Here is a 288,358-nt window from a genome sequence, read left to right as displayed (position 1 = left end):
CCCATATTTTCATGAAAAGGTAATTATAAAATAATACAAAAAATAATCAAAGTTGCTAAGGTTCCCTCAGTTTTTGAGCTTTATAAATAAATTAAAAAGTAATATTTCTGATGTACAATAATTGCTTAATAGGTGATGAGGTCACTCATTGATGAGAGAACTGAACCTGAATTCAAATTAATCTTCAGCCACTAGTTTCATGACCTTGAGCTGGTCACTTAAGCTATTTCTGCCTTGGTTTCCTCTTTTTGAAGTAGTGGTAATAATAATACCTAACTCTCAGTGTTTTTGCAAGGATCAATGAGTATCAAATAATCCTTTTAAAGATCTTTGTAAATGATCTTTTAATGTCTTTCCTAATTTTAGGACCAGCCAATGTTTGAATTCCATTACTAACTGAGGCATTAAAGGGGATTATGATGAAGTAGAAAGATGATTGTACTTAGAGAACTGAGGCTATTTGTATAATGGATGATATGCAGAGAATTAATGCCTGATTACAAAAAGAGAATAAGATGAAGAGATGTGAAATTTTTGGCATAAATGAAGCCAAAAAATATAAAGAAATGGTAGCAAATCAAAACATGACTATACACATGTTACTTATAGAAGCAATTTGAGTGGGTTTCATTTTACACAACAAAGCTGTTTATATTAACTTGAAGAGTTCACAGTAAGCAGAAGTGATCAGACCACCATGAAGATAATTGTAGCTTATGTACACTCATAGAGAAAGGCTGGAAAGGAAATGCGAATTTGCCAAGTAGTTACCATTTGCATTGATATTTGATGCATTGAATATGAACATGAATAAAGAAAGGGGTAAAATCTTTTGATAAATATTTTTAAGAATGAAATGTCTATTAGCCGTTACATTTACAAAAGAGTCAATAATCTAAAGTTTTGTACCAGGAATATTTTCTTCAAAATAAATCTTAGTATATACTAGGAAGGAAACTAAAATAATATTGTAAAATACAAATTTATTAGGGAAAATAATGTGTCATAGGATTCATTTTAGAATTAGTTATTTCTACAATCATTACGATCAACAAACATTTAAATCAAATTACAAAAGCAATACAGAAGTCAAAGACAAAATTGTAATGGTGGTAAACTAGTAGTAATGTCTGGTATAGCTTTATTATTATTTTGTTTTAGGTATGGGAGGAGAAAGGAAGGAAGAGAAGATAGATAAGAGAGAAGGAATAGTAAGAGCTGAAGTAAGAATAGGAGGTATAGGAAGAAGAGTAGTAACTCCTCTGTACCACATTATTCTTCTACAGAAAGTCAATAAAATAAAGACAATATTCCTTCCTTACAAAAATAAGAAACTAGATGTAATTACAGTGGTTTCAACTCAAAGGATTAAACTAAATCATCAACTTCTAAGATGGGAAAACATTCAAATGCTTAGACAATAACTTTGGTGAAAAGGTTAAAGTAGTCATTATAGCCTAGCATATAATATATGTGAAAATAAAGCCCAAATTTAATTAATTAGAAAATATATGATCTTATTAGGTGAAAGAGACATGGAAAATCAGGACAATATAGTATTTGGGCATTTTTAAACTCTTTGCTGCCTCTTGTTCTCATGAATTTGAATCAATTCTTTATATGCCTTAGAAATATGTCTTTGATCAGAGAACCTTGCTATAAAGCTTTTCCTCCTTCCTATCTTGTTTTAACTTAATTGGCATTGTTTGTGAGAAAAAAACACTAAAAATTATTCCTAATCAATATTTTAAATTTGTCTTTTGTAATTCTCTTTGTCTCTTGCTCTATGGTGAATTTCTCCCTATTCCATATTTGCTCTGTATGACAAATGAAAAATGAAAACAAAAAGGTTTTTTTTTTTACTCACGTAAGATCATATAGGCAAACTTCAGAGCAAGATCTTTAATCTACATCTCTTGACTACATTTCCAGGATTGTTCCCTTTCCTATGGTTTATGTTTTTCTCTCAGAAACCAGCTTTGTCATTTGTAGGAACCCCTTCCCCACATTCAGAAATAATCATATCCTGTTGTTTATGGTATTCATAATCATGCTCAGTAGTATACACAATACTTACAGAATTCTGCTCCACTAGTTTTATTTAAAGCTTCCAATTTGCACAAGCTTATTAAAATTAAGGCAAAGTCATTCTGGTGAGCAAAGTCTTAAAGATTTTGTTGCATTGCTGCTAGTCTAAGAATAAATTAACATGTAAAACTTGAACTTGGGAAACATGTAAATGATCAAACTCTGACATTAAATCAGGATAAACCTAATCTCGACAGAACAGGATGGGGGCTTTAGGAGCAAGTCTTTTTCAAGAATCAATAAGTAGCAGTGAACAATGCAAAGGAAGTTTCTTAACAGCCTGACCATTAACACACTTAACCTGGCTTTTCAATAGAAAAGGCTTGACCACCTTGACAGGAAAGTGAACTAATATATTAACATGGAAATTAAATGTCTCTTCCTAAGGGCTTTATTCTTAAAACCACATAATCCATTAGCATCAAGCCTGATTTTTCTAAATTAAAAGAACAAATTATTCCTTCTGAATACTGTATGATTTCAGTACAGAAATATGAATACACATGACATCTGAACAGAGCATCAAAGCTTAAATAAAATCCTCAGAATAACATTCCTAGATAAAAATCCTTATTAGTAATTAGTTATTTTATGCTTTCTGAGAGCAGTCAGGTGAAAAGACTGAAGTTTAACTGTCATCTATGTCTATTTCTTCTCCATATCACAAAGAAGAGATAATCATTTGTAGAGAGTACTTCTGTCATATACCAAAGTCTCTAAAATATAAATTGGAAGAAAAAATAGGAAATCTAACAAGTGAGAGTGACCTAGCATCATTATGTAAGAAAGATTATAAATTTAGAAACAGCAAAGACTTTCTTAAGCATCCATTTTGTTTTACTAAAGGAAGAGAACTTATTCTCTGGAGTTGCTAAATACTCTTGAAACTCTTGATGTTTATGAACTATTCATCTAAGAGATTTTCTATTTTTATTTGTTTCTATCTCCACTGTAATATTTATACCAGTAGATAGTATTTGTAATTACATATATTTCAGTGTAAATATATTTAAATGCTCATTAGGCCTAGGACATTGTAAAAATCTATACAATAAATACTTAAACATATAATACAATAATCATGACTCTCATTGATATGACACATTTTAAAGGAATTTATGTGACTGTGATATATATGTAAATATGTCTGTGTTTATAGTGGTATATATAATGGTATGATAGTGGTAATACATAACATTATTATATCTATAGACTAAAGAGAGAAAAGATAGAGGAAAGGGGCATAATTGTAGAAAAATAATAATAGCAGCTCTTTTTCTGATGGCAAAGAACTAGAAACTGAAGAGAAGTCCATCAATTAAAGGATGGCAGAACAAGTTGTTGAATATGATCATAATGAAATACTACTGTGCCATAAGAAAGAGCAAATGGGATGATAATAATAATAACAACAACCAAAAAACAAAAAACCTTGGAAGACTTAAATAAAGTGGTACAAAGTGAAGTGAGCAGAAACTGTGGAATGTTGTGTCCAGTAAATACATGATGATCAACTATGAAGGACTTAACTGTTATCAATAAGGCAAAGATTCAGGACAACACCATAGGATTTAAAATGAAAAACAATATTTACTGCCATAGAAGAACAAATGAATCCTGAATCCAAATTAAAACATATCATTCTTGACTTTACTTCATAAGTTTTTCTCTATTCTAAGCAAGATGTGTTTTATTTCACAAAGTGAAAAACATGGAAATATGTATTTTATGAGAACATATGGAAAACCTATATCATATCATCTGCCTTCCTGGGAAGGATGGAGGGGTGGGAAGGTGGAAGGTAACATGGATTGCATAATTTCAGAAAATGAGTATTAAAAATTTCATTGACATATAATCTGGGAAAATAAAAAATAAAATAAAAGATACATATATGTGAATATGTATATTTATATGTGCATATACATATACATCCACATACATTATGCACAAAACATTTATTATTTTATTTCTTAATGTTTTTGAAGATTATATGTTTATACAATTTTCAATAATCATTTTCTGAAATTCTATGATTCATGTTCTCTCCCTCCCTGCAAACCATTCCCCCAAGACTGCAAATAATATAATACTGATTGTATGTGTGTTATACAGTTCATATTTCCATGTTTGTCATATTGCAAAAGAAGACAGAGCTTATATTAGAAGAAAAAAATCATGGAGGAAATAAAGTGAAAAATGTCACTCTCAAAAGTACATTCAGACTTTATCAGTTCCTTCTCTAGCTCCAGCTTTTTTCTTCATGAGACCCTGGAAGTTTTCCTGGAGCATTGCATGACTGATAATAACTTATTATTATTATATTCTCATGAAATCTTTAGTGGAGATGTCCTCAGTCATATATGCCAAATAAGATAACTTTTAAAAGATTTGATAAAGGTAATAGAGATGTTAAATAAATGATATAGCACATTATGTATTGATACACCACGGCCAAATTTCCATCAGGCCTTATGAAAAACAAAGAGATCAAACTTTCTAAGGAGTAATTTCTCTAATTTGCACTTACAAAAATGGCCTTGATAGTTATTAAATGGAAGATAGTTAATTTCACTGGACTGTCCAGTACCTGAAAGTATTTACTATCTACCTATATTTTTACCTAGGAAGAGATTTGGTAAAAAAAAAAAATTAAGAAGCATTCATCCAAAAAGGATAGGATAGTAGTAGAGAGGAGAAGTAAACCATTGAGGGTGGGGATTTTTTCCTAAGAACACAAATTGTATATTCAAATATACTGAAGTAATCATGTGTCTGTTTTCCATTGCCAAAATAAGATCTTATTTTCATTATGTAAAATTAATAATTTACCTGTGCTCATAAAGTTTGTTCCCAGTTCAAGCTATGTAAAAATCCGTTTGAAAAGAAACAGATCAGGAATCCTCAGGATGGTCTTGAGGTAAAATTGCTGGTTAACGAGGTGTGTTCAATAGTTTCTTCAGCCACAGCTATAAACTGTTTCAGACATGCTGGCTGTTTCAAATGAACCAGGCAATGGGGAAATGAATATAGGAGAAGACACTATAGAACACAATTTTGAGGACCTTGTTAATTCATTCAATGACATTATACACATTGTCTTGATGAGACCATTTCAACATTTGCTAATTTCGACCACAATTTAACAGTTACAGCAGACCTAGTTTCCCAGGAAGTTGTTCTGAGGTTAAGGTTGATTGAATCTACCTGCACTATACAGGGAAAAAAAAGGACCTCTATTGACTTCAAATAGCAAGTCCAATAGTTTCCAATTATGAACATATTCCCATCTGCCCAACATAGCTTTTCTATCTCCCTTTTTAGGAACTCTTCAAAAGCTCGGAGTGTAAGTGTGTTGTGGGACATCAATTACAGCAAACAAAAATTACCTCTGATCTTCAGGGGGTGGGAAGAAGAAAGCACAGTAAAATAGTTAATATCTTGTAAAAGTGCTTTAAAAAAATCAGCAGCCTCTCTAGTGGGTACTTGATATTTGCTGCAACACTCCTGAGTATCACACTACTCTTTCCATAATCATATTAATATTGTGATTTCTTCCCCATAGCATTGCAGTATAAGAATTATAATTATAATGCTACTGTGCTCTCAAATGCTCTATAATTTTAAAATGTCAATTCTGAAAAAAATGAAACCCAAGTTCAGTATCTCTAGGAAAAGTTTAGCTTCTTTGATGTTCTAAATCAGTCTTATCTTTTCAAGCAACTACTAGAGAACATACTCTGACCCCACAGAACTTTAATCCTTTGCCTTTACCAAAGAAAATTGCCTGTAACACCATGAAAATGGAACATCAAGGGTCTATACAGGATCTTGACATTTGCTGTAAATTTGCTGCTCAGGGAAAGTCTATGAAGTTCTCTAATGTGTATGTCATACCTTGTACAGATGTAATATTTTTGTAATGGTAAATAATGCATTCATCCCCAAAGCATTTTAAACATGAAGAGTAACATATTGTGACCCCAAAAGGAGGCTCACAAGCTGACATTCTTTGTTAACTTAATATAAAACAATCAGTATGAAACTGCATTAAGAATAAATCACTTTTAGAAAAAGCTATTATCAACCAATGCTTTTCCTTGCTCCACACCTAACTTCAGATATGTTACCAGCTATAGTGACTTCTGAAATAAGAAGAGAATCAACCCAGAAATGTTGTACAGTAAAGTTTCAATGGACTTACTGTCTGGAACAATGCTTTTGAATTACCTTGAGATTCTAACCCTCTCTTCAGTGACCTGCTCCTGATAAAAACCCTATAGATTTTTTTTGAAGAACATGAACATCAAAATAGCTTCCAAAAATTATCGACCATTCTGTGGCAGCTAAGGAGTTATGCAATAGATGGCTCAGATGATACAGAATAAACCATAAACTATTTGCACTAAAATTTAATTAGAGCTTAGAACCCACAGCCAAAAGTACTTTTACTGATTTAGCCTTTATCCTGATGTGCTGAGAGTTGCTTGTAGATAAACATGCTTATATTATAATCAGACTATCAATTAGTAAAAATATGTTAAGTATCAATTATATGCCAGGACTAATGCTAAGCCCTGAGGATACCGAAAAGGAAACAAAAGAAAGTCCCTGACCTCAAGGAGCTTACAATCTAATGAGGAAGACAACATGAAAACACATATAAATAAAGTATATACAGAATTAATAGGAAATATTAAGAGAAGAAAGGCACTAGAATAAGAGAGGTTTGAGAAGGTTTCCTGTAGGACATAATATTCAATAAGGTTAAAGAATTGTAGTAAAGCCCACATGGTTTATTGGTAACACCCCAAGAATAAGAAATATGCCTCCACATTTTGGAAGGACCATCTCCTGAAAATGAATGTGAAGGTATGGATGAAAACTGCATACATTGGGTAGAGATGGATGGACACTCCACTCTACTATTAGAGGAATTATACTATTGAGTTGGCAGATCCATTGGTTGACCAGAACCTTGGTTCTCATTTTGTTTTAAATTATAATTTGTTGAATTGACAGAAATTCCAAATGATCTTGCTGAATAATTCCAGGAAATGCTGAAGCATAAAGATCAGAAGCAAGGATGATGGGCCGTAAAGAATCCTCAGAATTACCAGGTTTTGGACAGAGTGATAATCTAGATATTAACCTAAGCTGAACAAATGTAAAAGAACAAATGTATTGTAAATATTTTGTTTTTAAGGAATGCCATAGCCCAGAGCCTTTCTCAAAGATATCCTTTTATCAACATTGATATTACTGCTTGAGTGATAAATTTTCCTGAAGGTGGAGAAATAGAACATCACAATGTGAACAATTTAGGTCATTAAGACTAAATCTTATCAGTTAAGTAGACTGGGTACACAATCCACAGTAGGCAATGGCCAGACTCTTGAATATTTGATAACTAGAAATATCCCATTCTTTGGTAAAAGAACAAACAATATGAGTGAAAAAAAAAACTGCAGGAAAAACTAGAAAGCAGTTTGTCAGAAACTAGGTGTAGACTAACTTCTTACATTGTAAGCCAGGATGAGGTAAAAATGCATAAATGGTTTCTTCATAAAGGGTGATACCATAGCCAAATAAGGAGACTGAAGAATAGCTTACCAGTCAGAGGTAAGGACATAAGAAGACTTTATAGCCAAATAAGAGAAGGGATTATGAGATGTAAAATGCATTATTTTGATTACATTAAAAAGTTTTGTGCACAAATACAACCAAATGTATGTGAGATTAGACAGAAAGCAGAAGGAGAAAGGAGTCAAGATGGTAGCAGCAGCATCAACTGAGAAAGCCTCAGGGTAAAACCCTTTGAAGCATGCAACACAAAAAACAACAGATCTACCTGCCCTAACTCAGGCCTCTGACAAGGAAGGGAAGATAGTCCCAAGGAAAAGCCCTTCAAGATAGAAGCTAAGATAGTAATGCCCACCAATATGCTGGAATCCCAATACTCCAGAGGGAAAGGGGATAAACAACAGCAAAAAAACCAAAAGCTATTAAACATGGACATTTTCTATGAATAAAAAGAACAAAATATAGAAGCAACAGAAGAATCAGAAAGAAGCAAACACATACAAACTCCCCCCAAAAATGTAAATTGGTTACAAGCTCTGGAGGATCTCAAAAAATAGTTCCAGAACCAAGTAAGAAAGATAGAAGAGAAATGGGAAGAAAATTGGGGAGGGGGGATGAAAGTAATACAAAATAAAGTAATAGCTTAAAAGACAAAATTGTTCCAATGGATGAAGAGGCACAGAAATCAAATGAAATAATAAGCAAATCAGAGACCAGAATTGACCTGATGGGAACCATGGAAAGCAGGAAATCAAAAGATCATATTTGAAATTCAATCTCTAAAGACTATAATTGGGCAAGTGGACGTTAACAATTTCATGAGGCAGTAAGAAATAATAAAACAAAATCAAAATAATGAAAAAATAGAAGGAAATATGAAACATCTCATTGAAAAGACAACAGACGTGGAAAACAGATCCAGGGGACATCATTTGAGAATTATTGAACTGCTTAAAAGCCATGGCCAAAAAAAAAAGTCTGCATATCATATTACAAGAAAATATTCAAGAAAACTGCCCCGATATTCTTGAATAAGAAATCAAAATAGACTTTGAAAGAATCCACAGATCACCCCCTACATTAAATCCCCAAATGGCAACTCACAGGAATATTATCTCCAAGTTCAAGAGCTTCCAGGACAAGGAGAAAATATTGCAAGTGGCCAGAAACAAACAATTCAGATATCATGGAGCAATAGTCAGAAGTACAGAAGATCTGGCAGCCTCCACACCAAAGGACCATGGTATTATGGAAGGCAAGAGAACTGGGTCTACAATCAAGAATCAACCACTCATAAAAACTGACTATATACATCTAGGTCAAAACATAGGCATATAATAAAAAAGAAGATATCTAAGCATTCCTAAAGAAAAGATCATGATTAAATGGAAAACTTGATGTTCAAATACCAAATTCAAGAGAACCATAAAAAGGTAAACAAGAAAGTGAAAAATTTAAGAGCATCAATAAGATCAAATTGATTGTTTTTCTATAAAGAAAAATTATATCTGTAACTCTTAGAAAGTATTTTCATTATCATAGTAGGTAGAAGAGATATACATAGGTAGAGATTGTGGTGTTAAGCTGATTAGGATGCTATATTAAAAGTGGGGAGAAAAGTATTATAAGGAGAGGAATTTCAAGGAAGAGGTACAATAGAATAAATTATACCACATAAAGAGGTATGTGTGTGTTTGTGTGAGTGGGGGAGTTGGATACTATAATAAGAAGAGAAGGAAGAGAGTGGCTACAGGTAATACTTACTCTCAGTGGAATTGAATATGAGAGGGAAGAAGAATCATATTCATTGAGGTATAGAATTCTCTCTTACCCTATAGAGAAGCAAAAAATTAATAAGGAAGATGGTTCATGGTGGGGAGAATTGAAATGGAGGGAAGAGTTGGGGGTAATTAAAAGACCCTAAAAAGAATTAGGAGGATAATAAGAAAGGAACAAGGGGGAAGTAAAGTAAAATAAGGGTGAGGGGAAAGGGGGACTGATTAAAAGCAAAACACTTGTTTGGAGGAAAATAGTGAAAGAAGAAAGGGCAGGATTAAGAGAGAAATCAAAATTATGGGGAATACACAAATAATAATAATAATAATAATAACTCTGAATGTGAATGGGATGAACTCATCCATAAAATGGAATAGGATAGCAGAGAAGATTAAAAATCAAAAACCAACCATATTTTGTCTACAAGAAACACACATGAAGCATATAGACACACACACACACACAGGGTAAAGATAAGAACATAGAGTAGAATTTATTGGGCATCAACTGAGAAAAAGAAGGTAGGACTAGCAATCATAATATCTGATAAAATTAAAGCAAAAAAATCTGATTAAAAGAGATAAGTAAAATATTTAAAACCTGATAAAAGACATTATAGACAATGAAGAAATATCTGTACTCAACAAATACACAGCAAATGGTATAACACCCAGATTTTCTTTAATCCCTTTCCTTCTGTCTTAAACTCAATACTGTGTATTGGTTCCAAGACAGAAAAGTGATAAAAGCCAGAAAATGGAAGTTAATGACTTTCCAAGGATGACATGATTAAGAAGTACTTGAGTCCAGATTTGAACCTAGGACCTTCTGTCTCTCAGCCTGACTTTCAATCCACTGAGCCACCAGCTACCACCTAGCAACCAGATTTTTTTAAAGGAGGAATTATTGGAGCTTAAGGAAAAAATAGATAGTAAAACTATACTAGTGGGAAACCTTAACCTTCCTCTATCAGATATAAATAAATCAAACAAAAATAAATAAATAAATAAGAAAAAAGTTGAAGATGTGAATGAAATTTTAGATAAATTGAGTTAATATATATGGTGAATAGGAATAAAAAGGAATATACCTTCTTCTCAGGAGCAAATGGTACATTTACAAAGGGTGATTGTATACTAGGCCACAAAATCATTACAAAGAAATGCAGAAAAGCAGAAATAATAAATGCAACTTTTTTCAGATAATGATGTGATAAAAGTTATAATTGTTAAGGGTACATGGAGTGGCATATTAAAAATTAATTTGAAATTAAATAATCAAATTTTCCCAAACTGATGGGTTAAAGAACAAATCATAGAAACAGTTACTGATGTCGTTGAAAAGAATGACAATGAGGAAACAACATCTCAAAATTCTTGGAATATAGTCTAAGCAGTACTCAGGGGAAGACATGTTTCCTTTAGTGCCTATATTAACACAAAAGAGAAAAAGGACCCAAACCCTAACAAATTTAGCATGCAACTAAAAACAAAACAAACAAAACAGAAAAAGAACAAATTAAGAACTCTCAGATGAAGACCAAATTGGAAATTTTTACAAAATTAAAGAAGGAATTAATAAAATTGAAAGTAAAAATTATTGAACTAATAAATAAGTCTAGGAACTGGTATTAAAAAAACAAATAAAATAGATAAAACACTTTAATAAAAAACTATAGGAGAGAATTAAATTAGCAGTATCAAAGATGGAAAAGGTGATCTCACCTCTAATGAAGAGGAAATTAAGGCAATTATTAAGAACTATTTCATCCAAGTATATAACAATAAATATGGTAATCTAGGCTAAATGGATTAATATTTACAAAAAATATAAATTGCCTAGATTAACAAAAGAGGAAATAGAATACTTAAATAACCCCTATCAGAAAAAGAAACTGAAAAAAATTTTCAAGGAACTCCCTAAGAAAAAATCTTCAGGGCCATATGGATTCACGAGTATATAAAAAAAAATCCCCATACACTACAAACTCTTTGACAAAATAGGAAAAGAAGGAGTCTTGCCAAATTATTTTTATGTACAAATATGGTACTTATTCCTGAGTCAAAAAGACCAAAAACGGAAAAAAAAAAGTTAGGGACGCCCATTATCACTACTACTATTTAATATTGTACTAAAAATCCTAGCAGTAGCAATTAGAGAAGAAAATGAAATTGAAGGGATCAGCATAGGCAATGAGTGAACTAAACTGTCATTCTTTGCAGACAACATGATGGTATACCTAGAGAATCCAAGAAAATCAACTTAAAAAGCTCATGGAAATAATAACTTTAGCAATGTTTCAGGATTCAAAATTAACCCAAATAAGTTATTAACATTCCTATATATTTCCAACAAAACTCAGCAGCAAAAATTAGAAGGAGAAGCTCCATTTAAAATCACTCTAAACAATATAAATTGTGAACCTAGTTGTCAAGACAAAATCAGAAATCATACGAACATAACTACAAGACACTTCACACAAGTAAAACTAGATCTAATTAACTGAAAAAAAACATTAATTCCTTATGGATAGGATGAGCTAATATAATAAAAATGGCAACTCTACTTATATTAATTTACTTATTCAGTGCTCTACCTATTAAACTATCAAATATTTTTACAGAATTAAAAATGAATATTACAAAGTTCATCTAGAAAAACAATTGATCAAAAATATCAAGGGAACTATTTTTAAAAATATGAAATAAGGAAGCCTAGCAGCACTAGATCTCAAACTGTACTAAAATGTAGTGATCCTCAAAACAATATAGTACTGGCTAAAAGATAGAAGGGTGGATCAATGGAATAGACTTGTGGTAAATGACCTCAGCAAGGTAGTGTTAAATATGTCCAAAGTTCCCAACTTCTGGGACAAGAACCCAAATTAAGTTTAAATCAACATCTCACACCCTATATCAAGATAAATTCAAAATGGGTAAATAAATATAAAGAAGGAAATTTTAAACAAATTAAGTGAACATAGAAAATCATACCTGTCAGATATATGGGAAAGGAAGAAATTTCAGACCAGGGAAGAGATAGAGAATATTACAAAATGTAAAATTAATAATTTTGGTTGTATTAAATTAAAGTTTTTTGGTACAAAAAACCCCCAATATAACCAAAATTAGAAGAGAAAAAACAAATTGAGGGGCTCGGGGATTATAACAGAACTTTCTGGCAAAGGGCTAATTTCTTGAACTTATAAGGAACTAAGACAATTATACAATAAATCAAGCCAATCCCCAATTGATAAATGGTCAAGGGACATGAATAGGTAGTTTTCAGATGAAGATATCAAAACTATCAATAATCACATAAAAAGGTTCTAAATTCCTCCTAGACAAATGCAAATCAAAATATCCCTGATGTACCACCTTATACCTAGTAGATTGATCAACATGACAGTAATGGGAATTAATAAATGTTGGAGGGGATACACCAAAATTGAGATACTTAAGCATTGTTGGTGGAATTGTGAATTGGTCCTACCATTCTGGAAGTCAATATGTAATTATGCACAAAGGTCTTTAAAAGAATGCCCGCCTTTTGATGCTGCGATACTACTGTTGAGTATAAACCCCAAAGAGATTATAATGAAAATTATTTGTATAAAAATATTCATAGCCACACTTTTTGTGATGGCAAAAAAAAGATGGAAAATGAGGTGGTGTCCATCCATTGAGAAATGACTGAACAAATTGTGTTAAATAATGGTGATGGAAAACTATTGTGCTGTATGGAATGATGATATGGAGGATTTCTTTATTAATTAGAAGAAAATCCATCAACTGATGCAGAGTGAAATGAGCAGAACCAAGAAAACGTACAAAGAATGTGAAACATTTTAGAACTATCCAATATATTGAACTATGCTACTATCCAAATTAAGAGAAAGAACTATGGGAGTAGAAATGCAAAAATAAAGCATATGACATCTCTTATCACATATATATGGGTATAGGATATTGGGTTTTGGCTTTAAAAGATTGATCTATAGTTAAAATTAATAATATGAAACAGGTATCAAGAGATAACATTTTTAGGACCCAGTGGAATTCCTTGTAAGCTTTGGTAGGTGGAAGAGAAGAAAGGAGGGAAAGAAAATGAATCATGTAAACATAGGAAAATATTTTCATAATAAATACATTTTTAAAAGAAAGAAAAGTGTGAAGATATTTTTAACATTTTTTTTCTGATAAAGTCCTGATTTTTCAAATATTTCTAGAACTAAGTCAATTTTAGAAAGACAAGTCATCCCCCAGTTGATAAATAGTGATCTGAAGAAAGAAAGAAAGAAAGAAAGAAAGAAAGAAAGAAAGAAAGGGAGAAAGAGAGAGAGAAAGAGAGAGAGAAAGAGAGAAAGAAAGAAAGAAAGAAAGAAAGAGAGAAAGAGAGAAAGAAAGAAAGAAAGAAAGAAAGAAAGAAAGAAAGAAAGAAAGAAAGAAAGAAAGAAAGAAAGAAAGAAAGAAAGAAAGAAAGAAAGAAAGAAAGAAAGAAAGAAAGAAAGAAAGAAAGAAAGAAAGAAAGAAAGAAAGAAAGAAAGAAAGAAAGAAAGAAGAAAGGAAGAAAGGAAGGAAGGAAGGAAGGAAGGAAGGAAGAAAAAAGGAAGAAAGGAAGGAAGGAAGAAAAAAGGAAGAAAGGAAGGAAGGAAGGAAGGAAGGAAGGAAGGAAGGAAGGAAGGAAGAAAGAAAGAAAGAAAGAAAGAAAGAAAGAAAGAAAGAAAGAAAGAAAGAAAGAAAGAAAGAAAGAAAGAAAGAAAGAAAGAAAGAAAGAAAGAAAGAAAGAAAGAAAGAAAGAAAGAAAGAAAGAAAGAAAGAAAGAAAGAAAGAAAGAAAGAAAGAAAGAAAAAGAAAAAAAGAAATAGTAGAAAACTAAGATAGCAAGAAAAAGAAATGTAGGAAGGAAGAGGAGAATTAAAGCAAAGCATACCACAGGGAAATAATTATACCTGAATGCTCATCATTATATTCAAGGACATATTAGTATCCCAAATGTGCAATACTGTTGATTATTGTTGTAATATTGTTGTAAATATTCAAAGATATCAGGACTTGGTTCTTTTGTCCATCTCCCTGGTAACTTATCTGGTCCTCTCCTCTAATTTGTATTTTTTTTTCTCTTATGCTTCACCCAGAGACACAGCCTCATAACTGAGGTATCATAAAAAGCAGAGGCATATGTTGTATTATCATAATAAAATATATAATCGGTTTTTAAAACCATGATTAAATCTTTTTCAACTTGAAAGAATTTCTGAAAACATGAATTTAATTAAAGTTAGCAAGTTTTAATTAGGTGTACCATAAAGATATGTTAAAGGAGTTAAGAGTACAAAGCAAAATAAATAGCTAAATAAACATCTCTGACCCTTAACAAATCAATATTTTACTGAGCATCATGTCCTTGGGGAAAGGAATATAGGATACATACATACACACATACATACATTGTGGTAGAGGTATGGAGAGAGAGAGAGAGAAAGAGAGAGAGAGAGAGAGAGAGAGAGAGAGAGAGAGAGAGAGAGAGAGAGAGAGAGAGAGAGAGAGAGAGAGAGAGAGAGAGAGAGAGAGGACTTGTAAACCATGATGCAAGAAAACAAGCTGGGGACCTGACCTGTCAATCAAGAAGAAGGTTGCAAAAGGAATGTTCCCAGGAGGAGGAGGCAGTTGAGCTGGCCAGGAGAAATTGAGAAACTTGAATTCTGTCCCTGGGAGTTGATGGGTGAAGGACCCTTGTAGGGCTGTCTTGGTTTTTGGGCTCTCCGACCAAGGGAGAAACTTCTGCTCTCTCTGAGATTTGACTGACCAAGAGTTGGAGAAAGCCAAGCTGAAGGAGAGACTTTTCTTGGTGGCTTTGTGAAAAAGAAAGTTTTTAAACAATTGTCTTCCATCCATCTCTCTAACTGTATCTCTGTCACAGTTTATGGCAAGACTGATTATTTCCATAACCCTCCTAAATTCTTCTTTTAGTTTAGGGAAACCCTCATCTTACCTCAGTTTCCCATCCTGTTATCACAATAAACCCCTTACCTGAGAAGGAAACTTGAATATTTTATAGTCTACTCAGGGGCTGGGGGGGAAGGAAGAAGACAAAGACTTCAAGAAGAACTGGGAGGTGAGGGAGATAGGGAGGAGAGGTTGAAGGAGGGAGGGAGAGAGGATGGGAGGAGATTAGGAGAAATATTGATCAGCTAGTCATCAATAGAAATCAGTAGGAAAACCCAAGAGCATTCCCCTGTACCAGCAGTGTCCCTCATCTCTCCACCATTGCAACCAGGCAGGTGTGTCCCCATACTTAATTGCATCTCTCTCTAGTAAGACAGAGCATTCAGTCATTGCAACAAGTAATAGTGTCAGCACTGATCACTTTTTCTATTTCAATAAGAAATAGTCACACAGATTATCTATTTCTATTTCAATACATACATACATACAGCATACAAAAGTCATTTTTTGAATGGGAATATGGTTTTCCATCTTGGCCTGGGGACTATAGAAAATTTTATAGACTAGCCCATGAATTGTGTTTTGTAGAAAAATAATAATTCATGGCAAAAAGAGATTTTAAGCATGTGAATGTTTTTCACTAGTGCATTAAGTTTGATGTTGTTTGAGAAACTAATAGTCTGAAATATAATATGGATAAAACATTAAATTCTTGAAGTGAGATATGAAATAGAGCAGTAGGAATATAATCATACCATCTGTATGCAGGATGAATTGGTGAAGGGAAAATTACATAAAAGGAGCTTAATTAAGAAACTATTGCAATAATCATGTATGAATTAGAGTAGTTGTCATGGAACTAGAAAGAATAAAATGTAACATTGCCAATATTGTGCTGATTTTGAGAAGATAATAGGTCATCCCAAAGATAAGTGCTAAATATAGAAACTTGATTATTACCTTTATTAGATTAAAATTGGACTTATAATGAAACTTGGGTGAATTTGTATACAGTTAATAATGTTCACAATAGTTTGTCAGGAATAGAGAATTATGAAGGTGAAAAATATGAACACATATTTACATTTATGTGAAGAAAGTTAAGGGAACAAATATAGGAAATTATGATTCTAAACCAGAAAAAAATAAGATAAAAAATATTGAATCCATTTGGGTTAAGCTATACTTACAACTGAGAAAAGCATAATTGGTTTGTACTAAATTTTTTTTAATTAGAGGGAATTGTGAAAGAAAAAAAATGAAAGACACTTACATGATGCCTATAAAAAAGATTTTGAAGACAGAATGGTGAAAGAAAAATTATGAATATGGGTCTTCTAGAATATGACAAACTTAAAAATCTAAACAATATGATTAACAAATAAGACAAGAAAACCATAAGAAAACAAAACATGAAACAAAAGAATCCACAGCTCACTTCTAGAAAGCCCATGAATTTGATATGGATATAATCATGGCAATTTAAAAATGGAAACAGAAATTTAAAAAAGAGAGAATTTGGATGACAGTTGAAGTGGATATACATATAATTGCTTGAGTATTTCTCCCTTTAGCTTTTGAGACCTATGCAAGGATTTAAGAAGGGCACATAAAGTAATATATGTAAAATGTTTTAGCCATGTTTTCATTTAGACCTGACCAGTGATGTCTTTACATTTATGGATATTCATGTATGTACATGCACATATATGAAATATATGTATTTTGTAGTATGTTTATACAAACTTACATGTGTATTCCTATATTATTAAGTATGGGTATATATGGAAACAATGAACATGTTCATATTTAAATATATGCATATGTATTATGCACATATTTACAAAAAGAGAAAATGCAAATTGATATAGTTAAATACAGAGAATTTTGGACTGAAGAACACTAGGAATAAGACATAAGCAAGGTTGAATATAAAAGGTAGGATTTGAGCTCTACCTTAAAGAGAGGGATTATCTAAAATAAAGTTGGGGAAGTGATAAATACCTAGAATAGAAAGGCTATTGTAAATAACACCAAGATACTGAGTTCAAGCCATAGCTTTGATAATTACCTAGTATATGACCTTGGAAAAGTCACTTATCTCAATCTCAATTTTCTCTTACCTTAAAAATGTATATTTTTGCATTATTCCCCTCATGAAGTTCCTGTAAATAGCGTCTTGCAGTCTTCAAAGATATGCATAATTGTCGACATATCTGCATATATACAAGTTCATTTATGTACAAATATACATGTGTCCATATGTATGGATACACATATATTTACATGGATACATTTAATTTATGTGTGTATATGAATTGTCATTATGTTTAAGTTAAATGTCTTTATATTTTGCTGTAAGCAAAAATAAATAATTGGATGGATAAGTAAATAAATACACACATCAACACACAGATGTATAGATGAATGAATGCATGAATGAATAAATGACCTGAGGAATAAGCTTGTGATATTGACTTCTTATTTTGGTTTCAATTTAGTTTTCTCTTGAGTCAGGAGACATACACTAATTTTTGGGCCCATACTCAACATCTTTCTAACTGAATAGTACAAGCTAGAAAATACATTCTTCTAGCACCGTTTTTGAGAACCTGGAGGAATCATTAGTCTCTAACTTTAGTAGAAGTAATAACAGATAAAATATTACTAGAGGAGTAAAAGGAATGCCTTTGAATTTTAATTTTAATTCCCTAAACTACCTCAATGAGAAAAGGAAATATTGGGATTTAAAAATTAAAAGGAGAAAAAAATACAAATCTACCCTAAAGAATAAAAATCTATGAGAAAAAATTACAATGTTTAGAGACAATCTTAAAAATCTGGTTTTGAAAAGTTAGCATCATGAAGTGATGAATTATTATTTTAAAATTTCAGGAGGGAGCATATGTAAAAATTACAGCATATAATTAGTCACTTAATCATGTCAGTTTTTTTCTGAACTTGTGCCAACCAATAAAGTAAGTCATTCATCATAAGTAGAAGTGTTTGATTTGTTTACCAAAGAACAAGCAGTTCATCTTATCCATAATCAAGTACTGGGTCTTTATGTGTACTATATAAGCATAGAAACTTGAAGTCAAAAGGGCATTGAGTCCTTCTTATGAGATTACATTGGCTATTTAAACTCTATCAAGCTTAACTTTTTTTCTATATTAAAGTTAATTGAGACAAGACTGGATTAATGATGGCTTTGATAAGGTAAGGAATGCACTCTTCTTATCCTGGATATCTTCTGGAACCCAACATTTGAGGATGCTTGATTGCTTCATGGCCAGTTTATATATTAAAGCTATACCATAAAATGTATTCCCCAAAAAAATACCTGATATTTCAAGTGTATAGAAACTCCTGATGAGTCATTTCTTCTAGCAAAGCAGATCAGTGTTTCCCCCTTCAATTTAGAATCTTATAACTGTGGGATAACTTGAATGTTAAACTAATTTATGAAGTGTTAGGCAGTATGTGACAAAAGCAGGGTATTGCACTCTAAATCTGGCTCCAACTGTCTTTTCCAGTAGGAAAAGTTCATAAGTACCTGTGCACTTACAGATCATTGGAACATAAGTCCAGAGCTATAAGGGGCCTTTTACATCAGAAGAGAATTGGATATTAGAGATATTAAGTAAGCTGATCAAAGACACCTGAATAGTAGAAATCAGTGCTACAAATAAAAATTTAGGTCTTCTGATTCTAGATTTGAAACACCAATGAATCTGAACTAGAAAGGATAACAGAGATACACAGATTCTAGTTTCCTTAGGCCCCTATGATTCCATAACTAGTGCATAGAACCATGGCTATCAAGAAACCAAAGAGATCTATGCTGGAGGCAATGGTAAGGTATAAAATATTCACTCAAACCATTCCAGAATCTATAGAAATGTGGACCTGTTACCACTGACAGGTCAACATCAGGGTAAAAAATGAGGTCCTGAAGAATTAAATTCCTTAATGAAAAAAATAAGAAAGTTCAAGTGGAAGTTCCTAGAGAAACTTTTTTTTCTTAGAAGAAGAGAGTCATCACTAAGGAATAATAAGAGAGGGAGAAAATAAAAGAAAAACAAACCAAGATTTTACCATTCCCTTGTACTAGGGTTTTTTTAGACCATATATTTTTAAAGGTGAAAGAGGTGAATGTTGCAAAGAACCTGTATAATTTTGCCCTATTGGGAAGTTCTCAACTAATACTATATGGCTGGAGGATCATCAAGGTCCTAGAAAGAGGCCTGCTTACCAAAAGAAAATTGATTCTCTGGAAATCTCAAGTATCTTCCTCACTTATGAAAGTGGGCAACCAAAGTTGTATTGGATGTCTGGAGTTACATGTCAAGAAGAGTAAGGTGCTACAGAGAAATAGGAAGGGTTGTTTTGTACTATGAGTTTTGGAGCAATGTCTTTCTCATGGGTAAAATGAAGCCTATCTCTTAATGAAAGTGTTATTAATATGAGTCCATGCATATTAGCTAAAATTACCTTTACTTTTATGTATTGAAATTGATATTTAAGCCAAATTTGGATGTTTCAAAGGAAAATCATAATAGGAGCCCAAGCTAAAGGAAAGAAAGATAGATACAAAGAAAGGAAGGAAATAAAGAAACAAAGAAAAAAGAAAGTAAGAAAAAAAGAAATAAATAGAAAAAGTCTAAATTCCTATTTCTGAGATTACAATGCAAAGTTGGATTAGAATTCTATTAAATTAGTCCATCATAATCTTATGTCTACCTAAGGAAAAAGACTAGAAATTTTCCCCTTTCGTTTTTTTAATGGATTATCCAAGGTAGTATTTTTTAAAATTATATTTTATTTGATCATTTCCAAGCATTATTCATTAAAGACATAGATCATTTTCTTTTCTTCCCCCCCACCCCCCATACCCAATGCGTAAATCCACTAGGCATTACATGTTTTCTTGATTTGAACCCATTGCTATGTTGATAATATTTGCATTAGAGTGTTCATTTAAAGTCTATCCTCTGTCATATCCCCTCAACCGCTGTATTCAGGCAGTTGCTTTTCCTCGGTGTTTCTACTCCCATAGTTTATCCTTTGCTTATGAATAGTGTTTTTTTCTCCTAGATCCCTGCAAATTGTTCAGGGACATTACACCGCCACTAATGGAGAAGTCCATTATGTTCGATTATACCACAGTGTATTAGTCTCTGTGAACAATGTTCTCCTGGTTCTGCTCCTCTTGCTCTGCATCACTTCCTGGAGGTTGTTCCAGTCTCCATGGAACTCCTCCACTTTATTATTCCTTTTAGCACAATAGTATTCCATCACCAACTTATACCACAATTTGCTCAGCCATTCCCCAATTGATGGGCATCCCCTCATTTTCCAGTTTTTGGCCACCACAAAGAGTGCAGCTATGAATATTCTTGTACAAGCCTTTTTGTCCATTATCTCTTTGGGGTACAGACCCAGCAGTACTATGGCTGGATCAAAGGGTAGATATTCTTTTGTTGCCCTTTGGGCATAGTTCCAAATTGCCCTCCAGAATGGTTGGATCAGTTCACAACTCCACCAGCAATGAATTAATGTCCCTACTTTGCCACATCCCATCCAGCATTCATTACTTTCCTTTGCTGTTATGTTAGCCAATCTGCTAGGTGTGAGGTGATACCTCAGAGTTGTTTTGATTTGCATCTCTCTGATTATAAGAGATTTAGAACACTTTTTCATGTGCTTATTAATAGTTTTGATTTCTTTGGCTGAGAACTGCCTGTTTATGTCCCTTGCCCATTTATCAATTGGAGGATGGTTTTTGTAATGAAAATTGTTTCCCAATTTGTTGCTTCCCTTCTAATTTTGGATGCATTAGTTTTGTTTGTACAAAACCTTTTTAATTTGATGTAATCAAAATTATTGATTTTAAATGTTATGATTTATTTCTAGCTCTTGCTTGGTTTAAAAGTCTTTCCTTTCCCCAAAATCTGACAAGTATACTCTTCTATGTTTGCCTAATTTGCTTATAGTTTCCTTCTTTATATTCAGGCCATTCACCCATTCTGAGTTCAATTTGGTGTAGGGTGAGAGACGCTGATTCAAACCTAATCTCTCCTATACTATCTTTCAATTTTTCCATCAGTTTTTATCAAATAGTGCGTTTGGGGACTTCCTGTGAGAGGGATCTTGGTGGTGGAACTTGTTTTGGAGGACTGGAGCATGGGACCTCAGACTGCTTTCCTTAGACTGTCATGTGAACACATCTGGAATATTGGATGCAGTTCTGGGCAGTCCATGGTTGCATGAGTTAATGAGGAAACTGAGGCTCGGAGATTTTATGGGACTTTACCAAGGTTATACAGATTAGTGATATAATTGGGACTTGAACCCAAGACGTCTGACTTTAGCTCCAGTTCTATCAAACTACCCAAGAAATGGGGCCTCTTCCACCAAGACTTTGTGATGCCTATTAGAAAGAGTGGACTTTCGGGTAAGCATGGCTGCACAGTAGACACGGCTTGCTTCCTCTCCTCAGACCCAATGACACAGATGACCTCAAAAGACCCCCCCAATAAAAGCAACAACCATCCTCATAAGAAGGAAGAGACCCCACACTAAAGCACAGTACTGAAGGTAGGTGGGATTCCGGCATTTCCACAATAAAAGAAAATGAAAAGCTGACCTACCCCCCCACCCACCACACTGACAGGAGCCAGAGTTTAAGTCAGAATAGGAAAGAATCAACAAATGAGGGAGGGGCACCCCAGGACTGAACAACTGGCAGCCCCAAGTCTGGGGACCTGACTAAGACCATCAAGGACCTACTGTTGTGAGTAGTAACACCCAAAACGCTGGCAGGTGGGCAAGGGGAACTCAGATCACAGGCACCCAGAACCAGTGCTCTAAAATCAATGAGTGCATGAAGGGATCACCTGAAGTGAGCAAGGGGCAACCACAGGTCTTGGGAGTTAACTAAGACCACCAAAGACCTATGCCTGAGAGCAGTAACACCCAAAATGCCAGCAGGCAGGGGAATGCAGACTCTGTGTTCCCCTGGGAAAACAGTGCAGCTGCAGAGAACTGAGAGTTAGCCCAAGGCTAAAGCCTTGATTATTAGACCATTACACTGAGAGTAAGCCCTCCTCACTCAGATTTCTGACTGGAAAGGGGAGAAAAAAAAACATAGAGATGCCAAACAGTGCTCAGAAACAACAGCTTCCTATAGGATTCCAGTATTGACTCCAAGACAGAAGGTAAGGGTTTAAAAAAAAAAAAGATGGAAGCCTTCTGGCAGGAATAATGGAAAATAATGCAAAAGGAACTCAGCAATCTGAATGATGGAAACACTCAATTGCAGAAACAGCTTGAAGCTTCAAAAAGCATGACAGACCAAACTGAAAAGGAAAACCAGTCTTTTAAGGTGAGAATCAGGCAACTTGAAGGCAATGACCTTGCAAAAGAGCAAGAATTAATAAAGAAAAGTCAAAAGACTAAGGAATTAGAAGATAATGTAAAATAACTCACTGACAAAGTGACAGACCTGGAAAACAGAGGAAGGAGAGACAATCTGAGAATCATTGGCCTACCAGAAAAGCCAGAAATAAACAGTAATCTGGATATCATATAACATAATTTCATCAAAGAAAACTACCCAGAGATCCTAGATCAAGGGGGCAAAACAGGCATTGAAAGAGTACACAGAACACCCTCTACACTAAATCCCCAAAAGACAACTCCCAAGAATGTAATTGCCAAATTCCAAAGCTTTCAAGCAAAAGAAAAAATCTTACAAAAAGCCAGAATAAGACAATTTAGATATAAAGGAATTCCAATCATGGTCACACGAGACCTCGCAATTTCCACACTGAATGAGCGTAAGGCCTGGAACATGATATCCAGAAAGGCAAGAGAGCTGGGTCTTCAACCAAGAATCAGCTACCCAGCAAAACTGACTATATACTTCCAAAGGAAAGTATGGGCATTCAACAAAATAGAAGATTTCCAACTTTTTGCAAAGAAAAGACCAGAGCTCTGTGGAAAGTTTGACATCCAAACACAAAGAGCAAGAGAAACTTGAAAAAGTAAATATAAAAGAAGGGGAAAAGGAGAAAAATGTTATCTTTTTCTTTTATTCAAACTCTCTTCTATAAGGACTACATTTATATCAAATTATTTATATTAATATGTGGAGGAAATGTAATGTGTAACTCTCAAAAATTGTATACATCATTAGAGTAGTTAGAAGAATCATGCATAGGGAAAGATTGGGGTATCAAGACTATATGCAAAGGGGGGGATAAAGTAAATAGGAGGGGGAATCATTGATGGTACTAAGATATACTTCAAGAAACACACAAATAATTAAATAGAATAATTTTTCTCACACAATGATACACATGGGAAGGGGAGGGGAAGAATTCTCTATAAAAATAAGAGGAAGGGAATGCTAAAAGGTATTACTTAAAGAACTCCATAAGAAAAAATCCCCAGGGGATTTCCTCCTATCACTGCATCTACATTGCCACCATGTTTACCCAGAAGCTCAGCAGCAAGAATTAGAAAGAGAAATCCCATTCAAAATAACCTTAGACAAAATAAAATACTTAGGAATCTATCTCCCAAGACAAACACAGGAACTATATGAATTCAACTACAAAACACTCTCCACACAACTAAAACTAGACTTGAGCAATTGGAAAAACATTAACTGCTCATGGGTAGGAGGAGCCAATATAATAACAATGACCATCATAACCAAACTTATCTATTTAGTACTATACACATTGAACTTCCAAATTTTTTTTTCTGATTTAGAAAAAAGCATGACAAAGTTAATTTGGAAAAACAAATTATCAATGATATCCAGGGAGATAATGAAAAAATATGAAGGAAGGTGACCTTGCAGTCCCAGATCTCAAACTATATTATAAAGCAGTTGTCATCAAAAACAAATTGGTACTGGTTAACAGACAGAAAGGAGGATCAGTGGAATAGACTTGGGGTAAGTGACCTTAGGAAGACAGTATATGACAAACCCAAAGACCCCAGCTTCTGGGACAAAAACCCACTATTTGACAGAAACTGCTGTGAAAACTGGAAGACAGTGTGGGAGAGATTAGGTTTGGATCAACACCTCACACCCTATACCAAGATAAACTCAGAATGGGTGAATGACTTGAACATAAAGTAGGAAACTATAAGTAAATTAGATGAACACAGAATAGTATAAATGTCAGACCTGTGGGAAGGGAAAAACTTTAAAACCAAGCAAGACATAGAAAGAGTCACGAAATGTAAAATAAACAATTTTGATTATATCAAATTAAAAATTTTAACAAACAAACAAACAAAAAAAACCCCCAATGTAACCAAAATGAGAAGGGAAGCAACAAATTGGGAACCAATTTTCATAACAAAAACCTCTGACAAAGGTCTAATTACTCAAATTTATAAAGAACTAAATCAATTGTACAAAAAATCAAGTTATTCTCCAATTGTTAAATGGGCAAAGGACATGAAGAGGTAGTTTTCAGCAAAAGAAATCAAAACTATTAATAAGCACATGAAAAAAGTGTTCTAAATCTCTTAGAATCAGAGGGATGCAAATCAAAACAACTCTGAGGTGTCACCTCACACCTAGCAGTTTGGCAAACATGACAGCAAAGGAAAGTAATGAATGTTGGAGGGGATGTGGTAAACTTGGATCATTAATGCATTGCTGGTGGCTTTGTGAATTGATCCAACCATTCTGAAGGGCAATTTGGAATGATGTTCAAAGGGCAATAAAAGACTGTCTGCCCTTTGATCCAGCCATAGCACTGCTGGATTTGTGCTCCAAAGAGATAATAAGTAAAAAGACTTGTACAAGAATATTTATAGCTGTGCTCTCTGTGGTGGCCAAAAATTGTAAAATGAGGGTATGCCCTTCAATTGGGGAAAGGCTGAACAAATTGTGGTATATGTTGGTGATGGAATACTATTGTGCTAAAAGTAATAAAAAAGTGGAGGAATTCCATGGAGACTGGAACAAGCTCCAGGAAGTGATGCAGAGCGAGAGGAGCAGAACCAGGAAAACATTGTACACAGAGACTGATACACTGTGGTACAATCGAACATAAGTCTCAATACAATGTCCCTGAACATTCTGCAGGGATCTGGGAGAAAAAAACACTATCCACAAGCAGAGGACAAATTTGGGGAGTAAAAACACAGAGGAAAAGCAACTGCTTGACTACAGGGGTTGAGGGAACATGATTGAGGAGAGACTCTAAATTAATATCTCAATGCAAATAACAGCAACATGTAAATGGGTTCGAATCAAGGACACATGTGATACCCAGTGGAATTGGGCTTCAAATATGGGAGGGAAGGTAGGAGGGGGGGAGGAAAAGAAAATGATCTTTGTTTCCAAAGAATATGGTTTGAAAATGACTAAATGAAATAATGTTTAAAAGGAAAAATTAGTGGGTTTTGGTCCCAAAACCTGGGATCTTCGGGATTATCATAGAGTGTCTTGCTGAGGTCATTTACCCCAAGTCTATTCCACTGAGACTCCCTTATGTCTCTTAGCCAGTACCAAATTGTTTTGATGACCAATCCATTTAATTTTTGGTGCATTAGTTTTGTTTGTACAAAAACATTTTAATTTGATGTAATCAAAATTATTAATTTTACATTTTGTAATTTTTTCTACCTCTTGCTTGCTTTTAAAGTCTTTCCTTTCCCAAAGATCTGACAAGTAGACTATTCTGTGTTCACCTAATTTGCATATAGTTTCCTTCTTTATATTCAGGTCATTCACTCATTCTGAGTTTATCTTGGTGTAGGGTGTGAGATTTTGATCCAAACCTAATCTCTCCCATACTGTCTTCCAATTTTCCCAGCAGTTTTTTATCAAAAAGTGGGTTTTGGTCCCCAAAACTGAGATCTTTGAGTTTATCATAGACTGCCCTGCTGAATTCATTTACCACAAGTCTATTCCACTGCTCCTCCTTTCTCTCTCTTAGCCACTACCAAATTGTTTTGATAACCACTGCTTTATAGTATAGTTTAAGGTCTGGGACTGCAAGTTCTCCTTCTTTTGCATTTTTTTTTTATGATTTACCTGGATATACTTGATCTTTTGTTCTTCCAAATAAACTTTGTTATGTTTTTTTTTTTTCTAAATCCGTAAAGAATTTTTTTGGTACTTCAATATGTATGGCATTAAATAAGTAAATTAGTTTGGGTAGGATTGTCATTTTTATTTTGTTAGTTTGTCCCACCCATTAGCAATCGATGTTTTTTCCAATTGTTTAGATCTACTTTTAATTGTGTGGAGAGTGTTTTGTAGTTGTGTTCATATAGTTCCTGTGGTTGTCTCGGGAATTCGATTCCTAAGTATTTTATATTGACTAGGGTGATTTTAAATGGAATTTCCCTTTCCAATTCTTGCTGCAGAAATATGTTGGAAATATATAGAAATGCTGATGACTTAAGCAGGTTTATTTTGTAACCTGCAACTTTGCTAAAGTTGTTGATTATTTTGACTACTTTTTCTTTGATTCTCTGGGATTCTTTAAGTAAAGCATCATATCATTTACAAAGAGTGATAGCTTGGTCTCCTCATTGCCAGTTTTTATACCTTCAATTTCTTTTTCTTCTCTAATTGCTACTGATAGTGTTTCTAGTACAATATTAAATAATAGAGGTGATAATGGGCATCCTTGTTTCACTCCTGATCTTATTGGGAATGAATCTAGTTTGTCCCCATTGCAGATGATGTTAGTTGATGGTTTTAGATATATACTGTTTATTATTTTTAGGAACAACCCTTCTATTCCTATGCTTTCTAGTGTTTTTAATAGGAATGAGTGTTGTATTTTCTCAAAGGCTTTTTCTGCATCTGTTGAGATAATCATGTGATTTTTGTCAGTTTGCTTGTTAATATGATCAATTATGTGGATAGTTTTCTCTAATATTGAACCAGCCCTGCATTCCTGGTATCAATCCTACCTGGTCATAGTGAATAACCCTTGTGATAACTTGCTGGATTCTTTTTGCTATAACCTATTTAAGATTTTTTGCATCTATATTCATTAAGGAGATTGGTCTACAGTTTTCTTTCTCTGTTTTTGACCTGCCTGGCTTTGGGATCAGTACCATATTTGTGTCATAAAATGAATTTGGCAGAACTCCTTCTTTGCTTATTCTGTCAAATAGTTTGTGTAACATTGGGATTAGCTGTTCTTTGAATGTTTGATAGAATTTATTTGTGAATCCATATGGACCTGGCGAATTTTTCTTAGGGAGTTCTTTGATGGCTTGTTCAATTTCCTTTTCTGGTATGGGGTTGTTTATGTTATCTATTTCTTCCTCTGTTAGTCTAGGCAATTTATATTTTTGTAGGTATTCATCCATATCACCTAGATTGCTATATTTGTTGCCACATAATTGGTCATAATAGTTTTTCATGATTGCCTTAATTTCCTCTTAATTAGAGGTGAAGTTTCCCTTTTCCTCTTGGATACTGTTAATTTGGTTTTCTTCTTTCTTTTTTTTTAATTATACTGACTAGTACTTTGTCTATTTTGTTTTTTCAAAGTACCAGCTTCTAATCTTATTTAGTAAATCAATAGTTCTTTGACTTTCAATTTTATTAATTTCTCCTTTGATTTTTAGGATCTATAATTTAGTCTTCTTCTGAGGATTTTTAATTTGTTCACTTTCTAGATTTTTAATTTGCATGCCCAATTCATTGACCTCTGCCCTCCACAATTTGTTAATATATGAACTCATGGATATAAATTTGCCCCTGAATACTGCTTTGGCTGCATCCTATAGGTTTTGAAAGGATGTCTCATCATTGTCATTTTCTTCAATAAAATTATTGTTTCTATGATTTGTTCTTTAACTAACTGGTTTTGGAGAATTGTATTGTTCAATTTCCAATTAATTATTTAATTTACCTCTCCATGCACCCTTACTTATTATTATTTTCATTGCATTGGGATCTGAAAAGGTTGCATTCATTATTTTTTTTGCACTTGTTCACAATGTTTTTATGCCCTAATACATAGTCAATTTTTTATAATTTAACATGTGCTGCTGAAAAGATGTATTCCTTTTTGTCCCTATTTATTTTTTTCTTCATTGTATATATGTATATGTATGCATACATATATCTGTATACATATAATGTCTTGGCATTTCTTCCTATACAGTTTGTCACTGTTCCCTCCAAGTTTAATTCTTATAACTGCCAATTTGATAATAACAATGTTTAAGAGTTTCCAGTGACCTCTTTTCTTATAGGGTACATATCATTTTAACTTTTTGGGTCTCTTAAAAAAAGTTTTTGTTTTTGTTTTGGTTTTGGTTTATTTTATTTTTTTTTATTTTTTCCCTCTTTCTTAATTACCTTTTGATGATTCTCTTGCGTTCTGTGCTTAGGCATCAAATTTTCTGTTCAGGTCTGGTCTTTTCTTTACAAATGCTTGTAATTCTTCTATTTTGCTAAATGACCATATTTTACCCTGTAAGAATATAGTCAGTTTTGATGGGTATTTGATTCTTGGTTATAGACCTAGTTCCCTTGATTTCTGGAATATCATATTCCATGCCTTTTGGTCCTTCAGTGTAGATGCAGCCAGATCCTGTGTTATCCTCACTGTGGTTCCATGATATCTGAATGATTTCTTTTTGGCAGCTTTTAACATTTTTTTTGTTCTGATTTTTCTTGAATTTGGCTATAACATTTGTGGTTGTTGTCAGTTGGGGATTAAGTACAGGAGGTGATATTTGTATTTTTTCAATCTCTACTTTTCCCTTTTGTTCTAGAATATTGGGGCAGTTTCTTGCATAATTTCCTGTAGGATTATGTACAGGCTTTTTCTTTTTTTCATGGTCTTCTGGTAGACCAATGATTCTTAAATTGTCTCTCCTTGAACTATTTTCTAAATCTTCTGTTTTGTGAATGAGATGCTTCATATTTTCCTCAATTTTTTTCTTTCTTTTGGTTTTGTTTCATAGTATCCTTCTGCCTTGTGAGGTAACTTAAAGCTAGTTGTTTTATTCTGGTTCTTAAAGACTGGATTTCATCCTTGGCTTAGGTCATCCTTCTCCTTCTGGTCTGATTTTCTTTGGAGGTCATCTTTCATTTAAAGCTAGTTGTTTTATTCTGGTTCTTATGACTGGATTTCATCCTTGGCTTTGGTCAATCTTCTCCTGGTCTGATTTTCTTTGGAGGTCATCTTTCATTCTCTTTACCTCATCTCTCATCTCCTTTACCTCATCTTTCATCTTCTTTGTCTTATTCTTCTTCTTTGCCTCATTTTCAAACTCGTTGATTTTGGCTTTCAAGACACTATATTCAGTTTCCAAATGACTTAGCTTAGTATTTAAGTTCTTTTCCCAATTTTCATCAGCCTCTCTTAATTGTGTTTTGAATTGCATTTTGAGTTCTTCCAAAACCTGTATCCAATTTGATGAGATTTCTGATATATTGTTCGATGATCCCTTCTCCTCTGTTCCATTTGCTCTTTGTTCGTTGCCTGTATAGAAGCTTTGGATTTAATTGCTTTTTTATTTTTCTGTTGTTTGCGCATATTTACCCTTTCTTTACTCCCTGTATTTGTATGTGCTCTTGCTCCTCTCATTTCCTTGGTTTTGGGGTTTTCTGACAGTCTCCACTCTTGGATCTTTGCCAGGAGATCTCCTGGTGCAGTTTGTGGGGGAGGGGTGTTGGAGTTTTAGCTTCCCTGACATCTGACGACTTTTGATGTGATTAGGTTCAGCTGGGTTGGGCTGCATGTGCTCTGAGTTCAAAACCTCCTGGAAGGCTGGAGCAATATTGAGGGTCTCCGCCGCTGTGACCAGGCTGCCCACTCTGCACTCCCTTTCCAGCTCCTTCCCCACCACCTATGTTCAATCTTCTGAGCCTGGAACAGCCCTTTCTGCAAGGAACACCCTTCAGACCAGCACCTTTGCCTGCCCAGACGTTCCCACTGCAGCTGGAGGCTTAGTGCTCTAGGTGTAGTTGGAGGGGTCCTGGGACCTTCCCTCTGCCTTCCCCTTAAACCTGAGTGTTCTCAAATTCGGGTTTTGGGGGATGTACCTTTTGAATTGTGTCCAGCAGGAGGGTTCCTTGGCTCTGTCTTGTTATTAGGTTTGATTTTCAGTCCCTTAGAAGCATTTAGTTTATAATTGGCAAGGAAGGGTATTCAGAGGTCTGAACTTTTGCTGCATCTATGTCTCCATCTTGACTGCACCTTTTCTCCTTTCCTAAACATAATCATCATTTCAGTCCAACTGACCTTTTTGTTGCCAATGTCAATTCCTAAGCAGGAAATCACATGATCACAGAAACTGGAGTATTAGATTGAGCAGGTTATAAAGCAGAATGTGTGTTAGGGAGGTTTGAATAAATTTGGGAAACTAGACTGGAGATATATGGTTAATAAATTAAATACTAAACTGTGGAGTTTAGCTTAGTATTTGAAGATATTCAAAATTTGACCCTATCTTCCCTTTTAAGACTCAATTTGCCTGACTCCCCTTTACATTCTTCATATTCCAAGCATGTAAATCACTTATTTTTTGTTGCCCAACCCAGTATCCAATCTTTTGCCCTTGGCTTCTCTCATTAAATATTATTCATGCACTGCTGAATCTTAAAATCCTAATGTTTCAAGATTCAGTGTATCTGCTATCTTTATTTGGAAGTCTTTCTTCATTCTTTCAGGTAATCTCCTCTTTAGTTGTAAATTTTTAAATTGAGACTTTTAGCACCCTTTTGGCATAGTTCCAAATAGCCCTCTGGATTGGTTGGATCAATTCACAGCTCCACCAACAATGCCTTAATGTCCCAATTTTGCCACACCCCCTCCAACATTCATTAATTTCCTTTGCTGTCATGTTAGCCAATATGCTATGTTTGAGGCTGTACCTCAGAATTGTTTTGATTTATATTTCTTTGATTATAAGAGATTTAGAACACTTTTTAATGTGCTTATTAATAGTTTTGATTTCTTCATCTGAGAATTGCCTATTCGTGTTCTTTGCCCATTTATCAATTGGGGAATGACCTGACTTTTTGTACAATATATTTAGCTCTTTATGAATTTGAGTAATTAGACCTTTATCAGACATTTTTGTTATGAAGATTTTTTCCCAATTTGTAGCTTCCCTTCTAATTTTCGTTGAATTGGTTCTGTTTATACAAAACCTTTTTAATTTAATGTAATCAAAATCATTTATTTTATATATTTTGTAATTTTTTCTAGCTCTTGCTTGGTTTTAAAATCTTTCCTTTCCCAAAGATGTGAAAAATATACTATTCTATGTTTACCTATTTTAATTATGGTTTCCTTCTTTATATTCATGTCATTCACCCATTCTGAGTTTATCTTGATGTACCATGTGAAATATTGATCCAAACCCTATCTCTTCCATATTGTCTTCCAATTTTCCTAACAGTTTTTGTCAAATACTGCATTTTTGTTCCAAAAGGTGGGATCTTTGCATTTATCATAGACTGTCTTGCTGAGGTCACTTATCCCAAGTCTATGCCACTGATCCTCCTATTTGCCTCTTAGCCAGTACCTTATTGTTTTGATGACCACTGCTTTATAGAATAGTATGGGACCTTCCTTCACATTTTTTTCATTTTTTCCCTTAATATTCTTGACCTTTTGTTCTTCCAAATGAATTTTATTATGATTTTTTCTAATTCCGTAAAAAAAGTTTCTTGGTAGTTCGATGGTTATGGCATTAAATAAGTAAATACGTTTGGCTAGTATTGTCATTTTTATTATGTTAGCTTATCCTACCCATGAGCAATCATATTTTTCAGTCATTTAGAACTTGTTCTAATTGTATGGAAAGTGTTTTGTAGTTTTATTCATATAGTTTCTGTGTTTGTCTTGGCAGATAGATTCCTAAGTATTTTATATTGTCTAGACTGATTTTAAATGTAATTTCTCTTTCTAATTCTTGCTGCTGAGTTATTTTGTTCTTACAGATAGACCATGAACTGGATCCAGAATTGAATAAGAGAGATGCAGTGCCCCAGATGGCATTTAGAGAATGTTATAATTTCAATGATTCCAAAGCAGTTTTCTCAGACATAGTGAAGTCATTTGTAACCCCATTATTCCCCATAATGATTCTGTATAAGAACCAATTTTGGAGCATCACAGTTGCTAATGAAACATATTTTGGCTGACCTAATGGCAAAGGAAGATATTCTTTGGTAACTATAAGAGACTGTAGCAACTTTTTTAATATCATCTTTGGCACAGATATCATAAGGCATAGAAAAACTAAAGTTTTTCAGTAAATACAGCAGACTGTTTTTGATAGGATTCTATAAATGTTATTTATACCAGTAATGCAGTAATAATAAAGTAGTTATGAGCAAAGTGGAATCAAAATCATCTCTGTTTATAGGATATAAGATGGTGTATTATGAGAAATAGAGGGTATGAGAAATAAAGTTGTTTGAAGCAATGAAAAGCTTCAATGAATACAATATTATAAAATGGTTCCATAAAGATCATCAACATTTCTATAAAATGTTTTAAGAATTAAACTAGGAAATTATTTTTTTAAAATTCCATTCTCCCAAAGTACAAAATAAATAAAGTATGTGTGTATCAGGCAACCTATTAAGACATATATAAATACTGTCAAAAAATGTAGAGAAATAAAGGAAGATATAGTTATAGAGATCCAGTATTCCTGTTTTAGCTTTGCCAATACTATGCCAATAAAATAAAGGACCACATTCTCTTTTAGAGGTGGGAGTGTTGCATCTGTGATTTTGTTGGTGTAAGAACTTCCAGTGAAAAGACTTCCCTCTACCACTATATATCAACAATCATTATGAAAGTTATAATCTTAATTATTGCTCTGAACATCTAGAGCCTAAATGACTTGCCCATAATTACATAGCCAGTATGTGTAAGAGTTTACCTTTGAAGCCTAAGGTCATTCTGAAGGCAATAATATCCACTAAACCAACTAACTAAATTTGCATACTATGAAACTGGACTAAATATGAAAATATTATATAAAAGAACCAAATTCTAGGGATTCAGGGGAAATAATTTTAAAAATCTGAATAGGTAATGTCTAAAACTGCTTGCTATATTTCTATATTTTAATATAGTAATCAACAAAATAATCAACAAAAATAAATTTAGTTAAAAATAGACAAGTAGATCAAGCAAAAGCCCCCCCCCAAAAATCCCCAAACTTTGAATATATTAGAATAAAAGCAAGGTGTGGAGAACCCCAAAATCAACATGAAGTGATGGGAAAATGTGGAAATACTTTGATAGAAACTCTTGTAGTATAGGCAACAATTGACAGCAAATGCATGGATAAAAAAGTCATGCCACATCATAACACAATTAGAGGAGATTCAAATGAAATCCATTTAAGATATTGGGCTGAGTGAGATAAATAAGAATTAGTGATGATCAAAAATATAAAATACATTTTGCTACATAAAAATTGTAAAATGTTCTTTACTTTTAAAAATCCATGTAATTAGAATAAGAAGAAAAACTATGATGAGAAAAATGCTTTTAATATAATATCATATGGGAGAATTATCTAAGAAAAAAAGAATTATCGGGAATATATGTAATTCAAATAATGGCAGAATGTGTGCTAGACCTAAATCAAGAAGACTTAATCAATTAATCACTTAATTAAATAAAAATAATTGCTCAGACAGTAATCATTTGAATGATCATGTGACCCTGAGAAAAGGAAAACATCTTGTCCTCATTTTATGTAACTGTAAAATATAGCATATTTTTCCTATGGCTGTTGCAAAGATTAAATGAGACAATATAGTTATAATACTTATCAAACTTTAAATCCCTAAGTGAGTGCTAGTTATCATTTGCATTATTAAATATTCAGTATCCAAGTCTCAGTGGTGTGAACTTTAGATTACTCCACCCTACTTAGACTAACAAAATCAGAAATGTCTACACCCATACTTAAGAATTAAGTATTTAGAAGGGTGGCCTATGATAGACATGTGCTAGCAAATGACAAATAAGAAACAATTGACAGACTGACAGACCCCTCGGCTGTCAAGCCTAAGATATCATTGGTACATGTGAGACGCAGGAAAGTGATGTAAAACTGTCTATATTTTTTGTGTAACTTCCTCTCTCTGGCCTTTTTGATGGTGGAGAGGTGGCTGGTGGCAGCTTGCTGAGCTTGTCGGCATCTTGGCATGGTGGCTGCTATTGTCCGGGTTTAGTGGTGTGCTTTCCTTGATAGCATACTGGAGGAAGCCTAGTAACCTAGTTCAGTGAGGCTCTTCTCTGAGATATCTTGGAGTTTAGGCTGATTTTTCTCTCTTTTATGTTCCAAACATTATCTTATTAGAGAAAGCCTTTAATCTTCAAGGACCTCATGGTGGAGGACTTTGAACTCATCTGGCACAGGTCGGGTGGGAGAAAACATATACCTTTCCCTCTCTCTTCTCCTTGATTTCTTCCCTATAAATTGATTTAACCACCATATATTTCCAAACTGACTTGGGTATTTTATTTGGGATATCCCCTGATGACCAAAACTCAAATTTAGATTAGGTCACAACCCTAAGTTATCTTTACAATGGGAAACAAATCTGCTAGTGCTTTTGAGGAATATATTGCATAAGACCATTCTAAAATAGATATGTGGTCAAATGATTTTAAATTTCTAAGAAAATTTCAAATCATTAACCATAATATGAAAAAAAATGTCATGTCATAGACATCTAACTGAAAAGGTATGATATTACAAAGTTACTTTTCCCTCTCCTATCATAATCAACTACCATCGATTAAAAATGAATAGCATTTGTAAAGCTGTTCATGCTTATTGATATAGAAACCCCATTAGTAAGGTTAGACCCTAAGGGCATTATTGAGAGGCTAAAAATCTATGTATGAATGAAAATATTCACGGAAGCTCTGTTTGTTATGACAAAAGAACTGGAATTTTTTTTTAATCCCTGAACGGGAGAAATGACTGAGTTGATTGTGATATTTGAATATAATTGATTGTATTATGTTATTAGAAATTACAAATATTGAAAATATAAATAAAATAAGAGAATAACAAGCATACAAAAAGAGAATAATAATAATACATTACGATGATTATATTAAAAATAGCCATAAAAAGTAGCCAAGTAAAGGAAATCTAATGGGAACTCAAAACCAGTGGACATTTATATTAGAACAGATAAATGACTTGAATGTTTTTATACAAATGATAAATAATCTAGAGATTGTGGTTTTTCATTTAATATTTTTATACATTTGTTTAGTTATTTTTTTGTTTGTGGTGGTGGTTGTGGTTCCTAAATATATAATAAAAATAATAAAAGATGAAGAAAATTAATAAGTATATATAATATTTGAAAACATTTATTACTTCAAACATAAATTTTAATGTTTATAACCTCAAGTCAAACAATTTGACTGGGCAACTTGTTGGATATATGTCTTTAATAATTAGGAAAATATAAAGTTTGAAATAGTTGAACAAAGAGCAATAATATTGCTCTCTTCCCTTGTAGTGGATTTTTTAAACAAAGTATGAGTGACAATTGTTGAAAATGTCAAGAAAGGAATTTATTTTAAGAAATACATTCAAGTATATAATTCTTGAGATTCCTTCTAACTTTGTGATATGTGAAATTCTATGAAAACTGAAAAAATGGAACTGGAACATTAATATAAATAAATAGGATCATTATATCATTTTCTAGTTTTAGAAAAGCAAATACAAGGTCTTTACTGTTTTTCATTGAGCTTAAAACATTGTTGAATTTTATGTATGAATATTCTGTTTTTATAAAAGCTTTCAGTAGAACCTGGAGGAATAACAATGGATTCAATAAAGGGGACCCTCAGAAGATCTCTTTTCACTAGAACATTGATAATTGCTTATTGTCCTTTACTTCCAGATATCTATTTTTGAAATGGGATAAAATCAATTTACCATTTTTATTTTTAAATTAATTAGTCAAACTATTTATTGCATTAAAGTTCTCAGGTATTCCCACCACCCATTCCCTTCCCTTCTCCCACTAGAGGATACAATATAATTAAGTCTTGCTTGTTTCTGCTTCTCAGTTCTTTCTGGGAGTGAAGAGACAAAAGTTATTTTTAAATAATGTTTCTGTAGCTATATATAATGTTCTCTTGATTCTAGTCATTTCACTCAATAATTTGTAAGTCTTTCCACATTGTTGGAGTATTCTTTTAATATGATGAATTTGAAGCCTAGAGCAGAAAACTCTACTCCCAACCTTTGAAGTTCCAAGAGCTAGCACAAGCCTACAGGGAGATCTCAAGCCCTAGCACAAGGCTAGCTACAATGTGCCTGGCTGATATAGCCCCAGAATGATACTGTTAACATCTGACTAAGTCTTAAGTAAGGCCCTGAGCCCCAGGACAGAACAGTCCTCAGTGTACCTATTGGGTACAAGCTGAAGAGGAGGACAAGAGTTGCTGCCCAAGCCTATAGTAAGTATCCAAACTCCAGATCAAGGCAGTCCACAGTGTGAGTGGCAGGTGTGACCTAGAGTGAAGCTTAGACCACCTACTACAACCTGAGATGAGGACCTGATCACCAGCATAAGATAGTTTACACAGCTCTAAACCCTGCAAGTCATTAAAAAGCCCTGGAGGAGACTGAATCAGCAATGGGAGGTGGCTTTAAGAACTCCTAGCCCATAGGCTATCATAACACTTTGAAAGAACTGAAACATGCAGAAACATAGAATGAGACCTAAAGGCAAATAGTAAGAGATAGAAAGAGGAGTTCTATTTAAAATAACTCTATACAACATGCAATTCATGAGAATCTACTTGACAAGACAAACATAGGAATTATATGAACACAATTACAAAACACTATTCATGAAAATAAAGTGATATCTAAATAATTGGGAAAATATTAGTTACTCATGGGTAGGCTGATAAAATAATAAATCTACCTAAATTGATATATTCAGTGCCAAACCAAATACCAAAAATTATTTCATAAACCTAGAAAAAATAATATCCAAATTCATCTGGAAGAACAAAAGGTCAAGAATATCAAGGGAATTAATGAAAAAAATGTGAAGGAAGTTTACCTAGTTATACCAGATATCAAATCGTACTATAAAGCAATATTTTTATAACAATTGGGTAATGGCTAAGAAATAGAATGATGGATCATTGGAACAGATTATACATACAATATATAGAGATAAATTAAATTAGCAATCTAGAATTTGTTAAATCCAAATATCCCAGCTTTAGGGATTAAAAAAAAATCACTATTTGAAAAAAACTAGAAAACTGCATGGCAGAAATTAGATAAAAACCAAAATCTCACATCCCATGCCAAGATACAGTCAAAATAGATATAAGATTTAGACATAAAAGGTATACCATATGTAATTTAGGAGATCACAAAATAGTTTACCAGTCAGATACATAAGCAAGGGAAGAATTAGTGACCAATCAAGAGATATAGAACAGTATAAGATAAAAAAGAATAAATTTGATTCTATTAAATTAAAAATGTTTTATACAAATAAAACCAATGTAATTCAGATTAGAAGAGACACTACAAATTGAGATAACAATGTGGAAAATTTCTCTGATAAAGATATATTAAATATGTGAGAATATATCATTCCCCAATTGATAAATTTCCAAATCACTCTTGATTAGAGAAATGTAAATTAAAACAATTGAGGAACTACTTTACACCTATGGGCCAATATAGAAGTAAAGGCAAATGATAAAAAGTTGTAGAGAATATGGAAAAATTGGGACACTAGTGCATTGTTGGTAGAGGTTTTAATTCATCCAACTATTGTGGAGGGCAATTTAGAACTATACCCAAAAAGTTATGAAACTGTACAATACTTGATCCTGTAATACCAGGAATAGATCTTTACCAATAAAAGTCTAAAAAGGGGGAATGAGAGCTACTTGTATAAAATATTTATACCAGCTATTTCTGTGTTAGTAAAAAATTGGAAATTAAGTAGACATCCATCAGGTAAAAAAAGGATAGAAAAATTATGGTATATGATGATGATGGAAAACTATTGTGGTATAAGAAATGACGAGCAGTAAAAGGCAGCAGCAGACTTTATTATGCGTCATTTAAGTAAAAAAAAAAAATAAGCATGAGTAGCAATCATGATACCAGAAAAAGCCAAAGTAGAAATTGACCTGATTAAAAAAGATAAGGAAGGAAATTACATTTTACTAATAGGTACTATAAACAATGAAGTAATTCCAATATTAAAAATTTATGTACCAATGTTATAGCATCTAGATTTCTAAAGGAAAAAAAAATTGAAGAAACTCAATGAGGAAAATGATAGTAAGACTATACCACTGGGGAATCTCAACTTTCCCCTTTCAGAACTAGATAAATAGAACCAAAAAAATAAATGAGAAAGAAGTAAGGGAAATAAATGAAATGCTAGAAAAATTAAAGGTAACAAATACCTGGAGAAAACTGAAGAAGGATAAAAAGGAATATGTTTTTTTTCTCAGCAGTACATGGTACATATTCAAAGATAAACCAGGGCAAAGAAATATTGCAAACAAATGCAGAAAAGCAGAAATAAAAATGCCAAAATTTCAGATCATAATGAGGTAAAAATGATAATTAACAGGGGTGCATGGTGTAAACCTTAAAATTTCTTAGACTTATAAATGTTGGAAATTTCACCATTGGGAAATTTCATACTTGGAAAATTTCTTACTGATAGTCTATTGGAATGTGAACCCCATTGGCATGGGAGGTTCCTCCTCCTCCCTTCTTAAGATTACTTTAGGATAGAAACCTTTTGCTGAACAATGGAAAGGGCTTTGACCTATGCTTAAGCATAGAACAGGAATTTCTTTGAGTCATGATTGATTTTAGAATTGATACAATGGAGATACTTGGAATCAATCTCCACCCTACTCAGTCCTAACAGGATTGAGGAAGGGCTGCAGCATAGATCAAAATTTAATTATTCCAATCTCTACCCTACTCAGGTTAACAGGATTTAGGAAGGGCTGTAGCAAAGGATCAAAGATTTAATTATTTGAAAATATGACCTTCAACAGACATGTGCAAAGCCAGAGACCTCTGGGTGGTCCTGGGTTAAGCTAGAGCCTCCATTGGCACAGGAAAATTGATGGGCAGTGATTGGTAGATGTGAGAACTGAGGGGAGGGAACTTGGATGATTTCCTTAAAGATAGAGGGGTCTGAAGACTCAGGGAGGGAGTTGAGGAGTTGGTCTGAGTGGTTGGAGTGTGCTCTGAGAAGCTTGCTCTAAAGGAAGCTGAAGGTAGGGGCCTTTGAGACTGTTTCTCCATTTTGGTCACGTGAGTAATAGGGACTGATCTCTTTCTTTGCCCCAGCTATCTAAGGGCTTGGGCCTTTTGGCCCAGCCTAAACAGAAGGTGTATTTAAGCCCTATTCCCTTCTCTCCCCTTTCTCTCTCCCTCTCTCTCCCTATCTCTAATTCCTTTCTTCCTCCTGTCTGTAATTAAACTCTATAAAAGGTTGACGGCTGACTTGAGTTTTCATTTAGTAATTACATAGCTGAATCCCTTGGCGACCTTAAATTAATATATATCAGTCTTTTAAAAGTGATTTCCTTGTCACAATGGAAAGGCAAATTTAAAATTAATTGTAAATTAAATAATCTAATTCTTCAAAACAGATGGGTCAAAGAAGAATTATAGAAACAATTTCAGACTTCATTAAAGAGAATGATAATGAGGATACATCATATCAAAACCTAATGGATACAGCCAAAGCAGTACTCAGGGAAAAATTTATATCACTAAGTGCCTATACCAACAAAATAGGAAATATATCAATGAATTGGGCTTACAACTTTAAAAAAATTAGCAAAGGTACAAATTAAAAATTCCCAGATAAAAAATAAAATGGAAATTCTAAAAATTAAATGAGAAATTATTCAAATTGAAAGTAAAAGAACTATTGAACTAATGAATAAGACTAGCAGCTAGTCCTTTGAAAAAAACTAATAAAATAGATGAAGTACTAGTTAATCTAATTTAAAAAAGAAAGAAGAGAATCAAATTAATGGATGAAAAGGTTATTCTCTCCTCTAATAAAGAGGAAATTAAAGTAATTATTAAGAATTATTTTGCTATATTATATGGCAATAAATATGGCAATCAAGGTGAAATGGATGAATATTTACAAAATATAAATTGCCTAGATTAACAAAAGAAGAAATAGAATACTTAAATGATCCCATCTCAGCAAAAGAAATTGAACAAGCCATCAAGGAATTTCCTAAGAAAAAATCTCCAGGGCCAGATGTATTCACAAGTAAATTTTATCAAACATTTAAAGAACAACTAATGAGAATTCTATATAAATTATTTGACAAAATAAGCAATTAAGGAGTATTACCAAACACTTTTTATGACAGGAATATGTTACTGATTCCAAAGCCAGGAAGACTAAATACAGAAAAGAAAACAACACAGCAACCACCTTAATGAACATAAATGCAAAAATCTTCAATAGAATAATAACAAAAAGACTCCAACAAGGTATCATGAGGATTATTCATTATGATCAGGTGGAATTTTTACCACAAATGCAAGGATAGTTTAATATTAGAAAAATCATCCATATGTTTGACCATATCAATAACCTACAGAAATCACATAATTATCTCAATAGATGCATAAAATGTTCTGGACAAAATACAAAACACATTCCTATTGAAAACACTAGAAAGTATAGGACTAGAAGGGCCATTCCTCATAATAATAAGCAGCATATATTTAAAACAATCAGCAAGTATCATCTGCAATGGGGACAAGTTAGAAGCCTACCCAATAAGATCAGGAGTGGAGCAAGGATGCTATTTATCACCTATTATTCAATATTGTTCTATAAACACAAGTGATAGCAATTAGAGAAGAAAAAAAAAATTGAAGGGATTAAAGTAGGAAACAGTGAAACTAAACTATCACTCTTCATAGATGATATGATGGTATACCTAAAGACAGCAGAAAATCAACTAAAAGACTAGTAGATATATTAACAGCTTCAGCAAAGTAGTAGGATAGAAGATAAACCCACATAAATCATCAGTATTTCTATGTATTTCCAACATAACTTAGCAACAGGAATTAGAAAGTGAAACTCCATTTAAAATCACTCTAGACAATATCAAATATTTGGATTTCTTTCTACCAAGACAGACACAGGAATTATATAAAGAAAACTACAAAACACTTTTCACACAATTAAAACTATATCTAAATAACTGTAAAAATATTAATTGCTTCTGGGTAAGATGAGCTAATATAATAAAAATTATAATCCTACCTAAATCAATCTACTTATTCAGTGCTATCCCTATCAAACTATGAAAACACTTTATAGAATTAGAAAAAAATTATACCAAACGTCATCCGGAAGAAAAAAGACCAAGAAAATCAAGGGAACTAATGGAAAAAAAAGTTCAGGATAAAACTATCAATAAGCAATTCACAATTCCACCAGCAGTGTATTTATGTCCTAATTTTGCCATATTCCCTGCAACATTTATCATTTTCTTTCACTGCCATATTGGCCACTTTGCTAGGTTTAAGGTGGACAATGAGGGGGTGTCCATCAATTGGGGAATGGTTGAATAAATTGAGGCATCTTTAGGTGATAGAATACTATTATGCTAAAAGGAATAATGAACTAGATGAATTCCATGTGAACTGGATCAACCTTTAGGAATTGATGCAGAGTGATTGAAACAGAACCAGGAGAACATGGTACACAGAGTCTAATACACTATGGCATAAAAGAATGTAATGGACTTTCCTTTTAGCACCAATGAAATGACCCAGCACAATTCAGAGGAACTTGTGAGAAAGAATTCTGTCTACATCCTGAGAAGAACTGTGGAAATGGAAATGCATTAGAAAAGTATTTGATCAATCATAATCATATGTGATAGGAATATGATTGGGGTTTTGATGTTAAAAGATAGTGCTACTGCAGATATGAGTAACCCTGTTTTGAACACTGATATGTGTATTACCCAGTGGAATTGCTTGTTGGGTTTGGGAGCAGGGAAAAATACTAGGGGGGAATCATGAATCATGTAAGCATGGAAAAATATTCTAAATTTTAAAATAATTTTAAAAATGATGAGCAGAATGATTTCATAAAAAGCTGTAAAGTCCTATAAGAATTGTTACAGAGAATGATAAGCAAAACCATGAGAACACTATACAAATTAATAGCACAGGTTCACTAGAAATGAATCAATAAAAAGATAGGTAGACAGATATATGATATAATAGATAGGAGTTATTTTACTATATAGAGACATAACTTTATTTTCAATAGGTATAATAGATTTGTAGATTGGAGGTATAACAACATAGGTGTCATATGTCTTAATTTCAATAAGTCACATGATAATACTAGGTCAGGATGTATAAATATGAGTTACATTAGAGTTTCATAATTACTTTAAAACTTAAAATCATCAATTGATTTATGAGGAAAAATTGAGTCAAATATCTAATGACATATGTAATGGGGAAAGGATAGAGATAGGATAAGATTTAAGAGAAGTGGAAGGCTATCTTTAATGCACATACCAGGAACTCAAGGGAAAGGATTTTAGCAGGCATGAGGCAGAAGAGGAATAGTTTGGAAGTGACAACAGGTGTAGTGAGTGACTTCCTATAGGAGATTTGGCTCTTCCTGTACAGAAAGGTGATGGAAAGGCAGGCTTATTGGAGCTCATCTTCCTCAACCTGACTATGGAGAAGGAGAATACCCCTAAATCATCTTTAGAGGTACTCTCTTTGACTTGGAAAGATCTAGAAAGGGATATGACCATACCTGCTGTGCTTTCCAGAAGGGTTTTATCTAAAAAATCCTGTCAGATAGTCTTTGAAGTTTTACCTCAGGGGTTAGATGTCCTGAAGTAAACTTAGCAGTTGGAGATCAATCTTAACAGTATTGAGGGACAGCTGTTGAACTAAATCTAATCAATGACTAAGGGGACATAGAAAGGTAACTTTAGTCAGCTTTGGGAAACACCTAGATAGAAATAGGAAGCTTGTAAATTAGCCAGAAGACCAGAAAGCTCCCTGCTGAGAGGAATGTAGAGGATTGTGAGAAACTAGCTAGATCCCATAGAGTTAGGGACCCCTTTCTTCTCATCCCCAGTTTTTATCCCCTCTTATAATGAAAGAGATACTGTTTTTTTACATATCAATGTCTCCAAGGCATTTGTGCAACTAGCCCAGTGAGAGAAAGTGATTTTGTTTCACTTTCCTTAACTTGAGGTTAGAATACCTAGAGATCTTGGCTGGGTATTCAGGGGAATCCCTAAGTGGAAAGTACTCTATCCATTCTGGGTCTAGGTGTCCCCAATTATATATATACATACCCCTATCACATTATATATATATATATATATATATATATATATATATATATATATATATATATATATACATACATATAACAGAAGACTATCTTTGGCCTTACTACATTTTTGTTTCATTATTCAGTAGCATAGAGGTATTTACAAATATTACGACCTTCAAATTTGTTCATGACATAGAGTAATTCAAATTAATCAATACATTGCTTAACAGAAATACCATCCAATGAATTGGAAAATGTGCACACAATAACAAGGTGAGATTTAAAAGGGAATAAATATAATGCAATATGCTTAGATTCTATATCAGTGATTGTGAAACTTTTAGAGACCAAGTGCCCAAACAACCATTATTCCCCATGTGAGCTCCCCACCTTACCCCAGATAGGGGTGAGAGGAAGAGCTCCCATTGGGCTTCTGGGAAAATGGCTAAGTAATGTAAGAAATATCCTCAGGAGTGCATTGAGAGGAGGAAGGGAGCAGCCCCTTTTGGCATGTTCTGGCATATGTGCCGTAAGTTCCCCAGCACGGTTCTTTATAAATAGAGAAAAATCATAAATACTGTATTTTCCCTTTCTTAACATGAGTAATGGTACTTCAAAGTATAAGAACACTCATATCTAATTCTATATTTTGCCTTCCTTTACCCAGTAGTTTTATGAGGCAAATCTTGGACACCAAGATCAACATCAGAATGAAAAATTAGAAAGACTCTGTAACCCCTCACATGAAACACAACAAACTGCCTTCAAGGTTGGGGATTGACTTCCTGTGAGATTAGCAGAAGATATGTTTGGACTATTGAAGCCTATTGTACTATTGAGAAATGACTCATATTAAAAATTCCAATTGTCATATAATGACATGTATCTTCTATATGTCAACTGTGGCATATCACTGCCTAGATTTTCATTTAATGTAAAAAATACACTTTTGCTGGCCTATATTACATTTTAAATTAATTTTCTTTTGCAAACATTTGAATATAAAACTATTAGATAAGGAAAATTAATTGATCAGCAATATTCAGAGAATAGGGCATGGACATTGGTCTCATTTATCAAAAAGACTGAAATCAGGGAGGTAAATACTGAAAATATAAACTACAGTAGCAGCAACCATAATAGGAAAAGGAGGGATCATGGTCAATTCATGGTTAAAGAACCATACATGGAATCAGTAAGACTGATTCTAACAGATCACTTCTGTAAAACTTTACTTCTCAGTGAGCATAAGAAAACACCTAAATTATGAAGAAAATCAAATCCGAAAATCAAGAGGAAGGTCCTCCTAAGTAACTCTCTTACCTGATAAAATTTCAAGTCTAGTAAAAAACTAATAATAGTGACACATATGTCACTAAAACATATACAGAAGAGCTTTCCATATATTTGCTGCTACTTCAAGGGGCTAATCTCATTTAAGTAAGACAGAGTTTTAGTTTCTCAGAATGCCTGTGTCCATAGGTTCAGACTATACAAAAGCATGTTGGTAAATACATTTCTCCTTTTCACCTTCAGTGTGCTTTTGATGTACATGGTGCAGTACTATAGAGTGAGAGAATTTAGTACCTTTGTAAAAATGGGGATTGTGAACCCTAGACTTCATTCCCCAGACGTCCTTGGTATTTCCCAGAATTCCCTATAATCTCTCCTGAGTCTCCACATAGGCAAGATCACAGTTGGTATTTAGGCAGTAACACATCCCACACTCTCTTCCTTTGCAATGATGTGGCAAGTATAGTGGTAAGCTAAGTAAGGGGATTTTAAATGGGCTAATCAGCCATGGGCACGTGGTTTTTATTTTGTATCTTCTTTATTCCTTGATTTAAAATGATCTTTAATAAACCACAAAAATATAACATTTTTATTATTAGAGACTAAATATAAATTTTACAGTTTGGGCCACCATTAGTTGGACAAGAACTTCTCAATTTTTTTTTTAAGATAGACTAGATAATTTTTTTAAGTCACATTTCTCCTGCCTACCCTCACAAAGCTTCTACTGATTAAGTTTGCTCCTGCTGCCTGCTCCTGCCTCCAGCCACTCCTGACCTTCTTGACCCAGATTGCTCACGCGGTTGCGGCCCTGCCCTGGCCACGGCCTTAGCCCCAGCCCTGGCCCCAGCCCCAACCTCAGGCCCCATCAACTCTACTCCTGATCTCTGGCCTACAAGCCAGATCACTCATCAAACCCCAGGTCCAGCCCCAGGACCCAGGATGCTCTTAGCTACCACTGTGTCTTCAGGAAACACAAAACTGGTAAAAACTGGGGTGTTCTTTCCTTAGCCTATAATTAGCCTCAGCATGGCTGGGGACCTGGGGGAAAGAGGGGGACGAGGAGAAGGAAGAGACATTTCCAAACACGAAGTTGATTACAAGGGCGGCATATTCTATGAGAGAGCAGTGCATTGCCTATTTCAAAGGATGTTTTTTGAGTGCACTTATCCTTTTACTTATCTTACTTGTGATTTAGGGGAGAAATTCATCTCCCTGAAACTCTTTGTAATTTCGGTCTGCCCAATTTGAGGTTCCTAAAAACCATGTTCTCCTCTATGGGAAATCCCACAGTACTGACAAAAGGAATCTCAATGGATTAAAAAAAAAAAAAACTTTAAAATACTGGAGGTTATATTTTAAGGCATTTCAGAGTCCAATTTTTTTATAAAAATATCTGTATTTTATTGCAGTTTGCTAATTGTTTTGTTTTAAGATTTAATTTTGTGGACTTAACAAAGCCTCACGAACTTCCGGGTAATCACGGCTGCAATCTAGACGCCACACACTTCCTCTCCCAGGCACCGAACGAAATAGACTACATCAAAGGAGCATAAAAACCAACTTTGGTGGAACAGGACTCCCCAGTATCCTACAGAGGCTAAGGTACGTGGGGTTTGAACATTTCCACACTATAATAAGAAGGAAAAGCTTGCACAGAAACATGAACTGAGCCTCACTTCCCCCACCCCACCTCACCCACCAAACCAGAGTGAGCTATCTGAGAGCTCACTGGGACAGTGAGTGAGTGGGGAACATCTGTGTCTAGGGGGGCATTCCAGGGTCCTTGGGATCTGGGGACTGCCAGGAAAAAACGTCTAAGGGCAGTTTCATGGGAGAACCGGGCGCTGAGCACGGTGGTCCACTGAGCTGTACTTGGGGTGGTTGCGCAGAACATCTGGGTGGAGCTAAATACCAGGGGCAGACCACGTGGTGATTATCTGGGCAGAGATGAACACCTGGGCAGTGTGGCTGTGATCAGGGGCCCAGCACTCTAAGAAACCTTGGAGACTGGGAAGAACTAGTCTGAGGCAACCTAAATTCACAGAAAACCCGCCCATACCACCCAAACCCCAGACCAAAAAGGAAAGGGGAATAAAACCACCAAAGGGATGGCTCACATGGCCCAATATCAAGCCTCCAGGAAGAAAGGGAAAAAGGTGACTATTGTAAACTTTTATGGTGGAAGTACCCAAGGAAAAGAAGAGAATGAGGAGGAAATTAAAAAAAATCAGAACATGCCTCCCAAAATGGAAATTATCAACAAGCTCTGGAAGATATCAAACTGGAGCTTACCCAAAAGATGGAAACCTGGAAAGAAAAATGGGAGAAAGAGATCAGCAGTCTGACAGAAAAGACTGCTCAATTGGAAAAAGAGCTCGAAGCATCCAATAGAAGGGCAGATAAAGCTGAAATGCAAAACCAGTCCCTAAAGACAAGAATGAAGCAACTCGAAGAAAGTGAGATCATAAAACAGCAAGAATCAATAAAGCAAACCCCAAAAATTAATGAATTAGAAGAAAACATAAAATATCTCACTGAGAAGGTCACCAATCTGGAAAACTGAGGGAGAAGAGCCAACCTCCGAATTATCGGTCTCCCAGAAAAACAAGAGATAAACAATAAACTCGATATTATTCTACTGGAGATTATAAAAGAAAATTGCCCCCACATTCTGGAGCAAGGGGGCAAAATAAAAATAGAAAGGGTTCATAGAACACCTTCTATACTGAATCCCCAAAACACAACCCCTAGGAATGTAATTGCCAAATTCAAGAGCTTCCAAGAAAAGGAGAAAATCCTACAAGAAGCCAAGAAGAGGAGCTTCAGATATAAGGGGCTCCCATAAGGATCACACACGAATTAGCGGCTAACACACTAAGAGACTGCAAAGCATGGAACACGATATTTAGAAAGGCAAGAGTGCTGGGTCTCCAACCAAGAATCAACTACCCAGCAAAACTGACTATATACTTCCAGGGGAAAGTATGGGCATTCAACAAAATAGAAGATTTCCAAGCATTTGATAAGAAAAGACCAGAGCTCTGTGGAAAGTTCGATATCCAAGCACAGAAAGCAAGAGAAACATGAAAAGGTAAATATGAAAGAAAGGGAAAAGGAGATAAATCTTATCTTTTTCTTTAAGTTAAACTCTCTTCTATAAGGACTATATTTACATCAAATTATATATATATATTAATATGTGGGGAAAATGTTTTGTGTAGCTCTCAAAAATTGTAGCATCATAAGAGTAGTTAGAAGAAACATGCATAGGGAAAGATTGGGGCATTAAGAAGATTTGGGGAAAGTGGGGGCAAGGAAAGGAAAAGGGAGGGGGGAACCGTCGATAATACTAAGATTAACTTCAAGAAATAGGGGGGGACTCAATAGAATAATCTTTCCCATATAAAGATACACATGGGAAGGGGAGGGGAAGAACTCTCATATGAGAAGGAGAGGAAGAGAGTGTGAAGTGGAATTACTTAAACCTTACTCTCAGTGAAAGCAAATCTGAGAGGGAAGAACATCTAGATCCAGTGGGATCCTGAATTATATCTTACCCATTAGGGCAAGAAAGAAAGGAAAATTAAGGAGGGGGAGGGGAGAAGGAGTATAAAAAGGGAGGGAAGGAGAGGGAGGAGGGGAAGGGAGCATGAAAATGGAGGGGATAGAAAGGGAAGCATCTCAAGTGAGGGGAATAGGGGGACAGACCTAAGGTAAATCACTGGTTCAAAAGGAGAAAGCTAAAGAAGAAAGGTCAGAACTAGGGGAAGGTATCAAAATGCCAGCAAATTCACAAATGACAATCATAACTTTGAACGTGAGTGGGATGAACTCACCCATAAAACGTAGACAAATAGCAGATTGGATTAGAACCCCAAACCCTACCATTTGTTGTCTTCAAGAAACACATATGAGGAGGGTTGACACTCACAAGGTTAGAATTAGAGATTGGAGTAAGACCTTTTGGGCCTCAATTGATAGAAAGAAGGCGGGAGTTGCAATCATGATATCTGACAAAACCAAAGCATAAATAGACCTGATCAAAAGGGATAGGGAAGGTAAATATATTCTGTTAAAAGGGAGTATAGACAATGAGGAAATATCACTAATCAACATGTATGCACCAAATGGTATAGCATCCAAATTTTTAATAAAAAATTAGGAGAATTGAAGGAGGATATAGACAGTAAAACCATATTAGTGGGAGACTTGAACCAACCACTATCAAATTTAGATAAAACAAACCAAAAAATAAACAAGAAAGAGATAAAAGAGGTGAAAGAAATTTTAGAAAAATTAGAGTTAATAGACATATGGAGAAAAATAAATAGGGACAAAAAGGAATACACCTTCTTTTCAGCACCAAATGGCACATTCACAAAAATTGACCATACACTAGGTCACAGAAACATGGCACTCAAATGCAGAAAAGCAGAAATAATAACTGCAGCCTTTTCAGATCACAAGGCAATAAAAATATTGATCAGTAAGGGTACATGGAGAGCCAGATCAAAATTTAATTGGAAATTAAATAATATGATACTCCAAAATCGGATAGTTAGAGAAGAAATCATAGAAACAATTAATAATTTCATTGAAGAAAATGACAATGGCGAGACATCCTTTCAAACCTTATGGGATGCAGCCAAGGCAGTACTTAGAGGAAAATTCATATCCGTGAGTGCATATATTAACAAATTAGGGAGGACAGAAATCAAGGAATTGGAAATGCAAATTAAAAAACTTGAGAACGAACAAATTAAAAACCCCCAGAAGAAAACCAAACTACAAATCCTAAAAATTAAGGGACAAATTAATAAAATCGAACGTGACAGAAATATTGAGCTAATAAATAAGACTAGAAGCTGGTACTTTGACAAAACAGACAAAATAGACAAAGTACTGGTTAATCTAATTAAAAAAAGGAAAGAAGAAAGGCAAATTAACAGCATCAAGGATGAAAAGAGGGACATCACCTCCAATGAAGAGGAAATTAAGGCAATCATTAAAAACTACTTTGCCCAACTATATGGCAATAAATATACCAACCTAGGTGATATGGATGAATATTTACAAAAATGCAAATTGCCTAGACTAACAGAAGAAGAAATGGATTTCTTAAATAATCCCATAGCAGAAAAAGAAATCCAATGGGACATCAAAAAACATCCTAAGAAAAACTACCCAGGGCCTGATGGATTCACCAGTGAATTCTATCAAACATTCAAAGAACAGCTAACTCCAATACTATACAAACTATTTGACATAATAAGCAAAGAGGGAGTTCTAAAAAACTCCTTTTATGACACAAACATGGTACTAATTCCAAAACCAGGCAGGCCAAAAAGAGAGAAAGAAAATTATAGACCAATCTCCCTAATGAATATAGATGCAAAAATTTTAAATAGGATACTAGCAAAAAGACTCCAGCAAGTGATCAGAAGGGTCATCCACCATGATCAAGTAGGATTTATACCAGGGATGCAGGGCTGGTTCAATATTAGGAAAACTATCCAGATAATTGACCATATCAACAAGCAAACCAAACAGAACCACATGATTATCTCAATAGATGCAGAAAAAGCCTTTGATAAAATACAACACCCATTCCTACTAAAAACACTAGAAAGCATAGGAATAGAAGGGTCATTCCTAAAAATAATAAACTGTATATATCTAAAACTATCAACTAATATCATCTGCATTGGGGATAAACTAAATCCATTCCCAATAAGATCAGGAGTGAAACAAGGATGCCCATTATCACCTCCACTATTTGACATTGTATTAGAAACACTATCAGTAGCAATTAGAGAAGAAAAAGAAATTGAAGGCATTAAAATAGTCAAGGAGGAGACCAAATTATCGCTCTTTGCAGATGACATAATGGTCTACTTAAAGAATCCTAGAGATTCAACCAAAAAGCTAATCAAAATAATCAACAACTTTAGCAAAGTTGCAGGATACAAAATGAACCCACATAAGTCATCAGGATTTCTATATAATTCCAAAAGAGCTCAGCAGCAAGAACTAGAAAGAGAAATCCCATTCAAAATTAACTTAGAAAAATAAAATACTTAGGAATCTTTCTCCCAAGACAAACACAGGATCTATATGAACACAACTACAAAACACTCTCCACACAACTAAAACTAGACTTGAACAATTGGAAAAACATTAACTGCTCATGGGTAGGACGAGCCAATATAATAAAAATGACCATCCTACCCAAACTCATCTATCTATTTAGTGCCATACCCATGGAACTTCCAAAAATTTTTTTTACTGATTTAGAAAAAACTATAACAAAGTTCATTTGGAAGAACAAAAGATCAAGGATATCCAGAGTATTAATGAAAAAAAATACAAAGGAAGGGGGACTTGTAGTCCCAGATCTCAGACTATATTATAAAGCAGCGGTCATCAAAACAATTTGGTACTGGCTAAGAGAAAGAAAGGAGGATCAGTGGAATAGACTGGGGGCAAGCAACCTCAGCAAGACAGTGTATGACAAACCCAAAGATTCCAGCTTTTGGGACAAAAATCCACTATTTCATAAAAACTGCTGGGAAAATCGGAGGACAGTGTGGGAAAGATTAGGTTTAGATCAACACCTCACAGCCTACACCAAGATAAATTCAAAATTGGTGAATGACTTGAACATAAAGAAGGAAACTATAAGAAAATTAGGAAAACACAGAATAGTATACATGTCAGACCTTTGGGAAGGGAAAGACTTCAAAACCAAGCAACAATTAGTACGAGTTACAAAATGCAAAATAAATAATCTGGAATACATCAAATTAAAAAGTTTTTGTACAAACAAAACCAATGTAACCAAAATCAGAAGGGTAGCAACAAATTGGGAAACAATCTTCATAAAAACCTCTGACAAAGGTTTAATTACTCAAATTTACAAAGAATTAAATCAATTGTACAAAAAATCAAGCCATTCTCCAATTGACAAATGGGCAAAGGGCATGAACAGGCAGTTCTCAGCCAAGGAAATCAAAACTATTAATAAGCACATGAAAAAGTGCTCTATATCTCTTATTATCAGAGAGATGCAAATCAAAACAACTCTGTGGTATCACCTCACACCTTGCAGATTGGCTAACATGACAGCTATGGAAAGTAATGAATGCTGGAGGGGATGTGGCAAAGTGGGGACACTAATTCATTGCTGGTGGAGTTGTGAATTGATCCAGCCATTCTGGAGGGCAATTTGGAACTATGCCCAAAGGGTGAATAAAGACTGTCTGCCCTTTGATCCAGCTATAGCACAGCTGGGTTTGTACCTCAAAGAGATAATAAGGAAAAAGTCTTGTACAAGAATATTCATAGCTGTGCTCTTTTGGTGGCCAAAAATTGGAAAACGAGTGGATGCCCTTCAATTGGGGAATGGCTGAACAAATTGTGGTATATGTTGGTGATGGAATACTATTCTGCAAATAGGAATAATGAAGTAGAGGAATTCCATGGAGAGACTGGAACAAGCTCCAGGAAGTGATGCAGAGCGAAAGGAGCAGAACCAGGAAAACATTGTACACAGAGACTGATACATTGTGGTACAATCGAAGGTGATGGACTTCTCCATTAGTGTCAATGCAATGTCCCTGAACAATCTGCAGGGATCTAAAAAATACTATATACAAGTAGAGGATAAACTGTGGGAGTAAAAACACTGATGAAAAGCAACTGCTTGACTACAGGGGTTGAGGGAATGTGACTGAGGAGAGACTCTAAATGAACACTCTAATGCAAATACCAACAACAGGGAAATGGGTTTGAGTCAAGAACACATGTGATAACCAGTGGAATCGTGCGTTGGCTATGAGAGAGGGAAAGGTGGTGGGAGGGGGGGAGGGGAGGAAAAGAAAATGATCTTTGTTTCCAGTGAATAATGTTTGGAAATGACCAAATAAAATAATGTTTAAAATTAAAAAAAAAAGATTTAATTTTGTGGATTTTAAGTTCGTATATGGATGTATTCAATACTATTCTGATACACTGAATCATTTTAATATACTGGGTTTTAACTACTGTGAAATGCTGTTCTTTTTCCCCTATAACTATACTGAACAAATATTATTGCATAAGCTCATATTTTAAAAAACAGCCTTTTTTTCTATTTTGACATTGTAAATTATCACATGGAGGATGGATGGAATTCATCAAAATTGTTTACAATTTTATATGAACCTTTGGAAAATTTAATGACCTAAATGTCTCAAATTGATTTTAAGGGGTCTTTAGACATGATTTTTTCAACAACTCTGATCATTTTGCTTGCCTCTAAGGGGAGGTAAGGTCCATTTTAATAGCTATAGTGAAATAAAATTATAATCCCCACCTCTCACATTTATAAAAATGTGAATGGATGGGACATCACAGTCTCATACCAAAGAAGCTGGGAAGTTAATCCCAGGGCATGGTACCCTTGGATGGCTCCCAAAAGGTTTCATTTATAACTCTTCAGATCACTTTATTTCCACAAGAAAAATCGAGATTTCTTGGTGATGTTCTAGACTCAAATAAGTTTTACCTTGTTTCAAAATGCATTTGAAAAGATTGAAAGATTTGCTGCATCTGTAAAAATTGTGACAAATATCCATCAGTTCATAGGTTTGTTTGTGTTTTGTCATACAGCAAATTATATGAAATATGACATTGGGTTTGTTAGCTATTGTAATTAATTGGGCCATTGTGAATTTGGGGGATTTTGAGATTTTTAAATGTGAATTACCTGTTATACTATTGTTCTTTATAAAAAAATAACTATTACTTTGTGAAAATCATTTGTTTATCCTCACAGTGGATCATGGTCAGGTATGAAGAGGAAATGGATCTCATTTTTGGTGAGAAACCTTTGTATCCTATATTTCCTTTTATTATTTTATTTTTCTTGCATGTGCAAAATAATATTTCAGTTTTTTAGTTTTCCTCTCCTTTTTATAATTGAAGCACGTGTCACCAGTATTGAGATTTTCTTTAACTTATTTGATTTTGCAGTAATATTCGTTTAAAATACATTTGTTCTAATGTCAATGCATACCCAAAAAGCTTTAGACTATAAAAAAATGATGCCACTAATTGTTTAAAAAATATGGGACCTTGCTTAATCATTCTGTCTGATTCCAGGACAAAAGAATACAAAAAGAGCCTTTGTACAGTGCCAAAGAAGCACAAAGCTCAACTGCATAGTGCCAATCAAGCACAAGGTCAAAGAAACCAACCAATACTGATAGGGTTAATGAAAATTTTGAGCCAAGACAAGAGGACTTGATCATGTTTGGAGTTCAAGGTTGAGGCTGTTTAACATGTATTAAAGGCAGATCTTTCTTGTTCCACATTCTACCAAGTATCTCAAATTTGGCTCCTACTTGGCTCCTAAAATTTAGTCCCTTTTCTGTCTTTCATAATAATGTGGCAACCTTTCTGTAGTCCTGGCTACTGACTGGGTAAATACATACTTGCTTATCTCATTTTTATTCGTTCCTGATTCAAGAACCTGTTATAGATTTATTTTTCCTTTACTTAGAATTTTTACACATAAGACTTTGATAGTCTGTGTTTCATCCAGAAATTATCTTTTTTCATTTGGATTATTTTTTATGTTTTTTTTTAATTTCTCTGGCCAATTGATTCATATACCTCATAACTCAGCCATGCATCCCTAAGTGATCCTGGTGTTTTTCAATCACCCTATTCAGGGGGAAATGTATAAATTATTATTTTAAATTACAAAGTTCAAATTTCATTTGAGAGTAATTTGCTACCTCTCCAAATCCAGAAAGTGAACTGTTTGGAGAAGACACCATGAAGATGCCTCCACAGACCACAAGCTTCACCAGAAGATGCAGAGTGTACTTTGGGATGTGGTGATTTGAACTGTATGGGGTTGAATGCATTTGTTTTGTATGTATATTCTTTTGCTGAAGGGGACTGCCCCCTAACTGGCTTTTGTCAATGCACCTAGCAATTATTGATTTTGTTCTATTTTCTTCTTATCCTCAAATTATTGTAATTTCATACCTGGTATGTTTACAAAATCCATCAGAGAGACTAGTCTTCCTGGTTTTTCGGGGGGGGATGTAAAAATGGAGATTTTGAACCCTAGACTTCATTCCCCAGAAGTCCTTGGTATTTCCCAGAATTCTCTATAATCTCTCCTTAGTGTCCACATTGGCGAAATCACAGTTGATATTTAATTGGCAGTAACACATCCCACACTCTCTTCCTTTGCAATGATGTAGCAAGTGTAGTGGTAAGCTAAGTGTGGGGATTTTAAATGGGCTAATCAGTCATGGGCACGTGGTTTTTATTTTGTATCTTCTTTAGTCCTTGATTTCTAATGATCCTTAATAAACTTCATAAAATATAATATTTTAATTATTAGATATATAATTTAATTTTTGCACCTTGTGTCTCTAATCTGACTCTATTTGCTTTTGCAATCTCCAAATACTTACTATGGGAGAAATAAAAAAAAAGGTTTTTAACTTGGGGTACATGGATCCCCAAGTTTTCCATGAATAGATGCCAGGGGGATTCTTAATGTGGTTTAGGAAAAATCCATGTTTATTTCCACTAGCTTCTAAGGAAAATCAGCCAATAAACATTCATTAAATACCTACTCATGCTAGGCCCTGTGCTGTGTGAATACAAAAAAGAGGCAAAAAACAGTACCTGCCTTTAAGGAGCTTACAAACTTATGGGGGAATACAATATATAAACACATATATAGAAAGCAAAAAAATATATAGGAAAAATAAAAATTAGAAAAATGAATGTACCTGAATTAAGAAGGATTTCTGATTTAGGTTCTTTCAATTATTAAGATATACAACAAACCACTCTTCTAATAATGATCTAATAGGATTCACCAAATTGTTCAGAGGGATTGGTCCATCATGCCAAACAAACAAATTTAAGATTGCATTCCTTGGAGGAATTCCAAATATTTTAAAAAGTTATCCCCCCTCTCTCTCTCTCTCTCTCTCTCTCTCTCTCTCTCTCTGTCTCTCTCTCTCTCTCTCTGTCTCTCTGTCTCTGTCTCTCTGTCTCTCTCTCTCTCTCTCTCTCTGTCTCTCTCTCTCTCTCTCTCTCTCTCTCTCTCTCTCTCTCTCTCTCTCTCTCGGTATATATACTATTTTGCCATTTGATAATGTATTAATTGTTTATTTTTCTCCATGAAATTATGCTGATGTATTCATAGTTCCAGAACTTGACCCATATTTGAGAACCAAAGGAATTGTTCTAAAAATAAAGCTACCAATATTTTCATTAAAACTATAATGCATTGAGAAAATCCTTCCTGCCTGGATTGCCTTGTAACTTGTAATACATTTTATATATCCTTTCATTATTCATTCAACACTTATTGAGTGACAACTCTAGTAGAAATCATTGGCTTTGCAATCTTCCATCCATTAGTTTTCTTTCATTAAAAATGCTAATATCCTCAAAATCTGGATACTGATGCTATTGATGAATCTTATTCTGCATTTTTTCTATTCCTGCAGGAAGCATTAAAGAGAATAGATTGTCCCCTTGAGGTAACAGGCCCATGTGAAAATTTTCTAGAGGGAATAATATTGCAGAACAATAATGTAAGTATAACTGTACTTGCCATTTCTCCAGGGAGAAAAGTAGAACTGAGAGAGGAAGAAAGGTTTTCAAAGTGCATCAGTTGAATTGTGTCTATGGTTCAAAACCAACAAATGGCTTTAATTTTCTAATGAAGATTATGCCTTTTTATGTTTAGAAAATAGTTCTCAAATTCTTAATGTTATTATAATTATGCCTAGTATTGGAGAAATACTTAGTATTATTGAAAATATATTTTATTATGATAAAATATCCATATAGCATAAATATATGTGAATAGGTATCTATTTACCTAGTCATTCTTTTTTGTTCATTTTATTTGCATGATTTATTATTTTGATCACATCTTAAACATTTGTGATACAGTTTTTGCTATGATAGATGTTTTATTAATATAATTAACTCTTTTATTAACTAATTTCTATGAAATAAATTAGTCCATAAATTCACTTTTTATAAAAATAATAGACTCATCCATATTTTTCATGCAACTACTTATAACTACTCTATATCTCAGTATCTTGAAGGATAATATACTTCATTATGAATTGCTGAAATACTTCTCTATATAAAAACCATATACTGTTATTTCAAAATGGACAATATTCAGAAATCTACAGCATTTATGAGAATTAAATTTTAATTGTTCCCTAAAATCTGACACATTTCATAAAATTATGAATAAAAGAATGGAATGTATGATTATTTTAATATTTTACAAACAAATATTCAATAAACATTTAATTTTTTTTTACATCTCTCCTCAAGGAATTTATTCTTGATACTTCATTGTTACCTAAAAAATGTAGAGATTAAGTAGACATTATTTAGAAAGGTATGTATTATCCACATAACAGGAATTCCTTTTACATGTTTTCTTTAGAAACCAAAGCACCTAGGTCTTAAGACTTCAATACTTGCCACCTTGGAGTCATTATGAAATATTTTTCCTACTATGTCTCTAAAACTCAACACATAAAGTTTGCTTTGTTTTCTCTGAAAGTTAATTTAAAATATAAATTTCCATAGTCACCATTGCATGTAATAACTACTGAGACTTATGTTGCATGACCAGATGTGTCGAACAGGCATGAGCTAGTAAGAACCTCAATAATCAACTGTGTTCTGAGTTAGGGTCCTGTGAGAGGTCACTTTTATTAGCAATTACATACTTTTGATTGAATATACCTGAAATTTTCCAGATTTATTGACACTGAAATGTCCTTTTCATCTCCTTGTATTTAAGATGGCTTCTGGTTACTGACTGAAAGTTTTGGACTTCCAATATGGGTGTTAACAACCTGATTTATTTATGTATAAGACACCTTTCTGATTGTACCCCTGGATCAAGATAACTTGGTTATTTTGCTTGAACATACCTTCTTTTCTTCCCAGTCAGAGATGTGGAATGAACATACAAGATAGTCTATCAATATTAGAAGGAAACAGAAGCAATGTCTTGAAATGAAAGGAAAAGAATAAGATTCAAGGAATTTTAGCTTTGGAATGGATATCAGTTGCCATATGGTACAATTCATACATCTTTGAGATGTAGTCATTCAGCTTCCATTTGAAGACCTCAGATGACAATTCATTTACCTTTAGAGTAAGGTATAAATAAAATTATTTTTTCCCTGATAAGATGTCTAAATTTGTCTCATTGGAATTTGCATCAGTCACTCCTTGACCTACCCATGAAGAAAAAATAATATATGTCAAATCCTTCATTAAGAGTGGTATCCAAATTAACCCCAAACTATTTGATGTCTAATGATCTCAATAAAGCTAAAAATCTTGAACTATGTGAAAAATATCTTCAAATTAGTTTAACATTGCAGAACCTTCACAGACCCACAAGAGACTATACCATACTGAACTGAAAATTATTTGGTACAATAATCAAAACAACAGAAATCACATGATTATTTTAATAGATGCAGGAAAAGCCTTTGACACAATACACCATCCATTCTTATTGAAAACCCTAGAAAGTATAGGAATAGAAGGGCTACTCCTCAAAATAATGAAAAATACATATTTAAAACCATCATCAAGTATTATTTGCAATAGGGACAAGTAATGAGCTTTCCCAATGAGATCAGGAGTGGAGCAAGGATGCTGATTATCACCTCTATTATTCAATATTGTTCTAGAAAGACTAGAAATAGTAAATGGAGAAGAAAAAGAAATTTAAGGTATTAAAACAGGCAATGAGGAGACCAAACTATTGCTCTTTGAAGATGATATGATGGTATACTTAAAGAATACCAGAAAAATGAACTAAAAGTCTACTGGAAATAACTTTAGCAAAGTTATAGGGTAGAAGATAAGCCCTCATAAATCATCAGGAAATTTATATTTCCAATAAAACTCAGTAGAAGGAGTTAGAAAGAGGAGTTCCATTTAAAATCACTCTAGAAAATATGAAATATTTAGGAATTTATCTGCCCATACAAACACAGGATTTATATAAACATGACTACAAAACACTTTTCATACAATTAAAACTAGATCTAAACAATTGGAAAAACTTTAATTGTTCCTGGGTAGGACGAGTTAATATAATGAAAATGATAATCCTACCTAAATCAATCTAATTATTCAGTGCTATACCTATCAAACTATTAAAAAACATTTTCATAGAATTAAAAAAAATTATACCAGAGGTCATCTGGAAGAACAAAAGCTCAAGAATTTCAAGGGAAATAATGAACAAAAATTGTTAGGGCTGGGGGCCTATTAGTACCAGACCTTAAACTGTACTATAAAGCAGTTGTCATCAAAATAATATGGTTCTGACTAAGAGAGAAAAGGATGGATCAATGGAATAGATTATGGGTAAATGACATCAGGAAGCGATTGTTCGATAAACCCATAGACACCAACTCTTGGCACATGAGCTTGCTTTTTGATAAAAATTGCTGGGAAAATTGGAAAACAGTGTGGGGAAAATTAGGTTTAGATAAACATCCTCTTAAGCCCTATACCAAGATAAATTCAAAATGGATAAATGGCTAAAAAGAGTGAAATCATAAATAGAGTGAACATATAATAATATGCCTATCAGATTTGTGGGAAAGGAAAGAATTTAAGACAAAGCAAGAGATAGAGAACATTATAAAATGTAGTTAATGACTTTTATTATATCAAATTAAAAAGCTTTTGTGCAAACAAAGCCAATGCAATAAAAATTAAAAGGAAAGCAACAAACTGGGAGAATTATTTTATAACAAAACTCTCTGACAAAGATTTAATTTTCTAAATATATAAGGACCTAAATCAAATGTACAAAAAAAAAATAAAGCCATTCCCCTATCAACAAATGGGAAAGGGACATGAATTTAAAACTATCATTAAGCACATGAAAGATGTTCTAAATCCCTCCTGATTAGAGAAATGCAAATTAGAGCAACTCTGAGATACCACCTTACACCTGGCCAATATGACAACAAAAGAAAGTGATGAATGTTGGAGGAGATGTGGCAAAATTGGAACATTATTATACATTGCAGGTGGAATTGTGAATTGGTCCAACCATTCTGGAGGGCATTTGGAACTATGAGCAAAGGGCTTAAAAAGAATGCCTAGAGGCGGAGCCAAGATGGCAGCATAGAGGCAGTGAAAGATCAGACCTCTGAAAGCCCTTCCTTAATGATTAAAAATTAAATGCTCCTAGGGGAATGAAAACCAGACCTAACAACAGGACAGAGACAAGAAACCCTCCAGCTGGACTCAAATAAAAAGGTAGCCCCCCCAAAACAGCCTGAATTCAAAAACACTCAGTTTTAAGGGGAAGGAAGAAGGAAGGTCCCAGGACCCCTCCCCCACCTAGAACATTGAACTTCCAGTAGTGTTTGGACTGTGGGCAGGAAAGGTGCTGGTCTGCAGGGTGTACCTTGTGGGCAAAGTTATGCCAGGCTCAGAGCATCAAACACAGGCTGTGGGGAAGCAATTGAAGCAATTGGAGAAGAAGCACATAGTGGGAAGCCTACTTGCAACAGTGTAGATACTCCATATTGCCCCCCCTTTCCTGAGATTTTGGCCTCAGGGCAGATCCAGCTCTGCAAGTTCAACTCATCTGCAATTAATCTCATCAAGCTTTCAGAGGGCAGGGAAACTCAAACTCCAATACCCCAGCCCCACAGATGGTGAGAGAGATTTGCTGACTAAGATCCAAGGGTTAAGACTGACAGAAAAGCCTAAAATCACAGATCCAGCACATAATGAGAGGAGCAATAGTGTAGGCAATTACAGAGGGAAAATAAGGGGCAAATATGAGCAAACAACAGAAAAAGAAAAAAGAAATTATAATCGACAGCTTCTATCCAGGCAATTAACAAAGAGCAAATGTAACAGAGGAGGTTGAAGAAACAGCAACAAAAACACAGAAACTTCAGTGAATTGGACACAGACTATGGAAGAACTCAAAATACAATCCAAAACACAATTAAGAGTGGCTGAAGACAAATAGGAAAAGAACTTAAAAAGCAAAATAAGTCATCTAGAAACAGAAAATAGTGTCTTGAAAGCCAAAATTAATCAGCTTAAAAATGAGGCAAAGGAGATGAAAGAGGAACTCCAAATAACATCAGACCAGAAGAAGTAGGATGACCAAAATGCCAGGAATGAAAACCAGGCTTTAAAAACAAGAATACAACAATTAGAAGCAAGCAACTTCACAAGGCAGCAGAAAACTATAAAACAAAATAAAAAGAATGAAAAAATTGAGTAAAATATGAACCACCTCATTCACAAAACAGAAGATTTAGAAAATTGTTCCAGAAGAGATAACTTAAGAATCATTGGTCTACCAGAAGACCATGAAAAAAGAAAAAGCCTGGACATCATCCTATAGGAAATTATCCACTAAAACTGCCCCAATATTCTAGAACAAGAGGGAAAAGTGGAGATAGAAAGAATGCCCAAATCACCTCCTGTACTTAATCCCCAACTGACAACACCCAGGAAGGTTTAGACAAATTCAAGAACTATCAGACCAAGGAAAAAGTATTACAAGCTGCTAAGAAGAAGTCATTCAGATACCACAGAACTACAATTAGGGTAACATAGGATGTGACTGCATCCACACTTAAGGACCAAAATGCATGGAATATGATATACTGGAAAGCAAGGGAACTAGGTCTACAAAAAAGAATCAACTACCCAGCAAAATGGACTATATTCTTACAGGGGAAAGTATAGTCATTTGACAAAATAGAAGAATCCCAAGAATTTGTAAAGAAAAGACCAGAACTGAAGAGAAAATTTGATGCCCAAACACAGAACTCAAGAGAATCATCAAAAGGTAATTAAGAAAGGGGGGGGAGAACAAAAACAACAACAAAAATTTTTAAAGAGATCCAATAAGTCGAAATGATATGTATACCCATAACTCTTAAAAATTCTTATTATCACCTGGGTAGGTAGAAGAATTATACTTAGAGGGAACAGTGATAAACTGTACAGGATAAAATGCCAAGACATATAAAAGTAGTCTCTCGGTAACCGAGGATGACGATTGTCTTTGTGCATTTTCATCTATGATGTAGATGAGTGTGCACACAAACACGTGTGTGAAGGAGATTTAAGTGGAAAATTCGATGCACAGAGACAGTCCCACTCTCTTGGTGTTGGAAGCCTGGGTCCATTGGCATGAAAAATCATTAAACCTGGAGACTTCCTCAGCTGCATTGGATGGCCGTGTTCTTTTGTGCTCTAACATGCCCTAAGCACTCCACAGTGCCTTGGTGCATCGCCCTCTCAGCTATTGAACCTTCTTATTGGTTTCTTCCGTCTGTCAGGCCGAAGCAATCTCCACATTCTGGGTGAGCAAAGCCCTGGTTCACCAGGGGTCTACAACCAGCTGGCTACCTTCACAAGGTTTAGCCGGCTAGTTGAAGCCTTTACCCAAGGTGTGGCCACTGCCGCATGCTAGCAGCTACTAGGAGCCACAAGTGAGAGCTGGGTGTCAGGTGAGGGTCAGAGGTTGGAGAGCTGCCCTAAGAGGGCACGACAAGCCCTCCATACTAGAGATACTACTCCTCCCTGAGCACCCCATACACCCCCAAGACATATAAATATAAATGTATTTATATATAATATATTTATAAGTATATATATATATATATATATATATATACATATATATGGTAGAGTTAAAGAAAGAGGAAGAGGTTAGTATTAAGAGAAATGGGAAAAGAAACAAAATGGGGTGAATTTATATGTCACAAAGAAGTGAATAGCAGGAGAGGGGAGAACATCAATACACTGGAAGAGTAAAGTGGTGGGAGATAGGAAATACTCAACTCTTAAATGCATTAAAATTGAATCAAATACATTGGGGCAGATAATTGTTTTGCACCCTATAGGGAAGTAGAAGCATAATAAATGGACTGGTGGGGAGGAAAGCAATACAAGGGAGGGAGAGGGTGGGGGGTTGTTTAAAAAGTTTAAAAACTCTGTAAAGAAAATAAGAGGGTAAGAAGGGAGGACATAGAAAGGGAAGTAAAATAAATAAACAAATAATTTAAATTAAATTAAAATAAAATAAAATTAATAGGGGAATAAGGGGAAACAATTAAAAACAAAACACTGGTGTAGAAGGAAATAGTGAAATTAGAAAGGGCAGGACTAGGAGTAGAAATCAAAATACTGGGAAATACACAGCTGATAATCATAACTCTGAGTGTGAATGGAATGAACTCACCCATAAAATGTAAGCAAATGGCAGAGTGGGTCATAAAACAAAACCCTACCATGTGCTGTCCACAAGAAACACTAATGAGGAAGGTAGACACACACAGTGTAAAAGTAAGAGGATGGAGCCAAATCTATTGGGCATCAACTGATAAAAAGAAGGTAGGAGTCTCAACCATGATATCTGACAAAGCCAAAGTAAAATACATCTAGTCAAAAGAGATAGGGAAGGGAATGTAATTATATACTGATAAACGACAGTATAGACCATGAGGAAATATCAGTACTCAACATGTATGCACCAAATGGTATAGCATCCAAATATTACAGGAAAACTAGTGGATCTCAAGGATGAAATAGATAGAAAACCATACTAGTAGGAGACCTAAACCTTCCTCTACCAGAACTAGATAAATGGTAAGAGAAGTGAATGAAATCCTAGAAAAAATAGAGTTAGAATATATGTGGAGAAAAATAAATAGGTACATAAAGGAATACTCCTTCTTTTCAGCAGCACATGGTACATTCATAAAGATTAACCATGTACTAGGGCATGAAAACATTGCAAACAAGTGCAAAAGAGCAGAAATAATAAATGCAACCTTCTCAGACCACAATGCAATAAAAATAACAATTAGTAAGGGTTCATGGAGAGGCAAATCAAAAATTAATTGGATATTAAACAATACAATTCTCCCAAACTTGTTACTTAAAGAACAAATCATAGAAACAATAATTTCTTTGAAGAAAATGACAATGATGAGAAATCCTTTCAAAATCTATGGAATGGAGTCAAAGCAGTACTCAGGGAGGAATTTATATCCTTGAGTTCATATATTAACAAATTAGGGAGGGCAGAGATCAATTAATTAAGCATGTAAGTTTAAAAAACTAGAAAGTGAACAAATTAAAAATCCTCAGAGGAAGACTAAATTAGAGATCCTAAAAATCAAAGGAGAAATTAATAAAAATGAAAGTCAAAGAACTATTGATTTACTAAATAAGACTAGAAACTGGAACTTTGAAAAAAAAACAAATAAAATGGACAAAGTACTGGTAATTTAATTAAAGAAAGGAAAGAAAAAAAAAACAAATTGGCAGTATCCAAGATGAAAAGTGTATTATTTATAGGGAAAATTGGTGGGATATGAAGAACAGGGGATAGTGAGGTTTTATAACATGCAATGGTGGATTTGAAGGGGAGAGTGAATATGGCTGCCAGTGAGGTAAAAAAAGATAGATGCCCCCTGCTGAGAGGCTATTATGAAAATGGGGTTCCCAAGAAATGGGCAACTTGTGATAGCCTGAGGGGACATCTTTTCTATGTATTGATGTGGAAGAAACCCCAGAGCAGTTAAGCATGGACCCTCCTGGGGGACAAGCCTCCCTCCAGACCAAGGTCACCCAGCAGGGGTCCAATAAGGACCATTTAGAGTTGAATAGCTATCCTGAGTTTCAGTTCCCTCTCTGTCCCCTGAAATGTTAGTCCTCTTATCTGACTGTGATATTCAAATAAAGATAACTTAATAAAAAGCTTGGATTGGAGAGGTATTTGGGAAGAGCTAAGAGGGATTTCCCTAGATGAGGTTTGAATCTCTCTCAGCTTTGGAGCTGAGGCCAGGCCTCAAAGGCTGGTGGAGGGTTTCTTTATTCCTGTCTATGCTAATCTGTGCTAGTTTTCTTAAGTTCAAATTCTTAGCAGTAGACTGCAAGAGGAAGAAAGTTCTGACCTTAAGATTTGGTTGGGCTTGTCTCTTTAGGCTGATGCTCCTAAAGACCAGCCTTCCAGTACAAACTGGTTGTCTGATGAACATGTCGACAGAGATCTAGGTAGAGCACACAGTTGGGAAATTCAGGAATAGAGGCACTTCTATCCAGAAACAGGGAGAGAGACTCCCAGTTCCATGCCCAGGAAAAGACCACAAGACCAACAGCCACACCCAGTTTCCCCTTCCCCCCTCAACTGTCAGTCTTGTCAATATCTTCTCTCTAACAATCCAACTGCTGTTTGTTGCAAATGAGTGACCAAAAGTCCAGAATTTGCTTTAGTTTTCCTTTCCACAAAATGGAGACCTCACCTCTAATGAAGAGAAAATTAAGGCAATCATTAAAAAGTATTATGCCCAATTATATGGCAATAAATATGACAATGTAGGTGATATGGATGAATATTTACAAAGCCTAGATAAACAGAAAAATAAATCAAATTCTTAAAAAATCCCATATTAGAAAAATAAATTGAACAAGCTATCAAAGAACTCCCTAAGAAAAAAATCTCCAGGACCAGAGGCCTTCACAAATGAATTCTATCAAACATTCAAAGAACAACTAATCCCAATATTATACAAATTATTAACTATTTGACAGAATAAACAAAAAAGGAGTTCTACCAAATTCCTTTCATGACAGAAATATGATACTTATTCCAAAGCCAGGCAGGTCAGAAACTGAGAAAGAAAACTACAGACCAATCTCTTTAATGAACATAGATGCAAAAATCTTAAATAGGATACTAGTAAAAAGACTCCAGCAAATGATAATGAGGATTATTCACTATGACCATGTAGAATTTATACCAGGAATGGAAGGATGGTTCAATATTAGGAAAACTATCCACATAATTTACCATATCAACAAGCAAAGTGACAAAAATCACATGATTATCTCAATAGATGCAGAAAAAGCCTTTGACAAAATACAACACCCATTCCTATTGAAAACACTAGAAAACATAGGAATAGAAGGGCCTTTCCTAAAATAAAAAGCAGTATATATCTAAAACCATCAGCAAACATCATCTGCATTGGGGATAAACTAGAAGCCTTCCCAATAAGATCAGAAGTGAAACAAAGATGCCCATTATCACCTCTGTTATTTAACATTGTACTAGAAACACTAGCACTAGCAATTAGAGAAGAAAAAGAAATTGAAGGTATTAAAATTGGCAATGAGGAGACCAAGCTATTACTCTTTGCAGATCATATGATGGTCTATTTCAAGAATCCTAGAGTATCATCTGAAAAGCTAGTTGAAATATTCAACAACTTTAGCAAAGTTGCAGGATACAAAATAAACCCACATGAGTCATCAGCATTTCTATATATTTCCAACACATCTCAGAAGCAAGAATTAGAAAGAGAAATACCATTTAAAGTCACCCTAGACAATATAAAATACTTAGGAATATATCTCCTAAAACAAACACAGTAACTTTATGAACACAACTCCAAAACAATCCCCACACAATTAAAACAAGATCTAAACAATTGGAAAAATACCGATAGCTCCTGGGTAGGAGAAGGTAACATAATAAAAACAAAAATCCTGCCCAAATTAATTTACTTATTTAGTGCCATACCCATTGAACTCCCAAAAACCTTTTTTTTTACTAAATTAGAAAAAAAATTGGAAGAACAAAAGATCAAGGATATCCAAGGAAATCATGAAAAAAATATGAAGGAAAGTGAACTTGCAGTCCCAGATCACAAACTATAATATAAAACAATGGTCATCAAAACAATAAGGTACTGGTTATGAAAAAGAAAGGATCAGTGGAGTAGACTTGGGGTAAGAGACCTCAACAAGACAGTCTATTATAAGCCCAAAGATCTCACCTCTTGGGTCAAAAATCCACTGTTTGATAAAAACTGCTGGGAAAATTGAATGACAGTATGTGAAAGATTAGGTTTGGATCAACATCTCCCACCCTACACCAAGATGAACTCAGAATGGATGAATGACTTGAATATTGTGAATTTCAAAACTACTCCACCCCATTCAGAACATTCTTTAGAAGATGGGATTTAGCTATTTCCTAATCAATAATAGAGATATTGTTATTGATCAGGAAATAGCTAAATCCCATCTTCTAAAGAATGGTCTGAATAGGGTGGAATAGTTTTGAAATTCACAATATATAAAGAAGTAAAATATAAGTAAATTAGGTGTACACAGAATAGTATGCATTTCAGATCTTTGGGAAAGGAAAGATTTTTAAACCAAGCAAGAGCTAGAAAAAATCACAAAATGTAAAATTAATAATTCTGTTTACATCAAATTAAAAAGTTTCTATACAAACAAAACAAATGTAACCAAAATTAGAAGGGAAGCAACAAATTGGAAAACAATCTTCTTAACAAAAACCTCTGAAAAATGTCTAATTACTCATATTTATAGGCAATTTTCATTCAAAAAAATCAAAACTTATTAATAAGCATAGTAAAAAATGTTCTAAATCTCTTATAATGAGAGAGATGCAGATCAAAACGACTCTGAGATATCACCTCAAACTGAGCAAATTAGCTAATGTGACAGCAAAGGAAAGTAATGTATGTTGGAGGGGGTGTGGCAAAATTAGGATATTAATGCATTGCTGGTAGAGCTGTGTATTGATGGAACCATTCTGAAGAGCAATTTGGAACTATGCCCAAGGGACACTAAAAGACTGTCTGCCCTTTGTTCCAGTTATAGCACTGCTGGGTTTATACTCCAAAGAGATAATAAGGAAAAAGACATGTACAAGAATATTCATAGCTGTGCTCTTTGTCATGGCAAAGATTTGGAAAATGAAGGGGTCCCCCTCAATTGGGGAATGTCTGAACAAATTGTGGTATCTGATGGGTATGGAATACTATTGCACCCAAAGGAATAATGAACTGGAGGAATTCCATGTGAACTGGAGTGACCTCTAGGAATTGATGAAGAGTGATAGGAGGAGAACCAGGAGAATGTTGTACACAGAGACTGATACATTATGGCAAATATAATACAGTTTTCTATTAGCAGCAATGCAATGATACCAGACAATTCAGAGGAACTTATGTGAAAGAATGCTATCTACATGCAGAGAAAGAACTGTGGGAACAGAAGCCCAGAAGAAAAAACATATGATCAATCCTGTAGCTAAATATGGATGTGATTATGGTTTCCTATGGTGAAGCACACCATTTAAAGCTTTAATCCATATATTAAAGAATTACTCAACCTTTCAGGGTTATATCTAGAATCCTGAAGAGAGAGATAGAGTGCTAGTCACTTTCAGGAAACCTGATTAATCAGCAAATAGAGGAACTGAAATAAGGACACTACCATATTTATATAGGCTTCACATGATAGCCCTTGTATTACTTGAATGTAGCTATCAAGTCCTAATGAACCCCCAATATCTGCCCCTTTAAAACTCCCATCTATATACACATACACTGTGAGAATACAAACACACACTTACACATGCTGAAGATTTTCTTTTGTTTGTTATAGATTCTGATACATTTTCAGTATGTCACCACCTTTAAATAGATAATTACAACTTTGAAGCAGAGAGTAAGCTACTGTAGTAAAGCAATGCCTAAATATTACAAAGGTGAAGCTATCAATACCATCACACAGCTGAGAAGTAGAAGTGTACCAATAGAGTTGATATTTAACCCCCTTGGTTCTCTTAACCTTGACTCTTATTCTGGCCAACTCTAATGATTTCTATTTTAATCACAGGCATGATCAGTATATATCATTGGTGTACACTCAGGGAATTTCATGTTTTAAGAGAAACAAAGTACTGAAAACTCAAACATGAAAATTATTTTTTTTATCCATGAAACTAAAACTTAATGTAAAAAACAAACTAGGTAAATGACAAACTTGGCACATGATTCCCTTTATTAATTTTTTTCTCTTTACTTGAAATGTAATTAAATAAAGGAATGATGAAAATTATATAGTAGCAAGTAGAATGACTAAGATATTTTATTGCACCATGGTTGCAGTTAGGGTTTACCCTTAGCTTCAGTAATTTATAGACTGACCTTTCCAGGCTCATCTCATTGGCTAAAGCAAACAAACATTTTCATAAATTCCTCTTATTCCCTTAAGCTTGTTCCTTGTCATGAAAAGTAAGCAGTGGAATTTAGAAATTGACATCGAGTGAAAAATGTTAAATTTAAAATTTTTCTTTACCATTAACAATAAAAGCCTGAACTATAACACAATGTACCAGAAAGAGAAAAAAGTTGGAAGGATAAAGAGAAAATATCCTATTGATGCTTGGAAGAGGAAGTGGAAGTATGATGTTCTCCTCGGGGAGGAAAGGAAGAGCACTAAACAGTCAGCTGGATGATACCAAGAGGTATTGCCCCATTCCTAGCTAAATCATCACTACAGGAGACAAAGTATCACTTTACAAAGAATTACTTCAAAGAATGTGTAAGCCATTTCCATTAAAATGCAGTAGAATGCAGAGATGCCAAATCTCTAGAGAGTATTTCTAAATCAAATTCTCCTCAAAATGGAAAAAAACAAAGCATGTGGGAAGTAGATGAAGAAAGTAGGAGAAGCAACAGTAATGGCTGCATCAATTCAATATCTACAGATCATTAAGAAAGTAACTTTTTCCCATTTGTGAACAAGATCCCAGGAATGTCTACTATAATTAGACACATTAGAGTTGTGTTGGAGAACCAACCCATGGCACATGTGTTGAAGCATGCTGGAGGAGTCTGCTCCCTCCCCCTTCTCCATGCATGCCTGAGGACATTTCTTACATTGTCTGCCCTTTAGCCCAGCAATGGGAGTGTTTCCTCCTCCCCTGTTTGGGGTAAGGTGGAGTGATAACATGTGTCATGAAGGTTGCAGTTTGGCCAGTTTGTCTCTAAAAAGGTTCATCATCATCACAGATATAGAATCTAAGCTTATTGCAATATATTCATCCCTTTTAACTCTAACCTTGTTGTTGTGGGAATGTTTTCCAATTAATTGCATTTTATTTGTGTTAAGCAATGTATAAACTAATTTTAATTACTATGTGCCATTAATAAATTTGAAGGTTTTAGCATTTATAAATACCTCTATGTTACTGAATAATAAAATAAAAATGTAAAAAGGAGGACAAAGATAGCCTTCTGTTACATCACTAGAACTCCAGAAGGAGCTGATGAAATTCCCTGTATGATAGGTAACATGTCTGGAGGTCAAGACTTGGGACCCAGGAGGTCCAAACAGAGAGTCTCAGTAGGAGTGGCATCATTGACCTTACAAAGAGAGGGATTCAACCAGTAGCATGATCTCTGAAAAAGGGGTGGAGAGCCAGCTCTCTCCCATCTCTGTAGCTCATAATACTCTATGTAAATTTTGGCTGGGTACTGAATCTGAGGAAATGTGGAAGCAGTTCTTTAAAATAGGGTGACTTCTCTCTCTCTCTCTCTCTCTCAGAAATACATAATCATAAATTAATATATAGTATCCAAGAAAAATTTAATCATTACACAAGAAAAGAGAGGAAACATCCTTGAGCAGTTAGTACCTTTGGAAGTCACATTTTTTTTCCTAGATCTACAGCCAATCAAAATATGTCTTTTCATTCCATTGATATGAGAGCTGAACACATTATGAAATATCTTCAAATGTACCATCAAAGTCAACATGGAGTTAGTATTAGCTGAGCATGCTGTTAGTGCTCAAGATAAATTGTGGTCATTGATTAGTGACATTCCTATACCTTTAGTTACAAGTACCTTTTAATGCTATGACAAATAGATGCAAAGAGAGAAAGACAGATCCAGAGAGAGAAACAGATAGATATAATATATTTATAACAAATATATATAATATATAATCAAATATTAGGCACAAGGATAAAATATGAGACCAAAATCAACTTTCTATGAAACAAAGGAGTGGAAAAAGAATAAAAGGAAATTCAAGGAAAAAAAAGCTTCTAGAATAATGGAGGTGATTAAAAATAAGGATGGTATACTTTAGCATGAAAAATATTGGACGAGGATAGCATCATGAAAAATTTGATGCAGAAAAGTTAAGAAAAGAGAGTCAAGAACATATTAAAAGAGGCACAATTATTACTGAAGGAAAAACACTTTAAAATTATAATTGTCCAAATGTTTTTAAAAATGAACCAGAATTCCATTTAAACCAAGGACATTTTAAGAAGTAGAATTGGTCAAATGGAAAGAGATACAAAATATCATTGAAGAAAATTTTTATTTAAAAAATTAGAATTGGGTTATTATAATCTAGTAACTCCATGATACATTAAGAGACAATGAAGCAAAAAAAATTTTAAAAAGAATAAAACAATTAGGAGAAAATAAGGAATAACTCATTTGAAAAAAAATAGAATTTTCATTGTTTAGTGTCAAACAATAGAAAAGTCTATTGCTAAATAAATTTAGGAAAGAAAATTTAAAAATTATCAGATTACCAGAAAGCCATGATTAAAAAAAATCTATGTATCATGATTTTAAAAGAACTGTCAAGGAGAATACTGCCTTGATATCCTAGCACCAGATAATAAAATAGAAATTAGAGAAATACATCTATGAACTCTGAAAGGTGACTCCAAAATTAAAATTTGCCAGAATATTATACCTTAATTACATAACTACATAGTCAAGGAGAAGATATCACAAGGAACCAGAAATATACAATTCAGATACTGTGGAGTCATTGTTCCTATTCAGCAACTTCTGTCTTTGAGACTTAGTCTGAAATATGATATTTTAGAAGACAAAGAAAGTAGGATTACAATTTAAAAATTACCTACTCATGTACATAATCCTTTTAATATATAGTTCATAATATACTTCAGGTAAAATGGATATTTAGTAAAAATAAAGGATTTTCAATTATTCCTGATGGAAAGATCAAGATTAATTAAAATATTGACTTTCAAAAACAAGAATATCCAAGATAAACATAAATGATAAATAACAAGGGCATTCATAATATTAAAATATTTAAGTTCCTATATGAGAAGGTAACAACTAAAACTCCTAAGAATATGTCACTATTATGGATATTAGCAGAAGTGTATATAGAAAAAAGGACATATGTGTGAATGACACTGATACAATCACTTCAAAAACAAAATTAACTTGTGAGAAAGTGATTCTTTGGGAGAACGAGGGAAAAGAAGAAAATCAAGGTAAATTATCTCATGTAAAGAAGCATGAGAGAATATATCAAGGGAAGATGACAGAGTAGAGTGTTAATCTTCTTTTTTCCTCCCCCACAAATAATCAAAAACAATTCCATAGAATTTATGCTAAAAGTGGCAAAAAGAGACAGGAATATGGAGTGAAGCTGAACATCCAATGGCAAATAGGGAGGAAGACTTCTGACTTTCCTTTGTCCTCAATCCTCCAGTCACAACCCCTAGGTTCAGGGAACAAAGTAAACAGCTTGGAAACAACAAAACAGCCCCTGAAGGCAGTTCTAATACTCTCACCTTGTTTGTTGAGGCTATCTCTGGAATACACTGTTGGAAGGCCCTAAGAGCAGTAACAGGTGACTGCCTTGGATCTGAAGAATCCCTTCTGGCAAGTAGCTGGGGATTGAAAGAGAAGATACCAAAGACAGGTGAAGAACTTAGAGACCTAAGGATCTTGACTTAAAAGCCATAATTGATCAGCTTGAAAAAAAAGCAAAGAAGGTAAAAAATTAAAACAATGATGTTAAAAAAAACAGATCAAACAGAAAAGGAAGTTTAAAATATCAGGGATAAAATTCAGTCTTTAAATATTAGAATCCAAAAACTAGAAGCAAATGACTGCATGGCAGCAAGAATCTATAAAAAAACTGAGTGCAAGGGGAAATTTCAGCTCCCTGCAACTCTTTAGCCAAATTTGATATTCCTCACTATGAGGAAGCAACTCAGTGGCTCAGTGAATTGAGAGCCAGGCCTAGAGACCTAGAGGTCCTTGGTTGAAATCTGGCCTTAGGCACTTCCTGAAATCTGGCCCTGGACATGTCATTTAACCCCCATTGCCTAACGATTACCAATCTTCTGCCTTCTGACAATAGGCATCTAAATGGATAAAAAAAAAAAAAAACTTTAAACTTTAAAGAGACTGGAGGTTTTATTTTAGAGGCATTTCAGATGCCAATGTTTTATAAAAATCTCTTTATTATATTGCATTTTGCTGATTGTTTTGTTTAAGGTTTAACTTTGTGGTTTTAAGTTCACATATTACTGCATTCAATACTATTCTGTTACACTGAATCATTTTAATGTACTGCATTTTAAGTACTGTTATATTCTGTTGCTTTCCCCCTATAACTATACTGAACAAACTTTATTGAGTAAGCCCATATAAAAATAGCTTTTCTATTTTTGACTTTGTAAATTGTCACATAGAGGATAGCTGGACTCCATCAGAAAATTGCTATAACAACCTTTGGAAAATTTAATAAGCTAAATATCTCAAATTGACTTCAAGGGTTCTTTAGACATGATTTTTAGAATTTTTTTCTTAATGATCTCTGGTAATTTAGCCTGCCTCTAACATGAGGTAAGGCCCATTTTAGTAACTGAAGTGAAATACAATTATAACCTCCACCTCCCACATGTATAAAAATATGAATGGAAGCTGGGCAGTTAATCCCAGGGCATTTGTACCCCTAGGAGCCTCCAAAAAAGGAGCACCTCTCATTTATAAATATTTAGCTCATTTTACTTCCACCAGAATGATATCTAGATTTCTTGATGATGTTCTAAACCAAAAATAAGTTTCACTTTGTTTACAAATGTGTTTACCAAGGTTGAAAGATTTGCTATGATTATAAATAGTTTGACAAATATCCATCAGTTCATAGGCTTTTAAAAATGTGATACAACAATTCACCTAAAAAATGATAGAGTGGGTTTGATTGTTATTGTAATTAATTGGGCTATTGAGAATTTTAGGGATATTGATAACTATATGTTTGTACTACTGTTCTTTATAAACAAAACGTTACCTCATGAAATTCATTTGCTTGTACTCACAGTGGATCATGGCCAGATATGAAGAAGAAATGGATCTCATTTTGGTGAGAAAGCCTTGTATTCTATATTTTCTTAGCTGACACAGTGTGTCAATGATTATAAGCTCCATTTTTTAATTTTTTAAACTCTTTTATTATATTTTTCTTGCATATGCAATATACTCTTTCAGTATTTTTCCTCTCCTTTTTATATTTGAAGCACATGTCACCAGTATTAAGATTTTATTTAACTTATTGATTTTGCACTAATATAAGTTTAAAATACATTTGCTATGATGTCAATGCATGCCCCCAAAACTTGAGACTATAAAAATGATGCCACTAATTGTTTAAAACAATTATGGGACTTTGCTTAATGATTCTATCTGATTCCAGAACAAGATATACCAAAGAGCCATTACACAGGGCCAAAGAGTAACCAATCCAGGAAGGACTGATGTACTTCTAAGTCAATACAAAGGACTTGAACCTAGTGTGAAGATTCAAGGTTGTAACACTTAACATACGCTAAGACATAGGCCTTCCTTATATCCACACTCACTCTGAAAATACTTACAGCTGAGTATCCCAAACTTGGCTCCTACCTGGCTCCTATAATCTAGTCCCTTTTCTGTCCTTCATAGTATGGCAAACTTTCTGTAGTCTTGGTTACTGACCAGGTAAATGCATCATTGCTTAGATCTTTTTAATTGGGCCCTGATTCAAGGCCCACTTATAGATTTATTTTTCCTTTACTTGAAATTTTTACACATAAGACTTTGATAGTCTATATTTTCATCCAGAAATTATCTTTTTTTATTTTGATTTTTCTGATATCTTTTTAATTTCTCTTGCCCATTTATTCAAATACCTCAAAACTCAGCAATGCATCCCTATGTGATCCCTGTGTTTTTCAATCACCCTCTTCATGGGGAAAGGTAAAAATATTATTATTTTAAATTGCAAAGTTTAAATTCCTTTTGAGAACAATTTTAGGTTAAGAAACATGTGCCTCTCCTAATCCAGAAACTGAACTATTTGGAGAAAACACCATGAAGATGCCTCCAGACCACAAGCTGCATTAGAAGATCAATATTGAACTTTAGGTGTGGTTGATTGAACATTTAGTTGCATGTATACTTTCATGCCAAAGGGGACTGCCCCCTAATTGGCTTTTTGTAAATGTGTCTAGCAATTATTGGTTTTGTTCTTTTTTCCTCATCCTCAAATTATTGTAATTTTTAGGTTGATTATGTTTTCGTGATCCTTTTGGAGAAACTTTTCCCAAAGGACCAAACAGAGAACAGTAAAAATGGAGATTTAAACCCCAGACTTCAAAACCAGAAGTCTGTGCTAGTTTCCAGAGTGTCCTCTAATCTCCCTGAATCTCACCTGAGTACAAGATCACAAATTGTATTTAAGCTGACTCTCCACCTACTTTGGGTCTCTCTCTTGGCTTCTGATTCTAGGGAAAGGTGGCTCTCTAACTAGCCAGCAAAATATAGGTTCTTATTTTTATATTTTCTTAATTTCTTAATCTTTAATAACCCTAATAAAAATGAAATACTTTTAGCAGAAAAACTAAATTTTAATTTAACAAAGCCTTCTGGCAAGAAAAGTGGGAAATAGTTCAAAAAGAAAATAACAGTTTAAAGAACAAGAACTCCCGATTGGAAAAACAGCTTGGAAGCCACAAAAAGCAGGATAGACCAATATGAAAAGGAAAAATCAGTCTTTAAAATCCAGAATTAGGCATTTGGAAGACAATGACCTTGGTAAATGATCTTGGAACAGCAAGAATTCATAAAGCAAAGTCAAAAGATTGACAAAATAGAAGAAAACAAAATATTTCACTGATAAGATGACAGATCACGAAAACAGATAATGGAGAGACAATTTGAGAATCATTGGTATATCTAAAAAGCCAGAAACAAACAGAAATCTTGACATCATACTACAAGAAATTATCCAAGAAAACTGCCACAATGTTCTTGAACAAAGGGGCAAAATAGACACTGAAAGAGTCATATTATGCCCTCTACACTAAATCCTCAAAAGACAACTCCCAGGAATGTAATTGCCAAATTCAAGAGCTTCCAAGCTAAGGAGAAAATTCTACAAAAAGCCAAAAAGAGACAATTCAGATACCAATGAGCACCAGTCAGGATTACACAACATCTGGCAGCTTCCACACTAAAGAACCACAAAACTTGGAATGTGATATTCAGAAAGGCAAGAGAATTGGGTCTTCAACCAAGGATCACCTATCCATCAAAACTGACTATATACTTTCAGGCGAAAGTATGGGCATTCAACTAAATAGAAGATTTCCAAGTATTTGTAAAGAAAAGATCAGAACTCAGTGGAAAGTTTGATATCCAAACACAAAGATCAAAAGTAAAATGAAAAGGTAAATAAGAAAGAAAGGGAAAAGGGGGGAAATGATTTTTTATTCAAACTTTCTTCTTTAAGGGCGTCAATTAGATCACATTATTTATATTAATATACAGGTAAAATGTTATTTGTAACTCTCAAAAATTATATTCACTATTATAGTAATTAGAAGAATCATTCACAGGAAGAGATTGAAGTAATAAATTATATAAGATGATATGCAAAAAAGAAAAGGGGGGGAATCAAAGATGGCACCAAGAGATACTTGAAGAAATAAAATGAATATGATACTTTTTATCATGCAAAGTTGTGCATGGGAAGGAGAGGGGAGGAATACTTTTATAAGAAGGAGAGGAAGAGATTGCTAATAGGTAATATTTAAGTCTTACTCTCAGTGAAATCAGCTGAGAGAGGAGAGCATGTAGATCCATTTGGGTATTTAATTCTATCTTATCCTACAGGGGAAGTGAGAATGGATAACTAAGGAGGTTGGGGGGGGGAGGGAATTCAAAAAGGAAGGGAAAGAGGGAAGAGGGAACTTAACAGACCCTAAAAAAACAAGAAATATACAAAGAGGGAGGGGCCATAAAGTGAAGCATATTAAGGTAGTGCATTAGGGGACTCATTAAAAGCAAAACACTGGTTTAAAAGGATATAGCAAAATAAGAAAGGACAGAATTAGGAGAGGATATCAAAATGCTCGGGAATACATAAGTGACAATCATAACTTTGAAACTGATTTGGTTGAACTCACACTTAAAATGAAAACAAATAGGAGAGTGGATAAGAATCCACAATCATACCATATGTGGTCTACAAGAAAGACACCTGAGGTGGGTAGACACTCACAAGGTTAAAATTAAAGAATGGAGCAAAATCTATTGGGCATCAACTGATAGAAAGAAGGCAGGAGTTGTAAGCATGATATCTGACAAAGCAAAAGTAAAGATAGATCTGATAAAAAGAGATACAGAAGGTAAATACGTCCTGATAAAAATCAGTATAGACAATGAAGAAATATCAGTAATCAACATGTATGCACCAAATGATATAGCATCCAAATTTCTAAAGGAGAAACAAGTGGAACTGAAGGAGGAAATATATAATGAAGCTATACTAGTGGGAGACCTGTACCTACCACTATCAAATTTAGATAAATCAAATAAAAAAATAAACAAGAAAGAGGTAAGAGATGTGAATGAAATCTTAGAAAAAATTAGAGTTAATAGATAGAGAAAAATAAATAGGGACCAAAAGGAATACACCTTCTTTTCAGCAGCATATGGTACATTCACAAAGATTGGCCATGTAATAGGTCATAAAACATGGCAAACAAATGCAGAAAAGCAGAAATAATAAATGAAACCTTTTCAGATCACAATGCAATGAAAATAACAATCAGTAAGGGTACATGGAGAGCCAAATCAAAAATTAATTAGAAATTAAATAATATGATTCTCCAAAATTGGCTAGTTAAAGAACAAATTATAGAATCAATTAATAATTTCATTGAAGAAAATGAAAATGATGAGACATCCTTTCAAAATCTATGGGATAAAGCCAAAGCAATACTCAAGGGAAAATTTACATCCTTGAGTTCATATATTAACAAATTAGGGAGGTCAGAGGTAAATGAATTGTACAGGAAAATCAAAAAACTTGAAAGTGAACAAATTAAAAATCCCCAGAAGAAAACTATATTAGAGATCCTAAAAATTAAGGGAGAAATTAATAAAATCAAAAGTAAAAGAACTATTGAACTATAAATAAGATACTTAAAGCTGGTATTTTGAAAAAAACAAACAAAATAGACAAAGAACTGTTCAATATAATAAAAAAGGAAAAGAAGAAAACCAAATTAACAGTACTATAGATAAAAAGGGAGACTTCACCTCCAAGGAAGAGGAAATTAAGGCAATCATTAAAAAGTATTTTGCCCAATTATATGGCAACCAATATGGCAATCTAGGTGGTATGGGTGAATACTTACAAAAATATAAATTGCCTTGTTTAACAGAAGAAGAAATCTAATTCTTAAATGATCCCATAGCAGAAAAAGAAATTGAAGAAGCCATCGAAGAACCTCCTAAGAAAAAATCCCCAGGGCCTGATGGATTCACAAGTGAATTTTATACAAAGTTCAGAGAACAGCTAATTCCCAATACTATACAAACTATTTAACAGAATAAACAAAGAACGAGTTCTACCAAATTCCTTTTCCAACACAAATATGATACTCATTCCAGAGCCAGGCAGGGAAAAAATAGAGAAAGAAAACTATAGACCAATCTCCCTAATGAATATAGATGCAAAAATGCTAAACAGGATACTAGCAAAAAGACTCCAGCAAGTCATCACAAGGGTTATTCACTATGACCAGGTAGGATTCATACCAGGAATGGAAGGATGGTTCAATATTAGGAAAACCATCCACATAATTGACCATATTAACAAGCAAACTGACAAAAACCACATGATTATCTCAATAGATGCAGAAAAAGCCTTTGATAAAATACAAAACTCATTCCTTTTGAAAACACTAGAAAATGTAGGAATAGAAGGGCCTTTCCTAAATATAATAAACAGTGCATATCTAAAACCATCAGCAAAAATAATCTGCAATGGGGATAAACTACAAGCCTTCCCAATAAAATCAGGACTGAAACAAGGATCCCCATTATCACCTCTATTAATTAGCATTGTTAATAATTAATAATAATAATAATTGTTAATAATAACACAATTAACACTAGCAATAACAATTAGAAAAGAAAAAGCACTTGAAGGTATTAAAATTCACAATAAGGAGATCAAGTTATCACTCTTTGAGGATGGTATGATGGTCTACTTAAAGAATCCTAGAGAATCAACCAAAAAGCTAGTCAAAATTATCAACAACTTTAGCAAAGTTGCAGGATACAAAATAAACCCACAAAACTCTTCAGCATTTCTATATATCTCCAATCCATTTCAGCAGCAAGAATTAGAAAGAGAAGTTCCATTTAAAATCACCCTAAACAATATAAAATACTTAGGAATCTATCTGCCAAGACAAACATGGGAACTATATGAACACAGCTACAAAACACTCTCCATATAATTAAAACTAGATCTAAACAATTGGAAAGACATTGATTGCTCTTGGGTGGGAAGAGCTAACATAATAAAAATGACAATCCTGCCCAAATTAATTTACTTATTTAGTGCCATACCCATTGAACTACAAAAAATCTTTTTACTGAATTATAAAAAAAAAAAACATAACAAAGCTTATTTGGGAGAACAAAAGATCAAGGATATCCAGAGAAATTATAAAAAAAATGCAAAGGAAGGAGGACTTGCAGTCTCAGATCTCAAACTATACTATAAAGCAGTGATCATGGCTAAGAGGCAGAAAGGAGGATGAGTGGAATAGATTTGGGGTAAATGACCTAAGCAAGACTGTTTATGATAAGCCCAAAGATCCCAGTTTGGGAGACCAAAACCCTCCTATTTGATAAAAACTGATGGGAAAATTGGAAGACAGTATGGGAGAGATTAGGTTTGGATCATCATCTCACACCCTACCCGAAGATAAACTCACATTGGGTGAATGACCTGAATATAATCAAAGAAACTCTAAGCAAATTAGGTGAACACAGAATCGTATGCTTGTCAGATCTTTGGGAAAGGAAAGACTTTAAAATCAAGCAAAAGCTAGAAAAAAATCACATAATGTAAAATCAATAATTTTGATTACATCAAATTAAAAAGGTTTTGTACAAACAAAACTAATGCATCCAACATTAGAAGGGAATCACAAATTGGGAAACAATGTTCATAACAAAATCTTCTAACAAAGGTCTAATTACTCTAATCTATAAAAAGCTAAATCAATTGGACAAAAAATCAAGCCGTTCTCCAATTGAAAAATGGGCAAGGGATATGAATAGGCAATTTTCAATTAAAGAAATCAAAACTATTACTAAGCACATGAAAAAGAGTTCTAAATCTCTTATAATCAGAGAAATGCAAATCAAAACAACTCCGAGGTATCACTTTACACCTAGAAGATTGGCCAACGTGACAGCAAAGGAAAGTAATGTATGTTGGAGGGGGTGTGGCAAAGTCAGGGTATTAATGCATTGCTGGTGGAGTTGTGAATTGATCCAACCATTCTGGAGGGCAATTTGGAACTGTGCCCAGAGTGTGCTAAAAGACTATCTGCCCTTTGATCCAGCTATAGCACTGATGGGTTTGTACCACAAAGAGATAATAAGGAAAAAAGACATGTACAAAAATATTCATAGCTGCACTCTTTGTGGTGGCAAAAAATGGAAAATGTGGGGATGCCCTTCAATTGGCGAATAGCTGAACAAATTGTGGTATATGTTGATGATGGAATAGTATTGTGCTCAAAGGAATAATGAACTGGAGCAATGCCATGTGAAGTGGAACCATCTCCAAGAATTGATGCATAGTGAGAGGACCAGAACCAGGAGAACATTGTACATAGAGACTGATACACTGTGGTACAATTGAATGTAATGGACTTCTCCATTTGTAGCAAAGCAATGATCCTGAATAACCAGGAGGGATCTCTATCCACATTCAGAGGAAAAACTTGTAGGAGTAGATACATCAAAGAAAATCAACTGCTTGATTACATGGGTCGGGTGGATAAGATGTGGGATGTAGACTCTAAATGAACATCCTAGTGCAAGCATTGGCAACATGGGAATTGGTTCTGATCAAGGTCACATGTAATATCCAGTGGAATTGCATGTTGTCTATGGGAAGAGTGGGACCATGGAGGGAGGGATAGAATGTGATTTTTGTAACCAGGGAATAATGTTTGAAATTGACCAAAAAAAAATCCTTCAACATAAAGCCTAACTAATTTATGTCAACATTTCCCATAGCCTATATCCTGGTAATTTGCACATTCATTATAAATAATTTTGCCTACTAAAGAAAAAAAAATAAATTAAATATCCTTTTCACTTCCTGAAAAAATCTGGAGGAAATTTGTCTTTTTTTTAGGACCTAAAGTAAGTAGAAAAACAAGTTTTACATGGATGATTAAATTCAACATATAAACAAAGGAATGAAATGAATTCTGTATGCAAGAATAGGACAGCAGTTTATTATATCCTAGAGAGTAGCAGTAGTAACAATGATTTAATTATTATACCCTGCACAAGTTAAAAGGTTGATATTTTACAAGAAGGAGTATGTGGATTTTACTTTTTTTAGAAAATGCTAACCTTCTCTCTTGGAATCAATACTGTACATTGCTTCCAAGACAGAAGGTAAGGATTAAAAAAAAATAAAGGCAATGAGGGTTAAGTGACTTTCCCAGGGGCACATATCTGGGAAGTTTCTGAGACCAGATTTGAAGCCAGGACCTCCCATCTTCAGGCCTGGTTGTCAATCCACTAAGCCGACCAGTTGCTCCAAGGATGTGTATTTTTTAAATTGCATCTGCTGTTGCCAGTGGAATATTGAAGAGTTGCTTGTTATAAAAGGTAAGGAATATATAATATACTGACCCATTGGTTATAAGCATATCAATCTTCCCTGCTACTCACTGCAATGCTGAGTTGATTAGTAGGGACAAATGGTTGAAATGAAGGCTGTTGTCAAAAAGACAGTAAGTCAGATGTTAAGTCCTTGATGAATCAACTAATCAGCAAGCATCATTTAATGCTTACTATTTGCCAAGCAATGTGCTCAGAGCAAGCAAATCCCCATTTATTCCAAACCTATGTACCTAGACAATCAGAACTTCCTCATGCATCAAGCACTGATAAAATTCTCTATCACTATTCCTTTGATCAGAACATTCATTTCTTTTCTTTTGGTGGCATTTCTTCCTATCTCCTGTAATACTGAAATCTTATTGACCATATAAGATGTTATTCAAATACCAGTTTGAAGTCAAAAAGGTTTCCCTGGTCTCTATGATATGAAACAGTCTTTCATTTGCTGAATTTCACAGTGTTTTATATCTCTCTTAGACACCTAAGTTCTTATTTAAATTATATTTACTTACATTTGTGTCATCACTCCTGTAAATGAAGACCAGCATCTTCTCATATTCATCTTTGTATCATTCCCTACCAAAAATTTCTGCACATACTGGATGCTAAATACATGGCGTTTAAATTGAATCACAAGTTTCCTAGTTGTTCCCTTTATACACAATCTCTTCCCCACTGCAACCCATTTTGTTCACAGCAGCTAGAATAATCTTTCTGAAGCACTATTTTATCATATCACTACATTATTCCTTGAGATTCTTCAGTTCTTAACTAATTATTCAAATCCCTTCATCAACTATATACTCTCTTCTTCACCATCTCACTGACTTATTCTTGTTATTATTCTCCTTTTTTCATTAGACTCTGAATGAACTTCTGCCCCAGTAGAGTTAATCTTCTTTTTGTACTTTTAAAAAACTATCTCTTTCTGCCTTCTTTGCTTCTTCTGAACTCCTATAACATGAAACTAATATAACTTTTATGCCATATAATATTCTATCTCAACTTGGAGATATTTGTTTGCCTTCTTTTCCCTGCTAGAATCTGTAATTCATGCAATGTTTTATTATGCTTTATATATCTCAAACACTATTAGACCCCAATTAACTGGTAAATAGTAAAGGAAGGAACAAATGAAGCAAAGTTTATCTTCATTTTTTCTTTGCAATTCCTTAAACTTCTTCACTTATTTCCTGAGCCTCACCCCATTCAAACCCTAAATAAGAATTCCCATTTTTCTTCTTCAAAGAAACCTTTCTGATGGATTCATATGAAATTCTTTTAGCTTTAAAAATTCCTTTACGAATGCTTGTGTAATTCCTTGACAATTCTATTTTCAATTTGAGTTGCACCCATTTATACTGCTTGATGGATTTTCTCTCTCTTTTTTTTTCTATTCCTGTTTCACAGACATGATTTTTCTTCCCATTTACCTGGAGGGAAGTCTGTTTTCTGTCAATTACTCATTAACTGCTGTTGACTCACTAAAATGCAAAGTGACCCATTACTATTACAAAGGTGTTAAATATCCTCATATTTTGATGCTATTATGGAAAAAGTCCATTAACTGATTCTATGTCATTTAAATGATTATTAACTTCCTTAGATCATATCAGAATGTCTGGGAATTTTCTATAACCACCAAAAAAAATGAAATGCATAATATGCACCTATTTAAAATTGAAGTAAAGCATTTTCCAAAAAAAAAAAAAAACTTTAATACTACCATTGCACAAAAGTCTCATTAGAAAAATATACATTTGTAGCAAATACATCACACATTTCAGAGCATATATTTAGATGCCATTTTAATCATGTTTATTTTTCTCTTAGAATGTTCTCATTTGAGACCATAACAATTTATTGGCATTGAAATAGGAATTACTAAATACATACTTTACAAAGTATTGTATTTTAGAAAGAAAAGTTCTGAATTTCTACAATAAGATTTCACTATTGGCAGTGAATACAGATTACTTTTCATTTTGTTTGAAGCTTTCCTAGTATTGAGTTTATAAGGGGTTATAAGATGTTCAGAAGGCAGTGGTTTACAAGAATCTCATACACATTGGCACTGTGATTCTGTATAATGTATTTAACCAATCAAATTGTATAAATTCTCTAAGATAGAGAAGAAAAAAAGAGTTATGAGAAGACATCATACTTATAATGGGCTTATCCATTGATTAAAAACTGTTTTTAAAGCAAATCTTATTTCACACACAAATTGATACCCTTCTTAAAGTGTGTATGTCCCAGTTATTTTGTAAGCAACTATAATCTAAGGGCATCCCTATACAACTTATACTTGTATTGGCAGTTTGGATCCCCAAAAGAGTGATTATTTTATAGAGGTTTGCTAGAGATCTCTTGAAGTAGCTTGAAAGAATAAATTATAAAATGTTCAATGTTAGTGTTAATACCACTGAAATCATCAAATTTCAGGAATCAGTATTTAATTTATTTTATCAATTTCCTAAGGATTAGGTAGTGAAGGGGAAAATATTAATAATATAGCTTAAAATTTAGTCATGCATAAATGTAGATAGTTTATATAGTCATAGAAATAAGTGTAGATATGGATATGGATATAGAATTGTTGTAGCTTGTATTTTTCCCAATATTAGTGGGAAATAAATATATATTATGCAAAGAAGTTTAAAGTTTATTTCCTGTTCACCATTTCCTTTCTATTTTTAATTTTGTTGATTTTACTTTCGCAAAAACTTTTCCACTTTGTATAAGCAAAATTTCCATTTTATTTTTTATTATCATCTTTATCTTTTTCCCCCTTTGGTCAGGAGCATTCCCAGTATTTACAGTTGAGAAAATCATCTCTCCTTATCAAGTCAGCTAAGTGATGGAGTGGCTATTTTGTTATAATAAGAAAATGTGAGTTTGAATCCTTAGTTACTGGATGTAGGAATGTAAGAAAGTCATTTTATCACTCTGGCTCAATTTCCTCCTTTGTTAAATTGAATTAGTTGAATATGATTTTCCTCAGATCCCTTCCAGTTTTATGTAAATGATGCTATGATCCCTTTAATCTCATTCTTTGTGACTTTAATATTTAGATTATGGTGATATTTAAAGATTATTTTGGCATATTATATAAAAAGTAGGCATAAAACAAATTTCTTATGAACTAATTTCTTATTCCTTATGTTAAAAGGAAAGGTGATGGGGAAGCTGGGTAGCTCAGTGGATTGAGAACCAGGCCTAGAGATGGGAGGTCCTAGGTTCAAATCTGGTCTCAGCCACTTCCTAGCTGTGTGACCCTGGGCAAGTCACTTGACCCCCATTGCCTAGCCTTTACCACTCTTCTGCCTTGGAGGCAATACACAGTATTGATTCCAAGATGGAAGGTAAGGATTTAAAAAAAAAAGGAAAGGTGAGAGAACCCCTGGGATGAAGGATTAAAAGTACGTCAGACTGTTCTGTTGATCTAAACCCCAAGGTTATTCATTCCCTGTCCAAACAGAGAGCTCATAGCTTCCCTCTGAGAACCTGTCAAATAAGATGATGATACAGATGAAGGAGAGGGCTTTACCAGAATTGGGCACACCACAGGGATGGAGAATTACAGGTGATTAGGAAGTTTTACAAAACCTAATCTTCCTGGGAGATCGTCTCTGGTAAAAATCCCTTGCTGGAGGAAGATCAATGGCAGACAAATCTGGTCTTTTCTTAATGCCTGATTCTCTTAGAGATCTTCCTCCCAGACCTACCTCTACTAACAACCTTCTTTTTCTTGTTTAAAGGTCTGGCTGTTTCTGAATAAACAAACACTATTTATTTGGGATAGGATAATTATGATGGGGTTAGGGAAGAGATAAAACAGAGTTCCCTAAGCTAAAACACAGTTGATGATGAAGGGTCCTTCCTGCCTGGGCTGTCAACTGAAAGGACCAGCTTGGAAGTTTTCTCTGTCTTTGGGAGTCCCCTACACTGGCTATCTTTCTAATGTTAAAGCAACAACAAATATCTTTATGTATAGCTGACACAGAGGTAGATGTTTCTGTCCTCAGGACTGACTCAACCCTCCCTCCAGGGAAAATCCGCTCCAGTATCTGAAAGTCCAGTTAGTCCACAGAGATCTTGAGATGGCAGAGATCAGGATTAATACACAGGCAAAATGGGCATCGAGTTAAATTGGGAAATCTTTAGGACAATGGTGGGTTTCTAATCCTGAAATCAGGAATGGAGCTGCTTTCAGTTCAAGGTTCAGAATTGAACCTCCTGTTCATTGGTTATTTCTCCAGAAGTACCCTCTCCAACATTCCAACTGTCATTCTTGCTTCTCCATTATTCCATTTCACCTCTGTGTGAACTTCTTCTCTCTCAGTTAAGGAAATTTTTATGAGGGAGCACCTAGGTAGCTCAGTGGATTGAGAGCCAGTCCTAGAAACCTAAGGTCCTAGGTTCAAATCTGGCCTTAGACACTCCCCAGCTTTGTGACCCTGGGAAAGTCATTTAAGCCACATTGCCTAGCCCTTACCACTCTTCTGACTTGGAACCAATACACAGTATTGATTCTAAGATGGAAGGTAAGGTTTTTTTTTTTTTAAGAAATTTTTATGGAATACAAATTCATTGCCCTAATAAGTATTTATTTATTTTTATTTTTTAATATCTTAGAAGGATCTGCTAATTCTATAACTCATACATATTGTTTCATTGATAATTAAAACAAATTAATGAAGTTGTTCTGATGGCTGCTGATATTTTGAATAGATTACTTTCTGATTTTGCTTGCATGGTCCCTTTCCATTTGACTATTTTCACTATTTTTTTTAACTATCATTATGAATACTGTTATTACTTTGTCTAGCTATAAAAAGTAATTACTTAATTTTAATGTTAACAATTAAATAGTAAGTCAATAAATGATCTATAGCCACTTGAAATGTATTTCTCTGGCCTAACTAAGAGCAATTTGTATGATTTCCCAAAAAGTTTTCATTTCATTGTGTATAAGTAAATTTTAGTTGCATTCATATTTTTTGTTGCCTGGGTAAGAATTCTACAAGATATTTTAACAATTAAGAAATTATATGGAATGTAATGTTCTTTTCCATATTTTTAACTTGAATTTCACTGGTAATATATGGAAAGGCAACAATTTTGAACATATATTTATGTCCTATTTCTTTATTGCCTATTAATTATTGTAAAAATTGTTGAAACTTTTGTGTTCTTTTTTGTATTGTTATGAAGATGTGATTTTATTTTGAATATTAATATGAATAAGCAGCTTTATACTTTCCTAATACTCTGAATTCCTCTCACAAGTCTTATTTTATAATAAAGTAAATATTTAAAATATATTGTTGTCTTTTTAGCAAAATTTTATTCAATATTTTTGCATTAATATAAATTAACCTTTTTTATTTAATTGATTTTTTAAAAATTTTCTTTTCTTCTGATATTTAGGTAGTAGGAATATAATTTTATCATAGAAGAATTTTAGCAGGATGGTTTCTTCATTTGTGGAAACAATTTATATGGTATAGAAAATGATTTATTTTGATTGACATTTTTAGTCAAAATTTCATCTGGTTCTGATTTTTTTTCTTTTGAGGTCTTTATATATGCTTGATCAATTTGTTACTGTCTAAGACTTTAATATTTAATTCTTTATTTCTTGTTTGGCTTATTTAGGTATTTTAAATTACTGAAAATGGCCATTCATAAAATTTGTTGAGAGTTATTTTATGTGTTTTCTCCTCAAAAATTAGAATAGAACAAAAGATACTAATGATTTGGCAAAACAATGTAAAATGTTGAAATTCTGTCAAAATACTGAACATATGAAGACAAGGAAATATACCATATCTTACATCAAAAACTGAGCAAATCATGCTCAGCCATGTATCAGGACAAAAGGACAAAACGGAAATGGAAATAATCCACTAGTTTTCACTTGAAAGAAACCTCAAAATGAAAACTCTCAGCAAAGCCATTATAAAAATTCAGAGGACCCACATCAAAGAAAAATATTACAAATAGACAAAAGAAAAAGTCCAATTGTATTGGAATCACAGACAAGATCACAAAAGATTTAGTAATTACTATCATAAGAGACCAAATGATTATAGCAATGTATCATAATGATTGTGTGTGTGTGTGTGTGTGTGTGTGTGTGTGTGTGTGTCTGTGTGTGTGTGTTTTAAGCAGGCTGGAATGCTATAAGAATTGCAAAGTTCTTTGAATATTAGGAAAATTATAAGTCTAATTAACCATATTAACAAGATAAATAAAATATCAATTGTATTATTAGACATGCTAAAAACTTTTAACAATAGACAACCTTTATGTCTGCTTAAAAAGCAATAGAAAATATTGGAATATTCTGGTATATTTGTGTTCTTACCAGTTTTCCTGGATTCTGTGTTTTTCTAGAAGCCATATTTTCTAACTCTTCAAAATATGATAGTTAGGGAAAGTCTCCATATAGGCTAACCCATCCATTAGTTTTCTGTCTTGAATGTGGTTTTGACAAATTTGTTTTTAAATTCCTATTCACAGAGAAATCTAGTGACAACTCTCCTATTCTCTGTAGACTAGAAATTCCAGAAGTTAGAAGAGAGAAAGCTGACATATATGCAGTATAAATTTATAGATGAGCTTGTGCATGTTTAACAACTCCCTACTGAAAATAGAAGTTTGCACCTTATGCATTTAAGTTTAATCTTCATTATTGACTTTACTCCATCATATCCCTAAACTGAAAGAATCAATAATAAATCAAGCCCTAAAAATAGCATTTGCTGATTTATGATGAGTTAATTTTTATACTAAAAATTTAACAATAAGCTCTCATGAGCCACTATGAACTGACTCTAATACATCCCTGCAAATACTTCAACAACATCCCTAACAATTGATGATTTCATCTCTGAATAATAGCTTCATTAACATGAGAGTCGACTCTATTATAATGAAGCCCATTTCATTTCTGGACATTGTAATGCTATCTTCACATCTTTCTTCACATCTGGCTCTATATTTGCCCATAAGGATTTTCAGTTTTTCCCTCTACAACCAAGCATATTTGGTCTCCATGCTGTTCTCATTTAATAACGTATTTAAATGCTTAATGACTATAAATCATGTAAAACTCAAGACTTCAGTTTTTTAGGTTCAAGTTTACCAGTACTTTTGACTGATTTTCATATAACATAGCAATTATAATACTCCTCCATACTTACTCTAGCCAGTTAGCATTCTTCTTAACATTTGAGACCTGGAACTAAATATAAACTCCAAAAGATATCAGTCTTAGATATTATAATTTGGAACTATCTTCTATTTTAGGCAATGAATAAACACAGCCTAATATCACATAAATGTTTGTAAGCTATGCCATACTACTGTATCATGTTGAATTTTCAGTGCCTTTGAAACTACATAGAGATAAAAATAGAAATAGAGACAGATAGAAAGATAGATGAATACACATCACATAAAGAGTGTCCCACTTAGGTTCTTTTATTCTTAAACTATTCAGATGCTGTTCAGTTACATTTATTCTCTTGATTTTTATCCCAAGAGCAGAATTTAATATTAAATCTTCTTAATTTCATTTTAGGGGAAATGGGCCATTGTTCTGTAATGGAAAAAAAATTGGATACCAATACATTTTCCAGCATATTTAAAATTCCTCTAAATTTTATCTTTGAAAATCTTATAAATATATTTTTAAAAAATTTTATAATATTTTATTTGATCATTTCCATGCATTATTCATTAAAGACAAAGATCATTTTCTTTTCCTCCCTCCCCACCCCCTATAGCCAATGCGTGATTCCACTGGGTAACACATGTGTTCTTGAATCAACCCCATTGCCATGTTGTTAATATTTGCATTAGACTGTTCATTTAGAGTCTCTCATCTGTCATGTCCCCTCAACTGCTGTAGTCAGGCAGTTGTTTTTCCTTGGTATTTCTACTCCCACAGTTTGTCCTCTGCTTATGAATAGTGTTTTTTCTCCTAGATCCCTGCAGATTGTTCGGGGACATTACACTGCCATTAATGGAGAAGTCCATTATGTTCGATTATACCACAGTGTATTAGTTTCTGTGTACAATGTTCTCCTGGTTCTGCTCCTCTAGCTTTGCCTCACTTCCTAGAGGTCATTCCAGTCTCCATGGAATTCCTCCACTTTATTATTCCTTTTTGCACAATAGTATTCCATCACCAACATATACCACAATTTGTTCAGCCATTCCCCAATTGATGGGCATCCCCTCATTTTCCAATTTTTGGCCACCACAAAGAGCGCAGCTATAAATATTCTTGTACAAGTCTTTTTGTCCATTATCTCTTTGGGGTACAAGCCCAGCAGTGCTATGGCTGGATCAGAGGGTAGACATTCTTTTATCGCCCTTTGTGCATAGTTCCAAATTGCCCTCCAGAATGGTTGGATCAGTTCACAACTCCACCAGCAATGAATTAATGTCCCTACTTTGCCACATCCCCTCCAGCATTCATTACTTTCCTTTGCTATCATGTTAGCCAATCTGCTAGGTGTGAGGTGATACTTCAAAGTTGTTTTGATTTGCATCTCTCTGATTATGAGAGATTTAGAACATTTCTTCATGTGCTTATTAATAGTTTTGATTTCTTTAACTGAAAATTGCAAATTCATGTCCCTTGTCCATTTATCAATTGGAGAATGGCTTTGTTTTTTGTACAATTCATTTAGCTCTTTATAAATTTGAGTAATTAAACTTTTGTCAGAGGTTTTTATGAAGATTTTTTCCCAATTTGTTGTTTTCCTTCTGATTTTAGTTACATTGGTTTTGTTTGTACAAAAGCTTTTTAATTTGATGTAGTCGAAATTATTTATTTTACATTTTGTGATTCTTTCTATGTCTTGCTTGGTTTTAAAGTCTTTCCCCTCCCAGAGGTCTGACATGTATACTATTCTGTGTTTACCTAATTTACTTATGGTTTCCTTCTTTATGTTTAAGTCATTCACCCATTTTGAATTTATCTTGGTATAGGGTGTGAGGTGTTGATCAATTCCTAATCTCTCCCACACTGTCTTCCAATTTTCCCAGGAGTTTTTATCAAATAGTGGATTTTTGTCCCAAAAGCTGGGATCTTTGGGTTTATCATATACTGTCTTGCTGAGGTCCCTTGCCCCCAGTCTATTCCACTGATCCTCCTTTCTGTCTCTTAGCCAGTACCAAATTTTTTTGATGACTGTTGCTTTGTAATATACTTTGAGGTCTTGGACTGCAAGGCCCCCCTCATTTGTGGTTTTTTTTTTTCATTATTTCCCTGGATATCCTTGATCTTTTGTTCTTCCAAATGAACTTTGCTGGTTTTTTTTCTAAATCAGTAAAGAAATTTTTTGGGAGTTCCATCGGTATGGCACAAAGTAGATAAATAAGTTTGGGTAGGATGGTCATTTTTATTATATTGGCTCGTCCTATCCATGAGAAGTAAATGATTTTTCAATTGCTCAAGTCTGGTTTTAGTTGTGTGGAGAGTGTTTTGTAGTTGTGTTCATAGAGTTCCTGTGTTTGTCTTGGGAGATAGATTCCTAAGTATTTTATTTTGTCTAAGGTGATTTTGAATGGGATTTCTCTTTCTAGCTTTTGCTGCTGAGCTGTGTTGGGAGATATATAGAAATGCTGATGACTTATGTGAGTTTATTTTGTATCCTGCTAAAGTTGTTTGTATTTGCTAAAGTTGTTGATTATTTCAATTAGCTTTTTCGTTGAATCTCTAGGATTCTTTAAGTAGACCATCATGTCATCTGCAAAGAGTGATAACTTGGTCTCTTTCTTGCCTATTTTGAAGCCTTCATTTTTTTTCTCTGATTGTTACTGCTAGTGTTTCTAGTACAATGTCAAATAGTAGAGGTGATAATGGGCATCCTTGTTTCACTCCTGATCTTATTGGGAATGCCTCTAGTTTATCCCCATGGCAGATGATATTAGCTGATGGTTTTAGATATATACTGTTTATTATTTTTAGGAACGACCCTTCTATTCCTATGCTTTCTAGTGTTTTTAATAGGAATGGGTGTTGTATTTTATCAAAGGCTTTTTCTGCGTCTATTAAGATAATCATGTGGTTCTTGTTGGTTTGCTTGTTGATGTGGTCAATTATTTGGATAGTTTTCCTAATATTGAACCAGCCCTGCATCCCTGGTATAAATCCTACTTGATCATGATGAATGACCCTTCTGATCACTTGCTGGAGTCTTTTTGCTAGTATCCTATTTAAGATTTTTGCATCTATATTAATTAGGGAGATTGGTCTATAGTTTTCTTTCTCTGTTTTTGACCTGCCTGGTTTTGGAATCATTACCATGTTTGTGTCGTAAAAGGAGTTTGGTAGAACTCGCTCTTTGCTTATTATGTCAAATAGTTTGTATAGTATTGGGATTAACTGTTCTCTGAATGTTTGATAGAATTCACTGGTGAATCTGTCAAGCCCTGGGGAATTTTTTTTAGGAAGTTCTTTGATGGCCTGTTGGATTTCATTTTCTGATATGGGATTATTTAAGAATTCTATTTCTTCTTTTGTTAGTCAAGGCAGTTTGTATTTTTGTATATATTCATCCATATCACCTAAATTGGTGTATTTATTGCCATATAATTGGGCAAAGTAATTTTAATGATTGCCTTAATTTCCTCTTCATCAGAGGTAATGTCCCCCTTTTCATCTTTGATGCTATTAATTTGCTTTTCTTCCTTCCTTTTTTTGATTAGATTGACCAGTACTTTGTCTATTTTGTTTGTTTTTTCAAAGTACCAGCTTATTGTCTTATTTATTAAATCAATAGTTCTATCACTGTCAATTTCATTAATTTCTCCCTTAATTTTTAGGATTTTTAGTTTGGTTTTCTGCTGGGGGTTTTTAATTTGATAGCTTTCGATTTTTTTTATTTCCATTTCCAATTGATTGATCTCTGCTCTCCCTAGTTTGTTAATATATGCACTCAGGGATATGAATTTACCTCTGATTACAGCTTTGGCTCATCCCAAAACGTTTGAAAGGATGTCTCGCCATCGTCATTTTCCTCGATGAAATTATTAATTGTTTCTATGATTTCTTCTCTAACTAAACAATTTTGGAGTATGATATTGTTTAATTTCCAATTAGTTTTTTATTTGGTTTTCCATGTACCATTAATGGTCATTATTTTTATTGCCTTGTGGTCTGAAAAGGTTGAATTTATTATTTCTGCTTTTCTGCATTTGTGTGCCATGTTTCTGTGACCTAATGTATGGTCAATCTTTGTGAATGTGCCATGTGGTGCTGAGAATGTGTATTCCTTTTTATCCCTATTTATTTTTCTCCATATGTCTATTAATTCTAATTTTTATAAGATTTCATTCACTTCTTTTACCTCTTTCTTATTTATTTTTTTTATTTGATTTGTCTAAATTTGATAATGGTTGGTTCAAGTCTCCCACTAATATGTTTTTACTGCCTATTTCTTCCTTCAATTCTCCGAGTTTCTCCATTAGAAATTTGGGATTTCTAATGGAGAAAATTTGGGATTTTCTGGGATTTCCATTGAGAATGCATGGGGAGCCTGGGATTCCCTGTGTTCTGGAGACTTTTGATGGGATTGAGGTCAGCTTAGTTGGGCTGGGTTTACTCTGAGTTTTAAACTTCCTGGAAGGCTGGAGCAAATATGGAGGATCTCCAAAGCTCTGGCCAGGCTGCCAGGTCTATGCTCCTTCTAGGCTGCCATCTTGATTTCATCTCTAGGTTTCTGTTTTTTCAGAAGACCCTGCTCTCTAAGGGGGGAGGTGTGTGGCCTCCCTGGCCTCTGAGGGCTCCTGATGGGATTAGGTTCAGCTGGTTCTTTCAGAAGACCCTGCTCTCTAAGGAGGGAGGGGTAGTGGCTTGCCTGGGCTCTGAGGGCTCCTGATGGGATTAGGTTTCCCTCGTTTGGGCCGAATGCGCCCTGAAGCAAAAAACCTCCTCCTCCACAATCTGTGTTGAATGCCTGGAGACTGGCCCAGGTTGTTTTCAAGGTAAGCCCTTCACTGGCCCTGAGGTTTTTGTTCTTTCAGAAGCTCTGAGGACTCCTGATGGGATTAGGTTCAGGTGGTGTGGGCAGAATGATCCTTGAGCCAAAAAAGGAAGAAAAAAAACAACCTCCTCCTCCACAGTCTGTGTTGAATGCCCTGAGATTGGCCCGTGTTACTTTCAAGGTAAGCTCTTCGGAGCAACCCCTTTGCCAGCCCTGAGTTTTCTGTCCTTTCAGTAGCTCTGAGGGCTCCTGATGGGATTGGGTTCAGGTGGTGCCCTAAAGCTGGGACCTCCCTTGAGACTCAAATGGAAGGACCCAGCCAGGGGGCTACAGGCTTCCCCCTTCTCTCTATGTTTCCCTGTCGTCTGTGTTTGGTGCCCCAGAGACTGGTTCAGGTTGCTTTCAAGGTGAGTCCTCAGAGCCCTGAGATTCCCGCTGCTGCCATGGGCTCAGCACTCTGGGTTGGAGGGGATGGGTCCTGGGACCTTCCTTCTGCCTACCCCTTAGATCCAAGTGATCTAGGGTTCTGGCTTTTGGGGTGCAGTACCTTTTTTATCCAGGTCCAGGAGGAGGGTTCCCCAGGTCTATCCTGTTGTTCAGCTTGAATTTCAGTGTCCTAGGAGCACTCTGTTTTCGATCAGTAAGTAAGGGTTTCCAAGGTCTGATCTTTCACTGCTTCCACGCCACCATCTTGACTGGAAGTGTCATATATGATGTTTTTATACAAAACATTCCTTAAAAGTTTAAATGGAATACATTTAAATGGCACTGCCATAGCTGAAATAATTTTTTTGAAATTTCAATTTGTAATTGTTTTGGAAATAGTTTCCCCAAGAGAATAAATTGAATGTATTACTTTATAGCAACAGGTCATTAGCTCAGTCTGGTATATTTATTTCCCTTCTCTACTTCTTCATTTTGCTTCTTTGAAAAAGTTATTGCCCTTTCTCTTCCTATCCTGCTTTCACAGAAAAGAAACCATTCTATTAAACTATGAAGAAGAATGGATAAGGGGTTTCATGAAAGAACAAGGCTAAGAATTAAAGCAAGCCTATGTCATATACACCAACTTGTATGTAAATTCATTTGTATATGCCCTACCTGAATTGAGGTTTACTAAGGATATCATCGGTGTTATTGGTTGATTATATTCCAATCACTGGAACTTGAATTGCATTAAGTTGGAGATTGTCTATTTTTTATTTTTTTAAATTCAGTTTTTCAATTTTCCCCCAAACTGCAATAAAATCACTAAGTACTTTACCTTTTCCTCAAAAATGTTATGAAATATTTGCATCAAGTTGCTTGCAAAATGAATTAATGCTAAGTATTCAATCTGAAAAGGAATGTGACATTCATTTTTAAATTTCATGCTTCATGTCACTTCACCCCTCTCCTTGTTAAATTTCATTTTGTCACACTTTAACCACATGAGATGATACCAGTGGTGTTATATCTGGAAGAGGACAAGTTAGTAGAAAAGTGAAGGTGTATAGAGAAAGGATATATTTTCTTTATTATTATTCAGTATCAATAATTTTAATATATTTTAAAATTTTGGCATATAAAATACCACACATTTCCTACTCAAAAGGCAAAAAATTATGTAAAATGGATCTCTTCCCTTTATTCCTGAGATATTTGTGTCTCACTATTTATATCTGTTTGCATACAGATGCAACTTAGGAATATCATGATAACTTCCTTAAAGCATTTGAAGGGTTACCAGGTGGAGAAGAAATTGCATATATACCAGTTCAAAAGTTATATAAAAATTGTTGAAGAGGCAAAAATTTGCTGGATAAAAGAAAAGTAGTTCTAGTAACTGGAGCTGTGCAAATGAGAAGTGACATGTCTAGATAGGTGATGAGTTTCCCGTTCTTGGAGTTATTCAAGCAAATACTGGCTGACTTCCTGTCAGATATATTCTTGAGCTAGTTCATTTTATGTATGGTTTGAACTAGAGAGTCATTGAGGAACATTATGGATTTCAGATTCTAAGAATGCACATAGCTCAAAAGGGGTCAGGAAAATGAACTAAAAATGAATGGGGAAAGAGAATTATTGGTTTGGTGAATTTGTAGTTTAGATTAGAGAGGTTATAATCAAAAGAATAAGTATAATTTTTAAAAAGAGATCAGCCAGTCTATGATATGAGGGTTACCTCTTTCTTGGAGAGTAAAACATGAAGTGCAATAGATAAATTTTGAGAAATTAAATAAGGAAAAACAGTAAGCTCAATATACTTAACCTTGATTTTCTCATGAATTCAGAAGAAAAATAATCTCATCATGGTAGTATGAAAAGAACACTAGACCTGAATTTGGGAGTTCTGGAATGAAAACTTGTTTCATTTGTTACTCTCTTTTGTTTTCAGTTTTCTCTTCTTTAAACTCTTGTTATATGCTAGGTGACCTCAAAGAAACTTTGAAGTTGTAAATTTCTGATTTTCTTATAATCAGAGATAAAAATGAAGAGGAGGGAAAGATTAGTGAAAAACTCTAGAAGTGAGAGGACAAATTTTGCAAAAACTGCTTGGTAATAGTGAAACAAAAGACAAGTAGAGAAACAAAAGATTTGAAATGAGCTACTAAAATTTGGTTGAAAAGAGATCATTGAAGTTCCTATGAATCTCTATCAGACATTGTCATAAAAGATGTAACATCTTTTAGTAGTGCTCAGTATTCCCAAGTGAAGGAATAGGATTGGAATATTGCATAATGGATTGTAGAAGATTTCTATGGAATGAATATGACAAAGACATAAAGTTACAGGACAGTACAAAGTTAAATTGTTCAATTTTAAGGTAAAGGTTTTGAATAATAGAATGTAAGCTGAAAGGTAGTTAATGCATAGAAGAACAGAAAGAAATGGATCAATTGGATGTCCTTGTGAGACTGACAAATAAACTAGGGAAAGTGAGCAAAGTTAGATTTGAATACAACACCAGCAGCCCCATCTCATAGATTGCAAAAACAAAACTATAGCCAACAGATAAATCAAAGAATATAAACAAATCTCTCTGTCTTTGCTTTGTGTCTCTGTCTCCCTCTATTTCTATCTCACTGTAGTCGAGGAATACCTCCTCTTTTCTTTATTTGTATTTGCCTAAGATAAAGTTGTGGACTTACTTATCTTTGCTTCAGACAAAGATAAGGATTGACCTTCGCCCATCTTGGGACCAAGGATGAAACAGTAAACAAGAAGGCTGCGGGATAAAATTTATGAAGGGCTAATTGCGATTAGGTGGGCGCCTATCCCCTCGTCTGTCCCCTTCCCCTTTGTTTGTATTTGCATTAAAGGAAGAATGTAGGCTAACCTTTGAACACCTGCCTATCCCTTGATCAAGATTAGGGTTTCTGGAATGTAGAGTTGTATATTCCTGTAGGTTTTTTGTCTAAGTAGTCTTTGCCTATAAAAGTTCTGTGTGAAGCAAATAAAATTGGCACTATTTCTCTCTTTTCATATAGTGTCCACCTCTTCTTTTGTTACTCTTCATTTTTCGTTACCCCAAACAGGATGTCACAGGACTGGCTGACCCTGTGGATGAGTCTTGTAAGCCATAGAATCTTACATATCTCACAATAGTAGGTTTTATGATCATTGTTTCTTTAAGATATGGTTTCCAATCTGGAAGTGCTATTCCCTCTTCAGTTTTTTTTCACCTTTTTCCCACAGGCACAGGACACTTGAACCACTGGGGTGAGAGGATATCACAGGCACCATAAGGCTACAGCAAGGAGGGAGGAGCAAGTCAAGAGTTAGCCACCCTCCCACCCCACATCTACTGTCCCAGGTTCTGACCATGAACCCAAAGCAACATCCAGTCCCTGAGATGCTACCTGAGCAGAAAAAGGCCCAAGCTAATACACACTCCTTAAGGCTCCAAGCAAGGCTGAGGTTGGGTCCAGAATTCCAGCCCAAGGTGTGTGGCAAAGATATAGATCCCAGTTTGGGGTAGTTGGTGGACCCATAAAATGGAAGTGTATATCAGAGTGAATTAAAAAGCAGAATCCTACTATGTGTTACTTACAAGAAATACATTTGAGGCAGGATAACACATACAGATTAAAAGACTGGGGCAGAATTTATTATGTATTATCTAAAACAAAAAAAAAATCAGGAATATCAATCATTATCTTGGACAAAATTAAAGCAAAAAATAGATTGGATTAAATGAGATGAGGAAGGAAATTACATCTTAGTAAAAGGTGCTATAAACAATGAAATAATATAAGTGTTAAACATAAATGCACCAAATGGTATAGCATCCAGATTTTTAAAGGAGAAACTAAAGGAACTCAAGAAGGAAATAGTAAAACTATACTAGTGGAGGACTTCAACTTTTCCTTATCAGATCTATATAAATAAATAAATAAATTATATTTAATTATATATAAATAAATAAATAAGAAAGAAGTAAGGAAAGTAAATGATTCCTGAAGATCAAAATTTCTCTTCAGTTCCAGTATTATCTCCAAAAATAACCCAAAGCCTTTTAATTGTTGTGATTATTTTTTCCATGCATGATTATACTCAGAATCCCTGGGTAGGTTACTCTTGATTGTTAAGCCAGCTTCTTTTCTTTTCAAAATATTTTATGCCTTTCCCTTCAATGTTTTAATGTAGGAATTGCTAAGATTTGTATTATCTTGACTATACTTCTGCAATATTTAAATTGTTTCTCTCTAGTTACTTCTAATATTTTCTTTTTAACCTGGAAGTTATGAAAGTTAGCTATGATATTCCTGAGAGTTTTCATCTTGTAGTCTCTCACAGGTGGTGATTGATGGATTCTTTCAGTTTCTATTTTAAATGATAATTCTAAAACTTCAGAGAAATTTACTTTAGTGATATCTTGAAGTATTATGTCTAGAATCTTCTTGATCATAATTTTCAGGTAATCTAAGAATTTTAATATCTTTTTTCTTCTCAATCTGTTGCACATAGTTGCTTTTGTAATAAAATATCCAATATTTTCTTCTATTTTATTTTTCTGCTTGGGTTCAAAGTCTTTTTTTCCTGCTCCTTAATATCTTTGGTAACTTGTCTTTCACCATTTTATTTTCTTCTATTGTTTACTTTTGAGGTATAGTTTAATAGGAGAGGGAAACAGAAGAGTATATCAAAGGGTCTCAGCATCCTCTTGTGCTGAGAAATTTATTAATCACTAGTCTAAATCTTTGTCCTAAGTTACTTTTTGAGGGATAGATTGTGCTAGGTTTTTCTTAGTCCTTTTCTCTTAGGATTTATAGAATGCCACATAACCTTCTGTCACCTACATACATGTGGTGTACTGTTTTGGTTCCCTCTCCTCATTAGCTATATACCTCAGTCCTTGGACCAAATACTAGTCATTCAGATACCTAATATACTTAAGTTAAGGGGTTATCTGTAGTTTACATTTCAAAGGCTCTGGAAGCCTTAGGAACAAATAATAACATTTAACTCTGTTTCAAGTCTAGACACACACCCTGACCTTTCCCCTCTGTTCTTCTGATGTCTTACAAAGATCCTTAGCAGATTAGAAATCTTCCCCTGCAATTCTGCCTTTCTATTATAGTTACAGAAAATGTCCTCAGCATATAGTCCCTTTTCCATGGAATTAGAAAGGAGAGATGTATTGTAGTGTAGCATTGACTATTGCTGCAAGTTCATGTTTCTGATTTTTGGACTAGCTAGTGTAGCCTCTCTAACATTAGTGGTCTTTAGTAGATTTTATTTTTTTAAAGTTTAAATTTATTATTTATTTATATTTAGCTTTCTTTTCTTTTTAAATTTTCTACACTAAATTCTCTACTTCCCTCTTACTCCTCAACCACCCATGGAGAAGGTAAGCAACAGGATATTAAATGTACATATGAAATAATGCAAAACATAATTCAATATTAGATATGTATTTTTTAAATAAAGTACTTCAATTATATTTCAGTTTATAATCAGTTCATGAGTTTTTTTTATGTAGAGGTGAACAGCAGTTTTTCATTATTAATGCCTTGGAAATGGCTTACATCATTGTATTGTTCAGTACAACAAAGTTTTTTAACAGCTGTTCATCATTAAAATTTAGCTATTATTGGGCAGAGTTTTCTGTTTTTTTCTCACTTAATTTTGTATTAGGTTATATAGATAGGTCTTCCTTTGTTTTCCTGAAACAGACCTCTTTATATGTTAGGTCACAATAGTACTCTATCACAATCATATGCCACAAGTCATTCATCCAACCTCAAATAATGAGCTTTTGCTCAGTCTACAGTTATTTGCTGCCATAAAAATTGTTGTAAAAGAATTTTTTGTATATGGGTATTTTTCATTTTTTTAAATTTATTTGAGATATAGGCCTAATAGTGGTATTTCTGGATAAACAGTTATGTACAGAATTTTATAAACCACTTGTTTATACAAGGTCATTATCCCAAAATTTCATTTCTATATCTAATTTTCTCTCATGCCCTCTAGTATTTTAATTTCTGATAGATGTGAAGTGGTATCTAAGATTTGTTTTAATTTTCATTATTCTAATTAATAGTTACAGCCTTTTTGTCTTATGACTAAAGATATCTTTGGTTTCTTATTCTGATAACTACCTTCTTATATCCTTTGACCATTTATATAGTGCAGAAGACATTTTTTAAAATAAATTTGACTGTTTTATTATCAGAATGGATTTGAGAATTGAGTATTTATCATATTATGATATAAATATTTTATAATCCTGAATTGCACATTGTAGGTTTTAACATATTGCAATTTCTCTATTTTAATTAGGACTAGTTTTATTTTTGCTTTCTCTAAAATCATGATTACTATCCCTGTCTTTTTTACTTCAACTGAAGCATATTATATTCTATATCATCATTTTATTTTAGTTTTATGTGTATCTTTCCTTTCAAATATGTCTTTTCTAAAAAACTTGTTGAATTCTTGTTTCTAACCTATTCAGCTATCTGCTTCCATTTCTAGGGAGAATCTCATCCCATTCATATGCACAATTATGATTACAGTTCATTTTTCTCTTTCCCATTTTCTTATTTTTTTCTTTTATCATAACCCTCATCAAAAGTCAATTTTCATTTAAACTTTAACTTAGTGTGCTAACTCTTTTTTAAGCCCCCATTCTGATCTACTGATCACCTCCTAATGGAATGCCAAAATCAAAACTACCATGAATATTGAAGACAATTTCAGAGATCTCATGTCAAGGAAAAAAAATAAACCAGCAGCTAGAAAGAAATAATTAAAATATCATAGATCCAAAATCAAGATTTGGAAAGGAGAAGTAAAACAAGAATTTTTTCTCATATCAAAGAGGCCCACAAAAGAGACCTCTTGCAATGGAGAGTAAAATGGAGATGATAGGGTAGTAGCAATTATTGAACCTTACTCTAAGAATTGGTACAAAAAGGAATGCTTCATTAATTTGAGCATCAGTCAACCGACTTGTTTTGTTCTTTATCACAGCCTAGGATTGTAAATTAAAGCAATAAGAGACAGAATTTAAAGGGCTTTTTTTTTTTTAATCATATCTATAGAAATAAATGCCTGTGGAGACTAGGAGTGATTTGCTATGGGAAGAGGAACACTGCCATCTAACAAATGATCATGTCTATGTGTCTTGAACAATAATCTACTAGTGAATCAGGTTTTATTAACATTTAACAATAATAAAAAATTATGATGTACATGGAATTATCAAAGCCCTATTTTTATTTTTTTAAATGTATTTAGAAATATTTTCTATGACTTCATGATTCATGATTTTTCCCCATCCCTTTTTTTCCCCTATCCTGGAGCTGATAATCAATTCTACTAGGTTATATATGCATCATTGTTCAAAAATTATTTCCATATTATTCATATTTTCAATAGAGTGATCTTTTAACATCAAAACACTAATCATACCCCCATAAGTTTTTCTTCTGCATTTCTAGTTTCACAGTATTCTCCGGATGTGGATAGCATTCTTTCTTGTAAGGTCCTTGGTATTGCCCTGGATCACTACATTGCTACTGGTAGATGAGTTTGTTACATTTAATTGTGCCACAGTGTTTCAATCTCTGTGTACAATGTTCTCCTGTTTTTGCTCCTTTTGATCTGCATCAAATACTGGTTGTTCTTCCAATTCACATAGAAATCCTCCAGTTCGTCATTCTTTTTAGCAAAATAGAATTCAATAACCATCAGAATTCACAATTTATTCAGCCATTCCCCCAATCAATGGACAACCCCCATTTTCCAAATTTTTACCACCACAAAATATGTGGCAATAAATATTTCTATACAAGTATTTTTCCTTATTATCTCTTTGGGGTAGAAACCCAACAGAGGTATTACTGGATCAAAGGGCAAGTATTCTTTTAAAGCCCTTTGGGCAATATTGCAAACTGCCCTCTGGAATGGTTGGACCAATTCACAACTATACCTGCAGTGTATTAGTGTCCCAATTTTGCCACAACTCCTCCAACATTTATCACTCTTAGGTGTAAGGTAGTGTGTAGGAATTATTTTTATTTGCATTTATCCAATCAGGAGAGCTCTAAAACACTTTTCATGTGCTTATAGATGGTTTTGATTTCTTCTTGTGAAAACTGTCCATTCATGTCCCTTGACCATTCTGTGATAGGGGAATGGATTGATTTTTTTTTGTTGTAAATTTGACTTAGTTTCTTATATATTTGGGAAATTAAACCTTTGTTGGAGAGTTGTTTGTTGTGTTCCTTTTAATTTTGGTTACATGGTTACATTGGTTTTGTTTGCACAATAGCTTTTTAATTCAATATAATCAAAGTCATTCATTTTACATTTTGTAATGTTCTCTATCTCTTGGTTGGTCTTAAATTCCTTCCTTTACCACAGATCTGACAGGTATACTATTCTATGTTCATTTAATTTATTTATGTTTTCATTCTTTATATTTGAATCATTTACCCATTTTGAATTTATCTTGGAATAGGGTGTAAGATGTTGATATAAACTTAATTATTCCCATAGTATTTTTAAATTTTCCCAGCAGTTTTTGTCAAATAGTGATTTCTTATCCCTAAAGTTTAGATCTTTGGATTTACTGAACACTAGCTTGCTGAGGTCATTTATCTATAGTCTATTCTAGTGATCCACCCTTCTGTCTCTTAGCCAGTACCATATTATTTTGATGATCATACAGTTTAAGATCTAGTAATGCTAGGCCCCCAGATAACTTTCTTATATTTTTTTTCTAATTCTATAAAAATATTTTGGTAGGTTTATATGTATGGCACTGAATAAGTAGATTAATTTGGGTAGGATTATCATTTTTATTATATTAGCTCATCCTACCCATAAGCAATTAATGTTTTTTTTTTCTAACTATTTAGATCTAGTTTTAATTGTGGGGAAAAGTGTTTTGTAGTTGAGTTCATATAATCCCTATGTTTGTCTTGGAACAATATATTCCTAAATATTTTATAATGTCTGAAATATTTTAAATGGAGTTTTGCTTTTAAAATCCTGCTTATTGAATGCCCGTACTTTCCCCTGAAAGAATATACTCAGTTGTGTTGGGTGACACTGGGTTATAAACTTAAACCTTTTGCCAGCCTAAATATCATATTCCATGCCTTTTGATCTTTTAATGTAGAAGCCAATAGGTCCTGTGTGATCCTGATTGTAGCTGGATGACATTTGAAAGGTTTCTTTCTGGATGCTTGAAGTATTTTTTCCTTGCCTTGGTGACTCTTGAATTTAGCTATTATATTCCTAGAAATGGTCATTTGAGAATTTCATTCTGGAGGTGATCTGTGAATTCATTCAATTTCAATTTTATTTTCTTATTTGAGGATCTCTTGGAGATTATCTTTGATAATTTCTTATAATATGATGTCTAAAGTTTTTTCTTGATCATTGCTTTCAGGTATTCTCAAATTGTCTCTCCTTAATTGCTTTTTTCTGGATCAATTGATTTTTTTCAATAAGATATTTCATGTTCACCTCTGTTTTTTCATTCCTTTGATTCTGTTTTTGTTTAAATTTCTCATGAACTCATTAGTTTCTAGATGGTCAATTCTATTTTTTTAAGACCTGATTTTCCTCTGTCAGTTTTTTGTTTACCTTTTTTAATTGACCCATTTCTTCTTGCATCAATTTCATTTCTCTTTCCCACTTTTCTTAAACATCTCTTAATTGTTTTTTTTACATCTTTTTTTAGTTCTTTTGTGTCCATTCCATATTTTTCTTTTGGACTTTGTGTGTGTTTCCTTTGATTTCACTGTCCTCTTCTGTGTCTATAACTTGCTCTTTGTCTCCATAAAATTTCTTTAGGGTTATGTACATTTTTGGTTGTTTGGTCATTTCTCCTATCTAATTGTAAGTACCCTTGGTCATCTGAGGGCAGAGAGCTCTGATTTCCCCCTGCCCCTGCTGATTCAATTGACCCTTGACATGCTGATACCTTAAAGACTTGCCTCTGACTTGCATATAAGCTCTTGATCTCAGTTTGATCTTGATCAGGTCAGTACCTGATCAAATTCTAGCCCCAGGCCTAATTAGATTCAAATTTTTGGTCTCACTGTGTACTTGATCCAATCATGTACAACCTGATTGCCCTGTCTTGGAGCTCCACCCTGAGCTTTAGGCAAAATGATCAGTAATTAATATTTAGTACTATAAGCCTCCCCAAAGTGTGAACTAAGTTTTTTTTTTGTTTTTTGTTTTTTTGTTTTTTATCACGAATCCAGACTAGAATTCCCTGCACTGCAGTTTAGGACTTCTTCACAAGTTTGAAATTTCAAGGAATATAGCTTGGCTTGCACCATTATTTGTCTAGGCAATATCTCAGTGTGTGGATGTTGACTTGCCTATAGTTTCTGAACTTTAGACAGTAGATGTGGGTGGTGGGGGAGGAGTTCTTTCTCTCAGTTTATTCTTTCCTCCTTGCTACAGCTTCTTGCTAGGCCTGCTCTTCTTTAACCCCAGTGCCCCAGATGTTCTTTGCCTACCTTTTGGGGCTTTATTTTCTTAAAAGGTTGTTTCACTCTGTTTCATTGTTGGCTCTTTCATTCTTGTATTTGTTTTGTCTTGATATTTTAATCTTGTTTGCAAAGGATTCTCATGGTGCCATAAAGCTGCTCTGAATGACTCCTCCATATTGGCTCTATCCCAGGAACTTCTTCTCCCATCTCCTTTTTATAAACAGGGCTCTGACCACAGCTGGTAAGGAGGCAACCTGGGGATATAAGCAGAGAAGAAGGCAACTTGGTCACAGCTTTCAGTCACTATATCTCCAACTTGGGCCTATGCCTCTAGAAGTTTTTACCTCAGGGCACACTCAGCTCTGCAGATCAATTCAACTGGCTTAATACAGTTAATCAGTTAATCAATAGTGCAGAAAAGAAGGCTTCAGAGTGCAGAGGGACTCAGTCTCAAAGAGTTAGCAGAAAACGACAGTACTATGTGTGCAGAATGGACAGAGAGCCAGGCTCAGCAAGATGATGGAGCCAAGAGTCTCTCCTGCTCAATTCAATCTGTAAGCCTCTGCTGGCAGCTGGGGAATATCTGGCCTCAGGGCACATTAATACAACTGGTCAGTTCCATCAGCCTCATCCAGTTAATCTGCTGAGCATAGAAGAACCCCTTTCACTGCAGAAAAAGCCCAAACTCACAGATCCATCGAAAAATAGAGTGGTAAGAATATAGCCAATAAGGAGGAAAAATGGAGAGGGAAATATTGAAGAAACAGACTGATATCATGGGAATTTACCCTCCAGATGACCCATTGATGGATCCCTTATCCCAAGAATTAAGATTGACATGTCCTTATTTATGTAGTACCATAAGGATATGTTATCTCAGAACTTCAGGGTTCACTGACCTGACCTAGGTCACCATGACCATATGCTAAAGAGAAACATCTGGGTAGCAGAGATTAAGATTGATGTGTCTTCCCTTTTGGTGCCTGGGTTTCAGGACAATCCCCCCCTTCCCTATCTCCTATATATAAGCCAAGTCTAGGAAAGGTTCAAGGTCTTCCACCTCTCATGGAAGCCCAAGCTATAGCTTGAATAAAGTACCTCTTCTATATTGCATTGTGTCTCCTCCTTGGAATCAGAAACAGAACCAGACAGAACCATATGAGTAAACAATGGAAAAAGAAAAAAGAAATTACAATTGATAATTTCTATTCAGTTAATGAACAAAGAACAAATAAAACAGAGGAGGATCAAGTAATACCAAGCAAAAACTCGGGAATTCCAGCAAATTGGACCCAGGTTATGGAAGAACTCAAAGCATGATTCAAAAATAAATTAAAAGAGGTTGCAAAAAATGGGAAAAGATCTTAAAAAGAAAAATAGGTCATCTGGAAAGAGAGGCACATGAACAAAAACAAAATAAAACAAACAAAAAAAAGTGTCTTTAATGCCAGAATTGAACAGCTTGAAAAACAGGCAAAGGCATTAAAAGATAAAAACAATTACCTATAAGAAAAAATGGATCAAAAGGAAAAGGAGGTTCAAAATCTCAGGAAAATAATTCTTTAAAAATTAGAATTGAACAATTACAAGTGAATAACTTACAAGGCAGCAGAAATATGTAAAAAATGAAAAGTATAAAAAAATTTCTGGAAAATATGAAACATCTCATTGATTAAATTAAAAAACAGGCTTGGAAAATAGATATTGGAGAGACAATTTAAAAATCATTGGTTTACCAGAAAAATCATGACCAAACAAGAATCCTGGATGTCATTTTACAGGAAATTATCCAAGAAAACTACCCTGATATTTTTGAACAAGAAGGTCAAGTAGAGTTGAAAGAATACACAGATAACCTCCTTTTTTAAATCACCAATTGATAAAGCCCATGAATGTTATAGCCAAGTTCAAGAACTTTGAAACTACGGAAAAGATATAAACTGCTAAAAAGAAATAATTCAGATATCATGGAGCTACAGTCATAATTACATAGAACCTGGTTGCATCTACACTGAAGGACCAGAAGCCGTGGAAAAGAATATTCTGGAATGGAAGGGAACTGGGTCTACAACCAAGAATCAATTACCCACCAAAATTGAGTATATTCTTACAGGGGAAAGTATGAGCTTTTAATAAAATAGAAGTTTTGCAAGCATTCCTGAAGAAAAGATCAGACTCAATCAGAAAATCAGATGCTCAAATACAGAACTCAAGAGAAGCACCAAAAGATAATTAAGAAAGGAAAATAAAATTAAGCTACCCAATAAGTTCAAATAATTTGTATTCCTATATAAAAAGATGATATTGGTAACTCTTAAAAATTGTTATTATCATTGAGGTAAGTGGAAGAAGTATACCTAGAGGTTAGTGATAAACTGTATAAGATGATATGTCAAAATATACATAAAACTAGGATCAAATTTAAAATGGATAAAAAATCAGTTTGTTTCTTGACTTTAACAATTAAATTACTAGACATATGCATGTGAGAAAGTCAATAAATATGTACTAAGTTTAATTTTTCTCATGTAAAAAAGGGGCTACAATACATACTCCACTTACGACAGTGATTTTTGAGAGTGAAAGAAAAAGAAACTATAAATTTAGTCTTGCCTCTCTCCTCTCTCTGCCTTTGTTCCTGTCATATATATGTGTATATATGTGTGTTTATATATGTGTGTGTATATTTTACATATATATGAATCTACATATGTAGACACATTTATGATTAGTAGAAACTCAGTGATTCAGATACTCTATGTTTTGTGTTTTATATTATAAAATTTACATCTTTTCATAAGCATTGATATATTTCTATGACATTTCCTAATTATTTCTGTAACTTAAAACATAAAATGTACTTAAATAATGTAATAGTCATTTAATTGTATTTATTGTCATTCTAAATTTACCATTAAAATAATTCATCCAATTAGTATTAATCTATATATTAAATATGAAGTCATTAAGTCTCATCTCAATAATTTTATTTGAACTATTTTTTTCTTCTTGACTACTTATATTTCTGACCTATCTGCAAAATGTTCAAGCCATGCAACCAGCTATTCAGAATCAATATTGCATAAGATATTTGAAGGGTTCTAGTTCACTGAACAGATTGTCATTTAAAAGGGAATTGTTTTAGTGTAAACATTTGATTCAGTTTGCAGAGACTAAGGAAAGCCTGCTAAATTCACATTGAATCCAGTGGCAAATGGATTATTTATGAGAAACCTTATTTTTTTCATTTTATTCTTACATTTCTTTCATATTCACCATTTTACCTCATTAACATTCAGATAGTTCTGTACTGAGATATTAGATCTTTATGATACAGTGATTTTCAAACATCATTACTTTTGGTTCTTATTATTTACTTTTTTTTATATTTTGACATTAGAAGTTGAAAGGGTGTTTTATGTCCTTCATCCCAGTGATATAATCATCCCTTCCTATAATGCAGTTCACTTATCACAGCTTCACTATGTCACAGGTTTTTAAAAAGAATAGATCTAATTTTATATCTCAGAGTTACACTTATCACAGCACACTATTGGCTAATGGAATGAAAGATGACCAATCACAGCGCTGTGTTCTGTATCCTGGGAACTGATTGACTCAGTAACTGAAGGTTAATAAGAGTGTGGCAAATGTTTATAGGAGAGTGGGAAGAGTTTATAAAGCCTTAAAATGTATATAAATAATAAAATGTAATGCTACTACTTCATGGATTTTTACCTTTCACAAGGTTCTCTGGAATGTAACTCCTGAGAGAGGTGATGGATCACTATACCCCTACTGTGTCTGTATCCCTAACATATTAAAATTTGGGGAAAGAACTTGTTTATACAAAAATATTTAAAGCAGATTTTCATGGTGGGAAAGAAATGGTACCTGAAGGGCTATCCATCATTTATGGAATAGTCGAACAAGTTTTATTATATACTTGTAATGGATACTTTTGTGCCATAAAATACCTGAAAAGCATATGAAATGATGCAAAGAAAAGTGAAGATAACCAGGAGAATATTATATACCATGACCATAATAATCTGATAGTCAACTCTAAATGAAATAGCTATCAACACCCAGGACTTCAAGGGACACATATCAAAGAAGGAATCCACTGTCATAGAAAGAATTGACAGAATCTGAATGCAGATTGAAACATACATTTTCCTCTATTTTCTTCACGAATTTTTCTTTAGTGTAAGCAACTTATATCTTATTTTACAATATGATGGCCATGGATATATTTATTTTGTGATAATATATGAAAATTCTATAGCATATCACTTCCCATCTTAGAAATTGGAGAGGAATGAGAGGGAGGGAAAGACATAGATTGCAAAATGTCAGAAAACAAATATTAACAATTGTTTCTACATATAATATGGATAAAATAAAAATTATTTTTTAAAGAAAGGGTGCTCTAGATAATAGAATATGAAATTTTAATATATTGAGAATTAGAGAAGAATGTTAAGCCTAGGAATATCCTGATTTATGTGTTTTAGTATTTACTTACTGTCCAATATATTCATAATATCCCTCAATACTCCATATCCTTACAAGGTGTCTATGGGTTTCTGTGTGCTTCTATTATAATCTCCATAAAAATGATTAAGCCCATGTTAGTTAAAGTCTCAATAAATTTAATTCAGTTAAAATAGTTAATGAAATATCCTTCAGTTAAAAGAGTTTTTTAAGGTAGGAAGAAGAAACTTAATTCACCAATAGAATGAAATATGTTTACTACTGTTAAATGTAATGTTTTTCAGTATTCTCTTTCCCTGAAGGTGGATAGCACTTTTTTTATCATAAATTCTTTGAGATTGCCTGGGATTATTTTATTGCTGAAGATAACTATGTCATAAGCACTGTTCTCCTGGATCCACTCACTTCACTTTATATCAGTTCATGCAAATCTTCCCGTTTTGTTTTCTGAAATCATTCTGCTGGTCATCTATTGTAGCACAATAGTATTCCGTCACAATCATACACCACAACTTATTCAGTAATTCCCAAATTGATACTTAACCTCTCAATTTCCAATTCTTTGCTATCACAAAAGTGTTGCTATTAATATCTTTCTGTATTTGTATGAGTGCCATTTCTCTTTTTCTTTTATTCTCTTTGGGAGACAAACTTGGAGTGGTATTATAGAGCAGGAATTAATTTATCAAATTTTTAATAGGCCACCTTGACAGTGTAGTGATGTCTCTGGATACCTTTTCAGAATAATTCTGTAACATATATAGGGTTACAAAAGAAAACAATTGTCTCAAAGTACAGATTTATATATCTATTCCTATTTTGAAATAGCTATATAGAAGTGACATGAGCTAGGTAAGGATCTTTGATTTAGAGCTTCTAATGATTCCTTTTAGTGTTAAATCTTCTTGTTTGTGATTTATATTCTATATGGTTCTTTGGGAAACACTTTCTTCTTTAAGGTTCTCCTCTTCATTTTCCAAAAGTTCTATTCTGAGTGATACTATGCTATCTTCACTTTTCCAATAAAGCTCTTCAATTTTATGAGCTAAGTGGTTATAAGGTCAATTGGTATAAGTATATGATTTCATATCAAGTAATTATTTGTTTGTAGGCTAGCAAAAGTTTGAGTTAAAATAGTTTGGATTAGTTTTGATTCTAACTCCTGAATCCAAGTGTTTCAAAGGAAAGAGAGATTGAAAATCTTATGGTATCTCCTTGCACCCTGCTTTTAAACGTCTATGGCTTTGATGTGCTTTTAACATCCTGGCAACTCACCATTACCTAAGGGAAATTGAATATGTTTTTAGTAAAAGGACTTTTTATTTTAACCCACAGGCTTTGAGTGATACATTGCAATAGCCTGGAACCATAAAACATGGGTAATTCTCCAGCTTTATTTTCTCTCTTGTCTCCATGTTTCCTGCTCAAACAACACAATTTAATTCTTGGAATAATAATTTTATTTCCTTTTCTTTTCTCCTGAATCCTTAAATTTTTAAAGTTTAAATATTTTTCTAGATTAGATGTTGGTACCATTTTCAATAATCATTTTTAAAATGTTGTAATACATGTTCTGTCACTCTCTCCCATCTATCTACCTGTTTAATTATTCCACTTATTTATTAATTTATTTTAAAAATAGGCCTATATCTAGGTGTGTTTTATGCCAGTTTCTCTGTCTTTTCTTTTTCTCTATACTTTTTTTCTTTACCTTTGCTTTGTTCGTTTACTCTACCTGTTCTTTTATCTTTTCTGCCCTAAAATCCCAATTGCTTGCCTACAGTTTAACTCTTTTACTCTTGCATCTTTCCCCATTCTATTTCTTCAAAGACACTCTGTCTTTGAGTATCTTTATTGTTTTCAACCTGTTAACATATTTAATTGACTGTTACCCTGACCAAATTAAACTACAAATGGAGAAGACTAACTTCACCCAAGATTTCACTTCCATCACCCTATGGAATGCAAACTTCAAACTTTACACCTTGAGTTGCCTCTACATTTTTTGACCCATTCTTCCTTAATTTCATTCTTTCTTTTTTTTTATACAGTCACATTTATTAGCTCATCAATTTTGTTCTTCCTTCCAGAGATATAAATCACAACCCACCCATGTGTCCTGTGCCAGTCTTATGCATGATTTTCCATAAGTTCATCACTGGGAGTCCACATGATGTGGTATAGACTTTCCTGACCTTCTTTTAACATTGCAAAAAAATACTAGTTGACCATTATACCTTTCTATCTATCATCCTTAACTCTCACTCCATGACCATTAACCTACCTTTTTTTTTCCTTCAGACATTTCTTTGATTACATATTTTATTTCTGTTCTTCAAGGTTAATAATTGTTATATGCCACAAAATGTTCTTACAAAACCACATAAATAACTCTCCATTACCAAGTCATCTGCCAACTTCCATGTAATTTGGATATAAGGATGATTTTCCCCCTCTTGTCTAAAGATTATATCTTTAATTTTTCTCTGACTTTATTGCAATAGCTAGCACTTCCTGATCCATGTCAAAGACTTTTTGAGGTACCTTTTCCAGAAGTCTCCTCTCTCCTTTTCTCTTTAAACTTCTGTTGTATTCAGAAATCAATCTCCCATTCATGATAGTGCTTCTTCTATGGAAGTACTTCTTCCTTTATTGGTATCAAACTCAAATACAGGGGTACACTAATCAATACTTAAAGATCCATGTAGACTGCATATTGGCTTTAAAAAGTATATATTAACATCATCTATCTTCTTCTTTATTTTTATTTATTATATTATATATTTTCCAATTGCATTTTAATCTAACAGTTAAGGCAGTACACAGAAATTGCAGACAACAAAAATGGTCTTAGGGATGAATTTTTCACATCACTGTTGTAGTTTATTTAAAAGACAGCTTCTGAGCAAGTAGAAGGGATTATTGGCATCTTCTCTTTGCCATTTGTTCTCAGAAAAAATCATGTCTACTCTTTCCTTCTCTTCCCCATTTTGTTAGTTTACTTTTTTAGGAGTCTTTTAAAAAAATTTTAATTAATCAATTTAGAATATTTTTCCTTGGTTACAAGAGTCATGTTCTTTCCCTCCCCTCCCATAGCAGACTTTCAATATCATTGCATTTTACATGTGTCTTTGATCAAAACCTATTTCCTTATTGTTGATATTTGCATTCAGGTGATCTTCATTCTTTCTTTTGTTCTTGTTGTTTTGTTGTTGCTGTTGTATCTGACTCTGATTCTATAGTTTTTGTTGTTGTTATTTTGGCAAAGATAATGGAATGGTTTAGCATTTTCTCCTCTAGTTCATGACAAATGACAAAAATGAAGCACACAGGGTTAATAGGATTTAGAGGTAACAGATATCAAAATGTACTATAAAGCAGTAAACATAAAAACAATCTGATACTGGATAATAAAATAACAGGTGGATCAATAAAATAAAGTAGGGGCTTATGACCTCAGCAATCAACTGTTTGATAAACCCAAAGATCCGAGATTTGGGGATAAGAACTCACTTTATGGAAAAAAATACTTAAAAAGTAGAAAATAATATTACAAAAATTAGGTGTAGATTAATATCTCACACCCTATGCCAAGATAAAGTTAAGATGGGTATATGATTTAGACATAAAGGGTGATATCATAGGTAAATTAGTGGAATATTGAATAGTTTACCTGTAAGATCTATGGAGAAGGGAGAAATATATGACTAAATAAGAGATAGAGAACATTATAAAATATAATATGAATAATTTTTAATGTATTCAATTAAAACATTTTTGTACAAAATGAAGTCAATACAACCAATATTAGAAGGGAAACAACAAACTGGCAGGAAAGATTTACAATACATTTCTCTGATAGAGATTTCATTTCTCAAATATGTAAAGAACAAAACAAAATTTATAAGGAAAGAAGTCATTCCCCAAGACAAATGGTCAAAGGATATGAATAAATGGTTTTCAGATGAAGAAATCAAAACTAACAATCCTATTAAAATGTTATAATTCATTTTTGATTAGAGAAATGCAAATTGAAAAAACTCTAAGGTTTGACCTCATACCTTTCAGACTGAGCAATATGGTAGTAAATAAAAATTATGAATATTAGAACAGATGTGGAAAAATGGGGAAACTAATGCATTGCTGGTGGAGTTGTGAACTGATCCAACCATTCAGGAAGGCAATTTAGAATTATGCCCAAAGGTTATAAAATAATGCATACATTTTGATCTGATAATACAATCACTACTGGGTGTGTCTGTATTCCAGAGAGATTTTTTAAAAAGGGGAAAGGACCTACTTGTTAAAAAATATTTATATCTGTTCTTTTTGTAGTGGCAAAGAATTTGAAATTAAAGGGATATCCATAAATTGGTATCCATAATTGATATCCATAAATTTTTTAAAGAGCTAGAAAACTGTCATGGACTGATGCAGAGTGAAAGGAGGAGAACCAGGAAACTTTGTATACAGTAACAATATTATTGAATGATCAACTTTAATAGACATAGCCATTATTAGCAATACAATGATCCAAGACAATTATTAGGGACTTATGACACTGAATGCTATCCACCTGCAGAGAATGAATTATTGGAGTAGGAATGCAGATGAAAACATGATTTTTCAATTGTTTATTTGGGTTTTGTTTGGGAGTTTGGGGTTTTATGAGTACTCACAAAAATAAAAAAAATGTGTAAATATGTTTTGCAAGATAATGCATGATAACCCAGATTGAATCACCTGCCAGCAACAGGCTGGTGGAAAGAAGAAAGGAAGGGAAACAAGTTTGATCATATAACTTGTGTGGAAATTTGTTAAAATATAATAGTTAAAAAATAGTTAGGAACGCAAAGATAGTGTCTGAGGAGAGGACTACTAGTGAGGATCATTGAAAAATGAGTCTTCCCCACTCCAGTCCTGGCACTCTGTTCATTGCATCACCTAACTGGCCTCTCTTTCATTTAAATCATTCAAAATAAATATCTTTCACTTCTTGTGGGGGAAGGTATTTTATGAAATTGAGTTTTTGCTATGGGGAATTTGGAAAATATTCCACATATTTGAGTCACAAAACATAAAAATGAAGAAATGGTTTTGATTTGACTGTATCCTATTAAGGAGTATGGTCCAGAGGTGTAGATACTGAATTGAATCTCTGATTCATTAGTTCTGTCTTCTAGATATAGATAGATATAGCATCTATGGCACAGTGGAAAAACTGCTAACTAAGCCTAGAGTCAAGAAGACTGGAATTTAAATCTAGTCTCAGAAAATTTCTAACTGGAGGACTGCAGGTAAGTCCTTAAATCTTGTTTCTCTTAGTTTCCTCATTCATAATACAGTGATTATAATATCAGAGTCAATTGTGAATATCAAACCAGATAATCATTGGGAAGTGATTAATGTTTTATTATTCTTATTTTATTTTATCTAGCATGTGATAGTAAGCACCACAGAAAATAGCACATAGTAGCTATTGTTATTAGTTTTTATTCTGTAATATTTTTATCACCTCCTAGATTAACCTTGACTTAGAGTGCATTTTTTTCCTTTTGTTCAGTGTAAGTTTATAGATTAAAGAGGTATTTTTAAGCATAATAATTACTTTTAGTGGACATGGTAATGAACATCTCTAATTCCATCTTTCAGAAAGCTGTAGGATTTCTTGAGTGAGAGATTTTAGCTGTTATAGGCTAAAGCAAGAAGGTTTCTAAAATTAGTCTAGCATCAATATGATAATCGTTGGGGATGAGGGTGCCACAAAAGTTGCCTAAGGGGAAGGAACTCTTATTCTATATCCATTTAGTCATGTTCAACTCTTCACAATCCCATATGGGATTTTCTTAGCAAAAATAAATTTTACAGGTGAGAAAGTGAAACAAAGTTGACTGAGTTGCCCAGAGTCACATTGGCAGTAAGTGTCTGAGGAAAAATTTGAACTTTGAAAGAGTTCAGACTCAGAATTTTCCTCACTTTAGTAAGAAATGGAACAGGCCAAAGCTTAATAGTATCAGGATCAGACTCTCAAGTATTACACACACACACACACATTTATGTATAATATTTGGAGTACCAAGTCATGTATTTGTATCTCATACATATATTTTATGTATGCATGAGCATACATCTCAAATTTGCATAGTAGAATAATAATCTCCACTAGTAAATAATGTTTATTTAAGCTTCTGCTAGCTGATCAAATCCCAAGCAGGGTGTCATTTTAGTGTATCTTCTGGCATCTAGAATTCCATTTTCTTGAAACTACAGCATAGTTTCTTGTGTCCTGTATTGCTGACACATTTAATCTTAAACTTGAACTCAAAATTTCCATCTTTGTAGATGTTTATTAGATTTTTCTAGCTGATGTAAACCCAGACTTAGGACTAATGCCAAAATTGCACAATTTAAGAACAGATCTTATTTATGTGATCTGGGAAATGTTGTTCCTGTCTTCCAGGAAAAAAAAAGAAAAAGAAACAGCAACAAAACATTCACAAAGGGATTATTGTAATACCAGGCAGAATTGTTCTAAGTCAATCAAATTATTTATTTAAGAACATTACAATATTCTATAACAAAATTTAGGTTATATCATTTTTCATATCAGATGATATCATAAAATGCTTTAGAGAGTGTCCCACTTATAAAGTGGAAGATAAGGCATTTGTGATGAAACAAAAAAAGAACTAGCTATTGCTCAAGAAATTTATTGTAGTATTAAAGCCAATATATTTAGAAGTTGTTTAAAGTCACTTTTTGAACATAGTGTTTTTATTCATCCCTCACTTTCTCATATCTTCTAATAATAATATGGTATAGATTTTTTCACAAAAAAATAGCCACATATGCCCATTATATATGTATTTATTTAATGGCTACATGCATATACATATTTATACATATTTGTATATTTTTGACACAGCAATACCACTAAGAGGTCATATCTCAAAGAGAGTAAAGGCAAGGGAAAAGGAAATCTATCTATGAAAAATATTAAAGCTAATCTTTTTTGTGGTGACAAAGAACTAGAAATTTAAGGGATTTCTGTCAACTGGGGAATGACTGAACAAGTTGTGGTATATGCTTGTAATAGAATTTTAATTTTCCATAAGAAATGACAAATAAGATAAGCAAAAAAAAAAGACCTCTTGAAAGACTTATATCAAGTGTTACAAAAAATGAAGTGAACAGAACCAAGAGAATGGTGTACACAGTAACAATAATAATGTATGATGATCAACTGTGAATGACAATTATTATTAACAAGGAAAAGATCAAGGACAACTCCCAGGAACTCATGATTAAAAACTATGTCCACATCCATGAAGGAATAGATGAAGGTCAAATGCAAATTGAAACAAACCATTCTTCACTTTATTTCCTCCATGAATATTTCTTCACTGTAAATATTGTTTTTTTATATGTTGGTGATAGAAATATATATAATTATATATACATGTATATATATATATATATACACAACCTATATCATATTATCTGCCTTCTCATAGAGGTGGGAGCAGTAGAAGGAAGAGAAAGAACATGGGTTGCAAATTTTGTGAAAATAATTATTAAAATTGTATCAACATATATTCTGGAAAAATTAAAATCAGTAAAAAATAAATTAATTAAATGAATCTTCGAATAATGGCCATTCAAACTCTGTTTGGACATTTTCCACTGAGGTATAAATCCCTGTCTCCCATATGGATTCACTACATTTTTAGTTTGTCTAAAATATAAAAAAGTATTTATTCAAATCAAAGTCTACCTCCCTGCACTCTCCAATATGGATTCTAGTTGTGCTTTCTGGACCTAGAAAAACAAAACACTTTCATTATTCATGACATTTTGGCACTAGTCTTTACATTCTAACTTATAGACTATTGACTTTTCATACATTTTCTACCTTGAGGCTCTTACTATTCTATGCCATTCTTTATTCCTTCAACAAAGTAGGTTTTCTTGTGTGCAGATCTGACCATGTCATTCCCCTATTCAATCAACTTATATGACTTCCTGTAGCCTTCAGAAAAAAATTCAAAATTTTATCTCACAACAGCTCTGTACATCTTGACACCCACCTATCTCATTAGATATTATTTCACCTCTAATTCCCCTCAAACTAGTCAAAATAACTTTTGTGAATCATTCACACTACTTCATCTCTCATATCTGTCCCTTTGCACTGGCAGTACTTGATGCTTAGCATTCATTCCTCTGTGGATCAATATGCATATATTATTAACTTCATATTTATGTTGTATATATTTTACTCATACGTGACTCCCTCATTGGAATATAAGCTCATTGTGTGTATAAAGTATTTTTTTCAATCTTAGGATTGGCACCATTTTTGCACATCACAATGTCAGGCACTGTGAAGATTATAATTTATCACACTTCTCTGAATGTGGATAAACTTTTAGTAGGGAGGTTAACTCTACTAGGGTTCTGTTTTCTGAAAGATCTGATTAATCAGGAGTTTGAGAAAAGTCTTTAACATTATTTATACAAAGAACAGTCTAAATATTTCAAAAAAGCTCTTCCCAATATGTTTGACTAGAAGAAAATGTTTTTCTTTAGCTGTAGCAAAACACAAAGATATTGTAATATTATATAAGTTCTGGTTATTTGTAGAATAGTTGCACAAAACCCAAAGAAATAGTTCTTCAAGTTTTACAAGTATATTAGTTATGTAGTTACTGTGATGTTTACCACAACTTTATGAGTTGACCTTAATATTTCTATTTATTCATATGAGGAAAATGAGATTAAGATAATTTGAATTATTTTTACTTAGTCAGTATTTAAGACAAGGTCTTTCTTACTCCCAACCTGATTTTCTGTTCTCTCTGTTCTGTATCACTATTGGGAAAATGTATAGTGATTAGTCAATCATTATTCAGCAAGAATTTGTCACTTGTTTATTATATGCTAGATTTTATGAAAGGTGAGGATATAGAGACAAATAATAATAATATAATATATAATAATGTAATATATGAAATATATTACAAATAATAATGTAATATATTAAATAATTCCAAACCCAGGAAGAATTTAAATGTAGACTTCTGGGTGATCAAAGAATCAAAACAAGTATTGGTATAAAATAGGATCACCTCCACCTTCTGAGTCAAAGAAAGTAGTATTTAGGTTTTGATCAGTCAGGGGTATAGTAATTCCTGCAGCTAGAACTCCATATTACTATGGAGGTGAGGATGAGGATGATAACAGGTAATCCTTAAGCCTTACTCTCATAGGAATTGTCTCAGAGAAGGAATAACAGATAGAATCCTATCTCACTCTATAGAGAAGTAAAAGGGGAATAAAACAAAGGGTGGTGGGGAAGGGCATAATATAAAGGATGTAGAAGTTGGGAGGGCAATTAAAGATGATTTAGAGAAAATGATTTAGAGAGGTAGAAGGGGAATAAGAAGGAAGAAGATGGGAAGGGGAGAAATATAAGGGACTGGGAAGTGGGAAAGCAACTAAAAATAAAAGACTAGTGTGGATAGAAAGAGTCAAAGGAGAAAGAGCAGGATTAAACAAGGAAACAAAAATGGAGGGGAATACCCAGATGGTAATCATAATTGGTAATGTGAATGGGATGAACTCACTCATAAAACAGAAGTGGATAGCAGAGGAGATTAAAAATCAGAATCCTACCATATGTTGTTTACAAGGATGAGATTTGAGGCAGGTAGACACACCCTGAGTAAAGCTAAGTGGCTGGAGCAGAATCTATTGGGCTTCAAGCGAGAAAAAAAAAGGCAGGACTAGTGAATCATGATCTTAGACAAAACTAAGCCAAAAATTAAACTGATTAAAAGTAATAAGGAATTTAATTACCTCTTGATTAAAGGTAGCATAGACAATGAAGTAATATCAGTACTTAACATATATGTACCAACTGGTACAGCAATCAGATTTTTAAAGGATAAACTAGAAAAGATTAAGGAGTAAAATATAATAAATTTTACTAGTGGGGGGACCTCAAACTTTCCCTATCAGAATTAGATAAATGTAGCCAAAAAATAAATAAGGAATAAGGGAAGTGAATGACATTTTAGAAAAGTTAGAGTTAATATATATCTGGAGAAAACTGAAGATGGATTGACATGGGTAGGGTCCAGTCTCACTCATGAATTCAGGGGTTCCTGACTGGTAGCAAACAATCAGTCAACAAAAATAACAAACGGAAGACAGCTTAATCATTCTGACCATGGGACTGCTTTTCATCTGATAGCTGCTCTGCTATCAAAGGGCTTGGTTTTTATTTTTATACCCATTTTCTTGGCACACAGACACATTACCCAAGACACATTTCTAAAGAGAGATAATTGGAAAACTGATACATTAACTTTTTTTTAAATTTAAACATTATTTTATTTGGTCATTTCCAAACATTATTCACTGAAAACAAAGATCATTTTCTTTTTCTCCCTGCCCACCTCCCACCACTTTTCCCTCTCCCATAGCCGACGCACGATTCCACTGGTTATCACATGTGTTTTTGACTCGAACCCATTTCCATGTTGTTGGTATTTGCATTAAAGTGATCATTTAGAGTCTCTCCTCAGTCATATCCCCTCAACCCCTGTAGTCAAGCAGTTGCTTTTCATCGGTGTTTTTACTCCCACAGTTTATCCTCTGCTTGCATCACTTCCTGGAGGTTGTTCCAGTCTCCATGGAATTCCTCTACTTTATTATTCCTTTTAGCACATTAGTATTCCATCACCAACATATACCACAATTTGTTCAGCCATTCCCCAATTGATGGGCATCCCCTCATTTTCCAATTTTTGGCGACCACAAAGAGTGCAGCTATGAATATTCTTGTACAAGTCTTTTTCCTTATTATCTCTTTGGGGTACAAACCCAGCAGTGCTATGGCTGGATCAAAGGGAAGAGAGTCTTTATTCACCCTTTGGGCATAGTTCCAAATTGCCCTCCAGAATGGTTGGATCAATTCACAACTCCACCAGCAATGAATTAGTATCCCTACTTTGCCACATCCCCTCCAGCATTCTTTACTTTCCAAAGCTATCATGTTAGCCAATCTGCTAGGTGTGAGGTGATACCTCAGAGTTGTTTTGATTTATATCTCTCTGATTATAAGAGATGTAGAGCAATTTTTCATGTGCTTATTAATAATTTTGATTTCTTTGGCTGAGAACTCCCTGTTCATGTCCCTTGCCCATTGATCAATTGGAGAATGGCTTGATTTTTTGTACAATTGATTTAGTTCTTTGTAAATTTGAGTAATTAAACATTTGTCAGAGGTTTTTATGAAGATTGTTTCGCAATTTGTTGCTTCCCTTCTGATTTTAGTTACATTGGTTTTGTTTGTACAAAAACTTTTTAATTTGATGTATTCCAGATTATTTATTTTGCATTTTGTAACTCTTCCTAAGTCTTGCTTGGTTTTGAAGTCTTTCCCTTCCCAAATGTCTGACATATATGCTATTCTGTGTTTGCCTAATTTTCTTATAGTTTCCTTCTTTATGTTCAAGTCATTCACCCATTTTGAATTTATCTTGGTGTAGGGTGTGAGGTGTTGATCTAAACCTAATCTTTCCCACACTGACCTCCAATTTTCCCAGCAGTTTGTATGAAATAGTGGATTTTTGTCCCAAAAGCTGGGATCTTTGGGTTTGTCATATACTGTCTTGCTGAGGTCACTTTCCTGAGTCTATTCCACTGATCCTTCTTTCTTTGTCTTAGCCAGTACCAGTTTGTTTTGGTGACCGCTGCTTTATAATATAGTCTGAGATCTGGGACTGCAAGGCCCCATTCTTTAAAATATTTTTTTCATTATTTCCCTGGATATCCTTGAGCTTTTGTTCTTCCAAATGAACGTTGTTATGGTTTTTTCTAAATCAGTAAAAAAAAATTTGGAATTTCCATGGGTATGGCACTAAATAGATGAGTTTCGGTAGGATGGTCACTTTTATTATATTGGCTCGTTCTACCCATGAGCAGTTAATGTTTTTCCAATTGTTCAAGTTTAGTTTTAGTTGTGTGGAAAGTGTTTTGTAGTTGTGTTCATATAGTTCCTGTGTTTGTCTCGGGAGAAAGATTCCTAAGTATTTTATTTTGTCTAAGGTAATCTTGAATGGGATTTCTCTTTCTAGTTCTTGCTGCTGAGCTGTGTTGGAATTATATGGAAATGCTGATGACTTATGTGGGTTTATTTTGTATCCTGCAACTTTGCTAAAGTTGTTGATTATTTTGATTAGCTTTTTGGTTGAATCTCTAGGATTCTTTAAGTAGACCATCATGTCATCTGCAAAGAGTAATAATTTGGTCTCCTCCTTGTCTATTTTAATACCTTCAATTTCTTTTTCTTCTCTAATTGCTACTGCTAGTGTTTCTAATACAATGTCAAATAATAGAGGTGATAATGGGCATCATTGTTTCACTCCTGATCTTAATGGGAATGGATTTAGTTTATCCCCATTGCAGATGATATTAGTTGATGGTTTTAGATATGTACTATTTATCATTTTTAGGAACGGCCCTTCCATTCCTATGCTTTCCAGTGTTTTTCATAGGAATGGGTTTTGTATTTTATTAAAGGCTTTTTCTGCATCTATTGAAACAATCATGTGATTTTTGTTGGTTTGCTTGTTGATGTGGTCATGTGGATGGTTTTCCTAATATTGAACCAGCCCTGCATCCCTGGTATGAATCCTACTTGATCATGGTGAATGACTCTTCTGATCACTTGCTGGAGTCTTTTTGCTAGTATCCTATTTAAGATTTTTACATCTATATTCATTAGGGAGATTGGTCTATAATTTTCTTTCTCTGTTTTTCGCCTCCCTGGCTTTGGAATTAGTACCATGTTTGTGTCATAAAAGGAGTTTGGTAGAACTCCCTCTTTGCTTATTATGTCAAATAGCTTGTATAGTATTTGAGTTAGCTGTTCTTTGAATGTTTGATAGAATTCACTGGTGAATCCATCATGCCCTGGGGATTTTTTCTTAGGAAGTTCTTTGATGGCCTGTTGGATTTCTTTTTCTGATATGGGATTATTTAAGAAATCTATTTCTTCTTCTGTTAGACCAGGCAATTTATATTTTTGTAAATATTCATCCATATCACCTAGGTTGGTATATTTATTGCCATGTAGTTGGGCAAAGTTTAATGATTGCCTTAATTTCCTCTTCATTTGAGGTGAGATCACCCTTTTCTTCCCTGATGCTGTTAATTTGCTTTTCTTCTTTCCTTTTTTTAATTAGATTGACCAGTACTTTGTCTATTTTGTCTGTTTTTGCAAAGTACCAGCTTCTAGTCTTGTTTATTAGCTCAATAGTTCTGTCACTTTCGATTTTATTAATTTCTCCCTTAATTTTAGGATCTCTAGATTGGTTTTCTTCTGTGGGTTTTTAATTTGTTCGTTCTCAAGTTTTTTGATTTGCATTTCCAATTCCTTGATCTCTGTCCTCCCTAATTTGTTAATATAGGCACTCAGGGATATGAATTTTCCTCTAAGTATTGCCTTGGCTGGATCCCATAAGGTTTGAAAGGATGTCTCGCCATTGTCATTTTCCTCAACGAAATTATTAATTGTTTCTATTTTTTTCTTCTCTACCTAACCCATTTTAGAGTATCATATTATTTAATTTCCAATTAAATTTTGATTTGGTTCTCCATGTACCCTTGCCGATCAATATTTTTATTGCCTTGTGATCTGAAAAGGCTGCATTAATTATTTCTGCTTTTCTGCATTTGAGAGCCATGTTTCTGTGACCTAGTGTATGATCTATTTTTGTGAATGTGCCATGTGGTGCTGAAAAGAAGGTGTATTCCTTTTTGTCCCTATTTCTTTTTCCCCATATATCTATTAACTCTAATTTTTCTAAGATTTCATTCACCTCTTTTACCCCTTTCTTGTTTATTTTTTGGTTTGATTTATCTAAATTTGATAGTGGTTGGTTCAAGTCTCCCACTAATATGGTTTTACTGTCTATTTCCTCCTTCAATTCTCCTAGTTTCTCCATTAGAAATTTGGATGCTATACCATTTGGTGCATACATGTTGATTAGTGATATTTCCTCATTGTCTATACTCCCTTTTAACAGAATATATTTACCTTCCCTATCCCTTTTGATCAGGTCTATTTATGCTTTGGGTTTGTCAGATATCATGATTGCAACTCCTGCCTTCTTTCTATCAATTGAGGCCCAAAAGGTCTTACTCCAATCTCTAATTCTAACCTTGTTAGTATTGACCCGCCTCATATGTGTTTCTTGAAGACAACAGATGGTTGGGCTTTGGGTTCTAATCCAATCTACTATTTGTCTAAGTTTTATGGGTGAGTTCATCCCATTCACGTTCAAAGTTATGATTGTTATTTTTGGATTCGCTGGCATTTTGATATCTTCCCCTAGTTCTGACCTTTCTTCTTTAGCTATCTCTTTTTGAACCAGTGATTTGCTTTAGGTCAGTCCCCCTAGTCCCCTCCCTTGATATGCTTCCCTTTATAGCCCCTCCCTTTTTTATGCTCCCTTCCCCTCCCCCCTCTCCTTCCCTCCCTTTTTATACTCCCTCCCTCTCCCTCCTTAATTTTCCTTTCTTTCTTGCCCTGTTGGATAAGATAGAATTCAGGACCCCACTGGATCTAGATTTTCTTCCCTCTCAGATTTGATTTCACTGAGAATAAGGTTTAAGTAATTCCACTTCACTCTCTCTTCTTTTCCTTCTCATATGAGAGTTCTTCCCCTCCCCTTCCCTTGTGTATCTTTATATGGGAAATATTATTCTATTAAGTCCCCCCTATTTCTTGAAGTAAATATTAGTATTAGTGATGGTTCCCCCCTCCCTTTTCCTTTCTTTGCCCCCACTTTCCCCAAATATTTTTAATGCCCCAATCTTTCCCTATGCATGTTTCTTCTAACTAGTCTTATGATGCATACAATTTTTGAGAGTTACACACAAAACATTTCCCCCACATATTAATATATATAATTTGATGTAAATGTAGTCCTTATAGGAGAGAGTTTGATTTAAAGAAAAAGATAAGATTTATCTCCTTTTCCCTTTCTTTCATATTTACCTTTCCATGTTTCTCTTGCTTTCTGTGCTTGGATATCAAATTTTCCAGTAAGTTCTGGTCTTTTCTTAGCAAATGCTTGGAAATCTTCCATTTTGTTGAATGCCCATACTTTCCCCTGGAAGTATATAGTCAGTTTTGCTGGGTAGTTGATTCTTGGTTGGAGACCCAGCTCTCTTGCCTTTCTAAATATCATGTTCAATGCTTTGCGGTCTCTTAGTGTGTTAGCCGCTAAGTCATGTGTGATCCTTATGGGAGCCCCATTATATCTGAAGCTCCTCTTCTTGGCTTCTTGTAGGATTTTCTCCTTTTCTTGGAAGCTCTTGAATTTGGCAATTACTTTCCTAGGGGTTGCCTTTTGGGGATTTAGTATAGAGGGTGTTCTATGAACCCTTTCTATTTCTATTTTGCCCCCTTGCTCCAGAACGTGGGGGCAATTTTCTTTTATAATCTCCTGTAGAATAATATCAAGTTTATTGTTTATCTCTGGTTTTTCTGGGAGACCAATAATTTGGAGGTTGTCTCTTTTTCCTCTGTTTTCCAAGTCTGTGACCTTTTCAGTGAGATATTTTATGTTTTCTTCTAATTCATTAATTTTTTGGGTTTGCTTTATTGATTCTTGCTGTTTTATGATCTCACTTCCTTCGAGTTGCTTCATTCTGGTCTTTAGGGACTGGTTTTGCTTTTCATCTTTGTCTGCCTTGTATTGGATGCTTTGAGCTCTTTGTTTTCAGTTCAAAATTTAATAAAAATTATAGTTAGCAAGAGTATATGGAAAGTAGTTTAGGTTCAGGGAGTGGGCTCACATGAGATATGAGTGTTGCAGTTTGGGTACTTAAATTTCTAAAAGACTCACCATCATTGATCTTATGTTTCATAAACCAAAAAATCCCTGCTTTGAGGACATGAACTCAGTATTTGATAAATAATGCTCAGAAAATTAGAGATAAGTTGAAAAAATTAGCTTTAGATCAATATATAACACCCTTTGTCAAGATAAGATCAAAATGACTATGATTTAAACATAAAGATAACATATTTAAATTAGGAGAATGTAAAATAGTTAACTTTCAGATCCATGTTGAAGGGAAGAATTTATTACCAAACAAGATATAAGGAACATTACAAGATATAAAAGGAATAATTTTATTTTATTAAATTTAAAAAAAAGTTGTGCAAATAAAATTGATGAATCCAATATTAAAATAGAAGCAACAAACTAGGAAAAAAAATTATAACAAATTTCTCTGATAAAGGTCTCCTTTGTCAAATATATAAAGAACTTAGTTAAATTTATATGAATTAAAGTCATTCACCAATTGATAAAGTAGTTAAAGGACATGAATAGGCATTTTTCAAATGAAGAATTAAAAGCAATCAATAATCATATGACAGTAAAGTAAAATAATGAATGTTGATCGGTAGGTGGCAAAATTGGGACATTAATGCATTGCTGGTGGAGTTGTGAATTGATTCCACCATTCTGAAGGGCAATTTGCAATTATGCCCAAAGGGCTATAAAATAATGCATACCTTTTGATCCAGCAATACCAATAATAGAACTGTATCCCAAAGATATTAAAAAATGGGGAAGTACAGATTTGTACAAAAATATTCATAATTGTACTTTCTGTGGTGGCAAAAAAATTAGGAGCCTAAAGGGAAGTCTCTCAATTGGGCAATAGATGAATAAATTGTGGCATTTGATGGTGATGGAATACTATTATGCTATAAGTCATGATGAACAGGACAATTTCAGAGAGAACTAGAAAGGTCTATGTGAACTGATGCAGAGTGAAATAATCAGAATTAGGGGAATATTACACACAATTACTGCAATATTGTGGAATGATTAAAAGTGAAAGACTGCTTGTACCAATATAATGATGCAAGATGATTCTGATGGACTTATGAGAAAAATGCTATCCAGCACTAGATGAAGAACTGTTAGAGTATACATACAGAAGAAAACATAAGATTTATCACTTGCTTTTTTGGGTATATGACTTGGAGTTTTGTTTGTATAAGATTGTTAACTTAAAAATGAATAATATAGAAAATTTTTGAGTGATAATACAGGTACCACCCAAATTGAGTTGCTTGTCAACTCCAGGAGGGGGTGAAGAAGAAGGAAGGAAGACAACATGAATCATATAAATTTGGAAAACTTATATGGAAATTATTATCAAAATAAAATAAAGAAAAACTTTAAAAAATCTTTGGTATTAACATTTAGTACATACCATAAACTCTGCTTGCTGGGTGCTAAGATACAAATACAGTGAATGAAAAAATTCCCATTCACAAGCAGCTATCTAGACATATAAGAAAATATAACATTAATTCCAAGTAAGTATAAGAAAATGTCTAGTGGATAAAACTAGGCAGATCAAACAAGGAAGTGAGAATCCAGTTGTCCTTTGAAGGAAAGTCAGAATTCTAAGTAGTGAATGTGAAGATGAAAGAGTATATTCCAGATAGGGCAAAACGTTTTTCCTTGAAAAGGAAATTAGAAAGGATATAGAATAACATTTTGATTGGAGTATAGAGTGAAGAGGACTAATGTGTAATGAACCTGGAAAGGAATACAGATCATTGATCTTCTTTAGTTATACTTATTTTTAAAAAGAAAATATCACCTTTAATTACATTTCCAAAAGATTTGTCTACAGGTTAGATCTTTGTGGGTCCTTGGTCTAAAAACAGAAATAACTTGAGTTTCAAATGACTTACTTTTTTTTTTTTAATTTGCCTTTGTCAATACTTGAAACCTTCCTTTTTCATAGTCCATTTTGAAAACCATTGAACAGATTGAAACCAAAAGAGCAATCAGAAAAGAGACAACCCTATTAGTTTTCAGGAACTTTGATTTTTCCCCAAATTCAGCTAAACATTTGACAATAATTTTATCAATGTATTATACTTTCATGCTTCACTGTATTTCAGGATAGACCTTCAAGATGACACATAAAGTATAAATGACATGTAGAGGAATCAAACTACATGACTTCGGTAATAGAGCATGAAGGCAGTTCCTTTTGCTCTACCAAAAAAAAGGAGTTACTCATTATTGCAAATGTAGTTTTATCCACAGTCATTTCATTTCTGTAGTTAGAAAATTTCTGATTATCATGACATAAAGTATCACAAGTTATATGTGTGCTATGATTCCTTATATTTAGAGAATTACAAAATTACATGATCTCATTGTTGACAGTTCAAAGATCACTTGACCTGGCCTTGACCCAAAGTATATATCACAGCTATAACATTCCCTAAAGCTACATATGGAGCTTTAGCTAATTTAGAGTAACAGAATTTACTTAGTACTTAATGGAATAAACAATTAAACTCTTAGATAGCTTTAATTCTTAGGAAGTTTTTCATTATATTGGTTGAAATCTGCTATCCTCACTCTGGTCACTCATTTGATCTGGTTCTGTTTTGTGGAACTAAATAATCCAAATATAAATCCTTTCATACATGATGTACCTTTTACTCTCCCCTCCCCCCACTTTCTAGTTTTATCATCTTAGGCTAAATATAATGAATTCCCTTAATTAAAATTTGTACATTATCAGTCTGAATACTCTCACTATCCTGATCACCCTCCACTGGACAATCTGTAGCCTGTCAACATCTCTTCCAAAATGTGATGCCCAGAACAAGATGAAATACTCTTAATGTGGTCTTACGAGGACAAAAATCTCTTGCAATGAATGTGATATTATACAAATGTAAATGTAATTTACATGATCACTTTTGGCTTTCCCATCCCAGTCCACTGAAATTAGTAGGCTATGTTTCATGAGCTGATCTGTAGTTCTATGTGACTGATTTTATGTTTGTACAATTGTGTGTGTGCATGTGTGTGTGAACTTATAATTTCAATTCTGTTGCCATTAGTTATTTCAAAAATACTTTGGTATTCAAATATGTCCTTCAGAATCAGACATTTATGTCAGCACCAGATTTAAAAGGCGTATGCTATTTGTGAAAATAAATAATTAAATGTAAATGTTAATAAGATCATGGTGAAGATAAGAATCCTTTCATATGTCACTAGAGGCTTTCCTTAAAGATTAGAACAATATGTTATTCAACACTCTTTTGATATGGTCATCTCCATCTCCTCCACAAGGTTTTCCTGAGAAACTTCATCAAATATCTGAATGAAATACAACTATTAAAATTTGGCAATCATTTATCATTCATCTACTATGTGTTAGCTATTCTGTAATATTCTGGAGACACACAGATTAAAAATAAAATAATTCTATCCTCCAAGAATTTATAATCTATCATCAAGATAATGTATGGATATGTACATAAAATACATACATATATATACACACATACATACATATATATATATATATATACACACAATATGAATTTTGGGAAGATGGCACCAGCAAATGTGGGGTCACAGAGATCTAAGCTCTAATAAAAGTTAGAAACTCTAAAGAGACAGAAATAAAGGGGAATCTATTTCTAGATATAGGAGCAATAAGTCATGTAATATGGTGAACATAATAGTTTGAAAAGAATACTATGGAAAAGAGAATAATTCAAAATTAGATTGGAAAAGTTGTTTGGAGAGTTGTTCATGTATTTAATGATCAAACAGAGGTGATTAATCATTGAGGTAATAGTCAATGAAGTAAAGCCAAAAAATTACAATCAGACATGTTTTAATGATATAATTTTGGTAACTGTGTGCAAGTTCCTACTGAAATAGTCCATGATTGTATAATACTGCTTATGTTTCTTGAATACCTAAAGATGGTATACATGGAAAAGATCTCTAAGATAACAAAGTGCAATGTAGGTGCTGATATGCTTTATTAATATGAATCTCCTTTCTAAGAGACCTCTATGTCAGTGAAATCACAGCTCCCTTCCACCACAGAGACACTCCCCCTCCCCTGGGGAAAAAGTATAGTTAAAAAACACAAGCTTTTAAATATTTTTAATATTTACCAAAATAGTCACTTCTGATATTTTTAAAACCTTCTAATTCTAGACATGATATACTAAATATTGATTTCTGAACTATCTGCATGTGTATACACACAGATATTTATGCATACATACATATATATTTTTAAATATCCATATTAATATTATCAAGCCTTGTATATTGGAAGTCTTTTAATGTAATTTTGTACATTTTAATGGAATTTTCTAATACAGTAGAGTAACACACATATACAGGCACCTTAACTTTTACCATAATAAATAAGATTTACCCTAAAAATCAATATAACATTTTATTTTGGATATTGCCATATGCAAATATCTAACCCAAATATATTTAAATATCTTTTGTTAGAATTATTTATCTCAATATTTATTAAAATAAGGATATGAAATGAATGCTGCTCATTTTAAGTTGGATGATCAGAAACAAGTGATTCAATTTGGTTTAAATGCCTATGCAAACCTCTGGAGGAATCAAGGTTCAAGAAAGTAAAGTCATGTATGTACAAGTTCCTCTCATTTATTTTCTAATGCTCAGACTTCTCTATCCTTTCCCTTAGGTACTTTTTTTTTGCTCGAGACATCACTCTTACCCATAATTTCTAGCTGTGCCCAACTATACTATATTTGTTATTCATATCTGTTTGTATGTAGAGGGAATCTGCTTTTTAATCTCTTCATTTTATGTTAATTTCCTAACAACCTATAAATAAAGATCATCAGATGGTCAAAGTAGATTCAGACTTTCACTAAAACCATAGCATATTCCAAGATTCTAATAAGTAAAGAGGAATAGAAAAAGATGTCTAAACAAGAATTCATAATTAGAAAGACACTTAATGGATACTACCATCTAATACATTGGAGATAATTGAGGCAATAAATATTTCATTCACAGTATCATAAAAATGTATTCATGCAAATAATACTTTCTTGATGGAAACCTATCAAATAATTTATTCTTCATTATAGGCATATCTATTCTAGGAATAAACAATGCTTTTAGTCCTCCTATGTTCATTGATAAGGTATTAGTTATTCAGATATATGATAACCAAGTCAAACTTCTCTCACCTCTTTTCTTGCCTCCAACCTAAAATCAGTTATGTATTCTATGTATTCTATGACCCTATGAATCTATGACCCTAACATTGCAAGATTACTTCCCCATGGACTGGCAACATACATGTGTGCATGAATAGTAAGTTTTATACTGTCTTCAAAATGCTGGCATACATAACTTCTTTTGGAACTGCCTTAGTTCATGCTTTGATTGCTTGTATGATCGAAAGCAAGTTTCTTAACCTCTTTTTACTTCAGTTTCTTCAAGAGTAAAATGTAGATAAGACAACCTTCCCTCAAGGTAGCTATGAGCATCAAAGTAAATAACTGTTAAACTGTTCAGGTCATGTCAAGCACACAGTAGGTACTGTATATGTATATGTATATATATATATATATATATATATATATATATATATATATATATATACATATATGTGTGTGTGTGTGTGTGTGTGTGTGTGTGTGTAGTTATTCCTTTTACTTACCCTAAAGTGCTTGGCACAGTGTGTAGCTAATAAGCATTATACATTTTTGTTATTGTTATCATTATGACCAATGGTATTATACATAGTATAATATTATTATATAAACATAGCAGGTGCTACATAACATTTTATTATTTTTATTATTACCATTACCTCTTTCTTATACTATAATAAAATATCCATTTCTTTTCTTGTTTACCATTTTCTTTTTTGTTTGTTTGTTTATATGTATAATATATTTATAGACTGCACTTTTTTAGAATAGAATGAAAATTCCTTGAGGTCAGAGACCATTATTTTCTTCTTTTTAATTTTTCACTTTTTCCTCACATCTTAGAATAACTTTGAATAATCCTTTGCTCACAGGTGGAACTTAACAAAATTCTGTGCTTGGGATAACATGAATTTTATTTTAAGTGAATATCTTTGATTAAAAAATGAGTACAGAGTTGAAATTGTATTCAATTTAACTGCTCCCTAGATCTACAATTTACCATGTACCTTGTATCTCTATTTTAAATCCTGCTACATATGAAATCACTTCATGATTCAAGTATGACTGAAGTTAACTTATTTGTAGAAAATGAACATGATAGTATGGTAATGGAGATCTCACAATAGTTTTCAGTTGTGAGCTGTACTTGGGTGGGATATCCCATTTTTGTACAGTATTAAATATCATATTTTCATCATCTATCTATGACCCTAACATTGCAAGATTACTTCCCCATGGACTGGCAACATACATGTGTGCATGAATAGTAAGTTTTATACTGTCTTCAAACTGCTGGCATACATAACTGAATCCAAGCCTTAAGTTACAATATGAGGTAACTGATTCAGTTGAAGTTTATTTCTCTGCCTGCCTTTCTGTTGGTGTCTCCATTATATATGTGTATTATTTACTTATATATACACCCATATACACATACTTTTTGTTTTGTTGTATAGGTAGTTGCTCATCAACAATAGCAACTTCTAGGCCTTTCTACTACTTCTGAAGATTTCTTTAGCTAGTATTGTTTTATTTTCTTGTATTTAAATTATTTTTTTTTTTGCCAATTATCTTTCCACTTTCTCATTAAGTTTTTAAGTGACTTCTTTCCTTAGTAATGCATACCCTTTTATTCATTGGACAGTTTTTACAGTGTTTGCTTCCATCTCTGACATATCTGCAGTACTCTTATGGATTACTTTACAATTTAAAAATTAATTGTTATGATCATTATAATCTTATAATGATACATATACATATTAGGAAGCATATTTCTCCACTTTATTCTAAGTTTTATCATAATTTTCCTTGACATTCTAGGTCTTTTCTTCTAAATGATCTTGTTAATATTTTGCATACTATAAAATATTCTTTTCACATTTTAGTCAATATAGCACTAAATCTATAAATTTATTCCAAAAGTATCACCAGTGTTATTAAATTGACAACCTCTAGACCTGAGCAATGACTGTGTACTATTAGGTAGACATTTCTTTAAAGCATTTGTGCAAATTTAATTAAAATATTTACTATGTATTTGTAGAATGACTACAAGGCAGTTTGTTTTCAAACATTTGGAATGGATTTTTAAAATTATTTTTCCTTATTATTATGTAGGGTTTTTTCAATCACATCCAATTTTTTTTGTGATCCCATATGGAGTTTTCTTGGCAAAGATACTGGAATGGTTTGCTGTTGACTTCCCTAGTAGGTTAAGGCAAACAGAAGTTAAAAGTCTTGTTCATGGCCCCACAGCCTGTGTGTCTGAGGATGGATTTGAACTAAGGTACTTCTGACTTCATGTCCAGCATTCTATCCACTGAGCCATTTTCCTCATTACTATATAAATAATTTAATGATTTTTTGGAGTATGCTTTAATTTCCAGATTAAAAGGCATTTGTCAGTCATGTTTCCTGATCCTTCTTCAGTATAGCAATATTGACCCTCTTTATTATTCATTTGGTCATTCTTCCTCTTGGTTTTTTAGGTTCTTCTTGTTGTTCTTGTTCTCATTCTTGTTCTTGTTCTTTTTCTTCCTCTTGTTGTTGTTGTTCTTCTTCCTCTTTTCAACTATTCACTTTTCCTCACCATCTACCATATTCAATCAGTTGTAAGCCTTGTTTCTACATCAAAAATATATTTCAAGTCTATACCATTCTTGATCCTCATACAACTGCTATCCTATGTCAGACCTAAGATTTTAGTACCTATCCTATAATTAAATCATCTAAACTGATCTCCCTCTAAATTATTCTCAAATCCACTATGCAACTAATAATCCATAAAGTCTCAAAATAATATCCATAAATCATGTAGAGGACTATACCACTGCATTGATCATGGACTTCTACTGTCTCTCTTTTGCCTCTAGAATTAAATATTGACTGCTCTTTAATGGTATTGAAAGAAAGATATATCCTATATATATCCTACTTTCTAGCACACATATTAAATCAACGTTTTTCATATAATCTAGGTTTTGCCCAAACTTGCTTTCTTGCTCTTTCTCATGTGGTTTTCCACCTTCTATTTCATTGCTTTTCCACAGACTGTATCCCATGTTTGAGCTATATATGCTTACCTCTTCTATGAAGAATCCATTGTCTTAGGTTAGGTTAAACCATTTAGCTCAGGTTGAATGAAAATTTGAGTCTTTCTTAAACCACAGAAGATAATGTCTCATTCTCCACTAGAAAATTACCTAGAACTTATATAATTCATAAATATTATGTTTTTGCATTATTTATTTCATTAAAAAAGCTTCTTTTTAAAACCAAGGACATTTTTATTTTTGTATTTAAATCACTATCATCTACCATTATATCTGGAACAAGGTTAATTCTTAATAAATTATTGTTCCTCAGTTGCTTATTATAATTACTATTTACTTTCTATACTGAAATGACTTTTTCTCAATGAAGAATACAAATTTTTGGCTAAATCTTTTAAATTTTTCAAACAATCTATTATATTGTTTAAAATTAAGACCATTTCAACTCTCTTCTTATGTTCATGCCTTTCATTTCGTTCTCTTCTCTTATTGATTTTAATAACACTTAAAGACCAATATCAATCAATAGTTTGGTGGAGAAAATTCATTGCCTTAGAACTATACATTAGGACCTCTAGTGTTTCTCTACTATAAAAAAAACCTGAATTTTCATTTTATAAATGTGATTATTTTCATATTAATGAGTCATTTTATATACTTTCTAAGCATTTCATTTTGTCAAAAGTATTTTTCTCCTTTTTATAGTCACATAATTTATGATGTATTCATTTAAATCCATTATATTAATTTAAATATGTATTCATTTAAAATATAAATTAATAATTATTTCCCTATTGGTGAACCATTCTTGGATCTATTGCATAAGTCCAACTTGAGAATAATAAAATTTTTACTGTACTTTTTGCATGTATATTATTTATATGTTTATCAATATTCACTAGTGTAATAAGTACAGAGTAATTGTTCTCTACTATTTCCCTATTGACTGAGGTATTAGAATTATCTGGGCTTCATAAAAGACATATATTAGAACATTTTCCTTCTCAGTTATTGAAAGTAATTCATGTATCACAGATATTACCTCCTCATTAAATATATTTCCTATAATTTATTTGTAAATTCATCTAGAATAGCATTTCCTTTATCTTTCTCCATTGTAATTATTTAATGTTATTCAATTTTATATTCTGATGATAAGTTTTTAATAACTCTATTTTATATTATTTTATGTATATTTGACAATTTTATGTTTTTACTGATTATGAAAAAAATATTTAATTTCCCAGTTTTCTTGTAATGGCATTACATACAGTTTGTTCTGATATATTTTAATTTCTTATTCTTTAAATTCCCCTTAATATTTTTTTATTTCAAGAAATATCTCTTTATCTTTCTTCCCTTTCTTTTTATTGTTTTCTCACTTTTGAATGAGTTGTTTAAGTGTTTATCAATTTTATTGAATTCAAATATATAGCTTCAAATTTTTAGCATTTTAATAAAATAGTCTTCCTAATTTTATTATTTTTTCTTCTCTTTTGTTAATTTATCAGTATTTCCATTTACTCCTTTATTCATGTCAATTTTGAGGAATACAATTCCTATTCTGAGGTGTCCTTGAATTTCATACTGTACATTTGGTAGGTTGATGAATACCAGAAAAATCCTGAAAAAAAATGTTCACCAATATCTACTGTGGTGGAAATGTTAAGACCCATCAAAGGAAGCAACAAATTTCTCTTGTAGTTTATAATAACAAAATAAAATATTGACAGTGTCAGACACACATAATGGATTTTGGAAAAGTAGATTTCAAAGTGTTCAGAGCAAGAATAGATTTAATGTGTACTGTTCCTACCTCTAAATTTTAGTCTGTTCTTGGAACACTGTATTTTAGTTGTGTAGTATTTCTGTCTAATCTTTTCAGTTAGACATTCCTTATCATAGATATGTCCCATTTTTCCTTCTTTTGACTGTTTTAAGTTTGAAGAATGTGTGGGGGGGTGAATACTCAATCAGCTATTAATCATGTGATCATTCCCCAATTATATTTAAAAAACCCTCTTTAATTTATCTTAATAATAAAAATGTTTTCATGTTAGTTGTTTATTTTATTGTTGCTATACTGACTAGTAAAGAAAACCCACTGGGTAATTCATACTAGGTAAAAAACAATGACTCTTATATTCTCTAGAATATAAGTAAGAGGGAGTATTGAATTATTCCAGATTATCCACAAGGAAGATTTTAAACTTTCTTCCCTACTTCCCTCATGCCCATACATTTGTAGAGCCATCTGTAAGGAGAAAATTAATGGGCAAAATCTCTTTTAAAAGTTCACAGTTACATCAAGTGATTTGGGTCATCCCAAATTAATAGCCCTAGGAAGGCTTCCCACCTCTCCAGTCAATTGAACAACTTATTTAAGGAGCTCTGTCAGATACAATCTCCTTTATTTCACTTGTCTCCTGCTGATATCGTCTTAACATAGGATTGCCATCACACTGAGTGCCTGAGGGATCTCCACTCAGATTACAAAAGCAAAGACTGAATACATGTTCTACCTCCCTACTTCATCCAATACCAAGTATTCAGGAGCAAACCCACGTTAGCCACATCACACTGAGCCTGGCTGCCCAGCTTCCTTTATAAGATATTCTTAATGCTGTGCCTGAGGAAAAGATTCTCATGGACCAATTGCAAGTGTTCAAAAGCTCACTAAAGATCAGAGCTCACAACCATGCTGTGTGCTCATTCTATAGCCAAAATTTCAAGTCAGTGTTTGACCTAAAGTAGACGGGATAATTCAGGTGGAGTTTATTTATTTATTATTTATTTAAACACTTGATCAAATAATTATATTTCTTTCTTTACTGCTCCTCTCATTCCCTCTTTAAGGTCCATTGATTATCATTCAAATACTATTTCTAAACCACTAAAGTTCAGTAAATCTCTTTAGAAGCAATTGCTGTAACTTTTGTGTATTTTATTTCTTGAGGTTTAGGGCTTGAATCAAGAGTTGTTTCTCGTACTTTGAACCATTCAGGGACCAGAGTTCTTAATGTTATGCAAGCTGAAATATTGTGAAATGATTTTTTACTGAGGTTGGGAAAACTTACACAGACACTCAGCCTTAGAGTGAAAGTAGTAAATCTAGTTTTAGAAGAATTGTACCAATAGGTAGACATGTTTCACTCATTCCACTATAGATTCTCAATGAGGCTTTATGCTTGCATATTTGACTAATATGGCCATATAAATAGTTATGTCAGTTAGGCCAGTTGAGTTGCTACTGTGGATAAAACATCAGCTATTATAACACTGTACAAGTTTCTTAACATTTTTTTACTTTATTTTGTCTATCTGTAAGATGGGAATAAGACCATCTACTTCCCAGAGTTGTTGTAAGGGTAAAATGAGATAATGATTCTAAGATATTTAACACAGTGCCTGACATGTAATAAGTTCTATAAAAATGGTAGTAGTAGTAGTAGTAGTAGTAGTAGTAGTAGTAGTAGTAGTAGTAGTAGCAGCAGCAGCAGCAGCATGCTAGAAACTAACAATTATTTCTCAGAACAAAGCCATAATAACAAAATGTATACATGGCATATTTTTAAAATTTAATCTTAATTAATTGTTTTTCTATTGCTTTTAAAGTCTAGGTCATTTGAAGCCCTGATTTGTAACTTTTGCTTATACTTGAGTTGTGTGACAAGGAAATCACTTTAAAAGACTGATATATATTAATTTAAGGTCGCCAAGGAATTCAGCTATGTAATTCCTTAATGAAAACTCAAGTCAGCAGTCAACTTTTTATGGAGTTTAATTACAAACAGGATGAAGAAAGGTATTAGAGATAGAGAGAGAGAGGGAAAGAGAAAGGGGAGAGAAGGGAATAGGGCTTAAATACCCCTTCTGTTTAGGCTGGGCCAAAAGGCCCAAGCCCTTAGATAGCTGGGGCAAAGAAAGGAGATCAGTCCCTATTACTCACATGACCAAAATGGAGAAACAGTCTCAGGGGCCTCCACCTCCAGCTTCCTTCAGAGCAAGCTTCTCAGAGCACCTCTCCAACCACTCAGAGCCAAAACTCTCCAACCAACCACCCCTCAGTCCTCAGACCCCTCTCTCTTTAAGCAAACCATCCAAGTTCCCTCCCCTCCATTCTCACATCTACCAATCACTGTCCATGTCTTCCCTGTGCCAATGGTGGCTCTAGCTCAACCCAGGACCTCCCAGAGGTCTGTGGCTTTGCACATGTCTGTTGAAGGTCATATTCTCAAATAATTAAATCTTGATCCTTTCCTACAGCCCTTCCTAAATCCTGTTACCCTGAGTAGGGTAGAGATTGGAATAATTAAATTTTGATCTATGCTGCAGCCCTTCCTAAATCCTGTGAGGACTGAGTAGGGTTGAGATTGTAATTTCTAAGACCTGGTTCTGTCATTCCAAGTATCTCTATTGTATCAATTCTAAAATCAATAATGACTCAAAGAAATTCCTGTTCTATGCTTAAGCATAGGTCAAAGCCCTTTCCATTGTTCAGCAAAAGGTTTCTGTCCTAAAGTAATCTTAAGAAGGGAGGAGGAGGAACCTCCCATGCCAATGGGGTTCACATTCCAATAGAGTTCCCACTATCAATAGGAAATTTTTCAAGTATGAAATTTCCCAATGGTGAAATTTCCAACATTTATAAGTCTAAGAAATTTTAAGGTTTACAGTTTTTAATATTCTCACTGAAAATGCTCTAGAATACCACTGGTTACAAACAGAAACTTTGTTGTTATTCATTCTTTATTTATTGATATTAATTGGTAATCTCTTGATTTCCTAATCTATTGCTTTAAAGTGGGCAGAGTTGCATTTCAACTTCACTACCTCTTCTGTAATCATCAAAGTCCAATAGCAAGACACAAGGCTAAAAAGAGGTAATGGTCCACAATGCAGGAATTGACCTTGGAGTCTTTCATGTCTGACAAAGTTCTACACACTTTACAGCACCTGCATCAGCAGCCTTTATAGCCACTGGAAAAAATTATTTTCATTTGCCTGTTCTGCTGTGGTAAATTTTCACGTACTTAAGATAAATATAACCCTAACACATCAATGTGTTTGAGGCCTGTCAGTTACAACTATTCTGGGAAGATTAGCACCCCTGGTGTGAGGGCTTGCCAAAACCTTTTCAGGGTTGCTTATGCACCTTTGGCTCCATCTTTTCCCCTACTTTACCCTGTGGTTGTAAACATATGTGCACATACAGATGCACACATATGTACAGAGAACTCAAAGATGTAGTTTGGGCAACCTCTAAAACATACTTTTTAATTCTCTTTTATTTGGAGGAGGGAATCACACATAGTAAGTATTATTACAAAAACGCAGATTTCAGCTCAATGTCAGGGGACTATTGAAAAACCTCTTTGTTTACAGCAGACCAGCAAATTACACATGCTAACTTTTTGGCCATGGGCACTTAATCTCTCAGTGCCCTAGACTAGCCTACTCTAAACTATTTTGACAGTGCAGTCTTATCATTAAAATTGTGTTTATAAATTATATACATATATATATATATATATACACACACACACACACACACACATACATGTCCCTATTTATTTTTCTCCACATATCTACTAACTCTAATTTTTCTAAGATTTCATTCACTTCTCTTATCTCATTCTTATTTATTTTTTGGTTTTATTTATCTAGTTCTGATAGAGGATGGTTCAGATGTCCCTGAATATTCTTTCTATCTATTTCATTCTTGAGCTCCACTAGTTTCTCCTTTAGAAATTCGGATGCTATGCCATTTGGTGCATACATGTTGAGTCCTGATATTTCTTCATTGTCTATGCTGCCTTTTATCAGGATGTAATTACCATCCCTATCTCTTTTAACTAGATTTATTTGTACTTTGGCTTTGCCAGATATCATGATTGTGATGCCTGACTTCTTTTTCTCAGTAGATGTCCAATAGATTTTGTTCCATCCTTTTACTTTTACCCTATGTGGGTCTATCTTCTTCATGTGTGTTTCTTGTAGACAGCATATGGTAGGATTTTAGATTCTTATCCACTCTTCTATTTGCTTGCATTTTATGGGTAAGTTCATTTCATTCACATTCAGAGTTATGATTACCAGCTTTGTATTTCCCAGCATTTTGATTTCTACTCTTAGTCCTGCCTTTTCTTCTTTCACTATTTCCTTCTACATTAATGTTTGTTTTTAGTCAGTCCCCTTAGTTCCCTCCCTTATTTTACTTCCCTTTCTACTCCCCTCCTTCTTATCCCCCCTTGTTTTCTTTGAAGTCTTTTAAAAACTACCCCCCAACCTCTCCCTCCCTTATACTGCTTCCCTCCCCACCAGTCCATTTTTTACCCTTCTACTTCCCTATTGGGTGAGAATCTATTCTCTGCCCCAAGAGATTGGGTTGTTCTACCCTCTTTGGGTCAATTTCAATGTACGTAAGAATTGAGCTTTTCCTGTCTCCAATCTCTTCACCCTTCCAGGGTATTGATGTTCTCCCCCCTCCCACAATGAGCTTCTTTGTGACATATAAATTTACCCCCTTTTGTTTCTCTTCCCATTTATTTTAGTATTAACCTCTCTTTTTAGTTCTAGTTGTATATATATATATATATATATATATATATATATATTTGTACACATGTATATGTATTTATGCACACATATATCTATATACCTATTTATGTCTTGTTATATCATCCTATACAGTTTGTCACTGTTCCCTCTAAGTGTAATTCTTCTAGCTGCCCAGGTGATAACAACAGTTTTAAGAGTTACCAATGACCTCTTTTATTATGGGAATATATATTATTTTAACTTATTGAGTCTCTTTAAAAAGTTGGGTTTTTTGTTTTGTTTTGTTTTTCTTTTTTACCTCTTTTTAAATTACCTTTTTTTGGTTCTCTTGAGTTCTGTTCTTGGACATCAAATTTTCTGTTCAGGTCTCATCTTTTATTTACAAATTCTTGGAAAAATATGTTTTCTTTGGTCTGATAGTTCTTGAATTTGGCTATAACATTCCTGGGTCTTGTCAGTTGGGGATTAAGTACAGACAGTGATCTGTGGATTCATTCAATCTCCACTTTTCCCTCTTGTTCTCGAATATCAGGGCAGTTTTCTTGAATAATTTCCTGTAGTATGATGTCCAGGCTTTTTCTTTTGTCATGGTCTTCTGGTAGACCAATGATTCTTAAATTGTCTCTCATTGAACAATTTTCTAAATTGTCTGTTTTGTGAATGAAATGCTTCATGTTTTCCTCAATTTTTTTCATTCTTTTGGTTTTGTTTTAGAGTGTCCTGCTGCCTTGTGAGGTCATTTAATTCTAGTTTTATTCTGCTTCTTAAAGACTGGATTTCATCCCTGGCTTTTTGGTCATCCTTCTCCTTCTGGTCTGATTTTCTTTGGAGGTCATCTTTTATCCTCTTTGCCGGGTTTTTCATTTCCTTTGCTTCATTTTCAAACTGGTTGATTTTGGCTTTCAAGACACTATTTTCTGTTTCCAGATTACTTATCTTAGTTTTTAAGTTCTTTTCGCAATTGTCTTCAGTCTCTCTTAATTGTGCTTTGAATTGCATTTTGAGTTCTTCCAAAGCTTGTATCCAATTTGCTATGATTTCTGATTTTTCCTTTTTTGATACCTCCCCCTCTGTTTCATTTGTTCTTTGCTTGTTACCTGTACAGAAGATGTCTATTGGAATTTATTTCTTCTTTTTCTGTTGTTTACTCATATTTACCCACTTCTTTGCTCCCCATATTTGTCTGTGCTCTTGCTCCTTTAATTTTTTTTTTGTTTTGGAGGTTCTGTCAGTCTCCCCTCTTGGAGCTTTGACAGAAGGTCTCTCCCTGAAGTCTGTGAGGGAGGGGTGCTGTATTTTGAGCTTCCTTGTCCTCTGGAGGCTTTTGATTGGATTAAATTAAAATCCAGTAGTCTGTGGGTGAGGGGTGTTGTAGTTTGAGCTTCCCAGTCCTCTGGAGGCTTTTTATTGGATTAAAGTCGAGAAGTCTGAGGGAGGGTTATTGGAGTTTGGGCTTCTTGGGCTCCTGAAGACTTTTGATGGGATTAAATTCAGCTAGGTTAAGCTGGATGTGCCCTGAGGCCAAAACCTCCTGGAAGACTAGAGCAATATGAAGGGTCTCTGTAGCTCTGTCCAGGCTTCTAGCTCTGTGATCCCTTTCCAGCTCCTTCCCCGCCACCTGTGTTCGACACTCTGAGTCTGGCAGAGTCCTTCCCACAAGGTACACCCTCCAGACCAGTGCCTTTGCCTGCTCAGAGGTTCCCACTGCCACTGGAGGCTTAGTGCTCTAGGTTGGTAGGGGCAGGGTCCTGGGACCTTACTTCTCCCTTCCCCTTAAACCCAATTGTTCTCAGATTCCAGCTTTTGGGGGGATTCCTTTTGGATTGAGTCCAGCAGGAGGGTTCCTTGGCTCTGTCCTGTTGTTAGGTTTGATTTTCAGTCTCCTAGGAGCAGTCAGTTTGTGATCAGTAAGGAAGGGTTTTCAGAGGTCTGAACTTCTGCTATTTCTATGCTGCCATCTTGACTTTGCCCCTCTCATTTATGATTTCTTAAAATATAGCATTTAAGTTTATATTTAGTTTGATTTTATTGGTACTTTTAAACTTTTTAACTAACCCCCCCATCTTTTTGTATCCTTTCACCAGAAAACCATTCCATATAACAAAGAATTATATTGCTGGTTTTTTTTTTTATATTGTGACCTATTTTCAGGGGTGTTTTTTGTAATGCATACATCACATTTTCTCTAATTTTATGAATCTTTTGATTTTGTCTTAATATTTTTCTTGGCTTGATGGAGTATTTGAATTTACTTTCCTCCATCTTAATTTTTTAATTATTTAATTTAGAATATTATCCTATGATTACATGAATCATGGTTTTTCCCACCCCCTTACCTCCCTCCTCCCAGATCTGACAAGCAATTCCACTGGGTTATACATGTATCATTGTTCAAAACCTATTTACATTTTATTCATATTTGCAATAGAGTGATCTTTTAACATCAAATCCCTAATCATATCCCCATCAAACCACATGATTGATCATGTTTTCCTTCTGCATTTCTGTTCCCAAAATTCTTTCTCTAGATGTGGATGGTGTCCTTTATTATAAGTTCCTCTGGATTGTCCTGGATCATTGCATTGCTTCTAGTAGAGAAGTCTATTACATTCAATTGTGCTACAATGTATCAATCTCTGTGTACAATATTCTCCTAGTTCTACTCCTTTCATTCTGTATCAATTCCTGGAGTTCTTTCCAGTTCACATAGAAATTCTACAGTTCATTATTCCTTTCAGTATAATAATATTCCATTATCATCAGATACAACAATTTGTTCAGTCATTCCCCTATTGATGGACACCCCCTCATTTGCAATTTTTCTTGCCACCACACAGCTATTATTTTAAATTAGAGAAGGTTTTTCCCCACAGTATTTCTAAGATATTTATTCTCCTTCAATTTTTTGTTGTAAAGCTATTATTTCACTTATTAGTGATTATATAATTTCTTCAAGCTATTTGTTAAGTCCTTGTGGCTTATTTCTCTGAGATTCTGCTTGTTGTTGTTGTGGAAAAATGTTTCTGATGAGTTTATTTCATTAGTATCTCATAATAGTTCTTCAATAGGTTTATTGTCTTATATAATTTGCTCATATTTTCATCCTTAGTTTATAAACTGTGACTTTCTGCTAGAGCCATACTCCTGACTACTGCTCAAGACTTGCTTAAGTTTATCAAGTCTTCTTTGCTTTTGACCTTTCTTTGCTGGTGAGTTTCTACCATTGAATGTACTGTCCCTGATGTACTTGGACTCATACTCCTTGGAATGCTGGGTTCATAAAGCTGTGGCATTTAGAAACTTCTAGGGTGTCAAAGAATACATTGTTGGGGACTACTGCATTCTCTGATTGGACAGCTTCCAGCTCCTTATCCCAAACCCTTGCTTAAAACAGCTATTACTAAGGGTTTCTGAATATTCTGGAGAAGTCTCATTAGAGTTGCCCCAGGCTATCTGCTGCTGTGTTACAGAATATGAAAGATTTAAATACCACTGTGACATCATTAATTATAGTTCTTTTGGTTTCTTGATCTCCTAAGATATCTTGATCAGAATGCTATAGTCTCCTGTCACATCATTCACATGTGGTGCTTTAAATTTACAGTCCCAGATGAGTTTTCTTTAGACTTCTTACCCTATAGTACAGGGCACAGTCAGTTTTGGGTGTCTCTGCAGGAGAGTGGTCATAGCAATGACAGTTTTTTTTCAGATTTTAATAGAAGTTCCCAAGTAATTATTAGATTCCAGTATTCCTTTTTGCCATTCTGAGTTGGATAAAGTTACTGTAGATTATCTTTGAATTCCTTGATCATATTATATTATGTTATATTATGTTATATTCTATTCTATTATACTATACTATATTATAACCATAATTATTGTAATATACATACCAAGACATTACCATTTCATTCTCTTTAGATGTTAAAATTATGTTTCTATGTTATTCTCACTCTGTCATTTTTTTTATTAACTTCAATAGTTCTCTAATCTTCTAGAACCAAGTATAAATTGATGAAATGAGATTTATTACTCTGTAAAACCTATATATAATTTTTCTTTTAAAACATTTTTGGTTTTCATATAAATACATGTGTTTTGTCTGCCTCAAACTGTCTCCTTTGAAGCATTTTTAAAAATTCCTCTTAGCAAATATGAATTGTTGAATGAAACAAATGACCATATTGGCCATATCCAAAAATGTATGTTTAAGTCCTTCACTGCCACTTCCTTTGTCATGGAACTAAAGTGCTTTTTCTTAGTTCCTATAAGATCACAGTCATGATCATTGTATTAGTAAGAATTATAAAGTCTTTTGATATGTGATTATACTTATAAAATGATATTTTAATACTATTATAAACTGTTCTATTTTTCTCATTTTACTTTGTTTTGGCTTATAAAGGTTTTCCCAGTTTCCTCTGAAACTATTCAATTTATCAATTCATATGGAGAAATAGCATTGCATTACATACATAATGATATTTTCAATCATTTCCCCTGGTTTTTCAGATTTATTTCTGCTATTACAAAAAGAACCCTAAAATATTTCAAATATATTATTCTTTATTTTTCTTTTCATCTGTTGTGTTTGACTATTGAAAACTCAGACTTGGTTTTGTTTACCAATGGCTTTTCCTATTTTTGTAATGGTGTTCACTGTACAGGAGCTCCAGGGGTCACAGAATTTGAGACTCTGTGGTTTGGCTCATTACTTGGAAATATCAGTGCTCAGGGAGCAGAGCTAGTGAATTGAAGCAAGCCTGTCTTCTAGAGGATGGTAAAAATGCAAATACTTATACAAACGCTAGGTATGCTTTTTCAGTTCGTCATGCAACAGGGAAAATCTAGAAATAGCATGGTTTTATTACTGAATCAGGAAAAACCAATTTCATGTGCAGAAATAATAAGTGCATTGCTGGATGCTATCCAGAAGCCAAAACAGTTGGCTGTGATTCATTGCAGAAGCTATGCTTTTGGTAAAAACTAAGTGTTTAAAGGGAATCATAGAGCTGATGTAACTGCAAAGTATACAGCTCCAAATGTTCCAGTTTATGTAATGAATCTTTTCACTATTGAGTCTGCTGTTTTACAACAAGCTTATATAGACTCTGAGATTCAAACATGGAACAAGAAGTTTGGAGCTAGGAAAGAACATGTCATATGGGTTGCAGACACTGGGAAATCACTCTTGCCAAAAGATTTTTACATCTATTTGTGTCAAGCCATTCATAAGAAAGGTCATTTTGGTACACAAACTGTTCTAGATTCTGTAAAGAATTCATGGATAGCACTGGGAATTAGTACTTTTGCAAATAGGATCTGTAGTAGCTGTTCTGTTTGCCAAAAATTCAATCAAGATGCATCCAGAAAAAAATGATGTTTAGGTAGCAGACCTGTAGCATACTGTCCATTTGAAAATTTGCAAATAGATTATGTAAGCATGCCCAAAGCTGGAAGATTCAAGTTTTGCCTGTGATTGTTGATCGATTTACAAAATTGCTTTAAGAATTTCCATCTACTACAAATTCAGCTGGATTTGTGATGAAAGTGTTGCTTAGGGAGATTGTTCTTAGATTTGGGGTTCTAATTGCCATAGACCTGGACAGAAGATCTTATTTTACTCAAGACATTTTGAAAAGTTTATGAGAATCTGGGAATAACACCCAAGTTTCTTGTTACTTATCATGCACAAAGTTCAGATCAGGTGGAATGTTTGAACAGGGAACTCAGAACTATGGTGGGGAAGATTTGGACTTAAAATCATCCAAGTTGGACAGATATTCTTCCCATAGACTTGTTTTTCCTGTGTACAAGACCTAGAGAAGATTTGCATATATCATCTTATGAAATACTATTTGGTCATACTCCTTTGCAGGGTAAAACTTGTAAGGTTGCCTATATATCCCTCTTGGGGGAAGATTGTCAAATTGCTTCATATTTAGTTGCTTTATAAGAAAGACTTAGAGAATTGCATGATAGGGGAATTTTAATTCAATCTGAACCACTGGATTATTCTCTCTATGATTTCCAACAAGGTGATCTGAAAAATTTTGCCAAAACATCAGCTACACAAGAAAGTTGGGTTGGTCCTTATAATATTGTGTTAATTTGACCTTTATCAGTGAAAGTATTAGGAAGAGATTCTTGGTTCTATTGTTCTCATGTAAAATTATCTAATAGAATTGATGATGAAAGTGTGGAAATAGTGGAGGCAGAAGAAGGAGAGATTGCAGGAGATGATGAAGAAGAGTTGGTGAATAGCTGTGAAGCAGAAATCTGAGAGTTTCATCAGTCAAATTGAGTCTGCAGTCAGAAAGATCAGTAAGGAGAAGACAATTCCTGAGGAAGAGGATAGCATTACAGAGGAGGATTCAGAGACAACAGAGGAGACCATGTAGAAAGTGGATGATTTGCAGATGACAAGCAGATAAATACTTTAAAGAAGAATTTTTTCAGCAAAGAGGATCAGGTGATTCATGGACAACTGTTATTGAAGTTTTTTTGTGTCATGTAACATAGAATAATTTCATGTTAGATATATTCAACATTACATATTAGTGCAATGGACTTTGGAAAAGAGTAGATTTCATCAGACAAAATGAGAAGATGGAGGATCTGAAGATGTAGTAAGTATTTTTGCATTCAACACAAACATAAACATTGTTAGGATACATTTATTCCCTACTAGTTATAGGATTTAGTTATATATGAGTGTCCATGTAGATAAATGGATATGGTTTAGATTTTAGATAGGTTAGAATAGTAGTAGCGTAGTTAGATAGGTTCGTTTTCTTAAGATCTCATTAACATAGGCTATCTGATTTCAGATATTTTATTTTGATGATATCAGGATGCACATAGGGATGTATTTAAATAGATTTGAATTTAAGATTGACAGGTCAAGGTAGGGTAGTGAATTACATTTCAATATATTACATGTAACACATTACATATTACATATTTCATGTCACACAAATATGTAAATACATGTAGATCGTATATATCATAGTTAGGGTTGACAAAATTGTAGTATAGTGTTTGTACATTTGTATATGCATATATGTAACATATATATGTATATATATATAGTATAAATGTATAAAGCTGTAGCATACATGCATATATTGTATGAATGTTGTAATTTTGGGGGACCTCTCACTCCTTAGATGGAGAAATAAGGGCTGAAGACAGTGAAGAAAGGGTTGATAAAATGGCTTCCTTTACTACCCCCTCCTGGAGTTCCTCAATTACATTAAGGAGACACAATGGAGATCTCCCCTTGGTAAAGGCTTGTCCATGATGGCCATGCCAGACCTCAAAGGCAACAGAGAAGTCTTCTCTACAAGGAGAGGTATGTGGGACCCCAATCCATGTATGCACTAATTTGGGGCACACAAAAGCCTCCCCCTCCTATCTTCTTGAAAGCTGGCAGCAAAATGGAGTCTGCCAATAAACTCATTTTCTGGATTTAATAAACAAGATTGAATTCACTATCTGACTGCTTATTTTGATTTAACTGTGATTTGGGTAAAGGAAGAAGTGGGTAGAGGTTAAAGGGGGTTGTAGGTCACCCTAATTTCTGAATCCCTTTTCAAAGGTCCATCCTCTGAGTGGACAGATTTGCCATGTCTCAAAAGTCCAACATCCCCAGATCTATCCTAAAACTATTTTTCTAAATAATATAATTACTGAAGTAAAAGATTTTCTTGTAGTGTGACCTCAAAAAATGTGGGTTTCAAGACTGTGAATTGCCAAAACTGTAAAGATAATTTTAGTGTCTTGATTTTAATCAAAAATAAGTGGTCGCCAATGGAAAAATCCCAAATATGAAAATACCCAAGTCAGCTGGGTTTTATGAAGATTTTAATTAATACAAATGAAGGAATTAAGGAAAGGGAGAGAGAGATAATAAGAGAAATAGAGTATGCAGGGCCTAGGAAAAAATGGCCTAGGCCTGGACCTTAAGAGAGACTAGTCAGTCTTTAATCACTCACCTCAAGATTTGTCCCAAGCAAAACTCCATTCCTTCACTGAAATCCTCAACTTCTGAACTGAGTTCAGAAACCCAGCTACTCCATTAGTACAAACTCCAACTAGTCCAAACTCCAACTAAAAAAATTTCCACCTCAAGCTCCTTCCTTTTTAAAGAAAATTTTCTCTTGTGTCACCTCCCCTAAATTTTCACACTTACCAATCACAGTAGACGTTTTCCCCAGGACTGACATTCTCAGTTCACATCTTCTTGTTTTATCACCTTCTCTGGGTAGACTAAAATATCACACTTCTTTTTTTAAGCTTGCCTTTTGTAAGTTGCTTGACTTTTTAGTGATTAATTTAACCTTTATAGGTACTTAGCTCCCTTTTGTATTAGATCTAAAAATAGACCTAGCTTAAGGTTATAACTTTACTATAAGTATGAATTAGGGACTTTTCATTGTTCCCTCAGGAGTTTGCAACTTTATCTTCCCCTAAGGCAGCTCTGGTCTGTTTCTGAACAGGCATGATCTTCAGAACCTCATCCTTCAATGAGGGCCCCAGGAAGAAATCTATGATCTCAGACTCCTTGATAGGAAGGGAGAAAAGATAGATCTCTTCCAAAGACTTGATCTTCATGTCCTTGACCAGCCGTCCCAGCTTAGTGACAGGAACCCACTCCTTGTCTTCGGCCTTTCCCCCCCCCCCCCGGCCCCTGTTACAAGGGAATCACTTTAAAAGACTGATATATATTAATTTAAGGTCGCCAAGGAATCAGCTATGTAATTCCTAAATGAAAAACTCAAGTCAGCCGTCAGCCTTTTTTTGGAGTTTAATTACAATAGGAGCAAGAAAGGAATTAGAGATATATATAGAGAGAGAAAGGGGAGAGAAGGGAATAGGGCTTAAATACCCCTTCTGTTTAGGCTGGGCCAAAAGGCCCAAGCCCTTAGATAGCTGGGGCAAAGAAAAGAGATCAGTCCCTTTCACTCACGTGTCCAAAATGGAGAAACAGTCTCAGAGGCCCCCACCTTCAGCTTCCTTCAGAGCAAGCTTCCTCAGAGCCCAGGAACCACACCGACCAAAAACTCAATCCTCTCCCCCGAGTCTCCAGACCCTCCTATCTTTAAGGACACCATCCAAGTTGCCTCCCCTCAGTCCTCACATCTACCAATCACTCTTCATCAATTTCCCTGTCAATGGAGGCTCTCGCTTAACCCAGGACCGCCCAGAGGTTTCTGGCTTTTGCACATGTCTGTTGAAGGTCATATTTTTCAAATGATTAAATCTTTACTCTTTTGTTACAGCCCTTTCTAAATCCTGTTAACTTGAGTATGGTAGAGATTGGAATAATTAAATTTTGATCTAGGCTGCAGCCCTTACTCAATCCTATTAGGACTGAATAGGGTGGAGTATCTCCATTGTATCAATTCTAAAATCAATCAAGACTCAAGGAAATTCCTGTTCTATGCTCAAGCATAGGTCAAAGTCCTTTCCATTGTTCAGCAAAGGGTTTCTGTCCTAAAGTAATCTTAAGAAAGGAAGAGAAGGAACCTCCCATGCCAATGGAGTTCCCATTCCAATAGACTATCAGTAAGAAATTTTCCAAGTATGAAATATCCCAATGGTGAAATTTCCAACATTTATAAGTCTAAGGAATTTTGAGGTTTACACCCCACAGCCACAACCCCGGCCTCACCCATGGCCCCGACCACGACCTTGGCCCCCACTGCCGAAGCCACCGCGGAAACCACCTAGGCCTCCAACTCCAGGGCCCCCGGGGCCTCCCACTCCTCCCGCAGCACCAGCTTTGTCCACCATTTGGTGTTCAATAGAAGTAGAAGCTTTTTTTTGTTTTTTTTGTTTTTGTTTTTGTTTTAACCCTTACCTTCCATCTTGGAGTCAGTACTGTGTATTGGCTGATCAGGGTGGAGTAATTTTAAAAGTTCTCACATTGTTACAATAGGGGAATTGCTTAATCAAATCTTCTAAGGTATAGTCTAAGCAATTTTAAGATTCACAGTAGGCAGGGTAAAGGTAGAAAAGGGAAGAGGGAACTGCTCACTGATTTGAGTCCAGTATCTCAATAGTTCATGGAATGAAAGTCTTCAGAAAAATTAGGTTTGTTGACAGGAACCAGAGATGTTTTAAAAAGGAACTCTCTAATGTTAGGATTTCTGTCAGTGACAGAAATCTCCAAATGTGTCTTGAAATGGCTCAGAGAAACAACTCTTCCTTCCACTCTCTTCTGTGTCTATGCACTCAAGACCCCTCTTCTCAGGAGAATTTCCCAGAAGTCCTTATTCAGTTTCCAACTGTTGTTTCTGCCTCATGGATTTGTAGAGCTCTCAACATTCCATTTCCCCCAATGTTTTTTTTTTCCTACTCCTTATCACAATGTGTGTATGTAATATATGTATATATGTAAAAATATGTATATAGTTGATATTTTATATTGATTAAATTCTTTAGATGAGAGAGTTTGATGCACAGTTGTATGTAATAATTTCAGTTTTGAGTAATACTGATAAGGTTTTAGTGTATAATAAGATGGTTTTGAATTTTCATCTACTTTTGAATATATTTTGCATAAGTAAGTTTTGATGGATTGGTTTGACTTTTTTGTAAAAATTTATACTATGTTGTTTTCATTGTACTTTTTCTAATTTTTCTGTTTTCTGTTTTATGCATGGCAATAATTTTTGATAGGATACTTTTCTGTATTAGTTTATAAGTATAGTATTTTTCTGACCTCATTATTTTACATTGTGTTTATATTTCTATTTTGATGTTTTTTCTTGCTTCTTTTGCTTTTTTATATGTTTGCTTTTTATTTTTATCTTTGTAACTCTTTATTATAAATTCCTTTTCCTTTCCTTAATTTAAATCCTTAGAGCAAGGTAGTTTTAGATAGTATAAAATAAGTTAATTTGGTGGTTTATCATTTTGGGTACGAATTTTAGTTTAAGTGGAAATTTATGTTTGTTGACGCACAAATACCAAAACATTTTCAACACTCTTTTGGCTTTGTAAAAAGGGGGGACTTTTATAAGGAAGAGTGGGTTATAATAAGAGATGATGGTCTGCAGAGGCGAGATGCATAAGGAAATATTCTGGAATATTGAAAAGGAAGGGTTGAGCTCAGAACTCAGAAGCTGGGAGTCTTTCTGGGGATTTGCTGACTGGAAGTACCTGGAAGGATTTTCTTCCAAATACTTGTTGGAGTTCCTGTACCTGTCCTTGTTGTTGATACCTATGTTTCTCATGGAAGAAGACCTTGAAGTTAGCCTGTTATTTGTCCAGTTGTGAATTACAAAACTCCTCCACCCTATTCAGACCATTCTTTAGAAGATGGGATTTAGCTATTTCCTGATCAATAACAATAGAGATACTTGGAATAACAGAATCAGGTCTTGGAAACTACAATCTTACAGGATCAATTGGCAAACATCCACCCTACCAGAAACAGACCTGTTTCAGAACCTTTGAATGAGGAAATTTCCTTCCCTGAAATAGATATGGAAAGGACCTTCCCTATACCTCAGTTAACAGATTGCTTCTCTTTTGTAGTGCAAATTTTGACTGAATTTAATCCCCAAAACCTTCCCCTGCAATCCCAGTTTCTCATGTTCCCTCTCCTATAGAAAACCAAATTCCAGCCAAAAGGAGATCTCGATCTCTTAGAGAAACTTGCCCTAGTCAAATTGGCCCACAGGTACAAAATTCAACTGGAAGCCTGTTTCCTCTAAGAGAAGTACCTGAAATAGGAAGGAATGGGGATGTGGTGACTTTAAGACACAGGATACCATTTACTCCCAAAGAAATAAATGAATTTACACAAAATATCCCCAAATAAGAACAAGATCCCTTTCTTGTAACAAAAAAGATGGGAGACATATTTTTTCAGTATAACTCATCTTACAAGGATGTTGAGAACTTGCTACAGGCTTTTTTAACTGAATGTGAGAAAAATAAAATAATTGCTCATGTCAACAAAACAATTGTAGAGAGGCCATCCTTACAGCAATGGGGGAATATGCAGACAGTATAGATAAGTGGATATAACTTGAAAAAATTAAGCAAAAGGAGGAAGAAACACCCTCCAGATTCATGAATAGAATAATCGAGTTTGGGGACAGATACATGGATTGGGACCTAACTAAAGAGAATAGCTTAAGACAAGTTAGAACAATCTTTGTCAATAACTCTTGCAAGGTGAGTAAGAATTATTTTAGAACACATTATCCAAGATGGTCAGAGATGGACCTTGAATAATTGTGAAAAACAGCTATATATGTTTTAAAGGGAAACAAAGAAAAGGAGGAAGAAAATGATGATGCCATGGAGGAAATGAAGAAAAAATTGAGATGTTTAAGAGATAAGATAGCTAAACAAGAAAGTGGGCATGATAATGAACCAATGACACTTGCCCCTCTCCAGAAATCTAATTATCAATCCATTTCCTACAACTTCTGTGGGAAGAAGGGCCACAATATGGTAGAGGGTAGAGCCTTTCTCAAGATTATAGGAAAGAATACACAGTTTAATAACAACTACAGAAGTGATAATTATAGAAATAAATATATTTATGACAATGCAAACCACAACTTTAGGAACGATGACTATAGGAATAGATATTGGGAAAATGATAACTCGAATCAAATGACTACACAACAATATTTAGAAAGTGGTGCTCGTCCAAAAAATACTCGAGTTGCTAATGCCCCTCAGGGGACATTCAGGGGTGTGCCTTCCAGGGGGGTTCCCAAGGAACTTCCCAAACACAATGAAGGTGTCCTCTGGGGAGGGGGGGTTAGGGCACAGGAAACAGTGGATACAAACTTTGATTTTCTGGACCCTGATGTCCTATTACCCGTTGTCCCTTTCCACTACCTTCCCATACTAATGAACCCCATGTTACTTTAAAGGTGAGTAATACCTATTATGATTTTCTATTAGACACTGGAGCTTCCTGGTCTGTATGAAATTGAACACCTGATTTATAATGTTATTCTGTTGGCTCAGAGAATGTAATGGGAGTATCAGGAATACCCCAAAAAGTTAAAAGACTTCCCCCTAGAATGGTGTCTATAGGACCCCTAGAGGTACAACATTCCTTCCTTTTAATGCCTGACTCCCCTTTAAATTTTCTGGGGAGGGATTTACTATGCAAAGTCAGAGCCACAATAACTTGCTTACCAGATGGTTCCTTATCATTTGAAGTACCAGAGGAATCTTTAAATTTACTCCCTGTACTTCTCTCAGAAAGGAGGAAAAAGAGCATTCCACCTTTTCAATACCTGAAGATATACCAGAGTCTCTTTGGGCCACATCTTCTTCCAATGTAGGCTTACTTAAGTCAACTGTTCCTGTGCAGATAAAAACTAAATCTAGCCCACCTCCTTCCATTCCTCAGTATCTCCTCTCAAAAGAGGCAATTGAGGGTATTACCCCAGTAAGTAACTCTTTAATTGCACAGGGAATAATGATCCCTTGTAAATCTGAATACAACATGCCCATCCTGCCCATTAAAAAACCAAAAAGAGGGCTCAATGGCAAACACCTCTATAGATTGGGGCAGGATTTGAGGGCTGTGAACAATCACGTTATAAAGAGACACTCCGTACTTTCCAACATCAATACTATTATTTCTTCTATTCCTAGCACAGCTGCATACTTTACAGTAATAGACTTGTGCTCAGCCTTTTTTCCAAACACATACATGAGAACTCCAGTCATGTCTTTGCTTTCACCTGGAAGGGTTTAAAATACTCCTGGAGTCATTTGCCACAAGGTTTCACAGACAGCCCGAGCTTATTTGCTCAAATTTTGAGCCAAGATACAGATAATATAAAATTTAAAAACAGCAAATTAATCAAGTACATAGATGATCTACTCTTGGCTTCAACAGATGCGGAAACATGCCAGGAAGATAGCAAAAACCCTCTTTTGGAATTGCACAAAAGAGGGCATAAGATCTCAAAGGATAAGGTTTAGTGGTGCCTCCCTAAAGTAGAATATTTGAGGTTCATCTTGACTGTGGGTGCCTGCTTTATTTCTCCCAAATGAATTGAGAATATTCAAAATTAAAGCCCTCCTATCACTAAGAAACAGTTGAGAGCAATTTTGGGAGCAACAGGGTTTTGTAGACAATGGATTCCTTGCTATGGGGAAATTACTAAACCCCTTATAGTACTAACAAGGGATTTGGTCCCTGAACCCATCAAATTAGAACCAGAACACCTGTCAGCTCTATCAGATCTAAAAAAGCCTATCCTATCTGCCCCCGCTCTAGTCATCCCAGATTACAACAAGCCATTTACTTTGTATGTACATGAGCAAAGAGGGGTAGCTTCAGGTCTTCTAACTCAGACTTTGGGACCTTCTCAGCACACAATTGCTTATTATTCTGCCCAACTGGACCCAGTAGCATCAGGAGCACCACCATGTCTTAGAGGAGTAGCTGCTACAACCTTACTAATGACAAAAACTTTTGTTCTAGTATTAAGATGCACATTAACAATTATGTGTCCACATGAGGTAGAAGCATTGTTCCTAAGACATAGAACACAGGCATTTTCTGATCAGTGAATTACAAGGTATTGTGACAAGGAAATCACTTTAAAAGACTGATATATATTAATTTAAGGTCGCCAAGGAATTCAGCTATGTAATTCCTAAATGAAAACTCAAGTCAGCAGTCAATCTTTTATGGAGTTTAATTACAACAGGAGGAAGAAAGGAATTAGAGATAGAGAGAGAGAAAAGGGAGAGAAGGGAATAGGGCTTAAATACCCCTTCTGTTTAGGCTGGGCCAAAAGGCCCAAGCCCTTAGATAGCTGGGGCAAAGAAAAGAGATCAGTCCCTATTACTCACGTGACCAAAATGGAGAAACAGTCTCAGAGGCCCCCACCTTCAGCTTCCTTCAGAGCAAGCTTCTCAGAGCACACTCCAACCACTCAGACAAACTCCTCAACCACCACCTCCTGAGTCTTCAGACCCCTCTCTCTTTAAGGAAACCATCCAAGTTCCTTCCCCTCAGTTCTCATATCTACCAATCACTGTCCATCAATTTCCCTGTGCCAATGGAGGCTCTAGCTTAACCCAGGACCGCCCAGAGGTCTCTGGCTTTGCACATGTCTGTTGAAGGTCATATTTTCAAATAATTAAATCTTTGATCCTTTGCTACAGCCCTTCCTAAATCCTGTTACCCTGAGTAGGGTAGAGATTGGAATAATTAAAATTTGATCTATGCTGCAGCCCTTCCTCAATCCTGTTAGGACTGAGTAGGGTGGAGATTGATTCCAAGTATCTCCATTGTATCAATTCTAAAATCAATCATGACTCAAAGAAATTCCTGTTCTATGCTTAAGCATAGGTCAAAGCCCTTTCCATTGTTCAGCAAAAGGTTTCTGTCCTAAAGTAATCTTAAGAAGGGAGGAGGAGGAACCACCCATGCCAATGGGGTTCACATTCCAATAGACTATCAGTAAGAAATTTTCCAAGTATGAAATTTCCCAATGGTGAAATTTCCAACATTTATAAGTCTAAGGAATTTTAAGGTTTACAGTATGAAATAACCTTGTTAAACAATGAATACATTACCTTGAAGCTCTGTTCAACTCTTAACCCTGCCAACTTGCTTCCAGATTTACCAACTTCAGGAGAACCACTATATAGTTGTGAAACACTAGTGTCCATGGCAGAAAAGCCTCGAGATGATCTCTTGGACACTCCCTTAAACAACTCAGATCTGGTCTCATTTACTGATGGTTGTTCTTTTATAAGAGATGGCATACGCTAAAGTGGAGCTGTTGTAGTTACAGAATTTGCCACTCAGTGATCAGCTTCTCTGCCCTTTAATATTAGCGCTCAAGGGGCAGAACTCATAGCTATGAAACATGCCTGTATAATTGCCAAGGGTAAAAAGGCGACAATTTATGCAGATTCTAGATATGCTTTTGGCACTTGTCATTCAGTTGGGATGCTATAGCTCCAGAGAGGATTTTTAACCTCCACTGGAAAATCCATAGCTAATGCAGAAATTATTAATGAAGTTCTTTCTGCTCTCCAGCTTCCTGAAGCCCTAGCTGTAGTTCATTGCTCTGCCCATACAGGTGGCTCTGACCTTGTTTTTAGGGGAAATGACCGAACAGATTTATCTATTTCCTGATCAATAACAATAGAAATACTTGGAATAACAGAATCAGGTCTTGGAAACTACAATCTCCACCCTACTCAGTGTAACAAGATTAGGAAGGGCTGCAGAAAACTCAAGATTTAATTATTTGAGTATATGGCCTTCAACAGACATGTGCAAAAAAGCACAGACCTCTGGGCGGTCCTAGGTCAAGATAGAACCACCATTGGCACATGTGAGACACAGGAAGTGAGGTAGAGAAGAGCCTCTGGAGTTCTCGGGACTTCCTGTGAGGAGGGCTAGAGTCAGTTGGAGGCTGGTGCTTGGAGTTGGAGGAGCCCCGTAGACAGCTTTCCTTCAGATTGGTCACATGAGTGATAAGGACTAATCCTTTTCCTTGCCTTGGCTATCCAAGGCCTTAAAGCCCGTTTTGGCTCAGCCTGAGCTAGAGTGAGTCTGGGTTAAACTTATTTCTTTCTCTGTCTTATCCTTCTCTCTCTCTCCCTCTCCCTCTAATACTTTCTTCCTCCTGTTTGTAATTAAAACACCATAAAAATTTGGCAGCTGACTTGAGTGTTGCATTTAGGAATTACATAAGGTTTGGCAACCTTAAATTAATATATATGTCTTTTAAAGTGATTTCAATATCACACAGTCATCTGCAGCTGTCAGTGATTGGGAGGTCTGAGTCCATCTGGACTTGGGATCTTTCCCCCTGGATCCCTATCTAATCTGCCACAGACTAATATCTCAAGTAAAATTCAAAAGAGATTTGGGTTAGTACAAGATAGTCTTTAGGGTTCAGGATTTTAGGTGAGGGAGAAGAGGGAGATAAGAGTAGTGAATCAAAATCTATGAAGACCCTTCTCACAAAGTTTTAGTTCCTGGGTTGTTTAGCTAGTAAAATAGTGACAATAATTCCCTTTTCCCTTCATACTTCTCTTAAAGAATAAATTACAACTTCCAGTGACTTTTGCCTACTCTGTCAGTGATTGTGGTCTATGTGCTGGACCATTGACCAGGTTCTGGCCTGGGCAATCCTGCCTTTTTACCCACATTGCAAACCTTTATTACTGGCCCAAAGTAGTTCACTTATTCCATCCAATCCCATTTCCAAAATACCCCCATGAGTACTTAGTATAGGGTTTAGCATACAGTTTAGCATTTGATGAAATCTTTTTTATTTGCATATTTATGTAAATGTCACTTAACAAAAGCTCATAACTTAATTGAATAGTTAATTCTTTTACCTAAAGATTATAATATTCATTTAGAGGAAAGGAGGCACAAGGCTTGCTTTTATTTGTCATAATTGAGACCCAGTCTCAAAAATTGGTCCACAAAAGTTATAGATATATCATATTATTCTACAAATAGGGCTCATTAAAGTTTTCTGATTTTTCTTCCCTGTTGTCTTAATTATCAGTGTGATACATTAATAACAAGGTTTATTGTATCCTTCTATCATGCATCATAATTTCTTTTTTATGCTTTGTCATCAATATATATGAAAATTCTACCATTTCTTCATTTATTGGGTAATAAATATCACAAAATGCACCTACTTATATATTGTCCAAGTGCAACTGACCCAAACATGATAGACCTTAGTTTATACTATGAGCCAGTTAGTGCAGTATGAAAGAAATAAGAGATGTTCTTCAGAGAACCAGAGAATGTCAGAATTGTATGTAACAGAAGATGCTATATAGTCTATACTCTCATAGAAAAAAAAATAGACTTCCATCCTTCAAGTAAAAGCTTTCAGTGATGGAGTACTTACAGTCTCATCAGATAATTCCTTCACTGCTTTTGAATATTTTTTCCTTTCAAGACCTATGTTTTAATTACTATTCATTGCTGTAGAGAATTTCTAGTAAAGAAACTCTTTTCTAGTGCAAATTATGAACTGTTAGAAAGTCACTAAGCTGGTAAATAAATCATGCACAGCCATGAAGATAGGGTTCAGGAGAAGTAACACTGGTCTTCCTCCTTGAATGAGAGTTTTTAACTCTAAAGTATCCTTTTCACATTACAGAGGTTACAAGTCTGGTACAACCATGATCTTGAAAATCTGTATAATTTTTTTTATTTCTCCCCTTCCTTTTGAATCAGAAGTCTATTTTTCTCTTTCCTTTATGTGGTATTTATAATGCTTAAAATTCACAAATTGCTAGACCTTTTAATATATCTGCATTTCTAGCTTTTCTGCATCATCTGCTGGCTTTCATATTTTTTTGCAAACTTTAACTTTTTACTTATTTTAACTTTTAAAAGAAATTATGTATATTTATGGTATTTCTAGATAAAATATAATATTAAACAATACTTACAGATATGTATGCATTTATTAATTTCTAAATTCTTTCAGTGTCCTCTAACATGTCCACTGTGGCTTCTGAAAAACTCCCAAAAATTTTTCATAAAATTTCTTAAGCTAACCCAAAATATATGGAAACCAGAAAGTGGAGAAGTTTCAATGTGGAAGAATATCTGTGTTCCATATAACCTCTATATAAAGCCATTTGGGCAAAGATATAAATCTGGAAGAAACTTCAAAGATTACATAGTTCCAATCTTCCCTTTGCTGATGAAGATTCTTAGATCAAAAGATCATATACAACTTGGCTAAAGTCAAAAGAGTATTGAGGAGAAGAGCTGCCATTTAAACAACTGTACAAAGAGTTTTGTTAACATAAGGTTTTTTCCCCCCAGATTACATATCAATAAAATTTTTAAACTTCTTTTTCTGACTTTGGTTGGACAGGTACCCTACACTTGACTCTCTTGTCTCAGGTGCTCTGATGCCATATAGAAGTGTGTAGGCACTAACAGTTTGCCAGTCTCCCAGTTTGCTGCCTTGCTGCCTCATGCAGTATGCTGCTAATTGGGAGTGTCTGGGTTCCTGCCCTCTGCCTTTACTGTCCCTATCAATCATTATAGGCTGCTTCACTACTCTGGATCTCTGTTGCTTCAGGCACTCTGCTGCTATATCAGAGTACATACATGGTTGAGGTTCACGGTCCTCACTCTTCTCCCTGGCTATCTCAGATATTCTCCTGCTTCATAAGAGTAAGTTTCTTATCATCTCTGCCTTTATCAAATCTTTGTCTGTCTTTGCCTTGTCAAGTGACTTTAGCTGGCGAAGTCTCCCCTCTTTCCACAGCAGCCTCAGGCAGTATGCTGCCATGGGAGAGTTTGTAAACTTTCTGCCTTCTATGACTTCTTTTCCCATGTTGAGTAACCAGCTGAGCCAGTCCTTTACCCTGTTATCTCTGCCTTTTATGCATATGTTGAGTGGCTCAAATTGGTCCGATTCAAATCCTGTAGCTTCATTGCCTCTGGCAGAGTCCCAAAATATTAGGATTGTCAGAGTTCTGCCAGTTCCCACTTATTCTTTCCTGCCTGTGCTACTCTTCCTTCTTAACCCAATGAGATATGTTGCTCCTGCTTTCTTTTGTTTTGAGGGAATTTATTTTCTCTGTGTGTGTGTGTGTAATTGGAAGTGTAAAGTATCCTTTGCTCTGCCATCTTAGCTCCCTGTATGCAGGGTACAATATACCTCTTTATATCTCTTTATGTTTTTATATACATGGTATATGCAGGTCTATTAATTAACAAATTAACCAGGGCTAATTAATCACCTGTTATATGCCATTTAGATGTACATATATAATTTGCTAATGGTCCAGGTAGCCATTTATTTCTTGCTATAATTTTATTGTGAGACAGAAAGATGGCTCAGTAGATAGCACACTAGGCCTGGAGTTAGAAAGTTCTAAATTTAAGTCTTTCCTCTGACACTTAGTAGCTCTGTGATCTTGAGCAAGCCACTTAATCTCTGTTTGCCTTAATCCAGAGAAGAAGATGGCAAACTACTCCAGTATCTTTGCAAAAATAACCAAACATGCAAGGTATTGACATGTCAGGGTACAGAAAGTCATGAAGAGTTACATATGATTGAACAACAATAGGTATGTACTATAAAAACATATATGTAAGTTCTTCAGACACATATTTTTTATAAATGATGGACATTTTGGTGTTTTAACGTTTTTATTGTTAATTTAATTTTTCAGATTACCTTGACCCTGTGTATATGTATATACACATACAGGCACATATGCACATATATAAGCATATACAAATATATATGATTTTACTATTTATATTTTATTCATTATATATCTAATATAATAACATAGTAATATAGCTAAATAATATATAACATTTAATATAATATAATAATATCTAGCTCAATCTATCTATCAATCTATTTATAAACATTTTGTGGTATAGGAATCTTGATTCATAATAGAAACACTAAAATATCACAAACTCCATTATTTCTGAAAGCAAATGATATTGGTTGCAGCCAATACAGAGAAGATAGATTTTAAGTAAGTGTAGGGTGAATCTTTTTACATACATATAAGACATATTTCAAATCACTTTAGCTTCTATTGTGCTTACAAAGATGATTATGTTTTTATTGTATAGTAACTCAATGTATGCCTTCAATTTGCTTTTCCATATATTCCTATCCTATCTGTCATTTCCAGATGTAAATTTTGTGGTTTTAAAAATATTGCATCTTCAAATCTTCTTACTGCTTATAAATTTAAAAATGGTTATTAACCCAACTCAATCATTGCCTCAGTGGCATCAATTTCCTAAGCTTTAGTAAACCTTTAAGAATTCCTTTTCTCCAACCTGAACTTAATGGGTCTTTTTAAATTGTAGGCTTTTAATGCAGATCTTTTTACATGGGAATGGGAAGTGATATTCTTTTGAGTTTTTGGAAATATTGACATAATCATGAAAAATGACATTGGATTTGATTATTTCGCTCAAATACAGTAGTCTAGTACTTCATACAATCCTGTGAAATTCAGTATGCATTATTAATTTACTTTTAATTGCACTTTCAATGATGTCACATAAGAAGACAAAGTTAAACAATCTCCTCTCATCTACACAACAGATGCACATATACACACATAGACACACTTGAATATTCATCTATATACAAGTATAATGTTCTTCATTACTTCTAATGCATCAAAAACAGGGACCTCTTTTTGATAACTATTATAATTTTTTCTATTTTTGCCTAAATATTCATGAAGAAGTATATAACTTGAATATAACATTGATTCACAGGTAATTTGACTTGTACTGATCAGTATAAGATAACTTTTAATTATTTAATTCTGATTAATGTTTAGGGAATGTTTCCTTTTGAAACACTACTGGTATTTTTCTCATTGCTTCCTTCCTAAATTTTAAGATTCTCATTATGGTTTTGCAAAGGTATTATACATTTAAATTAATAAATATAACTATTTTCTTTATATTTGATACTATAATTGTAATGCCTGTTAAAAAGTTTTATGGTAAAACTAAGATGTTAGATAATAGGCAGAAACTCATTTGTACTCTCAATAATTTGCTTTTAAGTAACTTTAAAATACTATGCAAATCATATTTTGGAGCAGCAGAACAAACAAAACTTCAGAAAACTTAGAAGATATGCAGGAAAGGTTTATGTTATGTAATGTTGTGGAGGAGAGAAAATGGGGAAAGTCTGCAGCAGAGCTGTAGAAGCCAGGACTGCAGAAACTGTCTATCAAGGAGAACATTCTAATTGGAATGATGACCACAAAGGACCATTAAAAAGGAAGAGGCAAAGTGAAAAATCTTGGTCTCTTTCCCTTGGGACAGAAATGAGGAAGGACAGAAAGCCCTGCTCTCTGGTTTCTCTCTACAGTACTCCAATGACTGAATCTTCAAAACTGTTGACCATTTTCCCAAATCTGAAATCTATTGCACCATCCTCCAATTTAGGAATTGTTTTATTATTAGGGAAACCCCAAACCATCTCTCCCCTCAACTTCTTACCTTTCCTCTTCTCCCAAATAAACCCTATTAATTAAACTTAGAAAAGAGAGAGTGTTTTGTTTGATATACCAAGATACTCACTTTGAGCTGACTTCAGTGCTACCAACAGAAGAATCAACTAATGGGGGGGATGGGAGGAGGGAAGAGGGAAGTAGGACAGGGAGGGTGAAGAGAAGAAAGGGGAAGAAGGGAGGATATTGACAGATCTGATCTTGAAATTATCACCTCCCATTTAAAATAATCCCCTAATACAGTTATCATGGTAGTTTTATTGTTGGACTGCAGTTTATAAACAGTTACAAGGTTATCTTTGCTGATATTGGGTCAATCTTCCATTTAATAATTTCTAGATTGTTCACTTTTATGAGAGAATAATCTTATAATAACACAAAGGCCAAAATACATGCCCCCCCAAAATATGCTTTTTTCTGCACTCCTACTCCAACATTGTTCTCTGGAGGTGGGTAGCATTTTTTGTCATAAGTCCCTAAGAATTAACATGGTTCATTAAATTGCTGATAATAGCTAAATTTATCTCAATTGTTCATTCCACAATAATGCTGTTCCTATGTACAAGATTTTCCTAGGTGTGCTTATTTTACTCTGCATTAGTTCATGTAAGTCTTTTTAGCTCTTTCTAAAACCATCCTGTTCATTATTCCTTACAGCACAATGTGGGGAAAATTCTATTAGCAGAAACTCCAATAAGGGAAACAAAGTCTGGTCTCACAATAAAGCCAGACTCTGGTCAAGACCAAAGACTCAGAGTCTTGTGGGAGGCCTCCTTTTATGATCAAAAAAATTATCACAACTCCTATACCAGGATAAAAGTAATACATGAAACTGAAAATCACATGATACCTATGTAGACAATACGGCACAAAGGAAGAAATGATATATACCAGGGTGGAGTGGAGGTGCTAAGCATTGTTCCATAAAAAAAGACAATCATGTGATTAAAGCTTAGAGAACCAGGTTATAAGTGCAAAGTTATAATTACTAGGTAAAATGCTACTAAAATCATAAGGAGTAGTATAATATTAATTAACTTATGCTAAAATTGTTTAACTACACTGATATAATTATGATTAAATCAAGACTTCTGCTAACATTAAACGCTAATCATAAAAGGGGGTAGGAAATGTCTTACTCACAAAAATAGTATTCCATCATTATCATATACCACAATTTGTTCAGTTACTCCCATTATCCATAGATGGATATCCCTTTAATTCCCAATTCTTTGCTGCCACAAAAAGAGAAGCTATAAATATTTTTGTGTCATTTGATTCTTTCCCATGTTTTTATCACTTTGGGATACATACATAGTATATAGTAGATAAATTTAATGATGATTGGAACATATATTTCCTATACAAAGTTATGGATTATGGTTCCAGTGAGGGTAGGAATGCATGTGGCAGTCAAAAGAGAGCAAGGGCCCCCATAGTTATAAAAAAAAAGTAATAGCAATTTCACCAGCAGAGGGTAAATAGATCTGTTCTCAATCTTAGGTACAACAGGATTACTTATGTGTGCAGTAGTAGAGGAGGAGGGGAACTTCCTGGGAAAAGACATAAACACAGGTAAGGACTAGAGTGACCACACCTCTTCCCAGATCTCATTATATTAAAATCACTGGAAAACTTGCAGACCCATGGATCTAGCTCTGAAAAGAGAAAAATTAAAAAAAAAATCTTAAGCTTGGAACACTATATCCCTATTATCATTTCAAAGTAAGAAAAAAAGACTTCAAAAATGATCAAACAGGAAAAAAAAAGAAATTAAGAGTTCACTATAAAAAGCTATGGTGTCAAGAAAGAGAGCAACACTCAGGCTTAGAAGAATATAATACAGATTTCTGGAGATGGGGCCAATACAGCAGAGTGATCCAGAGCAGCTCTGGGTAACCATGAGAATTCTATCTGGGCCAGGATTAAAATATCACCATAAAAGAAATGCAGGAGAGAAAGAACCAACAAGGAGACAGAGTGAAACAACTTTCAAGGAAAAAAAAAACTCAAAAGCTAGGTAAAGAACTCTTGGGCAGTAAGATGTGAGGAGAGAAGAACCAGAAAAACTATAATGAGGAGGGAAGAGCAAGTCACACATCCCCACCCCAAATCTGTTGTTTGAGGTTCAGAACCTATGCACAAAACAACATCCACATTTTGAGATTCTGCCTAGGCAAATAATGGTACAAGTCAACATATATCCCTAGAAATTTCAAACCTGTGAAGAGCTCCTAAGCCCTAGCCTAGGGAATTTGAGATAAAAACTTAGTTCACACTTTGGGGTAACTGATAATACTAAGTACTGACTATTGATATTTTGCTTAAAACTCAGGATGGAGCTCCAAGTCAGGACAATTGTGGGTGTGCATGATTGGATCAAGAACACAGTGAAGACCAAAAATTTGAGCCTAAGACAGGGGCTAGAATTTGATCATCCCCTGACCTGATCAAGATCAGAGTGAGATCAAAAGCTTACACCTAAGGCTAAGGAAAATCTTTAAGCTATCAGCATCTCAAGTGTTAATTGAATCATCAGGGTGAGGGACTCTTAGAGCTTTCAGCCCTCAGATCATCACATCATCCCCCTATGTCTACCTATAATTAGAAAGGGAAAATGAGCAAAAGCAAAACCAAAAACACCTTACTTTATAGAATTTATATATAGGCAAAGAGCAAGATTAAGTTAAATATGGGGACCATGAAAGCAAAGGAAACACATGCAAAGTACAAAATAAAAAATATGCATTGTACATAGATTCTGGAAGAACTAAAAATAAGACTTCAAAAACCAATTAAAAGAGGCAAAGGAAAAATGGGAAAGAGAAATGAAAGTGATATGAGAAGAAATGGGTCAGTTGAAAAATAGGACCAAAAACTGACAATGGGAAATCAGATCTTAAAAATCAGAATTGACCATCTAGAAGCTAATGATTTAATAAAAAATCAAGAAACAATGAAGTAGAATCAAAGTAATGAAAAAAACAGAGGAAAACATAATATCTTATTGAAAAAAAATGAGATCTAGAAAATAGATCTAGGAGAGACAATTATTTTTGAGAATTTATTGGCTACCTGAAAGCCAAGATGAAGAAAAAACCTTGGACAGCATATTACAAGAAATTATCAAAGATAACTTTCCAAAGATCCTCTAACAAGAAAATAAAATTGAAATTGAAAGAAACACTGATCCCATCCAGAAAGAAATCCTCAAATTACAACTTCAAAGAATATCGTAGCTAAATTCAAAAGTCACCAAGGAAAGGAAAAAATACTACAAACAGACAGAAAGAATCCATTCAAATACCATGTAACTATAATCAGAATCACATAGGACCTATCAGCTTCTACATTAATGTACCAAAAGGTGTGGAATATGATATTCAGAAAGGAAAAATATTTTGTTTTACAACTCAGAGGTACCAATCTAGCAAAACTAAGGATTGTTTTTCAGGGGTGGGGGGATAGACATTCAATAAGATAGAAGATTTCCAAGCATTTCTGATGAATTAGTCAGACAACAAAAAACTTGAGTTCTAAACACAAGATGTAAGAGAAGTCCAAAAAGATAAATGAGAAAGAGAAAATTTAAGGAACTCATTAAGATAAAAATGTCTATATATCTACATGGAAAGAGAATAAGCATAATCCTCAAAAATAACTCTTAGTAGTAGAGAAGATAGAAGGAATTTACTCATAAAGAAGGTGGAGAAGTAAGGTGATTATGATATGATGTATATGATGATATATGATATGATATATGACATGATATGTATGCATATGAATGATATGTAAAAAATAAATCAAGAGCTAAAAGAGAGGGTTGCACTGATGGATAAGGGAAAGGAAAGCTAGAATGGGAGTAAATTATATAATATAAACAGGTGAGAAAATCATAATAAAAAGGAAAGGATAAAAGTGGTGAGAAAGCTTAAACTTTATTCTCATTGTAACTGACACAGAAAGTGTGAAACAAGTATCCTCATTGGAGTATAGAATTAAATATTACCCTACTTAATGAGGTATAGAATTCTTCTTAATCCACAGAGAAGTAGAATGGGAAAAAGGTAAGGGAAGAGAGAAATAATTGAAGGGAGGTGGAAGTGGGCGGTGTGACAAAAAGCAAAACACAAGAGATGAGGAAAAGACATAAAGGGAATTGAGCAGGATTTAAATGGGATATGACAGAAGGAAATACACTGTTAGTAATCATAATACTGGAAGTGAATGTGATAAATTCACCCATAAAACCAAAGCAGATAGCAGAGCAGATTAAAAACAAGAATCCTACTATATGTTATTTGAAAGAAACATATTTGAGGCAGGGTGATGCACACAGATTCAAAGTAAAAAGCTAGAGCAGAATTTATTAGGTGTCATCTAAAGTAAAAAAAGCAGGAGTAACATTCATATCAGAAAAAACTAAAGTAGAAATTCATCTGATTAAAAGAGATAAGGAAGGAAATTACATTTTACTAAAGGGAAAACAAACAATGAAGCAATATCATTACTAAACCTTTATGAACCTAATGGTATAGCATCTAGATTTCTAAATGAAACAATTAAAGGAGCTCAAGGAGGAAATAGTTAGAAAGACCATTCTAGTGGGGTATCTCAAACTTACCTTTTCAGAAATAGATAAATTGAGTTGAAAAATAAATTAGAAAGAAGGGAGGGAAGTGAATGAAATGTTTAAAAAATTGGAGTTATTAGCTATCTGGATGAAATTTAATAGGAATAAAAAGGAATACACATCCTTCTCTATAGTGCATGATACATATACAAACATTGACCACTTACTAGGGCATAGAAATATTGCAAACAAATTCAGAAAAGGAAAATAATAAATGCAAATTTTTCAGATCAAAATATGATAAAAATTACAATTAACAAGGGTCCAAGAAAAGATAAATTTAAAATTAACTGGAAACTAAATAATCTAACCCTTCAAAACTGGTGGGTCAAAAAAGAAATCAGAAACAATTGAGAACTTCTTTACAGAGTATAACAAACAATAAAGAGACAACATATGAAAATCTATGAGATATAGCCAAAGCAGTACTCAGGGGGAAAAAGTATATATGAGAATGTCCTTAGTAACAAAACTGAGGAGTAGATCAATGAAGTGGACTTGCAACTTAAAAAAAAAAAATTAGAAAAAAAAATAAAAATGACCAGATGAAAACTAAACTGTAAGTCCTTAAAATTAATGGATAAATTAATAAAATTAAAAGTAAAACAACTACTGATCTAACGAATATGAGTTTGCACTTTGAAAACACAAAGACAATAGATAAAGTAATGGTTAATCTAAATAAAAAAAGAAAGAATAGAAACAAATTAACAGTAGCAAAAATGGAAGCTATGATTTCATTTCTAATGACAATGAAATAAAGATAATTAGTAAGAATAAATTTGCTCAATTATATGGCAATAAATATGATAATTGAGGTGAAATGAGTGAATACCAAAAAATTAAATTGCCTTGATTAACAGAAGAGGAAATAGAATACTTATATAATCCCAACTCAGAAAAAGAAATTGAACAAACCATCAAAGGACTTCCAAAGAAAAAATTTCCAGGGCCAGATGAACTCGCAAGTGAATTCTATCAAACATTTAAAGAACAACAATTCCCAATAATATAAAGATTATTTGACAATATAATGAGAAGGAGTCTTAAATTCTTTAGATGACACAAATATGATTGATTTTAAAACCAGGCAAACTAAAAATAAAGAAAGAAAACTACAGAGCAATCTCCTTTATGAACATAAATTTTAAAAAAATTAATTAAACACTAGCAAAAAAGACTATAACATGTTATCACAAGGAGTAGCCATTATGACCAGGTGGGATTTATACAAGAAATGCAAGGATGGTTTAATATTAGGAATACCATCCACATAATTGATCACTTCAATAATCAACAGAAATCACATCATTATCTCATAGATGCAGAAAAAATCTTTGACAAAATACAACACCCATTCTGAATGACAATAATAGAAAGTATAGGAATAGAAGCACCATTCCTAAAAAGAATAAACAGTATATATTTACAACAATCAACAAGTTGCATCTACAATGGGGACAAGTTAGAAATCTTCCCAATGAGATCAGGAGTGAAGCAAGGATGCCTATTATTATGTCTATTATCTAATATTTTACTAGAAATTCTAGCAGTAGCAATCAGAGAAGAAAAAGAAATTGAAGGGACTAACAAAGGTAATGAGGAAACTAAACTATCATTCTTTTCAAATGATATGATGATCTACTTAAAGAATCCTAGAAAATCAACTAAAAGATTAGTGGAAAAAATTAACAACTTTACAAAAGTTGCAAAGACCAAAATAAACCCACATATCAGCATTTTTGTGTATTTCCAACAAAATTTAGCAGTAGGACTTAGAAAGAGAGACTCCATTTAAAATCATTTTAGACAATATGTAATATTTATGAATCTATCTGCCAAGATAAACACAGGAATTATATGAACACAACTACAAAACATTTTTCACACATTTAAAATTATATCAAAATAATTGGAAAAATATTAATTGATCATGAGTAGGACAAGTTAGTATAATAATAATGACAATCTTACCCAAATCAATCTACATATTCAGTGCCATACCTATCAATGTACCAAAAATTATTTTATAGAATTAGAAAAATTATTCCAAAGTTCATTTAGAAAAACAAGAGATCAAAAATATCAAGGAAACTAATGGAAAAAATATGAAGTTTGGGGACGTAGCAGTACCAGATCTTAAACTATGCTTTAAAGCAGTGGTCATCAAAACAATATGATACAGACAAAAAAACAAAAGGGAGGATCAATGAAATATATTTGGGGTAAATGACCTCAGTCATGTATTGTATGATAAACCTAAAGATCCCAGATTTTGAGACAAAGACCCACTATTTGACAAAAACTGCTGGGAAAATTGGAAAACGATATGGAAGAGATTAGGTTTAGATCAACATCTCACACCCTACACCAAGATAAACTCAGAATGGGTGAATGACTTGAATATAAAGAAGGAAACTTTAAATAAATTAGACAAACATAGAATAGCATGCCTATCAGATCTATGAGAAAGTAAAGATTTTAAGACCAAGCAAGAGATAGAGAATATTATAAAATGTAAAATGAATCATTTTGATTACATTAAATTAAGAAAGTACATTGGTTTTGTAAAACCAATGGAACCATAATTATAAGAGGAGCAACAAATTTGGAAAAATCATTATAATAAAAACCTCTGACAAAGGTCTAATTACTCAAATTTATTAGGAGCTAAATCAATTGTACAAAAAGTCAAGTCATTTCCAAGTTGTTAAATGGGTAAGGGACATGAATAAGAAATTTTCAGATAAAGAAATTAAAAATTCCAATAATCACATGAAAAAGTATTCTAAACCTCTTATAATTAGTGAAATACAAATCAAAACTACTCTGAGGTGTCACCTCACACCTAGCAGACTGGATAACATGACAACAAAGGAAAGTAATAAATGTTGGAGGTGTGTGTGGCAAAACTGGGACACTAATAAATTCCTGGTGGAGTTGTGAATGGATCCAACCATTCTGGATGGCAATTTGGAACTATGCCCAAAGGGCTTTAAAAGATTGCCTATCCTTTGATCCAACCATACAATTACTAGGTTTATACCCCAAAGTGATCATAAGGAAAAAGTATTGTACAAAAATATTTATAGCTATGCTCTTTTTGTGGTGGCAAAAATTTGAAATGAGGGAATGCCTTTTCATTGACAAATGGCAGAACAAATTGTGGTATGAGTTGGTGATAGAATACTATTTTCCTAAAAGAAATAATGAACTGGAAGAATTCCATGTCAACTGGAAGGACCTCCAGGAATTGATGAAGAATGAAAGGAGGACAACCAGGAAAACATTGTACACAGAGCCTGATATGTTGTGGAAAATTGAATATATTGTAAAAATGGATATTTGAATCCTGAAATTTAATTCCCAGAAGTCATTGGAACTTCCCAGAATTCCCCAGAATCTCACCTGAGTGAGAGATCACAAATTATTATTTAAAGGGGCTCTCTGCCTACTTGAGTCTCTCTCTCCCTGCTTACGCTTCCAAGCACATGTGTCTCTCAAGATGTAGAGTAAGTAAAATTGAATGGGCCTTTTGGCCCTCATAGGCATGTGCTTTCTTATATTATATTTTCTTCAATTCTTAATCTTTAATAAACCTCATAAAAATATAATACTTTTAGCAGAGAAACAAATTTTAAACTTAACAGTATTAGACTTCTCTACTAGCAGCAATGCAATGATCCGGGACAGTTCTGAGGGTCTTATGAGAAAGAATGCTATCCACATACAGAGAAAGAACTGTGGTAATAGAAACACAGAAGAAAAATAACTGCTTGATCACATGATTCAATAGGGATATGATTGTGGATGTAGACTAAACGATCAACCAAGTTTGAGTATTAATAATATGGAAATCGGTCTTGATCAATGACACATGTAAAACCCCATGGAACTGCTCAATGGAAGGAATTGGAGGAGGGGAAAAAGAACATGAATCATATAACCATTGAAAAATATTCTTAATTAATTAAATAAATAAATAAACTTAAAAATAAAAAAGCAATGTAAACAAAATTAGTAGTAATGTAACAAAGTAATTTGGAGAAAGTTTTAATTTCCAAATATATAAGAAACTAGGTCATATTTACAGAAAATCAAATCATTCCCCAATCAACAAATGGTCAAGGGACATGAATAGGCAGTATTCACATGATGAAATAAAAATTATCAATAAGCACATGGAAGTGTTCTAAATTACTCCTGATTAGAGAAATGCAAATCAAAACTACTCTGAGTCACAACCTCACACATAGCCAACTAGTCAATATGACAGCAAAGGAAAGTGATAAATTTTGGAGGGTAAATGGCAAAATAGGGACACTAATACACCACTGGTAGAGTTGTGAATTGGTCCAACCATTCTCGAGGAAATCTGGAATCATTCACAAAGGGTTTTAAAAGAATGTGTGCCTTTTGATCCAGCCATACCAATGCTATGTTTGTACCCCAAAGAGATAATAGGGAAAATATGTGTGCAAAACATTCATAGCCCCACTTTTTGTGGTGGCAAAAACTGGGAAAATAAGGGGGGTGTCAATTGAATAGGGAATGGCTGAAGAAATTGTGGTATCTATCAGCTATGGAACAGTATTATGCTGAAAAAAAAATTAACTGGAGGCTTTTCTGTGTGAACTGCAAAGACCTCCAGAAATTGATGTAGCATGAAAGAAGCAGAACCAGAAGAACATTTTATGCATAGCCAGATACATTGTGGAATAATTGAATGTAATAGACTTTTCTACAACAGCAATTCAAAGATCCAGGACAAACCAGAGGAATTTGTGAGACAGAATGCTATCCACATCCAGAGAAAGAACTGTAGGAGCAGAATCACAGAAGAAAAACATATGATCAATCATGTTGTTCAATGGAGATATGACTAGGGTTTTAATGTTAAAAGTTTATTCTATTGCAAAAAATGATTAACAGGGAAATAGCTTTTGAATAATGGCATGTTTAACCCAATAGAATTGGTTGTCAGCTCTTGTAGGGGAAGGAAGAGGATTGGGAAAAATCTTAAATTATGTAATGTAAACATGAAAATGTGGTTTTGCCAAGACTGTGAATTGCCAAAACTGTAAAGGTTTTGGCCAAACTGTAAAGATAATTTTTAGTGTTTTGATTTAAAAATCTACAATTAAGTGGTCGCCATGGGAAAATTCCCAAATATGAAAATACCCAAGTCAGCTGGGTTTTATGGAGATTTTAATTAATACAAATGAAGGAACTAAGAGAAGGAGAGAAAGAGAGAAAGAGAAAATAGTATAAAGGGCATGGGCCAAATGGCCTAGGCCTGAGTCTAAGGAAGAGCGAGTCAGTCTTTATCACTCACCACAAGGTCATCTTCAAGCAAGCTCCAGTCCTCCACTGAACTCCTCAACTCCTCAACTGAGTTTAATCATTCTCTTTTTCAAGAATTTTTCTCTTATGTCACCTCCCCTAAATTTTCACATCTACCAATCACAGTAGATGCTTTTTTTCCAGTGCTGTCCATTCCTAATTCTTATCTTCTTTTCTTCTCACCTTCTTTGGTTAGAATAAAATTTCACATTTTCATTTCATTCTCAGGGATATAGGGAGCCAGCATGATAGTCAAATTTTATACTTGTATGAGTACTTTAGAAAAAATGTAGATACAAGGAAGTCCTATGACTTAACATATGTCAAGCATTGCAAACTCAAGTCTCACATTAGTTTTATCTGTGTGCTTTTTTGGCACTATTCAGATTAAGTCTGTGCTCCTTGTTTTTATCCCTTTTTTAGAATCAGACACTAACATTAATCACAGTCCCATAACATTTTATCAATAAATGGAAGGTTCCCATAGTTTAAACTTTTGGGTATGCATTGATATTATAGCAAGTATATATATGTTAAATGTATATTACTGCAGTAAAAAAATAATTAATATTAATTGTATGTAACTTAATACAAGAAATAAGAAAAATGGAAAAAAATCAGATAGTCTAAACAAAAAGAAAAGAAAAGCAATAATAAAAACAAGGTGGAATAAATGATGAATTCAATGTGTTCTCAAAAAACAGCATCCACTTGTCAATTGATTATTATCTCCAATTCATGTGATAGGATACTGATAATCAGTCTCATCAGAAGATGCTTTCTTCATATGTGAGCAATGAATCCAAGAGTCCTTCTCTCCAAACTTTATAGATGTTGGAGTAGTTAACAATATTTGGAATGGTCCTTCCCAGGAAGGCTGAGTTGCTCCAGTACCCTTGAAATACTTAATATACATTTTGTCTCCTGGGTTCAGGCCATGAAGAGAAAAGTCTAGTGGTCTGGCTTGTACTACAGCAATGGATTAATGAAGTTCATGCAGTTTGTGCTTTAATTCCTGTATATAGGAATCAATAGTAGTATCTCCCCCTAAGAGTGATGTATATGCAGAGGAGAAAGGTTTAGCCTATATAGGTGGATATCCAAAAAGCATCTCAAATGGTGAGATGTGTAGGTCTCCTCTAGGCCTGATTCTAAGATAAAATAGGGCCAGAGGGAGAATTTCAGGCCATCGTAAGTGTGTTTCAGTGCATAATTTTCCAATCATACTTTTAAGTTCTTTGTTCATCCTCTCAACTTGGCCTGAGCACTGGGGATGATACGGAACATGGAATTTGGGAGTTATCCCTAAGCAAGAATATATTTTGTTTAAAACAGAATCAGTAAAATGACTTCCTCTATCTGAATCAACACTTGCTGGCAGGCCAAAGCGAGGAATAATTTCTTTTAAAAGTACCTTAGCAACAAAAGCTGCTGTAGATCGGGGCGCAGGAAATGCTTCCGGCCATCTGGTCAGTTGATCTACTATGACTAGACAAAATTTATAATGTACAGCCTTTGGCATTATAATGAAATCTCTCTGTAGGTGCTCAAAAGGTGTGTAAGCCAGAGGACGCTCACAAAAGGCTTTGCCACGAAATGCATGTTGGTTATATACTTGGCAGGTAGAGCAAGCTGAACACACTTTAGAAGCGATATTAGTTATACAAGCGGCTATCCATATTGTCTTAACAGAGTCCATGATGTCCTGGGTACCAAAATGGCCATTATTATGAATAGATTGGCAAATTTGGTGATAGAAACTTCTAGGGAGCAGGGGTTTCCCTTCAGATGACACCCATACTCCATTAATCTGTTTTGCTTTGAATTTTTACTTCCATTTTTCCACTTCCTTTTCATTATAGGAAAGTGATAAATTTGTCGATAGTGGTTGTGAATGTTAAAATTAATTCAGGCCCTTCTATGGCTGCTAGCTTTGCAGCAGCATCTGCTCAATCATTTCCTCTAAATATAGGTTTAGTGCCACCTGTATGTGCAGAGCAATGAACTACAGCTAGGACTTCAGGCATCTGGAGAGCAGAAAGTACTTCATTAATAATTTCTGCATTAGCTATAGATTTTACAGCTGAGGTTAAAAATCCTCTCTGGAGCCAGAACATTCCTTCTGAGTTCCAAATGCCAAAAGCATATCTAGAATCTGTATTAATTGTTGCCTTTTTATCCTTGGCAAATATACAAGCGTGTTTCAGAGTTATGATTTCTGCTGCTTGAGCGCTAATGTTAGAGGGCAATGAAGCTGACCACTCAGTGGCAAATTTTGAGACTACAGCAGCTTCAGTGTAGAGTATGCCATCCCTCATAAAAGAGGAACCATCAGTAAATAAAATCAGATCTGCATTGTCTAAGGGAGTGTCCAAGAGATTATCTCGAGGCTTTTCTGCCATGGACACTAATGTTTCACAGTTATGTAATGGTTCTCCTGAAGTAGGTAAATCTGGAAGCAAGGTGGCAGGGTTAAGAGTTGAACAGCTTTTCAAGGTAATATTTTCACTATTTAATAAGGTTATTTCATACATTGTAATTCTCTGATCCGAGAATGCCTGTGTTCTATGTTTTATCAATAATGCTTCAATCTCATGTGGGCACATTATTGTTAATGGACATCCCAATACTAAATCAATGGTTTTTGTTACTAGTAAGGCTGTAGCAGCTACTCCTCTAAGGCATGGTGGTGCTCTTGCTGCTACTGGATCTAGTTGGGCAGAATAATAAGCAATTGGGCGCTGAGAAGGTCCCAAAGTCTGAGTTAACACACCAGAGGCTACTTAGGATAATTTCTAGTTAAAGAAAAACACTACAGGAGACAGTAGAGAATGACAAATAAGCAAACACATTCAAACTTTTCCCCAAAAATGGAAATTGGTAACAAAGTTCTCCAAGAAATCAGGCTGGAATTTGAGAACCAAGTTAAAAAGATAGAAGAAAGCATTTTATAAAAAGGCAAACACCAAAAAAAAAAATAGGAAAAATTATCCTTCAATTTACACTCAGAGTTCATCTGTTTTCTCTTTGGAAGTAGGTAGCACTTTTTAAAAATCATAAATCCTTCAACTCTATCTTGGATCACTATGTTGATCAGAAGAATCAGCTCTTTCACAACTGATCATAATTATGACATTAATTAACTTGTCTATTACATTAAAATCCCCAAATATCCCCATCCCTCTCTTTACTCCCCAAACTAGAAAAGACATCATTTGACAAAAAAAAATATAGATAGATAGATACATAGATCTTGTTTATTTTTATTTTTTTATGGTAATAAGTTTTTTTCATGTATAATCTGTGCCACATTATTTCCCTTCTTAGTGAATTATGAAACATGTGAAATTGAGGGAGACAATTTGGAATTAAAAGTTTAAAAGAAAAGAATGTTTAAAATAAATAAATATTTTTTATCTTTTTTTATTCCAAATTTTATGAAACCAAATAAAACAATGATTTCCATAAGCAAAGAAGGAGATAGTACATAAATTAAATCACAAATTTCTAATGTTTATCTTACTTTTCTTCACATCTACATATTAAATTGCATTCACAAGTGTGCCAGTCATTCTCACCCTCCCCACATCCCAGAAAACATTATCATGAAGACCAACATATACTCATAAATTCTTTCATATTTCACCTTTTATTTTTCCAGCATTGATTTTGTGGCTGTATATAATGTTCTCCTAGATCTACTGATTTCAGTGTTCATTATCTTCTTTCCAAGTTTTGTTTTTAATCAATCTGCTTGTCATTTCCTCAGGCTCAGTAGTATTTCATCACAAACAACCATATATCCCAATTTGTTTAGTCTTTGCCCAATTGATTGGCATCCCCTCAAATTCCAATCCTTTGCCACCACAAAAAGAATTGCTATAAATATTTTGGAACCTAGGGATTTTTCCCTCTTTCCCTGATCTCCATGGGAAATAGACCCAGCTGTATCTAAGTGTATATTTAATTTTATAATATAACTCCCTAGGTGTAATTGCAAATTGCTTTCTGAAGGGTTTCATTTATAACAAATCATGAAAGTACTAAATATGTATTCAAAAGCTGACTCTAATGAGCAAAGTGTTCATGAACCAGACTTATGGATATATTTCTAATATTTCACATGATTCATTTCTGAATCCTTGAATTGGATGCATTTTAAATTTGGTGGAACTTAAAAGTTAAGCCTCTATTATCTGCAGTATGGAAGTTGGCAGACAATTTGTAAAGATTCTTTGAAATGTCAAAGACATACTCTTACATCTGAATAAGATTGACCAGTGTTCCAGTCAGGAAGGACTTTCAAATAAGCTTCTTCCTTGGGCACCTGGCTATACTATTATCTTGCTATCCATTCCATTGTTATGTAATTGATTGTCAATATTATGTTAATACTTCTGTTGTTTCACTTGTTTTATTGACATCACAGGATCCCCAATCCTAAAAATACATCCTTGATGCCTGTAAGAAACAATGCAGCTTTCTCGGCCCACTCTTTTGGACTTTCTGACTCCTGAGCTCTGACCTGCTGACACCACAAAAATGTTCTATATATTCCTTGTATCTCTGCTGCTTATATGGCACACTTTGTCTAATTCATTATCTTCCCCTGTTACTTTCCAGCCTTCAGCTTTCCTCCATAGATCATTCAAACCCATGCAAGAAATCTATGTAGCACTGGAATCTATATTTTCCAAAATTGTTCCATCAATGCATAGCTCCATCAATAGGATATTAGTGTTTCCATTTTTCACATATTTACTCCAAAATTTGTCATTTTGTCTTTTTGTCATTTTTGCCAAACTAATGAGGGTAAGGTGATATCTCAGTGTTTTCTTTTGTGCTTTTTCTAATAAGTAATGTTTTAGAGCATTTTATACACCTTATAAGGCTTTGATTTCTTCATCCCAAAATTACCTGTTAATATCTTTTAACCATTTATAAATTGGGGGATGGTTCTTATTCTAATGAATCTGACAAAATTCTCTATATATTTTAGATAAAAGACCTCTACCTAAGAAATTGTCTATAGATTTGCCTCAAAATTTTCTGCTTTCCTTCTAATCATGGCAGCATTTATTCTATTTGTACAAAATCTTTGCAATTTAATCTACTCAAAATTGTCCATTTTAGATTTCAAAATCCTCTTCATCTGTTATTGATTCATAAATTCCTTTCCTGTCCATAAATCAGATGTGTATTTTGTTCCCTTTTCTTCTAACTTAATCACAATTTCTCCTTTATGGCCAGATCACATATTCATTTTGAATTTTGTAAATGGTGTAAAATATTGTTCTAAACCTAATTTCTGCCAATCTAAATTCTAGTTGGCCTAGCAATATTTACCTAATAGTGATTTCTTATGGCAAAAAACTGGATCTATGATTTTTTTCAAATACAAGTTTGCTATAATTTTTTATTGTTGTCTGTAGTATGTCTGTTATATTCCACTAAATTCCCTTTTTTATTCCTTAGCCAGTACCAAATAGTTTTGATAATTACTGCTTCATAATACAATCTAAAAGTTGGTACTCCTAAGTCTCCATTTCTTTACATTTTTAACTACTTGTTTTGATATTCCTGACCTTTCATTCCTTCAAATGAATTTTATGCTTTTTTCTAATGCAGCAAAATAATTTTTGGTATTAATTGGGATGATATTAAAAAAGTAGATTAGTTTGAGTAGGATTGTCATTTTATATTATTCTTATTAAGTTTCATTAATTAATTAATTGAGTATTTTTCCATGGTTACATGATTCATACCCTTTCCCTCCCCTGCTCCCAACCACTTCCCATAGCCAATGAGCAATTCCACAGGATTTTGCATGTGTCATTGATCAAGACCTATTTCCATCTTTTTAATATTTGCAATAATGATCACTTAAAGTCTATATCCCCAATCATATCCCCATCAACCCATGAGATCAAGCAGTTGTTTTCCTTCTGTGTTTCTATTCCCACAGTTCTTTCTGTGGATGGAGACAGTGTTCTTTCTCATAAGTCCCTCAGAATTGTCCTGGGTCATTGCATTGTTGCTAGTAGAGAAGTCAATTATATTCAATTATGCCACAGTGTATCCATCTCTGTGTACAATGTTCTCCTGGTGATGCTCCTTTCATTCTGCATCAATTCATGAGGGTCTCTCCAGTTCACATGGAATTTCTCTAGTTCATTATTCCTTTGAGCACAATAGTATTCCATCACCAACACATACCACAATTTGTTCAGCCATTTCCCATTCAAAGGGCATTCCCTCATTTTCCAATTTTTTGACACCACAAAAAGAACAGCTATAAATATTTTTGTATGAGACTTTTTCCTCATGATCTCTTTGGGGTATAAACCCAGCAGTGGTATGACTAGAGCAAAGGGCAGGAAGTCTTTTAAAGTCTGTTGGGCATAGTTCCAAATTTCCATCCAGAATGGTTGTATCAATTCACAACTCCACCAGCAATGCATTAATGTCCCAATTTTGCCACATCCACTCCAACATTTGTTACTTTCTTTTGCAGTCATATTAGCCAATCTACTAGGTGTGAGGTTATACCTCAGATTTGTTCTAATTTGCATTTCTCTAATTATAAGAGATTTAGAACACTTTTCCTGTGGTTATTGATAGTTTTGATTTTTTATCTGAAAATTATTTATGTCCCTTGCCCATTTATCAATTGGGAAATGGCTTGATTTTTTATACAATTGATTTAGTTTCTTATAAATTAGAGTAATTACTCCATTGTGAGAATAATTAGTCCTTTTTGTTATAAAGATTTTCCCCCAATTTGTTGTTTCCCTTTTATTTTTTTGTTATATTTTTTGTTTGTATAAAACCTTTCTTCATTTAATGCAATAAAAATGATTCATTTTGCATTTTCTAATATTCTCTCTCTCTTCCTTGGTCTTTAAATTTTTCCTTTCCTTTAAATCTGACAAATATATTATTCTATGTTCACCAAATTTATTTAGTTTCTTTCTTTATATTTAAGTCATTCACCAATTCTGAATTTATATTGGTGTAGGGTGTGAGATATTGATCTAAACCTAATCCTTCTCTTACTATTTTTCAGTTTTCCCAGCAGTTTTTGTCAAATAGTGTGGTTTTGTCAAAAATCTGGGATCTTTTGGGTTCTTCATACACTATCTTACTGAGGTCATTTACTCCAAGTTTATTCCATCCATCCTCCCATTTGTCTCTTAGCCAGTAACATATTGTTTTGATGACCACTGCTTTATAATACAGTTTAATATCTGGTACTGCTGAACTTTTTTTTTCATTAGTTCCCTTGATTTTCTTGGTCTTTTGTTCTTCTAGATGAACTTTATTATACTTTTTCTAATTCTATAAAAATGTTTTTTGGTAATTTGATATTTATGGCACTGAATAAGCAAATTAGTTCAGTAGGGTCATTTTATTTCATAATAAGTCTTCCTTAACATGAGCAATTAGTGTTTTTTTTCAATTATTTAGATCTAGTTTTAATTGTGTTGAAAATGTTTTGTAATTGTGGTCATATAATTCCTGTTTTTGTCTTGGCAAATAGGTACCTAAATATTTTCTATTGTCTACTGTGATTTTAAAAGCAATTTCTCTTTCTAACTTTTGCTGCTGAGTTGAGTTGGGAATATATAGAAATTCTGATGATTTATGGGGGTTTATTTCGTATCCTGTAACTGCTAAAGCTGTTGATTATTTCCACAAACTTTTTAGTTGATTCTTTAAGATGCTTTAAGTAAACTATCATATCATCTGCAAAGGGTGAGAGTTTAGTCTCCCTGTTGCCTACTTTACTCCCTTCAATTCCTTTTTCTTCTCTAATTGCTACTGCTAGTATTTCTATTACAATATTAAATAGAGGTAATAATGTGCACCCTTGCTTCTCTCCTGATCTTATTGGGAAAGCTTCTAATTTATGCTCTTTGTAAATGATGGTTGCTGATTGTTTTAGATATATGATCTTTATTATATTTAGGAAGGGCCCATTTTTTTCTATATTTTCTAGTATTTTCAATAGAAATGAGTATTGTATTTTGTCAAAGGATTTTTCTGTATCTATTGATATAATCATGGGATTTTTGTTGGTTTGGTTGTGATATGGTCAATTATGTTCATAGTTTTCCTAACATTAAACCATCCTTGCATTCCTGGGATAAATCCCACCTCATCATATTTATTAATCTTCATGACAACTCACTGGAGTATTTTTCCTAGTATTCTATTTAAGATTTCTGTATCTCTATTCATTAAGGAGATTGGTCTGTATTTTTCTTTCCCTGTTTTAATTTGCCTGGCTTTGGAATCTGTATCATCTGTGTCATGAAAAAATTTGGTAAAGCTCCTTCTTTGCTTATTTTGTCAAATAGTTTTCAAAGTATTAGGATTAGTTGTTTTTCAAATGTTTGATAGAATATACTTATGAATCCATCAGTCCCTGGGGATTTTTTCTTAGGGAGTTCTTTGATCACTAGTTCAATTTCTTTTTCTGAGGAAGAATTGTTGAAGTATTCTATTGCCTGTTCTATTAATCTAAGCAATTTATATTTTTGTAAATATTAATCCACTTCACCTAGATTTTTATATTTAATGCCATATAATTGAGCAAAAGAATTCTAAATAATTAATTCAATTTTTGTATTGAATTAGGATCCTGAACCATAGAGACTACATTTCCCATAATCCTCTTTCTCTTTTCCTGTTTGTGCATCTCCTTATGTGGACTGGGGTTTTTGAGATTCCATTTCCAACCACATTTTCTCTCTGGCTGGTATCAGTGTGGAGGAGGGAGCGATTTTTTGCCTTTCTCTGGTATTTTAAATTTCTCTTTGTCTCTAAGTGGATTTTTAATAAATACTATTACAATAATACCTGAAGTATTGAATATTAATTTTAATCTTTACATTTTTGGCAACTCTAAGAAGGGACTTTAGAACTCAGAGCTTTTTTTTTTTTTTAAGCCAGCAGTTTTTGCTCTGGTTGCAACCAAGCTCTCTCCATTCACACTATCAGAGCTCAGCTGCTTCCAGCAACTGACAGCAATCAGCATTAAAACACTGGCTTGCCCAAGCCCTGAGAACCAAAAGCTGCTGCTGCCAGCTACCTAACCCCTGGTGGAGAAATCTGGCTGTGTACTTGCCCTCAGCCAATGGTTTCAAGCCTCTGCTAGCTTGCACAGCCAAAACACCCCTGGCCTAGCTCTAGCTGAAACTGCTGCTGCTCCTGCCAGCCCTACTTAGCATTTTACTGCTTTACCTCAGTGCTTTTTGCTGGTGAGTAAAAGCCCTGTCCCACAACCCCAGCCCAGAGTGGGAAGGAAATGTTTTTCTGTGCTGTGCAGCTCTTTGCATTTTCAGGGAGGGTCTTGGCCCTCTTTCACCTCCCCCATCCCTAGCATAGCCCATAAGGGAAGCTCCTTTTCCCTGCTGAGCACCTGGTTGTCTATTAGCCTCTATCAGTTTATTTGCCTTGTCAGGGAGTGTTCTGGCCCACTTTCAACAACCCTAGTCTCCTCTTTGCTTTACCAAACCTGCCTTACTTCCATCTCTCTCTCTCAGTCTCTGCCTGATTTTGTAGTAATATCCTCCATTTTGTTTTCTGGCAGTCCCTAAGCACACAGCTTACCCTGAAACCTACTTCTAATCACATCACAAACCCCTCCCAGTTGTAGTGCTGACTCTTGGCCACTACAGGTCAATATTGACCACTAATTTTTTTCTTGCTTAGCTGCACTGGCTGCTTGCTGCCACCAGAGGGCAGCAACAAATAAATATTTAAATATTTTTCCTTTTTTTAAGAATAAAATTCAAATAAAATCATAAAAAATATAATACATAAGCTAAATACCCCTCACCTTACCCTAATCCCACCACTTACAATAAATAAAAATTATTAAAAATAAATAAATACTAAATATACCTTATGTTTATTTCTATCAAAATGCTAAGCAATATAAATGCTAACATGCATGAAAGTCTTCAGCTTTTTTCCAAATTAGAGGCATGTAAGATTCTGAATTCCTTCCTTCTTCTTGTACTCCTAGGAAATTTTATTTTTCTGATCTTCTATATTAAAAAAAATAAAATACTATTATATAAAAGATTAAAGCAGAAATTCAGGTCTACAGGAAAATTTCAAACACCACTTACATAATCTAACTATCTAATCTAATCTAATGAAAAGTACTGATCCCATCCAGAATAAGTCTGAATTTTGAGAGCCTGTTCCTCAACCACAAATAGAAGACAATCCAATTTCTCCAGAAATAGAGACAAGACACCCCTCTCAAATACATCAGGTACAGAACCTTCTCTCTCATATGCTGCAACATCACCCTCTTGCTCTACAACTCATGGCTGATATCACCTCCCCTAATCCTTCTTCTCTTCCCTCATCCTCTCCTGTCCCTTCTTCCACTCCATGACCAGCCCCAGGTCCAAAGAAATCTTGTCCTGCTACCATACCTGTTCCTACCCATGTTGCCTGAGTATCCCCAATAGTCAACTTCTAAGGAATCACAGTCATTGAATGACTTCTAAGAAGGCCATTTCCCTTTAAGGAAAGTGCCTGAAATTTGACACAATGGGGATGTGGTAACCCTATGAAACCATATACCTTTCAATACTAAAGAAATTAGAGAACTGAAATATAATGGACCTCATTTTTGATGTGAACATCTGGTGTTGACCAAGAAAATGGCTAATATTTTTTTAATCAATATAATCTATTCTATAAGGATTTTCAGAATTTACATAATGCTTTTCTAATAGTATGTGAGAAAAATAAAATAATCTCTTATATTAACAAACTCCGGGGGGCATGATGCAACACATTGGCCAACTCAGAATCCTGCATGGGATTATAATAGTCTGAGGACCAGTTGAAATTACATCATTGTAGGGAGCCCATTAAAACATCTATTTTAGAATGCTCGGAGGACATGGAGGCATGGTCAAAATTTGAAAGCCTTTGACAATGAGATTGTGAGAAACCCTTGCAATTCATGGATAAGCTCATTGAGCTTGGTGGGTTAATACTAGACCTTGAAGTTTCTAAAGACAAAGATATTAAGCAAATAAAGAGACATTTTGTCAGCAACTCTTGTGGGGAGGGATGAGATTATTTAAGATGCCTTGCCCATAGTGGCCTCATATGGACCAAGATGAATTGAGGGAAACTGCTGCTTATGTTTTTAAAGGCCAAAGAGAGAGACCAATAATGTCATAAAAAGCTTGAAAAAAGTTTGTGACATGCATTAATATTAGAACAAATGTATTTAAAGCTTATATTACTGCAGAATAAAAAAAATTAAAGAAAAATCATATTCATACTGCTGACATGGGCTTTAGATACAAAAAGAAGAGAAAAATAAACTCAGCTACTATATGTATCCGTTTTTTTAAATTGTTTTAAAAATTAAAAGATATAGCTTAAAATCAGTGACACTGTCAGTTGTGTGTGAGCACAAAATGATTTAAAGAATAAAAGAGTAAAACAGTAGATAATGCACATTCAAAGAAGTACCAAAGTCCCCCAAATTCACAATAGTCCAATTAATTATAATAGCAAACAAACCCACTATCATATTTCACATAAGTTGCTGTGTGACATAAAAAATACCCTGTGTACTGATGGATATATGTCACAGTTTTTACAGATGTAGCAAATATTTTAAACTTTGTAAACATGTTTTTAAACAAAGTAAAATGTATTTGAGTCTAGGACATCATCAAGAAATCTATATTATGAGGGCAGAGTCAAGATGTTGATGTAGAGGCAGCAAGAGTTCAGACCTCTGAAAACCCTTCTTTAACAATTACAAACTAAATGATCCTAGGGGACTGAAAATCAAACCTAACAGCAAGACAGAGCCAAGGAACCCTCCTGCTAGACTCAACTTGAAAGGTATACCCACAAAAGTCTGAATTTGAGAACACTTGGGTTTAGGGGGAAGGAAGAAGGAAGGTCCAAGGAAGCCTCCCTCACCTAGAGCACTAATCTTCCAGTGGCAGCTGAGATCTCTAGGAAGACAAAGGAGATGATCTGGAGGGGAATACCTTGGAGGCAAAGCTATGCCAGGCTCACTGTTGATCGTAGCAGTGGGGAAGCAGCTAGAGAAGAAATGTAGAAATCAGAGTGGGAAGAATAGTTGCAGCACCTGAGACACTCTGTATTGCCTCCACCTTCCAGAAGATTTGGCCTCAGGGCACATTCATCAACCCAGCTGGACTTAATTCCATCAAAGCTTTCAGAGGGAAGGGAAGCTCAATAAAATCCCAAAACCCAAGTACCCCACAGACTGCTGGACTTAATCCCATCAAAGTCCCCAGAGGGCAGGGAAGCTCAAGTTCCAACATCACTGCCTCACAGACTGCACTGAGAGATTTACTGACAAAGTGCCAAGGGTGAAAGCAAAAAGAAAAGCCCAAAACCACACAAAAATGAGAGGAACAAAAGCTTAGGCAACAGCAGGGAGTAAAGGAGTGGGTAAATATAAGCAAACAACAGAAAAATAAAAAAGAAATTACAATCAACAGCTTCTATGCAGGCAATGAACAAAGAGCAAATGGAACAGAGAAGAATGAGGGAAATCCAAGCAAAAACAACAACAACAACTACAACAACAACAGAAACCCCAGCAAATTGGATACAGGCTCTAGAAGTACTCAAAATACAATTCAAAACATGATTAAGAGAGGCTGAAGACAACTGGGAAAAGAACTTAAAAACTAAGATAAGTCATCTGGAAACAGAGGCACTTGAACTAAAAACAACAGAAAAAAAACAAAACAAAACAAGACAAAAACAACACAATAGTGTCTTGAAAGCCAAAATCAACCAGTTAGAAAATGAGGCAAAGGAGAATGGAAAAAATTGAGGAAAATATGAAGCAACTTATTCACCAAACACAAGATATAGATAATCGTTCCAGGAGAGACAAAATAAAAATCATTGGTCTACAAGAAGACCATGACAAAAATAAAAAAGTCTGGACATCATACTACAGGAAATTATCCAAGAAAACTGCCCTCATATTCAAGAGAAAGAGGGAAAAGTGGAGATTGAAAGAATCCACAGATCACCTAATGTACTTAATACCCAACTGACAACACCCAGGAATGTTATAGCCAAATTAAAGAACTATAAGACCAAGGAAAAATATTACAAGCTGCTAGGAAGTCATTCAGATAGCATGGAACTACAGTGAGGATAACACTATATCTTGCTCCATCTACACTGAATGACTGAAAGGCATGAAGTATGATAATCTGGAATGCAAGGGAATTAGGTGTACAACCAAGAACCAATTACCCAGCAAAACTGACTATATTCTTACAGGGGAAAGTAAGGGCATTTAACAAAACAGAAGAATTCCAAGCATTTGTAAAGAAAACATCAGACCTGAACAAAAAATTTGGTGCCCAAGCACAGAACTCAAGAATATCACCAAAAGGTAATTAAGAAAGAGGGGAAAAAAGAAAAAACAAAACAAAACAAAACTCTTTTTTAAGAGACCCCAAAAAATTAAATGATATGTATCCTATAAGAAAAGAAATCATTGGTAAGTCTTAAAAGTTGTTATTATCACCTGGGTAGCTAGAATAATTGCACTTAGAGGGAAAAGTGACAAACTGTATAGGATGAAATGCCAAGACATAAATATGTATATAGATATATGTATGCATAAATACTTATATATGTGCATACAAATGTGTACATATATATATAAGTAGAGCTAAAAAGTGGTTAATACTAAAAGAAATGGGAAATGAAACAAAAGTGGGTTAATTTATATGTCACAAAGAAGATCATTGCAGGAGGGGGGAGAACATCAATATAGTGGAAGTGTAAAGAGATTGTAGAGAGGAAATACTCAACTCTTATCTGCACTGAAAATGACTCAAAGCAGGAAGAACAATTCAATCCATTAGGGCAGAGAATTAATTTGCACCCTATAGAGATATAGAAGGGCAACTAATGGACTGGTAGGGAGGGAAGCAATACAAGGGAGGGAGAGGATGGGGTAGTTTAAAAAGACTGTAAAGAAAATAAACAGGGAATGAGAAGGGAGGGGAATAGGAAGGGAATTAAAATAAAGGTAGGAATTAGGGGGACTGATTAAAAACAAAACATTGGTGTAGAAGGAAAGAGTGAAAGAAGAAAAAGCAGGATGAAGAGTAGAAATCAAAATTCTGGAAATACACAGCTGGTAATCATAACTCTGAATGTGAATGGAATGAACTCACCCATAAAAAGCAAGTGAATAGCAGAGTGGATTAGAATCCAAAACCCTTCCCATGCTGTCTACAAGAAACACACATGAGAAAGGGAGATACACATAGGGTAAACAAAAGAGGATGGAGCCAAATCTATTGGGCATCAACTGATAAAAAGAAGGCAGGAGTCACAATCATGATATCTGATGAAGCCAAAATGAAAACAGATCTAGTTAGAAGAGATAGGAAAAGTAATTAAATTCTCATAAAAGGCAGTACAGACAATGAGGAAATATCAATACTCAAAATGTATGCATCAAATGGCATAGCATCCAAATATATAAACCTTCCTCTATCAGAACTAGATAAATCAACCCAAAAAATAAATAAGAAAAAAACATAAGATAAGTGAATGAAATCTTAAAAAAAAATTAGAGTTAGTAGATAGGTGGAGAAAAATAGAGAAAAAAAGGAATACACCTTCTTTTCAGCAGTACATGGTAGAGTCACAAAGATTGACCATGTATTAGGGCATAGAAACATTGCAAACAAGTGCAAAAGAGCAGAAATAATAAACCCAACCTTCTCAGATCACAATGCAATGAAAATAATAATTAGTAAAACTACATGAAGAGACAAATCAAAAATTAACTGGAAATTAAGCAATATGATACACCAAAATGGGTTAGTTAAAGAACAAATCATAGAAACAATTAAAACATCATAGAAGAAAATGACAATGCTGAGACAGCCTTTCAAAATCTATGGGATGCAGCCAAAGCAGTACTTAGGGGGAAAATCATATACTTGAGTTCAAATATTAACAGATAGAGAGGCTAGAGGTCAAAGAATTGGGCATGCATATTAAAAAACTAGAAAGTGAAAAAATTAAAAATCCATAGATGAAGATTAAATTAGGGATCCTAAAAATCAGAGGAGAAATTAATAAAATTGAAATTTAAAGAACTATCAATTTAATAAATAAGACTAGAAGCTGGTACTTTGAAAAAAACAAACAAAATGGACAAAGTACTGGTCAATCTAATTAAAAAAAGGAAAGAAGAAAACCAAATTGACAGCATCCAAGATGAAAAGGGATACCACCTCTAATCAAGAGGAAATTAAGGCAATCATTAAAAATTATTATGCCCAATTATATGGCAATAAATATGGCAATCTAGGTGATATGGATGAATATTTACAAAAATATAAATTGTCTAGACTAACAGAGGAAGAAATAGACTACCTAAACAACCCCATATCAGAAAAAGAAATTGAACAAGCCATCAAAGAACTCCCTAAGAAAAAATCCCTAGGTCCAGATGAATTGACAAATGAATTCTATCAAACATTCAAAGAACAACTAATCCCAATATTATACAAACTATTTGACAGAATAAGCCAATAAGTTGCCCTACCAAATTTCTTTTAAGACACAAATATGGTACTGATTCCAAAGCCAGGCAGGTCAAAAACAGAGAAAGAAAACTATAGACTAATCTTAATTAATATAGATGAAAAAATCTTTTATAGGATACTAGCAATAAGAATCCAGCAAGTGATCACGAGAGTTATTCACTATGACCACATTGGATTCATACCAGGAATGCAAGGTAGGTTCAATATTAGGAAAACCATCCAAATAATTGACCATATTAACTATCAAACTGACAAAATCATATGATTATGTCAATTGATGCAGAAAAAGCCTTTGACAAAATACAACACCCATTCCTATTGAAAACACTAGAAAGCATAGGAAAAGAAAGGCATTTCCTAAAATAATAAATAGTATATATCTAAAACCACCAGCAAACATCATCTGTAATGGGGACAAACTTAAAGCTTTACCAATAAGATCAGGAGTGAAAGAAGGATGCCCATTATCACCTCTATTATTTAACATTCTACTAGAAATACTAGCTGTAGCAATTAGATAAGAAAAACAAATCAAAGGTATTAAAATTGGCAATGAGGACACCAACCTATCACTCTTTGCAGATTATATAATGGTCCACGTAAAAAACCCCAGAAAATCATCCAAAAAGCTAGACAAAATAATTGAAATCTTTAGCAAAGTCACAGAATATAAAATAAACCCACATAAGTCATCATCATTTCTATACATCTCCAACACATTTCAGCAGCAAGAATTAGAAAGAGAAATTACATTTTAGAATCATTCTAGACAATATAAAATTCTTAGGAATCTCTCTGCTGAGACAAATACAGGAACTACATGAACACGATTACAAAACACTCTCCACACAATTAAAACCAGAACTAAATAATTTTAAAAAGAATAACTCCTCATGGATAAGATGAGCTAACATGAAGAAATGACAATCCTACCCAAATTAATTTATTTAATTAGTGCCATTACCATTGAACTACCAAAAATTTTTTTAATGAATTAGAAAAAAAAATGCATAAAATTCATTTGGAAAAACAAAAGATCAAGGATATCCAGGGAAATCATGAAAAAAAACTGCAAAGGAAGGAGGCCTTGCAGTCCCAGACATCAAAGTATAGTATAGAGCAGTGTTATCAAAACAATTTGGTACTGGCTAAGAGACAGAAAAGAGGATCAATGGAGTAGACTAGGGGTAAGTGATCTCATCAAGACTTTTTATTTTAAGCCCAAAGGTCTAACCTTTTGGGACCAAAATTACCCATTTGATAAAAACTGCTGGGAAAATTGGAAGACAGTATGGGAGAGATTAAGTTTGGATCAACATCTCACACTATACACCAAGATAATCTCAGAATGGGCAAATGACTTGAATATAAAAAAGGAAACTATAAGCAAATTAGGTGAACACAGAATAGTATTCATGTCAGATATTTGGGAAAGGAAAGACTTTAAAACCAAAAAGAGGTAGAAATAAATCACAAAATATAAAATCAATAATTTTGATTACATCAAATTAAAAAAGTTTTTGTACAAACAAAATCAATGCAACCAAAATTAGAAGGGAAGCATCAGATTTGGAAAAAATCTTCAAAACAAAAATCTTTGACAAAGACCAAAATATTCAAATTTAAAAAGAGCTAAAAAATTGTACAAAAAATCAAGCCATTCTCCAATTGATAAATGGGCAAGGGACATGAATAAGCAATCATCAGTTAGATCAAAGATTTAGATAAATAAATCAAAACTATTAATAAGCACATGAAAAGTGTTCTAAATCTCTTATAATCAGAGAGATGAAAATCAAAACAACTCTGAGGTATCATCTCACACCAAGTAGATTGGCTAACAGGACAGTAACAGAAAGTAATAAATGCTGGAGGGGATGTGCCAAAGTAAGGACATTAATGCATTGCTGATGGAGTGGTGAATTGATCCAACCATTCGGGAGAGCAACTTAAAACTATGTCTAACAGATGCTAAAAGATTGTCTGCCCTTTTTTACAAAATTACATTAATTAGGGGTGTATGGGATGCTCAGGGAGGAGTAGTATCTCTGGTATGGAGAGCTTGTTGTGCCCTCTTAGGGCAGCTCTCCAACCTCTGACCCTCACCTGACACCCAACTCTCACTTGTGGCTCCTAGTAGCTGCTAGCATGCAGCAGTGGTCACACCCCGGGCAATGGCTTCGACAGGCCGACTAAACCTTGTGAGAGTAGCCATCAGGTCGTCCTCGACCCCTGGTGAACTAAGGCTTTGCTCACCCAGCTTGTGAAGACTGCTTCGGCGGAACATGCGAAAGAAACCAATAAGAAGGTTCAATGGCTGAGAGGGCAAAGCAGCAAAGCACTGTGGAATACTTAGGGTGTGTTGGAGCACAAAAGACAACATGGCCATCCAATGCAGCTGAGGAAGTCTCCAGGTTTAATGATTTTTCATGCCAATGGACCCAGGCTTCCAACGCCGAGATAGTGGGACTGTCTCTGTGCATTGACTTTTCCACTTAAATCTCCTTCACACACAAGTGTTTTTGTGCACACTCATCTACATCACAGATGAAAGCACACAAAGACAATCGTCATCCTCGGTTACCGAGAGACTACTACTACATTCATTTATTTAGTCAATTTATAACATTATTTCTTGGTTACAAGAAATATATTATTTCCCTCCCTCCCCTTCCCCCACTCTTCCTGTAGCTGACATGCAATTTCACTGGGTATTACATGAGTCCTTGATCAAAACCTATTTCCATGTTTTTGATGTTTTCACTAGGGTGATCACTTAGAGTCTACATCCCCAACCATATCCCTTTGGCCCATGTATTCAAACAGTTGTTTATTTTCTGTGTTTCTACTCCCACAGTTTTTCCTCTGAATTGGATAGTGTTTTTTCTCATAGAGCCCTCCAAGTTGAAAAGGATCACTGCATTGCCACTAGTGGAGTAGTCCATTACATTCGATTTTACCACAGTGTATTGGTCTCTGCATACAAGTTTCTCCTGATTCTGCTCATTTTGCTCTGCATCAATTCCTGGAGGTCATTCCAGTTCCCATGGAATTCCTCCAGTTCATTACTCCTTTGAGCACAATAGTATTCCATTACCAACATATACCACAATTTGTTCAGCCATTCCCCAATTGAAGGGCATCCCCTCATTCTCCAATATTTTGACACTACAAAGAGAGCAGCTATGAATATTCTTGTACAAGTCTTTTTCCTTATTATCTCTTAGGGGTACAAACCCAGTAATTCTATGGGTAGAACAAAGGGCAGAGAGACTTTTAGCATGATTTTGGCATAGTTCCAAAGGAACACTATCCACTTGCAGAGGAAAAATGTGGGAGTAAAAACACAGAAGAAAAACAACTGCTTTAATACATGGGTTGAGGGGATATGGCTGAGGATGCAGACTCTCAGTGAACATCTTAATGAAAACACCAACAACATGGAAATAGATTCTGATCAAGGACATATGTAATACCCAATGAAATTGCACATCAGGTAAGGGAGAGGGGAGTGGAGTGAGAGAAATAATGTAACTCTTGTTACCAAGGAATAATGTTCTAAATTGACTGAATAAATTAATTTAAAAAAAGAAATCTAGATTTTTCTGCTGGAAGTAAATTAAAATGAAGAGTTTTGTAGGAGCTCTTTTTCTTCTGCATCCTGATTCATATAAACACTTTGGTAATAACATTTTTTCTGTATCTCTACCTTTAATATAACATTCCTTATATATATATATATATATACATATATATATATATATATCATCCATTCAGAAACTACTAGTTACTAAATTATTTCATAAGACCCATTACCATTTAAATTCTTAACTCATTAAATTCTTCAAAGTTTGCACACAGTTTAACCAGTTTTGTTGATATCCATCCATCATTATCAATGGGACAATTAACAAAGGTAACATGTGGTCTTCAATGTATCTAGTGACAATGGTTTTAGGCAAGACGTTCATGGGTTTATACAGTGATATTTTGTTCTTCAGCAGAGGTAAAAATACAAATTAAAGATCAAAATAGACAAAACATAGCTTAAAATGATTCATTATAACAGAAATATATTGATTAAATTAAAACAAATTTAAAAAATTAGATCTTAAAGCAATCAGTAAATACAATAATATAAACCAATCAAGAAGTTGCAGACAGGCAGTGCTATCAAAATATTTTTCACCAATCCCAATAAACTTGTTCATTAGTATAGCAGGAGAATAAATTGAAAATAGTTAGCAGTAAGCTCCCAGATAGCTTTTAAAGTTTCCTTCTCCTTTCCTCATATTTATTATCCATTTAGTTTTCTTTTTTCAGAGGGCTGATTTTTTTTCATAGAAGCATAGGGAAGAATCTCCACTCTGCATTTTGAGAGCAGTTAGGACATTTAGAACTTTGTCAAAATATTTCAGGTTGGTTTTTAGCATAAGTAGCCTAATTTGTGGCATATTCTCAAGGAGAAGGAAATAAAGTTGGAAATCTCCAATGAAAATAAAAAGTCTCAGGATAAGAATTAAGCAGATCCAAACCGCACTTTTTAGTTCTACCAACTCACACAATTGTTTGAGAGTTAAAAGCATGCTTTGCAATAGCATTTTTCCTTTAATACACTGAATAGGGTTTGTTAAAGAGTAAACAGAAAGAAACAAAACTTTGAGGGAAAACAATAGCATATTTGCATATGAGAGAAAAAATTCTTTCTCCTTGGTGTTTTGGGTAAAGAGAAAGAAGAAAAAAATCAGGATTATTCCCCAAAACTGACTTCAAATCTACTGATTTGGAACTAACTTCCCTCCCTGTGAATTTTTTTTTAGTAACAGCCTTCTAAACTAGGAGTCCAAGATCAGTTAAAAAAAATCTGCTTGAAAATTAGAAGGTGTGGGCTTCTTTTTTCAATGCTGAAAATGACTATGGCAGGCTAGAAACACACATGTAGAGTGTGGAAAGGGATTGGGACAGGAAGATTTTTATGTCATCCTCTGTGGAAAAGAAATGGCTGGGATTGGCAGACTCTTGTGTCATGTCTGGTCTCTGCAAGAGGTGGCTCCAAGCTGGGTAGTGAGTGTTTAGGAATGCTGGCCTAGCAGATGTACAGGAAAAAACAGTATGCAGAGGCAAGTGGCAGGGTGAGGCATGAGCACAGACAAACCCCACCATTGGAACCTCTTAGTGGGCAGAGACCAGGCAAACTTACTCTCTTTAATGTAAGGCTATCTGCTCAAAAAATTTTTGAGAATTTATAATCCCATTGTGGTTGCCAAAACGAGGGTTTCAAAATAAATAATGAACAACTACATATTATATTTTATAAAGCTTTATTGATAATAACTAAAACAAAAGAACTCCCTGACTTCAGCCTGGTTGCAAGTCCAAGAGAGGAAGAGGGAGCAGTTACAGCCACTTAAATACAATCACACAATATGTGGGGATACAGGAAAATGAAATTTTGGGAAATACTAAGTGATTTCTGGGGGATGAAGTCCAAAGGCTCAAAATCTCCATTTATACAGTATATGCCTCTAGTTCAAGTAATAAGTTAGTTTTGTTTTCATGATTCATTAGGAAGACTGGTCTCCCAAAGGGTCACAAGAGGTAATGTATAGATTTAGAATCTAGAACACTAGAAACTCCATTTCCCACAATCCTCTTTCCCTTTTCCTGTTTGTGTGTCTCCTTCTATGGATTGGGGTTTTTGAGTTTCCATCTCTGTACATGTGGTCTCTCTGGCTGGTATCAGTGTGGAGAAGGGAGTCATCTTTTGGCTTTCTCTCTTTTTTTATAATTTTGCTTTACTCTAAGTGAATTTTTAATAAATAATATTAAAATAATACCTGGAGTATTGAATATTACTTTTAATCTTTATATTTCTTCTTCATTAGAGGTGAGGTCACCCTTTTCATCTTTGATACTGTTGATTTAATTTACTTCTTTCTTTTTTAATTAGATTAACCAGTACTTTTTCTATTTTTTTCAAAGTACCAGTACCTAGTGTTATTTATTAATACAATAGTTATTTTGCTTTCAATTTTAATAATTTCTCTTTTGAGTTTTATGATTTTCAATTTTGTTATTATCTTGAGATTTTTAATTTTTTCTCTTTATAGGTTTTTAATTTTCCTCTGATTTTGTTTTTTTCTGAATCCCATAAATTTTGATAATTTATTTCTTCATTTCATTCTCTTCAATGAAATAAGTAATTGTTTCTTTGATTTGTCCTTTGACTAACCAGTTTTGAAAAATTAGATTATTTAATTTTCAATTAGTTTTACATCTGCCTTTCCACAAGCCCTTAATGATTATGATTTTTAATGCATCATGTTCTGAAAATTACATATATTTTTTCTGCTTTCATACATTTCCTTGCAATATTTCTATGGCCTAGTACATGGTCAATCTTTGTATATGTGCCATGTGCTGCTGAAAAGAAGTTATATTCATTTTTCTCTCTATTTTTTGTAACATTTCATTCCCTTCCTATACTCCTTTCATATTTAGTTTTTGGTTCAATATATCTAGTTCTGACAGAGGAAGTTTAAGGTCTTCTACTAGTATGATTTTAATATGTATTTCCTCTTTTACTCCTTTAGTTTCTTCTTTAGAAATCTGACTGCTATACCATATGGTGCATAAATGTTGAGTATTGTTATTTCTTTGTTATTTATAATGCCTTTCATCAAAGTGTAATATGCTTTCTAATCTATTTTAATGAGATCTATTTTTGCTTTAGCTTTGTCTGAGACCATTATTGCTACTCCTACTTTTTTGTCTCATTGACAGCCCAGTAAATTTTATTCCACCCTCTTACCTTTATTTACCCTGTGTATATCTGTCTGCTTTGTAAGTTCCTTGTAGACAACATATGTTTGGATTCTGGTTTTAAATTCATTCTGCTACCCACTTCCTTTTTATTGGTGAGTGAATCCTATTTACATTCACAGTTATGATTACTGTCTGTATTTAGCTCCATTTTGATTTCCTCCTTACTCTGACTTTCTCTTATCCATCTTACATTGCCCTACAACTTTTAGCTTTTAGTCAGTTTCCCCCCTTTCCACATCCTGTTACTCCCTTTACCAGTACCTCCTCTCTTATTGATTCCCCTCTCACAATAGTGCTGTTTAAACTACCCCCCACTCTCTATCTCCCTTATATTGGTTCCCTTCCCACAAGCCCTTTTATTACCCTTCTACTTCTCTATAGGGCACTTTAAAATTCTCTGCCCCTGGGGATCAGATTGTTCTTTCCTTTTTGAGTCAATTTCAATGCCCATAAGAATTATGTATTAACTTTCTCCAACCTCTTTCATCCTTCCATTGTATTGGGCTTCCTCCCCCTTGCCCTTAGGGCATAGTTCCAAATTGCCATCCAGTATGTTTGCATCAATTCATAACTCCACCAGCAATGCATTAATGTCCCAACTTTGCCACATTCCCTCCAACATTCATTACTTTCCATTACTGTCGTGTTAACCAATATGCTGGTGCATAAGATTTGTTTTGATTTGCATTTCTCTGATTATAAGAAATTTAGAACCCTTTTTCATGTGCTTATTAAAAGCTTTGATTTCTTCATCTGAAAATTGCCTATTCATATCCCTTGCCCATGTATCAATTGCGTAATGACTTGATTTTTTAAAATTGATTTAGCTCCTCATGAAATTGAGCAAATAAACTTGTCTCAGAGGTTTCAATTATAAAGATTTTTTTCCCAATTAGTTGGGCTCTTCCTAATTTTTGTTGCATTGGTTTTGTTTGGACAAACCCTCTTTAATTTAAAGTAACCAGAATGATTCATTTTACATTTTGTAATATTCTCTATCTCTTGCTTTTTCCTAAAATCTTTCCATTCCCTTAGATCTGGAAGATATACTATTCTATGTTCTCCTAATTTATTTACAATTTCCTTATTTATAATTGTCATTCACTCATTCTGAATTCATCTTGGTGTAGAGTGTGAGATATTGATCTAAACTTAATCTCTCCCACACTGTTTTCTAATTTTCCCAGCAGTTTTTGTGAAATATTGGGTTTTTGTCCCAAAAGCTGGAATCTTTGAGTTTATTGTACACTGCCTTGCTGAGGTTATTTACCCCCAGTCTATTCCACTGATTCTACTGTGAATTTTAGATTTTCTTTACCTTGATTAGTCTTTAAAAACTAGCAACCAGGAATGTATACACCCCTACTTAAGGATTAAGTGTTGAGGAGCATGACCTATGACAGACTTGTGCTAGCAAGTGACAAATAAAAAACAACTGAGAGACACCCTGGGCTATTCTAAGTCAAGCTTAACCTACCATTGGTACATGTGAGACCCAGGAAGAGATGTAAAGAATGGTCTATATATTTCACATCACATCCCCTCTCTGGGCTCTCTTGTGGAGATGTTGCTTGCTCTCTCTCTCTCTCTCTCTCTCTCTCTCTCTCTCTCTCTCTCTCTCTCTCTCTCTCTCTCTCTTCTCTCTCTCTCTCTTTCCTGAATCTTAAAATTTCTCAGACTTGTAAATGTTAAAAATTCTCAGACTCTACCTTAGAACATTTGGTTAAGACCATTCCCCATTTTAAACAATGAAGGTACTTGATCAGGAATGTGAGAACTCTAACATTACTCCACCCATACTTAAGCATAATTTAGGGGAAGATAGAGTTGTAAACTCCTTACTGAACAATGAAAATTACTTAACTCATAGTTAAAGTGAAGCAAGAACCCTTAAGCTAAATCTATTTTTAGATCTGATACAAAAAGGTGCTAAGTACCTATGAAGGTCAAATTAATCACTAAAAGTTCAAGAAAGCTTAGCAAAAGGTATGAGGTTTTAGTCTACTCAGGTGTGAATTACTCAAAAGTTTAGTCTACTCAGGTGTGAATTAAGAATGGTCAGTCCTGGGAAAATGTCTACTGTGATTGGTAGATGTGAAAACTTAGGGGAAGTTACATAGGAGAAAATTCTCTTTAAAAGGAGGTCAGAAAGGGCTCTGAAGTTAATTCAGTTATGGAGCTGAATTGGAGGCTGGTCTCTCTCTTGGTGACTGAAAAGGAATTCAGCTTTGGTAGCTGAGTTGGAGGTCAGACTAGTTGGAGTAGCTGGGTCTCTCTGAACACTAGAGTTTTAATTGGAAAAGATCTTGTGGTGAGTGGATTAAAGATTTATTGGTCTCTCTTAGGGCTTAGGCCTAGGCTATGTTGGCCTAGGCCATTCATACTATATTTCTCCATCTCTCCTTTTTCTTAATTCCTTTATTTGTATTAATTAAATCTCTATAAAACCCAGCTGACTTAGGTATTTCATATTTGGGAATTTTTCCCATGGGGACCACATTATTTTGATTTAACTCAAGACACTGTCTTGAAACCATATTTTCAAGGTCACAGTTTAAGGCAACCACACTTTTATATGTAACACCCTCTCTCTCTCTCTCTCTCTCTCTCTCTCTCTCTCTGTCTCTCTCTCTCTCTCTCTCGCGCGCGCGCGCGCGCGCTCATGTGGATTATGGAATATGCTTGGCATCTTGGCTGTTTTGCGTTTTGTGGCTTGCTGGTGAGGTGACTGGGACAAGCTCTATAGTGTGGGTTGGTGAGATGTCTTCCCTGAGCAACTTTGGTGAGGTGACTTATTCCTCTCTTCCTCCTTTCCTTAACCTCCAAACTCCTATCTGGCACTCCATAGCAGTCCAATTTTCCTTTCTGTTCTCTCTTCTTAATTTCTTTCCACTATTGTAATTAAACCACCATAAAAAAATCCCAGACTGACTTAAGCATTTTATTGGGATTGAATTAATAATTGGTGACCACTAATTTAATATATTCAGTCAATAACCTCTAATTTTACCCCTTACATTCCCTTCTATCTCTTAGCCAGTACTATAGTATTTTGATGACCACTGCTTTATAATACAGTTTGAAATCAGGTACTGCCAGGCCCCCATCTTTCACAAATTTTTAAAATTATTTCCCTTGATATTCTTGATGTTTTTGTTCTTCCAAATGAATGTTGTTATAATTTTTTTTCAAATTAAGTAAAAAATGTTTCTTGGGAGTTTGGATAGATTTTACACTGAATAAATAAATTAGTTCAGGTAGGATTGTCATTTTTATTATATTAACTCTTCTTTCCTGTGAGCAATTAATGTTTTTCCAATTGTTTAGATTTAGTTTCAGTTGTGTGGATAGTGCTTTGTAGTTATGGTCATATAATTTATTTGTCTTGGAAAAATAGAATCTTAAATATTTTCAATTGTCTAGGATGATTTTAAATGGAATTTGTCTTTCTAACTTTTGCTACTGAGTTGAGTCGTAAAAGTTGTTGATTATTTCCACTAGCTTTTTCTTTAAGTAGATCATCATATCATCTGCAAAGAGTGAGAGTTTATGGTTGCTCCTTGATATCTGAATTGTATCTTTCTGGTTTCTTGTAATATTTTTTTCTTAGTTTGGAAGATCTTGAATTTAGCATTTACATTCCTATGGGATATCTTTTGAGGATTTAATGTAGAGGGTGATCTATGAACTCTTTCAATGTATATTTTGCCCTCTTGTCAGGGCAGTTTTCTTGTAGTATGATGTCAAGGTTTCTATTTATTTCTTGGTTTTCAGGTAGACCTAGGCTTCTCTATTGTCTCTCCTGGATCTGTTTTCCAAATCAACCATCTTCTTAATAAGATATTACATGTTTTCTTCTAACTAGTCATTCTTTTAACTTTGCTTTTTTAATTCTTGCTGTCTTGTGAGATCATTAGCTTCTATTTGCCCAATTCTAGTTTTTAAAGACTGGTTTTCAGCTCTGATTTTTTTTTTCCATTTTGTTTTGGTCTGTCTTGCTTATCATGGCTTCCACCAGGTTAATTCTGGTCTCCCATTTGCTTATCATTTTATTTGCTTTCTGGGCTTCTTTTCCATATGGGAGATTCTGTCTTTTAAAACTTTTATTTTCTTTTTGAACAATTTCCCTATTTTCTTGCCAAGATTCTTCTATCTTTCTTACTTGGTTCTTAAACTCAAATTTGGGCTCCTTTAGAACTTGTGACCAACTTCCATTTTTTGGGGGGAAGTTTGGATGTGTTTGCTTGTTGTCCTCTGGTGTCTCCTCTGTAGTCTGGGTATTTTCTCCATAAAAATGATTTAGGGTCAATACTTTCTCTTGTTCTTTTTGGTGTTTGTAGATTGTATTTCTTGGGTGGCCATTGCTGTTAGTTTTTTTTTTCCTTTTCCCAGTGATATTTGATTGAGGACAGGCTCACTCTGTGTCATGCTACAAAGTGTTTTGTGCCCTGAGGCTATTTTTCAGACTCCTTAGTTCTACTGTGGATAGCCCCTCTCTACCCTATCTCTGGGCCAAGCTTCACATTCTTCAGTCTCCTGGCATCCCAAATTTCACTTCTCTCATGGGTAAGTCTGTGGTGTCCTCAGCCAGCCCCCCCTCCAATAAACTAGAGACTCTGAATATGACATAGTAGGTAGAGTCAGGGAGTGTTTATCTGTTCACACTTTGGTAGGAGCAATTTTACCCGCTTATAGTGTGGAAATGCCCAAACCCTGTCTACCTTCAAGACTGTGCTCTACAGTAGAGCTCCTTCACTCATCTGATTTTTTTTTGTCCTTTTGAGGCTATTCATATTGGTCAGTGGTGAGGAGAAGACTTTTGCTTCTACTGTGTCCATCTTAGCCTGAAAGTCCACTTATTTTGCTTTTTAAGTTCTTTTCTCAATTATTTTCAGCCTCTCTTTATTTCTTTTTATTCTATTTTTGAGTTCTTCCAAAACCTGTGTCCAATTTTCCGGAATTTCTGCATTTTTGCTTGGTGTTTCTTGATCATCTTCTGTTCCATTTGCTCTTTGTTCATTACCAGGATAAAAGCTATTGGTTGTAATTTCTTTTTCTCTTTTTCTGTTGTTTACTCATAATTTTTTACTTCTTTTCCCCATGTAATTTGCTGTAATTTTGCTCTTCTGTTTATTTGCTGAATCTGTGGATTTGGGCTGTTCTTTCCTGAAGTAGTTTCTTCTCTGTTCTGCTTATTGCCTAGATTAGGCTGATGGAGTATTAATGAGCCCTGAGGTCAGATCTTCCCCAGCTGGCAGCAGAAGCTGAAGGTGTGGGTGAAGATGTGGAGGCTGAAGGGAGCTGTGCTTCCCACACTGTTTCAAGGTATATTTTAGTGGTTGCAGCCTTTTCCCTGGGAACTTAGTCAGCAAAGCTCTCAGCAAAGTCAGTGGGGGAAGGGTGTTGGAGATTGAACTTCCCTGCCCTCTGAAAACTTATTATCTGCCCAATTGATAAGATTAAGCCAGGGTAGAGCTTATCTGGGAGCTGGATGTGCCCTGAGGCCAAAACTTTGAGAAGGTGAGGGTGGTCCCAAAATGTAGAGTTTTGCTTGTGACTAGGCTACCCTCTCTGAACTTCTCCAGTTGCTTCCTTGCTCTTATGAGGGTGATTTAGGGGATAGGACCAGATGGATAGGTTTGGACCAGTATTAGAAGATTAACAGGTTTGGGAAGGTCAATAAAGTCCAGTGTAGGCAGAGCTTGACTATAAAATGACACACACTGGCCACTTAATAGCAGGTTTGGATGCTGGATTTATTAAACAAGAAATTGCAAAATGCAAATGTGGGATAACCCTAAACTAATATCAACTACCTACAACCTCCCAGGACTAAAAATCTCTTCACAGATATTTCTTCAGAGTGATTTTTCCTTACTCTAATCCTCCCTAACTGCCTAAATTCCCAATCCCTGATATTGTCTAAACTACAACTAAACACCCCTTAGCTGGTTTTAAGGAGTCTGTGTAAGCCTGATAGGGCCCAGGGAAAGTCCTAGATCCAAAAGGAAGGAGGCCTGGTTTCACAAACACTGCTGATGGTTCAGGATCACCAGGAACTGCCATGGACAAACTAATCAGCAAAGCAAGCAGGACAGCAGAATAGCAAAACAGGATAGCATGAGAGTATAAGGAATTCAGGGTAAGTATGGTGTAGTATCAGCCACTAAGGAAAAGCAGCCTGTCTCTCTGGGTCAAAACCACAGAAAGACTCTTAAACCTCAGTTAACTCTCTCTCTTACTTTCCATTTCTAGAACTCTCCCTCTTAGTCTCATGCCTCTGCAACTTGCTCTTACCTTCTCTTGCTTATAACACTGTTCACTGTGGTCAGCACCCTGAAACTGGAACAGCTGTGCAAGCAAAGTACTCCCTCTGAGCCTCAAGCACCCAGATATTCCAGCAACCACCAGAGACTCAGACAGCAAGTGAGGGAGGGGTCCTGGGACCTTCCTTCTTCCTTTCCCTTACATCTGAGAAATTAAGGCTTTTTTGGGGAGGGTCCCTTATAAGTTGAATCCATCAGGAGGGTCCCCCAGCTCTGTTCTGATGTTAGATATAGTTTTCTGTCCTCTTGAAACACTTTGTTTTTAATTGGTGTGGAAGCATTTTAGAAAGGTCTGCACTTTTGCTGTGTTGAAGTGATCATCTTGACTCTGCCTTCTGATTGTCATTTTAATTATATTGTCTCTGTTCTTCCATGAACAATTAATATTTCTCTAATGATAAGTTCTGACTTCATGTAAAATGTGTTTTATAATTATATTCATGTAGTACCTGGATTTTACTGGTAGGTGTACTTCCAGATACTTTATTTTATTTGTGGATTTTTAAAAGGGAGTATCTCTTTCTATTTCTTTTTACAGGATTTCTTTAGTAATCTGTAAAAATTGTGATGAATTGTGGGTTTATTTTATATCCTGCTACTTTGCTAAAATTAATTGAAGAAATCAGAATGGGCAAAGAGGGGATAAAATTACCTCATTTTCAGAGGATATAATTGCATTTGTGGAAAACCCTGGAAATTCAACTAAAAGCTAGTTGAAAATATTAATATTTGTAGCTATTTAGACCAACTTCCTGATTTTACAGATAAAAACACCTGAGGTTTATTTACAGAGGTTTCATTATTAATCCACGGTAACACAGGGAGAAAGTGAAAAAGACAGAACTTAAACTCAGGTCCTCTCCTGCTCTAGCACTTTGTCCCACTGAACTACGCTATCCCACATTTGAATAAGGTTAGGAATAGCAACTGGAACTTTTATTCATTGATACACCCATCTTCTCTTCAGCTTATAACCTTTGAGAAATATAACATTAAGAAGTTAAGTAACCTGCATGGGGCAACATAGTCAATATGTGTCCGAGGGGAACCTGGGCCTTCCTAATTCTGAGTGAACCTCTTTACACAAATTATATTATATTTCCTCTCATATCTTCTATCATTTTAGCTTTCTAAACTTCATTAAGTCTTCTCATCTACAAAATTGAGACAATAATAATTCTTACATAATTTTATATATCCATCTCTCAAAGTTTTTGTGAGCAAAGTCTATTTAAATCATAAAGTTCTATATAAATCAACCACTTAAATATAGCTTTATTAAGCACCTAATATGTGCTGTGGCACTGTATTAAGCCATGAGAGTAAAAAGTAATTAAGAAAACAAGACCATCCCTGACTTCAGGGATTTCACAATCTAATGGGGGAGGAAAACATTAAGAAAGAAGCTGAAAAAAGCAGCAGGGGAAAGAAGTGTACCCAGATTGCAGAACATGATGAAATCTAAGATCATGACCATGTAAAAAATAAAGATATGATCAGCCTGGGGAACCATCCTTTAAAGGAGGATTTAGGAGAAACTAGCTATTTGCCTACCACCTCCTACTTATTCTATTAAAAGGGAAGAAGCAGCCTCAATAACAGGGTGAAGAGATCCAAGGCTGATGTTTTCTTGCAGGAAGGATTTGAATGCCTGGATAAGAGAGACTATAGATTGGTCATCAATGTGGAAACACTGAAGATTGCTGAATAGAAAAATAATATGATCAGAGCTGAGCATGAAAAAACTACAGTATTTTAGAAACTATGCATGGTAGAACAAATGAAAAATTTGGGTGACTATTGTAATGACTTGAGGCAAAAAGGATTTGATTGAACTAAGAAAAGTGAAAAGGAAGGGATAAATTTAAGAAATATTGTGAAGATATTTGGCAAAGGATAGGGCATTAGGTTTTGGGGAGAGAAAAAATTAAATATATTGGAGACCATAGTGGGGAACTGTAGGAATCATAAATACAATGAGCAATAAAATGACAGAAGTGACAGAGCAAGAGTTTATCAATTCAAGATTAATTTAAAGTTTTACATGTTTTTCATAAAAGTGTGTTTATGAGAAAACTTTAAAATAAATTTAATTTTAAAATGTAGTACTCCAAAAATAATCTTTATGAATCATCTTCTGCCCTCAGACCTGATATCTACTATCTTATTCAGCATCATCTAATATCATCATATGACCTTTTATTTCATTTATCTGCCAAAGGAGTTAGTTTCACATTTTGGATGATTCATTGATATCAAAAAATGTAAAAATAACAGTTTAAAATCAAGTTGAAATAAGATCATAGGATCATGGGTTTAGAGCTTACAACAACCTTAACAGTTATCTAAGCTAAACTCCTCAGGTTGTTATCTATTTCTTTTTATATTTTTTCAAGTTTAAGCTACCCTCAATAAGTAAACAATTTCTGAATCATGATAGCAATTTCTTAGGGGAAAATGTTATCCATTCAAATTTGTGTTTATATAGAATGCTCCAAGGCATACCTTAATATCTAAAATAAGTGGCTTCATTTTTTAATTAAGTCATGATACACACATGATATTACAATGTGGAATACTCTAATGTTAGGACAAATGACATGATCATAATGTTTTAGAAATGAATGTGCAGTCATTTTTATACTGGGTAAGAATTACAATTGCTGAAGATTCCAGTGACAATTGGTATTCCTCCTGACCAGTCATGGTCATTTTGTTAATTCATTGTTACTTTAAATGTGAAGATCTTGAAATTAAATTCTATCTTTATAAATGCCCACCAATCACTAAGGAAAAAATATTTTCTGTCTTTAAAAAATTGCTTAAGATTTACATCATTAAAATAAGTTTAGTTAAAATTTAATTTATTTAGTTTGCCAAGTAAAGGTTATATTATTTATGATTGTATATTCAATAAAAAATGTATAGTTTGATAAAATAAGATATATGCACCTATGTCTATATAACCACAATTGTCTGTTTCATTTGAAGAATGTAGGGTAGGAAAAATGAGATAAATCTTTCCTAACCCAAGAAGACAGTTTCCCATGAAATTTCTTCTATTTACATCATCTATTCATTGCTTTCTTCATTCAGAGAGCACTGAAAGGCATAATCCCTGGTGAGGGTTGCTGTGGAAAATCACATTGTGTCTCAAAGCAGTAATCATTCAAGTCAAAGATAAAGTTTTTAAAGGTTGAATTGGCCCCCTGTGTTCTCCTTAACTAGACACCTGAGAATGAAAAACACAACTGTCAAGATGTCTTCTAGCTGGCATTACAACAAACTTAATCCATTTACTCACTGGTGTGGTGTCCTGCTAGCAGGAGGCCAGCACAAACTAATTAAATGCTTCAGTTCTTTATTTAAATGCTTACACTGCATCCCCTAAAGAGAAGGATGTCCAGTGCAAATTGTTTTTTGGGGGGTGTTAAAAATTCAGAAATAAAAACAGAAGTAAGGCATGTCTTCATTAGAACCACAAGTTGTTAGATCATCCGCAGTCAAGGTTATTGTAAAGACAAAGCTGAAAAAGCAAATACTACTACAATGATTTTTTTAAAAAATTAGATTATTTTTAAAAGGAAGTATCAACATAATTAGTGAGATTTGGAAGGAAATGAAATGGAAAGCTGGCAAAGCAAGATGACAAACTGCTTATGGAATTTCAAAGCAATTCCTGTGAAAGCAGACATTTTGTGGAGGGTTGAGATTGAAGATATTTTCAATACAGAACCAGCCCCCTTATCCCTAATGGAAACAAGTAATTAATATGCAGATTAATAATATAAACCTCCTTTTCTTTTGCAATGCCATTCTATTACTGTAAGGCAGGTGAAACCCTATAGTATTGGTTGACCTTTCAAAGACAATGGAAGATATTTTTGTTTGTTTTATTATTTCCTTTCCCCTACTCCCCTGCCTAAGCCCAACATTTAGACCAGCAGTTCTCAACCTCTCAATTTGTAGCAATGAGAATACATAATGCATATCAGGTATTTACATTCCGAATCATAACTGTAGCAAAATTATAGTTTTGAACTAGCCATCAAAATAATGTTTTGGTTTGGGGTCACTGCAACATGAGGAACTGTATTGCGGGGTCACAGCATTAGAAAGGATGAGAATCACTGATTTAGAATGGACTATTGAATGGCTTCCTTTTATAGCCCATAAGTGTGCTACTTTCCTTCCTTCCTTCCTTCCTTCCTTCCTTCCTTCCTTCCTTCCTTCCTTCCTTCCTTCCTTCCTTCCTTCCTTCCTTCCTTCCTTCCTTCCTTCCTTCCTTCCTTCCTTCCTTCCTTTTCTCTTTCTTTGTTTCCTTGTTTCTTTTTCTTTCTTTCTTTTTGTGCTTTAGCCAACAAGAAAGTCTACTGGGTTTTACATATATCATTGATCAAGATCTATTTCCATATTATTGATATTTACACTAGGGTGATCATTTAGCAACTACATCCCCAATAATATCCCCATCAACCCATGTGATCAAATGGATTTTTACTTCTGTGTTTCTACTCCAACAGTTCTTCCTCTGAATGCATCCACTGTCTTTTCTAACCTTAAATTTACCTAGGATTTATTTTATATGTATTTTCTATAACCCCACATATATATACATTGTCTCTCTAGGTTGAATGGAAGCTACTTAAAAGCAGGGAAACCAAAACTTTTTTTTGAAATCTAAACAACTCATTAATTAAAGTTAGCATTATATGATTTTCCTATAGACTTTGTTCTTTACCTTTGCAAAGAAGAAAGAAGAATGATTTTTCATAGTTATTTGATCATAGTGTTACCTAATTTTATTTTTGGAATTTCCTTTCCTTTTCTTTCCATTGTTATTGTGAGTGTAATTATAAATTTACTCATTCAATTTCAATTTCATATAAGACTTCCATGATTCTCTTTATTCTTCTTTAATCAATTGCAAAGATGTGCAAAATAGCAGAAGTAATAAATTCAACCTTCTCAGATCACAATGCAATGAAAATAATAATTAGTAAGGGTACATGGAGAGACAAATAAAAAATTAATTGGAAATTAAACAATAGAATTCTTCAAAATCAGTTAAAGAACAATCAAACCCCTAATCATATCCCTATTGCACTATGTAATTAGGGATCGCATTATTTCTCCCAATTTTCTCAGGACTGCCCTGGGTTATTGCATTGATGGTTGTAGAATAATCTATTACATCGATTGTTCCATAATGTATCAATCTCTGTGTACAATGTTCTTCTGATTCTGCTCCTTTCACTCTGAATCAATTCCTGGAGGTCATTTCAATTCACATAGAATTCCTCCATTTAGCAAAGATAATTTTTATTGAAGGGGAAGGGGTATGTATATTTCACATTTTTGGATTCAGGAGGACTTTATTTCAAAATCCTATGAAAAGTCTTCTGTATGAAAACTTTCAAGCATCATCAGCCTCGTTATTTTCCTCCCAAACTTTTCCCAACTTTGCAATTACCACCAGGTACCCCACTATCCTTCCAGTTGCCTGGTGTAAGGGTAGAAAGGGGTTATTTATACAAAAAAGTTGGATTGGGTTATATTTAAAATAGGGTCACCAGGAATTTATATTAATTCCAAAGAGATTTATTTACAATTTATTTACAAAATATAGAAAGAATGAAGTAGGAAAATCAGAGAGAGGTTAGGGTAAAATATCTAGCTTAAGCACTAACTAATTTACTCCCAGCCCTTGGCTCAACTCGGGCATGAAGAGTTAGCCCTTAAGCCTCAGCAAATCTGAGGATGTGGGGAAGTCTCTCTCAAGAGGTAAGTTTTTCCTGAGGCTAATATTTTCAGAAAATCCAGTAGTTAAGAGTCAGCTTTTTTCACTCACCATGTGTCAATCCAGAGGAAGAGATTTTAGAACAGCCTCACTAGCAACAGGGTCTCTGGTCCAGTTAGGATATTCTCCACCAAACTCCACTCTGAAGTACAAAGAACTGTTTCTCAAAGGAAGTTGTAATTCTTTTTAGAGACACTTTCTTTTGCATCACTTCCTGTATCTTCCTCCACTTCCTCTACTTCCTCCACATAGATAAATCATATTCCAAAGCCTTGCTTTGGACTTCCCAGGAGGCAGTCAGTTGATTATGATTCATCACCCACTATGACACACATGGGTCACAGACCTCCCCCATTCAAGTGTGAATGGGGTGTTTATGCCTTTGGTGATTAAATCTAAAAATGGGCAGATTTCTCTACTTGACTTTTAATTATAGTGTTTACACTTTGGTGATTAAGTCTAAAGATAGGCAGGAGTTACAATTTCATTTTCACAATCAGGGGAGAGTTAAATTTAATCTTCACACTGGGTTTATAATCCAGGTGTTATTCTGTACTCCCTACTCACTTTCAAATTCCCTAGCTCATTTTTTACCAAAATCTGTCTATCCTACCTTTGTTACATTTCTTGTATACATCCTCTTATTTCTCTTCAAGTTGTCATAATCCTGGTACAAATTCTGAAAACATTTTACCTGGATTACTGCAATAGTTATCTACTTGATATCTTTGTGTTGTCTTTCCTTACCCCAACCTATTTTCTAATCAATCACCAAAATTATTTTCTCAAAATATAAATCTGACTGACCATATCACTCCACTACTAAATAAAGTACATGATTATATATAAATTTATTTTTGTCAATTAAAATGCATCAGAACTTTTTCCCTTCCCATATTTTCAGTGTCCTTATACTTTATTCTCTTCCACATACTCTACTTGACCCAGTGTCAATGGCTTTATAATTGTTACTCACGGATGGTACCCCATCCTCTGACTCCATCCCTTTATTTTGGCTTCCCCCATGCCTGTACTGATCACCTCCATAATCTTTTCCTCTTATATTTCCTCAAGACTCAGCCCAAATCGTATTTTCTTCAAAGGCCTTTCCCAGATCTAGATTACTAATTTATTATGTTATGATTAATTTAGTCAAGTTTGGAGATCATTTGGCAATAAAGAAAAAGGATTTCAATAATCATATATAAAAATGTTATGTTATCTAGATATATAAACTTCAATATATCAGTACATCGGAGAGAAGAAACTTTATGTCATACTGAGTAGAGCACTAAAGTTATAATCAGAAAGTCATAAATTTGAAACCTTCTTTATGTGTTTAATATTTGTAAAAAAAAATAAATTGTAAAATTTAATATTTGTAAAAATTAATCTCGCTTAGTCTATTTTTCCATGTGTAAAATGAATATATCAATATAGTTTAGCTTTTATGTAGTAGTAGTTTCTCGGTAACTGAGGATGATGATTGTCTTTGTGCATTTTTGTGCACAAAGACACTTGTGCGTGAAGATTTAAGTGGAAAAGTAAATGCACAGAGACAGTCCCGCTCTCTTAGCATTGGAAGCCTGGGTCCAGTGGCAAGAAAAGTCGTTACACCTGGAGACTTCCTCAGGTACATTGGATGGCCGTGTTGTCTTTTGTGCTCCAACACACCCTAAGCACTCCACAGTGCTTTGCTGCATCGCCATCTCAGCCGTTGAACCTTCTTATTGGTTTCTTCCGCCTGTTCCACCAAAGCAGTCTTCACATGCTGGGTGAGCAAAGCCTTAGTTCACCAGCGGTCGAGGATGACCCTATGGCTACCCTCACAAGGTTTAGTCGGTCTGTCGAAGCCGTTGCCCAGGGTGTGACCACTGCTGCATGCTAGCAGGTACTAGGAGCCACAAGTGAGAGCTGGGTGTCAGGTGAGGGTCAGAGGCTGGAGAGGTGCCCTAAGAGGGTACAACAAGCCCCCATACCAGAGATACTACTCCTCCCTGAGCACCCCATACACCCCAGAAGAACATTGTACACAGAGATTGATACATTATGGAACAATCAATGTAATAGATTATTCTACAACCATCAATGCAATAACCCAGGGCAATCCTGAGAAAATTGGGAGAAATAATGCTATCCATAATTACATAGTGCAATAGGGATATGATTAGGGGTTTGATTGTTCTTTAACTGATTTTGAAGAATTCTATTGTTTAATTTCCAATTAATTTTTTATTTGTCTCTCCATGTACCCTTACTAATTATTATTTTCATTGCATTGTGATCTGAGAAGGTTGAATTTATTATTTCTGCTATTTTGCACATCTTTGCAATTGTTTTATGCCCTAGTTCATGGTCATTGTTTGTGAATATACCATGTGCTACTGAAAAGAAGGTGTATTCCTTTTTGTCCCTATTTATTTTTCTCCACATATCTATTAACTCCAATTTTTCTAAGATTTCATTCATTTCTCTTACCTCTTTCTTATTTATTTTTGGTTTGATTTATCTAGTTCTGATAGAGGAAGGTTCAGGTCTCCCACTAATATAGGTTTTCTTTCTATTTCATCCTTTAGAAATTTGGATGCTATGCCATTTGGTGCATACATATTTCCTCATGGCCTATATTGCCTTTTATCAGGATGTAATCCCTATCAATTTTCTATGAAGAAATTACAGAAGTTAGGGAGGAATAGAAAAGAAAGAAAGCAAAACCAATGTTTTGCTAGGCGCATTGACAGAAAGCCAAATTAGGGGCAGTCCCCTTGGCATAAAAGTATACATTTACAAATAAATGTTCAATCAAACTTCAGTTCAATCAACCGTACCCAAAGTTTGTTCTGGACCTTTTTGATGTAGTGTAGGTTTTCTGGCATCTTTCTGCAACAGTTCATTCTCTGGATTTAGGAGTTATAAGCTTCTTCCTTGAAGATCTTTCTCAAACAAAATTTCAAAATCTTGGATTTTATATTAAAATACAATCCCCCCCTGAATTGGGTGTTAAAAAAAATCCAATTCATCTCAGGATGCAAGGTTGAGTTGTGGTGGTGTATGAGTTAATTATCAAAAGAAGAGAAAAACACAATCAAAGACATGAGGAAAAGGGAAAAAATGGAAAGAAAAAAGGGGAAAAAATCCAAATAGGTCTTTATTTGGTTTTAATAAATTTCTAACAAGCCATTTTAAAGGTCCAATTTAAAGTAGTTTCTATGCCACAAGTTGCCACAAGTCTGTAGGACAGAATGCAGTAATATTTCACTTACCCATTTTCAGCCAAGACTACAGAAAGTTGCCATACTCTAATAAGAAAAGGAACGAAAATTTTATTTTGATAGAGAAGTATCATTCCCTGATCTGATTTTTGTCATTCTCAGGGATATAGGGAGCCAGCATGATAGTCAAACTTTGGTACTTGTCTGAGTACTTCACAAAGAGGGTAGATACAAGGAAGTCCTATGACTTAATGGATGTCAAGCATCGCAACCTTGAGTCCACATTAGTATTTCCTGTGTGCTCTTTTGGCACTAATTCAGGTTAAGTCTGTACTCCTTGTTTTTATTGCATTTCCTAGAATCAGACACAAACATTAATCACAGTCCCATAACATTTAAGTACAGGAGGTAATCTGTGGATTCTTTAAATCTCTACTTTTCCCTCTTGTTCTAGAATGTCAGTGCAGTTTTCTTGGATAATTTCCTGTACTATGATGTCCAGGATTTTTCTTTTGTCATGGTCTTCTGGTAGACCAATGATTCTTAAGTTGTCTCTCCTGGAATGATTTTCTAGATCTTCTGTTTTGTAAATTAGATGCTTCATATTTTCCTCGATTTTTTCATTCTTTTGATTTTGTTTCATAGTTTCCTGCTGCCTTGTGAGTTCACTTGATTGTAATTGCATTCTGGTTTTTAAAGACTCTATTTTATCCCTGGCTTTTTGGTCATCTTTCTCCTTCAGGAATGATTTTCTTTGGAGCTCATCTTTCTTCTTCTTTGCCTCATGTTTCATCTTCTTTGCCTCATGTTTCATCTCCTTTACCTCATTTTCATGCTGATTAATTTTGGTTTTCCAGACACTATTTTCTCATTTTAGTTCAAGTGCCTCTGTTTCCAGATGACTTATCTGGCTTTTTAAGTTGTTTTCCCAGTTGTCTTCAGCCTTTCTTGATTATGTTTTGAATTATATTTTGAAATACAAAGCCTGCGTCCAATTCTCTAGAGTTTCTGTGTTTTTGCTTTGTGTCCCTTGATTATCCTCTGTTACATTTACTCTTTGTTCATTGCCTATACAGAAGCTGGCGATTATAATTTCTTTTTTCTTTTTCTGTTGTTTCCTCATATTCCTTCTTTTCTCCCTGTAGTTTCCTGTGCTCTTGCTCCTTTTGTGTGCTGGATCTGTGGGTTTGGGTTTTTTTGTCAGCCTTCACCCTTGGAGCTTAGCAAGGCACTCAGAGCACTCTGTTGGGGGGGGGGGTGTTGGAGCTTGAGCTTCCCTGACCTCAGAAGACTTCATGAGATTAAACCCAGCTGAGTTGAACTTGCAGAGCTGGATGTGCTCTGAGGCAAAAACCTTGGGAAGGAGGGAGGCAATATTGAGTGTCTCCACTGCTGAGACTAGGCTGCATCATCTGTGCTTCTCCTGGAGCTTCATCCCAGCTGCTCATATTCAGAGCCCTGAGCCTGGCACAGCTTTCCCCACAAAGTATTCCCTCCACTCTAACGCCCTTACTTGCCCAGAAATTCCAGCCACTGCTGTAAGCTCAGTACTGTGATTGGGGAAGGGGTCCTGGAACCTTCCTTCTGCCTTCCCCTTAAACCCAAGTGTTCTCAAATTCAGGCTTTTTTTGGTGTGGTGTACCTTTTAAGTTGAGTTCAGCGGGAGGGTTTCTTAGCTCTGTCCTTTTGTTATATTTGGTTTTCAGTCCCCTAGGAGTATTTGATTTTTAACTGGTGAAGAAAGGTTTTCAGAAGTCTGAACTTTCACTACCTTTATACCACCATCTTGACTCTGCCTCTGAAACTTTTATAATATGATAGAAACAGGTAAGGTGTTTACAAAAGGCAGTATAGTTTGGTAGAAAGACTCCTTGCTATTGAAAAAACTTGCATCCCTATTCAAATATTAATTAGCTCTGGGATCATTGGGAATAACTGAAAGCAATAAATCCTAAATTTCTTCATCTTAAAAATGAATGTGATATTATTTACACAAACTATTCTTTATACATTTTCTTTTGATATGAAAAGTATATTTACAATAAGTGTGAGGTATTTAGAATTTTTTTCACAGATTAGAGAATATTAGAAGGTACTAACAATAGTATAGAAAGAAGAGATGTTAGTGCCTAGTTAAAAAAATAAATTAAAATTGGGAAAAAACAACAGCATTTTCTTCTTTTCTGCCCTACTCTGACAGTATATTAACATGTGAATTGGAAAATGAAATGAAAATTAATTCTTTATTGTAAACATTAAAATTTAGGGGAGATGGGGAGACTGAGGCAGGTAGAAATTAGTTTCTCTCTGCAAGGAGTATTATATTTTTTAGAGGTTTATTAAAGGTTAAAGATTAAAGAATATACAAGTAAGAAACATGTGCCTAGGCCAGAGGCCTAGACAAAATAACCTCACGTCACGCAAGAGACCGCCTGCTCCAAAACAGAAGTCCAAAAAGAGCCAAGAGAGCGAGAGCCTTTGAATCAGCTTAAATACCTTCTCGATCTCGGCCCAGGTGAGATTTCAAGGCATTCTGGGGAAGTGTAGCAAAGGCTTGTGGGGATTGTAATCCTGTATTCGAGTCTATTTTTTACACTATGATTGTGGATTATTGGCTTGGTCTGAAGTTTCCTTCATTCATGTTCTCACTATTTCCCATGGGTCATCCAAAAAAGTAGAAACCAAGTAGCTTTTTGAGGCAGAAACAGCCTTTAAAATTTCCTCGCTATTTTTAGTTGCCAGTATTTACATCTGATTTCCTCTCCACATATTTTCTAAGTAGGTTCATTTTGCCTACCATTTTAAAATGGCAATTTGATATTTTAAGACATCTACTGTGGAAGTCAAATAAATGAAATTTTGTGATGTATTGAAAATATTTTTTCTTATTTCTAATTCCCACATCACCAACAATTAATTTCATCATTTCAAATTATTCATCTTTTTCTTAGAGGTATATATTATTTTTTTAGTTACATTTCTATCTTTTTATAATTTGTGTTCATTTTATAGTGATATAGACAGTATTATGATGATGATGATAGAATGATAGATAGATATAGAAAAAGAGGGAGTGTCAGATAGAAAGGGATAAGTGGGGAGAGTTAGAAACAGAAAAAATAGAGATATAGATATTTTCTTTCCTTGGATATAAAATTTGATAAAAGTCTGAAAATAGATAATAATAACAAATGCCAATTTTCAACAGATTATACGCCAGGTAGTTACCATTATTATGGTGAAAATCACCTTAAAAGTTTGTTATAATGTTAATTTATGGTCATCAAGGAATATACTAATGGAATTCCTAAAAATGAAACACTCAAGTCAGAATGGAGTTATGGTGGTTTAATCACAATGGGAGTAAAAATAAGGAGAGGGAGAGAAGGAGAAAGGAGAAACAGGAAAAGGTTAACTCAACCTTCTGGCTCAGTGAACTGAGAGCCAGAGGGAGTGGAGTTTTAGGCCCAAAAAGTCCAAAGTAGAGAAGAGAATCAGTCCTTTGACTCATGTGACCGATCTGAAGGAAAGCTGTCTGCGGGTCTCCTCTCTGCTGGAGCTCCTAGCACTAACTGGCATCTAGTTCTGTCCACAGGAAGTGAAAGAATTCCAGAGGCTGTTCCCTACCTCACTTTCTGTGCCTCACAAGTGCCAATGGTGGCTCAAACTTGGCTTAGGACAGCCCAGGTGGGCAGTCAGTTATTTCTGATTTGTCATTCACTAGCACATGCCCGTGTAGTGTGGGTGTGCAAAATCCTGGGTGCTAGACCAAGCAAGATGGAGATTTTAAAATTCACAATCCCTCCTGATGATGATTGGGGGACTAGTCTCCCCAATTGATCACTCTAAGCATCCTGCACCCCGAAAAATTCTAACTGCAAGTGTATACAAAATTTTACCCACTAAGAGGAAAACTACAATAGTTGTAGATTAGGGGAAATAGAGGAGAGAGAAAGACAGCAAACCAATGTTTTTCTGGGAGGATTAACAAAAGCCAATTAGGGGGCAGTTCCCTTTGGCATAAGAGTGTACATTCAAAAAAATGTTCAATCAATCACACCCCAAGGTTCAGTATGGATCTTCCTATAGTGAAAAGGTTTAGATATCTTTCTGCAAACAGTTCATTCTCTGGATTCAGTCAGTTAGCAAGCTTCTTCTCTGAAGATCTATCTCAAACAAAATTTAAATCTTGAATTTTATGAAAATACAATCCACCCTGAAGAAAGTGTTGAAAAAAACACACAGAGTCCAGCTGAGGATGCAAGGTTAAGTTGTGTGTGTGTGTGGGGGGGGGGTTGAGTTAATTTAAAAGGAAAACAAAATCACAAATGAAAAAAAAAAACAAAAGAAAACAGGGAAAATTTAAGGGAAAAACATAAACCCTTTCTATATATATATACATATATTTATATTAAAGAATTCAAAATCAGTATCAAAATATCAAAAATCTATGTATACAAATTTTTGAGAAAGCAAGAATAAATTTTCTCACAGACCCCTGTATTAGGGTCCAGTTAAGTAATTTCTAATTCCACAACTCTGTAGGACAGAATGCAATAAATTTCACTTACCTATTTACAGCCAAGGCTACAGAAAGTTGCCATACTATAGGAGAGAAAAAAGGACCAGATTTTTATTTTATATAAGGAAGTGTCATTTCCTTGTCTGATTTTTCCTTCATTCTCAGAGATGGAGGGAGCCAGGATGGTAGCCAACCTTTGGTACTTGTCTGTATGTAGGTATTTTCACGAAGAGTGTGGATACAAGGAAGGCCTACATCTTAATGTATGTCAAGTGTCACAACCCCGAGTCTCACACTAGGTTCAAGTCCTTAGTATTGGCTTAGAAGTCTATCAATCCAACCTGGATTGGTCTTTGATTTTTAGACCTGTGAGCTCTTTTGGCATTATCCAGGTTATCTCTGTGCTCCTTTTTTTTTTTTTGATCCCATTCCTAGAATAAGACACAAACATTAATCATAGTCCCACAACAATTATCAATAAATGGCAGGTTCCCATAGTCTAAAGCTGTTTGAGTATGTATTAATAATAATAGTAAGCATATATATTTAAACTAATATTATTGTAGAATAAAAATTAATATTGATTGTATGTACCTTAAGTACATAGAAATGAGAAAAAGGGGAAAAATAAAAGATTTTAATACAATAATAATAATAATAAGGAAAAGGAAAAAAGAAAAAAAAATAAATTCAGGAATTCAATGTGTCAAAAGCAAAATAAAACAGTTCCACTTGTCAATGGATAATTATCTCCAATGCATATATAGGATACAGTCAATCAGTCTCAATAGAGGATGCTCTATTTACATGTGAGCAATGAATCCAAGAGTCCTTTTCTCCAACCTATATAGATGTTGGAGTAGTTAACAATATTTGTAATGGTCCTTCCCAGGAAGACTGGGTTGTTCCTGTATGCTGGAAGTTCTTTATATATATGCTGTCTCCTGGGTTCAGGTCATGAAATGAGAAGTCTAGTGGTCTGGCTTGTACTGCAGCTCCAGATTCATGTAGTTCACACAGTTTGTGCTGTAATTCCTGTATATAGGAAACAATAGTAGTATCTCCCCCTAATAGTGATGTATATGCAGGGGAGAAAGGCTTAGCCTGTATAGGTGGATGTCCAAAAAGCATCTCAAATGGTGAAATGTGTAGGTCTCCTCTAGGCCTGCTTATAAGATAAAATAGGGCCAGAGGGAGAATTTCAGGCCATTTTAAATGGATCTCAGTGCATAATTTGCCAATCATAGTTTTAAGTTCTTTATTCATCATTTCAACTTGGCCTGAGCTCTGAGGATGATATGGTACATGGAATTTTGGAGTTATTCCCAAGCAAGAATATGTCTGATTTAGAACAGAATCAGTAAAATGACTCCCCCTATTGGAATCAATACATGCTGGCAGGCCAAAGCGAGGAATAATTTCTTTTAAAAGTACCTTAGCAACAAAAGCCACTGTGGCTTGGGCTGTAGGAAATGCTTCTGGCCATCTGGTCAGTTGGTCTACTATGACCAGACAAAATTTATATTGTCCAGTCTTTGGCATTGTTATAAAATCTATCTGCAGGTGCTCAAAAGGTGTGTAAGCCAGAGGTTGCCCACCACAGGCTTTCCCACAAAAGGCATGTTGGTTATATGCCTGGCAGGTAGAGCAGTTTGTATACACTTTAAATGCTATTGTAGTTATACCAGGGGCTATCCATACTCTCTTAACAGAGTCCACAATGCCCTGGCCAAAGTGGCCATTATTATGAACAGATTGGCAAATTTGGTTATAGAAACTTCTAGGGAGCAGGGGTTTTCCTTCAGATGACACCCAAACTCCATTGATCTGTTATGCTTTGAATTTTTGTTTCCATTTTTCCACTTCCTTTTCATTATAGGAATTTAAGTCATCAGTGGTTGTTAGTGTCAGAAGTAATTCAGGCCCTTCTATGGCTACTAGCTTTGCAGCAGCATCTGCTTGGTCATTTCCCCTAGAGACAAGGTCAGAGCCACCTGTATGGGCAGATCAATGAACTATAGCTAGGGCTTCAGGCAGCTGAAGAGCAGAAAGGACTTCATTAATAATTTCAGCATTAGCTATGGATTTTCCAGCTGAGGTTAAAAATCCTCTTTGGAGCCACAGCATTCCAACTGAGTGACAAATGCCAAAAGCATATCTAGAATCCATACAAATTGTTGCCCTTTTACCCTTGGCAATTATTCAGGCATGTTTCAGAGCTATGAGTTCTGCCCCTTGAGTGCTAATGTTAGAAGGCAGTGAAGCTGACCACTCAGTGGCAAATTCTATGACTACCACAGCTCCACTGAAGCTTATGCCATCCTTCATCAAAGAAGAACAATCAGTAAATAGGATCAGGTCTGAGTTGTTTAAGGGAGCGTCCAAGAGATCAACCCGAGGCTTTTCTGCCATGGACACTAGTTTTTCACAACTGTGTAATGGTTCTCCTGAAGTTGGTAAGTCTGGAAGCAAGGTGGCAGGATTAAGGGTTGTACAGCATTTCAGAGTAATATTTTCATTGTTTAGCAAGGTTATTTCATACCTTGTAAGTCGCTGATCAGAAAATGCCTGTGTTCTCTGTCTTAGCAATAGTGCTTCTATGTCATGTGGGCATACAATTGTTAATGGGCATCCTAATACTAGATCAATGGTTTTTGTCACTAGTAAAACAGTAGTAGCCATGCCTCTAAGACATGGTGGTGCTCCTGAGGCTATTGGGTCCAGCTGGGCTGAGTAATAAGCAACTAGGCACTGAGAAGGCCCCAAAGTCTGAGTTAAAACACCTGAAGCTACTCCTCTTCGCTCATGTACATACAAAATAAATGGCTTATTGTAATCCGGGATGCCTGGAGCAGGGGCAGACAGGATAGCCTTTTTTAGCTCAGATAGAGCTAACAGGTGATCAGGCTCTAATTTTAGGGGCTCAGGGACCTAATCCCTTGTTAATGCTATAAGGGGATTAGTAGTTTCTCCATAGCAAGGAATCCATTGTTTGCAAAACCCCTTTGCTCCCAGAATTGCGCTTAACTGTTTTTTAGTGGTAGGAGCACTCAATTTTTGAATATTATCAATTCGCTTGGGAGAAATAGAAAAATAGAATGGGCACCAGCTGTCAGAATGAACCCCAACTATTCTACTTTGGGGAGACACCACTGAACTTTGTCCTTTGAGATCTTATGACTTCTTTTGTGCAATTCCAAAAGAAGGTGTTTACTATCTTCCTGACATGCTTCTGCATCTGCAGAAGCCAAGAGTAGGCCATCTATGCATTTTATTAATTTGCTGTTTTTAAATTTTATATTATCTGTATTGTCTCAAAATTTGTGCAAATAAGGTGAGGCTCTCTACATAACCCTGGGGCAAATGACACCACGAATATTTGGTTCCATTCCAGGTGAAAGCAAAGCTATGCCTCGAGTTCTCATGTATGGGTATGGAAAAGAAGGCTGAGCACAAGTCTACTACTGTAAAGTATGTAGCTGTGCTAGGAATAGAAGAAATAATAGTATTGATATTGGGAACTATGGAGTGTCTCTTCATAATGTGATTGTTCACAGCTCTTAAATCCTGTACAAATCTATAGAGGTGTTTGCCATCAGGCCCCCTTTTTGGTTTTTTAACGGGCAAGATGGGCATATTGTATTCAGATTTACAAGGGAATATTATTCCTTGGTCAATTAATGAGTTTATTATTGGGGTAATGCCCTCCATTGCCTCCTTGTAGAGAGGATACTGAGGAATGGAAGGAGGTGGGCTGGATTTAGTTTTTATTTGCACAGGAGCAGCTAATTTAAGTAAGCCTACATCAGTAGAAGATGTGGCCCAAAGAGACTCTGGTATATCTGTTGGTATTTCAAAGGTGGGAGGCTCCTTTGCCTCCTGACTCTCTGAGAGAAATACAGGGAGTAAATTTAAGGATTCCTCTGGCACTTCTAAGGAGAGAGAGCCATGTGGGGCGCACATTATTGTGGCTTGTAATTTTCACAGTCAATCTCTCCCCAGCAAGTTTGTGGGGGATCCAGGCATTAAAAGAAAAGAATGTTCAACAGTTACGGGTCCCACACATACCATGCGAGGAGAAAGTTTTGGGACCTTTAATGGTTTTCCTGATACACCTACTACATTTAGGAAGCCAATAGAATCACACTTTCCATCTGGTTTGCTTACTAAAACTGACCTAGATGCTCTTGTGTCCAAAAGACAGTTATAGTATGAATTTCCTACCTTTAAATTGACATGAGGTTCCTTGCTATTTGGGGGGGGGGGGATGCATAGGGATTATTGGCATTAAAATATCAGGGTCTGGAAAATCAAAGGTTTTAGTCATTGATTCCAAGGCCCTTACCCCCCCCCTTCACACCTAAATAAAAATGCTTGGACAGTTTTTTGGGACCCTCCATGCTGTTGGGGGTGTTCACCCTGAGTGTAATGTGGTCGAGCTCCATTTCTTATATATTGTTGTTGGGCATTTTGTTGGGTATTATCATTTTCTGCATTTTGAGCACTGTCATTATCTTGATTGGCATTGCAGTTTCTAGTGATTATTCCTAAAGGTGTTATTATTTGAATTTTTCCGTAGCCAGCTCCTACAGACTATCATTGCATGGCCTCTCTTCCCATAGAAAGATCATATTAAGGGGCATGTTAACGATTTATCTGTGGATTCCTGCAAAGGGGTCATGGTCTCTCCCTTGTTTTTCAATTGTTGCTTTAACATTTCAATTTCTTTTTTTAATTCTGACACTGACATATCATGTGTCTCAGGTTTTTTGTGTATGACCCTTATAGACAGTGGTTGCTACTTTCCTCAGTTCTTCGAGGTCCATTGACTCCCAGTTGGGACAGCTAGTTTCAAAGTAGTCTTTTACTACTGAACAACAATTCCTAACAAATTGTCTGTGTATATGTTTAATGTCCTTTTCTCTGGTCAAATCAAGGTCCATATATGTATTTCCTACATCAATAAATCTGTCCATAAAGTGGGAGGGGGTCTCATTAATTTCCTGTCGGGACAGTTCAAAATTTTCCCACATTTTGGGTCTATCAGAGCAATCTCTCATGGCTCTTAATAATGCTTCTCTAGCCAAGACCAGTTTTGTGTGACCTTGTACAACATTGGGGTTCTAGTGTGGATCTACAGTTGGCCAACGGTGAGCTCCTTTACCTTTTTTCTGATTAGCTAGAGAGATGACATTATTTTTCTCTCTCTTTGTCAGAAATGTATCTAACAAATGTTCCACATCCAACCAAGAAGGGTCAAAGTTTCTGAATATATTTTCTAATTTTTCTATAACCAATATTGGTTCTGCCTCAAATGATGGAACATTGTGCTTGAATTTTTCTAAATCATCAGGTTTAAAAGGTGTATAGTGTCTTACAGACACCAAGTTCTCCTCTTTATTAAAGGTAGATACTTCCCTCAATGGAAATAAACTTCTGTCCAAATTATCTGGTGTTACTGTTTCTAGGCTTTTTGTTCCATTTTCAGTGGGATAGGTAAGAGAAGGGAAAAAGTTAGGATTATTGGGTGTTGGGGCATGGGCTTTGGGGATAGGAGCATGAGCATGGGTCGGGGGAAGGGCTGGGACAGGAACAGGGGGAAGGGCCTAGGGGACAGGGTACAAGGCATGGGGTGGGACTAAATGGGCAGGATGAGCAGGGACAGGGCAGGGAGCATGGGTCAGGGGTGGGACCAGGGAGGGATGGTCAGGAATGGGGGGCAGGGCTGAGAGGACAGGGTAGGAGGCATGGGGTGGGACTAAAGGGGTGGGATCAGCAGGGACAGGGGGAAGGCCTGAGGGTGCAGGGTAGGAGGCATGGATAGGGGAGAGGCCAGGGTGGGAGGGGCAGAAACAGGGGAGGAGGCATGGGCAGGGGGAGGGGCTCAGTGGTCAGGAGAGAGAGGAGCTGGTTGGTCTGAGGGGGCTGTTATTTTAGAACTAGGAGCCAAATTGTGTTTGGTAGGGTGGGTCAGGGAATCGGATAATGATGGGGAATGAAGAGATAAATCACTCCTATTGCGGGATGTCCTTAACTCTCTTTTAATGTTTTGCAGGAAAATTTTGATCTCTCCCCATCTGTCTTCCATAAGCTCATTGTGTTCCTCAAATTGTTGATTAATAAAAGAATTCAGTTCGGGAATTTGTTGATTAATAAAAATATTTTGTTCCTTGATTTGTTGAGTCATAGAGGGAAGAAGCGATTTTTCTCTCTTAGAGGAAATTAGGTATATTATTACAACTACAACAATTACAATCCCAAGGAAGAGGAGTGCAAAGGTCATGTAGAGACTAATAGCCTCTGAAAAGAGCCATCCTATAGGAACACCTATTAGGAATCCCATGTACTTGGTTATTGAACTTATAAGCAAATTCCTAAGTAAAGCATGGACGGGCTGGAGCCACATATTTTTTTAAAGTCAATTACTAAGTTGCCTGTAACTTTTCCTTCTTGTCATTAGGTGGCTCTCTTTACTGCCTGCTGCCAAAGGCCTATTCTGTTGTAAATTATCCTATCTTTTCTCTTAGGCTAAGCTCATTTTAAAGGTCTGGGAGGGTCACAAGTAAAGAGGAAGCCAAACAACCAAACAAAGCCTTATGCCTGGAGGCAGAGGCTGTGTGAAAAGGGGCTGATTAGGAGTGAATAGGCTGTAAACAAAGGGTAGTGCTAAAACTCCTTCTTTTAAAAAGTGTGTATATGGGAGGGTCCCCAGCAATCTTTCTTTAGCCCTCAGGCAAAACTGCTAGGATCGTGTGCTATCTTCCTTGAGCAAAGCCCACTTAAATTTTTAAAACTCGAAAGGCCAGGAAACAGGAAAATGTGCTTTAAGTTGGCTCCCTAGCTGCACTCAGCTGTTTTTGTTGCTAGGCAAGGGCTCCATTCTCCAGAGTTTCCTTGCTGCTAAGCAGTTGATTAGATTTAGTTACCTATCTAGCTATCAGAGTCACACAGCTTGGAAGTATCTGAGATTAGATCTGCTCTAAGCCTGGCCTGGCTCACAATCCAGTGAGCCGCTCAGGTTTCCCCTTAAAATTAAATGGAGGAGAAAACCTGCTGACCCCAATTTAAATTAAGGAGAAAAGAGAAGAGAGAAAAAGTGTTTTACACACACTTTTTCTGGCAGCTGTGTCTTTAATCTGAGTTAGGTTGTAAAAAGGACTGACTGAGTGAGGAGGAAGTGGGGTGAAAAGGCAAGAAAATTCAGGAAATTTATTGAAGGAACTTGATAATCTGTTCGTGGTCGCCAAAACTGTTATGGTAAAAATCACCTTAAAAGATTGTTATAATATTAATTTATGGTCGCCAAGGAATTTACTTATGAAATTCCTAAAAATGAAACACTCAAGTCAGAATTGAGTTATGGTGGTTTGATCACAATGGGAGTAAGAAAAGGGAGAGGGAGAGAAGGAGAAAGGTGAAACAGGAAAAGGTTAACTCAACCTTCTGGCTCAGTGAACTGAGAGCCAGAGGGAGTTTTAGGCCCAAAAAGGCCAAGGTAGAGAAGAGAATCAGTCCTTGACTTACGTGACCAATCTGAAGGAAAACTGTCTGTGGGTCTCCTCTCTGATCGAGCTCCTAGCACCAACTGGTGTCTAGCTCTGTCCACAGGAAGTGAGAGAATTCCAGAGGCTGTTCCCTACCTCACTTCCTGTGCCTCACAAGTGCCAAAGGTGGCTCAAGCTTGGCTCAGGACAGCCCAGGTGGGCAGTCAGTTATTTCTGATTTGTCATTGACTAGCACATGCCCATGTAGTGTGGGTGTGCACAATCTTGGGTGCTAGACCAAGCAAAATGGAGATTTTACAATTCACACCATGAATGTTCAATAGTTATCCAAAGTGAATTTTACCATCCAGTGATCTGGAGGATCAGTAAGACTAAGTGAAAAAAAAAAAAGAGGAATCACATTGTAAGAACTATATATCCACTTAAGTACAATACCTTTAATTCTGGCTTTAGTTTTAGCAAGGATATCTATATGGATAGTATCTATTATTTTCAATCTGTAGACCTTTGAGTAATGCTTGCATTTCTGAAAGATTGTGTCTAATCACTCCTTTTTTATTATATTTGAGCTTTGTGAGTATTTATACTCTGCTCATTTTTCTACCACTCTGCCATCAACCCACCAGTAGTGGTAAAGGGGAAAGGGATTGATATTTATATACATTGAAGAACTGTTTTATATTTTATTCCTCTTAGAAATTGCCCAGAACATTAACTATTAATAGTCCCATTCTGGTAATGAATATATCTGTACTCGGCTAGGCTGGTCTTAATGTCTTAAGAGAGTAAATACATTCAGTCAAAAATCTTATGGTGAAAGACATTCTGAAATGGTAACGCCTTTCATTATACTCACTATGTCCACTATGAAAATATTTTGATGAAATAATTTCCATGTCAAAACAAAAAAAATTAAAATATTTCATTTAAGATGATATTTTTATTTTGTTATTTTTAAAATGTAGCTACATATTTGCAAATCTTGAAATACTATGATTACAGAAAGTTAAATGTTGTGGGTGACCCATAAGAAATGATGACATTTTGAATGGAAGAAGGTTACAATACTTTAATAGTGATGATTTAAAAAACCAGAGTACTTGAAAGAGTACTAGACTTCAAGTCAGAAAGACCTTTCTTGAGATCCTGACTAACTATTTAACTCTGAATGTCAGTTGGGTTTTCTGAGCTTCTGTTTTTTCATATCTAAAATAGGGGAATTAGTCTTAATTAATGGCCCTATAAGCTCTAAAATTATTATCCTGGTATTCAAAATGATTAGAAAGACTGCTTAAGGATTTTTGTAAGGCAACTTAGAATAGTAAACTTAGTCAGACTTATACACAAGGCCTGCCTCTGATATATATGAAATGCTTGAGTTTGAAAAAAAATCTCATAAACTTTCATTGTTTTGGATAACACTCTAAGTGTCTAGATTTGTTCTTTTTTTCCTTATCTTGAACTGACTGCATCCTTTAAATCATAGGCTTACCAAATAAAATAAGAAAGCAAGTAAATAAATGTATGAATAAATAAATGAATAAGTGAAAGAGTGATCAATAAATACATTTGGAAACAAAAAAAATGAATGGAGAAGTGAATAGACAAAGAAACAGATTGACATACAGAAAAACAGGTAGTTACATAAATAAATGTATAGGCAATTAAATGAAAGTATGAATAGAGGGGGAAGCTGGGTGGCTCAGTGGGATTGAAAGTCAAGCTTAGAGAGAGGAGGTCCTAGGTTCAAATCTGGCCTCAGACACTTCCTAGCTATGTGACCCTGGGCAAGTCACTTAACTCCAATTGCCTAGCTCTTACTACTATTCTGCCTTGGAACCAATACATGATATTGATTCTAAAATGGGAGTTAAGGGTTTAAAATTTTTTTAATTAAAAAAGGATGAATATAAAGATAAATAATTTGTATTAAATATGTATAAAATTACCTGAGAAGGATAAATTTAAAATAAGCAAGGAATAAGAAGTAGGCAGCTCTGATTCTATAGAGGTAAGCAGAAAATATCAAAACATCTATAGAAAGACCTTAATTTCATTGGATGGATCTTGTATGGAGGAGGTTCTTAAAGACATGAATGAAGTGGAACATGCAAGTGACAAATGACTAGCACTTTAATTCAGAAGACTTTGGTAATGAAATATGTATGCCAATGGGGAAAATCACATGACTGCTCTAAGCTTTGATTTCATTATATATAATGAGAATAAGAATGCTTTGTGACATAATATGAAGTTTTGAAGAAAGTGCTTTTCATAATCTCAAAGTACATTAGAAAAGTATTATTTTATGTTTATTTTTTAACATTATTTACTTTGGAATTTTTGGTTTCTAAATATCTCTCTTTCCTTTTAATTCCCTCCATTACTTAAAAAGAAGGAAAGCAATATCATATCAATTATACATGTGAAATCATTCAACTATCACCATATTAGCCATATTGCCAATAAAGCAACAAAAAATGAAGAAAATGAGAAAGTTACAATTCAATTTCCACTGGATCTTTTGGTTCTCTCTCTGGTGGTGAATACAATTTTTTCATCAAAAACCATTTGGAATCTTTGTGGATCATCATATTGATAAGAGTAGCCACATCTTTCATAGTTGATCATCATTAAATCATTAATGTTGTGTACAATTATATCTTGGTTCCTCTCATTTCATTTTTCATCAGTTCATGTATTTTTTTAATATTTTTTTCCCTGAAACCACAACCCTGCCATGATAGTAGAATTTTATGGTCAAATCATTGTTTTTTGTTTTTTCTTTCTTTTTTTTTTTGGTTTACTCATTTCTACGTTTCAGATTTTGGCGTCTACTGTTTGCAGAGCTAGTCCTGGGGTTTGTAAGTCTTCAATTTGTAAGATGTGGTTACTTATCCCTTCTATTAGGCTCTGTTCTTTACCCAGGAAGGACCTCTAATCTCCCTGAAGGTGAAAGTGGTAGTGCTCTTCTTTCTTGGGAACCATGGGCAGGTTCCTCACTCTGCTGCAAGCAAAAATGATAGTGATCCTCTCCACTTCAAAACTGTGAACAGGGTCTTTTCTCCATTGTGACTGTTCACAAGGTTCGTTCTCAGGCCTGTAACTATTTCTGGGCAAAACAGTTGACAACCAAGGCAAGTTGCAACCAGTGCCAGGAAAGTCTCCTGCAACCTTTTTTATGATCACTTGTCTGACCTCTTTTACTGTCCATCTCTGTTCTGAGAGTTCCCAAAGCTGTTGATAATTGAAAATGTTTCTTTCTTTTTGTTGGCCATGCTGCTGCAAAATCTGATTTTGAGATATTATTTTAAAGTTGTGTGGAACAAAATAGAGTTCTACAGGTTTGCTCTCTACTCTGGCATCTTGACTCCACCTTACTTTTATTTTTATTTTTTTTAATGAGCTTGTATCAAATTAAGAGCCAGGAAGAGGTTTCATTTTCCATCAGTGGATGAAATCCTGTCAGAATATATACACTGAATCTATTATGGGAAGTATCCAAATTGTTCTGTCCATAAAGGAATGATTTCAGTGAGCATACTATATTTCCCTTCTATGAGTGCTTATATAATTGATGAACAATTAATAGGAAATATGCACAACAATTTGGAGGGAAGATTGAAGAATATGTATGTGGGAATAAGGTCATGAAAATGTACTTATCCTTGTGTGAATGTGAAAAAAGTTTGTAATACTCCTACTATTGTTAACTATCAGATCTAATCACTACAATACAGTATTTTCATTGGATTATTACAATATTGAGTAAACATCGCCATGCTTCAAACTAAATTTTATGTGAAACCTGCATCTCCTAATAAACTTCTGTCTGAGTAGTATATGAATATATAAGATAAATCTCTCTAGTTTGAGGATCTACTAATAAGTGTAATTATAATAGTAGTATTCTGCTAATTTGGTGTCTGTTAAACAGAAGGACTGAAATTTATATGTATTGGTCCATAGTATATAATATAATGCTGAATCCACAGAAAACCTTTCTCTCTCTCTCTCTCTTTCTCTCTCATTATATATATATATATATATATATATATGTATATATATACATACATAGATATTTGTGTGTGTGTAACTTGCTGATTTATTAATTCATTCATTTAATTGTAATAAATTATAAAATAAGGGCCTCAGAACAATCTTAAGACCCTTGATTATATGTTCATGGACTGCATATGCATATAAGTATACACATCAAAGCATACTATGTGGTCAAAACATACCTCTGCTCTCTATGATACTTTACTCCTTCCTTCTTTCCTTCCTCTATGCTTTGGACCCAAGAGAATTTGGAGAATGGTTGTATAACTGACAGAAATTATGGATAACAGAATGCAAAGTGAATTTTGGAGAAAAGAACAGTAAGTTCTGACCTTGAGCAATTAGATGAAGAAAAGGATACCAGGAAATAACTATTTAAATATTAAGAGTATAACAATGAACAACAGAGAAGTGAGAGTATCAGAAAGTATCAAAAGCAGCAGAGGGAACAAAATGACATCAATTTAAATCATTTTTGTACACCTACTATGTGTCAGGTCCAGTAATTACAAATACAAAATTCAAATATATGACTTAAAGGAGTATATATTTTAAAATATGAATAATTGAACACATACATGGAAAAAGTACATGAATCTAATGCATCCTAAGTTATGAAAGCTTAAAACTGAATTCAGATTTTTTGGACACTTTGGATACTTTGTAAGTTGATAAATAAATGTAAATATATGTAATTTTATATATATATATATGTACTGTGTGTATGCATGTTTGTTTGTATATATATATATATATATATATATATATATATATATATATATATGTATTCCTAGTAATTTGAGGGTATGGAGAGTACTAACAACAGTGGGAATCAGGGATCAGGAAAGGTTTCATGTAGGAGGTAATGCTTGAGCTGAGCTTTGTTGGTAAATAATTAGGGGTGATGTAAGCATGGAGTGCATTCTGGGTTTGGGGTTCTGGCACTAGAAAGGAACAGAGACATGAGGTGGGATGTCTAATATGCAGAACAAGTAGGCCAGTTTGACTGGAAAGTAAAGAACATGAGGAGGAGTGATGAGTGATCAGGCTGAAAATATAGGCTGAAGTCAAACTGTGAAGGGCTTTAAATGCCAGAGTCATTTTAATTTTTATCCTAGAAGCAGTAGCTTCCTGAGCAGGAAAGTGACATGGTTAAACTTATACTTTATAAATAGCAACTTGATTCATGTGTGGAACATGGATTGAAGGACAGAGAAACTAAAAGTGTGAAGATCACTTAAGAAGTTATAGTATTTGTCCATGGAAAAGGTGAAAAGAACCTGAACTGAGGTGATGAGCATTTTGGTGGAGACAAAAAAGGGAAGATAGGGAAGATCCCTATGAATATAATATTAATAAAATTTTCTGTTAGTTGGCACATTGTAAATTGCTTTCATATATCATTATTATCATCATTGTCACAACAAACATTATAGTCCTTATAATGAATTAGGCACTATGTCAAGTGCTTTATGAATATCTTATTTGTGCTTTATAACAACTTTGTGAGTTAGCTGCTATTATTGTTACCATTTTATAGTTGATGTAACTGAGGCAAATCAAGTGTGAGTAACTTGCCTAGGTGTATAGAGATGGTATCTAAGTTTGAATTTGAACTCGTTTTACTTTGTATTGTCATGCAAAACACACTTCTATATGGGTTGTGAATTTCAAAACTATTCCACCCTAATCAGACTATTCTTTAGAAGATCTGATTTAGCTATTTCCTAATCAATAACAATAGAGATACTTGGAATAACAGAATCAGGTCTTGGAAACTACATTTCTCCTCCCTTCTTAGTTTAACAAGATTAAGAAGGTCTGCATTAAACTCAAGATTTAATTATCTGAGGAGATGGCCTTCAACAGACATGTGCAAAAAAAGGACAGACTTCTGAGAGGTCCTAAGTCAAGCTTGAGCCACCATTGGCACATGTGAGACTCAGGAATTGAGGTAGAGAACAGCCTCTGGAGTTCTCAGGACTTCCCGTGGAGAGGGCTAGAGTTCAGTTCAATCTTGGAGCTTGAGCTTGGAGGAGACCCGCAGAAAACTTTCCTTCAGACCAGTCACATGAGTGATAAGGACTGACCCCCTTTCTTTGCCTTGGCTTTCCAAGGCCTTAAAGCCTGCTTTGGCTCAGCCTAAGCTAGAGTGGTTCTGAGTTAAAATCCTTTCCTTCTCTCCCTCTTTCCTTCTCTCCCTCTTTGCTTCTCTCCCTCCCTCTCTCTCTCTCTCTCTCTCTCTCTCTCTCCCTCTAATATTTTCTTCCTCCTGTTGTAATTAAATCACCATAAAAATTTGGCAGCTGACTTGGATATTTTATTATTTGGGATTTCCCTTGGTGACCACTTAAATTTAGATTTTTTTTTCAGTCTCAACCATAATATACACCCCTTACAGGGTCATTATTGAAATAGCACAGGAATGCCTAACCAAAACCCCAAAATAAAACCAAAGACTCACTGATATGAAAGATGACTCCAACAGTTCTTTCTCTGGAGGTGGATAGCATTACTCATTATAAATCTTTCAGGATTATCCCAGATCAGTGCATTGCTGAGAGTAGACAAGTTTTCACAGATAATCATCTTTCAATATTGCTGTTATTGTGTACAATATTCTCCTAGTTCTACTTTTGCTCTTCATAAATTACTGCAGATTTTTCCAGCTTTTTTTTCTGAAATCATCTTACTCATCATTTCTTATAGCAAAATAGTATTCCATTACCATATACCACAATTTGTTCAGTCATTCCCCCATTGAGGGATATCTTATTAAATTTCCAATTCTTTGCCACAACAAAAGGAGCTATAAGTATTTTTTATAAGTAAGTTGTTTCCCTTTTTTATTATCTCCTTGGGATACAGACACAATAGTTGCATTACTGGATCAAAGAGTATACACATTTTATAGCCCTTTGGGTATAATTCCAAATTGCCCTCCCGAATGATTGGATCAGTTCACAACTCCAACGATGCATTAGTGTCCTAATTTTGACATATCCCCACAAACATTTATCACTTTCATTTTCTGCCATATTGCTCAATCTGATAGGTGTGAGAGTTGTTTTAAGTTGCATTTCCCTAATCAAGAGTGATTTAGAACATTTTCTTATATGATTATCGATGGCTTTGATTTCTTCATCTGAAAATTGCTCATTCATATCCTTTGACCATTTGTCAATTGGATGTGAATTATATTCTTATAAATTTGTCTTATAAGTTTGAGAAATTAGACCTTTATTAGAGACATTTGTTATAAAATTTTTATTTTTTGTTTGTTGTTTCCTTCTAAACTTGGTTAAATTAGTTTTACTTCTACAAAAGCTTTTTAATTAAATATAATCAAATTTTTTTTCATTTTACATCTTACAATACACTCTCTTTCCTTCTCTAAATATCTGCCAGGTAAACTATTCTGTGTTCCCCTAATTTACTTATGGTATCAATCTTTATATCTGAATCATATGTTCATTTTGACCTTATCTTGTTTTATGGTATGAGATATTGGTCTGTACCTAGCTTGAACTCATATCTTCTTAATTACAGGCCCCACACTATAGACACTGATCCATCTAACTGCTTAATTTGTTCCTCACAATAACCATTGAAATAGATAATATAATGATCCCCATTTATAGATGAGAAGGAACTGTCTAGGGTCATAGCTCTAGAGATATAAAGGACCTCAGAAGGCATTTGGCCCAAATGCCTGGACTTAGTAATTATAAAGATGTGATATATAAAATGGTAGCTTAAAGGAAAGGCAGGACAAGGTGGTAGGTTATTTCTGCTTTGTTGTTGTTGTTGTCATCCTTTAATAACTAGGCAAATAAGCAAATATGTACATGTTTCTGAGAAGTTCTGAAGAATACAATGAATAAGAAGAGAAAGATGGTTTTATCAGAGAAGTAAACTACCAGAAGATATGGGAGGAAATGGGATAAAGAACATAGTCCTAGGCAAGCAAGGCTACCTCTATTCTAGTCTTAAAGAAAGAATGTAGTTATATGAAAAGGCAGCTTATTATACAGAATTAGAAAGAAGAATGAGTTTATAATAATTGGCTTCAGTCCTCTTGGAAAAGTAAGAGGAAAATGATATTCTTTTCAAGATATGACATCTGAATCAGCTGTGGAAGATTTAATTATTCTGATCAATTAAATGATCAAGACAATTGATAAACTCTGAGTATAGAGTGAAACATGCTTTTTCACTTTCTGTTTTTCTCTGTGTATACATTTTCTTGTTATTATTCAAATGTTTCAGTCACATTCAAATCCTAGTGACCTCATTTGTTCTTTCCTTATAAAAAAATACTGAAGAGGTTTTCTATGTCCTCCTCCAACTCATAAACAAAGCACATAAACAAAGTATAAGGAGTATAAGTGGTTTTTCTAGAGTCACATAATTGGTAAGTGTTTAGGGTTAAATTTGAGTACTTTTGAGTTTCAAATTTGAAGACTTTCTGATTTCAGACCTGGCATACCATCCACTGTGCTCCCTAATGGGTGGAACAAAAATTGTTAAGTATAAGCCGGGATCCAGCTGAAATATCTCAACATTCCCCTCCAAAAACCTTTTCAATAACATCTTAAATCAAATGTTGGAGGAGTAGAGCCAATAAGAGGTAAAAGTGAGGTTTGTTTTCTTTTTAAACCTAAAACAAATTAGGTGGTTCATAGAAGAGTTTTGTGACACTAGAATGGGACTGTAGTAGTACCAGTGGTAGGTATTGGAAGAAGGTATAACAACAGCAGCAGCAGTTTTGTGAATTCTTAGCCCAGAGACAGTAAGAGAGTAAGATAATTGGCCATAAAAAAGATTATAAGTGACCCTTAACTGGCACTGAGTACTGATTGTGAACTATTGCATATAGTCACTCTGGGTCACAGTTCTAAGGCAGAGAAAAGTGCTTGTGATTGGCTATAAGGAAGTAGGCCCTGGTCACAGTCCATAGCCCAGAGGAAAACTAGCACTTGAAGTTCCAGGGGAACCAGGGTCTTTCCTGAGTAAAGAACAGAGCCAAGAGAATATCAGTGATCAAATATCTAATAGTATTCTAACATCTCAGAAGCATCTAAAACCTACAGTGCATTAGATCTAACTCTTAAAAAGACATCACAAAAAATCTGAAATCTGGAAGAGTGCTTTGCCACACCCAAGTAAATACAGTTCAACTTTAATATAAAGTTTAAAGAGAAGGAATAATAGGCTGAGAAAGTGAGCAAACAACAACAACAACAAAAAGTGACCACAAAAAGCTACTCCAGTGGTAGAGAAAACCACAATATAAATTTATAAGAAGGCAGAATTGTGTAAACAACTATAAATAAAGATGCAAAGAAAATACTAAGATAAGAAAGAATTCCTGGGGGGCAGGGGCAGCTGGGTGGCTCAGTGGATTGAGAGTCAGTCCTAGAGATGGGAGGTCCTAGGTTCAAATCTTGCCTCAGACACTTCCCAGCTTTGTGACCCTGGGCAAGTCACTTAACCCCCATTGCCTAGCCCTTACCACTCTTCTGCCTTGAAGCCAATACATAGTATTGAAGCCAAGACCGAAGGTAAGGGTTTAAAAAAAAAAAGAAAGAATTCCTTGAAGGGCTAAAGAAGAAAATGAGTGATAAAGTAAAATTTGTGTAAAGAAATGAATGATACAAGAAAATTATGGGAGAAGAATTAATAATTCAGTAAAAGAAATACTAAAATTACTTAAAAAATAACACTTAAAAACAATAAAATTGACCTAATGGTAAAAGGAACAAAATTCACTGAAAAAAGAACTTCATAAATAGCAGAATAGGCCAAATTTAAAATAAAGTACAAACATTTATTAAAGAAAAAAAATTCCTCAAAAAGCCAAGTTTGCTGAATGGAAGAGATACAAAGGCTTACTGAAGAAAATACTTCTTTAAAAATTAGAATTAGGCAACTGGAAGCTAATGACTTCCTGAGTCATTAAATTATGATATAACAAATTCAAAAGAATTAAAAATCGAAGAAAATATGAAATATCTCAATCACATATAACTGGTCTGCAAAATAGGTTTAAGAGATAATTCTTGAATTATTGGGCTACTTGAAAGCCATAATAAAAAGAACCATGGATGTCATAGTGTAAGAAATTATTAAAGAAAACTAACTCCCCTCATATCTTACTTCCAAGATGTAAAATAGAAACTGAAATGACATCACAATGTAATGATCAAGACACAGTGTGTTCAACTTTGGCTGATCAGACTAATTCAAGCTCAGAAATCTCTACAATAGGTCTAATAAATTTGAACATCCGAGTGAAGATATCTTTAACTTTATACATATCACATTTATTTTGAGCTAATGAAATTGTGCTTTGCTCAAAGAACTCAAAACACTCTTTAATGCAGGCATACCATGATTGATATAACTATATCAATGTCTCCTATATCTCACAATTGATGCCAATGCTCTTCAGAAAGATCTTGAGAGTATACTTGTATAATTTCTTCTGAACTTCCTTGTGAGTGATTGCTTTGTGTGAATTTCCCATAAAATCTTTTTTAGGTAAATATTCCTTTTACATTTGGCCAGCCAACTGGAGTTGTATTCTCTGTGGTAGTATACATGATCCTTCAGCATGAGAGAGGACTTCAGTGTCTGGAGTGCCTTATTTTACCAGGTAATTTTCAGAATCTTCACAGTATGCAACAATGAAGTCCACACAATAGTTCTGTAGATCTTTCCTTTCCTTTTTAGTTTAATACCTCTTCTCTCTCGCATTGTCTTTCAGAAACTCCCAAATGCTGAGCTGGCTCTGGTAATGTGTATAATGGCCATATTATCTTTGTGGGAATCCTTGAAAATTATCCTACCAAGATAAATATATTAATTATCCATAGCATTCAGAATTTCTCTATAAGCTGTATCCAATGATTTTAAGTATGGATAGTGAAGTGCTGTGTGCTTTGGAACCATTTTTTTTCTTGCTGTTAATTATTAGGGCAAAATTAGCAGAAGCATCAGAGAAAGATCCTTATTCTTTTACATCTCAGCTTTGTAGGTTGCACAATCATGTACTAATAAAAAACTGTGCCACAACTCCCATTCCACTTTAGTCCTTACATGGAGCCTTTTCAAGTTAAATAATTTAGTGTCACTATGGTAAAAAACTCAATGCTTTTTTTTTTTGGTCCTCACTGAAGTAATCTGACAATATCATGGAAAACATCATGCTTAAGAAGCATAGGAATAAGGACAGAAGCCTGCTTTAATCCATTGGTGACTGGGAAAACTCGAGAGCATCATTGTTTATCCAGAATTTGTGTAGGAATGAAACTGGAATATAATACTGATGAAATTCTTTAGAAAACCAAATTTTACCTTGATTTTCCCCAACCTTTTACAAATGAAAGTATTAGAGGACTTTGGTCAGTTAACGTTGTGTACAGATATTTGTTCTGTTCCTGATATTTCTCTTGTACTCATTAAGTATCAAAAACCATGTCACCCATTTCTTGCCTCTTTCTGAAGCCACACTGGCTCTCTGGAAAATGACTGTCTACCAGGTGAAGGATCAGACAATTAAGAATAGCTCTGGCAAGAACCTTCTCATCAATGACTAAGAGAGAGATCCCATATGATTGTAGCAGGCCAATCTATTTCTTTTTCCTATAGATAAACAATGGAGGCATCTTTGATCCCCTGGGGATCTTGCCATATAACCTGGAAAATTTATGACACCTTCTGTATGAACAATGGACCTCCTGTCTTGTAGGTCACTGTTACAATGGAATCAATACCATACGTTTGACACATGAGAAAAGCCTAATGTCATTGAAAACCTTTTCTTCAATTGTAAGTATGGCTAGAGAGAGAGAGTGACTTAAACCCCAAGTTCATGGTCAGCAGTTTCAGCATTAGTTGATAATATCGATAGACATGATAAGCTCATCTCTCCATGATCATGTCCTTATCACCTATCAGTGTGGTTTCATCAGCACTTAAGTAGATGGGATTCAGTAGAAATATTCAGTCCATAAATAGCCTTCAAGGCATCATAGAAATGCTTTGAATTATTACTATCAGCATAAAACTGAATTTAATTTGTATTTTTACTAGACCAAGAATCCTGCATCTCTCATAAATAAATCAATGGGAAGATGATATATGTAACTTGTAAAAATGTTATCATTATTGGGGCAATTAGAAGGAGCAGAAGAGATCAGTATGAGTCAGTCACATTTGGATGGCCTCCAAAAAAGAATATAGATGCAAGAAAAAGGGATGCACTGAGAGAAAGGGGAAAGGGAGAAATATAATGGGGGATTTTTTTCACATAAAGGAAGAACACAAGACAAAAACTCTTACAGTAGAGAAAAAAATGGGAAAGGGTAGCAGGCAATGCTTGAATTTCACTCTTGTCAGAATTGATTCAAAGAAGGAAGAATATATAAATATAGATATACATGCACATTCGGGTACAGAAATCTATTTTACAAATAGCAAGATAGGTGAATATAATGGCATATTGGGTAATAAGGGAAGGATATATTGGAGCCATCAGTGATTAGAAACTAGACATTTTTGAAGAGGGAAATGATAAAAAGAGAAGGATAAAGAAAGGAAAATGATATGGACTGAAGTAATAGGTGAATGTAAATGTGAATTATATGAACTAACCCATAAAATGAAAGCAGATAGCAGAATGGATTGGAAATCAAAACACAAAAATATGCTGTGTGCAAAAGATAGACTTGAGAAAAAAAAAAGGACACAGAATTGTAATGAAGGACTAAAGAAGAGTTGATTATGCTTTAGCTGAGGTGAAGTTGGCAGTGGTGGCAGTCATCCCAGACAAAACAAAAGCAAACATACCCTTATTTGAAATATGTGAGAGAGGAAGTTCAGTAAGATGGTGGACTTCTCTGGATGAATTACCAGGATGGAGTCAATTCTGAGTTCAGATAGATAGGTTAAAAATAGTTCTTATTGGTTAAGAGGCTATAGGATATGCAGATTGATGGTACTGAAATAGTCCTTGTTTTGACTCGTAAAAATTCACTTTAATAATTAGGATAATTGGTTTTGTAAATAAATTAAGGAGGACATCATTGTACACAGTAAAAGCAACATGGTCATGATGATCAAACATAAAAGACCAACACTAAAAGCAATGCAAAGTACCAAAACAATTACAAGAGATTTAGGATTAAAAATTCTATCTTCATAGAAAGAATTGATGAAATCCAAATTCAAATTGAAGTGTTATTTTTCTGACTTTATATATATTTTTTTCCTTTTTGAGATAAGACTAATGTGAAAATATTTTGCATGATTTCACTGGTAAAATGAATATAATATTGTTTACTTCTTTGTAGGATGGGTGGATTGGAAGGGAGGAAGAAAATCTTGAACTCAAAATTTTTTAAAAGATGATAAAAATAGATTACAAATATATATTTTAAAAAAGTAAATATAATTTGAAAATATTTAACAAGTCAAATATATTTTAATTTTAAAAGTGGCATCTGATGAGAAAGATCATTCAGAGGCTACAAGTTCAAGAATGACAGGGAAATCTTGCTACTCAAATACCAAAAAATTCTTCAGTAAGGTAGTGATATTTGCTATGATATCCATGCCATATAAGTAGCATTTTGATAGCACCAACATTAAGGGATTAGAATGAGCAATCTGAAATTGCAGACTCCAAACAATTGCATATATACTGCAGCCAGAGGGAATGTGATCATCTTATAACTGGAAGGTGGAGTGTTTCCCAGAAGAAACTATGAGAGAAACAAGCTAATCAAGGTCCTAATAAATTGGAAGGCTTTCCCTTTGTTACTGTTCTGATTTGGCCTCCATGATTGCTTCACCCATGATTGCTTCAAGGATACAAGAATTAGAAAGATTCTGTAGAACCTGCATTTTTGGCCATGGTTCACTAGAGTAAGAGTGGTCAGGAATCAGGGACTACAATGTTTTTGACCAGGGCATTTATGGAATTGGGGAGGCTTGAGTTATTCCTCATATTTGCATAATACTAGCCAATACTATTATAAGACCACATTCTGTGGAATAGACCTTGAGAAATTAGAGTTAACCTACATTCCACATGGGTTGATTTAAGTTAAAGCTATGGGTTCTTTGGTCAAGAAAGATATAAAACATTTTATTTTCCTAAAGCTATTAAGGCAGCACAGGGCTTCCTTGCTAGGAATTTTTCAAACTTTCCTGTATCTTGCTTTGTAGAGTCATTTTACCGTAAGTTGTTGGATTTTTTTCTTGAATTAAATGATTTATTTATCCAAACCCTTTAGCGTTGAGGAATTCATTCCATCTGACATGAAATCATGACCCAAAGAAGTAGAAAAGTCTGGTGTTGAGAGGAAGATATTGGTTGCTGGAAGAGAAAAAAAAATCAAAATGGGGTGAAATACCATGGGTAGTCCATCAAGAAAAATAAAAAATGACCATGAAAGAGGAAGGTCTCATATGAAAACAGATAACTTGAATTTGTAGCAAAGCAAAGGGATGAGGTTTTGATATCTCCCAATGAATTTCAGTCATATTTGAGAAAAGGTGAATGCTGATGGTAATACATTTTAAGGTTTATGAATAGCACAAATGAAGATTGGACAGGGGACTTAAAGTTCAAAGACTGTAAAGTTCCTCTTCTTAATCATAGATTTTGCATTGTTAATAGAAAAACATTAAATCAGACTAGGAATAATAAACTGGAAATCAAGAATATGTATAATGATTAAAAAATAAAACATACATTTAGATGGTAAGACTAAAGAAACTATGGCAAGACAGATTTATATTACAATAGAGAAAATTCAGAATTCCAAATCTTAGAAATAGAATATTTATAGGTATGTAAAATGCATATAAAAGCCTGAAGTAGAGTCAAGGTGATCATGAGGGTGAGGAATGATGACCAATTAGAAAGATAGGGTATTTGAGGGGATATCAAGTATAAGAGTATGAGTTGAATTTACCAAGTAGAGACAAGGTTGAAGTGGAGAAGAAGCAAAGAAATTAATTTCCTATTCCTTTTGAGGAACAAGGGAGAAGAGGACCACTTCATTCAATGCTCCATTCTTTACTGTTATGTTCCAGGGGCCTGAGGACCAATTTTAGAGCCTTTATTTTTGGTGAGACAATTCCCCTCTTCTTCATTCTTTTTTCATATGTTGTGATTTCCTTCTCATCATATGATAATATTTTATAGTTTGGGGCACGGGAGACAAATACTTTTGCAACTCCCCATTCTCCACTTTGGACAGTTAAAGTCATTATAAGTACTGGAGCCACAGAGCACAGAGGTCAGTGGGGGGGGGGGGCATGAATAACTGTAACTTCCCTAAATCTCGATGAATTTGTAGTAGTAGATTACAGGAAAACTATATTAACTAGAAAAACTTAAAGGTCTTCTATCTCTCTTTCATCATCCTCTGAGTAGATGTGAACCCCCCCCCTGCCCAGGCCTGCCACCACAAATAAACTGCCAAGGTCAATGTAGTACCCTTCCTATTTTATATCAGCTGAGACTTTGACCTGTTTTCCTGCTTTTGTTATGATTCTAGGATATGAGAAGCTTTTCTTTTTAAAGAATTGACACAATTAAACTTGATTAATTCATGTTTTCAGTGACTGTCAAGTTGATCAAACTTTGAATCAGTGTTGAAAAGTTTAACTCACCTACTCCTTAAACTACCAAACCTATGAACATGTTCAAAAATATTTTTCAAGAAGCAATCTCTTTAGCAACATCCTTGTGCATAAGGAATAAAGAATATGAGCTAGGATTTAAAAAAATTTAAAAAAAATTTTAAAAAAGGGACGAAAAGGGACAAAGCTCAGCAACAATATATAAGCTGTTTTTTGTTTAAAAGATCTGGCAGAATGTAGTTCACAGAGTGGGCTCCTATTTCATGTCTTCCATATGAAGTTGTGTTTCTTGTATTTACATTTAACTGTTTTATCGCAATCCTTCTTATAAAGCACTAACTTGTTTATGTAGAAAAGAGAAACTGTAATACACTCTCCAGTCAGACAAATTAGAAGCTAAGAAAACAGTGACTAAGGGGCCTTGTGGGCAACAGAGATATGAGTATATTTTACCAAGAGAAGAAGGAATAAAGAGAAGCAAATCTGCACAAGGTCAGAAGAACAGATCAAAGCAGAGATAAAGAAAAAAGTAAGAAAGCTCAACAATGAGTAAGTCAAAGTGCCAACTAGGAATTCAATGAATATGTAAGTTATACATATTAGTGACTGATAGTCTTTGATTCAGTGATATTTGTGCATTTGGGTGTGTGTGCCTATCATATGTGTAGTCATGTGAAAACTAATGAGTGGAAGGAATCTGTCATTAAGGAAGGTTGCTTTCTGTTGTTTTCTCATTATCAGATCTATTGTTATTAAACCAAAAGGAAGTCACCAGTGGCTTTCTGTAGGGTTTATGTTTCAACACTATGTTATCCAATTTTCTCAATAATTGGAATAAAAATATAGATAGAATGTTCATCAAGTCTATGTCTAATAAAGATAAATCTTTTAAGTCCTGCATTAGAGGAATGTCCTGTTCAGTTCTCTAATTGGATGCTACTCCCTCTGCTCCCTTCCCCTCCATGTTCAAATTGTGATCTTTGTACTTGTCTACTCTCTGAAAATGCAATTGGCTGTTTTCCTCATGGGAGATGTCTTTCTTATCACCAAAGTATTTACAACACAATCTGAACGCCTTTTCAGGATATCACATTGTAAAAGGGGTTCATGTTTCAAGTTAGCATTGGATTAGATGTCCTAATCAACAATTCTACCTAAGAATATATCACAAAAAACAGGGAACAGTTCCTACATGAAGAGACGAGCTATAAGTGTAGGGTACATTTGATTTAGGGAATTTTTAGAGATATGGGCAGAAATCAGTTCTTACCTTTTTTATGAGTCAATGACCCTTTTGTTGGTAGGATGAAGTTAAAGGACAAACTCAAAATGAGATGTTAAATGCATTAAATAAAATGCATCATATTAAAGAAGAAACTAAAAGTCTATGAAAATAAACATGCATGGCTTTTTTTCCTCATCCAAATTCATGACTGCTCCTTCCAAATCTATTCAAGGATCTATTCAAGGTTTTGCAGATTGCAGGTGAAGCATTCCTGGTCTAGGGAAATCCTAGTACTATGGTTTTGTATATTTTCCCAGATTATACACCATCTGCCTTGATTAAAAGCCCTCTTCATAACTACCAAAAAAAAAAAAAAACTATTCTAGAGCAGCACTGGTGAACCATTAATGATTGAGTGTCCAAAATGGAACTTCAAGCCATCTGTAAGCCCCCAACATTAACCCAGATAGTGGAGGGAGGAAGTGCTTGCATTGGGCTGAGGTGGAAAGGAGCAGGGCATGTAAACATTTTCCCCAGGTGTGGTGGAAAGGAGGAATGGAGCAGCCCTCTCCTGCATACTAGGGACTACATGCCATATTTTTGTCAGCATGGGTTGCTAACAGGGTGCCTGTAGTAATTTAGTAAGCTTTTAAACATTTAGTTACTGTTTCTTACATTGTAAAAATCTTTCACTTTTCTTCTGAGTTGCTAATGTTGAGGTGAAATACTTTGTCAGATCAATAAATAATGAAGCTTTTGAAGTTTGTCAAGTATCTTCACATCTGAAGGCTAGAGCATTACATGCATGTGTATGCACATATAAACATGTATATATGTCCACATAGAAATATACATGTATACATGTGTAATACACACATATATAGGCATAGATAAATTCCCCAAAACATTTGATAAGGTGAAACTTTGAAGAATAAAAGAATCTGTTGAAAAATCACCTGCACTGCAGTGGTGAATGCTGTCCCCACAGAAGTTTCTTTTGGACAAGCAGAAATAATTTTCCAAAAGAGCTGACTGAAGTCTTTGAATATACAACAATTAATCATTTACTGTATGCTAAGTTCCAGGGATGCAAAAAATGACAGTCCTTGGGCTTAAGGAGCTTACAATCTCATGGAACAGAGTGAAAATAAATATGTGCAAACAAGCTTTCTCCAGGGTATATAGTAAATAATTAAGAAAAGGAAGGTAATAGAATTAAGATGGGTGGAGGAAGGCTTTATCATGAAAGATGAACTTTTAGTTGGAACTTAAAGTAAGTTAAAAAAATCCAAATGATTCAGGTGAAGGAGAGCATTCCTGAGACGAAGGACAATTACAAAAATGCACAGAGCTGAGAGTTGGAGTATATTGTCTATGAAACAGTCTGGATATCTGTGTCATTTTATTAGAGTACATATTAGGGAGTGAGATAGAAGAATAGTTGAACTGTACAAGGGGATCAATTTAGAAAAGCCTTGAATGCCAAACAAAGGATCTTGTGTTTGATCTTGGAGACAACAATGAATCACTGTAATTTATTAATGTATTATATTGTCAGACATTTGCATTAAGAAATTCAGTTTGGTGACTGGTTAGAGAGTATCTTGGATTGGAAAGAGATTTGTGTCAGGTAGAGCTATGATAAGGTTATTGGAATAGTCGAGGTGTAGGTGATGAGGGCCTATTCCAGAGTAGTAGAAATGTCAGAGTAGGAAAGATGGCATATTCTACAGTCATTTCAAAAGTAAAATCAATGGGTTTGGCAACAGATTGATTATGGTGTATAAGAGATAGTGATTCAGCTAAACACCTATATTGGGAGTCTGAGGGACTAGGGAAGGGTGTTACCTTTTAGAGCAACAGGAAATGTAGAAGAGGGATTAGAGTTTAGCGAGGAAATCAATGAATTTGGTGTGAGACATGTAGAGTTTGATACATATTTGCCATCCAGTTAAACAAATATAAGAAGTTTATGAGAGCATTGGAAGTAAGCTTTAACATATAGACAAAATCAAAGTCAGAATAGAACCTAAAATGAGAGGAGAGGAAGAAAAAAGTTCAAGTCTAGGAAAAATATATCAACAAAATATAACAAAATAACAAAAGTATAACCTCAGAAGAGGACAGCAACACAAAAATGAAAATGTGTGAAACCTCAAGAGAAAATATGAAAATATGTCAATTGCAAAATGAACCCCTGGAATGTCTCCAGAAAAGGATACAAACGATAAGAAACTCAGAAAAAAAAATCAAAAATAAAATAATAGGGAAAATTCAATAGCTTAGAAAATGCTTAGTGAATAAAATCATTCCCTAAAAATGGAAATATATTACCTCAAATAAAAAAATAACAACTTCTTAAGAAAGGAAATACAGAGCCTCAAAGAAGAAAATGGCTCCCTAAAATCAAAATGGAGCAAATAGAAGCTAACAATTTTATGAAGCAGCATGAAACAATTAAAACAAATTCAAAAGAATGAAAAATTAGGATAAATTTTGAATTCATTTACAGGAAACAAAACTGACATGGAAAATCGTTCCAGGAGAGATAATATGATAATAGTTGTATTGCCTGAAGGACATAATTGAAGAAGAAGAAGGAGAAGGAAGGAAGGAAGGAAGGAAGGAAGGAAGGAAGGAAGGAAGGAAGGAAGGAAGGAAGGAAGGAAGGAAAGAAAGAAAGAAAGAAAGAAAGAAAGAAAGAAAGAAAGAAAGAAAGAAACAAAGAAAGAAACAAAGAAAAAAGGAAAAAAAGAAAGAAGGAAAGGAATAAGCTGGACACTATATTGAAAGAAACTATCAGGGAAAACTTCCCTGCAAACTAGATATTATTTTTTTAATTCAAGAGATAAGAAAGAGTAATTCACTGGGAAAAAATAAAAGGAGAGAAAGTTGAGTGCAAATTACCTCATATGAGGAGACCTGAAGGAAAGAATACAATATAAGGGAAGATTGAGGGTGGGGTGGGCAATACTTGAACCTTTCTCCCTCATAAGAATTGGCATAAAGTAGGAATAACATCCACACTAGTTATGTATAAAAATTTATATTACCAATTAGGGAAGAAAAAAGGAAGAGTAAAGAAAAAATAGGGATGTTATAGAAAAAAGAGAGAGAGAATGTGGGGAGGAGGGTAAACATAAGCAAAAATACTTGTAACAGAGAAAGACTGAAAAAATAGAGAAGGATAAATAAGAAATAATAAGTAGAGAAACTAGAGATAGAAAAAAAACACCTAATTGTACAAAAATATTTTCAGCAGCACTTTTTTAAGTGGCAAAGAATTGGAAATTTAGCAACTGTCCATTCATTGGGGAAATGGCTGAACAATCTGTAGTATATGGTTGTTGTGGAAAACTATTGCACCGTAGGAAGTGATGAACAGGATGAGTTCAGAAAAACATGGAAATACTTCTATGAATGGATTCAAAGTGAAGTAAGCAAAACAAGAACACTGTATACAGTAAAAAAAATATTATAACATGATCAACTGTGAAGGACTAAACTATTCAAATCAGAGTTCCAAGATAACGTCAAGGGTTTCATGATGAAAAAATAAATAACCTATCCCCAGCCAAAGAAGAAATTTTTAGAATCTGATTGCAGATCTAAGGACACTATTTTTACTTTATTTCCTTATTCTTTATTACACATATGATATGTGTTTTCAGTCACAACATGAGGAATATGGGAAAATGTATTGCATGAAAGCACTGATATATCCTATAAAAGACAATTTATCACCTCTGAGAGGGGGTAAACTAGGGAGGGAGAGAATAGAGCAACTGCAACTGTCAAAAATTATGTATATGCAATTAAAAATAGAATTCAATCAAAAAATTTATTTCGGAAACATCAGGTCAGTGTGTTTGATGGACTGGCTACATTTACATCTGATACTAGGAGCTAAATTGTACATGAAAATTTATTAGCTGCATCTCAAAATCCCACCCTCCTCTAAATTGCCCAAGGTTTTGAAGTAAAAATGATAGATTTTCTTTTTGGAAATACTGTTTTTGAGATGCCTATGATACAGCCAACTCAAGATGTCCAAGAGACAGCTGGTGCTAAGAGATAAAATTTTAGGAAATGTAGACTAATTGAGCTAAGACAACTGCCACCATTTTCTCAGTCATTTTGATTTGTGAACTTGATGTCACTCTTCACTAACCCATGATACATAAACTGTTGTCATTTTGTTATTTCTACCTTCACATGATATTTTTTAAATGTTATGTGTCCCTTTCTCACATGCCACTACCTTACTTTCGGTCCTCCTCATTATAAGGGCAGGTTCAGTTTTTCATTTGACTATTCACTGCCCTTATGATCTTGAACAGTTTTCTTCAAATCTTTGACCTTCATTCCTTCATATATAAAATAAGGTGATTAAACTAAATAGTTTCCTTCCAGCTCTGAATCTATGAACTCAATAATTACAACACATCCTTAAAGAAACATTATTGAAATTATTGTAAATTAGTACTTATTGATGGAAACTCTTAGCTTTTACAAAATACTGGGAATTTGAAATAAATTATATGTTCTGTCATTTAAAAATAAATACTGCTTATGTTCATGTACTCCAAATAGCCTTCCTAAAATGCTATATTTTTAGCTTTGTTTAGCATATTATATGACAAATACTTATCTCCTTAATTTATTGTAGTTTGTATTGTCAGTCTGTTTTCAGGAAGATGGAAAGGTTATCAAATGTAAAAGTGGCCTTTAGAAATGGTAATGTCATGATTGAGTGGCAGACAAGAGGACAATGAGGCTAGGAATATGATGATATAATAATTCATATTTATTCAGCACTTCAAAGTTTACACAGTATTTTCCTCAAAAATAAAAATAAATACTCTGAGGGAAGTAGTCTATTTCCCCACACTCCCCAATTTGGTAGAAAAAAAAAACTCAGAAAAGGTGAATAACTTAATAAAAGTTCTTATGACCAGCGTCATATACGAGACTTAAAGACTGATCTTTGGATTGTAAAGACAGGGCTATTATCATTGCTTTGTTCAACTTCTGTTGACAAGATGAATTAAGAAGAAAACATGACAAAATATGGGAGTAGGGAATTGAGTAGCCATGAGGAGAGGGGTTAAAGTAGTTTGAAATTAGAACCTACCCATCAAAAAACAGTGAACTTAGAGCTGAGAAGACAACTTTGATGAAGTAGCCTGAAATTGGAGATTTTAAGTGACTGTTACATGTTAGGGAGGCTCATATTCATATAGACATTGATTCAGCAATTTAGATGTGAGGTAATCTCTCCTAAAATTGAAGCAGGATTCATTTGAATGTCTCTGGCCTTCTTCTGACCATAATTAATTCCTTAATGACCCAGAACTATGAGGAAAATTACTGTGAGATTATAGTATTTATTACCAGTATTTATATGTGAATCCATTCATTTTCTTGAACACCAACCTGTGAAAGTCATACAGTTCCTCAAGGATATAACTAAATAATATACTGCTACGCCTCCTCTGGTATTTACCCAGACAGGGACACTTGCTTTCTATTGACAAACTAAACACAAGGCAGGGCAGGAACCCCTCCTTCTCATTTATCATCCTATCAACAAAATGTTTTTTTCTTAAGCATAAGAGATGGGTCAGTCTAGCTATAGTGAAGTCATAGAGGAAATGATGGAGAAGGAGTTGAGGTCTATGTCCAACTGTCATTAAAATATCCATCAATTGAAATTGTCAGGAGAGGTCTTAATGATGTTCTGTCAGGTAAATAAAAAGAAAGAAACATCTCAGAATAAAAGCTTGTCAGTTTCTTGTCTAATGCCTTTAAAGGCGTGGTCCTAACCTGTTCTTTATTAATATATCACATACCTTTACTAATAAATGATATTATACTTGGAAAAATGGCTTCATTTCATTTGTTTAAATTCCAAACACTACAACAACCTAAATCCATTCAGTGTGCTACTATCCTTCCAGTAACTTTGGAGTTATCTTTGACTCCTCAGTTTTCCTAATTCATAAATCCATTTAGTTACCAAGTTAGATAAATTCTACCTGATCACTATTTCTTCAAACTGTCCCTTTCTATATATGTAAAACTGCCCTTGCTCTCATTCATACCTTCATCTGCTCTCTCCTGGACTCTCACAGCAGCCTCCAAATTGGTATTCCCTGAATCTTTCTTCATTCTCCATTTATCCTCCATCATCTGCAAAATGCATTTCCTAAATCATAGATTTGATCACAACACTCCCTGCTCAATAGACTCCAGTGGTTACTTAATATTCTAAGATTAAAAACAAACTCCTCTAGCATTTAAAAATTCCTTAAAAATTGGCTCCATCTTACCCATATAGGTTTATTATGCGCAGGGAGTCAAAAAAGTTTCAGGGTAGTTTACTAGCTTAAAACATTACAAAACTTAAAGCATTAAAAAAACACAATAATCATTGTTCTGTTCTTTGACGGGAATTTTGGTACACATTAACAAGATATGATAGATTAAAACTTCTTACTGATTTTCATACAAGAAATTCTAACTCCTTTCACTCTTCCAATTCTCAGCCTATCCCTATGACTATAGCATACTCTCTCCTCTTTTTATTATTTTAGATTTGCATAACCTCCCATACAAGACCCTTTCTCATCCCTCTGTCTGGTAGTAATGACTTCTCTTCCACTCTATCACCACCCTTTGAATTTTTTTTTTATGTGATTACATTGTCTCCTTTGAAAGATATTGAGCTGGAAAGGATCCATCTCCCTCTTTTTACAAGTGGGTAGGAGTGGGAGGAAAGTAGTTTGTCAGAGTTCACATAGGTATTAAGCCTCTGAGATTGGATTTGAACCTAGGTTCTTTGATTCCAGAACCAGGGTTCTTTCTACCATGCTGCTGATATATAAACTCTTAATGGACAAAGACTCTTTTTTCACTGTCTTCTCAATGTATGCCACAATCCATAAATAATAGCATACACTTAAATGCTTTATAATGTCTACTATTGAGAATAACCAGAGAATTAATTCACCCAAGGCAACAAAGCCACTAAAAATGGATCTAGGACTGGATGAATGTCTTCTGACTACAAGTCCAAGTACTCTACTTGCTTTGGTATATTGCTATGAATCTCTCTACTTGGTAGTATTATTTCTGCTCTCTCTTTCTCTCCACACTGAAAGCACTCTGACATCTTCCTCATCCCTTCCTTGTATGACTTATCTGAACTTGACTCATATACTTACAAACCTATGGCATCTATCAGAGTTTGATAATTTCTTAATTCAGTGCCTTTATGTCTAGTTTAATACTACTATGATCACACATTACATGATTGTGGGCCATTTTCAGGGAGCGTTTTTGAATTAGAAATTAATTTCCACCTAGACTTCACTGGATAAGACACATTTTCATCAGGAGTAAGACTAAAAGATAAGCCATGTAGTGGGTGGGAGAACTAGGCTAAAAATTATGGAATACTAACATATTTATGTATTGAGGTATATATGTATGTGTGTGTATAACACTGCTGACTTTAAAAGGACTATATATATGTATATAAAAGCAGTTGTTATTTTGTTTTTTTAATGAAATATAAGTATTTTTAATAATGAATCAATTGAAAAGAAGAAAAGCAATAAGGTGTGAAAAATATGTAGACAATTTCTCAGATAAAGGTTGTACACCTAAATTATATAAAGAATTTTGTTAATATATAAGGATATGAGCCATTCCTGAATGGTCAAACAATATGGATAGTTATAGGATAAATAAATGAAAATAAATCAAAACTATAATTATAGGAAAAATGTTCTAAATCATTATTAATTAGAAAATTTTGAGATATCATCTTATGCCTGCCAGATTGGCTAAAATGATAAATATTAAAGGGGTTGTGGAAAAATACATACCAAAATACAATTTTGGTAGAATTATGGAATTATCTAACCATTTTGGATAGGAATTTGGAATTTTACTTGAGTTATAAAACTTTATATACTTTTCTAACTAGGAAAATTTTCACCTGATAAAAAATGGGATTATTTCCCTAGATGATCAAGGAAAAAGGAAAAGAAAATACATGTTCTAAAATATTTGTAATAGTTCTTTTTGTGGTAGCAAGGAACTAGAAACTGAAAGAATATCCATCAACTGTATAATGACTGAAGAAGTTATGGTATATGATTATAATGGAATACTATTGTTCCATAAGAAAAACAGTATAATCACAAAAAAATCCTGGAAAGATTTACATGAAGTGATGCAAAGTGAAGTGAGTAGGACCACAAGAATGTTTTACACAGTAGCATTAATTTATAATGATCAATTGTGAATGACAATTCTTATCAGCAAGGCAAGAATTCAGTACTAAGACATTTATGATGAAAAAGGATATCCACCACCATAAAAAGCACAAATGAAATATGAATGCAGATTGCAACATAACATTCTTCATTTTGTTTTCTCCATGAATTTTTCTCTAGTGTAAGAAATATGTGTCTTGTTTTACAAGATGAACAAGGAAATGTATATTATATAATAAGTACAACCTATATGAAATTATATTACCTTCTTGGGAAGAGAAGAGAGGTGGGAGAAGAGGGAAAAATAAAACTGAGATTTTTGGACATAATGTGAGAACTTGTTTCTCTTTGAACAAACATATTGATTTTAATGTATTACATATTTATAACAAAATGATGCTATGTTTAAGTACATATAAATGTTTTAATAAGTGTTAATAATATAATGTGCCCTATGATAATGTGTAATTTTAGCTGACTAATCTCAGCTTTTATTTTTTAGCACTTATATATAATAACTTTAATTTTTTAGTCTAAATTATTTCTGTGAAAATTTGAGAGTTTTTTACTGGGGGCAGGGATGGGGAGAATACAGAAAACTAATGAAGATAAAAGACAGGAGACATAAATTTTATTATTGCCTTTGCCATTGTGTGATCTTGGATAAGGTATTTAACTTATGTTAAATCTACATCTACAAAATGAGGATAAGAATTTATTTCAAGTATTTGCTCCCAATACTGCTATAAATTTTGTATTATACCTACAAAATAGTATGTACCAAGTTGTAGTTACTTTAGCATCAAAATCCACCCGAGATTCAAAGCTACAAACTATAAGGAATGAGAAGGATAATATGAGTAAATAAAAGCTCCTAAAGATATTACCAACATAATATTTCTAATAGTAATACTACTTATGCTGTGCAATGTATTGAGTCATCAAAAATCAATATTTAATTGAATTCATTTAGGTCATTTTCAAATTAATACATCCTTCAATTGCAATTTTAGTTTATACTCAGACAACACTATCCTCACAATCTACATTGGTAAAAGGAGCCCCTAGATTTGAGCTCCCAGATTTATCCCAGATTTAGAGTTGGAAGGAATCTTAAAGATGATCTAGTCCAATCTCCTCATTTTTTCAAATTAAGAAATTGAGTCCTAAGAAGTTTCAATGACTGGCACAAGGTCACCCAGTAACTTGCTAATTCAAAGTCCAAAATCAGACTTTTTGATTTTAAATTCTAGACCTATTACACTGTACCAAACTTCATCCTATAGATGGATATTTTACTCCCAATAATGCTAGTAGGTAGGCAGAACACAAATTCTATGGCAATTTTATACATGAAGACACTGGTGTTCATTGAGGTAGAGAGATCTGCCTATATACATGGCTGATCAGTGGCCAATTCTGATATTTGAAACAGGTTTTCTTTGTTTTAGGTTCTCTATTCCCTACTACTGTTTCAGCACATTGGGATAGATGGAGAGCAACTGTGCCACCTCCCCAACTACCCACCAAATACTAGAATTCCAGTCATTTATATAGTTATATCCATTTCATCTCACTTCAAGCATGTTATCGGTTCTAATCGTGAATATAAAAAATGTCAGAATTGGATTGTTATTCTTCCTACATCCTCTTCCCACTCCTCAGGGGAAGTGCCAATAAACCCTGCAATAGACAGAAGGTGCTAATGATACTAATAAGCACTCCAGTGATATATTGAAAACAGAAAATGGTGGAAGACTACAAAGCAAGGAAAAATCACAAACTTGATCATCAGTTATTTATTACAGGCAAGATTTTGGAGCAGAACTTTCAATCCAAGAAGTAAGTGCTCAGAAAACAAATTGGATGTGTTGAATAGTGTTCAGGCGAATTGTGTCCTCAGATCACATTTTTTCTAATTGCAGCTCTTGCTTTTCAGAACAGCAATTAGAAAATTACATGTGCTGAGAGAGGAGGCCCAGAAAAGGCCCTTGCATTCTAGTTCACCATAGTTAATGAAGTCACACAGTCTGCCTTAACTCATTAGGAGTTTTGAGCAGAGAACAGATGAAAAGTAGCCATCATTTAAAATGAAATAACAGAAAGGCAGAGACGACTTTGATACATATATTTGAAGGAGTGATATTTTTTCACCTGTTCATGTGGCGAACATCTGTGGTTTGTTGGCAAATTCACTTTTTCAATCTGAAAGAACCTTGGAGGTTCAAAGCCCCATCTTTCCTTGTATCTCTCCCTTTGATGTTTTTCTTTGGACCTTTTAAGCCATGGGTAGCCAAAAGGTTTTGGTATGTGGGCTTTAGAATGATTCTAAATTGAGTGTTGGCACTCAGGATTTGCTGTGCATTTGTCTTTCCCTTCTGTCAATACTTGTAAGTACTGTTGACCAGGTACCTACACTGCTGCTCTATTGGAAATTGTCTTTTCTTTCAAAGTAAAATCATTTGGTTACTTTGGTCTAACATTATGTCCCCTATCTGTGTACATAAATATAGCAGTGTAGCACAGAAATGCAGATAAGATTGCTTTAATAGAGAATAACTTATAGGCTGTTAAAAATAATAAAAAGGCCTTTTAAATTATCTGTCTTTCCTTGGGTGCTGATAAAACACAAATTTGTTTCCTTTTAGTTTAATTTAATTTTTACATGTCAAATCAATTGTTAATTATTGTTTTCTGGCATTTTATGATGCATATTCTCTCTCTCCTCCCCTTCCCTCCTCCCAAAGATAGCAGGTGTTATGATATAGGTTGTATGTACATGTGTTATCATACAATAGATATTTCCATGTTCATCATGTTGTAAAAGACAACACATTTCACTAACACTAAGGAAAAATTCATGAGGGAAATAATGTAAATAATGGTATGTTTCAATCTGCATTAAGATTATATCAGTTCTTTCTAATGCAGTGGATATCCTTTTTCATCATGAGTCTCTTGGAGTTGTCTTACATTGGTGATTTTATCTAATTCTGCTAGTTAATAACTGATAATAGTTAATTCATTTATATCTGATCATCATACATTATTGTTTGTACTCTGTACAATGTTCTGGTTTTGTTCACTTTGATTAGCATCACTTCGTTTAAATCTTTTCAGGTTTCTGCAGGGGTTGTCTTATGCTTATTCTGGCATAATAGTATGATTCATAGTCTCATTTTATCTATTAAGTGCACATAAATGTTTCTTTTTTATGAAATTAGTGAAAACATTCCCTTTATTCAAAATGTATCTTAAAATAGACTAACAATTTTCACTATTAATTAGAACATTAAAAAACAAAACTGATTTTGTGTACATCATCAAAACCATTGCAGAAACTTTTGGAAAGTAATTTTTGATAATAATAGTTAGATCTTTTCTACATATCAAATGTGTTCTAGGCCAAGATTCTTAAGGAGCAGCCAGCCTCTTCATTTACTGAAGAGCTTCTTAGCTTACCAAGTTGATCCAAAGTTAAAATCTGAAGTATTGTTTAATAGTTTTTTGAATCACGTATGTCAATATAAACTCAGGCAGTATGTCTTATCATAACTGTTATATTAGACTTAATATGTTGTTTTCCTCCTTCATGTTTCAGCCTCTTAAATGAAGTACTTGGAATTTTTCCAAAGTTTATTTATTTAGATCCTCTAAAATTTTCCAATAAATGATAAAAGTTCATTCTTGGAATTTTTCCCAAATGGTCATTCTCTAATCTTCTTTTGTAAAGGGGCCCAGATAGTAATTACAATCCTAGAATTTTTAAATTGGAGAGGAATGATCATATCTCACTTGAATAGTATGATTCTTCTTCTCATAAGGCCCCAAACTGAACTGATTGCATTTATATTAATCAGAGAAGTCATAAAGCATTCCTCATTTATAGTTCACTTCTTAGTGTGTGTGCGTGTTTTTAATTCAGGGATGATATGTATTAAATGTTAAAGGAATATTTATATTCCGTATCATCATATATCTTGATCCCTGTTATATATATACATACATAAATATAAAACACATATATATGAAATATCTATGTATAAAGAAACACACACACACATATATATATATATCAAACAGTTAGACAGACTGAGAGAGAGAGAGGGAGAGAAGGTGAGAGGGAGAGACAGAGAGAGAGATGCATATTCAATTCAAGGCTGGGTTCCATGTTCTGGGAGTAGATTAAAATTAAAAGTGTTTTCTTTGTACATTTTCTTTTGAAGATGCAATTCTTCAACTTTCAGCAACATACCCCTGTATGTATTCCATTGTGGAAGACAATGGGTATATGGTAAATTATTCATATATAGAATAAATTAAAAAACATAAGGTAGTTTAGATAAGGAGGAAACTAGCAAATGAAGTAGAATGGTGGATTTGATTTTGGAAAAAAATTGAAGTAATTTAGAATCAAAACCAGATATGAGACAGCAGTTGTCATAGTATAATCAAGTAGATTGGCAAGAGATGAATTATAAAGCATTATAAAGTCATAAGAATGCCTTTCTTCCCTGACTTATTAATTGACTCTGAGATAAATAGGTTTGAAAATCCATACATGTTTTCAACAATGGCAGTATCATTTGAAAGCCAACACTTGTGTGGATTCAGAATGATTTGATTCCTCCAAGTCTTAATTCAAGGCGCTTTGTGAAGTCCTTCCTGATCTCCCAAGCTAAAAGTTTTTTTGCCTTCTCATATGATTGATTAACATTTTGCATGTCCCCTTCCATTCACTATCTTTATCTATTTTTTCTCACTCAAGTAGAAGGTATGTTTCTTGACAAAAATGATTATTTCATTTAAAAATATTATATTGCTGATGCCTAGCCTTATACATAAAAGTTGAAATGAAATTAATTTAGATATATATTAACTCCTCTATGCTTGTTTGAAAACATTTATCTCATTAAATAATCATGCCTCATATGCTCTGTAGTTGTTCTTTTGTTTTTTCCTTTTCTGTCTCAGTCCTCTTTCCTTCTCCTTAAAGGCACAGTTTCTTTTGCTTTTGCTGCTGAGTCCCTAAGTGCTATGATCCTAATTCAGTTGTTTCTGATGTATCTAATTCTTTTCCCTTATTGACATTAGGTACAGCATTTTTTTAGGTGTAAAGATTTCCTGAGGCTTTGAGCAGAGATCAAGAATGTTAGTTAAAGCATTATAGCCTAATGATCTTTTAAATTCTGAGAAGCAGTTGTCTCAAATTTAGGGTCAGCATCATGTAATTATCCTCTTAATCTTTGGACTATACTGAACAGACTCCTGTCAATGATTACTGGGAAGAAAGTCATTCAGCAAGAGTAAAACTTTTGTTGGATCATCCCTTCCAAAAGCCTATAACTTTCCAAGTTCTTGGTACACTGCTTAAAAATATCAAACTGCAAAGATGCACTTCTAGAAATTACAAGTAATTTGTGCATCAAACAACATGTACAATGGTTCTATGCAGTAAATTGGGAGCAGCTGCCTATGCCTCCCATTACAGCTGGGTACAAAGTATATAATTTATGTTTTCTGCCATAGTAAGTGGGAAGGATTTTTAAAACTGTGTTCATGCCTCTATAAAGAGTCTTTTCCTGTTTCTACCATTGTAAGCCCCAAAGAGGCTGAGTTTTGCTATTATGTTAAATGTTAATCCATTTTTATTGTACTTGAATATCCTCACAAAGAACTTTGCCTCCTGACCTTATATTTCACTCCTAACAAAATACTAGAATATATGCTTAAGATTTTCACTATTTGATGAGTTCAATTTATGTTAAAATCACAGGCAATGAGTAACAAAACAGTTATTATTAGAAGTGATCATTCACCATAGATCCAATAAGTAATGAGTATCTCTCTAACAAATGTTTTGTGAGGTAATTCATGTTGTTGACAAAAAAAGAAGCATCATGTCTTTTTTTCTTTCTCTCCCTACTTCTTAGACCTGTACCTTCTGAAGTCCCTAATAAAGAAACAGCATGAAACAGCTTTAAATATTAATCATTGCTCAGCCTGTGTATATAATTGACTGCAACAAAAACATGAAGATTATCATAAGCAACAATAAAACTATAAAAAATGAGAAACTTGGAAAAGACTTGACTAGATTCAAAATTCATTTTGTTTTCAGGTTTGCTGAACTCTAGTTTTTTCACTCTACAAATGAAAGTAATGAAAACACCGAATCAAAATTTAGCAAGCACCTGACAGGGAGGGAAAAAGGAAAGGAAAGTATCTAAAACAGAAAGAATTCATCAGTGACTCTAATGCCCCATACATATAGACGACATAGTCAGTGGTCAATTCCTCTGATACTCTGATCAAGTTTTAAGGTTGGAGGAAAACAAATTCTTTGAACATTTACTTCCCCTAAATACTGAATATATGTAAACAAATCTAGTTTTGAGTTTTTAAAATGCTTGCCTTCCAGTCATGAAGCCTCACCCTTTGAAAAATAGATTTGAACAACAGGTAAGAAGGGAATTTTTGTTTTGCAGGGTTCAGTTTCTAATTTGTATAGCAGTTGCAACTACTAAAAACAAAATATATTAAATTCGTGGAACTAGAGACCCAGAAGCAAAGAATAAATCAAGTAGATATGACCTTCATGAAACAAGCTCCTGTTTGAAGCTAAATCAGTAAACCTAAAATGTAGCTAGAAGAGGAAACTTTCAGATAAAACATTTTCATGCTTTAATCCTTTCAAAACATGCTGAGAGTCTATCAAAATTGACCTTCCCTACAGTAGATTAAAATCTGGGGAAACCGTTAATGGCTTAAGGAAAGCTTACAATGGATTTATTTTATACTTTTAAAATAAGCAATTAACAGAGAGAATTCATATTTCACTAAGTTTTACAGAGGTATGCTATGGGATAAGAATACATATTTCATCTATAGTTACATACATATATTCATATTGAGTACATTTTGTCATAAGCCTAAGTTCAGTTGCTTCATCTAATATTAAGGGATAACATTTTTTCAGACAATTGGAACAAAGTGAAATGTTAAAACTTTTCTTGAGATAATCTTAAATATTGGCTACATGGATATAATATTGAGCCCTTGGTTAACATTTGGCTAGGTGTTAGTACCCAGAAGAAGTGTGAATAATCAAAGAGGAAGGCTAATTCACAATTCAAACCAAAAGGTAAGAATTAATCCTATTTTGAAGGGTAAAGAATTAAATTTTCCAATCCAATTACTAAATTACAAATAGAGCATCAAAAATACTTCTAAATGATGCTTTGGCCTAATGGTGTATGTCTACTCATTGTCAGATATTACCTCAAATTCATATCCATCTGTAAATTGAAAAAACAGGTATTAACTGAAATTTACTAACAAAATGGGTCTAAAGAAGGAAATGTTTTGTTCTTACTCTATTTCTTTCAAAACTTCCTCTCTTGGGACACAAACCTATTTGCAATGTTATTTCTCAACAGACCTTATTGTTATAGAAAAGAAATTATTGATAACAGGGGCTTCAAAGAGAGATATCTTCAGAACTTTATTACCAACAACAAAAGCAACACACAGTACTCCCTCTCTCCCATAAAAACTTAAAATGATACAATTTAAAATAATTTTCCTTATATCATTACATACATAATTTAGGTATTTTAGAAACATAGACATACATATTAATTCAATTAATTCAGTTTGCTTCTTAAAGTATTTGATCCTAATTTAAATGTGATATATAAGTAATATGTTAAGTGGCTAAAATAATTTATCTATATAACCATAACTTTTCTTATTAACACAGTATTATAGTTTTAGAGGGGCTACCTGGGGACCTAATTTTTATAATATTTACATTTTTTTATTTGTTCAGAGCCAAAACTTACTCCTGAAATGTAATATTTTACATTTATTTCAGTACTTTTTAAAATGTTAAGTTGGATGGAAAATCAGGTCAGTTTGTAATTTTGGCATTTTAGAGTAGTTCTCAAACATTTTAATAGAAAGAAATATGACAAGGAAAAAAACAATTCTACATTTTCTTGTTTCCTGTTCATGAAAATATCACCAGAATTAAAAGAAAAAGACACTGATGTTAATGAGACCTAGTAAGAAGAAAAACAAGCTCATTACAGGGTAAAATAATCTCATTTCAGAAAACAGAAAGATTTATTTAATACCTTACAGTATTTTTATTACTCCTGTTTAACATTCATTTTCTTAAAAGTTTGAGGTACAGATTTTGTCTCTCACTAGTATAGCTCCCCACTTTATTGAGAAGGCAAGCAATATCATACCAACTGTACATGTAAAGTCATGCAAAGCATGTTTGCATATTAGAAATGTTGCAAAAAGTAAAAGCAAGAAAAATAGAATGAAAAAAGTATGTTTCAATCAATCCTTAGGTTCTGTCAGTTGTCTCTCAGTGTTGCAAGGCATTTTTCCTCATGAGTCCTTTGGAGTTGTTTTTATCAGTTACTATATCAATCAAAATTGATTATCCTTACAATATTTCTCTTACTAAGTGTGATGTTCTTTTTCTACTCACTATGTATCAGTGCATATAAGTCTTTCTAGGTCTTTTCCCCCTAAACTTTACTGCTTATCATTTTTTTGTAGCATAAAAGTATTTCATCCAAATCATATAATTAGACTCTTTTAGCCATTCCCAAGTGATAAAAATTCCTCAAGTTTGAGTTATTTGCTTTTGCCAAAAAAGATGATATAAAAATATTTTTTTCTATATTTAGGTCTCTTTCCTTTTTCTTTGATCTCTTTTGGATCCAGACTTAGTAGTATTAGTGGGTCAAAGGATAGACACGGTTTTATCAGTCTTTGGACATTAGTTGCAAATTGTTCTCTGAATGGTTGAACCAGTTCACAACTCCATCAAGTATGCATGATGTCCTTATTTTTCTATATTCTCTCCCACATTTCTTATTGTTTTCTTGTCACATTGGTCAGTCTGATAGGTATGAGAGCATATCTCAGAGTTGTTTCAATTTGCTTTTTTCTCATCAGTAGTGATTTAGAGAACTGTTTCGTATGCCTACAGTTAGCATTGATTCTTCTTCAGAAAACTAATGGTTCACATATTTTTGATCATTTATCAATTAGATAATGTCACATTTTATAATTTTCACTTATTTCCTTTTATTTTTAAAAAATGAGACCTTCACCAGTGAAATTTGCTTCATTGTCTCTCCAATTTCTTGTAGAATTGCTTATTAAAAATATTTAAGAACAAATTAGAAGAAATTTCATTCTATATCTAATTCTCTCCAATAGGAAGTGTTTTTTGGAAATAGGAATACCAGTTGGTGTGGGAGATTGCACATGATCAATTTATACTTCTAGAGTTGTGATAAAGAAGATAAGGAATGGTGAGTAAATTTCAGATTGAGGCCAAATTTCAAAGGATCAGAGGTACGTTGGTTCTATTGGGGGAATGCAGCCAAAGATGAATGTGAAGCTTTCATGCATAAAATGATGATGACAAGAAAAATATATGGAACATGGGAGCAAGGCCATGTACCAAGGGATTACTATAAAAGCGTGGCAAGATCCTAAAACAATACTGTCAGAAGTACTAAAGGTCTGAGTGTGTTGATGTTGGTATAGAAATTTAAGGTCACTATAATAAGAGTTATGTTTGAGGGGAGAGGAAATCGGGAAATTTTTACATGTATTATAAGAAACAATAGGCTCAGAAAAGCAGAGTTGCTGTGTATGGACAAGATGATCATCTTTATCATTAATTTTATTTGTTTCTCTGCTAAGTCTTGTGGTCTTTGGACTAGAAAGGATAGGAAAAAAAGTGACTAATATGAAGATTATCCTCATGACAAGTAAGGAGATAATTTCCTATGTAGCATGCCTTAATAAATTCAAATCATCTAGCATAGATGAGGTAACAAGTCCTTAGGGTAGAGTTCTTTACAACTTGAAAAATTGATTTGAGTTTGAATATTCAGTTAATTTTAACTAGCATGATACTTCATATAAACACAATAGAGGTAATTTTCCTAGTATGTAAATCTTATTTAAACACAAGATAAAAAGTGATATTGATATCTGAAATTATAACTGCACTCAGTACATTATTGCTGGAGATCTGTTTCCCTGATTCCTTGTTCATCTGCCAATTTATAGAATTCTATAAACTGTATATTTAAGGAAGAAAATGGAAGCAGAACAATGAACAGAAGAAAAGTGAAAAAAAATATGTTCAGCTTTTATAACATAATCCATGAAGGATAGTAGAAGAGTCATGCTTCTGAAAATGATAAAGGTATTGAGGGATCAATTAATTCACAAATTAATAGGAAATGAAAATACCAAAGGAGTAGAAAGAAAAATATTTTATTCATACTGGTAAAAGGTGGATGAAATAATATTAAAATTACCAAACTATAGGCCCACTTTCCTAATATTTATGAGCTTCATCTACACCCATATGGAGAATATATCAATAAAGGTATTAGAAATAGATGGGCAGGATTGATTATAGAATAATATACATATTTCCCCCTCTCTAAATTATTCAGAATACAACATAATACCAAGTTTAGCTTTTGTTTATTACCAAAAATATTGATTTAATACAACAAAATATGCTGCCATAAAGACACTCTTACAACAAGATGTCCTCTATGTGTAAGTCATTTAACATTCTGTGAAAGATAAATTTTATTAGATAATAAACATCAGGTCAGACAGAAAACATATGGTCAGCAAAGGTATAATCTGTAATATAAAAGAACCAGCAAAGATTCTGAGTTGAAGATGCATTTCCTATGTATAATATCCTCTTCTTATATACAATATGGTGATAATCAAATAATGCCCAAGAATATCTTGTAGCCTCTGTGAAGAATTTTTTTTTTACTTTTTCACCTGTCAATGCATACAATAAAGACTAATTAGATAGTAAATTTTTAATACTCTGATTACAGAATATAATTGGAGGGACAGAATATACACCTGGTCCATTTGCATGTATATCTCAGACAGATTGTACAAATGATGTTAGTTGGACCCAGAATGAAATAGAAGAAAATGAAATAATTTCCTTCAGAAAATTGTGAAATGTCTTCAAACACACCAAGTTTCTCTGAAAAGCAAATATCCCATATTTTAATACCAATATTCTATCAGTATTGTCATATGATCATGAGATAGAACATAGGAAACTGAGCAAATAAAAGTAAATATCCTGGGGGGTGTCAATAGGAAAGTAAATGTTGATAAAAGTTAAAGAAAAGATTGCAACACATTAAAGCAAAGAATTTATTAGAAGTCTAGGATTAAAGTCAGTCATTTCTGTCAGCAAGCATTCATAAGCATTTACTATACTCCAGCCACAATGCTTAGTCCTGGAGATAAAAATCTAAGCAAAAGGAAAGACATGAACATTTATACTTCCAAAGATAAGACAACACATAATAGGAAGCTGTAAGGAGTAGGGATGGTGGAGGACAACTCGGTGAGAAATGAAGATATGGCTAACATTGTTGCCCTCCTTCAAAGAAGGCTCTGAGAGTAACCATCCAATCAGAGGGAGGATTTGCAACAGAGGGAATATTTTTGAAGAGTGAATTCCAAAATTAGAATGATCTTCCAGGATGAAGAGGGTTTCTGAGCCATGGTATTGAGAAGTCTTGAGTATAGCCTGGTTAAAAAAAAAGTAGCAGGATTATATGTTAAAGAAAAACACATAAGAATGGAAGAGCTGTTGGTCATGCTGCAAGGATAAGGGATGAAAAATTGATATCTAGAATGTTGCACTGGTATCCTTGAAATGTCAAGAAGAATCAAGGAAGTTCATAATCATCCTTAACCCCCCCTGTGGTAAATTTATGAGACTATAAAGAGAAGATTTTATAGGATGGGAAGGAATCAATCAGTTGTGATCTACATTTTTATAGAGAAGAGCCAAGGTAATGAGATTACATAACTCTCTTAATATTTAGCTATGAATCCAAAAATTGTCCCAGTTTGAAGGCTCCTCAGTGAGATTTATTTCTTATCTCATCTGACTTGAGATTCCTTTCCAACATCCTTGATAGTCACCCCTACTTGCTTGTACATCAACACACATTTCTCCCAGAGAGATCTCTCAATTTTAATTCTTAAATGATTATAGATCTGATCTAGAGTGGAATTTCATAGACCATCTGGTCCAACACTTCATTTGGGAGATGATATTTGGGAGTTGTTCATTCATATATTGAGTATTGTTGATGGGATTTCAAACCAAGTGCTCCAGCTCCAGCACTATTATCTTTGCTTTTTACCCAACACACCAGATTGCCCCTCAGCCAACTTAATTAGGTTATGAATTTCTTGAGGAAAAAAAAATGAACTTTGTTTTATGTCCTTTAGCACATGCTGTATAATTGATGGTCAATGTTTATTGATAAGTATATATACATATATGCATATATACATACACACACATGTAGATCTATCTTTCTATCTATCTATCTATCTATCTATCTATCTATCTATCTATCTTGCCTATGAATGAACTATAAGGAATAATATAGGTAAGCACTTTACATGTTCTACTTTGAGAATCTCTAGTTACAAACAAAGCAAACAAAATCTTCTATTTGCCTCCCTTTCCCCCCATTGAAACAGTATCTCAATTATTTGGCACCATGTATATTGTGTACAACAGAGAGAGCTTCTGCTGTCAACTGGGAAAGATCTGACTAACCTGATCAATCAGCAGAACAGAGAAGAAACCCCTTCAGGATAGAATAGCCCAAACCCACAGATTCAGCAAACAATGAGAGTGAGGAGCAAGGCATCTGCAGGAGGGAAAAAAGGGGCAAATATGAGTAAAAAACAGAAAAAGCAAAAAAAAAATTACAATTGACAGCTTTTATGTAGGTAATGAACAAAGAGCAAGAACAACAGAGGAAGATTAAGGAACACCAAAAAAAATCACAAACTCCAGCACATTGGACAAAGGCTTTGGAAGAACTCAAAAGACAATTCAAAAAACAATTAACAGGGGCTGAAGACAACTGGGAAAAGAACTTAAAAAGCAAAATAAGTCATCTGGAAAGAGAAAATGGTATCTTGAAAGCCAAAGTTAATCAGCTTGAAAATGAGGCAAAGTAAATGAAAGATGACCTCCAAAGAAATTCAGAACATAAAGGAGGATAACCAAAAAGCCAGGGATGAAATTCAGTCTTTAGAAACTAGATCTTTCCCAGTTGACAGCAGAAGCTGAAAAGGAAATGGGCTTCCTTTCCTGTTGTCAAGGTTATTGCCTATAGTTTGTTGCTGCCTTTGCCACTTGGAGCTTAGTCAGCAAGGCTCTCAGATAAATCTGTGGGGGAGGGGTATTGGCACTTGAGCTTCCCTGCCCTCTGAAGGCTTCTTATCTGCCCTATTAATAAGATTAAGTCAGGACAAAGTTGATTTGCTGACCTGGATGTACCCTGAGGCCAAAACCTTTCAACAACTAGAAGCAAACAGCTTCACAAGGCAGCAGGAAACTATAAAACAAAATCAAAAGAATGGAAAAAATTGAGGAAAATATGAAACACCTCATTCAGCAAATGGAAGATCTAGAAACAGGTCCAAGAGAGACAATTTAAGAATCATAGGACTACAAAAAGATCATTACAAAAGAAAAAGCCTGGACATCATTCTACAAGAAATTATCCAAGAAAACTGCCCCAAAATTGTAGAACAAGAGAGAAAAGTGGAGATTTAAAGAATCAACAGATCACCTTTTGAACTTAATCCTCAATTGACAACACCCAGGAATGTTATAGCCAAACTCAAGAACTACTAGAAAGCAGAAAAAAATATTACAAGCTGCTAAGAAAAATTCATTCAGATACCATGGAACCATAGTTAGGATAACACAGAATCTGGCTGCATCTACACTGAAGGACCAAAAGGCATGGAATATGATATTCTGGAAAGCAAGGGAACTACGTCTATAACCAAGAATCAACTACTCAGCAAAACTGAGTATATTCTTGTGAGGATAAAGTATGGTCATTTAATAAAATAGAAGACTTTCATGCATTCATAAAGAAAAGGCCAGACATGAACAGAAAAATGTAATGATCAAACACAGAACTCAAGAGAATCACCAAAAGGTAAATAAGAAAGAGGAAAAACAAACCAAAAAAACTTTTTTTAAGGGACCCAATAAGTTAAAATGATTGGTATCCCTACAAGAAAAGAGGATATCCTTAACTCTTAAAAATTGTTATTATCACCTAGGTAGCTAAAAGAACTCTATTTAATGGGAACAGTGACAAACTGTATAGGATGAAATGCCAAGACACACACACACACACACACAAATTTTTATACATATATATGGATTTAGAATCTTGAACCCTAGAGATTACCTTTCCCACAAAAATCCCCTTTTCCTTTTCCTGTTTGAGGGTCTCCTTCCGTGGATTGATTTTTGAGATTCCGTTTCCACCAATGCGGTCTCTTGGGTTTGTACCAGCTTGAAGTAAGAATCAGTTTTTTGCCTTTCTCTCTCTTTTTTTTTAATTTCTCATTTTTTAATTTCTCTCTTCTTTAAGTGGATTTTAATAAGGTGTTAAAATAATAGTTGGAGTAAAATATTAATTTTAATCTTTATATTTTTGGTGACTCTACAAAGAAACTTTAGAACTCGAAGCTTTTTTTTTTTTTTAAGTCTGCAGTTTCTGTCCTGGCAATAGCTTTTAGCAATCGTACATTAAAGCACCAGCTTGCCTAAGTGCTGTGGTTTAAAACTGCTACTGGTTTGCAACCAAAAGCTGCTTTTTTGCTGGGTGTTTTCAAATTCTGGCTCTAGCCGCCCAGCTGCAGCTTGTTCCTCTAGCTTTCCTTCTACCTCCTGAGCATCCTCTGGCAGTTGTGAGTATTTCCATCCTGGTCTGCTGGTCTCCCTACTACTGACCCAGCCACCTTAATTTGAGGATTTGGTGGAGAATCTGCTCCCCACCCATGACCTGGGGAGCAGCCAGATCAGCCTCATCAGCAATTCTTGCCCACAGCTTGGACAAACCTGGCTAAGCTACAGGCCCACTCCTCCCCCACTGCCTCAAACTGCTAGTTCTGCCTTGGCACCCTGGGCGCACCCTAGTGCTGCTACCGTGTCCTACATCTGCTGAAGCTTAGTCATGCCTGGCTTGGCTACTCCTGAAGCGGCCACAACCCTGAGCTTTCTGCCACTCCTGCCGACCTGCTCCAATTCTAGCTGGTGAGTATAAGCTTCCCTTTCCCCAGGCAGCATGGAAAGGGAAGCCCCTTTCCCCGCTGGACAACTGATTGCCTCCTATGCTCCTCCAGGCTCTTTGTCTTGGCTGGGAGGATCCTGGCCCTCTTTTAACCACCCAAATCTGCCTTACTTCTGTCTCAGTATCTGCCCAATTTTGTAGTCATATTCTCTATTTTGGTTTCTGGCAGTCTCTAACCACACCCTTACCCTGAAATCCACCACTAACCATGCCCCTAAACCCTAACAGTTGTAGTGCTGACTCTTGGACATTAGAGGACAATACTGAGTACATATTTTTTTTTCTTTTTTTCTCTCTTTCCTTCTTCCTTTTTTTCCTCTCTTTTATTTTTTCCCTTTTTTCCTGCTTAGCTACAGTGGTTGTTTGCTACCACTAAAGAGCAGCAATAAATAAATAATTAAGATTTTTTTTTTACTTTTTTTTACAAATAAAAATCCAATAAAATTATAAAAAATAAAATTAAATAAGCTAAATACCCACACGTCTACCCCCACCCCTTTAAATAATGATAAAAAATGAATCAATATAAATATGTACATTATTTTTTCCTCTTTTGATTAAAATGCTAGGCAGCATAAATGCTACTATGCATAAAATCCTTCTGCTTTTTTACTCAATTAGAGACATGTAAAATTACAAATTCCCTTCTTCTCCTTGTACTTCTAGGAAATTTTCCTTTTCTGATGTTCATTTTTAAGACGAAAAATGCTACTATATGAGAGATTAAAGCAGAAATACAAGCTGACAGGAAAATTCAATCAATAAATTTCAAACACTTACATGATCTAATGAAAAATACTGATCCCATACAAAACAAGTCTGAATTTTGTAAGCATGTTCCTGAACCACAAATAGAGGGTGATCTGATTTCTCCCAAAATCGAGATGAGACAACCCACTAATACTGCAACATTTCCCATGCTCTGCAACTCCTAGCTGATTTTACCTCCACTGATCCTTCTTTTAATCCCCCATCCTCTCCTGCCCTTTCTGCTACCCCATGACCAGCCCTACCCCCAAAGAAATCTCATTGTGCTACCACACCTGTTCCCACCCATGTTGCTTCAGCATCTGCACAGTAAACTTCTAAGAAATTATAGCCATTGGATGACTACTATAAATGTCTTTTCCCCTTAAGGGAAGTGCTCGAAATAGGACACAAAAGGGATGTGGTGACCCTAAGACACCATATACTTTTCACTCCTCAAGAAATTAAAGAACTGAAATATAATATATCTCATTTTTAATGCAAACCTCTTCTGGTCACCAAGAAAATGGCTTAGTTTATTTTTTTTTGTCAATATCCATCCTATAAGGATGTTGAGAATTTGCTCAATGCCTTTATAATGGATCTCTAATGTTAACAAGGTCCAAGGGCATGATGCATCATACTGCCCAGCTCAGGATCCTGCATGGGATTAAAAAAGTATCGAGGACTGGTTACAATTACATTGTTGTAGGGAGGCAATTATAACACCTATGTGAGAATTCTCTGAGGATAAGGAAGCAAGGTCAAAATTTGAAAGCCTTAGACTATGAAATGATAAGACACCTCTGCAATTCATGGATAAGCTCATTTAGCTTGGGTGGCAATATCTAGACCTAGATATTTCTAAAGACAAAGATATTACACAAATAAAGAGACATTTTGTCATCAACTCTTGTGGGGTGGTCCTAGATTATTTTAAGACACAATGCCTATAGTATCCTCAGATGGACCTTGAAGAATTGAGGAACACTGATGCTTATGTCTTTAAAGGCCAAAAAGAAAAACAGGAAACAGACTAATAATGTCACAGAAACCTTGAGAAAAAAATCAAATCTTTAGTGGATAGGTTTGATATACAAGACAAAGGGGGGGGGGCAGAGTCAAGATGGTGGCGTAGAGGCAGCAAATGCTGAGACCTCTGAAAACCCTTCCTTACTGATTACAAACTAAATGCTCCTAGGTGACTGAAAATCAAGCCTAACAACAAGACAGAGACAAGGAATCCTCTTGCTGGTCTCCAATTGAAAAATCCACCCCAACCACCCAAATCCAGAATTTGAGAGTACTCCAACTTAAGGGGAAGGAAGAAGGAAGGTCCTGGAAAACCTCCTCCACCTAGAGTGATAAGCCTCCAGCAGTAGCTTGAACCTCTGTACTGACAAAGGTGCTGGTCTGGAGGGAGTACTGTGTCAGGCTCAGAGCATCCAACACAGACAGTGAGGAAGCAGATAGAGAAGAAATGCAGAGTGCAGAGCAGGCAGCAGTTGCAGCAGCAGAGAAACTCCATATCCCCCCGCTCATGCCTTTCATGAGGTTTTGGCTGCAGGGCACATCCAGCAACTCAGCTGGACTTATTCCCATCAAAGCCTTCAGAGGGAATGGAAGATTAAGCTCCAATACCCCTCCCCAACAGACTGCACTGAGATATTTACTGACAAAACTCCAAGGGTGAAGGTGGAAAGAAAAGCCCAAAACCACAACAAAAATGAGAGGAGCAAGAGCTCAGGCAACTACAGGGACTAAAGAAGGGGGTAAATATGAGCAAACAACAGAAAAAGCGAAAAATTACAATTGACAGCTTCTATACAGGCAATGAACAAAGAGCAAACAGAACAGAGAAGGATGAGGGAACACCAAACAAAAATAGAAAACCCAGAAAATTGGATACAGGCTCTGGAAGAACTCAAAATATAATTCAAAACACAATTAAGAGAGACTGATGACAACTGGAAAAAGAACTTGAAATTTTAGATAAGTCATCTGGAAACAGAGGCACTTAAATTAAAACAAGAAAATAGTGTCTTGAAAGCCAAAATCAAGCAGATTGAAAATGAGGCAAAGGTGATGATGATGAGGCAAAAGAGATGAAAGATGAGGCAAACAGGATGAAAGATAACCTCCAAAGAAAATCAGACCAGAAGGAGAAGGATAACAAAAAAGCCTTGAGTGAAACCCAGTCTTTAAGAACCAGAATACAACAAATAAAATCAAGTGACTTTACAAGGCAGGAGAACATCATAAAACAAAATCAAAAGAATGAAAAAATTGAGGAAACTATGAAACACTTCATTCACAAAACAGAAGATTTAGATAATGATTCCAGGAGAGAAAACTTGAGAATCATTGGTATACCAGAAGACCATGTCAAAAGAAAAAGCCTGGACATCATCCTACAGAAAATTATCCAAGAAAACTACTCTGACATTCTACAGCAAGAGGGAAAAGTGGAGATTGAAAGAATCTACAGATCACCTCCTGTACTTAATCCCCAACTGACAACACCCAGGAATGTTAAAGCGAAATTCAAGAACCATGAGACCAAGGGGGAAAAAAAAACATATTACAAGCTGCTAAGAAGAAGTCATTCAGATACCATGGAACCACAGTGAGGATAACACAGGATCTGGCTGCATATACACTGAAGGACTGAAAGGCATGCAATATGATATTCCAGAATGCAAGGGTACTAGGTCTACAACCAAGAATCAACTACCCAGCAAAACTGACTATATTCTTATAGGGGAAAGTATGGTCAATTAACAGAATAGAAAATTTCCAAGCATTTGTAAAGATAAGACCAGACCTGAACAGAAAATTTGATGCCTAACACAGAACTCAAGAGAATCATCAAAAGGTAATCAAAAAAGAAGGGAAAAAAGAAAAATGAAACAAAACCTTTTTTAAAAGACCCAGTAAGTTAAAATGATATGTATCCCTATAAGAAAAGTGGTCACTGGTAACTCTTAAAATTTTTTTTATCATCACCTGGGCAGCTAGAAGAATTACACTTAGAACAATGACAAACTATATAGGAAGAAATCCTAAGACATATATATATGTATATATATATGTATATTGATTATGTATGCAAAAATACATATATATGTGTGTGTACATATATATATATACATATTTATAAATAGCTAAAATAAATTAATATTAAAAATGGGAAAATGAAACAAAAGGGTGTAAATTTATATGTCACAATGTAGTTCATGGTGGGAGGGGGGGAGAACATCAGTACACCGGGAGGGTAAAGAGGTTTTAGATAGGAATCACTCAAATCTTACATGCATTGAAATTGACACAAAGAGGGAAGAACAATCTAATCCATTGGGGCAGAGAATTGATTTGTGCCCTACAGGGAAGTAGAAGGGTAACAAACACAGCTGTGGAGAGGGAAGCAGTACAAGGGAGGGATAGGGTGGGGGTATTTTAAAGAGAGTGTAATGAACAAATGGAGGAAATAATAAGTGGGGTGTAGGAAGGGAAGTAAAATAAAGGTGGGAATTAGGGGGAATGATTAAATATAAAACATTGGTGTAGAAGGAAATAGTGAAAGAAGAAAAAGCAGGACAAGGAGGAGAAATCAAAATACTGATAAATACACAGCTGGTAATCATAACTCTGAATGTAAATGGAATGATGTCACCAATATAACACAAGCAAATATGAGAATGGACTAGAATCCAAAATCCTACCATGTGCTATCTACAAGAAACACACATGAGGAAGGTAAACACACATAGGGTAAAAGTAAGAGGACATAACCAAATCTATTGGGCATCAATGGATAAAAAGAAGGCAGGAGTCACAATCATGACATCTGACAAAGTCAAAATAAAAATAGATATAGTTAAAAGAGATATGGAAGGTTATTACATCCTGATAAAAGGCATTATACACAATGAGGAAATATCAGTACTCAACTTGTATGCACCAAATGGCATAGCATCCAAATTTTTAAAGGAGAAACTAGGGGAGCTCAAGGATTAAATAGACAGAAAGACTATAGTAGTGGGAGACCTGACCCAGATAAATCAACCCAAAAAATAAATAATAAAGAGGTAAGAAATGATAATGTAATCTTAGAAAAATTAGAGTTAGTAGATATGTGGAGAAAAATAAATAGGGACAAAAGGAATACACCTTCTTTTCAGCAGCACATGGTACATTCACAAAGATTGACCATGTATTGTGACAAGGAAATCACTTTAAAAGACTGATATATATTAATTTAAGGTCGCCAAGGAATTCAGCTATGTAATTCCTAAATGAAAACTCAAGTCAGCCGTCAGCCTTTTATAGAGTTTAATTACAAACAGGAGGAAGAAAGGAATTAGAGAGAGAGAGAGAGAAAGAGAGAGAGAGAGAGAGAGAGAGAGAGAGAGAGAGAGAGAGAGAGAGAGAGAGAGAGAGAGAGAGAGAAAGGGGAGAGAAGGGAATAGGGCTTAAATACCCCCTCTGTTTAGGCTGGGCCAAAAGGCCCAAGCCCTTAGATAGCTGGGACAAAGAAAGGAGATCAGTCCCTATTACTCACGTGACCAAAATGGAGAAACAGTCTCAGAGGCCCCTCAGAAGCCCTTCAGCTTCCTTCAGAGCAAGCTTCCCAGAGCACCTCTCCAACCACTCAGAGCCAAAACTCTCCAACCCCCCTCCAGTCCTCAGACCCCTCTATCTTTAAGGAAACCATCCAAGTTCCCTCCCCTCAGTTCTCACATCTACCAATCACTGTCCATCATTTTCCCTGTGCCAATGGTGGCTCTAGCTCAACCCAGGACCTCCCAGAGGTCTGTGGCTTTGCACATGTCTGTTGAAGGTCATATTCTCAAATAATTAAATCTTGATCTTTTGCTACAGCCCTTCCTAAATCCTGTTACCCTGAGTAGGGTAGAGATTGGAATAATTAAATTTTGATCTATGCTGCAGCCCTTCCTAAATCCTGTTAGGACTGAGTAGGGTGGAGATTGCAATTTCCAAGACTTGGTTCTGTCATTCCAAGTATCTCCATTGTATCAATTCTAAAATCAATCATGACTCAAAGAAATTCCTGTCCTATGCTTAAGCATAGGTCAAAGTCCTTTCCATTGTTCAGCAAAAGGTTTCTGTCCTAAAGTAATATTAAGAAGGGAGGAGGAGGAACCTCCCATGCCAATGGGGTTCACATTCCAATAGCCAAGACCCACTATCAATAGGAAATTTTTCAAGTATGAAATTTCCCAATGGTGAAATTTCCAACATTTATAAGTCTAAGAAATTTTAAGGTTTACAGTATTAGGGCACAAAAACATTGCAAAGAAGTGCAAAAGAACAGAAATAATGAATTCAATCTTTTCAGATCACAATGCAATGAAAATAATAATTAGAAAGGGAACATTGATAGGCAAATAAATATTAATTGGACATTAAATAATACGATTCTCCGAAATCTGTTAAAGAAAAAATCATAGAAACAATAACTTCATTGAAGAAAATGACAATGATTAGATGTCCTTTCAAAATCTATGGCATGCAGCTAAAGCAGTGCTTAGGGGGAAATTCATATCCTTGAGTTCATATATTAAAAAATTAGGGCAGGGAGGTCAATGAATTGGACACGCAAATTTAAAAACAACTAGAAACTGAACAAATTAAAAATCCTTTGGTGAAGACTAAATTAGAGATCCTAAAAATCAAAGGAGGAATTAATAAAACTGAAAGTCAAAGAACTATTGATTTAATAAATATATCTAAAAGCTGGTAGTTTGAAAAAACAAATAAAATAGACAAAGTACTGGTCAATATAATTTAAAAAAGGAAAGAAGAAAACCAAGTTGACAATATCCAAGATTAAAAGGGAGACCTCACCTCGAATGAATATGAAATTAAGGTAATCATTAAAAATTATTATGCCCAATAATATGGCAAAAAACATGGCCATCATGATGATATCGATGAATATTTACAAAAATACAAATTGCCTACACCAATAGAAAGAAATAGATCACAAAAACAAACCGATATAAGAAAAAGAAATTGAGCAATCCATCAAAGAACTCCCTAAGAAAAAATCCCCAGGTCTACATGGATTCAAATGATTCACGCACACACACACACACACACACACACACACACACACACACACACACTATAGTATATTTATATACTCTAAAGCAGTGGTTTTCAAAACATTTTTGTACTGGTTAAGAGACAGAAAGTAGGATCACTGGAAAAGATGGTATAAATGACTGACTTCAGCAAGACAGTCTATGAGACACCCAAAGATCCCAGTTTTGGGGACCAAAACCCACTATTTGATAAAAATTGCTGGGAAAATTGGAAGACAGTATGGGAGCCATTAGGTTTGGATCAACATCTCACACCCTACACCAAGATAAACTCAGAATTGGTAAATGATTTCAATATAAAGAAGTAAACTATAAGCAAATTAGGTGAATACAGAATAGTATGCATGTCAGATCTTTGGGAAAGGAAAGATTTTAAAACTAAGCAACAGCTAGAAAAAATCACAAAATGTAAAATAAATAATTTTGGTTACATCAAATTAAAAAGTTTTTGTACAAACAAAACCAATGTAACCAATATTAGAAGGGAAGCAACGGGGGTGGGGGGGCAGCTGGGTGGCCCAGTGGATTGAGAGCCAGGCCTAGAGACAGGAGGTCCTAGGTTCAAATCTGGCCTCAGACACTTCCCAGCTGTGTGACCCTGGGCAAGTCACTTGACCCCCATTGCCTAGCCCTTACCACTCTTCTGCCTTGGAGCCAACACACAGTATTGACTCCAAGATGGAAGGTAAGGGTTTAAAAAAAAAAGAAGGGAAGCAACAAATTGGGAAGCAATCTTCATAACAAAAATCTGTAACAAAAGTCTGATTACTCAAATTTATAAAGAACTAAACCAATTGTACAAAAAATCAAGTCATTCTCCAATTGAAAAATGGGCAAGGGACAGGAATAGGCAATTTTCAGCTAATGAAATCTAAAGCATTAATAAGCACATGAAAAAGTGTTCTAAATCACTTATAATCAGAGAGATACAAATCAAAGCAACTCTGAGTTATCTCCTCACACCCAGCATTTGGCTAACATGACAACAAAGGAAAGTAATTAATGTTAGAGGGGATGTGGTAAAGTTGTGATATTAATGCATTGCCGGTGGAGTTGTGAATTGATCCAACTATTCTGGAGGGCAATTTGGAAATATACCCAAAGGGTGCTAAAGGACTGTCTGGTCTTTGATCCAGTCAAAGCACTGCTTTTGTACTTTTTGTATCTCTCTCTTAGATAATACAGAAAATACAGTCTTATACAAGAATATTAATAGCTGTGTTTTTCATCGTGGCAAAAAATTGGAAAATGAGGGGATGCCCTCCAACTGGGGAATGGCTAAACAAATTGTACTATCTGTTGGAATACTATTGTGCTAAAAGGAATAATGAACTGGAGGAATTCCATGTGAACTGCAATGACTTTTAGTAATTGATACAGAATGAAAGGAGAATAATCAGGAGGCCATTATATATAGAGACCGATGCACTGTGGTACAACAGAATGTAATGGACTTCTCTATTAGTAGCAATGCAGTGTTCCAGTACAATTCGGAGGGATTTATGAGAAAGAACACTATCCACATTCAGAGGAAAAACTGTGGGAGTAGAAAAGCAGAAGAAAAACAACTGCTTGATCACATGGGTCGATAGGAATGTGATTGGGGATGTAGACTCTAAATGGTCACTCTAGTGCAAACATCAACAGCGTGGAAATAGGTTTTGATCAAGGACACATATAAAAAGCAGTGCAATTGCATGTTGTTTATGTGAAGGGGTGGAGGTAGCTGAGAGAAAGAATATGATTCTTGTATCCAAGGGAAAATGGTATAAATTGACTAAATAAAAATTTCAAAAAATATATTTTATTGCTAACATACTAATCAACATCTGATTCTTTAAGAAGTATTAACGTTTTATCAGATCGAGGCTCTTGCCTAGTGTTGATGGTGGCTGACTTATGAGGATGGTGGTTGTTGAAGGATGAGGTAGTTGTAACAATTTCTTAAAATAATAAAAAAATGAGTTTTGCTTTTTAGATTAACTCTTGTTTTCTCTTTACACTCAATTACCATTGAAGGGTTATTAATTGACCTAATTTTGATATTGCTGTGTTTCAGAGAATACGTAACCCTGAAGAGAGGGAGAGGTGGGTGGATCAGCCAGAGCAAATGAGATTACAAATGTATTTGAAGGTTTAATTATGATCCCCAAAATTGTATATTCTCTCCCCTTTGGAAGGGTCCTTAAATTTATTCCTTCTCTTATCTGACTTTAGAATGCCTTTTCTAATACCTTTGATAGTCCCCATTTTCTGGTATTTCAACAGACAGTGAATTCACTCTTCCCCAGATTCTGATTTTCTAATTTTTCTTTTTTAAAAGGTTTTAGATCTGATCTAGAGGGAAATTTTATAGTCCAAGACAAAGACATTCATAAGTGAAGTTCTCTAACCTCCATGGTTGCAGTTCCTACTACTCCAGTAACATAACAGATCAAGGTAACAGAAATAATACTAATAAAAAAGTTTGAAATACTATACAAATTACCAAATGTGAAACAAAATGAGTACATCTTCTTTAAAAAAAATGATACTGATAGACTTTCCTGAAGGAGAGGAAAAAAAAAGTCAATTTCTGAGAAGCATAAAAAAGTACAATAAAATAAGGTACACCTGTATTTGAAAGATAATATAAATACCTTTAAATTTTTACTTGAAAATATTTCAGGTGAAGGATACATTCTTTCAGGTCAAGGAACTTCCTGGCTAGGAACTTCATCTTCCCTACCAATTCCATCACTACCCCCTCTACAATTTGGTTAATGAGGCTTATGTATTTGCCTGATGCATATAGATATTAAGCATCTTGCTTCATGGTATATATCACAAGGAGTACCTGTTAGATGTTGAAATTTTATCCAACTCTTCCTAACTTTAAACCCAACCATATAAATTTATTATTTCTGTGATGACCACACTTTTGATTTCTTGGAAATAGATGACCTTTAGAAAGTATGCCTGATGAATTCCAGAGTTCAAGTTATCTATAAAATGAATGTATGCTATTTTATCACATGAAACAATGTTTAAATTGTTGGATATTGAGCCAAGAAATATAGATTCTATTCCTGATTCTGACACTAAGCTATTCAACACATGATTCACTTATATTTCCAAACCTTTAAAAGAATGATTGTAACACCTTTATTAAAAATGTCACTGTATTATTTCAAGATTCAAATAATATAAGTTATTTTAACTTTAAGAATTGCAACTTTTCTATATTTTATTTATTTAATGAAATTCTGCTTGCTATTCCTCATGATGAGCTTCTCAGCATTTAATTCAATTGGACTTTGGGCTGAAGAAATATGCCCCATTTCTTGACTCATACTTGATGCCTTTGCAAATTGAAACTTACATAATTTCTTAGAACCTTTCAGTACTTCCTTTCTCTGACACTGCTTTCAAAAACTCAAGGTCAACTCCATCCAATGATGAGATATCAGAGTAGGCTGTTCATATGTCAATTAACCAGAATTTTGCATCATTATCATGTGAAGGGAAATCTATTATGTGTGTATTAAGAATAAAAATACAAAGAATGAAACAAAATGTTTGTTCTTAAGATTACAAAGGAAAGCATATTATTCTTTTTAAACCATTCTTTTAAAGTATTTGATGTAATTGGTCACATATTCTAGAAGATCTGATTTATTTATAGAGCAACTGATCCATTCCTTACTTTATTGGAAGGAAAGTAAAATTTACCCAACATCACTCACACAGTACCTCACCAGGCTTATTCCTGATGTTCCATTTTTACCGATTACCAAGTTCTGTAGTCAATTACATCTGAACTAGTAAAATCAAAGTTTCCTTACCCAGGTCCCACCCCCAACTTTAAGAAAAAAAAATATTACCTCTAGGTTTATGTGGGACTTATTGGTAAGATACTTCTGATTCTCTTTGAGCTAATTTCAGTACACATCCTAAAAATGTATCTCCCTAGTCTGGTTTTTCTCCCAGGCATGAATTAAGTCAGAAGGAAGGCTTTAGAGAAAGATCCTTTAAAGAACAAATTATCTTTTTGTCTTGGAATCACCTCCTCATTTTTTTCCTAATCCTAACAAGATTGATGCTAATATACTTCTGAAGGTTGAGTGCAAATTTAGATCATTTTGCTGTTTTAGCTTAATCTCATTGTTTATAATCTTTCTAGGTGAATGTGCATCCCAGTTGGTTTCAGAAAATTAAAATAATACTTATAGGCAAAAATGATTGCTACTTACAGAATATTAATCTGTGGGGTTCAAATTCATTAATCTAAACCATATCTTTTTGAAATCACAGGAATTATTTTATGACCATATAACTGATTGAAGTGACAGGTTTAGGAAAAAAAACTGAGTTAAGATTAAGCATTCCAAAATCACATAGTAAATCAAAAGGGAATCAAAGGAAGAGCTACAGACTCTTTCAAATTTACTAAGATAATAGCCCTTCCAAAAGCCATCTACACTGATGTTCAAAATAATTTCATATTTATTTAACCTAGAAGCTCAATGAACTCAAATACTTCACATTTGAAGATCTAGTTACTTTTATCTTTTAAAAATCATTAAGGTCAAATTTTGAAAGTATTCCTATCCTTTGAGGTCTTCTATTTCAGGAAATAGAGTTCATTCTAGGGAGAGAAACTCACCCCAATGAGAAGTCTCCCTTATCCCTTTTATCATTTGTGTTGATGCCACTCTTCTGGGATTTGGGGAAAGGCACTGAGGAGCAGTGGTATTTGTCACTGCAGCAGCTGTGACCATTGTAGTGACAGAAAAGACATTTGTGGTAGCAATAATTCTTTCTGATTTGGCAGGTGGGGTTTTAATGATAGCAATAGAGCCTTGTGGCAAATGGGGCAACAGGAACAGTGGCACTGCCCATCATTAGTTATCACAAGCAGATACATACAGAACAAAGATCTATAGTAAGTACTTAGTTTACCAGGCAAAGGAGGCTAATCACAAAGATCATTTGCCTTGGATTCTCCATAAATAATGTTTTTGAGTGTTGGTTGGGCTCAAATTCAGTGATTATTGTCATCCAGATTTAAAATTCATTTTATCATGCCTTTGACACTTAGTAATCATGTGATCCTATGAAAGTTAGTTGACTTAGTTGACCTTCAGATTTCCCATCTCTAAAATGAGCATAGTAACAGTACCAACTTAACAGTCTCATTGGAAACTCAAGTTACATTTTGTGTGTAAGTTGCTTTGCAAATCTTTGCAGCAATACTTATAAGCTAACAATATCATGTTTGTCATCAGGTTTCTTTGCTAGAGAGATCATATTATGTAGTGAAAATTATATTGAAAGATTGGAATTATATTTAAAAGAACTCTGGTTTCATTTTTTTCTCTGATACTAGTTTTCTAATGATAAATACATCATTTGGTAACCAGGCAGTAGATAAAATACTGAGTCTACAGTCTGGATGATCTGAATGGAAATTCTGACTCATACATTTTTCAGCTGTGTACATTGGGACAAATTATATCTGTCAGCCTTAGTTTCCTGAACTATAAAATGGTTTAAAATAATATCTATCTATCAGGGATGGGGAAGATCAAATAAATATGTGTAAAGTGCCTGAGAAATAAGAGTCAGTTGATAAATTCTTGTTTCCTTCCTTTTCTGAGTTTCAGGGTCTTCATCAGTACAACATGGGTAATACCTACTGAACCTCCTTTGGAATACTGTGAGAACAAAGGAGATACTGTAGTACATTTCCCAAATAAAAGTTATGAAAATGTCAACAAGTATTATTGCTTGTTCTTCAAAATCTGTTCCTGGCTTAAAGGGATATTAGAGATAACTGACAGCCCACTTCATCCTCAGTGAAGTACTTCTGAAATGATTGGCCTTACATGTGCCTGTAGAAATTTTACATTGTAAAATTATGCATTATTTTCATAAGGCTAACTATGTGAAAAAAATGCACTAAATTTGAAATAGAGGACCTATGCTGGAAGATCACCTCTGTCACTTACTAGCTATGTGAGTTTAGTAGAATAATATCCCATCTGAGCCTCAGTTATCTCATTTATAAAATAAGGGAAGCTGAACTATATGACACACAATGTCTCTTCAAGCTCCAAAATTTCTTGTGCCAGTGACCTTAAACTACATTGAGAATGGATTGAAATAAAAAGTGGAGTTATGTCAGTATTTTTGTGTTGTTAGTGCAGTATTTATTAATGTATAAAAAAGGGAGGACTACTAGGATTGGGATTTGAGATATTGACAGCAGGTGCACAAATTTCCTATTGCACATAAGCTATTCAGTATATCTTTCTCTACTGGTGACTGCTGGCTCACTGTGTTTTTGGCTCTTTTAGAGAATTAGGCAAGATCACACAGTTGGCTAATAATTAGCTGCAGCTTTTTTATTCTGAAATTCATTTTTGTCCACAAAGGGACTGATTTCTGAGAGGATATAATATTGTGGCACTAATTCCACAGGAGAACTTACATGCATTAGGTTAATCCATAGGTATAACTTGCCTAGATATTGTCATGAAGAGTTTTTTTAAAAAGTAGATGTTTTGAAGAAAAATCAAATTATCTCCTTTAATTTTAGCTTAGCCATGGATTCATTGCAATATCCAAAATATGCCTGGTCTTATCTTCACTTTTCTTGTCCATTTATGTTTTTTTTTAACAACCTTCCTTCTTATTTCCTCTCATTAGTAGTTTTTAGTAAAGCTGGTAGTGAAGAACTTCTACCAGTGCTGATCAGCACTTGATCTACAACTTTAAGCCCTAGATAATCACTAACTGCATTGGGAAATTAAATGACTTACCAAAGATCATGCAGATAGTATAGATCAGAGGCAATTCAGATCTTCTGGTTAAGATATTGACTATCCCTATCCTCAATATGCTACTTCTTCTCTTGACCATAGACTGGGGATAACCATTATACTTAAATAATTTTATATATTCATTATATGCGATAAATATACAGGAATAATAGTCTTCTTCAATTGGTTGTCCCTGAATGTAGGTGATGTCAATCATATGAATTCATCAACTGAAAGAATATGCTTGCTTTTTGCTTGCCACTAATAATGTCAAATTACGTGACATCTCTATCTGTTCCTTTCCTTTTATGACTTTATTCAGGGTTTATTTCTTGTCAATGGGCATTAGAATTACATGGGTGGTCCCATTTACATTGGACAATATATGGGGGAGCCCTTAGAATATCACTACAAAGCAGACAGGATAAGGATGATTTCCTTGTCAATGATGAAGAAATAGCAATTGTTAAAGCAATCTAATGGCAATATATTGTGCTTTCTCAGTCCTCACAGACAAAAATTGTGCAAAATACTATTATCACAGAAAAGAGCAGCTGCACAGTTCTCTAGAGGAAAAAATCTTTTAGAAAGGTGGGGGTGGGGCAAGATATGGCAAAAGAGAGAATGAAAAACATAGATGTCAGTGAAAGTATTTTATCAGTTTTGCATTATATTTTTTGAAAAACAAATAAACAACCATAAAAAGTATGCTCTCACATATACCACCACTGCCCAGTTGCATATGGGTAATTTGTATTTCATAAGCACAGCCTCAGGATTGGGAAGCAACAAACCACATTTCATACAGAAGATTTCTGTCAGTAATAGTGATATTAGTCATAATAATGATTTTAAATTCTAATTCCTTAGGACTAAAATATAGTTAAGAAAAAAAAAACTGAGAAATCATCACTTACCAACACCTCATTTTACAAATGAGGAAATTGGGGTAAATTGATATGGAATGATTTGCCCAAAATTAAATCAGTTATGAAGAGGTTGGATTTGAATTCAGACACCCTCGTTTTAAGTTCTATATTCTTGCCATTGCATGCTATGTCTTTAGTAGTCTGGATTCCTTAGATCCATTCTCAAAGTATGGCCTGCCAATAGTTGCTTAGAGTGCTTTAGATCCATTTAGGATGCCGTTGGAACTGTGAAATATAATAAAAATTTGATAAGGTCACAGGATCTGAGTGCTGTATGGAGTTGAGTCTATGTAGGAATTCTTGTTAGTGCATGTCACTGACCACTTCTGCAGACTCGTAAAGCCTCTGAGACCCCTACTTAAAATAATGTTTTAAAATGACCAAAACAAAATTATAATTGAAGAATTATTTATAAAGAATTTTAAGAATTCAAATATCCATCTACATGTTATCTCATTAATTCCTCATAACAACTTTGAGAAATAACTGTCATTATAGATAGAATTGCATTGGAATCCAAGTATATTAAAATACAATTGTGAAAAGAGTTTAAAAAATAACCAAAGAACAAGTTTATGGATTCCAGATTAAGAAACTCTCATCATGTCCAACCTCTACCTGACTAGTAATAACCACACAAAATCTATGACAAATGGACATCCTACTTCTGATTGTAGACTGAAACCTGGTGTCTATTCTTTCTACTTTGTTGTAAACCTAGTAGGGAAGATTATTTTTCTGATGATGAAACTTACATTTCTGAAACATCCACCATTACTCCCAGAGTTGCCTTCTGAAACAAATGCAAAAAAAATAATTATTATTCTATGTACCATTGTATAAATCAAGACTAAACTATCCTATTTCTTCTCTATTCAGATTTTTCAATCAATCTCCATATGATATGGAACCCCTTTATTGTCTACTCAATCAATTCTGAACATATATTATCTTACTAATTTCCTTCTTAAATCATGTCATCTCCAAATTAGTACAATATTCTTGATTCTGTATGACCAATGTGAATTCCACTGTGACTGTCACTTCTCATTCTTGATCCCCTGATTCTCCTTCATTGTGTCAATTAATCTTGCCAATCACTTGAATTAAATCTTGGTCCTTCTTTAATTATGCAAAACAATATATTAACCCTATGTTATGTAAAAAACACGGCAAATAGATTATGTTATGGTAGGCAAAATACACACACAAAATACATACCAACATACAAAACATTTTTCCAGCTTTTTAAGAATTTCTAATTAATTTGAACAGGATTCCTTCTATTGTTGCATACTACAGGATAATGTGAATAATTTTCTGCAAAGAAGCAATATTGAGACAAGGTATAAAAACAATAAAACTATTACAAATTTTCTGCCAGGATAGTATGGTGTCAGATACTATTCAAGTATCTAAACATTGAAAACAATGAGAAAGGAATTAATGGTCAAGATAATGTTACGGATTTTATCTATTAGCAGAAACCAAGAACATGGATTGAATATTTTCTGGGTGAGGATCTTCAATGAGAATTAAAACAACCACGATGATGATGAGGATGACAATTATATCTACAAGAACAATTATAATGATGATAGTCATCTATCTTTAAAAAAAAGAGAAGTGATACTTTTCTCTTGAGAATTCACAGTTGTGAATATGAATTTGATTCAGTAAGTCTAGATAAAACTTTGGAAACGGACTAAAGAGGCATTCATTAAATCATATATTTGAGAATTCAAAGCCAATTTAGAGAATCTCTAGTCCAAACCACTTATCATATGTTTTGAAGACAAATTTTATTGATGAATTTAATTTTTACACCATAGTCCTTTCTGTATATATAACCTGTTCTCCACTCTCCTTCCCCCACCTTGGAATTATAATGAAGGAAAATGGATTAAAATATCAAGTACAAGGATCAGATCTAATAATGCATGCAACATCTATCTCTCTAGTTTTCCAAGAGGAGAGATATATCTTTCATCATCTGTTCTCTGTATCCCTTACTCAGCACATTTATTATACAGAAGAGGAACTTGAGGATCAGAGAACATAATTGACTTATCAATGATCACATAGCTGATACTAGATATATCTTTACTACTCAGATTTCATGACTCCAAATCCATTTATTTCTCCAATTAGCCTTTGAAAATAGTTTATTACTGCCTTTTCTTTTTTACTTTAATCATTTTTAGATATATACTGTACTCAACCCCACCCATGGAATCCTCCCCTATAAGAAAGGAGGGATTTTTGTTTGTTTTTAAGAAATTATGCCTCAAAAGAAGCACAATAATCTATGTCCTTTAGCTCCCACCTATCCAACAAAAGGAAGACATTCATTATAAATCTTAAGTGAAAAACAAATAGGATGAAATACAGTTTCTGTCCTCAAGGAGCCTGTGGAATTTAGCTAGATTGTATATGAACTAAAGGGCACTGGCAATATTTTATACTTAATTTGTATTCTCCATATATAGAAGAAAATCAAGCAACATAGTGATAAATTAAGAGGCTACATAACACAGTAGATAGAGTACTGTGGGCTTTGAGATAGTAAGACCTGAATTCAAATCCAGCCCATAGTGTTCTAAATCCAAATAAGCACACTAATGGTATCACTCCTACAGGAAAAAAAGTCAGACATATACTGACTTGAGAGTCAGTGTCAATGGACTCCATCTTACCTCTGTCTTTTCTGTCTTTTACTATCTTTTTGATTGTGGATAAGTCACCCAAATTTTATTTCCCCATCTGTCAAAGAAAAAGGATGAACTAATAACTTCTGAGTAATTATTTTCTGAGGTACTTGCTAGTTCTGCATCTATGACCCCATATAGAATGAGAATGAGAACATAGTCAATCCAGAAATTTTTAGTATAGGAATATTTCAGGGCTTAATTTAAGTTCTCTAGATTGTATGACTGGTGATGAGATTCACCTGGGAATTGACTAGTACTCTGGGTTCATGTATCCAAGTATATTGGGACCTTTGCAAGAATATAGTAGCTTCTTTTAACATCAGTCATTCCACCATAACAAGTAATAGTGTGTTCCCTTTGTTGAACCTCATTAAAATATTTTACTCTATTAATATCATGTCATTTGTTCATTGCTTTGTTCCTTTTTAGCTCACTGATGATGATAATTTTGATTTTACAAAATGTACTTATTAGTTCATTTCCTTCAAATTAGCACAATAACCAGAAAATTTTCTTTTATCACTATTAAAAAGAAGTATGAAGATAACAATAAGTTTAGCAAAACTAATGAAAGTAGGCACATTTTTTTTGTATTTATTTTGGTGTTTACTTTCTTATTGCTAAGAATAGATAAACACTCTCCCATAGACAACATATTACCTAACCTAAATGGTAACTGTTAGATACTATCAGGGAGGCAAAGGAAATCCAACACTTTCTGCCTTTTACTTCCCTATCCTTTTAGGTCAATCAGTGTGGGCATTGGTTAACAAAACATTTTCATTTTAATTCAGGATAAATCGGTTTACCTGGAACCTCATTTCAGTTTACTGTCTGATACAACAAGGTAAAAAACCAAGTCATAAATTTCAGAGGAATCTTTTAAAAAATTCCATTTGAAAATGGATTGTTTTCCCCCCATCTTAACCACTATATGGATATTTATCCACTTGTACCATGACGCTTTGGGGCATACCCCTCTTTGGAAAATGTCCACCTGCCATTTCATATCAGAATTAGTAAGCAAATGAGTCAATTTGGCAGAATTATAAAACTTTCAGGACAAAATGTTTGCCCCATTATTTTCTGAAAGATGCCAGACCTGCAATAATAATAATAATAGCAGTTGTGTTTCCCTAGAAACCATGAGAAAGAGAGGGCAGTAATAAATTTCCCCATATGTGACTCTTTTAGCCAATGAATACTGTGCTATAAGTAAGGCTTAAAAACTTAGTAGGGGTGGGAGATGGAATAGTATTCCCAGTTAAGGAGGGAGAGAAGCAGCTTGAAGACTATGCCACTCTAAAAAATGGCAAATGTGAGCCCATCAATTGAAACCAACAAACATAAATAAACTCTCTCAATATTGAAAGGATTTTTTTTTTTTGGTAATTAACTCCATGCTGTGAGCAGGATTTTGAGTATGTGATGGCTCAACAAATTATAGATGGAATAGTGATCTTGGTTGGATATTGGCAAAAGGGTGTATTGCTGGAGGTTTGCCCAGGCTTTTGCTATAGGTTGCCTAGCTCATGAGAAAGAAAATGATATTATGGTGTTCAAGTATATATCTCTTACCCACTTTTTCAGTTCTTCCTTCATCAATATATCCTTACTATTCTCTCTCTGTCTATGTAGTTGTGCATCTATGTATCTTATTTCTATCCCCTTTATCTTTCAATCTCTGACTGTTTCTAACACAGAGACAAATGCTCAAGTACCCATGCACACATCTTTCAATCTTTGCCATTCATGGACAACTGCCATATGTCATTAAGCAAGCTGGCTTTGTAGAATGGACACTATCCAAAGCACTAGTATATAAAGATAAAAAAAATAGAACCAGGATGCTACCCAACTTATCTTTAGAGAATTATTCACTCTGAAGCACCATATGTGATGTCTGTCTATGGTGAGCATGGTCAAGATCATGATTAAGCAGGCTGCTCCCCCAACACTAATTCCAGTGTCATGAATTCAGTTTAAAAGCAACTCCACTGCAGTCAGGTTCTGGCACAACTTCAAAGCTAACATTCAAAGTCAGAAAGCTTAAAATCGTGCAAGCTTATTTAGATTCTTTAAATGGCCTGGTTTAGTAGATTTCTGGGCATTTGAAGCTTTGTAAGCCATTGCAGACTGAAAAAAAAAAGTTAATCTGTGCAGCTAAGTTTTCAATAACGTGACATTAGATTCATTTCAAAGGCTTTTCTTCTCATGTATCAAACCACAGTCAGGATTTCTCCAGGGTCTAGGATATGGACACGTCCGCCTTCTTATGAGAGGATTGCTCCTCACATTGGGGATTAAATAGTCAGACTGAAAAATTGCTGTGCTTTTTGTCACACTAACAGTACAAATAGAACATTTTCTTACAAACTTGGCCTATAGCATCATGAATGGAACTTGTCTTTGAAGGCAGCAAACCCTATAACACTGGAGGAAAACTAAACTATCACTATCATGGTCAAATTTACATATCATTTCAAATGTTATGACCTCATCACAATATGCTGTTCATGTTTTAGGACATGTTTCAACTATAATCTGTTTGGAAATAAGAAGCATTTTAATTGTCAAGACTACAGCTAGACAACCACCAATAAGGATTTATTAGCCTATTCCTTTTATTTCAACACTGTGATAGGTACAGTAGATTTTTTTAAAAGAAAAAAATACTCCTCTGAACTTGAAGAGTGCAGTTCATTACAAATAAATTTTCAATGAAAATACAAACAAAAAAAAACTTTGCCCATATATATAGGCATCAGATCCATAAGGAAAGAAAAGCTCTCCAAAATGCTTTTTCTAAATACAGGTCTTCCAAGTGAATATTTTTCACCAAAGGAAGGGAGAGGTTCCTTCCCAAAAGCATAAATGATCATTCAAACCAAATTTTTATGGCTAACATATCTAAATAGCAGTTAGAGATTTTGGGGGTTAGAGATAAGACAACGGTGGCTTGATGCCCATAGAAGTTCTGTGCAGTGGCCTGACATCATGGGAATTTACACAGACTGGCTTCTCTGGACTGCCTCTGTGTGCCAGCCCAGCAAGCTTGGGGAGCTTTCAATAGACCATATGTTAAGGATGAATTAATAGCAAACTGAAGAAATGGTGACAATGCCATAACATTTTGGCATGTAATCACATGCTTCCTTTCCCCCTTGTTTAACTGTTTCATATGTCAAGCTAAGTCAAAATGATTCATTAAGTTTTTATGTTGTGTTAGACACTGTGCTAGGTAAGGAGTTATAAAACAAAAATACAGTCCCTGCCCTCAAGAAGCTTGTGGCAAAAAGGAAATTGTATTTGACTAGAAGGTAATGTGTAATATTTTATACCTCTCTGTGTCTTCTCCTGAGAACGGAGAAATGACAAAGCACTCCACTATCTTTGCCATTAAAACCCCTTGGACAGCATTGGCATGCCAGTTTCAATGGGACCACACACAGAACTGGGCATGACTGAATGACTAAACAACAACAATCTTCCTCTGAATGTATCACATTATCACAGTAATGTTTTAAGAAGCTAGGTGGCTCAATGGATACAATGCTGGCCATAGAGCTGAAAGATCAGATTTGTAATCTAGTCTCAGAAGTTTATTAGATTGTCTTACTACTTAATTGCTCAATTCCAAGATTGTAAGACTTATGACTGAGCTACCACATTTTTCATGTCACACACCATTGACTACAGGATCCCCTTGTGGGTATCCTCACCCAAATGTAAATCATAAACTCCTCACATCATGGCTATATGAATTTTTATGGCTAAAATAGTTATCAATTTGTGGTTAACCCTCTATTAATTCAACTAGACTAAGATACATAATTTATTAGGAAATTCATAAGTGAAGGATTTCTTGCCTGTTGTGGCCATCCAGAGCTTGTGTTTCACTGGCATACATTTTGGGAAACTTGACTATTCTACACACTCTGATAAGTCATTAGAGTAGAACTGTAGGAGAGACTTTTGAACCAAATAAGTATTCAATAAGTAATGTGCTAGTGAATAAATGAACAGATAAATTAGGCACCTATTAAATGAATGGATAAATAAGTGAATGAATTTGGTGGCTATAGAAATATTTCATTTCTCTTTTACTTCCAAAAGTTTCATCTCATGTAATTTAATACTATTCATTTTCTTATGTTTATTGCTTCCTTTTTTTAATTTTCAAAGAATTCAATTCAAATCAACAAGCATTTATTAAGTTCCTAGTATGTTCAATGCACTAAATATTGATATTCGAATAAAAACCACACATTACCTTCAGGATAGAGAATAATATTTATATAAACAGGAAAAATATTAATTAAGTAAATATATATATATATATATATATATGGAAATTACCTATGCAAAGATGAAAACTGAACCCATGGGTACAGATGAGATCACCAAGGAAGAGGAGGAGGAGACTGGGAAAAATCATTTGTTACCTACTCCAAATCATTAGGGCAAGCCTCAGATAGAAAATAGGACATGATCTAGCAAAGATTATGGAGAGGAAGCAGTGACACAGAAATAAAACCAGAAGCAAGGAATATCACAGAGACAAGATAAAATATATACCAGAGTATGGGATGATCAAATAAGTCAAAATTTTTTAGAGAGGGCAAAGAGAATGAGAAATCCAAGAATATATATCTATATCTATATCTATATATCTATATCTATATATATATATATATATATATATATATAGAGAGAGAGAGAGAGAGAGATATTTGAGAGGCAGTTAGGTGGCTCAGTGGATTGAGAGTATTACAGAGATATGGGAATCCTTGGATTCAAATATGGCTTCATACACTTTCTAGCTGTGGGAACATAGGCAAGTCACTTAACCCCCATTGCTGAGTCCTTTCCATTCTTCTGCCTTGGAACCAATTGGTTCCAAGACAGAAGGTAAGGATTTAAAAAATCTATTAAATTAACTTAATTTTATGTTGTATTATGATACACAAGTGCCATATTAGATTAGACTGTAGGCCTGGAGTTAGGAAGACCTGGCATTTAATACTGTATCAGACACTTACTAGCTGCAAGGCCCTGTGAAAGTAATTTAAAGTCTACTGTCCCTAAGCTCCTCATCTGAAGAAAGACTATTAGATTTACTTAATTCATACACACATATATATGTATACACAGTTTTCTTTATACCCATATATATATATATATTATTGTTTTGGTTTATATAGAATTAAGCAAGTTCATTTATATTAGAGCAAAGAACTTTATGAAGCCAATCAATTTCTAATTAACAGTTAAGGTACTAAAATTCAAAGACAAAATATTGTATTATTAAAAAAGATCATATGAAATCTAAATAATAAACCAACAGCAGTTGAAATCTTGATCAACCTATAAAACTTGAGAACAAAATATTTAATGAGATCTTCCCTAAACTAACAAATCCAAGATTTTCCTCAATATTTATGTCTCCTACCTCTAAAACAAGCCCTAATTTCTAATCTAAGTAGAGTTGATTTTTGGTAATTTTTTTCTTTTTTCCATTTATTTTTGATCATCTTCCAGAAATTTAGGTTTAGTTCTTAGACATAGGCAGATTTTTTGATGTCCAATGCCAATAACTTTAGAAATCTTTACATGATTATATTTTTGAACTTTCTTTGAAAGAAGACAAAAAAACCTAATTACTAAGATTATAAATGTGCTTTCCTTCATTCCACTAGAAATATGGAGCTATCATATGCATATAAGATGTTTTAATCTGGCAGATGCTTAATGCTCTGATACATGTAGATAATTTTCAGAGTGATTGAGTGTACAAAATATAATGTAGATAATTCCAATGTTTGATCAATAAGAATAATCCATATTCAAAAGAATTTTTTTAATCCTAAATGATCTGCCCTGTGCTCTTATAGTTGCCACTTAAGGTCAAATATAAACAATATTTCTAATGACTGAAACAGTAGAAGAATGGGCTTCATACCAGAGTAATGACAGGAGGCAGCATATTACTATGGAAAGTACCAGTTATGTTACGTAATATCTGTGTGATCTTGAGAAAGTCAATTAAAGTTGAATAGACCACAATTCCTTCATTTGTAAAATGAAGAATTTGGACAACATGATGTCTGATGTCCCCTCTAACCTAGCAACCCTAAATTCTATCATTTTATGAGAAATTTAGTGGACAAAAGTAAGCAATGATTCTCCTGAAAAAATAGTATTAATACCCTCCTATGTCAGTATGACAATTCACAAATTATACACAATAAATACAATGAACTAGAAATTTAAATGTTTGGAAGTAAATATAATTCTTTGAGTATTAACAAGATGTTTTAGGGGCTGATATCAACCTTATATTAAAGAAAAATATTTTTAAAAAGAATAAGAGGACCACATGATACTAATTAAAAACAAACTTTTATGGAAATCTACCTATAACCCTAGATGGAAATGTTTCTGATTGGAAACAAACATCAAAACATTTTAGAGAATAGAAAAGATGAAAGGGGAAAATTCAATATTATTACGAGACCACTTAGTCTTTCAGTGGATATGAATGATCCTAATAGCAATTTAAAAAAAATTGGCATTTATGAAGGCATTTAGTAAAAGGGGATTTCTAGTATCCAGGCCAGAAGACTCATTCTATTTGAGGTAGAACTTATAAGAGTCTTCCTTTCTTTGGTTATGGTTCCAAGTACAATAATTCTGAAGAAGCAATGAGATAAACTAATATTCTGTACTTACATCTCACCATCAGATTGATTAAGTTGAAGTCTTTTGAATATTGAAAGAATATAACTATTTTCCTTAGGTTAAAGGTTAGATGGAATGCTGAGCCATAAATAGTGTGAGGTCTGGAGTGAGGAAAATCTGAGTTTAATTTGATCCTGAGATACTTACTAGGTACATAACCCCAAGCAAGTCATTAGCTCAGTTTACTTTTGTAAAGTATATGGAGAAGGAACTGGCAAACTACTCCAAGTATATTTATGACAAAAACGCTAAACATGGCCATAAAGAATCAGACATTAGAATCATTTCTATTATGATGATGATTTCTATTATTAATTTATACTATTAGAACCTCCAGAAGTGAGAAGTATTCATTTCAAAATCTTTAGAGAAAAAACACACATATGTATATACATATATATATATATATATATTCAGAAGGGACAATGCTTGAAGTTGACCTTTGAGCTTCGTACATTCAATGTTGTATTAGGGTAATTTATTTATATATCTTCTAGTCTGCTACTTTGTCAGCAACCTGAGGACCATCATTATTTTCTTCCATGCATGACTTGGTACTAGTACCTTGCGCTTCAAAAGTACTTCATAAGTGCTTATTATTTGGAAATAGTTGACTACTCTATAACTCTAAAGTAGAAGATACCAAAATAGGAATGAAAACTTTTAAGAATGAAAGTCTAGTAATGACATTAAAATACCTAGCTGTGTATAGAACTTTCAGTTGAACACAAAATTTGACTATATTCAAGACTTAGAAATAGAGACAAAAGAAAAATAATTCATAGGAATAGTGCTAGAAAGTATTAAGTCCAAAAGTAACAGAAACTTGTTATCAATAAGTAAAACAAAAAAGACCTTTTGAGCTCTGAATTGTTTGAAAAGAAGCAAAGATAAATATGTTCTTTGCTTGTTACTGTATACCTGTATAAAGCTGGGATTTCCAAACTGAAGTCTATGTCACTTTCAGTAACAAGAAAAACACCAGCAACTATTATTCGATATTTATGAGCAAACCTCAAATGAATAGATCCAATTGTTCAATGAAAGCAATGCTCAAAGTAAAAACAAAACAAAAAATATAACAAAGTCATTAAAACTGATTTTGAGTCAGTACATGTCAAATGCAGGCATGAAAATGATCAGCAATCATCACCTTGGATTGCTTTAAGATTACATAAGATATTCTACAGTGTGGCTTCTTACATGTGTGTTAAATGTGTAAATTTAAAGTTAAATGGTTTTATTTGGGAAGTAAAATTAGCTCAAAATGTTATAATTTTCTATAAGATTAAATTTTTGACAGGATAGAAACAAATCAAAATGCAAACCTTTTTGCTTTTTAATGTGATGTGGCAGGCCTTCAGATCATGGTAATATCAAAGGGGCCAAATTAAAATCTCTGGGGTTGATACCAATCAATGGAAAGAGCTTAATCAGTGGTGCCTTGACACACAAGTTTAATTCATTCCATGGCCAAATTCATAACTCAATTTGCTTGTGTGTCAAATTGAATATACTCATTTAAATTAATGGAAATGCAATTAATCTGTTCAGACCCCCCAAACCACAAGATATTTTTTTTTGTTTTATATGCTTTTAAATACAAAAAATGTACTTTACAAATAACAAATAAATATATTTATATATAATAAAAAAGAATGTGAAGAAATAAACTTGCTCATGAAATGTTATTTACTTTCAAAGTCAGGCAAAGTTGCTGGTAGAGAAGGTTTTCATCTCATGTCCTTAACATAACAAACAAGTAATGCTACATTTAAATGCA

Source organism: Monodelphis domestica, chromosome 2 (assembly GCF_027887165.1).
Source record: "Monodelphis domestica isolate mMonDom1 chromosome 2, mMonDom1.pri, whole genome shotgun sequence".
In the NCBI taxonomy this organism is placed as follows: domain Eukaryota; kingdom Metazoa; phylum Chordata; class Mammalia; order Didelphimorphia; family Didelphidae; genus Monodelphis; species Monodelphis domestica.
Note: the sequence above shows the minus strand (reverse complement) of the source record.